The sequence below is a fragment of the Caretta caretta genome, chromosome 3, assembly GCF_965140235.1.
Source record: "Caretta caretta isolate rCarCar2 chromosome 3, rCarCar1.hap1, whole genome shotgun sequence".
Lineage (NCBI taxonomy): Eukaryota > Metazoa > Chordata > Testudines > Cheloniidae > Caretta > Caretta caretta.
The window spans coordinates 136,001,347-136,206,588 of record NC_134208.1 but is presented as its reverse complement, the minus strand read 5'-3'; the positions used below and the strand labels follow the sequence as shown (position 1 = coordinate 136,206,588).

General features: G+C 42.4%; 3 protein-coding genes across 5 annotated transcripts; 1 reads left to right on the top strand and 2 right to left on the bottom strand.

Annotated features, from left to right (window-relative positions):
* Positions 1–30,414: 30,414 nt before the first annotated feature.
* On the bottom strand, positions 30,415–53,721 carry EDARADD (EDAR associated via death domain). The gene is made up of 6 exons (XM_048843798.2): positions 53,323–53,721; positions 46,280–46,338; positions 44,261–44,300; positions 40,897–40,985; positions 36,223–36,268; positions 30,415–33,413 (listed from the first exon to the last, which is right to left on the bottom strand). The coding sequence occupies exons 1-6, from the start codon at positions 53,351–53,353 to the stop codon at positions 33,037–33,039; spliced, it is 642 nt and encodes a 213-aa protein (XP_048699755.1). The 5' UTR covers positions 53,354–53,721; the 3' UTR covers positions 30,415–33,036.
* A 19,198-nt stretch (positions 53,722–72,919) lies between these two features.
* On the top strand, positions 72,920–138,525 carry ERO1B (endoplasmic reticulum oxidoreductase 1 beta). 2 transcript variants are annotated; one of them, XM_048843800.2, is made up of 16 exons: positions 72,920–73,287; positions 81,338–81,457; positions 98,647–98,730; positions 101,296–101,337; positions 113,187–113,269; positions 115,749–115,822; positions 118,396–118,516; positions 118,609–118,655; positions 120,104–120,115; positions 121,452–121,478; positions 124,260–124,352; positions 124,546–124,792; positions 125,843–125,912; positions 130,934–131,020; positions 132,877–133,010; positions 134,059–138,525. In XM_048843800.2, exons 1-16 carry the CDS (start codon positions 73,186–73,188, stop codon positions 134,117–134,119), a joined length of 1,404 nt encoding a protein of 467 aa, XP_048699757.1. In that variant the 5' UTR covers positions 72,920–73,185; the 3' UTR covers positions 134,120–138,525. The 2 variants fall into 2 exon arrangements, with proteins under 2 accessions (XP_048699757.1, XP_048699756.1); XM_048843799.2 differs by having other exon boundaries at positions 120,071–120,115.
* A 15,009-nt stretch (positions 138,526–153,534) lies between these two features.
* Positions 153,535–197,636, bottom strand: GPR137B (G protein-coupled receptor 137B). Of its 2 annotated transcripts, none has more exons than XM_048843802.2 (7): positions 197,040–197,636; positions 182,106–182,155; positions 167,548–167,770; positions 161,729–161,746; positions 159,695–159,823; positions 156,418–156,542; positions 153,535–153,701 (listed from the first exon to the last, which is right to left on the bottom strand). In XM_048843802.2, the coding sequence occupies exons 1-7, from the start codon at positions 197,406–197,408 to the stop codon at positions 153,593–153,595; spliced, it is 1,023 nt and encodes a 340-aa protein (XP_048699759.2). In that variant the 5' UTR covers positions 197,409–197,636; the 3' UTR covers positions 153,535–153,592. The 2 variants fall into 2 exon arrangements, with proteins under 2 accessions (XP_048699759.2, XP_048699758.2); XM_048843801.2 differs by having other exon boundaries at positions 159,695–159,819; positions 161,593–161,746; positions 197,040–197,629.
* Positions 197,637–205,242: the final 7,606 nt, after the last annotated feature.

The following is a 205,242-nucleotide window of genomic DNA, read 5'->3' as shown; positions in this document are numbered from 1 at the left end:
TCCCATGCCAAAATACCTGATAGGACCCATTTCTTCACCATCAGGCACAACAGATATTTCCATGACTTATGTTCCCCTAATTCCTCAATAGCGTTTCCAGCCAACTACAATGACACAGGCAATCTTGCTAGCCCCTATTTCTATGGCTTCATACAGCTGTGGCAGAATGGATACCTGGAAAGTTTGCAACCAGGGTGGATTTGATTTAAATCAAATTGATTTAAATAATGATTTAAATCACTAGTCAGGAAGACTCAATTTAATCGTGGATTTCTACATAAAAATGCATTCTTGTTGGTTGTTATAACCTTAATACATATTCTTCACAACTCATAGATAGATTTAGGTTTCATTTTTAGAAGGTACGCACTATATATTTTTAAACAATGATTTATTTTGAAAACTTTTCAGATTAGTTTTACAGCTATATTGGAAAATGAATGATTGTTTGGTTATTTGATTTACCAAAGGTAACTGAAGCAGATATTTATGAAGTCATTGGGAGGTGAACTATCTCCAGTTCAACAGGTTAATCATTAATATTTGGAGGATTTTCTTGCAATGCTGTATTAAGAGGAGAACATCACCAGACAGACATTTAAATTGTTTTATTTAACTAAAACAACGTTATGTATTCTGGATTTTTCTTCTTCAACAGCAAACATAATATTTTAACAAAACAAACATATGAATTTTGGAATGAAGTTAAACTTCAAGTTTTTTAAAATCAGGGTTGTTTTTGTTAAAATTGTTTTTAACTAAAAAAGTTAAATGAAATATTTAAAAAACAAAAACAAAAATTAAATCAACTATGTCAGCCAGGTCAACATGAGAAACTTAAAATATTGGCTTCTGCAGCTAACTGAGTCGTCTTCACTTTCATTTTCCTGTTTGTTCATAATCTGGAAAAGAAAAACAAGCTTTCCTGCTTTTTCAGGTCCCAAACAATTTCTCAATTTGGAATGAATTAGTCCAAAGGAAGAAAATAGTCTTTCTACTCCGGCAGAAGAAGCTACTGCTGTTAAAAGTGAGATTATCACTTCAACAGTCTCTGAATCCAAGTGCTTAAGTGACTTCCACCAGTTCTCTGGTGTCACTTTCTTTAAAACATCAGCAGCAAACATATATTTCTTGAATGGTTCTTATTCCCAAACAGGGTCTCTTTTACGGTCTACTGCCATTATAGGTTTCCCTTTTTAGTGAGAGAATGGTATGGTAGATCTCAAATCAATGAAGGCTACACTCAGAAAGACCTCAAGACTTCTGGAATATGTTGCTCAAACAGGTTTCAGAGTGGTAGCTGTGTTAGTCTGTATCAGCAAAAACAACAAGGAGTCCTTGTGGCCCCTTGGGCCTGGTCTACACTACGAGTTTATGTCGAATTTAGCAGTATTAAATTGAATTAACCCTGCACCCGTCCACACAATGAAGCCATTTTTGTCTACATAAAGAGCTCTTAAAATCGATTTCTGTACTCCTCCCCAACAAGGGGATTAGCGCTGAAATCAACATCACCGTTTCAAATTAGGGTTAGTGTGGACGCAATTCAATGGTATTGGCCTCCGGGAGCTATCCCACAGTGCACCATTGTGACTGCTCTGGACAGCACTCTGAACTTGGATGCGCTGGCCAGGTGTACTGGAAAAGCCCCAGTAACTTTTGAATCTCATTTCCTGTTTGGCCAGGCAAACTCATCAGCACAGGTAACCGTGCAGTCCCAGAATTGCAAAAGAGCTCCAGCATGGACCGAACAGGAGGTACTGGATCTGATCGCTGTATGGGGAGATGAATTCGTGCTATCAGAACTACGTTCCAAAAGACAAAATGCCAAAACATTTCAAAAAATCTCCAAGGCCATGATGGACAGAGTCTACAGCAGGGACACAACACAGTGCCGTGTGAAACTTAAGGAGCTCAGATAAGCTTACCAGAAAACCAAAGAATCAAATGGATGCTCCATGACAGAGCCCCAGACATGCCGCTTCTACGCTGAGCTGCATGCAATTCTAGGGGGGGCTGCCACCACTAACTACCCCACCCCTGTCCATGGACTCCGATGATGGGGTACTCTCTACCATGCCTGAGGATTTTGCGGATGGGGAAGGTGAGGAGGAGGAGGAGGAGGAGGAGAAGCTTGAGGAGAGCACACTGTTCTCCCTGGCAGCCAGGATCTTTTTATCACCCTTACTGAAATACGCCCCCAACCCAACCAAGCCAGAGAAGGGACCTCTGGTAAGCGTACCTTTTTAAATATAATACATGTTTTAAAAGCAAGTGTTTTTTAATGATTAATTTCCCCTGAGGACTTGGGATGCATTCGTGGCCAGTACAGCTACTGGAAAAATCTGTTAACGTGTCTGGGGATGGAGCGGAAATCCTCCAGGGACATCTCCATGAAGCTCTCCTGGAGGTACTCTAAAAGCCTTTGCAGAAGGTTTCTGGGGAAAGCAGCCTTATTCCGTCCTCCATGGTAGCACTTTACCACGCCATGCTAGTAGCAAGTAATCTGTATCATTGCATGACAAAGCCTGGCAGCTTATGGTCCCGGTATTTGCTGGCATTCAAGCAACATCCGTTCTTTATCTCTCTGTGTTATCCTCAGGAGAGTTTTCAGAGTAGCAGCCATGTTAGTCTATATTCGCAAAAAGAAAAGGAGTACTAGTGGCACCTTAGAGACTAACCAATTTATTTGAGCATAAGCTTTCGTGAGCTACAGCTCACTTCATTGGATGCATTCAGTGGAAAATACAGTGAGGAGATTTATATACACACAGAACATGAAAAAATGGGTGTTATCATACACACTGTAACGAGAGTGATCACTTAAGATGAGCTATTACTAGCAGGAGAGCGGGGGGGGAGGGGAGGGGAAGGGAAGAAAACCTTTTGTAGTGATAATCAAGGTGGGCCATTTCCAGCAGTTAACAGGAACGTCTGAGGAGCAGTGGCGGGGGATAAACATGGGGAAATAGTTTTACTTTGTGTAATGACACATCCACTCCAAGTCTCTATTCAAGCCTAAGTTAATTGTATCCAGTTTGCAAATTAATTCCAATTCAGCAGTCTCTCGTTGGAGTCTGTTTTTGAAGTCTTTTTGTTGTAATATTGAGACCTTCACATCTGTAATTGAGTGACCAGAGAGATTGAAGTGTTCTCCGACTGGTTTTTGAATGTTATAATTCTTGACATCTGATTTGTGTCCATTTATTCTTTTACATAGGGACTGTCCAGTCTGACCAATGTACATGGCAAAGGGGCATTGCTGGCACATGATGGCATATATCACATTGGTAGATGCGCAGGTGAACGAGCCTCTGATAGTGTGGCTGATGTGATTAGGCCCTATGATGGTGTCCCCTGAATAGATATGTGGGCAGTTGGCAACGAGCTTTGTTGCAAGGATAGGTTTCCTGGCTTAGTGTTTTTGTTGTGTGGTGTGTGGTTACTGGTGAATATTTGCTTCAGGTTGGGGGGCTGTCTGTAGGCAAGGACTGGCCTGTCTCCCAAGATTTGTGAGAGTGATGGGTCGTCCTTCAGGATAGGTTGTAGATCCTTGATGATGTGTTAGAGAGGTTTTAGTTGGGGGCTGAAGGTGATGGCTAGTGGCGTTCTGTTATTATCTTTGTTGGGCATGTCCTGTAGTAGGTGACTTCTGGCTACCCTTCTGGCTCTGTCAGTCTTTCTCTTCACTTCACCAGGTGGGTACTATAGTTGTAAGAACACTTGACAGAGATCTTGTAGGTGTTTGTCTCTGTCTGAGGGGTTGGAGCAAATGCAGTTGTATCGTAGAGTTTGGCTGTAGACGATGGATCGTGTGGTGTGGTCTGGGTGAAAGCTGGAGGCATGTAGGTATGAATAGCGGTCAGTAGGTTTCCGGTATAGGGTGGTGTTTATGTGACCATCGCTTATTAGCACCGTAGTGTCCAGGAAGTGGATCTCTTGTGTGGACTGGTCCAGGCTGAGGTTGATGGTGGGATGGAAATTGTTGAAATCATGATGGAATTCCTCAAAGGCTTCTTTTCCATGGGTCCAGATGATGAAGATGTCATCAATGTAGCGCAAGTAGAGTAGGGGCATTAGGGACGAGAGCTGAGGAAGCGTTGTTCTAAGTCAGCCATAAAAGTGTTGGCATACTGTGGGGCCGTGCGGGTACCCATAGCAGTGCCGCTGATTTGAAGGTATACATTGTCCCCAAATGTGAAATAGTTATGGGTGAGGACAAAGTCACAAAGTTCAGCCACCAGGTTTGCTGTGACATTATCGCGGATACTGTTCCTGATGGCTTGTAGTCCATCTTTGTGTCGAATGTTGGTATAGAGGGCTTCTACATCCATAGTGGCCAGGAGGGTGTTATCAGGAAGATCACCGATGGATTGTAGTTTCCTCAGGAAGTCAGTGGTGTCTCGAAGGTAGCTGGGAGTGCTGGTAGCGTAGGGCCTGAGGAGGGAGTCTACATAGCCAGACAATCCTGCTGTCATGGTGCCAATACCTGAGATGATGGGGCGTCCAGGATTTCCAGGTTTATGGATCTTGGGTAGCAGATAGAATGCCCTGGGCCGGGGTTCCAGTGGTGTGTCTGTGCAGATTTGTTCTTGTGCTTTTTCAGGGAGTTTCTTGAGCAAATACTGTAGTTTCTTTTGGTAGCCCTCAGTGGGATCAGAGGGTAATGGCCTGTAGAAAGTGGTGTTGGAGAGCTGCCTAGCAGCCTCTTGTTCATATTCCGACCTATTCATGATGACGACAGCACTTCCTTTGTCAGCCTTTTTGATTATGATGTCAGAGTTGTTTCTGAGGCTCTGGATGGCATTGTGTTCTGCATGGCTGAGGTTATGGGGCAAGTGATGGTGCTTTTCCACAATTTCAGCCCGTGCACGTCAGCGGAAGCACTCTATGTAGAAGTCCAGTCTGTTCTTTCGACCTTCAGGAGGAGTCCACCTAGAATCCTTCTTTTTGTAGTGTTGGTAGGAAGGTCTCTATGGATTAGTATGTTGTTCAGAGGTGTGTTGGAAATATTCCTTGAGTCGGAGACGTCGAAAAGGGGATCTTAGGTCACCACAGAACTGTTATCATGTTCGTGAGGGTGGAGGGGCAGAAGGAGAGGCCCCGAGATAGGACAGATTCTTCTGCTGGGCTAAGAGTATAGCTGGATAGATTAACAATATGCTGGGTGGGTTAAGGGAACCATTTCTGTGGCCTCTTGTGGCATGTAGTAGTTTAGATAGTTTAGTGTCCTTTTTCTTTTGTAGAGAAGCAAAGTGTGTGTTGTAAATGGCTTGTCTAGTTTTAGTAAAATCCAGCCACGAGGAAGTTTGTGTGGAAGGTTGGTTTTTTATGAGAGTATCCAGTTTTGAGAGCTCATTCTTAATCGCTCCCTGTTTGCTGTAGAGGATGTTGATCAGGTGGTTCTGCAGTTTCTTTGAGAGCGTGTGGCACAAGCTGTCAGCATAGTCTGTGTGGTATGTAGATTGTAATGGATTTTTTACCTTCAGTCCTTTTGGTACGATGTCCATCTGTTTGCATTTGGAAAGGAAGATGATGTCTGTCTGTATCTGTACGAGTTTTTTCATGAAGTTGATAGATTTCCACTCCATATGGCTAAATGCAGTGCCTTGCATAATGACAGGTTTCAGAATAGCAGCCGTGTTAGTCTGTATTCACAAAAAGAAAAGGAGTACTAGTGGCACCTTAGAGACTAACCAATTTATCTGAGCATAAGCTTTCCTGAGCTACAGCTCACTTCATCGGATGCATTCAGTGGAAAATACAGTGAGGAGATTTATATACACACAGAACATGAAAAAATGGGTATTAGCATATACACTGTAAGGAGAGTGATCACTTAAGATGAGCTATTACAAGCAGGAGAGCGGGAGGGCGGGGGCGGGAAGAAAACCTTTTGTAGTGATAATCAAGGTGGGCCATTTCCAGCAGTTAACAGGAACGTCTGAGGAGAGTGACATCGTTCATGGTAACCTGTTGAAATACGGGAATTTAATTAAGTGGACATTCAGAGGTGGCCATTCCTACTGGGCTGTTTGCCTGTGGCTGAAAAGAAATCCTCCCCGCAGTTAGCCAAGCGGGTGCCGGGGGAGGCATTGGTGCTGAGCTGTTTGTGTTTGGCTAGCAGGGATCTTCCCTGATACCAGCCACACGGTGGGGAGAGGAGTAAAACAATAATCCCAGAGAATTGGATGGGGGCCGGGGTTAGTTTGGTTTCTGCTGCTGCACGTTAACATGAAAACCGCAGCACTAAATGGCCAACTCAATGGGCTTTGCTTGGTATGGGAAAGGAGGGCGCTGCTGTTCTGAAGGTTGCAGAAGCTGAAAGACTATGGCTTACCGTGGCCGCCTGCAAGCCGAATTCTGTTGCCCGGCACTGTGTGTGTGATCTCTAACACCAAAGCCACAGGCACTCAATATAAGATGCAAAATGCGACCTTGTACTGCAATCACATGTGCTATGTCATGTGAATAATGTTGTTCACCGTGAAAGAGTATAGCCATTGTTCTGTAAATGTATCTTTTAAAATACTTCACTCCCTTTTTTTCCTCCTGCAGCTGCAAATGTTTCAAGCCTCGCTCCTCCGTCCCAACGGTTATCTCAGAAAATGCAGCAAAAAAAACGCACGTGCACTGAAATGTTCTCTGAGCTCATGCAGTCGTCCGGCACTGACAGAGCTCAGCACAATGTGTGGAGGGACACAGTAGCACAGTACAGGAAAGCGGCCAATGAACGTGAGGACAGGAGGGACGATCGAGATGAGAGGTGGCGGCAGGAAGATCAGAGGAGGCAGGAGGCAACGCTGGGGCTACTGCGGGATCAAACGGACATGCTCCAGCGGCTTGTGGAGGTTCACGAACGGCAGCAGGATCACAGACTGCCGCTGCAGCCCCTGTTTAACCGCCTTCCCTCCTCCCCAAGTTCCATAGCTTCCTCACCCAGACGCCCAAGAACGTGGGGGCGGGGGGGGGAGGCTCCGGGCACCCAACCACTCCACCCCAGTGGACAGCCCAAGCAACAGAAGGCTGTCATTCAACAAGTTTTGAAGTGGTCTTTTCCTTCCCTCCTACCCTCCTCCCACACCCCACCCGGGCTACCTTGTGAGTTATCTCCCTATTTTTATAGTCAATTAATAAAGAATACATGTTTTTTAAATGATTGTGACTTTATTTCCTTTGCAAGCAAGCTGTGATCAAAGGGGGGAGGGCGGGTGGCTTACAGGGAATTTAGAGTCAACCAAGGGGGCGAGAATCAAGGAGAAACAAATGGAAGTGTCACACAGTACCCTGGCCAATCATGAAACTGGTTTTCAAAGCTTCTCTGATGCGCAGCGCTTCCTGCTTCCTCTTCTAATCGCCCTGGTGTCTGGCTGCAGGTATTCAGCAGCCAGACAATTTGCCTCAACCTTCCACCCTGCCATAAACGTCTCCCCGTTACTCTCACGGAGATTGTGGAGCACACAGCAAGCAGCAATAACAATGGGAATATTGGTTTGGCTGAGGTCTGAGCGAGTCAGTAAACTGCACCAGTGACCCTTTAAACGTCCAAATGCATACTCTACCACCGTTCTGCACTTGCTCAGCCTATAGTTGAACAGCTGCTTACTACTGTCCAGGGTGCCTGTGTATGGCTTCATAAGCCAGGGCTTTAAGGGGTAGGCTGGGTCCCCAAGGATAACTATAGGCATTTCAACATCCCCAACAGTTATTTTCTGGTCTGGGAAGTAAATCCCTTCCTGCAGCCGTTTAAACAGACCAGAATTCCTGAAGACACGAGCGTCATGAACCTTTCCTGGCCATCCCACGTTGATGTTGATGAAACATCCCTTGTGATCCACCAGTGCTTGCAGCACCATTCAAAAGTACCCCTTGCGGTTTATGTACTGGCTGCCCTGGTGGTCTGGTCCCAAGATAGGGATATGCGTTCCATCTATCGCTCCACCACAGTTAGGGAATCCCATTGCAGCAAAGCCTTCCACTATGACCTGCACATTTCCCAGAGTCACTACCCTTGATATCAGCAGCTCAGTGATTGTGTTGGCTACTTGGATCACAGCAGCCCCCACAGCAGCCTACTCCAAATTGATTCCCAACTGACTGGTAGCTGTCTGGCGTTGCAAGCTTCCAGAGGGCGACTGCCACTCACTTCTCAGCTGTGAGGGCTGCTCTCATCTTGGTATTCTTGCACTTCAGGGCAGGGGAAAGCAAGTCACAAAGTTCCATGAAAGTGCCCTTACGCATGCGAAGGTTTCGGAGCCACTAGGAATCATCCCAAACCTGCAACACTATGCGGTCCCACCAGTCTGTGCTTGTTTCCCAGGCCTGGAATCGGCGTTCCACGGCATGAGCCTGCCCCATTAACACCATGATCTCCAAATTGCCGGGGACCGCGGTTTTAGAGAAATCTGTGTCCATGTCCTCATCATTCTCGTCACTGCGCTGCCGTCGCCTCCTCGGCTGGTTTTTCAGGTTCTGGTTCTGCATAAACTGCACGATAATGCGCAAGGTGTTTACAATGGTCATTGCTGCGGTGAGCTGAACAGCCTCCATGCTTGCCATGCTATGGCATCTGCTCGGGCAATCCAGGGGAAAGGGCGTGAAATGATTGTCTGCTGTTGCTTTTACGGACGGAGGGTTCACTGACATTTACCCTTAACCACCCGCAACAAATTTTTGGGCCCATCAGGCATTGGGAGCTCAGCCCAGAATTCCAATGGGCAGCGGGGACTGCAGGAACTGTGGGATAGCTACCCACAGTGCACCGCTCAGAATGTTGACGCTTGTCACTGTGGACACACATCGCTGAATTAATGTACTTAGTGTGGACGCATGCATGCGACTTTATACAATCTGTTCCCAAAAATCAACTTCTGTAAAATTGGAGTAATTCTGTAGTGTAGACATACCCTTAGAGACTAACAGATTTATTTGGGCATAAGCTTTCATGGGCTAAAACCCACTTCATCAGATGCATGGAGTGAAAAACACAGAAAGCAGTACAAATATTACAGCAAATGAAAAGATGGGACTTGCCTTACCAAGTGTGTGTGGGCGGGGAGGGGGAGCGTCAGTGCTAATGAGGTTAGTTCAATTAAGGTGGAAGTGGCCAAATAGGGTTTTAGCCCACAAAAGCTTATGCCCAAATAAATCTGTTAGTCTCTAAGGTGCCACAAAGACTCCTTGTTGTTTTTGCTGCTCCAACAGTTTCACTTTTGTTTCTACTGCCAGTCCCTCCCTTCTCACATTTATCTCCAGACTTCTTCTCCTTGTCCAGATCTATTCCGCCCCCAACAATCTTCTATTCATTGAACTTAAAAGATTATATTGTGTTTTTAGGTCAGTCTCGTGATTTTTGAACTCCCTCTGCCTATCCCCAGGGTGTGTGCATGTGACAGTGTTGCCAGCTCTCCCACATGCACTGGATAAGGTGATTTTGATCCCTGCTGCAGAGCTCTCATCCCACACCTGCCCATCTCCTATCCAGCAATTAATCCTGCCCCACATCAGTTCTGTCCCCACTCAACCTCCCTCAATTCAGCCCCCGCTCAGTTCAGTTCCCCAGCCCCATTACCACCACCCCATCAGTTCAACCACTTACTCCATCAACCCCCACCAATCTCAGTTCACCTTCCCAGCACTCACCCCATCTACTCAGAACACACCATCAGTATAGCCCTCCCATTCCTCCTCACCCCAGCCTCACCTCTTTTCCCACTTCTCAGACTGGCAGGGGAGCAGCCGCTTTGGGGCTGCTACTCTCAGATGTCAGGCTTATTTTTTCCAGTCGATTCAGTTGCTTAGTTGAGGGTTGGCCCTCCCCCTTCTTTATATCGCAGATGAAGTTTCTCGTCCCTGCTGGGGTCTAACGAGCTTTCTCTTCCCCCCCACTTATTAGCTTGATAGCTTTGTTTATCTGATATGTAAATGAATTCTCATTATCTTTCAAAGTTTTTTGGAATTAACTGCCTGATGGAGAAACCTCATTCCTTGGTTTAGGGTAGGATAACTCCTGTTTGATTGGAAACACATTTGTGCCACTGCTGGGGGAAAACATCCTGACATTTGAAGAGTTCTATCCTGCTGAGATCATGAGTGAGGCTTAATTTTACTCAGAAATCATGATTCTTGCCATCAGTTCATGAGAGTTGGCTTGGCTGCAGTGCGTATAGACTTTCCTGTTGATCTTTTCTCCTTGTGACAATGCTATTGTTAAAACTGTGACTGGTGGTGGTTGTGAATGGCAAAAAGAATTAGGCCATAGTAAGAGACAGAAAATGCAAATCTTAATTCAGTCTTTTAGTTACAAAATCAGGACCCAGATGATAAAACTCATGCACCCAATAGAACACTCACAGGGTAGGATAATTTTCCCACTAATGTAGTTTAACTCCTTCCACCAGAGCAATATGTTGCTTGCTCATAAAACAGAACAGTCCTATGTATTTTGTATAAAAGTACAAGGAAACCATTTCAATTGCACTGAGTTTCATGACTGTTCCCTTTGCCTGAGTGACAATAACAGCACTGCTGGCACCATGAAATTTGAACTTTGATAATCCCTTTCTGCACAAAAAATATGTTGGGAACAGTACCGTCAATTTTTCAATCAACCAATTTGATTGATTCATAGAAAATTGTAGCTGTTGAATTGATAGCAATTTTCCAAGTGGGGAATTGCTGAAGGAAGGAAGGAAATGTTCATGAACAGTGAAACAGGTTGTTATTGTTTATACCTAGTGTGTCTTTCTGAAGGTTCATACAAGAGTTATACTGCAAAATACTGGTGACAACACTGTGTATGCGCTGGGTGCTACAAATGCGCATCACTGACCACCCAACCCAGCTGCCCCAGGCACAACACTCTCGCCTCCTGCTAAGGAGACACCCAGCTGCTGTGGAAAATTCTGGCTCCTACATTCCATCTTTCTCTCAGTAAACAAGAGTCAAAACAGCTGCTCCCACCTGAGTAATGAATTGAAACAATAAGCTGCACGTTCAGCTCTCTTCCACTTGCAGCCCACATCTGATTTTAGCCCACTCAGCATTTTAATTCTTACTCTGTTTATAAGAGCAAAATCTCTATGGAGGATTATGGATTTGTTCAGCTCCTCATTAAGATATGCTTACTCCCACGGTACAAGAAAGTCTCTGATGGCTAAATAAGGGGGGCTTCTTTTCAGAGGTGATGTGCAGCTGCAGTGCCCACGGTTGTCAAGGGAATGCTGTAGGAGGTGCAGGTGTTCTACAGGCGGCCTTAACTTTAAGTTGAAAATGCTGGCCTACAGACTTTGTCCACTTGCATCCCTGTGTAAATCTGTTCAACAATAGGCCATGTGTTCCCTTTTCAATAGCCAGAGTCAATACATTTGTATGCAAACCTAAAAGATTTTGAAAATTTTAAATAATAAATACAGAATAATATTTTACATGTTTACAATAAATTTTGGCATAAACATATCACCACAATTTACATTCCTGCTAGTTGGAGGCGATCCAACTACTATTAGTTGTAAATTTTAGCATTTTTCATGAAATATATTCTTCCATCATTCAGCAGCCAGTTTTGCCCCAGTTTCCATGGTTATCGAAGATAAAAAATAGTTATAATGGACTGATTGATATGCTTTGAAGAAGTTTTGGTTTTGTTAGTTTGTTTTAATTATGCTCTGTGTTAGAGTGCAAGTTTAATGCTGGTTTTATACCCTGGGAAGGGTTTCTTGAAAGTAAATGAGACTGTTGGGTTCACTCTTTTTTTTAAGTGATTCCATATCAAACTCTCTCAATTCACACACAATAGTTTCTAAGTACCAGGCTTGTGAACTCAACCTGCGATGTCCAAAGGAAGCTGCTTTCTTTCTGCCTTGTACGTTGCCAGTAAAAAAGGTCTAATAATCAAAGTGTAGTTATTTTGTTGTTATGTAGAGATTTTGGCTGATTCGTTAACAGGAAGAGCATGTTTATTCCCCTGCGCTGCCACTGTTCCCCACACGGTTCTTGTCAACTGCTAGAAATGGCCCACCTTGATTATCACTACAAAAGGGTGGTTTTTTTCCCCCTCTCCTGCTGGTAAGAGCTCACCTTACCTGATCACTCTGGTTTCAGTGTGTATGATAACACCCATTGTTTCATGTTCTCTATGTATATAAATCTCCCCACTGTATTTTCCACTGCATGCATCCGATGAAGTGAGCTGTAGCTCACAAAAGCTTATGCGCAAATAAATTTGTTAGTGTCTCAGGTGCCACAAGTCCTCCTTTTCTTTTTACCCTAGTAACTCTTATGATCAGGGCCCTCCTTAGGCATAACGGAGCTGCGTAGGTCACCATGAAACCTGGGACACCAAATTGCCCCAAATTTCATGGTGCCCTAGGCAGCTGCGTGCTGCATATGCCTCAGCACCAGCCCCTATCCCTCGCCCGTCCGCGGGCTGCGCCCACTACAAAGGACAGGGCCCTCCCGAGAGGGGTGTGGGGCCCCGGACAACTCCCTCCGCCCTGCCTCTTCCCCTTCCCCCCTGCTCTGCCTCTGGCCCGCCCCCATTCCACCTCTTCCCCCAGCGAGCCCGCACTCCTCGGCAGCGGCGGGAAGCGGAGTAGCCCGGCCCCAGCCCGCTTCGCTTCCCGCCGCCGGTGAGCGCGAGGAAAGGACCGCCCCGCCCCGCCCCCCTCACAAGCGGCGGGAAGCGGAGCGTCGCGGCTGGGAGTTGGCGAAGTAGAGCGAGCTGGGGCCGGGCTGCTCCGCTTCCCGGCGCTGCTGGTGAGTGGGGGGTCCCTCCCCTCAGGCGCCTTCCCCCCAGCCACGCTCGGCTGCGGTCAGGGCGAGGGAAGCGGCGCGGGCTCCTCCAGGCCCCCCGCTAATCTCCCGGGCCACTCTGGGCCTGTGGGGCCCCCAAAAGTGGCACCCAAGAGCTCCTGCCTCCCAGACCTTGGCGGGGGGGAAGGCCTGGTGCCCCACACAGCCCCCCCGCGGGGGGGCTGCATAGGGCACCCAAATGGCTAAGGAGGGCCTGCTTATGATTATTATAAATGGATAAAGTCTGCTTATCTTAAACCCAAGCTCCATTCCGCTCTCAAAGTGGAACAAATATGTCTATTTCACAGCATCAGAAGCTTTGGCCAAGTTAGTGATTAAACATTTCCTTTTATTATTTATGTGTGAAGGTAATATTGATTGGTTTTCTTAAACTAATAGTTCTGGATCTTCCTTGTATGTGGATTGGTATTTGAATGACTGCCACTGTTTGGTTTTTTCCCACTAGTCTTAGCCCTGGTCTACACTAGGACTTTAGGTCGAATTTAGCAGCGTTAAATCGATTTAAACCTGCACCCGTCCACACAATGAAGCCCTTTATTTCGACTTAAAGGGCTCTTAAAATCGATTTCCTTACTCCACCCCTGACAAGTGGATTAGCGCTTAAATCGACGTTGCCGGCTCGAATTTGGGGTACTGTGGACACAATTCGATGGTATTGGCCTCCGGGAGCTATCCCAGAGTGCTCCATTCTGTCCGCTCTGGACAGCGCTCTCAACTCAGATGCACTGGCCAGGTAGACAGGAAAAGAACCGCGAACTTTTGAATCTCATTTCCTGTTTGGCCAGCGTGGCAAGCTGCAGGTGACCATGCAGAGCTCATCAGCACAGGTGACCATGATGGAGTCCCAGAATCGCAAAAGAGCTCCAGCATGGACTGAACGGGAGGTACGGGATCTGATCGCTGTTTGGGGAGAGGAATCCGTGCTATCAGAACTCCGTTCCAGTTTTCGAAATGCCAAAACCTTTCTGAAAATCTCCCAGGGCATGAAGGACAGAGGCCATAACAGAGACCCGAAGCAGTGCCGCGTGAAACTGAAGGAGCTGAGGCAAGCCTACCAGAAAACCAGAGAGGCAAACAGCCGCTCTGGGTCAGAGCCCCAAACATGCCGCTTCTATGATGAGCTGCATGCCATTTTAGGGGGTTCAGCCACCACTACCCCAGCCGTGTTATTTGACTCCTTCAATGGAGATGGAGGCAATACAGAAGTAGGTTTTGGGGACGAAGAAGATGATGATGAGGAGGTTGTAGATAGCTCACAGCAAGCAAGCGGAGAAACCGGTTTTCCCGACAGCCAGGAACTGTTTCTCACCCTAGACCTGGAGCCAGTACCCCCCGAACCCACCCAAGGCTGCCTCCTGGACTCAGCAGGCGGAGAAGGGACCTCTGGTGAGTGTACCTTTTAAAATGCTATACATGGTTTAAAAGCAAGCATGTGAAAGGATTACTTTGCCCTGGCATTTGCGGTTCTGCCTTTGCAAAAGGTTTCTGGGGAGGGCAGCCTTATTTCGTCCTTCATGGTAGGACACTTTACCACTCCAGGCCAGCAACACGTACTGGGGAATCACTGTAGAACAAAGCATTGCAGTGTATGTTTGCTGGCATTCAACCAAAAATCCGTTCACGCGGTGGGAGGAGGCAAAATGCGACCTTGTAACGAAAGCACATGTGCTATGTATGTAATGTTAACAGCAAGGTTTACCCTGAAAGAGTGTAGCGACTGTTTTATAAAATGTGTCTTTTTAAATACCGCTGTCCCTTTTTTTTTCTCCACCAGCTGCATGTGTTTCAATGATCACAGGATCTTCTCCTTCCCAGAGGCTAGTGAAGCTTAGAAAGAAAAAAAAACGCACTCGCGATGAAATGTTCTCCGAGCTCATGCTGTCCTCCCACACTGACAGAGCACAGACGAATGCGTGGAGGCAAATAATGTCAGAGTGCAGGAAAGCACAAAATGACCGGGAGGAGAGGTGGAGGGCTGAAGAGAGTAAGTGGCGGGCTGAAGAGAGTAAGTGGCGGGCTGAAGACAGGGCTGAAGCTCAAAGGTGGCGGCAGCGTGATGAGAGGAGGCAGGATTCAATGCTGAGGCTGCTGCAGGACCAAACCAGTATGCTCCAGTGTATGGTTGAGCTGCAGCAAAGGCAGCTGGAGCACAGACTGCCACTGCAGCCCCTCTGTAACCAACCGCCCTCCTCCCCAAGTTCCATAGCCTCCACACCCAGACGCCCAAGAACGCGGTGGGGGGGCCTCCGGCCAACCAGCCACTCCCCCACAGAGGATTGCCCAAAAAAAAGAAGGCTGTCATTCAATAAATTTTAAAGTTGTAAACTTTTAAAGTGCTGTGCTTAAAGTGCTGTGTGGCATTTTCCTTCCCTCCTCCACCACCCCTCCTGGGATACCTTGGTAGTCATCCCCCTATTTGTGTGATGAATGAATAACGAATGCATGACTGTGAAGCAGCAATGACTTTATTGGCTCTGCAAGCAATGACTAAAGGGAGGAGGGGAGGGTGGTTAGCTTACAGGGAAGTAGAGTGAACCAAGGGGTGGGGGGGTTCATCAAGGAGAAACAAACAGAACTTTCACACCGTAGCCTGGCCAGTCATGAAACTGTTTTTCAAAGCTTCTCTGATGCGTACCGCGCCCTCCTGTGCTCTTCTAACCGCCCTGGTGTCTGGCTGCGCGTAACCAGCAGCCAGGCGATTTGCCTCAACCTCCCACCCCGCCATAAACGTCTCCCCCTTACTCTCACAGATATTGTGGAGCACACAGCAAGCAGTAATAACAGTGGGAATATTGGTTTCGCTGAGGTCTAAGCGAGTCAGTAAACTGCGCCAGCGCGCCTTTAAACGTCCAAATGCACATTCTACCACCATTCTGCACTTGCTCAGCCTGTAGTTGAACAGCTCCTGACCACTGTCCAGGCTGCCTGTGTATGGCTTCATGAGCCATGGCATTAAGGGGTAGGCTGGGTCCCCAAGGATACATATAGGCATTTCAACATCCCCAACAGTTATTTTCTGGTCTGGGAATAAAGTCCCTTCCTGCAGCTTTTGAAACAGACCAGAGTTCCTGAAGATGCGAGCATCATGCACCTTTCCCGGCCATCCCACGTTGGTGAAACGTCCCTTGTGATCCACCAGAGCTTGCAGCACTATCGAAAAGTACCCCTTGCGGTTTATGTACTCGGCGGCTTGGTGCTCCGGTGCCAAGATAGGGATATGGGTTCCATCTATAGCCCCACCACAGTTAGGGAATCCCATTGCAGCAAAGCCATCCACTATGACCTGCACATTTCCCAGGGTCACTACCCTTGATATCAGCAGATCTTTGATTGCGTGGGCTACTTGCATCACAGCAGCCCCCACAGTAGATTTGCCCACTCCAAATTGATTCCCAACTGACCGGTAGCTGTCTGGCGTTGCAAGCTTCCACAGGGCTATCGCCACTCGCTTCTCAACTGTGAGGGCTGCTCTCATCTTGGTATTCATGCGCTTCAGGGCAGGGGAAAGCAAGTCACAAAGTTCCATGAAAGTGCCCTTACGCATGCGAAAGTTTCGTAGCCACTGGGAATCGTCCCAGACCTGTAACACTATGCGGTCCCACCAGTCTGTGCTTGTTTCCCGAGCCCAGAATCGGCGTTCCACAGCATGAACCTGCCCCATTAGCACCATGATGCATGCATTGTCAGGGCCCATGCTTTCAGAGAAATCTGTGTCCATGTCCTGATCACTCACGGGACCGCGCTGACGTCGCCTCCTCGCCCGGTATCGCGTTGCCATGTTCTGGTGCTGCATATACTGCTGAATAATGCGTGTGGTGGTTAATGTGCTCCTAATTGCCAAAGTGAGCTGAGCGGGCTCCATGCTTGCCGTGGTATGGCGTCCGCACAGAAAAAAGGCGCGGAACGATTGTCTGCCGTTGCTCTGACGGAGGGAGGGGCGACTGACGACACGGCTTACAGGGTTGGCTTCAGGGAGCTAAAATCAACAAAGGGGGTGCCTGTACATCAAGGAGTATTTCAGGCAGGACTGCACGGAGGGTTCCAATAAGAAATGGTGCACCTAAGTTATCGTTGTTATTGGAACAAGGAGGTTAGCCTGGCCTCTGATTGATACATGGCTAGATTTACCTCGCTGCACCTTCTCAGTGAGTGACTGCAGTGTGACCTAGAGGAATGAGTCCCCTAGACAGGGGAGGAGGCAAATGAGTACAAAACAAATCTGGTCTATTTCTTGTTTTGACCCACTCCATCTATCTTTTACATCTTTGGCTGGCAGCAGACGGTGCAGAAGGACTGCATGCCATCCACATCTCATGGCTGCTCGGCAGAAGATGGTACAGTACGACTGCTAGCCATCCCCATCTCTTGCCTGCCTGGCAGAAGATGGTGCAATACGACTGCTAGCAATCCTCATCTCTTGCCTGCCTGGCAGAAGATGGTACAGTACGACTGCTAGCAGTCCGTATCGCCTGCCCACTCACCATAAGACGGTTCAATAGGACTGACTGCAGGACTAAAGAGAATGACCTGGTCAAGTCACTCCAAATTTAGTCCCTGCGCCCATGTCTGCCCAGGCGCTCCCAGCCGACGCGGCCAGGAGCACCTCGGACACGATGAGGACGACTACCAATCGTATTGCACCGTCTGCTGCCAGAAGGCAAGGGGTTACTGCTACTGTGCAGCAAAGCCGTACCGCGTCTGCCAGCACCCAGGAGACATAGGGTGACGGTTACCTGAGCGGGCTCCATGCTTGCTGTGGTATGGCGTCTGCACAGGTAACTCAGGAAAAAAGGCGCGAAATGATTGTCTGCCCTTGCTTTCACGGAGGGAGGGAGGGAACGGGGGCCTGACGACACGTACCCAGAACCACCCGCGACAATGTTTTAGCCCCATCAGAGTGCTCCATTGTGACTGCTCTGGACAGCACTCTCAGATGCCCGATTGTTTGCCATTGCTCTGACGCTGGGAGGGGCGCTTACAGGGTTGGCTTCAGGGAGCTAAAATCAACAAAGGGGGTGGCTTTACATCAAGGAGTATTTCAGGCAGGACTTCACGGAGGGTTCCAATAAGAAATGGTGCACCTAAGTTATTGTCCTTATTGGAGCAAGAAGGTTAGCCTGGCCTCTGATTGATACATGGCTAGATTTACCTCGCTGCACCTTCTCTGTAAGTGACTGCAGTGTGATCTAGAAGAATGAGTCCCCTAGTCAGGGGAGGGGGGGAAGCAAATGAGTACAAAACAAATCTGGTCTATTTCTTGTTTTGATCCACTCCATCTATCTTTTACATCTTTGGCTGGCAGCAGACGGTGCAGAAGGACTGCATGCCATCCACATCTCATGGCTGCTCGGCAGAAGATGGTACAGTACGACTGCTAGCAGTCCGTATCGCCTGCCCGCTCACCATAAGACGGTTCAATAGGACTGACTGCAGGACTAAAGAGAATGACCTGGTCAAGTCACTCCAAATTTAGTCCCTGTGCCCATGTCTGCCCAGGCGCTCCTGATCGACCTCACAGAGGCGACCAGGAGCACCTCAGACATGACGATGACGGCTACCAGTTGTACTGTACCGTCTGCTGCCACAAGGCAAGGGGTTGCTGCTACTGTGTAGCAATGCCGTACCGCGTCTGCCAGCACCCAGGAGACATAGGGTGACGGTTACCTGAGCGGGCTCCATGCTTGCCATGGTATGGCGTCTGCACAGGTAACTCAGGAAAAAAGGCGCGAAATGATTGTCTGCCCTTGCTTTCACGGGGGGGAGGGAGGGAACGGGGGGCTGACGATATGTACCCAGAACCACCCGCGACAATGTTTTAGCCCCATCAGGCATTGGGATCTCAACCCAGAATTCCAATGGGCAGCGGAGACTGCGGGAACTGTGGGATAGCTACCCACAGTGCAACGCTCCGGAAGTCGACGCTTGCCTCGGTACTGTGGAAGCGCTCCGCCGAGTTTATGCACTTAATGCACTTAGAGCATTTTCTGTGGGGACACACACACTCGAATTTATAAAACCGATTTCTAAAAAACCGACTTCTATAAATTCGACCTTATTCCGTAGTGTAGACATACCCTTAATGTTATACAATGTTCCAGAAAGACCAGATCATTATAGAAGAGCACAAGCAGCCTGTAGTCCTTAGTTTGTAAAGCTGTAAGATGATGGTAAGATTAAGGGCCTGATTCTGGTATCCGATGAAGTGAGCTGTAGATCACGAAAGCTTATGCGCAAATAAATTTGTTAGTCTCTAAGGTGCCACAAGTACGCCTTTTCTTTTTGCGAATACAGACTAACATGGCTGCTACTCTGAAACCTGATATCAAAACAGTTTTACACACTAACTTCACTGACTCAGTGGAGTTATTCCTGATATGAACCAGTGTGAGATCAGAATTAATCCCTAATGGTATGTCTACGCAGCAATGGAAGCCTAAGGTTAGTGGGACTCAAGTCAGCTGAACTATGTCCAGAAACCCTGGGCTTGAGCGTCTACACTGCATTTTAACCCTAGGTTAAGATTTTCTGACCCATGTTCGAACATGGGGCTTTGGCGTCCACACTGCAGTGTTCAGACCTAAATCAAAGTAACCCTATTCCAGAGTGTTTAGCACCACTCCCCACTTCATAGTGTCCACACTGTAGCCCTACAAATGTGTTGCACTGTAGAAAACTCTACTGCCCACCCTGTTTCCTCACTGTGACAGTGCTATTGATGAGACTCAGGTGCCCATAAGGAGCACATGAGTACATAAACTACATAATTAGCTCCTTTGGTAGCTGTCTCAGGAGAAGAAAAGGAGAACTTGTGGCACCTTAGAGACTAACCAATTTATTTGAGCATAAGCTTTCGTGAGCTACAGCTCACTTCATCGGATGCATACTATGGAAAGTGTAGAAGATCTTTTTATACACACAAAGCATGAAAAAATACCTCCCCCCACCCTACTCTCCTGCTGGTAATAGCTTATCTAAAGTGTTCACTCTCCTTACAATGTGTATGATAATCAAGGTGGGCCATTTCCAGCACAGACTCCTTCCAGACTCCTCCTGAAGGTTGAGACAGCAGACCGGACTTCTACATAGAGTGCTTCCGCTGACCTGCACGGGCTGAAATTGTGGAAAAGCAGCATCACTTGCCCCATAACCTCAGCCGTGTGGAACACAATGCCATCCACAGCCTCAGAAACAACTCTGACATCATAATCAAAAAGGCTGACAAAGGAGGTGCTGTTGTCATCATGAATAGGTCGGAATATGAACAAGAGGCTGCTAGGCAGCTCTCCAACACCACTTTCTACAAGCCATTACCCTCTGATCCCACTGAGAGTTACCAAAAGAAACTACAGCATTTGCTCAAGAAACTCCCTGAAAAAGCACAAGATCAAATCCGCGCAGACACACCCCTGGAAACCCGACCTGGGATATTCTATCTACTACCCAAGATCCATAAACCTGGAAATCCTGGGCGCCCCATCGTCTCAGGCATTGGCACCCTGACGGCAGGATTGTCTGGCTATGTAGACTCCCTCCTCAGGCCCTACGCTACCAGCACTCCCAGCTACCTTCGAGACACCACTGACTTCCTGAGGAAACTACAATCCATCGGTGATCTTCCTGATAACACCCTCCTGGCCACTATGGATGTAGAAGCCCTCTACACCAACGTTCCACACAAAGATGGACTACAAGCCGTCAAGAACACTATCCCCGATAATGTCACAGCTGACCTGGTGGCTGAACTTTGTGACTTTGTCCTTACCCATACCTGTTTTACATTTGGGGACAATGTATACCTTCAAATCAGCGGCACTGCTATGGGTACCCGCATGGCCCCACAGTATGCCAACATTTTTATAGCTGACTTAGAACAACGCTTCCTCAGCTCTCGTCCCCTAACGCCCCTACTCTACTTGTGCTATATTGATGACATCTTCATCATCTGGACCCATGGAAAAGAAGCCCTTGAGGAATTCCATCATGATTTCAACAATTTCCATCCCACCATCAACCTCAGCCTGGTCCAGTCCACACAAGAGATCCACTTCCTGGACACTACGGTGCTAATAAGCGATGGTCACATAAACACCACCCTATACTGGAAACTTACTGACCACTATTCCTACCTACATGCCTCCAGCTTTCACCCTGACCACACCACACGACCCATTGTCTACAGCCAAGCTCTGCGATACAACCGCATTTGCTCCAACCCCTCAGACAGAGACAAACACCTACAAGATCTCTATCAAGCATTCTTACAACTACAATACCCACCTGCGGAAGTGAAGAAACAGATTGATAGAGCCAGAAGAGTTCCCAGAAGTCACCTACTACAGAACAGGCCTAACAAAGAAAATAACAGAACGCCACTAGCCGTCACCTTTAGCCCCCAACTAAAACCCCTCCAACGCATTATTAAGGATCTACAACCTATCCTGAAGGATGACCCAACACTCTCACAAATCTTGGGAGACAGGCCAGTCCTTGCCTACAGACAGCCCCCCAACCTGAAGCAAATACTCACCAGCAACCACATACCACACAACAGAACCACTAACCCAGGATCCTATCAGTGCAACAAAGCCCGTTGCCAACTCTGCCCACATATCTATTCAGGGGACACCATCACAGGGCCTAATCACATCAGCCACACTATCAGAGGCTCGTTCACCTGCACATCCACCAATGTAATATATGCCATCATGTGCCAGCAATGCCCCTCTGCCGTGTACCTTGGTCAAACTGGACAGTCTCTACGTAAAAGAATAAATGGACACAAATCAGATGTCAAGAATTATAACATTCATAAACCAGTTGGAGAACACTTCAATCTCTCTGGTCACACGATTACAGACATGAAAGTTGCAATATTACAACAAAAAAACTTCAAATCCAGACTCCAGCGAGAGACTGTTGAATTGGAATTCATTTGCAAATTGGATACAATTAATTTAGGCTTGAATAGAGACTGGGAGTGGCTAAGTCATTATGCAAGGTAATCTATTTCCCCTTGCTTTTTCCTACCCCCCCCCCCCCCAGACGTTCTTGTTAAACCCTGGATTTGTGCTGGAAATGGCCCACCTTGATTATCATACACATTGTACTGAAACCTGTCTCAGTAGAGTGACTGCAGTGTGAAAAGGCTGGATACTGAACTACCACCTGACCTGAGAATTGGGCTCCCAACCTCTATGCTGAGTCACGTTGGCAGGACAATGCCCATATGCACGTTTTCTGAGGATAATTAGGACATCAGTCTCCAGGGCTGTCAGACTATTAAAATGAAATGTTGCAATTGTTAATTTTTAAAATGAGATATTCAATGATGGTGTTTTTGTTTGGTTGGTTTTTTATTTAAGGTGCCACAAGTACTCCTTTTTTTTTTTGTGAATACAGACTAACTTGGCTGCTACTCTGAAACTTATTTATTTTTGTCTGTTTTGAAGTTTGACAAATGTAAGTTTCAGAAGGAAAACACACACACACACACACACCCCACCCCCCAGCCTGGCATCTGCGGAGCAGTGAAGTGCAGCCACAGTGTATGAGATGCAGCGGGCTCCAGCACCCCCCAGGAATCCCGTATCCCTGTCCCCTTCCCCTGCACCCTAGGAGGCAGAGATAAGGGATCCCTGGGAGGATGTGGGGAAGTTTTGGGGCTGGCTCCCATTCACTGCCTCAGAGTGCATGTTTCCTAGGCAGCCCTCCACATGCAGCCCCAGGGAGATCAGGGCTGGGGGAGCTGGAAGCAAGGGCCAAACAGCGGAGCAGGACCAAGCATCTGCACACACATCCCCAGGGAAGCAAATGGGAGCCAGCCCCAAAACCTCCCCCCAGCCTCCTGCAGTCGTGGCTCTGGCTGCTCCTTGCTGCTGCACAGAGCTTGCCTGGAGCAGGGAGAAAAGCTGACAGGCAGCTCCTGGCTGCCAGGATATTGGGGCTCATCCCTCCCTTGGCTGTGCTGAGGAAGGCAGATGCTTGGTCCTGCTCATAATGTTGTGTCTTGTGCACAAAACATTTGCAAGCCACTTTATGTTTGGTTTATTCATTAGCAGGAATGGTTTATCTTTGTGCAAGCTGGGAAATACTTCTTAGCCAGAGGGTTTTCAGATATCATCTGGCTATAATTACCAGACAGCCCATACCACCTTGTGGTACAGTGTGGTTTTACAGTCTTTTAGTCTTTAGTAGTGAAAAATGTGATGACTTCTTGAATGAAAAATGGCTAAATATTTTTCAGCAACGTCTCAACAATAAGCTGTGCAACATTTTAAAACCCAAAAGACAGGATGGCCTTGTGGTTAAGGTTCTTCACTGGGACTCAAAAGAGTCTTGTTCAAATCTTTGCTGAGAGCCACAAACTTCCTCTATGACCTTGAGCGAGTCACTCAATCTTTCTGTGTCTCAGTTCCCTAGGTGCAAAAGGGAGATATTTCCTCTCCATCATGTCTGTTTAGATTGTAAGCTCTTTGGGGCCGGGGCTGTCTCTTGCTAAGTATTTGGATAGCATCTAACAAAAGGGAGCCCTGATTTTGTTTGGGTCCTCTAGGTGTTATCGTAACACAGATAAATAAGATACAATCGCTACCATTAATTCTTTGTACTAAGACAGAATACCATAATAAAAATTAGAAGGCTATCTTATACATCATGTCGTTGATTTTTAATTAGCACTCCTCCAGGATTTCAATAGGTAGGTCTGATTTTAAAAGTAAATTATACTATGGCCTATTTGTTTTTAAAAAATAAGGAAGAGAAATAGCTTTCAATATCCTTTTCACTTGAAGTAACATTGGCATTGTATACACCAAGTATATTGGATACTAATGCAGATTAACTAGTACTCCCTGAAGCAACACAGCTATGGTATGATTAAAGGAATAGCAGTTAGAAGGCTGTTAACAGCCTCCTGAGGTGGGAGGAGGCCACATGCATCATGGTGCCTATAAAGCTCCCTGATGGAACTATATGAAGTAACAGGGACATTTATGTTCTTTCTAAAGCACCTGTAATAGTTTGATGCAGCGTCTGATTCACAGGACTGACCTTTTTGAAAAATCATTAATCTATCAATCAAACCCAGAACATTAGTCAGTGCTAAAACATTCACTTACCAAAGAAGAGATGCAAGTGGCCACTAAAAACTTACGATCAAGAAAAGTGTGTGAACCAGATAGCCTATCAATTTATCTAATCAATTCCTAATATAATAAAATTAATGATCCATTATTTAATACTGCCTATCCAGTTAAAGCCTTCAAGACTCTTAGGGTACATCTACACAGCATAGTCAGCCCAGGTTTGAGTCTGGGCTCAAGCCTAACCCACGTTGCATCTACACACTAGTTGTATTAACCTAGGCATAGATGCTGGAACTAGGGGTGCTGCTACACCTCCTGGCTTGAAGTGGTTTCCATTGTGTTAATAGGGTTTACAGTTTGGTTCAATGGCTCTCAGCACCCCCACTATACATATTGTTCCAGCACCTCTGAACCTAGGGCTCAAACCTGGAGTCCCCAGATCCTGCAGAGCTAGAGGGTCTGTGCTGGTGCTAAGTTGGGACCTAGGGTCCAATTTCTATTGCTTTCTTGCATGTATGCTGCCCTGGCCTGACTCGGGTCCCAGAAGTCCTCCAGATGTATCCCAGAGTTCCTTGGGACAAATTTCTTAGTACTGTCAATGCCAACAATCTGTGGTGCAGTCTCTTGCACTCTATTGCCAATGGCAGCAGCACAGATCAGTGTTAACCCCTGGTCTGCTGAACCCGTCCGCAAGCAAACTGTCAGAGAGCCTGCAGGGTTTTCAGTGGAGACCAGTCAGAAGAAGCCTTTTGCAAAGAGAGCTGTGCTTCCTGATCACAAGAGCACAGCCAGATTTTGGTGCTTGCTGCCAAGGTGCCCCTGCGCATGCAGCCCCAGAGAGGGAAGGGAGGAACTGGGAGCAAGGGTCAGAGAGCTGAGTGGGGACTAAGCAGCTGGCCTGCAGGGAGGGGGAGCAGCAGAGCTTGGCCTAGAGAGGATGACCCCCAACACCCAACTTGCATAAAAAGCCATTTGGAATTAAGAAAAATGTCAATTTGGATAAACCATTCCTGTTAATGAATAAACCAAACAACATATCTTGCAAATGTTTTGTGCACAAGACACAACATTAAGAGCTCCACATATCATTAAGGGCTTGTTTATGTCAGTATGCCTGGCAGGAGTTGGATCCTCATCCATCCAGTTCCCCTGCCAGCCACATTGGCCACATAAACCAGCTCTGTGTGATACATGAAGCTCTTTTGTATAATTGACATCTAGTGAAAAAAGCATCCCTGAAGCAAGCAACATTTGTTGTATGTGTTAGTCCATGCATGCTTTACACAAACTGACTTGTGTCTTCCCAAGCTTTTCAAAACATGCAAGCATGTTTTTATGCTTTAAACTGTAACCGTTCCTTTTTTTGTAGATACACAGACAATTGTATAGCTCACACTGATTATCATATCTGGTGGATCTCAAACACTTACTGGTTTGTTTATTCCTACAAATATAACTTATCTATACATATGGCTTTATTTCTGGGTTCTTACCGTTGAAGTCACTGAATGATGTGACTGTATGGACTAGGCCCGTGTTGACCAAAGAAACTGCTTTTCTGCATACTTCTCAACAAAGGGCTAGTCTACACTGGCAACGTTAAAGCGCTGCATGGCAGCGCTTTAATGTAGCTTGTGTAGTCGCGGCAAAAAAACCCACCTCCATGAGGGTCGGAGCTACCAGCGCTGGTGCACTGTCTATACTGGCATGTTACAGCGCTGAAAATAAAATAAAAACACTTTTTTATATTTAACACTATTTTAAATGGTGGAGGTGAAGCAGGGTTTGGGGGTGGAGGCTGTCAGCTCGTGACACCCCCCCATGTAATAACCTTGTGACCCCCCTAAGAGGTCACGATCCTCAGTTTGAGAACCCCTGCCTTAGCTTGTTTAGACTTTCAAAAGATCAGGCATGCCCCCCTTTCTTAATATGTTAGAATTCTATGAAAGAGTTTAATAAAACAGACATAGTGAGGCAAAATTTATCCTTATAAAACCTAATCTGTGTGCTATCTAACATACTTATATGGCCCTCAATACCGTAGTATCTGAGTGTCTCACCAGCTAGACTAGTTATCTTCACAACACCCCTGTGAATGAGGAATCCCATCTGTAAAAGAGCTGAGGCATAAGTAGTGTTTAGATGCCATAAGATGCAGATAGACATCTAGTATGATGTACAAAAGCACCTAAACAGATTAGACACTTTTTAAAAATCCCAGTAGATGTCTATCTGCATCTTTAGGTGCCTGAATACCTTTGGAAACTCTGTTACTAAGTGACTCACAGACACAGCTCACAGTAACACAGGAAGTCTGTGGCAGTGCACGCAACTGAACCCCGGTCTTCCAAATCCTAGGCTAACACCCATATTTCTAAATCATCCTTTCTTTCTTCATCATTTTCTTACTTCATAACTGTATCTCTAATGTTTTTCTCAGCAGTTTTGCCCCAGTACTTAGGTAACGCTCACCAGCCTACAGTTCCCTTGGATCACCCTTAGATTTTTTTTCTAAGATAGGGTACACTGCTGGCTACTTCTCACACTATTTATAATGACTTAACACATTTTTAGTAGCTCAGCTGCTTGAGTCTTCCGTGTCCTCAATCTCTTGTCTAAATAGCATCTGGTTCTTGTGACTTACTGTAAAATACTTTTTTGAGATGGGGGGATGATGATAGTAAAACACTGTAGGAAAAAGCATCACTGAATAATTCTGATCTATATTCATTGACTTCCATTGCAATCTTTCTCTTCATTAAAGGGTACATAGAATGATGTGTGACAGCAATTATTACACTGGAAAGGATTGGAACACAGGACAATAGCAACACAATAGGTACAACTAAATCTCAATATTCTCTCTCAAACAGTTGAACAGATTTAATCTACTAAACAGAAAACAAAACAAATTCCTCTTTAGGATGAGCCCAAACATGTTAGGTTTCATCCCAACTAAACAGTTTTTAGGAACGTCTGAGCAACTGGAAAAGAAGGGATCTCAGACTTAATTATAGTGTTGGCTACCATGAATGCTATACTCCACAAACACAACATGAGAGAGGATCATGTTAGAAACCTAAGACGCAAAAGCAGCTGTAAATTATAATCTATCATTTGGAAAAACGTCTTCTATGAAAACCCTGGTGACTTTTACCAAGCTAAAATAATTTAGCCAGGATCAACAGGTACCATGATTGATAACAAAGTGATTCAGCACAGACAGCTAGGAGATTAACCCATTTTTAATTTGCTGAAAGACGTTCCATAGCATCTGCATGCAAGAAACTGCAGACTAGACTTGCAGGCCACAATGTGGATCTCCTTGATCTATGCACAGAGCTAAGGTGTGAGGGATCATCTTGCACTTATTAATAAGGCAGATACTGAAAGCAATGCATTATGGGCACTCTCAGCTATAGCAAGAGACACGTTTGTCATTAAAAAGTCAATATTTCAGATAGACAAGCTGGATGTGGTAATGTCTTTTATTAGACAAACTTCTGTTTGTGAGAAAGATAAGCTTTTCTGCTGACATAGAAGTCTTATTCAGCTCTGTGTCAGCTCAAGAGCTCAACCACCTTGTTGCTCTAATATCCTGGGGCCAACATGCCTACAACATCACCGCATACAATATTTCAGTTAGTTATCTTAATTACCCCATTGACTTCAAATACTTAGACAAAGAAACCACTGCATCTCAGATGCTTCTGTGTAGTGTTGATTTTTAAACAGTGATGACTCCTGTAATTTAGGCCAGAAGGTATATAGAGCAAGGTACCAAGGGAAATTTGTACCTCTAGGAACCATCTCCACACTTTGTTATAAAGAACATAGCCATGCAGAAGTAGGGTGAAACTGTGTTCCTGGATGCATTATGACTCCGTTTGATTTCTCAGACTCACTTCTTGCAAAATTTCAAGGGCCCATTCCCCTCATCCCCCACTGATCAACTTAAAATGTCATAGTATTGCATACTAGACATTTCACATTGAAATACTAGGGGAAACATCTATGGCATCGTTTACCTATGTAAAAGGAAGCCAAGAAGGATAAAGTAACACACACACACACCCTTGTATTACACAGAATGCACCAGGTCAGACAGGCATAGAAGCAGCCACGGATAAATGCACTCTCTTTCCACTACCAGATGTAACACAGATCTGTGCCAGGTGTTGAGATGCTCAATTTATCCACCCTGTTGTTGGGCTAAAGCAAAGGGTCAAGCATACCCCCTTCAAGGGGGACAGCTACCATATCCCTCCGCAGAATGGGAGCATGTTATGGCCTAGGTGAGAGCGGTCTCTTGTCACCATAGGACTGCTGTCACTCAACATGAACAGGCAACGGAAGAATGCTAGACTCAATGGACCCAATGCCTAAAACCTGAGAACAGTATTTAAATGAATGATTATTAGCTGGTTACTCTTCTTTAAAGAATGGTGGCTTGAGGAAAGAAAAGCCACAAGGAGCTACAGGCATCAGCGATCTGTAACATGATCTCTTGCTTGTTAAAGGACAAGCACTTTCTTTACACAAATCCTTAGGCAAGAGGAATTACTGAAATGGCCAAATAAATTTGGTCACAGGCCAGAAAGTTTAGCCAAGTCAAAACTCCTGTGAATCCAATATTCTGCAGATACATTAATCCTCACTTGTTTTATATGTTGGCTTAGAATTAGGAAGGGGAATCAGGCTAATTGGAGCTATGCAAAACTTACTGGTTTTTGCGTGTGAGCTGAAATGGACTGAGTGTATTTCATACTGGTTTGCAGCCCTTTATTTTTGCTTGGAGTTCCAAGTTCATCTGCAGGATATAGGGTTTTTTTAAGTTTCACTATAATTGCCCTCCAGACAAGCCCTTGGAACCTTGCTGATCACCCTCTCTCTTGTTTAGGTGTCTTCTGGGATAGAACTACAGTCTGCAACACCTTTCATTCCTCTATATATGTCTGAAGGAAGGGACATGTATAGTCTGACTTCTTTGGGGTGTCCTATAGATGCAATATAGCAGGATTTCAGAGACCAGACTGAGGTTACATTTTATGTAGGAGCCTTTTCTCCTCATTGCTGCTGCTGTCAGACTACCTGTCATCTGCAAGATGCCAGGGGAGTTAAAGAGGAATAGGCTAGTTTGCCATGCACCTCCTCGAAGACGAGTTTGAAAAGGGCTCTCCTAAACCCATCAGGATGGTAGGGAGGATGGGCAGTAATTCCCCTGGCAAAAGAGTTAAAGTTAAGTGTGAGGATTGTGTCCTGATGTGTGAGGATAAGAAGAAAGTAATGAGATTTCAGGTCTAGGTAGATTGTGCAAACCTTTGAAGACTAACTGCTAGCCCAGGTTCACAAACCAATTTCTAATATAAACCCAACCTATCGAGGTTTCACACCTCTCTAGTCCCAATCTAGAAAAACTGCAGCAGCATTAAACATTCCCTCTGTTCTCACTGTCTATCTCCTTATCTTATCTTTCATGAGAGAGGAGGAAAGGGGTGTGCTTCATAATGTTGCAGTGATGATGCATGCTGATGAGAATAAGACAATATTTGTTGCAAGCATATGTAGTCTAGATTCCACACCTCTGATCTAAACATTTTTTCAGTACAAAACTACTTGCTGGTATTTTGGTGGTACACGATTGTTGGATTTGAGTACTTCAACACCAACCATCTATAAATCTGTATTCTTTTAAAAGTCTTTTTGCTTACCCTAAGAAATGAAAACAAATACAGTAAAATTAAACATCTAAGGTTTGTTATTTTTTTTACTAACATAGTATACATTATAACAGATATGAAACATATTCAAAGACTGATCAGACCAATGTCTTGTAGACATGGATATTCAAGTATGAAAATATTTGAAGTGTCTAACCCAGTTCATGCCATATCAAGGATAAAAACATTAAATAAATCCTATTATGTCAACTATAGTAATAATGAGCAACTACAGGTGTAATAAAGTTTAAGGCTAACCTTTTCAAACCAAGCTGCCTAAAGTTAAACTAAATTCATGCTTGGGCTCATAAATAAAAGTGGCCTTCTCTTCAGAGGTGCTGAACACCTGCAGCTTGTACTGACTTCCTTGAGAACTGTCAGGGCTCAGAACTTGAGCTAGTTGGGAAAATGGGGGGGGGGGTGTTTCCCCCTAGTGGAAAACTTTGATTAAATGAGATTTGTTTTTCTTACAAATTTTCCATGGAAAAACTAATATTTCTGCTGAAAACTGAAATATTTTGATTTGGGAATACCAATGCAGTGCCTCATGCTCCCATTCTCAATAAGTCAGGCTCCCGGGTTGGACTACATCTCCCATTATACACCACATTGTTCTAAGTGAGAAGAGGCAGTGCATCGTGGCAGTTCCATGGGTGTAGAACAGCGGTTCTCAAGCTTTAGCAATCCGAGGACCCCCATTTTGATTTAAAATTTTTCAGGGACGCCTCCCACCCCCACTCAGCCCTTGCCCCGCCCCTTCTCCAAGGCCCCGCCCCCACTCCATCCCCCTCCTCCGTTGCTCGCTCTCCCCCACCCTCATTCACTCTCACCAGGCTGAGGCAGAAGGTTCGGGTGCAGGCTCTGGGAGGGAGTTTGGGTGCAGGAAGGGGTGTGGATGCCGGCTAGGTGGGGCTTACCTTAGGCAGCTCTCAAAAGTGACCGGCACATCCCTCTGGCAGTGGCTCCTAGGCGGGGGGGCCAGATGGCTCCACATGCCACCGCTGTCCACAGGCAGTCCCCACAGCTCCCATTGGCTGCAGTTCCCAGCCAATGGGAGCTGTGAAGTTGGCATTCAGGGCAGGGGCAGTGCACGAAGACCCCTGGACCCTCCACCCTAGGGGCCGCAGGGACATGCCAGCTGCTTCCCTGAGCGGCGCAGAGCCAGGGCATGAAGGAAGCCTGCCTTAGCCTTGCTGCACCGCCCCCGTCTCCTGAGCGTGCCCCATCCCTGCTCCTCCGCCTCCCTCCCAGAGCCTTCTGCACACCGGGGAACAGCCGGGGAGGAGGAGTTGACCAGCAGGGCCCACAGACACCCTAGAGTGCCCTTGAGCACCCTTAGGGGTCCGTGAAGCCCAGTTTGAGAAATGCTGGTGTAGAACGTCATGGGAGATTAAGCCTGGCTGGGGAGCTCGGTCCATAGAAGGAAACAGGAGCAGAAGGTGCTTGAACTACAATTCCCATGACGTACCACAGCAGCATTTCACATTCAAAATATTTTGGTGTTCTGCTGAAAACGTCTCACTTTTCAAACATTCAGTTTTTCAATGAAAAAAAATCAGTTTTCCTGCAGAAAGCAGATACTTTTCATGAAAATTAATTTAGTCAATAATCCAATTTGCCGTCCAAAAAACAGTTTTTATGGAAAATTTGACCCTTCCTACTCAGCCTCTGAAATCACGTCACTTTATTCTCATCTTTATTGAAGTCAGTACAACAACAGTGATTTATGCTGCCTGCAGATCTGGCCCCTAGGTTTCAAAATGATGGCCTTTACCTCTAGCTGCTCAGTAATCACCCGCACTGATATAAAATATACACAGTATAATATGGATTAGGCCTTGTGTTGTCTTGAAGTAGGGATCTCAATGCACAATCCCTCTTTTGGCTTCATGCATCTTTGGTGCTGAAGTTTAGTGATCATTCCTAATTTATCAAACTAAACACTACATGAGCCGTAACCCCATCCTAGATTTGGCCTGTGTTTTGGTACGTTGTCCACCATTATTTTGCTATATACACCAACGTACTAACCCAAGATGCTTTAGTTAACATAAAAGAATGTCTAAAACTACTTGAATAGTATTACTTAATGGTTAACAGCATTCTCATAATTCTTGTGACACCATAGCGATAAGTGCTCTGTTGTAACACTGATTTTTTCAAACTGACTTTAAAATATTTGAACATATATTGTAAGAATTGTAGGGAAAAGAGCAAAATCAGTTATTGCTAATCCTTTCTAAAATACATTTTAAATTTAAACATTTAAATTCAAAGTATCAACAAGACCAAATCCCTGGGGCAACTGATAAGTCTTAAACCCTCTTAAACTCTCCAGTAGCCACATTATGATGACTTTAGTGACACAAAGGTGTTGGGTTGTTTTTCAGGCAGGAAATGGTCTCTAAGTAAAGAGTAAAATGGGTCAGCCCACAGGACTGTTTTGTGATCTCTTATAGAAAACCACAATCTTTGAACAGGAAAATCCTAGTGAGTACTGAGGACGCTGTGGGTGAGGCTACAACTATCTTCCCACCTCAAAACAAGAAGCATTTGAGAAAAACAGATAAGAATCCCCCTACAGAATGTTTTCTTCAAAACTCTTGGAACTCATTTTTAATATAAAGCATTTTCTCAATTGCTTTTTTGTCCCCAGCTCTTGTGGGCCTTGGAAATTCTCTGAATTCAATGTGATTTCTTCCATAATCAATATATAATTTTAATGTAGTAGAATTACACAACAGTTTCATTTAATGTCATATATATATATATATATATATATATATATATATATATATATATAAAAATAAAAGAGTATCCAAATGAAATTTTTGCAAAATGGGGTACTCAAACATTAAATTAATCCAATAATGCAAAAGCAAACTGATCTTGGAAACACAAGAGGGGTTCCTACACCAAAAATATTTAAACACTTCTAACAGCTCCTTTTATTCCTCCTCTTAGGTCTTGAAATATTACCAGACACCTACTAAATAGAAGCTGATATGAAAGATGGAGGCAGGGCTACCAGTAAGGGTTCAAGCATCTTGGCTGCTGATCAAAACTTTACAAATCAACAGCAGTGGGAAGCTGACATTCTTGTCAGTTTTACTCCTTTCTAGGTTCTAAATTGCAAGGGTCATATTGCTCAATGCTATGTCATTTTCACTCTGCTCCTTCTTGGGAAATCTATGAGCAGTGGAAAAGACTTAAAATGTTTGCAGACTCAGGAAGACAACTCTGTATTAGTAATAGTCTCTTCACATTTGGAAGGTTATCTTTGCTTGGAATACATATATAATAAAAGCTTGCATTCTGCATAAACTGATGGTATGTGCCCTTTCACTGACAAGGAAAGCTTCCCTCTCACTAGTGGTAATCAGATAAGTCAATTTTTCAAGCATACAATTTTCTTTGACCTAGAAGTGATTCTGATAGGTTCCATTCCCTCTCTTTGGCCATTCTTCCTCCACCCACTTCAGCAGCACTTTCACAACATCCATTCTTTGATATAATTTACACAGATCAATCAATTGTTCCACAGTCCTGTCACTGTTCCGCAACAAAAATTCCAACGTAGGGCTTTGTTGTTTCTGTTCCAGGAAACACAATTCATCATAGGTCATTCCCCATTTGCTTGCAAAATTTCTCCAGTTTTTTACTGTAGGGTGGCATGGATCCAACTTTATTCTCATTGTGTACAACAAGTCCTCATCATTGAGCAAGTCACTGATGGTTGGAGCACGGGACAAACATAAGGAGCAGGTGCCATTTTCTTTGCAGGAGCTCCTCATATCTACAATTATAAACATTACATTGAAAGGTTAGAATCTGTTCTGTCTTCCATGGGTTCTTTTTATGGCACAAACCCTCAGGCAATGCTGAAGAATATCATGTTGCTTAGAACTATTTCTGAAATAATAATGGGGATATAAAGTTTCTTTCCCTATTGAATTAAACTACTTTTAAGTTTTGTTGATGTTTTTCTTTGCTGTACACTGAAGATAAAACCAAAGAACAATAATTTTTAAAAATATACACATTCATTTATAACAAGGGTGTCAAACTGATTCCACTTTTCACTATGATGTGTGGGCTGGGCTACATGGCCTGAAGAATTTCCTTCACTTTATGGAAATTGCCATAACTTTCACTTGCACAGCCAACAGTGCTATACAGAAAGGATCTCTGTTAACATCTCATCTAGATAAATGTTACAATTATGTTGGTAGATGTCACAGCCTGGCTTAGTGCATCCAAAATGCCATCTTTAGAACAGTGCAGACTTAAGAAAATATTTGATGGTCTTCTTTCAGTAGAGATTCTCTTTGCTAATGGACACACACAAAGCAAATGCCTAATATGTCCAATGAAAGTGCACCTTTCTGTTGTGTTCTGTGAAGGGAGATTATTTCAAATATATGTAACTGAGGCAAATGCTTAGAAAAGTATTCACTTCGAATGGTATCCCTATTTTCTTCATACAGCTAAAGAGCTGGCTGAAGCTCAATGAATTACTTTCTGGATATGAAAGTATGGTGGTGAAATATTCTTTATCGTAATGACACCAGAGATTGCCATTTAAAAGTCTTCCAGAAAGAATCAAAAGGGTCCTAGAGAGACACTAAAAATGTAACTTCTATTAGTTTGTGCAGTAACAGCCTAGAAGAAGGCAAAAGCCAGCATTAGTAATATTGACCTGCAAATACTTTTTATTAGGTCTTACTCCATCCATCAGGCCTATTGTGTGAAAGTATGCTAGGACACTTCTTCAACGGTTAGGCTTTTGGAGGGAAATGGGTAAACCTTTAACTTTGCCATGTAATGGATGAAGAAAGAGAGAAGCCCCCATGGTCAAACTGACACTACAACAGAAAGGTGGATAAAGTGCACAGCTTATAACCACTTGACCTTTTAAAACTTCTGTTTACCATACAAGTTTGAAAGAGGAATATAAAACCAACCATATTCAAATTAAGTCTGGAAAAACAGATGCTGCAAGAGGAAGTATTAATCAAAAGACTGATGGAAATAATGAGTACACAATATCAAGGATTGGTTTAGGTACAATTAGAATAGGAGACGTGAATGGTTTAACTATAAAAGGGCAAATCATATATTCAAAACCACCTACTCTCATAGATAATCCCACTTGTTAATTATTTTCTATTTTTAGGGACGTCCCCAGAGCTGATCTCAGTGTCAGTTGGGTGTGGCCCTGCCTGTGTGTGTGCTGGAGAAGGCTTAATAGCCTGGCTCAGCCAGACAGGTAAAAAGGGGGCCCATGTCGGCAGAACAGGCAGGCTCAGTGGTATCTCAGCACATCAGGTGGCACCTTAGGGGGTCCAACCTGTCACAATGTGCAACAACACAGTTTTATGAGAATGTATAGTCACCCATGGAGGGGACGCACAAGCTCTCATGACCTAGAATCACAGAAACGTAGGGCTGGAAGGGAGCTGGAGAGGTCATCAAGTGCAGCCCCCTGTGCTGAGGCAGGACTAAGTGAACCTAGACCATCTCTGACAGGTGTCCTTTGGTCTGGAATGGGCGACAAGGGACGACCACTTGATAATTACCTGTTCTGTTCATTCCCTCTAGGGCACCTGGCATAGGCCACTGTCGGAAGACAGGATACTGGGCTAGATGGACCATTGGTCTGACCCAGTATGGCCGTTCTTATGTTCTTATGTCTGTCAGACCTTTTTTTAAGAACCTCCAATGATGGAGATGCCACAACCTTTCTTGGAAGCTTATCCCAGAACTTAACTACCCTTATAATTACAATTTTTTTCCTAATAGCTAACCTAGATCTCCCTTGCTGAAGATTAAGCCCATTACTTCTTGTCCTACCTTCAGTGGACATGGAGAACAATTGCTCACTATCCTTTTGATAACAGCCCTTACCACATTTGAAGATTGAAATCAGGCCCCCTCAGTCTTCTTTGCTCAAGACTAAACATGCCCAGGTTTTTTTTAACATTTCCTCAGAGGTCAGTTTTTCTAAATCTTTTATCAATTTTGTTGCTGTCTTCTGGACTCCCTCTAATTTATTTAAATCTTTCCTAAAGTGTAGTGCTCAGAATTGGTCACAGTACTCCACCTGAGGCCTACTAGGGCTGAGTAGAGGGAGACATCTCTGCTTTCAGGCATTCCATAAGGCCTTGCAGGTTTTTTTTATAGCTAAATATAAAGGTATATAAGTAATACCGCTTTCCTTGTGATGAAGTCAATGGGCCAAATCCTGCTCCCTTTACTCTGGTATGAGCAAAGCTAACTCCATTTGACCTAACTGAAGTTCTGGCTGTGCAGAGAATGCATTATTGGCCCCTATCTTAATTTCATCTCATTCTGCTGTGTGTGCTCAGTGAGGTGAATTTCATCAAAAAAAAATTGACGAGCAGTTTGTAGCTATCTATAAATCAAATAAACTTCTGGCACTATGCCCTGCACGGAATATTAAAAGCAAAAGAGAGAAGCCTCATATACTCTGGATCCCCAAGCCTTTCTACGTAATTCTAAACATCATCCTCACAAAGACTTTTCTGAAGAAAATCTATCATAAAAAATAACTACATACATATATGGTAAAGCCAATAAATTACCTGAAAGTGATTCTCCAGTATTGCTTTGACTATCACTCTCTTTTGGCTACAAACAAAAAGTAACTTTGAATTAAAATCATGTATTCAAATAACACGCAATAACTTTATTGATCTAGTTTACCAAGTGGAGAGTCAGTTTAGAAAGATACTGACTTAACTGATTAACTGAACAGAAAATACTTTTTGTGTGTGTGTCTGTGTTTCCTGACAATTTGCAAACTTTTTATGCAACATATTTACATTTTGATTCATCCTATGATATAGGGTTAGAGTTTTAAACAGTTCTTGCACTGACCTATCATTTTCACTCTCAGTAGTGACAGGTTTGTATTAAAACTATTTGTGAACAGAACAGAAAAGAACAGCACCGTGTATGTAACTATAAATCTCTGCTGATCAGTCTTGGGGTTGCTCCCACAGAAATTCATGACAGCAGTGGATAACATGTTAAGTGAAGACATCTACAATCTTCAGGCTAATTTCACCTCTCAGTTACACCAGTACAAATTGGGAGTAACACCTTACTGTTACACTGGTGTAAGTAGGGTGACCAGATGTCCTGATTTTATAGGGACAATCCCGATTTTTGGGTCTTTTTCTTATATAGGCTCCTATTACCCCCCACTCCCTGTCCCGATTTTTCACATTTGCTGTCTGCTCACCCGAGGTGTCAGTGACCCCAGAATTGGACCTTCTGGTTATAGACATGTTGAATGTTAGAAAACTGTTGAATGACTCACTATCCTTATGATTATGCAGTACCACACTCCATCTTGTATATTTGGAATAGTTCGTGCTCTCTCTCCCATGCTATCCTGGCTTGTTTAATTTTCCTTAATGACATTTTATTGATGTTAGTTCATTAAAGTACTCAGTGTTTGAAAATGGTAGGTTGGGCAATGTACAACAGTTACAAGGTGATTTTCCGGCATATAGGCATGAAATATTATTGCAGAATTGCAATTAAGAGTCACTAACGTGCCATAATCTTGGGGGGAGTCCTTAGAATTTTTTTTATAGAGTACCTACAGCTTTTCAGTGATTCAGATTGTTTGACTTAGAAGATTTCCATGTCCCATCTTTTTTATTAGAGGGTGGGCCAGATCCTCAGCTTGGCAGAGCTTCTTTAAAGGCTTTTTATATATAGGAAATAGTTCTAGACAAGGGCTGGAATTGAATATTTCTGCTGGCTCAGTTCAAAACCTTCTTTCTTTTGAAGCTAATGTTCACTCAACTGCTTTTTGTCAGCTAATTAAATGTAGAGAAAATAATGTAATAGTTTGAGGTGACAACATGTGTCATTGCAACATCTATATTCCTTGAAAGCAACATCTAACACCCAAAGGAAGGCACTATGACCCTGTGGCTGAGGCAAACTGAAATGAGTAAGGGAGTAAGAAGACATGAGCAGCTGCCCTCACTCATTGTGTGGGTGCAAGCCCAGATAAAATGGTTTGAAGATGAAAGCAGAAAGGGTTTCCTCTTTAGACAAGTGCAATAAAATACAGCAGACTTTTGTATAGTGTCATTGATTCAAAAGTATCATAGAGTACTTCACTGCATTTTGCAGGCTGTGCATGCAAATACAAGTAAACTGTGTAGGTTACAATACATCATAACAAGATGCCCTATTCCTACTGACACTGTATTATTAAATCCATTACAAATAGTTGTGCTTGGAAGGATTAGATTATTATTTGTAAATGTCAATTTCACCATTGAGAGACAAACTGACAAAAATATATTTCCATTGATAAAAATCAAGATTTACAGATAGGCAAAGAAAAAAAAATGCTGCTTGAGAACTTATTCCAGTTTCATTTAGGGATATTTATTTTGTACATTTTCATATGTGCCAATCTGGGTTTTAACGGTTATAAAGCTTTAATTTTTTGAATCTCATATCTATTGTCATTACATAATTATTGTTTGATCTTCCCAATTGTCTGGCACACCCCATCACTTCCCACAACTGTTAAAATTTAAATGCATAAAAATTAAAAAATGCTTAAAATAATCATTGATATTGTCCATCAAAATTATAAAAAAATAAAAATTTGATTTTTGCAAACCCTATAACCAGTAGAGGTAGTTTCAGCTGATGTGGTGAACACATATACACACATGATCTCATCCAATTACGGGGAAAGTAAATTTGTACAAGATATTCTATCAAAAATTCCCCACATTTCCCCCAAAAGGGAACATTTGCATGCTATTTTCACTATCTCCCCTGCCACACCCACTACTGCAGTGGGCCGGATGGTCACAAATGCAGATGAGTTTACAGATTTCTTTCTGTTCTCTAATGCACAGTCTTCCACATCACAAAATGATCACAGTGTTTGGTACATGCTCAAGAAAGGTTCAACAATGGATGCACCCCCCATCAAAGTAAGAGGAAAGTACTTGCCATCTTCTCCAAGTACTTTCCTCCTCTTACCAGCATCATTTCAGCTGTAGCTAGATAGAATGTCAGCCCCGGGCTTTTCATTCAGCAGCTTTTAACTCAGGATCTTGAACAATGACTGTCTAAAAACGTTGGCCAGAACTGGATGTCTTGCTCTTGAATATAGAGATAATTTACGGTCATATTATGATATGAATCTGGTTGAGAAGTGTCTATGAGTAAGTCAATGGGTGTTTGATATATCGGAATTGCAGTTTTGCCAACCCAAGCATTGAAAAATTGAGTCTGGCCCAAAATCTGGAGAGTAAACTAAAAATCATGATTTTTAAAAAAAAAAATATTAAATTTGGGTTCTTTTTATTTGTCTTATGATTTCTGAGCCACTAGTGTGCACTCACGTATATTTTCATATTTTTTTTCCTGCAAACATGAGGCCTCAAATCTATTTTTTTTTTAAAATGAGAGCCGAGATACTCATCTAAGTGCTTTCAGAAACTGGGGTTTTAACATCAAAAATCTCAAGACTCATGATCAAATCATGACAGTTGGCAATGGTAGGACTGCGACAGCATGGGCAAAGAAGGAGGTAAAGTTTTATTTCCCATGGACTCAGAGTCCTCATTTTTTTTTGTTTAATAAAAAAATATTTTCTTGTAAACTATAGGATTTCAAAAGGCCACTTATTTGTGACATACACATTTTTTATTTTAGCAGTTCAGCTATCTTCCACATATCAACTCTGAAGCACAGAGGCTTATCCAACATCACTTTATTGCAAAGATATGTAACTGTCCATTAAAATATTGCTATTTAACAGGACTATTTTATTGCCCACTAATTAAAAAAACAGCTTTGTTTAGATTTGCAGTTATACATTTGTCTTATGTGTTTGCAGAGGGACCAGAAGAACAAGCTACCCTCCAGGCAAGATAGGCTTTTAGAGGGCCCTACAAATCTAAAGCCAGTGAAACAGCTGTATAGTGAAGTGTTTTGTCACTATAAAAAGCCTTCATTATACCCAGTTTCAGTATAATAGAAGAGGGACTCTCAAGCAACAAATTCTCTCCACTTCATGATAAGAAATCCCTTCTCTCCATGAGATAGTGCCAATCTGTCTTCTCCTCTGCTCAACCCAAAAGAGAAAATCCCCAGGAATTCAGCCTCTAACACTATCTGGTAGGTGATAACTGTGACATGCCAATGGGATTTGCACAGTGTTGCCCATTTACAGTGGAACATTAGAGTGAAGCTTCACTGTGGGAAAAAACACTATCTCAAAGTCCATGTATAAGGACTTGATGCAGGGGAGAAATAAGACAACCCCAACCCCAACTCCGAGGCTGCTCTGCAATAACCACTTCCCTGGTTGCAAACCCCTATCTAGGGGAAGTGAAGGCTGGAGGAAAAAATGATGGCTCTGTATAGCTGTGAATCCACTAGCCCTGTTTTTAATCCTATCCCCCATATCAGTGTGAAAGGAATTCTGGTAGAACTGGATTCTGCAGCATGACCCTGCCTGGGCTCCAGGCTCCCTGCCCACTCAGCACAGTGGAACTACATCTGTTCTGCCGCAGGCTGAGTGGGGATGGCGTGTGGGGGCAGGATTTGCCCTTGTCAGAAGAGTTCAAGCCTGGATGCAAATTGAAGCAATTTTGGATTTCCACTGCACTATAAGTACAGCGTCACTAGAACTAGGTTCACTGTAAACAAAACTCAATCCTAAGCAAAGGAGTCAGCACAAGACCTATTCACCACTCAAGTCCCACTTAAGCCCCTCAAATAGGGCTTACAGAGTGCACAGACTGTGTGTATAGAGTACATTTCACCCAGCATTCTTAAATGCAAAAAGAAAAGGAGTACTTGTGGTGCCTTAGAGACTAACCAATTTATTTGAGCATGAGCTTTCGTGAGCTACAGCTCACTTCATCGGATGCATACTGTGGAAACTCATGCATCTGATGAAGTGAGCTGTAGAGCTCACGAAAGCTCATGCTCAGAAAAATTGGTTAGTTTCTAAGGTGCCACAAGTACTCCTTTTCTTTTTGCAAATACAGACTAACACGGCTGTTACTCTGAAACCATTCTTAAATGGATATTCTATTTCCAATCTCATTTTACTGAATGACTCCATGCAGTCTAGAGAAAGTTGTGATTAATATTAATAGCTTTCTTTCATCAACAAAAATAACTTTAAAAGCTTAGTTTAATATGCACTCATGGGTTTCTCAAACAGATAGTTTAAATTTGAAAAGCATTTCCCTTACCTGTTGTATTAGGTCAGAATCTGATGTAAGACTCCTGATGTTAATAGATGCTATTTCCAATGTAACTTTATCTGTTAGGTACTCCTCATCTAAGGCAAAGAGATTCTGAAATGTTGGTCTTTCACCCAAATATAAGCTTAAGTAACAAGACTCTCAAACAAAAAATATGGCAGACTTCATACAAGTCTAACACACAAGATTTAATCGCATACGATAATGGGTCATTGGGAAATGTAAAAGGGATTTAACATAATCTTAAATTGTTAATGACTGGACTGTGCAGATAGAAAGCACTATCAGAGGTCACACATCAGGGTATATGTAAAATGTTTACTCTGCATCTCCAACACACTGTTATGGATAGCAGGGCTACCCTCTTCCTTCAGCAGATTGACCAGGAGCAGCACCAACATAGTGTTTACCCAACCAATAAATCAAAGATAGCTGAAAAAGTGAAAGTACTTGACAATCAGCAAAACTCCTTTCTCTTTGTTTTAATGACTTTCTAAAAATTCTCGATATTCTGCCTTCTCCTCTCCCCAAGTTTGGATTATGCTCATCCTGCTCCGGACCCTTCCTGAAGCACACGTACCCCCCCCCCCCCAGGTTTTACTCACTGCACTTTAAAAACTGTCTATACACCTTTGTGAGTATATAGAGGTGGGTTGAAATTCAACCTTATGCATAGGGACAGCACAAAGTCTATTTACCTTTCATCTCCAACTTAGGCTCTCAAAATAGGAATTAAGTGATACATAAGCCTTTTGCCAGTTCTGTGCATAGGGTTGAATTTCACTTTGTGATTAATAAGGCCCCAGTTCAGCAAAGCATTTCAGCATGTGTTTAACTTTAAGCAAGTGTTTAAATCCATATGTTAATTGCTCTACTGACTTGGGATGAACTGTTGACTTGTGGCTGAAAGGAGGTTATCCTAGACATGTCAGATTCCTCCAAGACTCTTATAATGTTGAACGGCTTTTTAGGGATAAAAATGCATATGAGTTTATTATTCTCTCTAGCAATAAGACTCCTATTAAGAAACAGTGGAATGCCTCAACTGTTCTTATCTTTTTGAATACTCTGGTTAGAGGAACGAGACATATATACTGGCTTCCTTACCTCCATATCCCCTTCTGGTTTAAATAAACAAACAAAAAAAGTAAGGATTTTCTTTTCTTCTTTCACTTAGAATTTGCCATTATTTATTAGACCATTGATCCCTAAAATCCAATAGCCTGCCTCTGACAGCAGCTGATATCTGACACAGACTCCTTATTGATGATCTTGAACAGGGTTCAAAAAAGAACTAGATAAGTTCATGCAGGATAGGTCCATCAGTGGGTATTAGCCAGGATGGGCAGGGATGGTGTCCCTAGCCTCTGATTGCCAGAAGCTGGGAATGGGCGACAGGGGATGGATCACTTGATGATTACCTGTTCTGTTCATTCCCTCTGGGGCACCTGACATTGGCCTCTGTCGGAAGACAGGATACTGGGCTGGATGGACCTTTGGTCTGACCCAGTATGGCCACTCTTATGTTAGGATTCAATGGCAAAGAATTCAGCTGACATTACAAAAGACAACCTCCAAAATTTCACTTGGTCTGTTCTTTTGGCTGTTGCCTCTAATATTTGGGTGAGGCGGTAACTATGATGAAAAAGTGAACTTGGAGAAAAAAAAAATATGGGCCTAATCCTGAAAGGTGATGAGAGCCCTCAACTCCCATTAAAGTTAATTAACTTTAATTAACTTTAATGGGAGTTAATTAACTTTAATGGGACTTGAGGGTGCTCAACATCTTGCTGGATAAGGCCATAAATTATTTTTAAACAAGGGGCCAGATCCCGTACTCTATTTAGATAACAATTACATTAAAGCCAACTGGAATTTTCCCTAAATAACGACTAAAGAATCAGGCCCATAAACCGTATAAAGCAAACTCTTGTAACACATTTTATTCACTTATAGATTCAGCAACATTTATAAAACTATTTTTTTTTTCCAAATCATGTTGAATAGGGATGAAAATTCAGGCTCTCGAGCAGATCAAGAGGCCAATATCTAAGGAACAATCTAAGGTTAACGTCATACAGTTTCCAAACCCACAACAGTGCTAGACTTTTGAGAAAATTAATTATAAGGAAAATTTTAGACTGCAGAAGTTTACAGAATATTAATAGGTGTTTCACATCACTTCCCATTCTCAGACAGGAAATGTTAAGCTCCATTAATACTTTTATATCTTTACACTGATCATGATGAAACTTCCTTTCAACAGAAAATGCCACAATTTCCATTTCCCTTCAATTTTACTTTTAATTAATTGTATTAAACATGTAGATCAGATTTTAAACAGCTTTGAAACAGTTACATGTTTATTTAGAAATCTGATTTTCTTTGGAGGGGAAGATACAATGAACTAATGCCATAAGAGTAAGAAAAAATACAATTTAGATAGGAAAGCTAGAGGGAAATTACCAAAATTTAAGAAATTTTAAGAAAAACCACTTTGAAGAGGTGAGCAGTCTGCCTGCAACTGAACAGGTTCAAAGTACTATACCCTTCTCCCCTCCAATCTATTCCCCTTCTCTTGGTATTCTCAATGGCACCTCATTTCTATTGCTGGCTCCTTCAAGTCTCTTAAATAATCCTCAATCCTCCCTTGGAATCCCAGTTTTAGTTTACCCAGCTCATCAGTCTTTACCCTAACTTTTTCAATGTCTCTTCCCAATTGGATCCTGGATCCGTCCTCAGGCTTTACATGCATCATAGGATTCAGAACACTATGCTTGGAGGAGTACTGAGGCTCAAGGCACTCTCAGGACATTCCTTGGAAGGAAGCCTGCAGCAGGGTCTGGGATGCAAAAATAAAGAAGAGGGAGAGGTCAAGGGAGCTAGTGTGGTAGAAAGATTAAAGGCTTAATGATGGGATTGGTTGCAGGGCTCAGGATCTGATCGGTGCAGAAGTCCACTGAATATTTCTGGGCTCCCAAATGAATTTCTGATCACCTGCAGACACACAGGTAACCCTCTCAAAGCCATTTTTCAAATATTTGTATTTCCCTCTAATCTGGGAATTGTGTGTGTGTATGTGTGTGTGGCATTGGCTTATTATAACTTCCTTCAAAATTGAGAACCAAGATCTTCTGTTGATATAATCAGCTTTTAGACCAAAGCTGAGCTCTGATGGCAAACACCAGAGGTAACATTAATAACACACATTTAAAAAAAAATCATTACACTGCATAAACTGTTACAATGTAAAAATACAGAACAAATGAATAGACTATTTCAGTGTGTTTCGTATACCTATGTACTACAATAATGTACCATATTTATAATAGCTGGAGTTTGCTGTGCTTACCTTTAGGTAGCCGTGTATCTTGGACAGGATACTTTTCTCTCTGTCCAAAAAGACCAAGACATATGTTTGTTATTTCCAGTACTTAATAAAAAGTACATTGAAAACTTTATAGTTACCACTATGCCTTTTTAAAATGGCATTTAAGTTCACATCAATATAGTAATGAATGATTAGAGATGGGCCAAACAGTTACTAACACAGGTAGTTTGGGGATTATTTACAATCCTAAATTATATAGTTTGTTTTTGCTGCAGTTTCTTGAAATGCAATGTGGTTTAGTAGACTGAGCACAGGACTGGGAGCCAAGAAATTCTGAGTTTTAATTTTAGCTCTCTGCCAGTGGCCTCAATTTCTCTGGGTCAGTTTCTCAGCTTACTGGTGTGTATCAAGAGTAGCCACAATAATAAAGATGGTCCCGTTATTACAAGCATTCTTACTAAAGAACAATGAAAGGTCTCTTTGCTTGCAAATTAAAATTAAAACCTGATTAAAATGCAAAACTAAAATACAGCTACCCAGTTTATGGACATATCTGCTGATTTACAACACAAACATATTCCGACTTCTATGCTACAGTTTACTACGAGACCTAGACATCTGCTTGCTCCCACGTTACCTCTAGCAGCGTCTAAAGACAAGAAGACGCTTCCATCAGTTTTTTACAGACTCTCGCACCAAACAAATTAAAATCCTCCTCATTTAGAAACAAAATAATTAAAAAAAAATAACTTGCATTTGTATCAGACAAATATAATAACTCAGTTAGAGTTAAATTATTCCTTAAAGACAGTTGAAGATCAGAGTCTTTAATTTAAGCAATCACACACCACAAAATGGCAGTAACAACCCCATTCCTACATCAAGGTCTGCTAGCATGGACCTGTGCAAAGTCCCATTTATTTCAGTGGGACTTCACACATGCTCAGAAGTTGGCACTAATGGATCACAATGCAGGATCAGGACCTAAATTACTAAACTGATTTTCCCAAAAAAGCCACAGGCTAAGGTCAATATTTATACTTCTTCTCTGTTTTCTGCTGATACTTCAGTACTAGGTTTCTGAATTGGAAGAAGTCCCCCCAGGAAAATAATCGCTTTCCCTCTCATTATTCATGTTGCTGCGTGACAAATCCACAATTTACAAACAAGATAAGGTACTTTTAAAAACACCCATACTGATACATTATACACTAATCTACTCTGGGCTGCATAATATATTTATCATCAGTCTCTTTTTTTATTTACTGTTACCCAGAGTAAACAACCTAGAGCCAAATTCAAAGAGTCTTTTTAAAGATTACAGAGCATTTAAATATTCTTTTTACCCAATATACTCCATGTGCCAGCATAAGATTTGCTTCTCTGAATATCCCAGGACACACCAACAAAGAAAAGCATGCAGTGAAGGTTGTAAATCTACTAGTCAGTAAAACATCTCTTCACTCAGTTCACCGCCACATCTGGCAGAGCCTTGTTTTTTGTCACATGCATTTCTAATGCCTTATCTAGCTATCAGCCACAACATTTAAAGGAAGTGCTTAGACTATATATAAACAATAATTAAGTTTCTGGGTGAAGATCTCATACCAATTTCTAGGGAGATGCACAGTACTATTATTACTGTTTGTACTATAGCATCACCTGGAAACTCCAACAGAGATCATGTCTCCTGTATGATACATGACACTGTATAAGCACCTAGTAAGAGAAAGTCTTATCTGAAAAAGATTACAATCTAAATGTGGGTTTCACCCATGATTATTTATTGATTTATTCAAGATACATTTGATGTAATGATTCATTTTTTTAATTTACAACTGAGTTGAAGTTATCTGCATAACATTTCATTGTGTACAATGGTGTTAATTACCTAGTAGACAATCATGTGCCCGGTTTCAGCCAAGCATACTCTTGGGGTTTTGAGAGCATCCCAGAATTAAATATCTGTAAAAAGCTATAAACTAAATATTAGATAACCAAGTATTAAAGTTATATTGGAACAAAAGCAGACACACCTACCATTTCTAATGGAAAAGTGCTTGGATCTGTATCTTCCACAGGCTCTTTTGCAGCATGATCTGCCAGAAGAAATAAGTAAGCTTTTTCATGTTCCTCAAACTATGTCTGTTTGGTCACTCATGCACTTTCCCTCACCAGCTCACCAAGATGAAACTGTACATCAGTTACACAGGAGTTCATTTACGATGGGAACACGTCATAAAGTATAAAGGGTTAGTCACAGGTGCTAGCTGACAGATGAGAAATTCTTCTCAACAATACCATCAGAGGTTATATCTGATAACAGGTAGGTGCAAATAAATATTTTAAATTATTATTTTAAAAATATCATAAATAGTTCAACAATAAATAATTAAACCAGAAAACAGCTAAAATGGATAAAACATTCCTTTCTCTGAATAGCTGTACTCAGTTGTGCATTAGTGGCCTTCTCCAAACAGGGAAATACCCCATATAAGAAATTAATAATGAAGAGGACTAATATAGTATTATAACAACAGAATATAGCTCAAAACTTAATGGGAAAGTAAATTTGGACTAAAGATGAACTATATTTAGTGCTTCTGTTTTTCGGAATTTATTAATTTCATTGGGGGAGTATTTTTAGCAATTTTTGAATTTTATGTGGATGTTCAAAAATTGAGATTTTGGTGGCTTTCCCTTTCAATATACTATAATGAGTAATGTATACTGTAGTATATACTCTAGTGAGTAATCTCTCTATAATGTTCCCTAGTGCACTTTAATGTAATATTGCTTCAATAGTGCTATGTTAAAGCGCACTAGGGAACCATTAGTGTACACCAGCAGGATCTATTCTATGCAGACCCACTGCAGTTCCTGGCCAATTGGAGCTGCGGGGGCAGCACTGGGGTGGGGGGGGAGACGCAGGGGATTTGCGTGAAGCTTCCCTGATTCCCCTGGATGCCTGGCAGCCCTATTTATACGGCATTTGGGAGCAAGCCTTCCAGCCCTAGTTTCCAGACTTGTGCTGGTGGGGCTTGTGCAAGCATGCTAAAAATAGCTGTGTAGATATTGCTTTGATATTGCAGCTTGGGCTGGAGTTTGGGCTCTCAGGCCCCTGCAAGCCTGAGAGCCTGAGCTCCATCCCAAGCTGCAGTGTCTACACAACTATTTTTAGCACGCTAGCACAGGCTCCACCAACACAATACTTTGAACCCTACTTGGGAGGCTCCCAGATGCAGTGTAGACATACCCTTCAAGGCCCAGTTAGCCTGGGAAGTGAATGACAAAGGTCATAATGTAAACTCCGAGTTCTGTAGTGGCAATGAGTTGGATGGCCCCTGACACGTCCCCAGAATACTGGACATTCTGGTACTTCCAGGAATGGTGTTGGTCAGCCCCCACCTACATGATCCTGCCCCCACCAGTATGACTTCCCACATATCCTGTCATATGGGGGCAGAGCGGCATGCTCTTCAAAATGGCTTTCTCCATTCAGTTTTGTCTCAGTACCAGACAGGGGACAAACCACAGAAAAACAGGACTGTCCGGCTTAAAACTGAAGAAATGGCTAGTCTAGCAACGGGCTGCATGGCTACTAGTCTGTCAGCTCAATCTAAACATGTTTTTAATAGGGCTGTCAATTATTCACGGTTAACTTACGTGATTAACTAAAAAAAATTAATCGTGATTAAAAAATTGCAATTAATCGCACTTATAACAATAGAATACAAATTGAAATTTATTAAATATTTTTGGATGTTTTTCTACATTTTCAATATTGATTTCAGTTACAACACAGAATACAAAGTGCACAGTGTACACTTTGCGTTATTATTTTTCATTACAAATATACGCACTGTAAAAATGATAAACAAAAGAAATAGTATTTTTCAGTTCACCTCATACAAGTACTGAAGTGCAATCTCTTTATCATGAAAGTGTAATTTACAAATGCAGATTTTTTTGGTTATATAACTGCACTCAAAAACAAAACAGAGTAAAACATTAGAGCCTATAAGTCCACTCAGTCCTATTTCTTGTTCAGCCAACTGCTAAGACAAAGAAGTTTGTTTACATTGACAGGAGATACTGCTGCCTGCTTCTTATTTACAATGTCACCTGAAAGTGAAAACAGGCATTCGCCTGGCACTTCCGTAGCTGGCGTTGCAAGGTATTTACATGCCAGATATGCTAAACATTCGTATGCACCTTCATGCTTTGGGCACCATTCCAGAGGACATGCTTCCATGCTGATGATGCTCTTTAAAAAAATAATAGGTTTCAGAGTAGCAGCCGTGTTAGTCTGTATCCCTAAAAAGAAAAGGAGTACTTGTGGCACCTTAAAGACTAACACATTTATTTGAGCATAAGCTTTCGTGGGCTACAGCCCACTTCATCGGATGCATGATGCTGATATAAATTTGTTAGTCTCTAAAGTGCCACAAGTACTCCTTTTAAAAAAAAAAATGCGTCAATTAAATTTGTGACTGTACTCCTGGGGGGGAGAACTGTATGTCTCCTGCTCTGTTTTACCTGCATTCTGCCATATATTTCATATTATGGCAGTCTTGGATGATGACCCAGCACATGTTCATTTTAAGAACACTTTCACAGCAGATTTGACAAAACGCAAAGAAGGTACGGATGTGAGATTTCTAAAGATAGCTATAGCACTTGACCCAAAGTTTAAGAATCTGAATTGCTGTCCAAAATCTGAGAGGGACAAGGTGTGGAACATGCTTTTAAAAGTCTTAAAAGAGCAACACTCTACTGCGGAAACTACAGAACCCAAACAACCAAAAAAGAAAATCAACCTTCTGCTGGTGGCATCTGACTCAGATGATGCAAATGAACATGCAGCAGTCCACACTGCTTTGGATCGTTATCAAGCAGAACCCATCATCAGCATGGACGCTTGTCCTCTGGAATGGTGGTTGAAGCATGAAGGGACTTATTAATCTTTAGTGCATCTGACACATAAATATCTTGCAACCCCAGCTACAACAGTGTCATGCGAATGCCTGTTCTCACTTTCAGGTGACATTGTAAACAAGAAGCAGGCAGCATTATCTCCTGCAAATTGTAACCAACCTTGTTTGTCTGAGTGATTGGCTGAACAAGCAGTAAGAATGAGTGGACTTGTAGGCTCTAAAGTTTTACATTGTTTTATTTTTGAATGCAGTTTTTCTTTTACATAATTCTACATTTGTAAGTTCAACTTTCATGATAAAGAGATTGCACTACAGTACGTGTATGAGGTGAATTGAAAAATAAAATTTTTGTTTTTTACAGTGCAAATATTCATAATAAAAAATAAAGTGAGCACTGTACACTTTGTGTTATGTGTTGTATTTGAAATTAATATATTTGAAAATGTAGTAAACATGCAAAAATATTTAAAATAAATGGTATTCTATTGTGGTTTAACAGCATGATTAATTGCACGATTAATTTTTTTAATCACTTGATAGCCCTAGCTTTTAATTAAAAGTGGCATTTCTGGGCCTACTTTTGGTGACATAAGCTTTAATAACGACTGCATTTGTGACACTGGCAATAAGGAATCCAAATCAATTCAATGTGCCTTTACTGGCATGACAAGGTGTGCAAGTGTTGCCAAAGTGCAAGAAAATATCAGAGAAGAAGTCGGCCTAAAAAAATAGGGGCCATGGAAAAGGGCCCCTGGATATTCCCAATCCATAGTTTGTTAAAAAATCAGACCCTCCAAAAAACTATGTGCACTTGGAAAAGTAAGTGCACTTCTAAGTACCATGCAGAGTTGTAAAGTAGATGCTACCATAACTGGCCTAACCAAGAAGGTGACAGGATGCCCTGCATCTTTAAGAGCAGTTGAGGGCCAGGGCCAGGGCCAGCCAATCCTGTTCCAAGGTATGGCCCCTTGAAGTTAATTATGCATCAGAGGGCTCATACTGGCCTGAAGAGAGACTTTTTTTAAAATTCTTAATGAAGTCCTTCTTGGTTTACAAATCCTCTCCTTTATCCATATTCTTCCTCCTCCTATGTAAAAGCATTATATACTTGCAATGCTGCCAGGCCTGCCACTTGAAGAAATATCACTGCCTGAACTTCAGAAGACAGATTCTCCGCCGGTGTAAATCAATATAGCTCCCTGTCCCTAAGTTAAGTGTACTCTCCTTGCCAATGAGAGAAACAACAAACTTTTGCTTAAACAGCGAATTCAATGGACTTGAAGGAAGTAATGTTTCTGGCTTGATGTAATTTCTAATAACATGGAAGATTTAGCAAGCATTCAGGAGTCGGGTTCGTTAAGCAAGAAGGCTTAACTCTTCTGTTAACTGCACAAGCACTCATTTCGCATTGAGCCTGCTCAGGCTTCTGCAACTAGCTGGGCAAGGTCAGAGTCATAGCTCAGATATTAGCATAGTCACCGCCATTATTATTAATTATTTACAATACAATAACACCTAAAGACCCCAACGGAGATGGAGATCTCATTGCGTTAAATGCTGCACATACATAGTAAGAAGCAGTCCCTGTCCGGAACAGTTTACAACCTACACAGACACTACTATCCGTTATTTCCACAGCCAGACGTAAACTAATAATACGATGCATTATGACATAAGAACTTGCAAATGATGTAAGAAGTTTATTTATTTAGAATTAGATTTATTTAGATTTTTCTTCTGATTAGCTCTTTCCAGGGAGTTGTAAGGCACCTCAGCATTCTGAAGTGTGTTTACAGCCGCAAAGGATAATTGGTTATGCTGACTTATTTTTGACACATTTTTATCACAGTTTAGAGTGGTCATTTTATTCAAGTACCTTTTGCTGCCTTTAACATTATTTAGGTTTTAAAAAAACTCCTGTGTTAGCTATTTGGATATCCAAAGTGCCAATTTTGTTTCAGATGTGTGGAATCCCATCCGATGATCCCTCTCCCCAGATCTGCTTTTGGCACTGGCAAGAAAAGCCTGGGATGAGATGACAAGAGCTATGTGATAGTATCATTTTTCACCATTTTTTAGAAGAATTTCCAAATGTAGAAAAGAGTGATATTTCTCTACATCCAGCAACGAACAAGCATTTTTGGTGAAAAGTGGCAGAATTCTATAATGGAAATAACTTTTTTCCACTTGCAAAAATTCTTTGTTGTGGAAAACACCAAATTATTTAAGAAGCCCCAGAATGTATTACTTGTTGCAGGAAAGAGTTTAATGCTTTCTCCCATTGTTTAGGGATAACTTGTTTGTATGACAAGTTTTAGTTTTAGGCCCTTTTAAAATATGTATATCTTAGACACTGAAAAGGGCCACTCCTGTTGATTCTCCTAGGTCATTTCTCTTCAGGGCTATCAGCAAACAAAGATCAATATGAAAACTTAATATAAATTTTTCTCTGACTCAAATAAATATGATCATACAAGAAAGAAAACAAATGGATTTTTATTATTCTTAGTCCCTGTACTTTCTTGAACCACTATCGGCCAGAGGAAGATAGGTAGCTTCAAGGCTGAGGGCTTGTCTAATTTAAGAAAACTTGCACCACTGTAATCACATATATGTAGCTCCCTCCTTGTAATATACCTCAGGTGTAGACACTCTACACCAGCAGGTACTGAAGCTTAAACTATTTTAGCATAATTACCAAATTAAACTACACTGGTGTAAACCCCCCTTTGTTTCAGTATAACTACATCAATGTAATTACACTAGTACAAATATTCTTAATGTAGACAAGCCCAGAGACATATTGCCCTAATAAACAATGAGGCACTGATTAGGCAAATGGGGTCCAGAAATACCATTATAAACATGATGGTGCATTACATACAATTATACTGCAGTGCATTACATTCTGCCTTTTGGGTGAATCTGTATTTGAATCTATTTATTTTTGGTACTACATCTCTCAGTTTGTTATAAAGGGTGTAAACTCTGCCACTGACTGGACAGAAGTTATTTAAGTGGAAATATTCAAACTCGGGTTTCTAATGGTATGCACTCATATTCAAATTTAAGTGCCAGTGGTCATCAAGTTTGAAAATGTTGGTCTTAATCACTTCCTCAAGCCTTGGTTTTAAAGGATAAAAAAGGGGGGTGGGGGTGTGTGTGGCGGCGGGGGGGGGGTTGATCGTATTAGCTAGCAAAAAACTAATATGTGTTCTAAACTCTAGTGTAGAAAGGGCATGTGCTAAACTCCACCAGCACAGAACATGCTAAACTGTTAGCTAACACGATTGGGTGTGCGGGGGACTCAGAGCCCTGCTTGTCTAGACAAGGCCAGGAGTCCTGAGTTAACTCCTATAAAATGGGTACAGTGAGTTAAAAAAAGGTAATGCCGCGAGATCCAGAATCCGCAAAACCTCCCTGGCGCAGGCAACTTTTTGGACCTCTTTGTAATAGCTTGTGTTGCACCTTTCCGGGTGCTGCCAGGTTTAATTTATTCATGCCTGAGCTAGTGAATCGTAAAACACTGTGAGATCCTCAGAGGTGAGGGGCTATGCACATGCAAAGAATCACTTTTAATATTCGTCCAAAACTCTCCTTCACACACAATGTGGGGAGAGGAGGGGGGGCTTGGCGGCCTCAGTCAAAAGCAGAGCGGCTTGCTGGGCTTACTTGTGCTAGCTTGAAAGTTTTCATAGGCAAAGTTTCCTTCGGGAGAAAACCTGGCAGCTCTGATCCCATCCCCAACGTGGCCGGACTAAGAGGGGAGGGGAAAGCCCCTTGTACTGATCAGCTGTGCGCAGAGAACACAGCCCCGCAGCACACGAAGCAAACACACGCGGGGCTAGGCGCAGCGGAAGCGGCTGCGGGCTCTCTCCACCACAGTCCGCGCACAGCAGGGAAGAAAAAGCCGCCCCGGCCCTGAGCAGAGTAAGGGAGGGTCAGTGTCCAGCCCGGGCGCCCGCTCGCGCCGCAGCTCCCAAGCGACGCTCCCGACGCCCTCCTCCAGCCCGGCCCCAAAGCCGCGCAGACCTGCGGCTCTGCCCTGGCCGCGCGCCGCTCGCGCGCGCGCTCCCGCCCTGTCCCCCGGCCAGACTCCAGCGGGGCGCGCGCACCCTCCGTCCCCGCGGGGCGTGGAGACTTTACCTTCAGGCAGAGGGTCCTGCAGAGAAGCCATCGGGTGGGTGCGTGGGGAGACTGGCAGCCGTGCTAAGCGGAGGCTGCGGATTAGTGTGCGCGCGTAACTGGAAAATCCTCTCCAGCGCGGCCGGGTAACCCCCCACCCTAATGCGAGCGGGCGCTACTGCCTCCCTCTCTGCTTTGCTTTCTTCTCCACTTCCTGGTTGGGTATTGAACGCGGGAGGCGAAGATTCTCTCCCGGGAGCGGAAGCTGCAGGTAGAAGCTGAGGCTGAAAGTGGGCAGAGGTGTGTACGTGCCTGTCACCTCTAGGGGCTCGTCCCCTACCATCAACTCTCATTCAGCGTTCGTTAAAGCCAGGTGTTTTTCTTGGCTCTTCCTCTGTAGTCGTCGTTCTCCCCTGTATATAGTTGGTTTTTATTTAGATATATACATATGCAAACTATATTCAGGAAAAGAGTTATAGAGTGTGTGTATATACAGACACACACACACACTCTTTTACTCTTTTCCTGAATATAATTTGCATATATATATAATTATTCATTATAAAATGGATTCTCTTGTGTAGGAGAGTATATTTATAGAAATGTGTGTATATAAAATACATGAAGGTATTTAATATTCCCAGAAATAAATTCTTCTCAATTATGCTAAGATAATGAATAATATATATATATGAAAATTATATTCAGGAAAAGAGTAAAAGAGTGTGTGTGTGCGTCTCTTTGTGTGTGTGTGTATATATATATATATACATTATTACTCTTTTCCTGAATATAATTATGCTGAGATAATGAATAAAATCAATACATTTTATTTTAAAAAATACATAATGTATATTAATTAAAATTAAATATATATTCCAGCACACAAAGCAATATAATATTGCAGTTAGGAACTGTAATAAATTTATTACATCACACTGTACAATCCAAGCATATTCCCTGATCCTGCAAATACTTACGGATGTAAATAACGGGGTACCTATATGCCTAAAGTTAAGGCTCTGATCGTGCCTTGTGATCCCCAAGGATTGACTGTGATGCCTATGTGGATCACAAGGCAGGTTCAGGGCTTTCAAATGTGTTTTCAGGATCTGGGCCATCAGACTAATTTTTAAGCAATTTTTTTTAAAGGCTCTCTTCTTATTTTTGAGGATTTTACTGTAATGTGTGTTCATATAATATCTTTTTTTATTTTTGTTTTAGAAATCTCTGTCATTTACACTCACACAGCCTGTGCTAAACTCTCTCGTTTGGTAGAGATTTTTTAAAGAAACTCATGTATGGGTTTAATATATTTAAAGGTAATATAGATTTCTTCAAATAGGTCAATAAATGGGATAATGTTCTTAATAAAGAATCTCATATGTTGTTATATTATATGTACATAAGTAGCTAAGATATTTCAGTTATATGTTAACATAGCCTTACATCAGTTGCTTTTGTACAATCAACATTTGTATTATTAATTAATCTATTTTAGGGCCAAATTCTACTCTGTTACACCAAAATAAATCTACTAATCAATGGATTTTCACAGGTCTAACTAAAAGTAGAATTTGGCTGTTAATATATAGCAATACAAGAAATTGCGTAGTTTTGTTTAATTGATTTTTCCATATTCCATGCATGATAAAAATCTAAAGAAAACAGTAAATACTCAATTGTCCTAATTTTCATGTTAATTTCAAATACAACACTTGAACCTATTTTTCATATTTTCAATAACACTTAAAATTTCTTAGCAATTTTTCAGTGTCTCAGTTTTATGGATCCTTGAATTCTAATAAAAGAAACAGTTGTAGAGAAATTTGCTTCTGTGTTGTAATTCCAATCCATCCTCCCAGGTCCTTTATTTGATCCCAACCCTGCTTCTACTGAAATAAACGAAAGTTATGCCACTGAGTTAAATGAATACAGCTTTGGCTGCAAGAGTGTTCAAAAACCCCGTCATTGGTGTCACTTGTGTATTTCTTGGTGATTAACAAGCAAAGGAAAAGTGTTTGCTTGAGTCATATAATTTGAGTCTTCTTCATCAGATTTCTCATGCTACTGGTTGGTTTGATGATTCCCATGTAATTTAATTATTGAAAAATACTCCCAGAAAATGGTGGATTTCCCTTATTTAATAACCAGATCTTAGTCATCAATAAAATTGCTGACTCTGCATCCTCATCCAGGAAGATTTCTTTTGAAGTACAAACTTTTTTCTGACCTAGTAATCAAGCTAAGATCTGGAAAGAAAATAAAACTTGTTTCTTCAACACAGATCTGCACCAGTGCTAGATCAACGGTGGGAATCTCCCCTACAATTTTCAGTGGTAGACAAGGATATACTGTAGCTAAGAATTTTCTGGATTCCAGGCTTGCTAAGTTTATGCCTGAGCAACAGGAATGCCATGTCATGGCTGAAGACATGGTTGCGTAGTGTTGTTGTGCACTGTTCAAAGGCTGCCAGTTCCACCCCAGAGGTGGTTTCAGTTAAAAAAACAAATATGCCTACACTGAATATATATAAAGGTATGATATAGATATATAAAATGTGTACCTTGGTTCCTTCAATATGTAAAAGATGACATACGAAGTTTAATATACCATTGTAATGATTGTATTTTTTAAATGGACAACCAACCTAATTCTCAATTACTGAGGGACAATCTCCACTCATTGATATACTTTGCTTTCCACAACCAAATCTCTGTACAACTTTTCATGAGTGATATACCCGAGTATTTGGATTCTAATATCTAAACTCTATGGTTACATCTATTCACCTAAATTTGGGTTAGTGCTGATTATATACTCTATGTATCATATGACTTTTAAAAACTAACTTTATATTTGTGGATAATCTAAGCACTATATCCAGATGTACAGACACTCTTTTCTCAACCTATGTCTTATATATATTTTTTAAACATTAGCTTTAATAAAATATTTATACCATTGTGACGATGGCTGTAAAGTACAGAAATTACCATTTTCACTGGGTGCTGCTCCAGGTTTGAGGCTTAGTGCTATTTACTATCTCACACTTCACCTCCTAAAATCTTCCATAGTTTGGAAATGGAAAAAAAAATGGCTAGCCCTCAAAAGTGGTTAACACTATTAATAACATACTAATAAGGCTGTTTCTGCAGGTCACTTCAGTTTCTCAAAGCTGAATTTCCAGTGGAAGAATTCTTAAATTTGACAATGAACTCTTGATCACTTTATTTAAAAATTAATTGAGCACTTTTTTAAGTAAAGTATTGTAGTCACATTAAAAGGTCAATATTCTGGTCAACAAGCCCATCTCAGCAATTAGGGTAGCGGGCACAAAACAGCTACTTGTTCCCTGGATCTAAATAAAGGATTCAGCAATATGATAGAGTAATCTGGTACACACTATTAGCTGTGTAAATCAATTTAATGGTTAACTTTCCATTCTTTTATCTTAATTTAATGATAGAAATATAAATCACCAGTTGTTATTTTATTAACTGACAAGTCAACAGAACCATCAATCATTGTGGCAAGACTATAAATTTGATTGTATGGTAACAAGTAAACGCCAGAAGTTAATTGCATTAAAACAATTAAATTTTCTTAAACAATGCAATCATTTCTCTAATCAGGACAATATACTTGAGTACAATTTACATCCTCTATAGGCCTGATCCTGAAAGGTGCTGAACTCAGTGAAACTGATCTGTACCTTGCAAGTATTCTGGACTTTACAGGCCGCAAAGTAGCTACAACCATTTCAAAAAGTAAATGGTCAAAAATAATCCTTGAGCTCGGAGGGTGAGTTTGTAAACAGCTGTAAATAATCTGATTAATGACACAGACTTCTGACCTAATACCCCTTGTTTAAGAAGGAGTTGTCCCTCTTCTGAATAAAGGCTGCCAGTGTCATCCTTTTTATCCCACACACAGTATGTTCTTGTTCAATAAAGTGCTATTCTAGCCCTCTGCATGAATGACTATAAGCTTTACCTCATACTTGTCACCCAAGACCTCATGCCAAGGAAATAAGTAACAGCTCCCCACTACCAGAGCATAAACCTCATCCCCTTCATAACTTGTTCAGTGAAACATGTTATTTCCCTCCCTGGGACTGGTTTATGCTACTAACCCCAGCCAGCAGGATTTAGCTAGTCTTTCAGAAATCAGTTTTATAAATAATAGTTCATTGTTCTAGTTGTTACCCATATTCCAACTATCCTTATTTAGGAAGGTTATTCTTTGTTTTACAAAATATTGACTATTTCTCCACTCTCTTTCCCCTAAACTCTCTAAGTTTAATGTATTTCAACAGAGTTAAAAGTTATGTTCCTGTTTTTTCTCCCAAGTGTCCCTCTATAGCTTTCAAATGTTGGCAACTTCTGTATGTTGCTAGACCTGTTTCCTGAAAATGTACAAAATGTTTTTGAGTTTTGGAAAGGTTACAAATTTTTTACGGAGTGTTTGCATGTCTACAGTATATTATTATAGGGTTGCTAGGAATGCTGTGACATAAAAATTTATTTTTATAAAATGGAGACAAATACTAGCAATTAGATCATTTTAGGTAGATCTCAGAAAAGATCTCCCATTTTCTGCGTGGGCTAGAAGTGTGACACTGTCCCAGTCCCCTTTCCTGTGTAGATGTCCCTCCATAGGCAGGGTGCCAGAGAGTTGAACAAGGGAAGTGCTGTTCTCTGCCCCTAGATTTCCATTCAGAAATCAAGTTGGGAGGTAATACACTGTGGTGCTATTGTCTTCTTCTAGGTCCCTCCATGGCTGCTATTGAGTAAACACAAGAGGACCCAGTCAAGCACCAGCATCCCTACAGGACAGCTGCTATCTTTTAGGGAAAAGGGGTTTTTCATTCTCTTAGGTTCTCTAAGCTCATCAGGGTTGGAATGAGGTGGGATCTCCAAAATCAATGCCTCTCTCCTAATATGCACATTTCTCCAATGGAGCGAAGAATTCAAGGAAAACTGAGTTACCTTGTAGAGTTTTCCTCTTCCTCTGGTTTTGCTGTGGATGGAGGAATTTGGATATATCCCCTTTGCAAATACCTATAAGAAGACAAAGAATTGTGCAAGTGTTGTAAGTCCTACCAACCATGACAGAATCCCCTTTTAATAGTTATAGCACAGTGATGCAATAACTAACATTCAAGAGGAGAGGCATGCACTCTTATTTGTTGTCAGAGAGAGATGGCACAACACTCTTATTTGCTGGCAGAACAGCTAGATTCAACTCCCTCTGAATCTGCTCAGGCTTCTGAAAATATCAAAATCAAAATGTTCAAACTTAGTCTCCTAAAGCCATATTTTGGGCCTGGTCCTGCACCACTGATATCAATGTAAGTTTTAACATGGACTTTGAGGAGAGCAGGATCAGACCCTTAGATACCTATGTATATATGGCCTGATTTTCAGAGGTCCTGACCATCTGCAGCTCCCATTGACATCATTTGGAATTGTGGGTATTCAACGCTTCTGAAAATTGGACCACTTTAAGTTAGGTGTCTAAATATAGATTTAGGTGTCTAAGTCTAAACAATTTGAATTTAGTGCCTGCTGAGATTTAACTCAGTATTAGTCCAATGCTTCTATATTAGCACCTGGAGTCCTATCTTTTCAATAATGAAAACTTCTAAAGGTAACCATAGTAAGTCTTCCACAGCTTGTTCTGTCTCTGTACTCTCTAGTATTAGGTACAAGGACAGCAGTTATGTACCACACAGTGACACTTGTCAGTATTCAATATAACACATATACAAAATGTAAGGGCACAGAATTAAGCTGTACACCCCTCTCCCTTCCACGTGGATCTGTTTTCTTCTTTTATCCCTCTTTGTACTCTATTATTCTTTACCTCTTTTTCTTCACTCCATTTTTTTTGTCTTCTGTTTTCCACATATTTGTTCTAAAGATCTAGCTCTGTGATTTTTCTATACGTGTTGGTTTGTCCTTGTTGTACTGAATCTAACCCCTTGTCTTTAACCTGTCTAACCCTTTGTCTTGTATGTAGCTCAAGGCCTGCCTGGTCCAGACCTTAATGACACCAGATTGAGCTACATGCTTAATAAGGGGGAAAAGAAATAGAAAATTTAAGCAAATTAAGCTGTCATGGGGTAAGAGAGAAGGTCCTCTCATGGATTAGTAACTGGTTGAAAGATAGGAAACAAAGGGGAGGAATAAATAGTCAGTTTTCAGAATGGAGAAAGATAAATATTGGTGTCCTTGTCCCTAATACTAGAGAGTACAGAGACAGAACAATGACCAGTCCTATTCAATATATTCATAAATAATCTGGAAAAAGGGGTAAACAGTGAGGTGACAAAATTTGCAGATGATACATAATTGCTCAAGATAGTTAAGTCCCAGGCAGACTGCGAAGAGCTACAAAAGGATCTCTCAAAACTGGATGACTGGGCAACAAAATGGCAGATGAAATTCAGTGTTGATAAATGCAAAGTCATGCACCCTGGAAAAGATAATCCCAACTATACATTGTAAAATCATGGGGTCTAAATTGGCTGTTACTACTCCAGAAAGAGATCTTGGAGTCATTGTGGATTGTTCTCTGAAAACATCCACTCAATGTGCAGCAGCAGTCAAAAAAAGCGAACAGAATGTTGGGAATCATTAAGAAAGGGATCATATTGCCTCTGTATAAATCCATGGTACGCCCACAGCTTGAATACTGCGTGCAGATGTGGTTGCCCCAACTCAAAAAAGGTATACTGGAATTGGAAAACGTTCAGAAAAGGGCAACAAAAATGATTAGGGGTATGGAATGGCTGCCATATGAGGAGAGATTAATAAGACTGGGACTTTTCAGCCTGGAAAAGAGATGACTAAGGGGGGATATGATAGAAGTCTATAAAATCATGACCGATGTGGAGAAAGTAAATAAGAAACAATTTACTCCTTCCATAACACAAGAACTAGGGTTCACCAAATGAAATTAATAGGCAGCAGATTTAACACAAATAAAAGGAAGTATTTTTTCACACAGCACACAGTCAACCTGTGGAATTCCTTGCCAGAGGATGTTGTGAAGGCCAAGACTATAACCGGGTTAAAAAAAAAACTAGGTAAGTTTATGGAGGATAAGTCCATCAATGGCTATTAGCCAGGATGCACAGGGATGGTATTCCTAGCCTCTGTTTCCCAGAAGCTGGGAATGGGTGACAGGGGATGGATGGATCATTTGATGATTACCTGTTCTGTTCATTCCCTCTGGGGCACCTGCCACTGGCCACTGTCGGAAACAGAATCCTGGGCTAGATGGATCTTTGATCTGACCCAGTATGGCTGTTCTTATGTTCTTAAGAACTTTTCCACACACATCCCTCTTTGTTTGAATGATTGTCCATTTCTTTTGTCTTTTGCTATTTCTGTCTTTTAAAAAAGTGACTGATAGTGTGATTTTCCATCAGTCCTTAGTATATGCTGTGGTTTTAAACAGACAGATACCAGTGGGGAGAGCAGGATACTATCACAATATGTGCTGTTGTTACCCAACAGCCCCCATGTTCCCACCACTGGTGTCTGCCAGTTTGCAAGAGGAATCAGTAATGTATTGATTCTGCTAGTTTACTTTGCTAACTTTAGAAATGAGAAGTTCAAATAGGAAAAACCTGTAAAGTTCAAGGTCAGAAGGCTCTCAAACCCAGCTGTGTGAGATTCTGGAAACCCATTTCACAAACTTGGCAAAGCAGCTGGGACTTACTAAGCTGAAATGTGAAGCTGGCCGTCTTTTACAGCTGTGCAATAACACATTCCTAAATTAAAACACATAGCATGTGACAAACCCTTACCCAGATACTGAGTGCCAAATGTTGGGTCATGTGCACAGCCAGAATATATGAGCTATGTGCAGGGGAGATATGCTGGGAAATGAAAAACTGGCCATACAGCATCAATGAAGCCACCAGTCGTAAAGCATCAGGGTTGCATTAGCTTCAGTGGCTGCTTTGCCTCCCTTCTGCCTCACTGCAAAGGAAGGTTTGACCAATGGATCCATGTAAATATCCATGGGCCCCATCACACTGCTCCACACCCTGCCCCAAAATGTACCTATGCACAAAAACAGGGAGCAATGCCATCACCGCAGAGTTCAGTGATGCAGATCTCCTGTGTGGATTTCCTTTTTTTTGACTCACCCACCAACATTGCAGAATTGTACATGTTCTGACACATTCAGAGCCTTCCATGTTGCTGATGGTAAGAAAAGGATAGGACGTGCCAAAAATTGTTTGATTTTTAGAGTAATATTATCATCTAATTTTAAATTTTACATCTACATTCCTGTGCCTAGAAGCACACTATACATTGAAAAATTAAATATACTGTGAACTTATCCCCCTCAACCCAGCTGAACATGCTATATGCCATTAAGGCAGAAGATGAGACTATCCCTCTCTTCCCAGTAGCAGCCCCAGGCAAGTTATTATAATATTGCTGCACTTTTCCTTGAAAGAAGCAAGTTCAATGTACATTACCAGCCTTATCATTTTGCTACTATGGCTGATTTGCATTTTGCAATACAACTGTTTCCTCTAGAGCCATTTCACAAAACCTAGAAAACACAGGCCCTGTCTACACAAGGGGAAAATAACATTGGTGCAGCTGAATCAATGTTAGCAACAGTAGGGAACTTTTTTAAAAGCTTGTGAGATTAGACAGAGATATACTGGGCAAAATTTAGCCAAGATATAATTCCATTGACTTCAACTATGTTACACCAATGATTAATTTGGTTCATTGTCTGCTAAAAAAAAATTACTGCACATTTCCACAGTCAGGTCCTGATGCTGGTCCCACTGACAGAAGAGGTTTTGGAACAAATAAATAAACAGTAATAAGTCACCAGAACCAGATTTAACCTATTGCTTAAATCAGCCTCTGTACCAGATGACTTGAGGATAGATAATGTAACACCAATTTTTAAGAAAGCCTCCAGAAGCGATACTGGCAATTACAGGCTAGTAAACCTAACTTCAGTACCAGGCAAATTGGTTGAAACTGCAGTAAAGAATAGAATTATCAGACACATAGATCAACACAATTTGTTGGGGGAAGAGTCAACATGACTTTTGTAAAGGGAAGTCATGCCTCACTAATCTATTAGAAAGAAGAAGCAGGACCGCTAAACACTGAGGATGGAGTGGAGGTTAAGGATAACCTAGGCACAGCCCAATATCTAAACAAATACTTTGCCTCAGTCTTTAATGAGGCTAATAAGGCACTTAGGGACAATGGCAGGATTACAAATGGGAATGAGGATATGAAGGTAGATATTACCACATCCGAGGTAGAAGCCAAACTCGAACATCTTACTGGACTAAATCGGGGGGCTCAGATAATCTTCATCCAAGAATATTAAAGGAACTGCCACATGAAATCGCAAGCCCATTAGCAAGAATTTTTAATGAATCTGTAAACTCAGGAGTTGAACCATATGACTGGAGAATTGCTAACATAGTTCCTATTTTTAAGAAAGGATAAAAAGGTGATCCGGGTAACTACAGGCCTGTTAGTTTGATATCTGTAGTATACAAGGTCTTGGAAAAAATTTTGAAGGAGAAAGTACTTAAGGACATTGAGGTCCAGGGTATCTGGGACAAAATACAACATGGTTTTACAAAAGGTAGATTGTGCCAGACCAACCTGATCTCCTTCTTTGAGAAGGTAACAGATTTTTTAGACAAAGGAAACGCAGTGGATCTAATTTACCTCGATTTCAGTAAGGCATTTGATACGGTTCCACATGGGGAATTATTAATTAAATTGGAAAAGATGGGGATCAATGTGAAAATTGAAAGGTGGATAAAGAACTGTTAAAGGGGAGACTGCAACGGGTCATACTGAAAGGTGAACTGTCAGGCTGAAGGGAGGTACTAGTGGAGTTCCTCAGGGATCAGTTTTGGGACCAATCTTATTTAATCTTTTTATTACTGACCTTGGCACAAAAAGTGAGAGTGTGCTAATAAAGTTTGCAGATGACACAAAGCTGGGAGATATTGCCAATACAGAGAAGGACCGGGATATCATACAGGAAGATCTGGATGACCTTGTAAACTGGAGTAATAGTAATAGGATGAAATTTAAAAGTAAAAAGTGCAAGGTCATGTGTTTAGGGATTAATAACAAGAATTTTTGTTATAAGCTGGGGACTCATCAGCTGGAAGTAACAGAGGAGGAGAAGGACCTCAGAGTATTGGTTGATCACAGGATGACTATGAGCCGCCAATGTAATATGGCCCGTGAAAAAAGCGAATGTGGTCTTGGGATGCATGAGGCAAGGTATTTCCAGTAGAGATAAGGAGGTGTTAGTACCATTATACAAGGCACTGATGAGGCCTCACCTGGAATACTGTGTGCAGTTCTGGTCTCCCATGTTTAAGAAGGATGAATTCAAACTGGAACAGGTACAGAGAAGGGCTACTAGGATGATCCAAGGAATGGAAAATCTGTCTTATGAAAGGAGACTCCAGGAGCTTGGCTTGTTTAGCCTAACCAAGAGAAGACTGAGGGGAGATCTGATTGCTCTCTATAAATATATCAGAGGGATAAATACCAGGGAGGGAGAGGAATTATTTAAGCTCAGTACCAATGTGGACACAAGAACAAATGGATATAAACTGGCCATCAGGAAGTTTAGACTTGAAATTAGACAAAGGTTTCTAACCATCAGAGGAGTGAAGTTCTGGAACAGCCTTCCAAGGGGAGCAGTGGGAGCAAAAGACATATCTGGCTTAAAGACTAAGCTTGATAAGTTTATGGAGGGGATGGTATGATGGGATAGCCTAATTTTGGCAATTAATTGATCTTTGACTATTAGCGGTAAATAGGCCCAATGGCCTGTGATGGGATGTTAGATGGGGTGGGATCTGAGTTACTACAGAGATCTCTTTCCTGGGTGTCTGGCTGGTTTAGCTGATCGCCATATTTGAGATCGGGAAGGAATTTTCCTCCAGGGCAGATTGGCAGAGGCCTTGGGAGTTTTTTGCCTTCCTCTGCAGCATGGGGCATGGGTCACTTGTTGGAGGATTCTCTGCACCCTGAAGTCTTTAAACCATGATTTGAGGACTTCAAAAGTTCAAACATAGGTTAGGGATTTATTACAGGAGTGGGTGGGTGAGATTCTGTGACCTGCTTTGTGCAGGAGGTCAGACTAGAAAATCATAATGGTTCCTTCTGACCTTAAAGTCTATGACTCTATGACTCTTTGAGGGAGTAACAAACACGTGGATGAGGGTGATCCAGTGGATACAGTGTACTTGGGACTTTCAGAAAGCTTTGACAAGGGGTCCCTCACCAAAGTCTCTTACGCAAAGTAAGCAGTCATGGGATATGAGGGAAGGTTCTTTCATGGATCAGTGAACTGATTAAAAGATAGGAGACAAAGGATAGGAATGTGGTCAGTGTACAAAATGGGTAAATAGCAGGGTCCCTCAAGGATATGTACTGGAACCTGTGCTGTTCCACATATTCATAAATGCTCTGGAAAAGGGGGTGAACAATGAGATGGTAAAATTTGCAGATGATACAAAATTATTCAAGATAGTTAAGTACAAAGCTGACTGCGAAGAGTTACAAAAGGATCTCACAAAACTGGGTGACTGGGCATTAAAATGGCAGATGAAATTCAATATTGATAAATGCAAAATAATGCATATTTGAAAACATAATTTCAACTACACGTACAAAATGATGGGATCTAAATTAGCTGTTACTACTCAAGAAAGAAATTGTGAAGTCATTGTGGATAGTTCTCCGAAAACATCTGTTCAGTGTGCACTGGCAGTCAAAAAAGCGAACAGAATGTTAGGAAGCATTAGGAAAGGGATAGATAATAAACAGTAAATATCATAATGCCACTATATAAATCCATGGTATGCCCACACCTTGATTATTGAGTGCAATTCTGGTCACCCCATCTCAAACAAATATATTAGAATTGGAAAAAATGCAGAGAATGGCTACAGAAATAAGTAGAGATTAAAAAGACTGGGATTGTTCATCTTGGAAAAGAGAATACTAAGGGGGGATATGATAGAAATCTATAAAATCATGAATAGTGTGGAGAAAGTGAATATGGAAGTGTTATTTACCCCTTCACATAACATAAGAACCAGGGGTCACCAAATGAAATTAACAGGCAGCAGGTTTAAAACAAAAAAAAGGGAAATATTTCTTCACACAACACAATCAACTTGTGGAACTTGTTGCCAGGGGATGTTATGAAGGCCAAAAGTACAACTGGGTTAAAAAAAGAATTAGATAAATTCACAGAGGATAGGTCCATCAATGGCTAATAGCCAAGATGGTCAGGGACATACCCCGCTGCTCTGGGTGTCCCTAAGTCTCTGACTGCCTGAAGTTGGGACTGGACAATGAGGTGTGATTCACTCAACAATTGCCCTGTTCTGTTCATTCCCTCTGAAGTATCTGGCAGCAGCCACTGTTAGCAGACAAGGTGCTGGGCTAGATGGATGCTTGGTCTGACCCAATATGGTCGTTCTTATGTTCTTATAAAGTCAAAAGCAACATTTCCATTGATTTTCAATTCAAGCAGGATTAAGCCCAGTCTGAGTTAAAGGCAAACAGTGCTCTCTGTATATAAAGTAGAATAATCTGCAGTGACAACTGAATAAGCAACAATGACTCAATACTTTGTCTCTAATTTCTATTAAATAAACAGAGCCCTATCTATAATGCAATTATGTGGCAGTGGAAATGGTTGCATAATTGTGAGCTTTACAAAGTTTGTCATAATAGTGCTTCTGAATGTATGCCTTCATTTAAGAAAAAAATCAGTCCTTTATAGTTGTAAAGAAAACTTTCATAATGTGATCACAATTGTAAACCAATGCAGTGATGTCACTTTAATTTTCAGACAGCCTGAAACAAGAGCTCTGTAAGAAGTGTAAACTGTTTTCATTACAGTGGAGCGTTGACATTAAAGTTTAAGTATGGCAGTGTAATTGTCACCATTAACTATTTTACCACTAATCATTTCAGCTGAAACATTCAGTAAATATACTGATCCTCTGCTGTAGGAAGTAGTGGCAGATTCTGGAGTGGGATGGGATCAGAAATTGCTGTTAAGGTTTCCTTAGGTGGGGAATGAATTATTGAACCCTCTGTTCCCTAAATTAATGGTCTCAATTGAAGCTACCTAAAAGAGGAAGAAAAGAGCAACTGCATCCTCTCTCTCTCACTCAAAGAACACCTCAAAAAACCCTGCCTCCCACATATTCACTCGTGTCACCTTCACAAATGCGTCCTACCTAACTGTCAAAATTTTTTCCCAGGACAGCTTCAGCAATGCAGTTGTTTTCAATACCAAAATCTGTGGCACATTTAAATTTGTCAGGGGGCAATGTAAAACAAATTTGAATTAATATGAAAATAGATAATATTGGCCTGATCCAAAGTCCATTGAAATCATTTTAAAGACCATACTGACTTCAATGGGCTTTAGATCATCCCTATAAGGGATATTCTGTTGGACTAGGAGGATCATGGGGGGTGTGGGGGGAAGTTTGGCAGTGGGATTGAAAACTGAACCATAATTCTAGCACTGCTGCACATAATTTAGGTTTAATGTGAAACAGCACACAGAACCTCGTATATCACTAAGGAACCATTCTCAGATTTTTACAAAATGCAATAGTTCTGTAAAGAATCTCTAAGGAATAAAAAGTATTTTTTCATGAATGTGGGAGAGGTTTTTTAGCCACCAGAGCCTAGCAAATCTGTGAAGCAAGCATTGCTCTTGAAATCCATATAGCCCTCCTTTTCGAACATAAATTTGTTAGTCTCTAAGGTGCCACAAGTACTCCTTTTCTTATTAAAAAGAGGAGCTCTTGCAAATATTGGCAATGAATTACAGCTATATACTTAATTGCCTGGGACTATTGGTTGTTACTTAGCCAACTCCTTGGCCTTTGGAAAAGAAGAGACTAACAGTAGAGGTATCACTCCTATTGCAGTTCCCATGATTGCTGGACCTCTGAAAAACAAGCCAGACAGGAAAGGGGCTTGAACTTCAGTTGGTTGTAATACACGGACATGGCTGAAAGCTTCTCTACTTTTTCAAGGGAGTCAGGTAATAAGAAAACCTGACAGGACTGAAGCATGTTCCCCAGCTTCCTACATTTCCTTTAGTTACAAAGGGAGAGACCATGCTGCCATCTCTAGGAATGCCTCTTGTGAAAGAAAATGTGATGAGAAAGAAGTAACTGGAAGTTTAATCTGAAAGAAAAAAAGCCACCTTTAATTAATGAAATTTACTTAAACAAAATCTTTCAAAGTAACTTCAGCACATACTTTTCAGCATTTTAGTGGTAGTAAAGATAAAAAGAGCTAATCTTTAAATATACTTTCTATTTCTATAGCATCTTATCTCTATGGCTCTCAGAGGGCATTAGCGACTTCATTATTTAAGACGCACAACACATCTGCAAAAGTAGGTAACTGAGGCTGTGCTCTGCTAATAAATATGACAGGGAGGGGACACTGAATAAATCTGCAAAAATAACAAGGGAATTTTCAGTATAATTAGTAGAGATGAGGGAACCTGACTTGTTTTTGATAACAAGCAGTTTCAGATCATTGAGACTTGTATAATAGAGGTTGTCTTGTGTAACCATTTTGCAGATGGCAGAGACAGAGAAGAATTAAGTGAAGTGTCCCAGGTCACTGAACAAATCACTTTCAGGAAAGGACAAAGAATGCAGGGGTCCTCACACCATGCCATTGTCTTCAGTACAAGATGGTGTTGCCACCACCATGGTAACCTCCTGCAATTGTCAAAATATGGTAGGGTGACCAGACAGTAAATGTAAAAAATCGGGACAGGGTGTGTGTGGAAATAGGAGCCTATATAAGAAAAAGCCCCCAAAATCGAGACTGTCCCTATAAAATCTGGAAACCTGGTCACCCTAAAATATGGCTATTTTTATTTAAAAACAATCCTATATTTTGCAATAATGGGCCAAACCCCAGCAGCAGTGCATTAGGAATTATAACTGGTTTCAGGCACCAGGTTTGCTCAAGCTCCCCACTGATTTTGGGGGGTTACCATCACATTTTCTACCTTTAAAATAATGAGTATTTTCCTAAAAAGAAGGAATATTTCCAAAATACCTCTGAACAACATACTAATCCACAGAGGTCTCCCTGCCAACACTACAGAAAGAGGGATTCTAGATGGACTCCTCCTGAAGGTCGAAACAGCAGACTGGACTTCTACATAGAGTGCTTCCGCCGACGTGCACGGGCTGAAATTGTGGAAAAGCAGCATCACTTGCCCCACAACCTCAGCCATGCGGAACGCAATGCCATCCACAGCCTCAGAAACAACTCTGACATCATAATCAAAAAGGCTGACAAAGGAGGTGCTGTTGTCATCATGAATAGGTCGGAATATGAACAAGAGGCTGCTCGGCAGCTCTCCAACACGAGTTTCTACAAGCCATTACCCTATGATCCCACTGAGAGTTACCAAAAGCAACTACAGCATTTGCTCAAGAAACTTCCTGAAAAAGCACAAGATCAAATCCGCACAGACACACCCCTGGAACCCCGACCTGGGATATTCTATCTACTACCCAAGATCCATAATCCTGGAAATCCTGGGCGCCCCATCATCTCAGGCATTGGCACCCTGACAGCAGGATTGTCTGGCTATGTAGACTCCCTCCTCAGGCCCTACGCTACCAGCACTCCCAGCTACCTTCGAGACACCACTGACTTCCTGAGGAAACTTCAATCCATCGGTGATCTTCCTGATAACACCATCCTGGCTACTATGGATGTAGAAGCCCTCTACACCAACATTCCACACAAAGATGGACTACAAGCCGTCAAGAACACTATCCCCGATAATGTCACGGCTAACCTGGTGGCTGAACTTTGTGACTTTGTCCTTACCCATAACTATTTCACATTTGGGGACAATGTATACCTTCAGATCAGCGGCACTGCTATGGGTACCCGCATGGCCCCACAGTATGCCAACATTTTTATGGCTGATTTAGAACAACGCTTCCTCAGCTCTCGTCCCCTAACGCCCCTACTCTACTTGCGCTATATTGATGACATCTTCATCATCTGGACCCATGGAAAAGAAGCCCTTGAGGAATTCCACCACGATTTCAACAATTTCCATCCCACCACCAACCTCAGCCTGGTCCAGTCCACACAAGAGATCCACTTCCTGGACACTACAGTGCTAATAAACAATGGCCACATAAACACCACCCTATACCGGAAACCTACTGACCGCTATTCCTACCTGCATGCCTCCAGCTTTCACCCTGACCACACCACACGATCCATCGTCTACAGCCAAGCTCTGCGATACAACCGCATTTGCTCCAACCCCTCAGACAGAGACAAACACCTACAAGATCTCTGTCAAGCTTTCTTACAACTACAATACCCACCTGCAGAAGTAAAGAAACAGATTGATAGAGCCAGAAGAGTTCCCAGAAGTTACCTACTACAGGACAGGCCTAACAAAGAAAATAACAGAACGCCACTAGCGGTCACCTTCAGCCCCCAACTAAAACCCCTCCAACGCATTATTAAGGATCTACAACCTATCCTAAAGGATGACCCAACACTCTCACAAGTCTTGGGAGACAGGCCAGTCCTTGCCTACAGACAGCCCCGCAACCTGAAGCAAATACTCACCAACAACCACATACCACACAACAGAACCACTAACCCAGGAACTTATCCTTGCAACAAAGCCCGTTGCCAATTGTGCCCACATATCTATTCAGGGGACACCATCACAGGGCCTAATAACATCAGCCACACTATCAGAGGCTCGTTCACCTGCACATCCACCAATGTGATATATGCCATCATGTGCCAGCAATGCCCCTCTGCCATGTACATTGGTCAAACTGGTCAGTCTCTACGTAAAAGAATAAATGGACACAAATCAGATGTCAAGAATTATAACATTCATAAACCAGTTGGAGAACACTTCAATCTCTCTGGTCACGCAATCACAGACATGAAGGTCGCTATCTTAAAACAAAAAAACTTCAAATCCAGACTCCAGCGAGAAACTGCTGAATTGGAGTTCATTTGCAAATTGGATACTATTAATTTAGGCTTAAATAGAGACTGGGAGTGGCTAAGTCATTATGCAAGGTAGCCTGTTTCTTCTTGTTTTTTCCTACCCCCCCCCCCCCCAGATGTTCTGGTTTAACTTGGATTTAAACTTGGAGAGTGGTCAGTTTAGATGAGCTATTACCAGCAGGAGAGTGAGTTTGTGTGTGTATGGGGGTGGGGGGATGTGAGAAAACCTTGATCTATGCAGGAAATAGCCCGACTTGATTATGCAAAGAGTTGTCACTTTGGATGGGCTAGCACCAGCAGGAGAGTGAATTTGTGTGGGGGGTGGAGGGTGAGAAAACCTGGATTTGTGCTGGAAATGGCCCACCTGTTGATCACTTTAGATAAGCTATTACCAGCAGGACAGTGGGGTGGGAGGAGGTATTGTTTCATATTCTCTGTATGTATATAAAGTCTGCTGCAGTTTCCACGGTAAACATCTGATGAAGTGAGCTGTAGCTCACGAAAGCTCATGCTCAAATAAATTGGTTAGTCTCTAAGGTGCCACAAGTACTCCTTTTCTTTTTGCGAATACAGACTAACACGGCTGTTCCTCTGAAACCTGTGGCACCTTAGAGACTAACCAATTTATTTGAGCATGAGCTTTCGTGAGCTACAGCTCACTTCATCGGATGCATACCGTGGAAACTGCAGCAGACTTTATATATACACAGAGAATATGAAACAATACCTCCTCCCACCCCACTGTCCTGCTGGTAATAGCTTATCTAAAGTGATCATCAGGTGGGCCATTTCCAGCACAAATCCAGGTTTTCTCACCCTCCACCCCCCCACACAAATTCACTCTCCTGCTGGTGCTAGCCCATCCAAAGTGACAACTCTTTACACAATGTGCATGATAATCAAGTCGGGCTATTTCCTGCACAAATCCAGGTTTTCTCACATCCCCCCCACCCCCATACACACACAAACTCACTCTCCTGCTTGTAATAGCTCATCCAAACTGACCACTCTCCAAGTTAAAATCCAAGTTAAACCAGAACATCTGGGGGGGAGGGTAGGAAAAAACAAGAGGAAACAGGCTACCTTGCATAATGACTTAGCCACTCCCAGTCTCTATTTAAGCCTAAATTAATAGTATCCAATTTGCAAATGAATTCCAATTCAGCAGTTTCTCGCTGGAGTCTGGATTTGAAGTTTTTTTGTTTTAAGATAGCGACCTTCATGTCTGTGATTGCGTGACCAGAGAGATTGAAGTGTTCTCCGACTGGTTTATGAATGTTATAATTCTTGACATCTGATTTGTGTCCATTTATTCTTTTGCGTAGAGACTGTCCAGTTTGACCAATGTACATGGCAGAGGGGCATTGCTGGCACATGATGGCATATATCACATTGGTGGATGTGCAGGTGAACGAGCCTCTGATAGTGTGGCTGATGTTATTAGGCCCTGTGATGGTGTCCCCTGAATAGATATGTGGGCACAATTGGCAACTGCTGAATTGGAATTCATTTGCAAATTGGATACTATTAATTTAGGCTTAAATAGAGACTGGGAGTGGCTAAGTCGTTATGCAAGGTAGCCTGTTTCCTCTTGTTTTTTCCTACCCCCCCCCCCCCAGATGTTCTGGTTTAACTTGGATTTTAACTTGGAGAGTGGTCAGTTTGGATGAGCTATTACCAGCAGGAGAGTGAGTTTGTGTGTGTATGGGGGTGGGGGGGATGTGAGAAAACCTGGATTTGTGCAGGAAATAGCCCGACTTGATTATGTAAAGAGTTGTCACTTTGGATGGGCTAGCACCAGCAGGAGAGTGAATTTGTGTGTGGGGGGTGGAGGGTGAGAAAACCTGGATTTGTGCTGGAAATGGCCCACCTGATGATCACTTTAGATAAGCTATTACCAGCAGGACAGTGGGGTGGGAGGAGGTATTGTTTCATATTCTCTGTGTGTATATAAAGTCTGCTGCAGTTTCCACCGTATGCATCCGATGAAGTGAGCTGTAGCTCACGAAAGCTCATGCTCAAATAAATTGGTTAGTCTCTAAGGTGCCACAAGGACTCCTCTTCTTTTTGGGAACACAGACTAACACGGCTGTTCCTCTGAAACCGAGTATGTTCCTGTGTGGCTGTACCGAAAAAACCCCCACTGACTGCCACATGGGGAGCCACGGACGCGTTTGCCCCCCAGCTCTGTGCGCGCAGCGCAGAACTCATAGCGGCGGGCTAGAAGCCGGCCAGCTGTGCAGACGACGTCACAGAAGACCCTCTCGGACGCCCCCTAGCCCCTTTCGCAGGGGCCCTTGAAAGGGTCGGGGCAGGAGGCTCTGGGCAGCCCTAGCCCCGCCCCTCCTTGCCAGTGACAGGTACCAAGTCATCTCCTCTTGTTTTGGAGGTGCGCGTGGTTATCTCTGATTGGCCGTCGCTCGGGGCCCCGCCTCCTGTCGTCCCAGCCCCCACACCGGGCTGGGAAGTGCGGCCGGTTGGACTCCGAGTCCCAGAGTGCTTTGCGCGGCAGGCGGCGGTTGTGTGGCCGCCGCCGCCGCTGCTGTGCGAGGGAGGAGGCTGGGGGCCGGGCCGGCGCAGCGCAGAGGGGAGCGTGGCTGAGGCGGGCGGAGGTGAGCGCGGCGCCCTCTCCTGACAGGGGGCCGGCAGAGGCAGCGCCGACAGCGTCCGCCGGTGCCCGTGCGCCCGCGTCCATCCCCTGCCCGGCGCCGAGCCCTTGGCCGCGCGGCGGAGCGGGGCGAGGGCCCCCGGGGTGGCGGGGCGAGGCGGGAGCAGCATGAGCAGCGCCCGCGGAGCCGCCCGGAGGACAGCGGCGGGGACGGGGCTGGCGGTGCGTCTCCTGCTGCTGGGCAGCATCTGGACTCCGGTGGAGGCCCAGGTGAGAGAGATGGGGCTCGGGCGACGGCGGCTGCCTGTGTCGGGGGCGGGGAGGGACCCTGGAGGGGAAGGAGGACCGGAGTTCCGGGCTTTCCTCCTTCGGCCAGACTGCAGCTGGATAACGGCTCACGTGTGCGCGCAGCGGTTTCTGTCCCGAGGGATCCCATGAGCTTTGTGGACTCTGGGTTTGGTGCTGCTGGCTGCCCTGTGCCCCCGCGGATCCGAAGAGGGGGCACTGCGCGTTTTCAGCGGTTTGCAGGACCAAGCAGTATCGACTTTATATTTCTTTCCGCTGCCTCTTGCTGAGTGAGATGCACTGAGGTTTCAGTGGGGAGCTATTTTGGTTTCATTTGTTAACAGTAGCAGAGCAGACGTTTAATGTGGCTGACTTGTAACCGTGCCCCAAGGGTATATGATTGGGGTATTATATGAAATTTGGAAAAGAGGAATGCACAGAGAAGTTCTCTGTTATGGGATATAATAATATTTTTATACAAAGATTCAGACGTTAAATAGAGGAGTTCCTTAATTCAGGAAGCAGTACTTTTATATTCATATGTACAAATTTCATCCTAAACAATCCCAGAGTGTTTCACAAGATATGGGTTGTATCATGCTATTCATTTTTAAGCAGAACTCTGACTTCTTTAGGAAGTCAGTGGGAGGTATAGTATGATCTCTTGGTAGTACTTAAAGATCTGGGAATTAGAGCTCGGAACAGAACTCAGGTCTCCTTTTACTTTGACTGCTCTTTGGTGATGTTGGACATCTAACTTAAGCTCTGTTACCCCCTTGTACAGATGGAGATAGTAATGCTTACCCTTCTTTTTGAATTGTTCTGAGAAATTGAGTGTCATATGCCAAAAATACTATGGAAGTGGAGAGTCTTTTACTTTTATTCATCAGAAACAACCATATCTAAGATAGCAGTTGTGATGTGGGAGGGCAGGTGAAGCTTTGGCCAAAGAGATTAGGGAAAACCTATGGAATCATTTACACACACAGCAAGCCAAATGTTGTCTCTTTTGGTTGTTTTAAATATATGTTTACATTTTTAAGGTTTTCATACCTTGAAACCTGCCCTACAGTAAGTGTCCATCCAAGGGACTGTCAATAAATCACTTGCCCAGTATAGATTCCTTTTATTTAAGTGAAACAATACACTCAAGCTGGACAAATTCAATTTGGAAGTAAGGTGCACATTTTTAAGTGAGAGTGATTAACCATTTGAACAAGCCTACCTAGAGAAATGGTGAATTCTTGATGTCCTCAAATTACAATTAACACTGGATGCCTTTCTGAAAGTTATGCTTCAGTGAAAAAGGAGTTAGTGGGCTCAATACAGGAGTAACTGGGTGAAACTTAATGGCCTGTGATATACAGGAGGTCAGAGTAGATGATCTCATGGTTCCTTTTGGCCTTAAACTCCATGAATCTATGAAAATGTGTTGGAAATTTCATGGGATACATAAATGGTACATTAATCCATATCCAAGTTAAATTGCCCTTAAAGCAGAGTTGGTGGGTTTTTTTGTTTTTTGTGTGTGTTTTTTGCTGGTGGCCCTTAATGCTGTCATTAAAAAACCTTAATGCAAGTTTCACTGTTTGTTTAGTCTTTAAACTGGGAGGGATATCAATTGTTTTTTAAACCAAGGTTTATATATTTGTAGGGCTGTCGATTAATCACAGTTAACTCATATGATTTACTCAAAAAAATTAATTGTAATTTTAAAAATCACGATTAATTGCACTGTTAAACAATAGAATACCAAATGAAATTTATTAAATATTTTTGGATGTTTACTACATTTTCAAATATATTAATTTCAATTACAACACAGAATGCAAAGTGTACAGTGCTTACATTATATTAATGTTTATTACAGATATTAATGTTTATTGTAAAACAATAAAAAATAATATTTTTCAATTCCCCTCATACGAGTACTGTAGTACGTCATGAAAGTGAAACTTACAAATGTAGGGTTTTTTTGTTACATAACTGTTTTGTTTTTGAGTACAATGTAAACCTTTAGAGCCTATACCTCCACTCAGTCCTACTTCTCATTCAGCCAATCACTAAAAGAAACAAGTTTGTTTACATTTATGGGCAATAATGCTTCCCACTTCTTAATTACAATGTCACCTGAAAGTGAGAACAGGTATTCGCATGGCACTATTGTAGCTGGCGTTGCAAGATATTTACGTGCCAGATGCGCTAAAGATTCCTATGCCTCTTTATGCTTCAGCCATTGTTCCAGAGGACATGCTTCCATGCTGATGACGCTCGTTAAAAAAATAATGCATTAATTAACTTTGTGATTGAACTTCTTGGTGGAAAATTTTATGTCTCCTGCTCTGTTTTACCCTCATTCTGCCATATATTTCATGTTATAGCAGTCTCGGATGATGACCCAGTACATGTCCGTTTTAAGAACATTTCACTGCAAATTTGACAAAATAAGAAGATACCAATGTGAGATTTCTAAAGATAGCTACAGCACTCAACACAAGATTTAAGAATCTGTAGTGCCTTCTAAAATCGGAGAGGGACAAAGTGTGGCGCATGCTTTCAGAAGTCTTATAAGAGCAAAACTCTGATGCGGAAACTACAGAACCCAAATCACCAAAAAAGGAAAATCAACCTTCTGCTGGTGGCATCTTTCTCAGATGATGAAAATGAACATGCATCGGTCCGCACTGCTTTGGATTTTTATCGAGCAGAACCTGTCATCAGCATGGACGCATGTCCTTTGGAATGGTGGTTGAAGCATGAAGGGACATATGAATCTTTAGTGCATGTGGCATCTAAATATCTTCCGATGCCGGCTACAACAGTGCCATGCGAGCGGCCTGTTCTCGCTTTCAGGTAACTTTGTAAAGAAGAAGCAGGCAGCATTATCTTCTGCAAACGTAAACAAACTTGTTTGTCTGAGCAACTGGCTGATCAAGAAGTAGCACTGAATGGACTTGTAGGCTCTAAAGTTTTACATTATTTTATTTTTGAATGCAGGGTTATTTTTGCACATAATTCTACATTCATAAGTTCAACTTTCATGATAGAGTGCACTATAGTACTCGTATTAGGTGAATTGAAAAATATATTTTTTTCAGTACAAATATTTGTAATAATAAATATAAAGTGAGCACTGTACACTTTTTATTCTGTGTTGTAATTGAAGTCAATACATTTGAAAACGTAGAAATCTTCCAAAAATATTTAAATAAATGGTATTCTATTACTGTTTAATAGCACGATTAATCACAATTTTTTAATCGCTTGACAGCTGTATATATTTGTAATAAAATATTAAACATCTTTTGTTGCTGCAGTTCAAATTCTACATATCTATTACCCCCTGGTTCTCTACAGTGTTTTGACTACTAGCTTTTTTTCTCTCTCTCATTTTGTGTATGCAGCAAAGTGGTAAAACTGTGAGGAGCAAAACAAGGTGTCCCGGTTGGTTTTCGAATGAGGAAATATGTTTAAGCAATTAAAATACAACCACCTGAGAGCACACCTTTAAGGTTGTCTGTATAAATGTGCTAACAATGTTACTGCATTCATGTATTCTATTCAGAGCTTGTATGTTTCACAACATAATAAATTTAGTTGTTTCTACAAACTCCATATTTTAAATGCATATAACTTGGAACTTAACTCATGTTTAAGCATAGCTTTTATAAAAGGTTGACTTATATTGGAAAACAAGTTAGAGAATTAACCATTTACAGGTTACATCGGATGTCATATATACAGCAATCATTTTAACAGTCACTGTAGAAAAATACTTTAATACAGTTCCTGGAAACTAGATTGTGGGGTAGTCACTTTTGATCCATATGATACAAATAAAATTAAAAGTAATACACTAGTATTTTTCAATTTGTAATTAATTTGAATCTTATAGTTGCTAGTAAGACTGTGATGAGGGAATTGCATACATTGTGGTTATATTTAGTTGGTCCATTTACCGCTTCCTGTAACATGTATGCATGTAACAGTTGTAACTGAAAAATTAATATCAGCATTAATTTAAGTGACTTGTTATGTTATGTTTCTCATTCTTCTCCTTCCTCAGTTTTATATATAAAACTGAACATTGCCATGTTTTCCAAGGTAAGAAGTGGAATATTTAATGAGGTGTTGTAGGTGTAATTTTTGTAAATAGACTTATTTAAAAAAAGTTTTACAAATCTATTAGCGCTAGAAATGTTTTCATTAAATTGTTTGTTAAATTTCAGTTATATGTCTAAATCCCTTTCTCCAAAGGTGCAAATTCCTTATGGTATCGGAAGTAAAAGTACTGTATAAGAAGCAGAAAAATGCTATGGACTAAATTAAGTCGTGGCATACATTAATGCAACTCCATTAAAATCACTGGAGATGTGATAACTCATGCCAGGGCAGCATTTGGCCCTATACCTATCAAGTGAACTAACCAGTCTAGTTTCATTGTCAGAGATCAGTGCAATGCAACCAAAAAAACCCGCAACAACTCAGCATGAATAGTGAAAAGTAATAGGCTTTTAATATTATTTGTTCTAATGTTTTAACACAGGATCTTTTAAAATGTAATTCTTTTTCTGGCAACATAGTAAAGAGAATTATTTCCATGCAAATATTCAAACACTAATAGAGAAGATGCAGAAACCTGTTGCATTTAATTTACTGAATAATAGAGTACTTTGAAGTAAGATAAAGCTCTGAGTGTGTAATCCACACTAGTAGAACCGCTCTGTAAATTTAATGAGTAGCTTGAAACCCTTAATCTGTTGTGCTGCTTTATCATGAACGAGGGTTATCACCTTCGAGCCTTGTGCCTTCACTCATAACATGGGCCACTAAAACACCTTAAAAGAGTATCTTAATACAATTACAACAATGTTTAATTTTAAATTACACCTTGCAAAGAGGTTTTTTGCTATTTTATAAAAAAAAATTCTCATTTTTGAAAGTAGATCATTGGAGATAGATAAGAAACAATATGAACTATGTTGTAAACACTGATAAGTTTGGTAGTCTTTTTTAAAAATTGTTTTGTCTTTAGACTCAGGACTTCTCAGATGTCTTCTTTTTCCCCTCATTTCTGAAGGGTCCATCTTCTATCTTCAGTGTTTTGTTGCTTGCTGAATAACTCTTAATTTGTGTTTGGAAGACTAAAACACAAGCTGTAGGTTTTACTGAAAAACAGTAATGTGTTACATTGTTCTATTGCCATTTCTATAGTTGACCATGGACTCAGATCTACAAGTATGGTTAAATTTATTAAAGGCATTTAAAAATGCTTTTAGGGTTTTAAATTGTAATTTTAGGCACTGATACTGCAAATACTTACTCATGTGAGTAGCTACGCTTACTTGAGTCGCGACCTGGGAGTCAGTGGGATTAGTCCTATAGGTATTTACAGAATCAAATCCTATGTGTGTATTAAATCAGCCCCTGTACCAGATGACTGGAGAGTAGCAAATATAATGCCTATTTTTAAGAAAGATTCCAGAGGTGATGCTGGCAGTTACAGGCTGGTAAGCCTAACTTAGGTACCAGGCTAATTGTTTGAAACTATAGTAAAGAGCAGAATTATCAGATGCATAAACATGATGTGTTGGAGAAGAGTCAACATTGCTTTTGTAAAGGGAAATCATGCCTCCCCAATCTATTAAGTTATTTGAGGTAGTCAACAAGCATGTGAAGAAGAGTGATCAGTGGATATAGTGTGCTTGGACTTTCAGAAAGCCTTTGACAAGGTCTTACACCAAAGGCTCTTAAGCAAAGTAAGCAGTCATGAGAGAAGAGGGAAGGTTCTCTCATGGATCAGTAATTGGTTAAAGGATAGGAAATTAAGAGTAAGAATAAATGGTCAGGTTTCACAGTGGAGAGTGGTAAATAGCCAGGTCCCCCAAGGATCTGGGACCAGGGCTGTTCCACATATTCATAAATGATTTGGAAAAGGGGGTAAACAGTGAAGTTGCAAAATTTGCAAATGATACAAAATTACTCAAGATAGTTAAGTCCAAAGCAGACTGTGAAGAGTTACAAAGTGATCTCACAAAACAGAGGGACTGGCTGACAAAATGGCAGATGAAATTCAGTGTTGGTAAATGCAGATAATCCCAACTATACATACAAAATGATGGGGTCTAAATTAACTGTTTACCACTCAAGAAAGAGATCTTGGAATCGTCATGTTTAGTTCTCAATGTGCAGCGTATGTCAAAAAAATTAACAATGTTAGGAACCATTCTGAAAGAAATAGATAATGCTCCTATATAAATTCATGGTATGCCCACACCTTGAATACTGCATGCAGTTCTGGTCACCCAAAAAGATATTAGAATTGGGAAAAGTACAGAGAAGGGCAACAGAAATGTTTAGGAGTATGGAACAGCTTCCGTGTGAAGAGAGAGTCTGGGACTGTTGAGCTTAGACAAGAGATGATTAAGGGGTGATGCCACAGAGGTCTATTAACATCATGAATGGTGTGGAGGAATTGAATAAGGAGGTGTTGTTTACCCCTTCACAAAACACAAGAACCAGAGGTTACCTGATGAAATTAATAGGCAGCAGGTTTAAAACAAACATAAGGAAACACTTCTTCACACAATGCAGAGTCAGTCTGTAGAACTGGAGGATATTGTGAAGATCAAAAATATAACTAAGTTTAGAAAAGAATTAGATAAGTTAATGGAGCATAGATCCATCCATAATCATTACCCAAGATGGTCAGGGATGCAACTGCATATTCCAGGCACCCCTAAACCTCCAAATGCCAAAAGCTGGGACTGGATAACCTGGGAGGTATCACTCAAAATTGCCCTGTTCTGTTCATTCCCTCTGAAGCATCTGACACTGTCTGTTGTCAGAGACAGGATAGTGGGCTAGATGGACCATTAGTTTGACCCACTGTGGCTGCTCTTACATTATTATTAGAATTGTAATATATGTAACAGTCTATTATTCTAATATTTTTCCTACTACATTCTGTAGATAAGTATCAAAATACTTTAAAGAGTATAATGTAAGTATGCCTCTTTTAGAAATGGGTTAACAGAACTTATTTTAAACTCGAAGTGAAGTATTTTAAGTTAAGATAATACAAGATTTTTATGTACATTAGGGGCTCAATCTCACAAGTTTGTAAACAATTTCTGTGACAGTACTATGCATCTCATAAAATCATGTCTTAACATGATATATCCTCCTGGTTTGGGAAATATAGGCCCTTCAGGCTGCAACATGCTCCACAGAGATGGTCTCAATTGAAGTGCAAATTGCAGGACCACAGCATTAATCTCCATAGTTACTACATTCAAATAGTATTGCACCTGGAGGTGGACTGATGCCAGTCCATGGCATCAGAAATTAGTTTTCTATTGTAAACAAGTGTAAAGATAAGATATTGTCACCCCCTTTGAGTGTAGCAGTTATCCAAAATTCAGGGTCCTATGGTTTTGTTTGAGGAGAAATTGATCACACAGCCAGATACCATTTGATACTATTGTTTATTTACAAAGAATGTACAAAGTCCTGTTTTCTGAACATAGCAAGAATCAAAAGGCAGGAGACAATTTCTTTGCTCAGTGGTTCAAGCCCCTTTTTAGACAGCACTCCGCCCAAAAACTCGCATAACTTTCACTGAGGGCCAGACTATCAGTGCTTCTGTGGCTATGTCTAATGCTTGCTTGCTGCCTCTCTCTCTTGCCTTCTTACTTTCACAGACACACATCTACACAAAACAAAATCTCTCTGCCTGCACATGCCTTTGTTTTGAGTGTAAGCTACTATTTTTCAGCTGTCTGATTCCAGAAAGGAGCTAAACGGTTGCACAAATTGAGGGTGGCTGTTACATCCACTGGTTTCAGCAAGGATTTAACCCAACTCATATGAAAACTAATGATGCATTAATGTAATACAGTTATCTAACTCCTCATCCACCTTTATTAAGAAAAATCCTCTAATTTTTGTTGGGGTTGATTTGTTTATCTAAGAATAATTTTTACTACCTTGAATCTTGGTCAGTAAAGCAATAGAATATATTTGTTTCTTGTAGCTCTCCGGACTGTTGGATGACTGCTTGTGTGATATAGAAAGCATTGATGACTTCAATACTTACAAGATCTTCCCCAAAATACAGAAACTGCAAGAACGAGACTACTTCAGATATTACAAGGTACAGTAAGAATGGTACTTTTATACATAGCTAAGTGAAAATCCAGGATATGATGGTCTATAGACTAACTTGGTCTGATCTTCATTTTTTTTTTCTGAAATCTTTTCAATTTCTTTCTTAGCAGCCCAAAACACCCTTTTGTCACTTGATAGTCTTTAATTTTTTGATTGAAAATTATACTGTCTGAGCTCTGGTATTTGCCACTGATACAGGGTTTAAAACAGCACTAAATCACTAAAATTGTAATCCAATGGACAAGTGATTCCCTACACCAAGTGGTCTGCAAGCACGACTGTATTGCAAGGAAGCTTTTTAGTGGAAGAGTTACAGGAATGAGCAACTTGATACTGGAATATTTTGATAAATTAAAAAAAAGCACCAAAACAATTAAGGAATGTAGAAACCCAAGCCATTATTTAAATGTTTGGAATGTGATAGATTCCTGACCAGTCAACTACATATTTTATACTGAAATTGTGACAAGATATCCAGTCATGCTTACTAGGGATGAATTCAGTAAGTCTGATTGTAATGCTAGAGGCTGCAAGGATGGTTATGAGACTTCTTGCTAAATACTTTTTGGCTATTTTTCCCCCCTGTATTTTGTTAATTTGGGTGATTGCATAATGCCTGTATTTTCATTGTCCCTTCTGCAAACACACATACTAAATATGTAATGGATTCTAGTGCCTTTGTCTCATTTTGGAATTTGGAATATCTCTACACCAGTTTGTTTTTATGAAATAATCTGCAGTTTAAGGTTCTGTAGTAATCTTTCATCTAAAGTGGTCTACTATATGTGGGCGATCTCCTGGTAAACTATTTGATGCCTGTATATTCTTGAGAATTAGCATATCAGAATATTCTACTATTAGCCCATAACTCCTCATGAGAAATAATGAGATTTTTATAACTGGATCCTTTTTGTGGAAATCTGGAACAGAAAACATGTCTTTATATACTTTTCTGTATTCCTGTCTTTGTTTTTGTGGTAGGGATTTTGCACTATGTTTCTCTCTTCCTCCACTTTGGTATCAATATGCTTAGAAAAAGAAAATACAACAAAGTTAATTAGAATCCCAAATTCTGAAGCTTTGTGTATTATTCTTCAAGGTTGAAGCTTTTAGAAAGGAAGGGAGTAGACTAAAAGGGAGAATGCTAGGTAACTTCTGTTTGTTTTTAAGGGGTCTTGTCTAAGGGTATGTCTACACTACGAAATTAGGTCGAATTTATAGAAGTCGGTTTTGTAGAAAGCGGTTTTATACAGTTGATTGTGTGTCCCCACACAAGTGCTCTAAGGGTATGTCTACACTACGGAATAAGGTCGAATTTATAGAAGTCGGTTTTTTAGAAATCGGTTTTATATATTCGAGTGTGTGTGTCCCCACAGAAAATGCTCTAAGTGCATTAAGTGCATTAACTCGGCGGAGCGCTTCCACAGTACCGAGGCTAGAGTCGACTTCCGGAGCGTTGCACTGTGGGTAGCTATCCCACAGTTCCCGCAGTCTCCGCTGCCCATTGGAATTCTGGGTGGAGATCCCAATGCCTGATGGGGCTAAAACATTGTCGCGGGTGGTTCTGGGTACATATCGTCAGGCCCCCGTTCCCTCCCTCCCTCCGTGAAAGCAAGGGCAGACAATCATTTCGCGCCTTTTTTCCTGAGTTACCTGTGCAGACGCCATACCACGGCAAGCATGGAGCCTGCTCAGGTAACCGTCACCCTATGTCTCCTGGGTGCTGGCAGACGCGGTACGGCTTTGCTGCACAGTAGCAGCAACCCATTGCCTTCTGGCAGCAGACGGTGCAATACGACTGGTAGTTGTCCTCGTCGTGTCCGAGGTGCTCCTGGCCACGTCGGCTGGGAGCGCCTGGGCAGACATGGGCGCAGGGACTAAATTTGGAGTGACTTGACCAGGTCATTCTCTTTAGTCCTGCAGTCAGTCCTATTGAACCGTCTTATGGTGAGCGGGCAGGCGATACGGACTGCTAGCAGTCGTACTGTACCATCTTCTGCCAGGCAGGCAAGAGATGAGGATTGCTAGTAGTCGTATTGTACTATCTTCTGCCAGGCAGGCAAGAGATGAGGATGGCTAGCAGTCGTACTGTACCATCTTCTGCCAGGCAGGCAAGAGATGAGGATTGCTAGTAGTCGTATTGTACTATCTTCTGCCAGGCAGCCATGAGATGTGGATGGCATGCAGTCCTTCTGCACCGTCTGCTGCCAGCCAAAGATGTAAAAGATAGATGGAGTGGGTCAAAACAAGAAATAGACCAGATTTGTTTTGTACTCATTTGCCTCCTCCCCTGTCTAGGGGACTCATTCCTCTAGGTCACACTGCAGTCACTCACAGAGAAGGTGCAGCGAGGTAAATCTAGCCATGTATCAATCAGAGGCCAGGCTAACCTCCTTGTTCCAATAAGAACGATAACTTAGGTGCACCATTTCTTATTGGAACCCTCCGTGAAGTCCTGCCTGAAATACTCCTTGATGTAAAGACACCCCCTTTGTTGATTTTAGCTCCCTGAAGCCAACCCTGTAAGCCGTGTCGTCAGTCGCCCCTCCCTCCGTCGGAGCAACGGCAGACAATCGTTCCGCGCCTTTTTTCTGTGCGGACGCCATACCAAGGCAAGCATGGAGGCCGCTCAGCTCACTTTGGCAATTAGGAGCACATTAAACACCACACGCGTTATCCAGCAGTATATGCAGCACCAGAACCTGGCAAAGCGATACCGGGCGAGGAGGCGACGTCAGCACGGTCACGTGAGTGATCAGGACATGGACACAGATTTCTCTGAAAGCATGGGCCCTGCCAATGCATGCATCATGGTGCTAATGGGGCAGGTTCATGCTGTGGAACGCCGATTCTGCGCTCGGGAAACAAGCACAGACTGGTGGGACCGCATAGTGTTGCAGGTCTGGGACGATTCCCAGTGGCTGCGAAACTTTCGCATGCGTAAGGGCACTTTCATGGAACTTTGTGACTTGCTTTCCCCTGCCCTGAGGCGCATGAATACCAAGATGAGAGCAGCCCTCACAGTTGAGAAGCGAGTGGCGATAGCCCTGTGGAAGCTTGCAACGCCAGACAGCTACCGGTCAGTTGGGAATCAATTTGGAGTGGGCAAATCTACTGTGGGGGCTGCTGTGATGCAAGTAGCCCACTCAATCAAAGATCTGCTGATATCAAGGGTAGTGACCCTGGGAAATGTGCAGGTCATAGTGGATGGCTTTGCTGCAATGGGATTCCCTAACTGTGGTGGGGATATAGACGGAACCCATATCCCTATCTTGGCACCGGAGCACCAAGCCGCCAAGTACATAAACCGCAAGGGGTACTTTTCGATAGTGCTGCAAGCTCTGGTGGATCACAAGGGACGTTTCACCAACATCAACGTGGGATGGCCGGGAAAGGTGCATGATGCTCGCATCTTCAGGAACTCTGGTCTGTTTCAAAAGCTGCAGGAAGGGACTTTATTCCCAGACCAGAAAATAACTGTTGGGGATGTTGAAATGCCTATATGTATCCTTGGGGACCCAGCCTACCCCTTAATGCCATGGCTCATGAAGCCGTACACAGGCAGCCTGGACAGTAGTCAGGAGCTGTTCAACTACAGGCTGAGCAAGTGCAGAATGGTGGTAGAATGTGCATTTGGACGTTTAAAGGCGCGCTGGCGCAGTTTACTGACTCGCTTAGACCTCAGCGAAACCAATATTCCCACTGTTATTACTGCTTGCTGTGTGCTCCACAATATCTGTGAGAGTAAGGGGGAGACGTTTATGGCGGGGTGGGAGGTTGAGGCAAATTGCCTGGCTGCTGGTTACGCGCAGCCAGACACCAGGGCGGTTAGAAGAGCACAGGAGGGCGCGGTACGCATCAGAGAAGCTTTGAAAACCAGTTTCATGACTGGCCAGGCTACGGTGTGAAAGTTCTGTTTGTTTCTCCTTGATGAAACCCCCAGCCCCTTGGTTCACTCTACTTCTCTGTAAGCTAACCACCTGCCCCTCCTCCCTTCAATCACCGCTTGCAGAGGCAATAAAGTCATTGTTGCTTCACATTCATGCATTCTTTATTCATTCATCACACAAATAGGGGGATGACTACCAAGGTAGCCCAGGAGGGGTGGTGGAGGAGGGAAGGAAAATGCCACACAGCACTTTAAGCACAGCACTTTAAAAGTTTACAACTTTAAAATTTATTGAATGACAGCCTTCTTTTTTTTGGGCAATCCTCTGTGGCGGAGTGGCTGGTTGGCCGGAGGCCCCCCCACCGCGTTCTTGGGCGTCTGGGTGTGGAGGCTATGGAACTTGGGGAGGAGGGCGGTTGGTTACAGAGGGGCTGCAGTGGCAGTCTGTGCTCCAGCTGCCTTTGCTGCAGCTCAACCATACACTGGAGCATACTGGTTTGGTCCTGCAGCAGCCTCAGCATTGAATCCTGCCTCCTCTCATCACGCTGCCGCCACATTTAAGCCCAACATTGAAGCCCTGTCTTCAGCCCGCCACCTCTCCTCCCGGTCATTTTGTGCTTTCCTGCACTCTGACATCATTTGCCTCCACGCATTCGTCTGTGCTCTGTCAGTGTGGGAGGACAGCATGAGCTCGGAGAACATTTCATCGCGAGTGCGTTTTTTTTTTTCTTTCTAAGCTTCACTAGCCTCTGGGAAGGAGAAGATCCTGTGATCATTGAAACACATGCAGCTGGTGGAGGAAAAAAAAAGGGACAGCGGTATTTAAAAAGACACATTTTATAAAACAGTGGCTACACTCTTTCAGGGTAAACCTTGCTGTTAACATTACATACATAGCACATGTGCTTTCGTTACAAGGTCGCATTTTGCCTCCTCCCACCGCGTGACTACCCCCTCAACCTTCCCCCCTCCCTGTGGCTAACAGCGGGGAACATTTCTGTTTAGCCACAGGCAAACAGCCCAGCAGGAGTGGGCTCCTCTGAGTGTCCCCTGAAGAAAAGCACTCTATTTCAACCAGGTGACCATGAATTATATCTCACTCTCCTGAGGATAACACAGAGAGATAAAGAACGGATGTTGTTTGAATGCCAGCAAACATACACTGCAATGCTTTGTTCTACAATGATTCCCGAGTACGTGTTACTGGCCTGGAGTGGTAAAGTGTCCTATCATGAAGGACGCAATAAGGCTGCCCTCCCCAGAAACCTTTTGCAAAGGCTTTAGGACTACATCTAGGAGAACCGCAAATGCCAGGGCAAAGTAATCCTTTCACATGCTTGCTTTTAAACCATGTATAGTATTTTAAAAGGTACACTCACCAGAGGTCCCTTCTCCGCCTGCTGGGTCCAGGAGGCAGCCTTGGGTGGGTTCGGGGGGTACTGGCTCCAGGTCTAGGGTGAGAAACAGTTCCTGGCTGTCGGGAAAACCAGTTTCTCCGCTTGCTTGCTGTGAGCTATCTACAACCTCCTCCTCATCATCATCTTCTTCGTCCCCAAAACCTGCTTCCGTATTGCCTCCATCTCCAATGAAGGAGTCAAACAACACGGCTGGGGTAGTGGTGGCTGAACCCCCTAAAATGGCATGCAGCTCATCATAGAAGCGGCATGTTTGGGGCTCTGACCCAGAGCGGCTGTTTGCCTCTCTGGTTTTCCGGTAGGCTTGCCTCAGCTCCTTCAGTTTCACGCGGCACTGCTTCGGGTCCCTGTTATGGCCTCTGTCCTTCATGCCCTGGGAGATTTTGACAAAGGTTTTGGCATTTCGAAAACTGGAACGGAGTTCTGATAGCACGGATTCCTCTCCCCAAACAGCGATCAGATCCCGTACCTCCCGTTCGGTCTATGCTGGAGCTCTTTTGCGATTCTGGGACTCCATCATGGTCACCTGTGCTGATGAGCTCTGCATGGTCACCTGCAGCTTGCCACGCTGGCCAAACAGGAAATGAGATTCAAAAGTTCGCGGTTCTTTTCCTGTCTACCTGGCCAGTGCATCTGAGTTGAGAGTGCTTTCCAGAGCGGTCATAATGGAACACTCTGGGATAGCTCCCGGAGGCCAATACCATCGAATTGTGTCCACAGTACCCCAAATTCGAGCCGGCAACGTCGATTTAAGCGCTAATCCACTTGTCAGGGGTGGAGTAAGGAAATCGATTTTAAGAGCCCTTTAAGTCGAAATAAAGCGCTTCATTGTGTGGATGGGTGCAGGTTTACATCGATTTAACGCTGCTAAATTCGACCTAAACTCCTAGTGTAGACCAGGGCTAAGTGCATTTAGTCGGCGGAGTGTGTCCACAGTACCGAGGCAATCGTCAACTTCCGGAGCATTGCACTGTGGGTGGCTATCCCACAGTTCCCGCAGTCTCCGCCGCCCATCTGAATTCTGGGTAGAAATCCCAGTACCTGATGGGGTAAAACATTGTTGCGGGTGGTTCTGGGTACATATTGTCAGGCCCCCGTTCCCTCCCTCCCTCCCTCCCTCTGTGAAAGCAAGGGCAGACAATTGTTCTGTGCCTTTTTTCTTGAGTTACCTGTGCAGATGCCATATCACGGCAAGCATGGAGCCCGCTCAGCTAACCATCACCGTATGTCTCCTGGGTTCTGGCCGATGTGGTACTGCATTGCTACACAGCAGCAGTTAATTGCCTTTTGGCAGCAGACAGTGCAGTATGACTGGTAGCTGTCATTGATGTAGTCCTGGGTGCTCTTTTAATCGGGCGCCTGGGCAAACATGGGAGTGACTCAGCCAGGTCATTTCCCTTTTAAGTTTCATCTCGTGGCAATTTCAGTCCTACCGGCAGTGCACTGTCTTTTAACCTCTAGCCAGCAGAAGATGATGGCTAGTCGTCATACTGCACCGTCTTCTGCCGAGCACCCAGGAGATGATGACGGCTAGCGGTCGTACTGCACAGTCTGCTGCCAGCAAGATGTATAAAGATAGATGAAGTGGCTCAAAACAAGAAATAGACCTTGTCTTGTGCGCTCCATAATATCTGTGAGAGTAAGGGGGAGACGTTTATGGCGGGGTGGGAGGTTGAGGCAAATTGCCTGGCTGCTTGTTTCGCACAGCCAGACACCAGGGTGGTTAGAGGAGCACAGGAGGGCGCGGTGCGCATCAGAGAAGCTTTGAAAACCAGTTTTATGACTGGACAGGCTATGGTGTGGAAGTTCTGTTTGTTTCTCCATGATGAAACCCACCGCCCCTTGGTTCACTCTACTTCCATCTAAGCTAACCACCCTCCTCTTCTCCCTTCGATCACCACTGTCAGAGGCAATAAAGTCATTGTTGCTTCACATTCATGCATTCTTTATTCATTCATCACACAAATAGGGGGATAACTACCAAGGTAGCCCAGGAGGGGTGGTGGAGGAGAGAAGCACCAGGAGGGGTGGTGGAGGAGGGAAGGACAAGGCCACACAGCACTTTAAAAGTTTGAAACTTATTGAATGCCAGCCTTCTGTTGCTTGGGCAGTCCTCTGGGGTGGAGTGGCCGGGTGGCCAGAGGCCCCCCCACCGCGTTCTTGGGCGTCTGGGTGAGAGGCTATGGGACTTGGGGAGGAGGGTGGTTGGTTACACAGGGGCTGTAGCGGCAGTCTGTGCTCCTGCTGCCTTTCCTGCAGCTCAACCATACGCTGGAGCGTATTGGTTTGATCCTCTAGCAGCCTCAGCATTGAATTCTGCCTCCTCTCATCACGCTGACGCCACATTTGAGCTTCAGCCCGCCACCTCTCCTGACGGTCATATTGTGCTTTCCTGCACTCTGACATTGTCTGCCTCCACGCAGTCGTCTGTGCTATGTCAGTGTGGGAGGACACCATGAGCTCAGAGAACATTTCATCACGAGTGCGTTTTTTTCGCCTTCTAATCTTCACTAGCCTCTGGGAAGGAGAAGATCCTGTGATCATTGAAACACATGCAACTGGTGGAGAAAAAAAAAGAGGCAGTGGTATTTAAAGACACATTTTCTAGAACAATGGCTACACTCTTTCACGGTAAACCTTGCTGTTAACATTACATACACAGCACATGTGCTTTCGTTCCAAGGTCGCATTTTGCCTCCCCCCACCACGTGGCTAGCCCCTCACACACACACACCCACCCCCGGCTAACAGCGGGGAACATTTCTGTTCAGCCACAGGCAAACAGCCCAGCAGGAACGGGCACCTCTGCATGTCCCCTTAAGAAAAGCACACTGTTTCAACCAGGTGACCATGAATGATATCACTCTTCTGAGGATAACACAGAGAGATAAAGAACAGATGTTGTTTGAATGCCAGCAAACATACACTGCAGTGCTTTGTTCTACAATGATTCCCGAGTACGTGCTACTGGCCTGGTGTGGTAAAGTGTCCTACCATGGTGGTTAGAGTAAGGCTGCCCTCCCCAGAAAGCTTTTGCAAAGGCTTTGGGAGTACATCCTGGAGAGCTGCAAATGCCAGGGCAAATTAATCATTAAACATGCTTGCTTTTAAACCATGTATAGTATTTTAAAAGGTACACTCACCAGAGGTCCCTTCTCTGCCTGGCGGGTCCGGGAGGCAGCCTTGGGTGAGTCCGGGGGGTGAGAAACAGTTCCTGGCTGTCGGGAAAACTGGTTTCTCCGCTTGCTTCCTGTGAGCTATCTACAACTTCATCATCATCTTCCTCGTCCCCAAAACCTGCTTCTGTGTTGCCTCCATCTCCATTGAAGGAGTCAAACAACACGGCTGGGGTAGTGGTGGCTGAACCCCCTAAAATGGCACGCAACTCATCATAGAAGCAGCATGTTTGGGGCTCTGACCCGGAGCAGCCGTTTGCCTCTCTGGTTTTCTGGTAGGCTTGCCTCAGCTCCTTAAGTTTCATGCAGCATTGCTTCGTGTCCCTGTTATGGCCTCTGTCCTTTATGCCCTGGGAGATTTTGACAAATGTTTTGGCATTTTGAAAACTGGAACGGAGTTCTGATAGCACGGATTCCTCTCCCCATACAGCGATCAGATCCCGTACCTCCTGTTCGCTCCATGCTGGAGCTCTTTTGTGATTCTGGGACTCCATCATGGTCACCTGTGCTGATGAGCTCTGCATGGTCACCTCTGCTGATGAGCTCTGGCCAGCGTGGCAAGCTGCAGGTGACTATGCAAACAGGAAATTGAAATTCAAAAGTTCTCGGGCCTTTTCCTGTCTACCTGGCCAGTCCATCTAAGTTGAGAGTGCTGTCCAGAGCGCTCACAATAGAGCACTCTGGGATAGCTCCCGGAGGCCAATACCATCTAATTGTGTCCCAGTACCCCAAATTCAACCCAGCAAGGCCGATTTAAGCTCTAATCCGCTTGTCAGAGGTGGATTAAGGAAATCAATTTTAAGAGCCCTTTAAGTCAGAAAAAAAGGGCTTCATTGTGTGGACGGGTGTAGGTTTACATCGATTTAATGCTGCTAAATTCGACCTAAACTCCTAGTGTAGACCAGGGCTAAGTACAACTTGGTCACAGTTGTAGTTCACATGACTAGAAAATATAGCTGTAATTTACTTTTTTTTTTTTTAAGTCTCCCAAGTGAGTTATTGAAAAGAAAATAAATTTGTATTCTCTGCACTGCACGTCTTGTTCTTTGCTGAGGAATGAATTCCTGATCTGATAGACCTGAACTTAACACTCCTGAGTGTACCAAAGGAGTACAGTGCAATTGTCTGAGTAGCATGGGGGACATAGATTTTATTCATAGAATCAGAAGTTCCTATAATGGAGATGGCAGGAGTCGTTCAGTAGTGGGGAGGCCTCCTCCACATCCAGGGCCTCGTCATACTCCTCCTTGTAATCCTAGCCGGGGGTCTCTGTTCTGCACTGCTCACTTCCATGATAGTGGGGCTGTAGAAGACTCCGTGCACTACTGCAGGAGCCATTCAGCATCGAGGTAGCCTCCACTTGTCATTGTTGTCCTCCTTACAGTCCTGGCCGGAGCTGTCTGCTTTATTAGCCAAACCTCCTCAATGCCTGAATCTCTTCCCATGGCCTCTGCACCATGTATCTCATGCTGGGTGACAAGGAAGGGATTCGGGTAGGAGTTTTGATTAAGCGAGAGTATACTGTACATCCAAATTGAATCTGAAGATGAAACTGTTTGTTTTCCTCACAAATACTACTACATTAGAGCAGAAGAAATGATACCTTGCTCGTGCAGGTCACTATTCTGCTAAATTTCTCCTCCTGCTCTTTTCAAGAAGTAAACTTCATGCTGTACTTTGAGAAGAGTCGCAATAGCATATACAGAATTACCAGTCTTCAAAATGTCAACTGTGCCCTACTGCAATTTGAAATATTCACAAGGCAGTGGAAATGGGAGGTCGTATTTCACATTCAGTTTCACGTCAGAACATCCCAGTCAGGGAATAGATGGTTTAAGTGACAGAGAACGGTTTGTCCCTCAAGGATGTAGAAGAGATTTCACTTTTTTGGTCCAGAGGTTTGATTTCCCATTCCCCTTTCCCATTCTCTCTCCCACCCTCCCGCAGGCTGCTAGGATAATGGAAGAAGGGTGATTGGAGGGGAGGAGTGAGGATCATTATATATAGTAAGAATTCAGGGTTCCACATCTCATGTGCACTACAAATCAAACATCACATCTTGAAACATCTTTTTTTCATAATATGGTTAGCCACATCATAGGTAATGGCTAGAGAAACTGATTTTGAATTTGATTTTTGGTTCTTGCCACTGAGGTTCTGCTGCAGAAATAATTGGTTTTAAAATCTGCAGTTTTAACAGGTACTAATCTAGCCATTTTGCTAGGGAAATATTTTTGATCTTCAGTAGTTTGTATCTTAACTTTTAGCTCCTGACCTGACCTCAGAATGCCAGTAGGGGTACGTCTACACTGCAGCACTGGCCCAGACCAGCTGATTTGGGTTTGCAGGGCTCAGGCTGTAGGGCTGAAAAATGCAGTGTAGATGCTCAGGCTGGACCCAGGCTCTAAGACCCTGTTTGGGAGGAGAGTCTCAGAGACTGGGCTTCAGCCCAAAACCAAACATATGTGTTGCAATTATTAGCCCCACAGTCTGAGCCCTGTGAGTCTGAGTCTGTTGACCCTGATTCTGAGGTTCAACGGTGTGGGTTTTTTATTGCAGTGTAGATGTATCCTAGGTGTTATGTGGGGGAGCGGGGGAGAGACTGGAAGTTGTGAGAAAGAAATGCTGTGGAAAAGCCAAGCAGCCTAGATAGATTGTCAAAGAAAAAGATGTGTCTATGATTCCTTAAAGGTAATCTGCTTTAATAATAATAATAAAAGTTAGCTTGTGTCATTTTGGTTCTTTATGATGTAACAGAGGCCTGAACTTAATATCAGGAATGTCATCTGGTCTTCCTTGATTTTGTTGCAGAATTTATTGGAAATGGAATGGGAGCTTTTTTAGCCTTCAATTAACGAAGTACTGAATCTTTAACAAACACATCTTTTCCCACAATTGCTACATAGGCATTTGAGTTAAATGTTTTTAAACACTTGGACTAAAAATCACTTGTGCGCTTACTCAAATTTCACTTGTCTGGTATTTTTGTTATCCAGCAATTCTACATTCGTCCATAGTTTTTTTTTGGGAAGGGATTGTGGGCCGAGAGAGAAGGTAGATGAGAACAACATATCTAATGTTTGTTGTGTGCTTTTTTTTTAAGGCAGGAAGAAAAGAAAAGTTCTTCACAATAGAAGTGGCAGGGTGGGATAACGCTTTGACCTCCTTTATGTATTGTGGAGGGAAAAATGTTTGTCTAATCTTATTTCTTTTTAAGACTGGTAGACTCCAGGCAATCTTGTGGTTGCTAACATCTTTTTGAAGTCCTGCATTTAAGGCTAACTGCTAGCAATGTTGTAATTTGCAGCTGATCAAAGAAGTAACAAAGCATAGACTATAACACTGCTGAAGGGGAAGAAAATTAAATATAAGCATATATGTAAGTTAGCTATCTTCTGCTTACTAGGCCAATCCAAAATTTGTTGAGAATAATGATGACCAAAAGCATCTAATCATCTTCAGGGGTTGCACTTGAGTGAACTAAATTGCTTTTAAAACAAATTGACTTAATCCAGACAAAAATTACTTAATGTGACTTTTAAAATGTGAAAGAAATACTTGATGCATCTGATGTCACTGAGTACCCATTACAGATGCCTTTGTTTTAGCAGCATATCAAGTCAGGGCTAGCATTTCTGTCTTAGTATCATTTGTTTCCGGGGTCAGGACAGAACATTGCTAATTCTCACTTTGCTACTAAAGTTATTACAAAACAGTCAGCAGTCTTGCTCTACTTTTCAAAGATTTGCTAGTAGTTCTGTAGTGAGAGCTTATTACTGAACTCTTATTAAGGTAAGGATTCTTGAATTTTTTGTGGTGTGGACCCCATCTTTTATGTAGTCTTGTGGACCACCTGCCCTTTCTTCATTCATAGTTACATGATATCCCTGTGTTAACTATAGCAATTGCTAAAGTGGAAGAGTAATTTTAGGGCAGTATTTAATATCTTTTAGTTACCTATTAATGCAGTTAGCAACTGGAAACAAGGAGAGCCAGCATTGTATGACTAGACAACTCTCCACGGATCATAGTTTGGCTACATCTACACTTAATGCTGCAGCATGTTGGCTAATATAATATGAAGTGATAACATAATTAAAAATTAAAGTCTATCTGTCAGAATAAGAAAACATGCAATTTTGTGATGCAGTATACTTGAGTCTCACTGATCATTCTCTTACTAAAATCACAAACTTTTATCTACTATGGTTTTGCCTACACTAGCAATTTTTTCAGTTTCGCATTAGTGCAGCTCCTCAGTGCTAAATCATAGAATACCAGGTTGGAAGGGACCTCAGGAGGTCATCTAGTCCAACCCCCTGCTCAAAGCAGGAGCAATCCCCAATTTTTGCCCGAGATCCCAAATGGCCCCCTCAAGGATTGAACTCACAACCCTGGGTTTAGCAGGCCAGTGCTCATACCACTGAGCTATCCCTCCCCCCCCCCAAATTCCCCCCAAATCATTGGGGAGAATCGTTGAATCATTGTACGCAGGACTTGTGAGTCTCCCAGCTAGTATGAATTAATGAGATTCAAGAACTGAATTATTCTAGAAGAGATTTAACTTTCAGGATTAATTTCAAATATTCAATTTTTAAGAGTTCTATGCTAAATTAGTAACGTACGTGGAGATGTAGAAATAACAAATGGCTAAAAACAAAACACTTTGAAAATCTCATCCCCTTCTTTTGTGCCTAACAGATCAATTAATTCCTGAGTTCTGAATTCCACTTTTCTTCTGCAACTGCAGCAGAAGTCATAAATTCCTCCAAAATACAGAAAACAAAAAAGAAATCTCAATGCAAAATTACTTTAAAACCAAATAAATTGAGCACCCCCCAAATGGATGATTTAAAGCACTTCCTCCATTGTAATGCAGTTAGCTAAGGGAAGGCAGATTGAATATTATTTTTGTTTTTTCCATCTGAGCTGCTATTTCAGAAGGTCTTGATGTCTTCCATCAATTGATTCTTGCCATGCAAAGCAGTTCTGACTAGAGAATGTTTCTCTTATTTTTAGCCTGTATGAATTTAGTTACTAGTCAGAAAACCTGCTGGTGCTATGTGTAGTAGATTTCTCAGCTTTCTTTTAGAGAACAGGGGAAGCAGTAGTCTAGTAGTTAAAACAAGGGATTTGATGTTGAGCGCTCAGTTCTGTTCCCAACTCTGGCACTGTTTCATTGTGTGACTTTGGGTAAGTCACATACTGTTTGTTTCCTAGTTTCCCCATCTGTAAAATTGGGATAATTTATCAACTTCTGTAAAACACTTTGGGATCCTCCGATAAAAAGTGGCGCATAAATACAAATTGTATTACTAAACGTCATCACTCGGACTCAACATTGTGTAACTAATCAAGATTTGGCCTGTTTGTAACAGACTGGCTTCTGAGCTTCTGCTTTTTTGGGGGGTGGTGGTGGTATTCATAATTAAGGGATATCTTACTCCTCATTTGTAATAAAAATAAGAAAAAATGTACTGTAAGTGTAAGTGACAGATTTGTTTCTTCTCTTTGAGTAGGAGATGCTGTTTGCTTTATTAAAGAACATTAATTGAAACACTGTGTTTGTTTGCCTTTCCTACAGGGAAAGAAATAAATACTTTTGAGCTATATTATTAAGCCTTTTTTAGAGAATAGAAGACTCCTTCTAGTACTTGTTGCTATTCATGGAGATTTATATAATTCTGTTGTCCTCCCTAATCCTTCTGCTTGGAATCTGAAATTATGTTTTGTTACATACAAGTATTTTGTATAAAATTGATTGGACATAAGATTTTATATGCTATCTCCAGGCAGTGAAACACTACTGGGCAAAAATTATTTTAGAAATGAATAAATGTGGTGCATTAAAAATTTCATTTTAAAGTATCAGATTAATACAGGTGTATTGACATACTATATACAATTTTTATACCATTGTACTGGCATTATGTAACTCTACCTCCTTGTATATGTGTGACCTGTGAAAGTGTGTTACGGGCGAAGAGACTGAAATGCAGTCTTAATTCTGAACTTATTCTGTGTGTGTATATGTACTTCTTAAATACAAAATCTACCACTAATGTATCATTAAGCTTGAGAAAATGAGTACTCAGAAGTTAAGAAATTCAGTTTGAGTGGCTGTTCTGATTCTGCCATATGCATGAAATTGACTTCAATGCTTGTAACTTCAAAATTTCTGGATGGAGTTTCTAGCTTAAGCATATTTGAGTTATGCAAGAGTCGGTACTTCTGTTTGAAAACAAGGGGGAAAATATGTGAGGTAGCTTGTTCCTAAATGTTTTGATGATTGAAAAAGGGCTGAATGGTTTGCTTAGACTTTACAGAATATTTCACCATTATGCTATAAACAAGCATTGAAAATTTTAGTTCCAAATTAACTTGAGAAAATTATGGGCACTTAAAGGGTAATAGTGGTGAAAATGGATATTAGAACTTCACCTTACCTATTGTGGGTGCTACCCATGATATAATAAGGTAAAGAGATGGAGGAAGTAAATATTTTCTGATGTAAACTATCCAAGACTTTCCCAAAATAAAATTTGTCAAAGGTTTCTGATGCTATAAACTATAGGAATTGTGTACTTGTGGTATCTGTGTTTTCTCTGTACTCGTAACCTAGGCTAGTACTTGGGAGATCCAGGATCAATTCCTTTCTTCTGTGCAAACTTCCTATGTGACAATGGACAAGTCACTTAACCTTCTTTGGATGGTTCCAATTGTATTCTACTGAGGGTTATGCACATGTGCCATGCGTCCGAAGCTGGAGCTTTTGAAAGTAATACTATTCAGCGGTCCGCGCATGCATTCTTGCATTGCTTCATGGTTTCCCCAGAGGCGATAAATGGTGGGGCAGGCCACCAATGTCTACAGTTCCTTCTCACCACTGCATGGTCTGAGTCGTACTTCTGCTATACTCTCTTGTCCTTGGTGATGCATTTTCCAAAATGTGTAGAAAAACTTTTTTATTCTTGTTCATAGTTAAGATTTTATTGTTTTTATTCTAAATTTTATAGTTTCAAGTTGTTTTATAGGATTAGATTGTGAAGTGCTTTGAGATCTGCAGTGAGTGCTGTATAGGAAATTCTTCTTCTTCTTCTTCTTATTGATTATATTTCCATAAAACAAACTACTTGGGTTTGGTTTCTGGTTTAAAATCTCCTTTAAAGTCTGCATATAATTGTTAAATTACTTATATATAATTCTTACTTACAAATCTGCTTCAAAGGTTTTTGCTGTAAATTTAGTATTAAATTTTTTTAGGGCGAATGCTGTCTTGCATAACTGGATCAGTTTTGCTGCATTCAAACAAAGTACCTGATTTTTTGAACAAGATTTGTAGCCTGCATATTTGATAGCATGATTAAGTCCCTTACTCTTACCAGTTTCAAAGTGGTACTTAGCTACCTCTTGGCAAGATGTTCAAGTTGGACAACACTGAATCTAAATAATATCCTGATCCATTGAGTACCCTTTAGTGTGGTGTGTATTAACTGAGGGAACATTTTGTACGGGCCACATTAAAAAGAACAACAAAATGAGGTCTTAAAAAGTATATACACCTTAGGCATGAAAGAGTTTAAATGATCACTGTTTTTAACTCAGAAGTCTGCCATATTTTAGCTGCAAATGCTTTGGCAACCAAGTACAAAGACTAGTATGCTTTCTGATTTATTTTTCAATTGAAATAATATTGGATTTCAAATATCTCATTTTCTGGGGGCTTGTCTAAAAGGAGAAATTTACTGGCATAATTATACTGGTATAATTACGCTGCTAAATTTCTCAGTGCAGGCAAGTTCTGGGGATTGAAGACAAAAGACTTTGCTGTGTGAGGTAAGCATAGGGCAAGAGGATGCTTTTGAATCTCAATCGGTGTGTTGAGGTTTTTTTTTGGTTGTTAAGGCTAATTCAAAGGAAGGAAAACAATGTTTTGTTTTTTTTTGTAACCTGAATTGTTAAAGTATAATTTTAAAAGATCAGAGATGAACAATTCAGAATCTCTCTTTAGCTTATCTCCACAGCCGAATTTGTACTGCATTGTTTTATTATTGTACTGTTTGATGACAGATAGCAGTCTCAATCAGAAAATGCCATTGGTGTTCACCATTTAGGTCACCATTTGGTCCTTCTTCACTGCTTCTACTTACACTAAGACTATTGCATGTGGTTTTAGAAGTGTAACCAACAAAGTAAGATACTGTACTTTGGTAAGTCTTTCAGTATATCCAAATATAATTGAGTACATCAGCTCTGTGGTTAAGAGAGCATTAGTATTCTGCTATTCTTGTTTCCTTGAAATGAATGCAAACCCCTCCCCCCCCCCAAAAAAAACAAAAACAAAACAAAACACCTTATTCAGCCTTAATTTTCAGGAGATCAGTTATTGATACAAGATATCTATCTGTGTACATAGACAAAATTAATTTGTGAGGTCTCTGGAGTATTCTAACAACTTGGGTTGAAGTCAATCTTAGTGGAAGAGTTTATTGATTCTCTTCACAAGAAGTAAATACTGAAAGTGGGAGGATTGTTTAACTTAAAAAAAAATGTAGACTGTCAAATCATTAATGATTCCTTGCTCCCCATCCTTCAACGGGAAGACTATGCTGTTCGAATTTGCTAGACTTTGGAGTAGCTCTAAATCAATTTGCTAATAGCATATTTCTGTTTCTGCCTTTTTTTTTTTTTTTAGGTTAATCTTAAGAGACCATGTCCATTCTGGGCTGATGATGGCCATTGTTCTATCAGAGATTGTCACGTAGAGCCTTGTCCTGAGGTATGGATCAAAGTAAAACAAGAAATCATTATTCTCTCACATAGCCAGACCAGTTTCTTCTATGGTTATCTCCTGGTTTAAACGATCTCTGCATCTCCCATGCAGATCCTCTTTATTTTTATTTTTCATTTTATTTTTTTAAATTTATACCTGTGCTGTAGCAGATTTAGGAACTACTGCTAACACCAGACTTCTCAGTTTGAATAGCTTGAACACAAATAGTTCAGTTAATTCCTCTCCTTTTAAGTCATTATTCCCCTCCATGATAGTCTTATTTCATGACCAACCTCATTAGTGAAAAGTGAAATTGACTATATGTAAAGCACTGTCAGATGTGCAAATTCAACAGTTTTTTAATTATAGTAATCTTGTGGTTTTACTTTTAACAGTAGTTGATTAAAAATGTTCATAGAGAAGTGTGATCAAGTTGATGTAACTGTTAAAATGTTTCAGTTTTTGTTTTAAACTTCTGATAGTGTGCATTTTCCCTTTTCCAACAGATGACAGTTAAAAACACTGTGGGTTGTTCTAAAATAGTTAAGCTGGAGTGGAATTCATAATTCTTTTAAGTTATTGGTGCACTACCTTATAATGTCTCTACTTGTACAAAAATGGCTCAGTCTCTACTGTATGTAGATACATAACAGTTTCATACTTCATATTTTATTACAATTTTTATTATGCTCCTATTCCGGAAATCACAAGGATTTCATAAGGGTGGGTAAACATCCCCATTTTATAGACAGGGAAACTGAGGTAGAGATCATTCAAGTGGCTTGACTTAAGTCACAGTGAGTTGTTTGCACAATCAGGAAAATAATCCAGGTCTCCTGGCTCCCATTTCTTTGTTCTCTCCAGTGGACTATACTGTCCACTGTGAACTATATTCTGTATTTAGCAGAAGGTGATGTGAAGTAAATAGATCTGTGTAACTTCTGTGACTTTTAACTAGGCTTCATTGCTCATCTTATGGTACAGATTTTACATGATAAGCAGTTATATATAAAACTATTGGTTTAACCAGGAAAAAGGGAATAGACAATTCAACATATGTGCAACATCGCCAAGTTAATGTTGTTTTTTGAAACATTTTAACTCTTGCATTTTCTGAATCAACTGAGCACACTTAACAATTCTTGTTGGGGTTTTATGCTATACTTTATTTTAACACTTAATTTATCTCCCACTTAAGCTCTTAAATGCGCACCTCACTGATGGCAGGATAAGTTCTCATCTCTGTCTGTATCGGTCTGTTACATCTACAGAACCATGCACACAGCTTCCACTGAATAATCAGAGCTGAATGCATATAAACTTGGTCCATTGTTTGACTGGCCACCTTCTGGTAATGCCACTTTAATAGGTGCAGCGGCACATCTGTTTACACTGACAACATAGCTTTACAACTGTAAAAGATAAAGGAGTATTTTTTAAATTAAAGCTTAGAATTTTGGAGAACATTCTAGAATGTAGCAAAAATTGTAGAGTAAACCTGAACATGCAATTTTTTTTTAATTATGCCTTTTTCTCGTGTTTCTAATCTTCTAATTCTATCCTTCCCACCCCAAAGCAAATGTCATGAACTGCCTCAGTACTCTCTGAAGGAGCTTCTGGGTTCTAAGCGCTTTTGAAAATTTGGCCACTTTGTTTAGGTGTGTAACTAGGAGCCCAACTCGATTTGAAAATGTGGGTCAATTATTCCTCAATTTGGATGGTCAGAATAGTTTGCATTTATGTAGCTCCCTTCATCCAGATACCAAAGCATTCTATAAACATTGATTAATGAAGTTTCATGACACGTGTGGGAGTAAAATCTATAGTAATTGACATTTTCAGGGGTTCTTAGGACAGGCATACAGTGTGTATATGTAACTTATGCTTTTGGAATATACACACGATAAACTTCAGTTCCTCCTAGACTGTTGAGTTGAAGGTCTTACTTTGTCAGTTGAAAGCTAATCTTCCCCAGACTTGCCATAAAAAATCAGTTTTGGCAGATGAAATTGAGGTATTGTGTTCATATTGGTTAGAGAGCAAATATTTCTTGCAGATTTTTGTAGACTTTGCAGAACTACTTTAAATAGTAGGGATGAGCTTTATTAGACAAATGTGTGTATTTACACACCATTCTAGTCTCTAATGTTTAATATCTGCTAGTGAAATCTTAAATTGGTTAAAAAAAATTGGCCATAATAAACTTTAGTTATTGCTACTTTTGTTCAGGGTAATAAAACTGAAATACTTTTTAATAATAGTATCCATTAGTGATAAAATTGAATGATGGGTATCCAAAGTATTAGCTATTGCTTTTATCAGGCAAAAATAAGTTTCAAATAATTAAAAGAAATTGAAATAAGTTTTCAACCTAGAAGGAGCCGACTGTTCTTATCTTGGGTTGGAGTAGCGTAAGTTGAGAGAACTAGGAATCACCTCAGCAAGGAATTAAAAGGTGTCAACTTGCAGAAAACAGTTAACAGCTTTATTAGCTAACAATCTTACAAGCATTGTGGCATAATCATTTTTGTGAACAGTGCATAAAGATAGTAATTTGTCTTTTTATTTTAGAGTAAAGTACCAATTGGAATTAAAGCTGGGAGTTCTAATAAAGTAAGTAATGTCTTTTTGTTTTCCAAGCTATTTTTCTGATTAAAAAAAATTAACCCCAAAATTAGAAATACTATGTATAGTCTTTATTGTCCTTTTTCAGCCTTGGATCCGTGGTAAACTTTATTTTTTATATGTCTTCTTGTGTGTGTAGTTTTTGCTTATAACAAAAAACAACAACCCCCGTATGCCTTTTATGTATTCGTTGTGAAGGAATTGTGGGTAAATTACAAATATTGTATGTGTGTATTTCTTTGGTGTTATTTGGTGGGTATAATTGCCACATACGGTTCAGTCCAACACTGTGTACTGGCAGCCTTGAGTCTCAGCAGACTAATCAAGTCTGAAGAAAAGTGGCTTGGTGCATTACATCAATAAAAGGTAAAGTGGAAGGGTGGTTTCTGTGGGGAACAGAGTTCTCGTAAATGAACTCCTCTTCCTTTCTCTCTCTGCAGCTCCCTGTTTTGAGCCTATTCGTTAGTCCCCAGATATGCAGCATGGTAGGGGTTCTATTACCTTATGGGTACACATAGCCCACAATGATGAACATGATGGAAGAATCTAATAACAGAATTTCAGGTGAAGAAGCCAGAATGACTAGAGAGCCAGTAATGTATTTTTTTTTAATTAAAGAATATCGGACACCTATCCTGCCTGTATAAATATTGAGAGGTCTCCCTTCTCTCAACATTGTTTTATTTTAAAGTAACGTTTAAACCTTCTGACTCCAACTCTGCTTGAGCTAAGTACATTAGTTTCAGATTTTCCCAGTGGAAGGATTTTTACATTTTCATCTGGGAGCATGTCAGCTTCTATAACACTCTTTTCTGACCAGAGACACCTGGGTACCAGTGTCCCTCCAGCTTAGGCATACCTTGCCATTCACTTTCTATCTCAGCCACCAATGTGTCAGACCTTGCAAAATTCATTAGGGTCCCCTCAGACACCTCTGTGGGTCCTAAGTCTAAGGTAGCTGCATTAACCTGGGCTGATTGGGGTTTGTATTTTCATGTGCTCAGTGGAGCCATATCAGTAGCACTTTCTTGGGCTGTGCTGAGGTGTAGATACGTCTTACCTGTTATTCTTTATGGAAAAATATCCTGTAAGGTATATGGTGTAGTGAGTTTGTCAGGTCTAAGGTGAAATGTTTGCAAAGAACAAAGAAATGTTTGCCAAGGGGTCTCTGTGACGCAGTATGTTGATGCATTTAATCCTTTGAGATGAAAACTCAGCCCAACAATGAGATTTGTAAGCTTAAACTAGCAGCTAATTATTTATTAGGTCATGAGCACACTGTCTGCTCCTGCTCGCCTCTCCTCAATTCATCCTTTCCACTTCTCCAAAATCTACCTCTTAAGAAAGCTGTGTATTTTCTAATCTCAGCTCCTCTGCAAAGTCTTGCAGTTCCAGTAACCTACTGGATGGTCCCATCACCGTCTCACTCATTCTGTCCAAAATTAAACTGCTCATTTCTCCTCTTCACTGGTTTGTCCTTTTTCGGTATCACATTCAAGATCCTTCTCCCCTCCCCTTTTAAGGCCCTCTATAATCTCATCACTGTCTGTCTTTGCTCTGATCCCTCCTATGCTTATATGGATCCTTTGTTGTCCTTGCTGCTATATCCTTCTTTTCTCAGACTCTTAGCTTAGTACATTTTTCATGCTGCCCCTTTGCTTGGGACAGTCTTCCCCTTCATGTTAGTCAAGTGCTCTTTCTCCTTTTCCCCAATTCATTCAAATCTCTTCATTCAGACACTCTTCTCTGAGTCCTGTGGTGATCTCTCCACCTCTGAATTGTTGTCCTGGGATTTTTCTTGTCAGTGTTCCATTGCAACATCTTCAAGAGAAGGAACACTAATTACTTTTTATTACTGTATCGCAGTGGTTCCCAAACTGTTTGATTGCAACCCCAAAAGTGCGGAGGGCACCATTTTGCTTTGAACAGCTTGACCCCCACATATGGTGTATGCAAGCACTTGATGTTCAGAAGGCGCCATTTTACTCTGCACAATGGCATGCATAAGTGGTCACGCTGCGTGAAGGGTACAGTTTTGCTCTGCAAAATGGCATCTTCCATGCTGTCTGGGGTCTCAGCAGGAAATACTTCATCAAAAAAAGTTTGGGAACCTCTGCCATAATGTCTCAGAGCCCTAGTTATCGACCGGGTGCCCTGTGTTAGGTGCTGTACAAACACAGAACAAAAAGACTTTTTCTGCCCCAGAGAACTTAAAGTTGAAATATCAGATGGGACAACAGATGCGGGAGTACAAGGAAACAATGAGACAATATTGGTCAGCATGATAGGCAGTGTTCTCAAAGCACCACCAGTCTAACCAAGTCAATTTGTATGAATAGCCTTACTCATTAATGTTGCTTTGAAGTAAGGGTCCATCATTTTCTGTTATTTCTGTATTTTAAATGTTCTATAATTTATGCTGTAAAAACTTTCTGCTTGCTAAAACTTTACAGAACACAATGTTTATAAAATGATTTTAAATTACAGAAATACAAAATAAATGTTTGATGCTCTATTACTCTTGTAACATTGATTTGATGCTTATGAAAAGAAATAACAATTTACATACATTTTATAAAAAAATATATAAGCGCTAAAACTATTGATATCTTGCTGTGAGTATGCAAATTTGTCTGCCTTCTGTTGTCTGAGTGCACTTACAAACTATTCGGCAGCATTATTTTCTGTATATGAGGAGGGATTCTATGTTGTGTGGGCTGCAGATGGAACAGAAAGAGTTTTATAAATACACAGAAGATAGGAAAATGAAGTTTAGGAGAAGTTTTGATCACAAAGCTAGCCTCAGAAATTAACTAACTGTAACATTTCCATTACAGCTAATAATTTCTTCCTTTTGCTGATTTCTCCTGAAGACCTGATTAAAATCTCTTTAACTTCACTTTTTATTTTTAGTATATATTTCTGAACACTGACTTCTCACATTACTGCATAAAGATACAGTATTCTGACACCTCTTCCCCTCCGTAGCCTTTGATGTGCCCAAATACAGTCGTTTCCTCAATCAACAAATCAACAAAATTTAATATGGTCTGAAAAGATGTATTTGCATGATGACTTTGGGTATGTCTACACTGCAATGAAAAACCTGTGGCTGGCCCATGCCAGCTGGCTCAGGCTGCAGGGCTCTTTCATTGCAGTGTAAACTTCTGGGCTCAGGCTGGAGCCTGAGCTGTGGGACCCTGTGAGGTGGGAGGTGCCTAGTTACAGTGTAGACATACCCTAAGACACTACCTGAATAATGAAAAGGAGTACTTGTGGCACCTTAGAGACTAACCAATTTATTTGAGCATGAGCTTTCGTGATGAAGTGAGCTGTAGCTCACGAAAGCTCATGCTCAAATAAATTGGTTAGTCTCTAAGGTGCCACAAGTACTCCTTTTCTTTTTGCGAATACAGACTAACACGGCTGTTCCTCTGATACCTGAATAATGGTTCATAACATCAGTTTATGGATTTGTCATGGGGTGGGAAGGAAGGCAAAACACATGGTAAAACTTTGTTTATCTTTTTTTAATAGCAAAAAGTGGAATATAACAATTCCTATGCTGAGTTTAAAACGAGCTCAAAGTGCTGCTAACCAAGCTCCATTCCTAGCTGCTGAACCAGCTTCCATTGTTCCAGTGGGAAGAAAGACAAGATGCAGGGGCTGTGGCTTAGTTAGGCACTTAGACTTAATTCACTTAAAATATCAGTGAACGTTTGTCAGTAAAACATACAGAGCTGGGCATCTTTCTTTCCTTAAGTATTTCTACTTATTTGGGAGGGCTGCCATCAGCCCTTCCCAACTATGATGCTGGGCTCCTACCACCACTGCATTACCCTCTTATGAAGGTTAAAGGGAACTGGGGAAAAGTGTGGGGTGGTCTTCTTGCACAGTAGGAGCCACAGCCCCTCTTTTTGCAGGTTTCTTAGGGGATGTCTTCCCTTAAATTCACCTCCAACTCCTGTTTATCAGGGAACAGTATTCCTTTTGTGATATTTGCACGGGACACATGCCACATCTGCTACCCACTGAGTTGCAACATTTTGACCTTATCTATCTCACTAGATCCCTAGTCTGCTGTGGGGAAGGCAAAAAAGCCACCCTGCGCCAGCTAATCTGGCAGTGAGGGGGAAAATTACTTCCCAGCCCCAAAAGAAAAAAGGCAACTAGCACGAGAATAGCTTCCACAGATCACTGACTGTTTAAAAAAAAACAAAAAACCAACAAACCTAGTGCTTGTGAAGATGCCATACTGATTGGTATTCCTCAACTGCTGATGTCTATTAGTGCAACAGATACAGCACAGGGAACAAGAGTGCAAGCTTCTATGGCTGTAAAAATTTCCTGCTATGTTGGGATCATAGTGGAAGCCCCATAGACAACTCTCCAGCAGCTTCCAACATATTACTATTTTGCACTTTAACTAATGTGGTAGTAAAAATGCTAGATGCCATCAGAGTCTTGTCTATGATAGAGCTAACATTAGTGCAGCTGAACTGGTGGTTACACTGGGGCGAATCTTTTGCTGAAAGTCCCTAGTGTAGACAAGGCCTGACACTGCCTTGCCAAGTTTTATTTTGGAGATCTTTTCTCTAAAGAAAAGAAGGTAATTCAGTTTTCGTTCCTATGGCAGTCACCCCCTAAATATGCTATCATATTCTGGTGTGCAGTACAGACCAATGATTGGTGGTCATCACTTGCCCTGCAACCTTTGATGCGGGTGCCTCATAATGAATTATTGCAGTAGCTCACAATCTGGGCCCCTCACAGACAGACGGGCAGCATCCAGGTCACACTCAGAGTGTCTGTTTATAGCTGCAGCCTGCCAGTAACACTCCAGTCAGCAGCTTCTGCTAGCCTTAGTTACCACTTCCAGGGTGGCCCCCAACATTCCCAGGCCCAGGTATTCCCAGAAATGGCATGTTCTGCACTCTCCAGCCTTCTTGTGGACAGTTCAGATATTAGAGGTCCATTGCCCTGTAAAGGGTCAATATGCAAGTTACCAAACAATCCAGTTTACACACAACACTGGATTAGTTTTGATTTAAAAAAAAAAAAGTTTATTTAACTATAAAGAGGTAGATTTTAAGTGTGTACAAGGTGTTAAAGTCAGAAATGGTAACAAGAGAAATAAAACAGTACATAGTAGCTAAGACTTAACAAACTAGATTTGGTTCAAGGTAAAATCCTTTACCACATGTTCCTAGCAATATAGCTGACCAAATTCTCAGGTCAGCATCTCTCCCCAAAATCCAAAGGGCTGTCTTCAGTGAAAGTGAGGGGGGAGGAAGAGGGAGAGAGACTGGGGTGTTTTTGCCCCTCACTTTTATAGTCCAGTCCTCCTTTGAAGTGGATTCTTCTGATGATTACCCCTCAAAGCAAAGTTTATTCACACAGTAAAGAAGGTTTCAGAGTAACAGCCGTGTTAGTCTGTATTCGCAAAAAGAAAAGGAGTACTTGTGGCACCTTAGAGACTAACCAATTTATTTGAGCATGAGCTTTCGTGAGCTACAGCTCACTTCATCTGAAAGCTCATGCTCAAATAAATTGGTTAGTCTCTAAGGTGCCACAAGTACTCCTTTTCTTTTTACAGTAAAGAAGGTGACATGGAGTCTGGGGATGAAGGTGCCCCCAGGCTTTTTCGTCTCCCCTGTATATGCCGAAATGCAGATTTGCCTTGTCTCCATCTCGCTGTGTCAAGAACCCTGCTTACTACTTATGTAAATTGCGGTAAACACGTTCCTTTGTTTAAGATGGACCTGCTTAACCACTTCTGCCTAATTAGGGCTCCATGGGTTTGAACATGTGCTATCATACAGAGGGAATTCATAACTTTATATATAATGTTGCTACGTACATTTCACCATGATATAATTGACTAGCCAGTTATTCATTTTCAAATGATACATCCCAATTCATATTTTGCACAAAGATCATGACAGTAGTGTGTAGGGTGTGAATACAGGGGTGTATTTAGTCACACATGCAAAATAGCTATCTTGTCCTCAGAATCTATAGTATTCCAGGTATTCCCTATAATAAATATAATACAATATAAATAATACTCAGAGTACTGAGTTAACAATTTATCAAATGCAGAATTGGCAGGTTATAAAGGGAGAATGCTCTGTTCACTCTTCAGTCTCTCTCTCAAACTGCTGTCAAGTTTGCTAGATATAAACGGTGCTTTTGTGGTGTGGACATCTACTTTGAAGAGAAGTGAGGCCACCAGCTCTATTCAGATATGCTTGGTTTAAGGCAAGACAAGCTATCGGCTGTTACCTTTCAGTCACTCTTGACCTTTATGAAAAACAGTTGTAAACAGAAAATGTAAAAATATGTTTGAGTCTCCTTCAGACTCAGATTGAAAAACAATAGAAGTAGTTCATCTTTGAGTGCTGGTCCCTATTCATATTCCACTGTAGATATGCATGCCTCTGGAGTTGGAGAGTTCTTGGAAGTAGTGTCCATGTGTCCGCAAATGTAGCCTTGCTCTCCTCATGCCTCCAACTGGGGAGTTAACGGGTGGAGTGGACATCTCTTCAGTTCCTTCTTACTACTGCATGGGCTGGGTTGGAACTTCCAGTGCCTGAAGCTTTTTGTCTCCTTATTCTTCCACCAGTAAATTGTGTGTGTGTGTGTATATATATATATTGTAAAGTAAATGTTCTGACAGTATTTAGCTAAGTTTTATAGTTTAATTCCTATACTGGGGAATTTCCCCTCCCCTTGTATCCCAATACATTTACTGGACTTTGCCCAGACAGGGATGCCTGAATGGGGGGGTGGCGCTCAGGGGGCCATGGCCCTCCCACTTGCTACCAGCCCTAAGGGTGAGCGAACAGGGGTGTGGGGGGCGGAGAGGAGCGAGCAGGGACCAAGGTCTTGTGGGGGAGGAGGTGGTACATGAGTGGGGCCTTGGGGAGAAGAGACAGTGTGGCGGTGTGGCCATGATTTGGGCACCTTTGCCCCCTGCCCCCCTTTTAGGGCACTTCTGCTGCTTCTGTGTCCAGAACTCTGGGCTCCAAAATCTGTTCTTCTTGCTGATGCTCCTTCTCTGTCAGTGACGACCATCAGCACTGCTTGTGCTGCCTCTGGGAGGCTCATGTTGTGGCATGCTGCAGTATCTGCTGCTTTTTTCCCATGTGTACCTGTCAAGGGGGGAGAACTTCATTTTAAGAAAAACGTAATGGGGAAAAGCCATGAAGAAACAGTTGGATCCAGGCCTGGGGATCCCCTTCCCCTCTGCTCCCCCCCTCCCCCGTGTATTGGCCTGACTCAGCAAGGAGTGTGCCTCCTGCTGTGAGATCCAATTTAGGAGTGAGGGAATTTACTCCCACAGATTCCCCTGTTGGGGTCTTGATGGGAAGGCCAGGAGTGTTCTCAGGAGAGCAAATCCTCCTCTAAGTCCACTTCAAAAAAGTTGGATACAATGCTACTGAAGTCAAACAAGTCTTTCTGCTCAGCTCATGAGGACTTGTCATGACTCAGATTTAGGACATTCTAAGAAAATCCACAAGTCCAGGGCTCTGCTGGTATCAGACATTGGTGCTGGAACTAGGAGTGCTGGGTGTGCTGGTGCGTCCCCTGGCTTGAAGTGGTTTCCATCATATACAAAGTTGACAGTTTGGTTCAATGGCGCTCAGCACCCCCTCTAAATACATTTTTCTTCTTTGAGTGCTTGCTCATCTCCATTCCAGTAGGTGTGCATGCGCATGCCACGTGCATGATCGTCGGAAGGTTTTCCCCTAGTGTACCTGTCAGGTCGGCAGTGGAGTCCTGGAGTGGCACCCTCATGGCGGTGAATATAGGACACTGCCGACCCACCGCCTGCTCAGTTCCTTCTTACCGCCAGTGACGGTCGTTGGAGATTCCTTCAGTCTCTTGCTTCCCAAGTGTCTACCTAGTGGTTACCTTCTAATTAGTTGTAAATAGTTCTTGAAAATTGTAGTTAGTTAGCCTATTTCAGGGGGGTCCCCCCCACCCCAGCTTCCCTGACTGGGGTATGCCTGGATCTCAGGGGTTTAAATCCTGCGAATGCTGCGGGAGGCCTGTGCCCAAGGGGGAGCCACACGCGTCATGCCTTAAGTGCCTGGGCGAGGGCCATCAAACAGATAAGTGCTCCATTTGCAGGAGCTTTAGACCCACGACGAAGATGGGGTGGCACTGTCGTCTCAAGCTCTCTTTAATGGAGGTGGCTGTTCACCCTCAGCCAGCACCGGAAGTGGCACCAGCGACACCTGAAGTGGTACACCGGTTTCAGCACCGAAAAAAGACTCCTCCAGGGAGCATTGACACCGCTCCCTGGCTCACAAAGCTGGTTCGAGCATGCAGTACCGCTCTCAGTCCTGAGTGCCACATAAGAAGAAGAAGGCAGACAGGTTGGTCCTCCACCAGGAAACAGCATAGGGATCCCAGCGGGGTATGTCCTACATCAGGGCACCCATGGCTTGGCCCTCAGATGCTTGTGGACTCCCTGACTTGGCAGGAGTTGGAGGACAAGATTGATCTTTCCTCCATGATGGATACCTTTTGAGGCCATGCAGAACCTTATTGGCATGACGGCACAGTCCCCAGCCCTGCAGGCGCGACCACTGGTCCAGGTGGAAGCGCAAGGCCTGGTGATGGTGCAGTCTGCAGCACCAATGTCGGTACCACCACCTATTCAACACCGGGGCAAGCCAACAATGCTATGGCGCTGCTCCCCATCGCCGCATTACCATTCCCTGGCACCGTTGGGTTCTGCTCCTCCATGGTATGGCTCAGACTATTCCTTGGACTCCGATAAGTCATTGATCTCCCGACGTAGTTGGTACCGGTCTCAGTCCCGGCACCGCAGATCGCGGGATATGCTGGTACAGTGGCCCTTTTGGATTCCTTGGGCCTATCATCAGGCTCAAGGGTGGGGCTCCAGGGCTGCGTCTGTAGTGTCCACGCCCTGTGCTCCTCCTTCAGCCATGTTGGTGCCACACCATACTTCCACAGCACTTGAAGACTCCCACCCCCACATGACAAGGACCCTGGGTCTTCACAAACAGGTACAACTTTCGAGCCAGCACCACAGTCTGCTTTGAATAGGGCAGACATATCCAAGCCAGCCTCTAGGGAGCCTGAGGGTCAGGAGGACCCAGTCCCATGGGCTTCATCATCCTCTTTTCTGGATGAGGCAGTAGCTGGCACCTCCACTACCATACTCCCTGCGATGGACAATAGGACGCACCAGGACCACCTTAGGAGGGTGGCCCAAAACTTACACCTCCAGGCTGAGGAGGTGCCAGAAGACTCAGACCCAATGGTGGACATTCTTGCCCCGGAGGGTCCTTTAGGGTAGCCTTGCCCCTTAAAGACCATACAAAACACCACAAAGGTGCTATGGTAGACCCCTGCCTCCATACCTCCCACAGCCAAAGAGGTGGAAAGGAGGTATTTTGTGCTGCAGAAGGGGTATGAACACCTTTTTACCCACCGTCAACCTGCAACATTAGTGGTGGATGCAGCGAGCCACAAAGAGCAGCAAGGTCAACCAGGTCCTGTCCCAAAGTCACGGGACGCTAAGAAGCTGGACCTTTTTGGCTGTAAAGTCTACTCAACTGGGGGGGCTCCAGCTTCACATTGCTAATCAGCAAGCAGTGCTCAGCCGCTACGCCTTCAATTCCTGGAGAGTACTAGCTAAGTTCTAGGAATTGCTCCCGTCAGACTCTCACCCAGAGTTTGTGGCGCTTCTTGAGGAGGTCAAGGTGGTGTCAAACCGCAGCCTCCCTCCCACTTCTACTCCATACCCCCGAGGCAGGACTCAGCCAGGAGAAGGAGCAGGAATAATAGGAGGCACCAGTTGCAGTCCTCCTCAGGCCAAGGCCAGGGCTGGTCCAAACAGCCCACAGCACCGAAACCTAACCTTTGAAGGGTGCCCAGGGACGGAGCACTAGGACTCAATCGAGATCCTTGCCCTCCCTTTGTGAACTGACTGTCCCACTTCTACCGTGTTTGGTCCCAGATCACAACAGATCGCTGGGTTCTAAGCACGATAGGGGTGGGATATTCTGTCCAGTTCTGTTCCATCCCACCTTCCCCCCCCCCCACACTTTTCCTGTTCCTCTTCAGCGACCCTGCTCATGAGCAACTCCTTCTCCAGGAGATGCAATCTCTCCTCACTCTGGGGGAGATAAAGGAGGTTCCTCAGGAGTTCAGGGGCAAGGGATTTTAGTCCTGATATTTCCTATCCCCAAGGCCAAGGGTGGACTTTGACCTATTCTGGATCTGCGAGACCTCACCCAGAGACCAGAGGGTGGGTGACTGACTCCATCAGGAGATGCAGCTTGTGGGAGGAGTCTGTCTCCCATTCTATTGGACAGCCATAGTTTCCCTCCAGTGGAACCATTGGTGCTGCCAACAGATACAGACTAGATATTTTCTTTTTTTGGAGACTCTGAACAACCTGAAGAACTGATGTCTCCTCCTCTGAAACATGTCTTCCCAGACCAGTCTGGAACCAACTTCCACTTCAGCACCTCCCTCAGAACTGTTGGTACCCTATGCTAGGGAGAGTCCCACAGCCACCCTTTGACCCATCTTCCTGGCCTTCTCTGGGGTACTGGGACCTGTACCACTCTGCAGAGTCGACATGATCCACCTGTCCACCCTTCACCTGCAAGAGAACAACCAGAAATTCCTCCTGACCCTATGGAAGAGGAAGATGGATCTGGAGCTGGCGGTACTGACGAGACTGTCCTCATATTTGGATAAATAGTTGCTCCAATATCTCCTTCCCCCCGATGACCATAAGCAGTTCCAGGAACTGTTACATAGTGTTGCAGAGGAGCTGCAGATCTCCCTTGAGGAAGTTCAGGGTCTTCAACATAAACTCCTGGCAAGTGAGCAGTTACCTCTTCAGTATTAAGGAAAGGGTTTTTACTCAATATACTTCCTAGTACCCAAAAAGGACAGCTGGGCTATCCTTGATTTCTGCCATCTTAACTGCCTTATTCGCAAACTGAATTTCACATGGTTATGCTGTCATCTATAATCCCATCCCTAGAAAAGAGCGTGTAGTTTTCAGCTCTTGATATGTAGGACACATACTTTATCGTGGCCATTCACCCCGTCAGATGCTTTCTCAGATTCCTGGTGGGCCCTGACCATTTTCAATACAGTGTGGATCCCATTCAGCCTTGCTACAGCCCCAAGGGTCACTACTAAGGTCTTCTTAGTAATAGCAGCCCACATCAGGCATTGTGGCTTCACCATTTCCCCCTATCTTGATGACTGGCTTCTCGTTGCTAAGACTGTCAAGAAGCCTATGAGTCCAATTCATCAATGCTTTCAACTTGTGCTTTCCCCAGCGTAACTCAAAAATATTTGGACTTTATAGGAATGTCCTTAAATTCAGTCACAGCAAGTGCTTACCTGCCGATGGACAGGTTCCAGTGATGAATGACCTCCTAGATCAGATCATGCTCTTGTTCTGTACAAACTTAAAATTGTAAGTATTCTTGTGGTCATAACGCTAGTCTTTGAATTTAGTGCTCTATTTAAGTTGAAAGGGAATGTTCACATCAGCATTGGTGCTGTATTTCAATGTGTCTGCACAATGTCCAAGCAAATACTTCATTGATTTTTATTACATAGGAAAGGTTCTAAGCTTTTTTTAAAAGGAAACTTTGATTCTGGAGAAGATTCCAAAATGAGCAAGATTACCTTCCATCCTCAGAATCCTTGTGTTTTCCATATCAACAGATTTGTATTTACTGCACAACTTTGACTTCCCTAAGAAAGAGGTGAAGTAAAGGACATTTCTAGTTAATATGTTTGTGTATTAAATGTAACCTTTCTTACAGTACTCAAAAAGAGCAAATAACACCAAAGAACTGGAAGACTGTGAACAAGCTAACAAACTGGGAGCAATTAACAGTACTCTAAGGTAAGCTGTGCTTAAAGTAAATAGACCAACAAAAGGTCATCTTGACTCTGGTATGTTGTTTTGGAAACTGCTGCTTTTTGTTCTCTTCACTTTTATATAGTCCCTATAAAAACAGTGGAAAATAGCCCTGGTGTTAAATATGAGTTAATGGACTCAAAAACCTCTGAAGCTAAAGATCGGAAGGAAGAGAACAAATATCTTTCTTTTCTTAAAGGAAGATTTTTATTGTATACAAAACTCTGAGCAGGAAAGGCAGGAAACCCAGGAAAAAGAGCATTTGGGTTTTTTATTACCACTTTGTCCTGGGCAGAGTAGTACAAACAAATATTAGAGAATGGTCTAAAATCTTTTATCTGCACATCCGGAACTAATTATCTCAGCCTCTGAAATCTCAATGTTAGAACATAGCATTTACTGAGTACTTCATGGGGGGATCTGGATTCCCAGCAGAGAAAAGTTTGGAGCCGGATATTGAAGGGCCATTTTGATCAAAGGAGCTTGACACTGCAACAATGGCAGTTGCTCCATAGTTGAGGAACCAATTTCCTATAAGCTCAACTTTGGCCTCTTCTCTAACCTGCCCCCTGCCTCCCCAGCACCATCCTTCCAAAACAAAAAATAAAATAAAGTAGTAGATTTGATCTGAAGCAGGAATAATATTTTTCTACAATACTCAAAATGATTTGGATTAGAGGCTCCTGAGTTAGGGCCCACTTAAAAGCTGAGTAGGTAAACAGTTTCAGAATGTAATTTTTTTTTTTTGGACATTTTCTAACACCCATCCTCCCAAAAAAGGTAGAAAGATAAAATTAACTTTAGTGGATTTTCCTAGCAGAGATCTCATACTTTCGGGCCCCAGTTTTGAACAGTAAAACCTGAACTATAAAATGTTTCTTCTTGGCAACATCATCTTAAGAGTGTTGGCTTCAGGAAGCTCAGTGTAAGCTATAGTAAATCAGGAGACAGTAAGATTCCTAATTTTGTTGCTCATATTTAAAAAAAAAAAAAGTTCCAGCCTTCTCCCTCTGCAGAAAAAAGGGCCAGACTGGCCTGTCACTGAGAAATTTTTTTCCCTCCCAAGAAAAAGGGAGTTAAAGTGTGAAAAGCCTCCTAAAGCTCACGAGGTTGGGAAAGTGGACAGCGGGCATGTAGAGGGTTGGAGAGATAAGCATGCTTCTTGGGAACATGGAAAGTGAGTGTTTAAGTTGGGGAGGGAACAGGAAGATAATCCCTGATATAGGAACAAGTGGGAGATAGCAGTTATGTGGAGGCCAGGAGGTACCTATGCAAATCCTTCAAACCCAGCAATTCACCCTTTTAATGGCTCCTAGCTCTGGGTATTGTGCCTGTTTGGCTGAATTTAATCGAACTGGGGTTGCCTACTGGCAAAATACAGGAAGTTGACTGGATGGGGAAGCTCCTAGAAGTAGAGCTTCTCTCCACCTGATACACCTTCAGGTTCTTCCTGCTTTTTCCAAACATGACAAAAGGAGAGGAATCTGTGGATCTTGTTGCAGAGTGGGTCCTAGGTTTGTAAAACTGAGTTTGGGTTAACTTGGTCAGAAAGAATGCGTGGTTGAGGGATTATGCATTACTTCCCAAGGCACCATGCTAACTACCAATGAGAGAGTTTATTGGTGTTTGGTTTTGAAATGCTGTAGTTAATGGCTGGCTTACCATTGTTTGCTGAATGCTCAAAACCGAAACATTTGAGTTTGTTACAAATACTACAAGGTCATTGGAGAGGAAGAGTTAGGGAAATGTGACAATTAATTCCTTGGTATTTTCTTCGGGTTTTTTTCAAGAGGATAATCCTATTTACAAAGCAATATACATAATCAAGATCATTGGCTTGTCTCCTATTGTAATGTAGAATCAGTTGATGTTAGAAATGGGACAGAGGAGATGAAAGACCCATGTCCATCTTTGCCAATGCAGGGTTTTTTCTACAATATATAAAGATTTGTCTATACAAACACACGGTTCTTGGGAAGCTGGGGTTTGTATCTACTCCACCACACACTGAAAGTTCCCTAGTGTGCTCTAACCTACTTCTATTTCAATGCAGGGCAGACTAAAGTGTACTAGGGAACTTTTAGTGCACAGCAGCAGTGTCCACACGGCACTTAGTGCTTTGTAGTCTAGTGCAGGTTAGATTTACACTCCAGCTTGCCATGAAAGGTGTGTTTGTATGACAAGTCTGAATACAGGCATTCGTTTTCCTTCTCCTGAGATAAATTTACAAGCATCTAACAGGCAATAGCTCGTTGATATGTTCCAGTGCTTCGGATACAGTCATTTTAAATTTAGCTCCAGAGATATTGCACACCATCAATTCTCTGTATTCAAAATTATCTAATTTGTGTGGTTTTATGATTGCTAATTTTGACAGCTCTTCATGGATACATTTAAAAACAAAAATAAAAGCATTTTTACAAGTCAAATTCAATTACATGTGTTTATTTTCTCTTTTTCTCAGTAACCAAAGTAAAGAGGCTTTCATTGACTGGGCAAGATATGATGATTCACAGGACCACTTTTGTGAACTTGATGGTAAAATAGATATGGAAGTGAATAAGCTTTTAAAACAGCTGAAGTTCTCTGAGAAAGCATATTTATGCACTGTCAGTAAATAAGTTTAAAGGTGTAATACAAATGACTTAATTTTGTGCTGACTGGCCAAATAAAAATCTCAGACCTTCTCATGTAGAAGGAAAGTTCTTAGTGTGTGTGGGTGGGGGAGTACAACCTAGGGGCATAGGGAGATAGTCTCTATTAGTACCGACATGTGAGGCATTTGATAGTGGATAGACAGGTGTATATTTTATGGAAATGAAAAGGAAAGAGAGTGCACAAGTAACAGTAAAAGATGCTGAAATCCTCCTTCCATACTGGGGCAAACATAAGACCACTTACGCAAAACCTAATTGCTTTAACCTATTGAGAGTATGTCTACACAGCAAAACAAAACAAAAAACAATGCTCCAGGGAGTCTTAGAGCCCAGGTTAACTGACTTGTGCTCCCAGAGCTCATGCTGCAGGTCTAACAAGTGTAGACTTGTGCTGGAGCCTGGGCTCTGAAACCTAGGAGCAGAGAGGGTCTCTGAGTTCGGACCCAAACATCACGCTGCTATTTTTAGCCCTGCAAGCCCAAGTCAGTTGATCTGAGCTCTGAGGCTAGCTGCTGGGGTTTTATTTTGTTTGTTTGTTTTTTGTTTTTTTCTATACTGAGGGTGTAGCTATACCCTCAGTCATTTACTGTATTCCCTTTGCTAACCTTTAGAAATTTGCACTTTCAAAGAGCTTGTTTCTTCGCCGCATCGCTTTTTTCTTAGTTGCCTCTGGATTGAAGTAATCCTCTTTACCTTTAGTAAACATGTTATTTTTAATAATTAGCAAAAATTGATCTTTTTGGGTTGACATTTGTCTTCATCTCAGAACATGGCTGCTGCTATTTCTGGTAACTGCTATAGTAGTTTTGATTATTGCAGCCTATTCTAGATAACTTATTAACAAAGGTTAGAGATCGAACTAAAGCTGTCTCAGTAGTGTTTGGTAAAGTATTAGAACACCTAAAACATATTTTTCTGGCTTGTATGGATTTTTATGGGAAGTAGATTGTAGTTCTGGAACCCATAGCTTGCACAGGCTTTTGCTTCCTCTCTATCATCATCATTTCTGCCTGCTGCCTGCACCTTGCCTGTTCAGCTTCCTAAGATGATTTTAGCTTCTGACTGTCTCCCTTCCGCCTCTCTCTACTCTTCTTTGATCACTTCTGAAATGACACTTAACTGCTGTTCTGATGGTATTCTTTTTTTCATTGCTAGATCAGCTCTTACTTTCTACTATGGTTGCTCGTCATTCATCATTACAAGAGCAAGTGCTCGGGGCTTCTGTTGGCTTACTCTTGTGATTGATTGGGTGACACACTCTTGACATTTGGTTGTAGTTTTTGACCTTTCAAATCAGATATTTTATTTATATGTAATTGTTTCTAGTTTTTACTTCTTTAATAATTTGGGAGTAGTATTTCAGTTATCTTTCACATTTTTAAAAAAGCATTGAAAAAGCTGTATTTAGCTATCTTGAAATTTTATTTTTGGATGTGGTCCTTTTGCATTCATGTTGAACTTAAATAATATACCTAGAAATAAGAGGAATGATTAAATGCTCTGTTGCAATTTATAGCTTTTCCTGGCTATAAGAACATTCTAAAATGCACTATAAAATATTTCTAGTTGGCAGCATTGTAAATTGGTAGAAAATGTGGACTAAAGCATCTAAAAATAAATCTTACAAATTTCTTTTAGCTAATGAATAAAATTTGAGAAATACATCTTGTAAAAGCAATCATAAAATAAACCCTAGATTTTAGAAGAATTTGAACATTGGAAGTCCTAATTTCTATCATTATTTAGTGTTCTTTTTTAACATATAGCCCCAATCCTGAAAACACTTACTGTACGTTGACATGCTTAACTGTAAGCATCTGAGTAGTCCTATTGACTACTGACCCACTATTGACTACTGCTTAACTGAAAGCATCTGAGTAGTCCTATTGACCCAATGTCCAGTTGGACCATTCACTTGCTTAACTTTTAAGTCCAAGCATTAGTTTTTTCAGGATTGGGGCCTATACTTGCAATAGTCAGAGTCTGTGGAACGAACTCACACAGGAGCAAAGGACCACCAAAGACCTCACCACCTTCTTCTCCAGCGGAAGCATGTTTTAAAAAAATAAATAAATAAAAAAATGAAAACCACTACATTTGCATACACAAATCTTCTCTTTGGAAAAGAATGAGAGAGAGAGAGAGACCCACACGTGACAGTGTTAGTCCTGTTGCTTAGTGCCCTACTGGAAGGTACTCAGCTGCTGCAGTGATGAGAGTAGTACAAGAACCTGTATAGAATGAAGCAGATCTTATTTAATGTCACCTTTAGCGTATAACACTGTATATTATATACAGGATATTTATGCTGGTCTTTAAAACCAAATTAGAGGATAAGATAGTGTTTGATGTCCGAGATCTCACTTTTACTTTGTTCTGTATAACTGCTTTTTGTGAAACTCAGTCCTTTTAAAGTGACTGGTTAGAATATGTAACAAAGGGTTTCCTGTTTAGATGAGAGATCTCCAGATGCGCAGTATGTGGATTTGCTGCTGAATCCAGAACGTTACACTGGATACAAAGGGGCCTCTGCATGGAGAGTGTGGAACAGCATCTATGAAGAAAACTGCTTCAAGTAACTGGGGAGGGAGGAAAATGCACTTTATACTTTGAACAGTAACATTTCTTCAAAATACAAAAATCATTTATTTTTTAACTTTTTTTCAGGCCTCGATCTGTCTATCGTCCTTTAAATCCATTGGCACCCAGCAGGGGTGGGTCTCTTAACTATTTTGTACTTGTTAAAACACTTTCAAAAGCATTTCAACTCACCTTAATGAATTTTCTAGTCCAAATTATACAAATAATATCCTATGCTGTAGTACTATCTGTTGTCCACTCAGTGTCATATAAAGTGACAAAAACTAGATCATGAAATATAAAGAAATTGACCCTAATATACCAAAAACTTAATTAGCTAAAATTAATGCTCTGATCCTGTTAAATTGCACACATGCTTAATCTTATGCATGTCAATCTCATTAAAGTCATTGGGACTACTTGTGTGCAAATTAAAGCACATCTATAAGTGTTTACAAGATCAAGGTCAAAATCCCATACTAAGATGGGTGGGAGTTAGAAAAACCTTACAGCAGTATCTTCAAAATTCATATCTTGAATCTGATTTATTTTCCTCAAGCATCTAATTTTGTCACTTCAGTATGTTTATTGGCTAATACAATGCACAGTAACAACTTTTCTTTCATAGTCAAGTTAGTAATAAGTAATGAGTTTTCCTGAAGTAGTATCATTTCACTACTATACAAAGTGGGATCCACTGGAAAGATTTACCTTAAAGATGAAAGTTTGAAAAGCAGTGTTAAGTGGGCATACTTTATGCTAATAGAATTTTGATGTTAAAATTCTAAATGAAAATAAGTTAGTTTTTATTTTCTCAGTGAATCTAAATTGAAGTCTTCAGTTTCTGTACTGATGGTTGCCTAGTTCCCATAACAATGAAATATTAATGTAAATAAATTCATTCAAAAAGAAACCCTGCGTGTTGAAATGAAGGAAGACTCATTTAGCATAGATGAGGACTATCGGCAAAATTGTAACCAGTCTTTGTTTTTAAATGTCGCTAATGAAATCAGTTAATTCAGTCTAAAAAATAACACAATATAGCCCTATATCTTATATGCATGAACATAGGCAGAGTCTCTGTTGTTACTCCCTAATACTTCCTTCTGTGTTTTTTTTAATTTGTCTAATTAAAAACTTAAATATTGACCTCCTAGCTCGGTGATATTGATATTAACTGTTGGCAGGCAGTTAAGTATATTTGAATATTGTACTGTACTAATTATATTTAAAATGTTAAGTGTGTTTTATAATGTAACATGCACAGGAGTGAACAGTTCACTGATTATAAGACCAAGAAAGGACCATTAGACATTTATCCAAACCTTTTGCATAACACAGGCCATAGGTCTTCATTCAGTAATTTCTGCACCAAGCCCATAACTTCTGTTTGACCTACAGCATATCTTCTGTGTAAAAGAAAAGCAATTTGTAAGATTCCTGACATGAACTGAAGAAGCATTTCTTGCATCTTTAAATATCTGTATAGCAGGGTACATGTGTCATTTCCCATACAGAGTGGAAAAGGTTTTTTTTCTAATGTTCCTAGATCTTTATTTACAACTTTTTTCTTTTTTTCCAGGGGAGGATGATGGTAAGTCTGATTTAATACATTCTCCATACTAGTTAAATATATAGTGGGAGTTACTTCGGTAATTGTGATTGTTTACTTGTTGCATAAACTTCTTTTGGATGGAGAGGAAGAAATAATTTTCACTCTTTTTACCAGTGGGGGAAAAAAAAAGAGGCAAAATAGTTGCCCTAATTATATAGTTCACTTGTCTGTCTTTTTCCCATAAGAATATTTATGGTCTTGCTGCTGGAATACATGAATAACAAGAAGAGTAAAGGTGAAAAAATGAAAGAGGGTCTGGGAAGGTTTTTACAAGACATGGGGTGGAAGTCTTTTGGGCCTGAATTGTGCAGGGCTTTGCGTTTCTCCTCTTTTCCATTGATGGCAGATGTAATCTTTTTATTTGATAAAGGAAAAGAACAACTTTTTTTTACCTGGATAGTTTCTTTATATATAGTCAGGGTGTTTTATCCCCCTTTTTTTTCCCCATTGTAGTCTGTGTATGATAAGAAATGCTTTGATTGCTGATTTCTAAAAAGATCTAGGGGTCATTGTGGACAGCTCAGTGAAAACCTGCACAGTTGCAGTCAAAGCAAACAAGATTTTCAACTATCAAGAAAGGGTTAGAAAATGTTGAAAATATGCTGTTGTATAAATCAGTGGTTACGCTGTTAGCCTGAACACTTTCATTACTTTTGATCACCCCATCTCAAAAATTATATAGTAGAAATAACAATGATCCAGAGGATATCACTGAATATTATTAAAGGCATGGGAAGACTTTCATGTTAGGAAAGATTAAAAAGAGTAAGAAAATTTAGTTTGCAAAGGAGACGAGGAGTCGTCATTGTGTGTGAAATAATGAGTGGTGTAGGCTGGTCAAAAATAAGAATCTTCCTTGAAAATTTTTGAAGAAACAAGAATTTTTTTAATTTCATAAAAATCTTAATTTTTTCACTAATAAAATGAAAAATTTGTTGAGAATATAAACAGATTTTGAGGTTTCAGGTTTGGGTCCTCCCCTCTTTCTATTTCCATTTTTTTCTAGTGGAAAAGTGAGTGGAAAAGGAAAAGGGAAGGGGAACTGATTAATTTTTTTCCATTTGATGGAAAAAAATTATTTTTTTAAGATATGAAAACTTTCCACAGAATTTTCATATAGTTCAAAAAGCCATTTTTAGTGCAAGTTCTATCCATAAAAAATGCCTTTTGAACAGATTTGAACAGTTCTGACCAGCTTTATGAATGATATCGTGTAGGTCATTTAATCGCTTGACGGCCCTAGTTTCTACTTAAAGGATGTTAATATGTACAAATGAATGCTGATGGATTTAACTATGTATTTTTGTGTTTTCAGGAGAATCTTTCTACACATGGCTAGAAGGTAAAAGAAAAGTTGATATAATGATGCCTAAAATTAATGTTAATTGCATTAGAAAGAAGAGATACCAGTAGTGTTCCCCAATTTCTTATCCCTACTCACTGTCAGTCATATTTGGTTGGTGCCTGGAGTGAGTGTACATCTTCATCCCAAAGCCAGTAATTGTTTGTTAGTGGATCAGTTATTGTAGTATGTGTAAGAGATTTTGTACCCTTATGTTGACATTCTACACTGCTAGAACACTGGTATTCACTTTCCAAGTCTAATTATCCATGATATATGAGAGAGTTGTCTCTAAGCAATAGGGTTTTGTACTGTAGACAAAACTGTCCTCATGCATGTTTTAGAAAATCTAGGTGATTGTATATTATGTTCAGCTGATCTACACGAAGATTTATGAATATCTTTTCTTTATGAACCTACATATGGTGTGTGAAATAGAGTTTTTAGTAGTGTAGTTTTTTAAAAGTATTTAGAGTGAGCTAAATTGGACTTGAAATCAGGGTAAATTAGCCTCCTGAAATTATTCAAGCAATCATACTCAGAATGCACTCTTTTTATGCAGAGATATTTTTGTGCAATAAAAGTACTTTAAGAGGCATTCAAAGACTTGAAGAGACCTCCTCTTTTGTTCAGTTGCCTTGTTATTGTAAATGCTCACCATTTAGCTACTCATGACTCCCAATTTTTAGAATCTAAAATGAAGAAGTAGACAAAGAAATTGCTAGGATCTTTATTAGGACTAATTGTCAGATGTTTTAGAAAGCAGGGGTGGCTGAACCGCTCATTTATACAAGCAGAATTGGTTTTAAGACCGAGAAAAAGAACAGTTAGCAGCAAAAAGCAATTTTTTACCTTTTAATTGCCTTAAAATGCCAAGCAGGTTTAATACCTATAGCAACCAAAGGTATCCTAGAGGTGTGGAAAAGAATATTTTGTTAATTGGAGCAAGAAAACATCATTAAGCCTTTTAAGCAGCTAACTTTGTTCTGAATAAAGCATTTACTGCTGCTGTTAGCAGCTGTAAAAGCTACTAGCACGGGAAAGCATAATATCAGCTCTTTAAAATAAAATACTATGGCGGTAAAGGAGACCAGACCTTCTAAAAGGCAGTTACTTCAGTTTGGCAATAGGACCATTTTACCCAGAATCTCTTGGAAAATATGTAGTAAGTGTTTGTCCTCTCAGTGGGGTAAAGTGCACTTGGGGTGGAGGGAAGGTGATTTTTAAAGTGCATTAACATGTTGAGCATTAATGGATCAGTGTAGACTCTGTTGCTGTGCACTAAAAGTTGCCTAGTGCATTTCAATGTAGTGCCGTAGTACTACATTGAAGTGCACTAGGGAACTTTTAATGTGCAACAACAGAGTTTACATAGACCAATTCATGTGAAACACGTTACTGCACTTTAAAAATCACAATCCCCTCCTGCACATTACCCCACAGTGTAGACAGAATCTCTACATTTGGAAGTAGCATACGTATCAGTTTTCTCTCTCTACACCGGGGGCAACACTGCTTATTGACTTCAGAAAATATGGTTTCTAGTTAACTTGACCTTAACAGATTCTCTCCTAGTCCCCTTCTTCCATAAGTGACTCCATGTCCTTTTACTTACAGCCCTTTATTCCTGTGTTGTCCTCCCATTTCTTGTCATGCAACCTCCACTGTCATCTTCAAATGCTTCCTCAAAGACTTGTTCTGGTTTGCCTTCCACTGAAGACTCCCACTTTCCCTTTAATTTGCCCTTTAATTTGATTTTGCTCCCTCAAATATCATCAGTATGTTGTTTCAGTTTTCGAATACTTGCACTAAACAATATCTTTTGGGTCTTCAGCCCTCTGAGTTACTATAGCACTTTTCAGTTAAACCACCTCCTGGGTGGTGTCAGTGATCATGTCCTTAAGGGTCTGGACATATGCCTGGATCATCACCTTTTTTGTGATGAAATTGTTTTGTGGCTGCTGGTGCTCTTTATGTTCTCCTCATTGCCTCCCCTTTCTACTTCCCCAGGAAATTGCTTTCCGTCTTGTTTTTTTCTGCCTCTTTTGTTCTCAGTTTTATCTTAACTAACTTGATATTTAAGTTGTATCATAGTTAAGCAGCAGCCTTGAGGTCTTCCACTGCCACTATTAAGTTTCATTTATCTTGGCCAGTTTTGTCCAAGTATTTGTTTTATTCTTGCCATTTTTTGTGCATTTATGCCTGCAACCAAAAAGAACAATCTTAGCAGATTCAAATGCTGCCTTTAAATTTGGCCATAAAATATCAGTTGCAGATAGCAGTGACCATTAGGTTGGGATACCTTGTTTGTTTGGTTTTTGTGTGTGTGTGTGTTGGGGGGGGGTAGTTTTTATTTTTGTTTTACTTTCTGGATGGTCACTAGTACAATTGTCTCCCTAGCTGTAGAGGCCAAAGTAGATTATTTCAAATCTGTTTTACCCAAACTACATAAACATGACTTTTTTTTTGCGTGGAGATTTGTTCTGATTTTTTTTACCAAATACTTAACTGCTCCTTTCTTTTTAATGTGTGCTGACAAAAGCCTTCCGGTAATGAACAAGTGTGCCTGTTATGGAGGGGCGGGGGGCAGGTGAGTGAGATGGTAGACTTAAGATATAAACTCTTCCCACTGAAAGCAATAGGAATTTTTTTAAAGTGGCATTTTCCTTAATTCTAAGTCCAACACTAAAAGTTAAACAATGCAAATTTTGCATCACATTTTCAGTGAACATTTTTTTTATCTTAATGATATTTTTAATAATCAATGCTTTTTCTAACCAGGTCTTTGTCTGGAGAAAAGAGTATTCTATAAACTCATTTCTGGACTTCATGTTAGCATCAACTTACATCTGTGTGCAAACTATCTTCTTGAAGGTAATTTATATTTTTATGTAAGAGCCCTGAAAATGTGTCTCATCTTATATGGCCATTGGGAATAGTTATTTGTCCTGTCTGTTTGTATATATATTAAGCCTATTAAATGTGTGTATGTAAACACAGTTTGTCTATGTATTTGTACAGTAGTTGTTTGTCTTTACTGAAAATTATCTTTCTGTTCTCTGCTTAGAAACCTGGGGGAAGCCTCGTTGGGGACACAATGTCAAGGAGTTTATTCATCGCTTTGACCCTATTGAAACAAAAGGAGAAGGACCAAGGAGGCTAAAGAATTTATATTTCTTATATTTGATTGAGCTGCGTGCTTTGTCAAAAGTTGCACCATACTTCGAGCGTTCATTTGTAGACCTTTACACTGGAAATGTCCAAGAGGATGCTGAATCTAAAACCCTCTTGCTAGACATCTTCAGAGATACAAAGTGAGACATTAGATTTTGTATTGCTATTTCAGCCATCTTCTAGGAACAGAGGTGACTTTTGGATGGATAGAAGGTTTGGAAAAGCTGGATAAAGAAAATGATGGTGGGGAAGAGAATGAGGAGACAAGTTGGAAGGGTGCATTGGAAAGGAGGAGAGGCCAAAAAACAGGAGAAGAAGGAAACATTTCTTGTTAGAGCCATTAAGAAATATTTTAAAACATCCAACCCTCATTTTCCCAGGTGTTCAAAATAGATTTCTTGCCATTTAATATAAAATATTAGTAAAATGTAGCATCTAACTTTAGCAGAGATCCTGCTGCTAAACCAGTTTTTACAAGTAGATTATCCCGTTGTTCAATTTCCTCTCCTCTTGTATGTCTGCTACTTGGGAGTCCCCACAACCAACTCATATTTAGCATCCCTTTGACTAGACTTTGTTGTAGGTCACCTCATTTCCCCTCTTCTACTGTGTGACTCAGTCAGCCTTCTGGTTCGTTTTGCACTAGAAAAACTCAGATAGTTATTCATGTCCTAAATCATAACAAAACTAAGTAACTTTTAGGCTGCAAGAAGAACACTAAGAGGATCTATGGGAGAAAGGGGTCTTGATTAGTGGGCAGAGGGGAGCAAAGAGAAATCTCTGCAAAACAAATAAACTGCTTCAAATAAGGTAGTGTTAAATTTATAAAATGGGTACTGTATACGGCAATCCCAAGAAACTGTTTTGTATGGACTGAGAGTTCAAAAAAGTTGACTTTTTAATAATGCTCTTTTTATAATCCTGAGATACTTTTGGCTTTATGTTAATGCAGATTAATACACACCTCAGACATGGCAGAGGATTGGGTTTTTTTGACTTTGTGGTTTACTATGCTTATAGTGTGTGTTTGCATTAATCAGCACTGCCGCACAGGCTATCGTGACTTGTCTTCAATGAACCAGAGCAGAAACTTCCAAGTAATTGTAAAATAGTTAGTAGAGTTATACTGTAAACTTGGATGATAAATTGTAGTGTGTGCTGATTTTCTTTACAATTTTTTGTTTGAGCAGATCCTTTCCAATGCACTTTGATGAAAAGTCCATGTTTGCAGGAGATAAAAAAGGGGCCAAGTCGTTAAAGGTAAAGTCCTAAACACATCCCTAATGTACATTTTTTTTGAATGATTAAAACCCAGAATATTATTTACTTACACAATAGAACCACTTTTAATAAACCTTCACAGCAGTGTACCTAGGGTGGATGCAGGGAAGGGACAATGAGAATAGCACTGTGTTTTGGACCTTGTAAAAGAAACTTAGTAACCTATAACAAATTGACCTAATTTCATCTGCTTGGCAATAAAGAAGATTGCATGACAAATCCAAAAATGACCATTAAGGCTGCTTACGAGTTGCTTTTCTCTTGTATCCTCAGCCTGGCAGATTGAAATCTGTACTGGAGTGCATTGTTCTGCCACTGTTACTATGGCAAGACAAATTCATGGAATCAGTCTTCGTGATAGAAGCAGTATTGTTTTTAAATAGATTGTTTCCCACGAAGCTTCATCTTATCCTTTAACAAGGTGGGGAGGTGTAATGCAGTTCCAAACAAGCTTGAGTAAGAATTTTACATGAGGAAACCTTGATTTGTAGAGGCAGATAGTTAATCTTAAAGCACTCCATCCATGTGATCAACATTTTTCATTATTGCATGGTCTTTTGTTCAGATTCAGAAACTTGGATCACTGAATTAGTAAACAGTAAAGGTGCAAATCTGTTCTTCATATCATTGTTTCATTTGTAGTGTAGTAATTTTATTTACATTACAGGGGTTGCCGACGAAACTATTAGCATTGTCAGAAAATTAGTTAGGCCCAGCAGCTACTAACTAGATAAAATGCTGTGGATACATATGGATTCTATTTGTGTTCTCTCCTAATTTTGCCTCCTTAAATGAGTTGACAGGCCATCTAGTTTCACTATGATGTACAGATAGTTGCATGTTCATATTTTCTGCTAAACATCTATTTTGTAATTCTTCACAGGAAATCCATTTAGGGAATTGGAGATGGTATGCCTAATCTTGTTTTTTCCCATCTCCTTTGGTGGAAAACATTACTCAGTAATTACACTTTACACAGACACAGACACGACCTCCCACATCTGAATACTCACTAGGATGTTGTGTTTGGGGCCCACCTTACTGAGTCATGTGTACTCTTTCAGACTCTTGAACCTGAACAGAATACAGGCAACTGTCACTGGCTGGTATCTCTAGGGACACCCTCAGGCTGCAGATCCTCTGCTGGGACCTTTGTGGTCCAACTGCCTTGTCCCAGGGACTGCTGATCCCTCAGACTTCTCCATAGTTTACCACACTCTCTGCTATAAATTCCAGCCACATGGGTGCTCTGAGTTTACAGTTTGTCATTAGGGACATGTGACATTGAAAGCAAACACAAACAGACTTTGCACAAGATTTTAATTTCCCAGCTTGGAGAGTTTTTTGGGCTTTGGCAAAGTCCTTTGGGGTGTCCAGGACCCTTCTGCTCAGATCATAGTTTTTCTTCAGAGTCATGTAGCCTCTCTCCTGCTCTAGGTTAGCTAGCTTTTTCTGACATTGGCTGGCCCCACAATTATTATCACAGGTCATCCTTGCTACAAAAGTATGCCCCTCTTTCTTGCTCAAAGCTTCCTGTGTCATGCTTTGTGAGTTCCTCAAGTTTATATGTCCCTTACCAACACTTGGTTTCTTCCTTCTGTTATTGAGGATTTTCCACTCTCCACTCCCTACCGAGAAGTTGGAGGAGCTAGCTAGCTTCTCCTAGCTTTAGCCAACCCATTGTCCCAAGGTGTTTCTTCCTGATGGGCAACCATTAATGTTCAGTCACTGACTGTTATCCCTGATCTGGCAGAGACATGCTATAGCCCCTGTTAGCAAATAAGGGAGGCAAAAAGGCATCCTTTAAAAAGTGGAAGTTAAATCCTAGTGAGAAAAATAAAAGGAGTGTATAAACTCTGGCAAATGAAGTGTAAAAATATAATTAGGAAGGCCAAAAAAGAATTTGAAGAACAGCTAGCTAAAGACTCAAAAAGTAATAGCAAAATTTTTTTTTAAGTACGTCAGAAGTAAGAAGCCTGCTAAACAACTAGTGGGGTCACTGAACGATCGAGATGCCAAAGGAGCACTCAAGGATAAGTCCATTGCGGAGAAACTAAATGAATTTCTTTGCATTGGTCTTCATTGCTGAAGATGTGAGGGAGGTTCCCAAACCTGAGCCATTCTTTTTAGGTGACAAATCTGAGGAACTGTCCCAGATTGAGGTGTCATTGTTAGGGGGCTTATTCCTTCACCCACTTACTTTCCTGGTCCTTCTCGCATGAACAGAGAGCAACAATATCCGAAGTCCAAAGGTGCAAACAATTCGATGTTTATTGGGGTGAGCTTCCAGCAAGCATGATTCCAGTTTCCTTCCTTAGTGTCCCCCTTCCCAGCTCTGACACCACAGAGCCTTACCTGTGTCCCTGTTCCCATTCCTGCCCTTAGCTAAACATGATTCCAATTTCCCCATCCCCATTCCCTGTTCCCATTCCTCCACACACACACACTTCCTGATTGACTGCAGACTATATAGTAAAACTTGAGTTCTGCTTAGTTATACCTTAACCAATCATTTTACTGAAATTTTACTAACCAATCCTAACATATTGTAACATGATTATTTAACCAATTATATCCCACCACCTTAATTAGCTTACACCCAGCAAAATTAATTATACAGCAGACAGAAACAATCACAGAACCAGCAGAGATTACACAGACAAACAATAGGGAAATGGGGACTACCGTGATAGAACAAAGAAATGAGGATTTCACATCCCAGCTTTCACATCCCACTCACTTATTGATAAGTGAGTTCTTGCCAGACAGGATGCTATCAAACTAAGTTTCCTTTTACATCTTCTAGGCACTTCCCTTTCTCTGGAGGCAATAGGCATTATCAGGACAGGATTGTACTCCGAACAGCCCAATAGCACCTTATTTCAATGTGACTAGTTTGGAATGTGAGGATGTGACCGTTTGCTTCCCAGCTTATGGCTGCCTCTGTTGCTTAGCCAAAGGCCTTAGCCTAACAACAGGGCCTCAGACTGTCACAGTAAGAGAAGGTCCTTACACCGGCAGACAGTGATTTTGATTCTTTCTTTTATACCTCTGTAACTAGCTAAGTGATAAGAATACACCTAAATTCTTAGAGTATAGGCCTTTACAGACAGGCCTGTATATCTATATCCTAACAGCCATGAGAGGAGGTTTTGGAAGAAATTGATAAATTAAACAGTAATAAGTCACCAGGACCAGATAGTATTCACCCAAGAGTTCTCAAGGAACTCAAATGTGAAATCGCAGAACTATTAACTGTAATCTCTAAACCATCATTTAGATCAGCTTCTGTATGAAATGCCTGGAGGATAGCAAATGTGACGCCAATTTTTAAAGAGGCTCCAGAGTTGATCCCAGCAATTAGAGGCTGGTAAACCTGACTTCAGTATTGGGCAAACTGGTTGAAACTATAAGAACAAAATTGTCAGGCTCATAGATGAACATAATACGTTGAGGAAGAGTCAACATGGTTTTTGTAAAAGGAAATCTTGCCTCACCAAACTACTAGAATTCTTTGAGGAGGTCAACAAGCATGTGAACAAGGATGATCCAGTGGATTTAGTGTACTTAGATTTTCAGAAAGCCTTTGACAAGGTCCCTCACCAAAGGCTCTTAAGCAAAGTAAGCTGTCATGGGCTAAGAGGGAAGGTCCTCTCATGGATTGGTAACTGGTTAAGATAGGAAACAAAGTATAGGAGTAAATGGTCTGTTTTCAGAATAGAGAGAGGTAAATAGTGGTGTCCCCAAGGGGTCTGTACTTGGACCAGTCCTATTCAATATATTCATAAATGATTTGGAAAAAGGGGTAAACAGTGAGGTGGCAAAGTTTGCAGACGGTACAAAATTGCTCAAGATAGTTAAGTCCCAGACAGAGAAGAGCTACAAAAGGATCTCTCAAAACTGGGTGACTGGGCAACAAAATGGCAGATGAAATTCAGTGTCGATTAAATGCAAAGTAACGTACCTTGGAAAACCATAATCCCAACTATACATTGTAAAATCATGGGGTCTAAATTGGCTGTTACTACTCAAGAAAGAGATCTTGGGGTCATTATGGATTGTTCTCTGAAAACATCCACTCAATGTGCAGCAACAGTCAAAAAAACGAAGAGAATGTTGGGAATCATTAAGAAATAATAAGATAATCAGACAGAAAATGTCATATTGCCTCGATATAAATCCATGGTACACCACTTCTTGAATACTGCAAGATGTATTAGAATTGGAAAAGGTTCAGAAAAGGAGAACGAAAATTATTAGGGGTATGGAATTGCTTCCGTACGAGGAGAGATTAATAAGAGTAGGACTTTTCAGTTTGGAAAGAGATGACTAAGGGAGTATATGATAGAGGTCTATAAAATCATGACTGGTGTGGAGAAAGTAAATAAGGAATGTTATTTACTCCTTCTCATAACACAAGAACTAGGGGTCACCAAATGAAATTAATAGGTAGCATGTTTAAAACGAACAAAGGAAGTATTTCTTCACACGACGCACAGTCAGCCTGTGGAACTGTTTGCCAGAGGATGTTGTCAAGGCCAAGACTATAACAGGGCTCAAAAAAGAACTAGATAAATTCATGGAGGATAGATTCATCAATGACTGTTAGCCAGGATGGGCAGGGATGGTGTCCCTAGCCTCTGTTTGCCAGAAGCTGAGAATGAGCGACAGGAAAAGGATCACTTGATGATTACCTGTTCTGTTCATTCCTTCTGGGGCACCTGATATTGGCTACTGTTGGAATACAGGATACTTGGCTAGATGGACCTTTGGTCTGACCCACTATGCCCGTTTTTACGTTCTTGTGTTTACATCCACATAGAGGTATTCCACAATACAATTTCATAACTACTTCATAACATCAACCAGAATTCCATATTTTCCACAAATAGTAGATTCTCCAAATTAGTGAGCCTGCTACTTTCTAAACTGCTTAAAGCACTAGACTTTTTTTAAAAGCCTGCCTTAGTGTGAAACTTTTTTTCTGTATTTATTGCTAGGAAGAATTCAGGTTGCATTTCAAAAATATATCCCGCATAATGGATTGTGTTGGATGCGATAAATGCAGATTGTGGGGCAAACTGCAGGTACGTTGTATTTTCATAGAATCATTGAATATCAGGGTTGGAAGAGACCTCAGGAGATCATCTAGTCCAACCACCTGCTCAAAGCAGGACTAATCCCCTTTGCTTTCCTGTGTATACATACCTTTTTGGGAATCTGCCTTTTTATCTAGAAATTTGATGGCTGTCACTGTTTAGTTCTCTGGTATCCATGTGGTATTGCTCAAATGTTGTATAGCACTTCTTATATGTTCAAAATAAGTTCTAGAAACTATTAATATTTGCCACAGTTACTTCACTGATTAAGATGTAAATGTTCACAAAGTTATGAAACATAATTTTCAGCAAACTTCAAAAGCAAAATCCCATTAGTGATGTCTTTTATAACCATCTTAAGACACGTTTGTGTATATGTCTAATATGAAGTAAATAGATGAACCTTGCAAAATGGCCCTTGCCAACAGAAAATAGGAAGCTTTTCTGTCAAGTATAACAAATGCAGTATTTCTACTTACAAGCATTCAGAAATTATGAGATTGATTTAAGAATCCTGAGACTTCAAATATTTGTGGGCACTCTGTTTGCTTTCTAGTTTCTGCATCTTTAGGGTGTCCTCCTCACTTCATGATTTCAGACTTCTCTCTGCAACCATTAGGGCTAGAACCTTTTTTAAAATGAAAGCTGAGATTCTCCTGTATTCATTAGCCTTCAGGAACTGCAGCTTTAAGAAAGAAGCCAAATGTTACAAGACTCACAATAAAACTGCAAGTGTTGATAACACTACCAATGTCTTGACTTCTGCAGATCTTAAACTTAAATTAAAAGCAGAATTTAAAGTTACTACCCCTGAGTGTTGGAAATAGTCTTAAAAATGTGAACTGAGAATAACCAATACTGTGAGAGCAATTGCTGGCATTACACCATCAGGCATGTAGGGAGCTCCACTCACCCTCCTTCAGCTCAGCAGCAGAATAAGTGGAGGAGCAAATGTAATGACCTCTGCTGAATCCTCCGGATCCCCCCCTCACTGGCTCCTCTGTGCTTCCGCTATCCTTTTTTCTCCTCATGAGAGGCCAACTTAAGCCAGGCACACACCTCTCCTGTCCTGCAGCATCCTCTTGAAACTGTCCCCAAACCACTGCCTCCTGCTCAGATCCAATGGGTCCTTATAATAGAATCATAGAATATTAGGGTTGGAAGAGACCTCAGGAGGCCATCTAGTCCAATCCCCTGCTCAAAGGCCATAGAAGTGTGTGTGTGTGTGTGTGTGTGGGGGAGATGGAAGGTAACTGGCACCTTAGCACTTCAGAATCTCTAATAGCCACTTTCTACACACAAGGGAAGGAGTTAAAGCAGAAACCTCTCCCTCTTTCCCTGCAGAGGCTAAAGTAGTAACACTGAAAGTGGAGCAGCCAGGAGGTGAGGAGCCCAATGGTTTGATTGAGGGGGAGAGGTTTTTGAGGCAGCCATGAGGATGCCTGATTAGGGGAGAGGGGCTCAGGTGGCTTTAGCAACCTTGAAGAGCTGCTGCTTTGTGGTAGTAGATTTGGTTCGGCAGAGAAGAAAAATCATGAATTTGGGAGGAAGCGGCTAGGGAGAGGGAAGAACTGAAATTTGATGGTGATGAGAAGAGAATTCATTAATTTGAAGGTGAGGAGTATGTGTAAAAGAGAGAAGATGAACTTGGTGTGTAATTGGAGGAGTGTATGCACATTGTTAGGTGTGTACTGGTACATGTGGGAGCATGTCCAGGTGTTGAAGGGGAAGGCAGTGTTGCATGTAAGATGGAGTTATGCCTGAATAAGTAAATTTCTCTTGACAATTTGCAAGGGTGAACTAGACTGTTTTATTAATGGTTAAAAATGCTGAATTTCTTTTAGACTCAAGGCTTAGGAACTGCTCTAAAGATTTTATTCTCTGAAAAAGAGATTCAGAACCTTCCCGAGAATAGCCCGTCAAAAGGTTTTCAACTCACACGTCAAGAAATAGTTGCTCTCCTAAATGCATTTGGAAGGTAAGTTTACCTTTTTTTTGTTTGAAGGTATCTAACAGCAGGCTGTAGATTTTAAGGTTAACTCTTGATAAAATCTGTGAAAAGAATAGGTTGAGATTACCTTTTTTGGGGAGGAGGAGAAGGGTAAGTAAGTTTATAAATATCACTAACACCTTGGTGCGAACTATTTGGAGTAGTGATGATGGCAAGTCTCAATGTTCATATTTGGATAAATACACAAGAATGAATGCGTATCATAGCTATCAGAAATTAAGTTTAGAAACTTTGGCTTTGAATCTCTTCAACAAGCTTTATCATGAGATTTCTGATACTTTTTCTTTCTGAGCCAGGAATACTATGAGCGCAGCTCTTCTCTCAGTAGTGATGCACTTTGGGTTCTGAATGTGCACACATGAAAAATGTGGGACAGGTGCAAAAGTGTTACCTGCATGTTAGAGAACCTTTTAAAAAAAAAAAAAAAAAAAAAAAAAAGCATGCTTGGTTCTAATTCAGTTTTACAAATGAGCAAAGTTTTGTGTGTGGTGCTCATTTTTTCCACATCACTATATATCTTTAGTGTAGCTGTTTCATTGGTAAAAAATTGGAAGAATTTTGCCTGTCTGGAAACAATCAGTCTAAAGTTTTATTTCATCAGTGTGAGTTACAATTTTTAAGGGTGAAAAACCTCCTCTTTGTTCCTCATACTAGGCTCTGGGCAACTGAGCAAGCTTTACAGGTTTTTGGCACTCCACCCCCCCCCCCCCCCTCGCTGAAACCAGTTTACGTAGGATTAAACAGCTATTGAACTTTGCTTAGCAAATTTGGTCATCTTTTAAATAAAATAATGAAGTAAGGGAATTCTTTTGAAATCCTTCTAATCTCTCACTTAAATATAGTTGTGTCAGTCTTATAAATAGGGCAGATTTTTGGAGGGAAAAGGTTTTACTTTTAGAATTGCTTAAAAATCTCTAGTTACTGCCCTGAAACAAACAAATGGAAGAAGAATTTGCAATATCTTTGCTATTTTCAACATATACTAATACAAAGCGGGTTTGTTTTTGTTTTACAGGCTTTCCACAAGTATAAAAGAGTTGCAGAATTTTAAACTTTTGTTACAACATACTAGGTAATGATGGTTTTTACCCATCCCAGTAGTGATGACCATTAAATGACTGCATCAAGCAAAAACAAATGGATCCTTACAGGACTTATATTACAAGCTGATTTTAAAAAAATGAAAAAATCAGATACCAACTTGAATATTTATGTTTAAAATAGGAATGGTTATTAATTAGAAAGATATTTATGAATGAAGTATATAGTTTTTAAACACATAAATTATGCTGATCTCCTGTCAAGTTTCTCTCTGGTCATTGTTCTGTTGTATCGCCGTTTTATATACATTTTCTTTGTTTCACTGTTGTCTTTCATTCAAGGATAATTGTTTAACATTAAATTACTGTTCCTACATCTTGAATGCAATGTTGATGTGAACGAACTTGCGCTGCTTCAAACAAAAATAAGTGGTCCCCCTTTTAAATATTGGACATGAAAATATTCTAAGGGAGTAGTCACTGCTTGATTCTAGCTGTATAGAAGAAAATCCTTATTTTCTTTGTTTTTCTTCAGTTTTCACTTGCTTTTTTATTTCCTTGCATTGTATAACTCTAAAAAATGGGAAATTAATTAACAGAAAATTTATTTTGTGCTGTGAGGTCCTTGGCACCTCATTGATGCCAACTGTTTCTCACCATCCCCTTGTTTTTAAACGTCCTTGATCCACACATGCACACACTGTCATAACTGCCTTCTCGCTGACGGAATAAGGATGAACGTTATTTCTCCAGAGCCCTAACTCGGCAACCTTGGTCTACCCCATGGGGTTGTTAGTGGAGCACTGCTAGTATGAGGAGCTCTGATCAAACATGCCCTCCAGCCTCCCCTTTTTCCTCTCCTTCCCTAGAATCACAGGATCAGTCTTTAGGAATTGTTCTTTTAGCATTATAAGAAGTTAAAATATCCTACTTCTTTCTCTGTTTGGGCAGTGGAAATGCATTAAGAATGGATGCAGTTTGGAATGGACTTTAATGGGATTATGTTTGTTGAGCAGCATGAAAAGGTCAGTGCAAAAAAGACAGCTTGTTTTGATAGACTTGATTTTTTTCAAAAATACATTTTAAAATGGCAAAACATGACAATATTTAATAGTGCATACTTTTATCTATGCAATCCCTAACCATATCTTCTCCAAAAGGATATTCAACATATTTAATGAAACGGGTATATCATAGACCATCTTATGTAAATTGATTGTTAATTTGCTCCATCAGGTTCCAAAAAGTACTACTGATCAGTAGCAACCAACAGTTGTTTAAATTTAAAACTGAAGTAATAAAAGTAAATAGCATTTTTGAACAGTTTGCTTAAGCTGTAATAAATGTAGTATTTAGTGAAGTTATCTGAGTACATTATGAATGTCAGAAATGCTGGTACAGTATCTAGATATGTCTATAGCATCTTTTATTCTTAAACTTAAAATGGTCTTTACAAAATAAATAAATAAAAAGTGCTCTTAAACCTTTCTCATCCTACCAAATCTTACTCAGTGTTTTTGTTTATAAAGTGTATAGTATTCAGGGGTGAAAGTAAGTTAGAGGACTTACCGGTACGCTGGAGCCCTGAGCAGGGGGCATGGCCTCAACTGGAAGAGGCGGGGCCTTAAATCCCCAGGCCCTTTAAATCTTGATATAAAGGCCCAGGGCTCCAGCTGTGGTAGTGGCAGCTGGGAGCCCGGGGCCCTTTTAAATCACCCCTGAGCTACCAGCTGCAGAGGCGGCTGGGAACCCTGGGACTTAGGGACGATTTAAAGGGCCCAGGGCTCCAGCTGCCGCAGTGGAGTCCCGGGCCCTTTAAATCACTGAAGAGCCCTGGGGGCTCCTGGTTGCCAGTGCTACCCTGGGGCTCTGGGCTCTGGCAGAGCTTTAAAGGGCCAGGGGCTCCACTGTGGTAGTGGCTGCTGGAGCCCCAAGCCCTTTAAATCTCCGCCTGAGCCCTGCTACCCGAGCCCTGGCGTAGCGGCGGCCGGTCTCTGTCAGGGATTTAAAGGGCCCCTGGGCTCCAGCTGCCACTACCATCCCGGCCCTTTAAATCCACTCCGGAGCCCCACCACCACTACCCCAGGGCTTCAGCAGCAGGGCTCCGTCGGGGATTTAAAGTCCTGGGGCGGTAGCAGCTGCTGGAGCTCCAAGGCCATTTAAATCCCCACCAGAGCCCCCCCACCTCTACCCCAGGGCTCGGGCAGCAGGGCTCAAGCTGGGATTTAATGGGCCCGGGGGGGGGGGGGGGGTAGCACGGTGGCTGGAGCTCTGGGGCCCTTTAAATCCCCGACTGAGCCCTGCTGCCTGAGCCCTGGGGTAGCCGTGGTGGGGATTTAAAGGGCTGGGGCGGTAGCAGGGGCTGGAGCTCTGGGGCCCTTTAAATCCCCACCAGAGCCCCGTCGCAGCTACCCCAGGGCTTCGGCAGCAGGGCTCGGGCGGGGATTTAAAGGGCTGGGGCAGTAGCAGCGGCTGAAGCTCCGGGGCCCCTTAAATCCCTGCCGCAGCCCTGCCGCTGCTACCCCAGGGCTTTAAATTGCCATCTGGGAAAGCCGGTCCCAGTACGGCGCACCAGCTCTTACTGGTACACCGTACCAGGGCGTACCGGCTTACTTTCACCTCTGATAGTATTGTAACTATAGGTCATGTTAAAGTGTGTTAAATTCTATAATGTTGCCCTCTACAGTTCAGAGGGGAAAAAACTTTGAAAGCAGCATTATGTACTGTGTTCTTCTCGTAACCTTCCCAGTCCATAAACAAAACTACTACCTTTTTCATTTGATTGAAAAGGAAATAGGCTATCCTGCTCTCCGTATTTGCTTTGGAGTCAAACTGATGAAAATTAAATGGAAAAATCATTTTGGTCGCTGTTAAATAAATTAGCATTGAAGCTGATATCTGGTCTTTATACATTACTATTTAATCGTTACATAACAATGGTATAACTCATTAATAGACGTCTTAAGGCAGTGAGTAAACTAATGACAACCTCAAAATGTTAATGTAGGGTTTCCTTGTCCGGTAATCTAACAAGAGACTTCTTTCCTTTCTTAGCTGCCATGTTTTTAGTTCTCAGCCACTTAAGATTTAAAATATCTGTTTTTAATGACCTCTTATAGCTGACTGAGAGACACTCCATTATTTACCTTTTTTGTCATTCTCCTGGCTTTTGGGTTAATTATTAAGGGGTGGAGGAGGGTTTTAGACTCACTCCTGTGTGAGGTGGTGCACAGGTGAGATTTAATTGTATGGTTAATGGTGGGTTCAGATCCCTATGGCCTTAGATAGGCATCTGTTTAGTTATAATTTAAATCAAAATAAATTAGCTGCATAGCCCCAGGATTAGCTCCTGAAAGGATTTAAGCCTCAGTTATATTTTTCTCTCCTGCTCCCTCCTTGCTTTGTGGGGAAAGACAAATTACTAATCTTCTCGTCCTCCACCAAAGTTTGGCCAACATTTATGGACATTGGCATCACTGCTGTGTACCCACTCCATCCACTTGCTCATATGGGGTGGGGTAGGGGGTCATACAGCTGCTATTCTCCCCTCACACCCTTAGCCATAATCCACACAAGGCTAATGCAGCTGTATAAGGTAGTGGAGTTTATTTCCTCTATTCCTACATATGGCTGGGTAACAAGGGCATAATTGAACCTTAAGAGAATTCTGTATGAGACAATTCTGTGGCATTTGAGGATGGAGCTCACCTCCTCAGTAACCAAATGAAGTGAAATACTTTCCTTATTAAGAGATTTGTGTTGAAACTAGTTGAAACAACTTTCCTCTGTCATGTACCTTTTTAACTGTATTTGATGTACATTCTTTGAATATGTTGCTTATGAAGTTTTGCCATGTGAATCAGATGACATATAGTTCTTTATACATTAAATTAAATTTTAACAACTTGCAGACCTGTTTCTGATATTAAAAATGAGGCAGTTGCACTGATACTCATGAGTGTAAACTATTTTAGATTCTAGATAAATACTGACTAGTGCTGGCTTGTCAACACTGCTCTTGCCTGCCATTCACTTCAGAACAAAAATATACTTCCTAGTGTAAATGACAGAATGATTGTAATAGTTGATATAGTAACGTAATAAGGAGAAAAAAAATGCTTGAAATTTCCTTAGTCACTGGGATTTGATACCATTTAAGTGGGATAATAAAAAGATCTGGTGCAAACTGTACATGTTAAGTTAAGACACTCTTATTGAACTTAAGATCCCAGTACCTGAGATGGAGATGATATAAACTTGATAGAACTGTAACAGATATACTGACCTTTGCAAATGGTTTTGGTAAAAATGTTTTTCCCATTTCAGTCTGTTACTTGTGTTTAATATGTTGCTGTATATATATGCATGAAATGCCACACTGTGCCATGTTTTCTAGAATTGTGTTCTAATGGTTGGAAGGAAAAAACCTATCCTCCATCTGACTTTTATTGTTTTGTGCTTTTTCTGGGCAATGGTCTTTAATATGTTGTAAGTACTGTAGCCTGTTAATTTATAAGCAAAAGCATCTACAACACCTACCTGAGGACTCCACAGTACCTGAATGTTTGGTGTATCTAAAGTAATTTATGAAAATATGTAGCATGTTTACCACAATCCAAAATTCAGAGGTAGAACTGCTTGGAGGGATCCACACACATTTACAAATCTTTCTTATCTATATCAGAATCTGAAAAATGAAAATTAAATAACTCTTTCTCTGGCACACATCTTCCTATAACTTTATAGGATTATTTTCATTGAAAGTACCATTTTCTTTTCTTTAGACTTACCGTATGTTGTTTTTATTCTCTCTCCCCCACCCCCAAATTATTTCTAGTGCTGGAACTGTATAATTTAAAAACTTTAAATTACCTATTTATCTCTTATTATCCTGTCCCCAAACCCAGGGCTATCTCTAGGGGGGTGCAGGACCTGGGAAATAGGCACCGAGTTTCTAATCTGCCGGGCGGTCCTCCCCCTGGCTCCAGCCAGACCCCACCCCGCCTTTTCCCGCCTCACCTCTTCCCTGCCAGTTCTGCCCGCTCCCACGAGCGTGTTGCGCCCTCACTCCTCTCCCCTCCCACAGTACCTCCTGAAGCCGCGAAACATCTGATCCGTGGTAGGTGCTGAGAGAGAGGGGGAGGTGCTAATCGGTGAGCCCGCTGGCAAGCAGGAGGCGCTGGGGGATGGAGTAGGTTCTGGTGGGGGGGATCCTCCTCACCCCCACTGCCTGCCACTCACCTCCCCGTTAGCCTCCTCACCCCGGTCGCCCTCCGACTCCCACCTCACCTCCCCATCCACCTCCTCATGATTTCATCCAAGCGCGGGGCCCCCCAAAGTGCAGGACCCGAGGCAGTCACCCCGATTCACCGTACCCAAGGGACGACTCTGCCCAAACCTATTAGAAGAAAATCATAGAATCATAGAATATCAGGGTTGGAAGGGACCCCTGAAGGTCATCTAGTCCAACCCCCTGCTCGAAGCAGGACCAATTCCCAGTTAAATCATCCCAGCCAGGGCTTTGTCAAGCCTGACCTTAAAAACCTCTAAGGAAGGAGATTCTACCACCTCCCTAGGTAACGCATTCCAGTGTTTCACCACCCTCTTAGTGAAAAAGTTTTTCCTAATATCCAATCTAAACCTCCCCCACTGCAACTTGAGACCATTACTCCTCGTTCTGTCATCTGCTACCATTGAGAACAGTCTAGAGCCATCCTCTTTGGAATCCCCTTTCAGGTAGTTGAAAGCAGCTATCAAATCCCCCCTCATTCTTCTCTTCTGCAGGCTAAACAATCCCAGCTCCCTCAGCCTCTCCTCATAAGTCATGTGTTCCAGACCCCTAATCATTTTTGTTGCCCTTCGCTGGACTCTCTCCAATTTATCCACATCCTTCTTGAAGTGTGGGGCCCAAAACTGGACACACTACTCCAGATGAGGCCTCACCAATGTCGAATAGAGGGGAACGATCACGTCCCTCGATCTGCTCGCTATGCCCCTACTTATACAAATAAGGAGGCTGTCGTATTCTTTTTGGAGAAATCCTACTCAGAAGTAAATTAATGTATTATTCAGACTTTTAATTATAAATATTAATATTGCCATGTATCTGTCACCACTTAAACTGTATTGTGATGTATGATGCAGACAAGTTCTGACTACATAGCTGTACACAAGCCAAATTCAGCCCATGGATGTTCATATATGGTTCCCATGATTTTCACTGAGTGGCCATAAATACATTCAAGGATGCAATTTGGCCACAATGTCTGTCTGAAGAATTCTTGAAATTAACTCTGTTTTTAAACATGGGAAATAATCAGTTTTATTTTTTATTCAGCAAGTTGGGCTCTTATTGTGAAATTGTCGTATATAAATAATAGGGCTGTTGATTAATCACAGGTAACTCACGCGATTAACTCAAAAAAATTAATCGATCAAAAAAATTAATCTTGATTAATTACAGTTTTAATCGCACTGTTAAGCAATAGAATACCAAGTGAAATTTATTAAATATTTTTGGATGTTTTTCTACATTTTCAAATATATAGATTTTAATTACAACACAGAATACAAAGTGTATAGTGCTGACTTTGTTATTTTTGATTAATATTTGTACTCTAAAAATTATAAAAGAAATAGTATTTTTCAGTTCAGCTCATACAAGTACTATAGTGCAATCTCTTTATTGTGAAAGTGCAACTTACAAATGTAGGTTTTTGGGGTTTTTTTGGTTACATAACTGCACTCAAAAACTAAACAATGTAAAACTTTAGCGCCTACAAGTCCACCTAGAACTACTACTTGTTCAGTCAATTGTGAAGACAAGCTTATTTACATTTACGGGACATAATGCTGCCTGCTTATTATTTACCATGTCACCTGAAAGTGAGAACAGGCATTCACATGGCACTTTCGTAGCCAGCATTGCAAGGTATTTACGTGCCAGATATGGTCAACATTCGTATGCCCCTTCGTGCTTCAGCCACCATTCCAGAGGACATGCTTCATGCTGATGATGATGCTCATTCAAAAAAAAATGTGCTAATTAAATTTGTGATTGAACTCCTTGTGGGAGAATTGTGTGTCTCCTGCTCTGTTTTACCCTCATTCTGCCATATATTTTGAGTTTTAGCAGTCTCGGATGATGACACAGCACATGTTCATTTTAAGAACACGTTCACGCAGATTTGACGAAACGCAAAGAAGGTACCAATGTGAGATTTCTAAAGATAGCTATGGCATATCCACCCAAGGTTTAAGAATCTGAAGTGCCTTCCAAAATCTGAGAGGGACTAGGTGTGAAGCATGATTTCAGAAGTCTTAAAAGAGCAGCACTGTGATGTGGAAACTACAGAACCCGAACCACCAAAAAAGAAAAATCAACCTTCTGCTAGTGGCATCTGACTCAAATGATGAAAATGAACATGCGTCTATCAGTACTGCTTTGGATCGTTATCGAGCAGAACCAGTCGTCATCATGGACGCATATCCTCTGGAATGATGGATGAAGCATGAAGGGACATATGAAACTTTTGGGGTACTTGGCACGTAAATCTCTTGTGACGTTGGCTACAACAGTGCCATGTGAATGCCTGTTCTCACTTTCAGATGACGTAAACAAGAAGCAGGCAGCATTATCTCCTGCAAATGTAAACAAACTTGTTTGAGCTATTGCCTGAACAAGAAGTAGTACTGAGTGGACTTGTAGGCTCTAAAGTTTTACACTGTTTTGTTTTTTTGTTACATAATTCTACATTTGTAACTTCAACTTTCATGGTAAAGAGAGTGCACTACAATATTAAAATAAATGGTATTCTGTTGTTTAATAGTGTGATTAATTGTGATTCATATTTTTAGTTGCGCTATTAATCACGGTTAATTTTTTTAATTGCTTGATAGCCCTAGTACATAAGGCTAAATAGCTCTGTCATCTTTATGCATTTTCCACAGAGCATCTTTATCACAAAATCTGAATGCTAGTACACACTTAACTATGTTGAAAGACCAGTGCAGATTGCCACAAGCATCTGTTTAGTGGCTTATAGTAAATAAATTGTAGTGTGATTAGAGTTGAGTCTTTTAATCTTACTCTTTTCATTCCTGTGTGTGTGTCTTGATTAGCTTAGAGCTAATCTATGGTGTTTTTAGTGTCTGAAATCAAAACTAAACTCATTGTTTTGCAACACGTTTGGTCACATTCATCCATAGTGTAATTCCATTTGCTTCTGTGGAAATACACAGGGATTAGGGATTAATTTTGTCCAGTTTGTTTAAAATACAAATTTACCATGATTAAGTGTTAGCTGTTTACAGTACAGCTACAAATGTACATAGCCAATAAAGTCAAGAAATTGGGGTAATTCCTATTGATTTGCAATAGATCTTGAAATACTTTTGTGCAAGCATCATAATAGATTTCCCAGGCTGTTCTGATTCTGCCCGGGCATGTCCGTAGAGCCCAGAGTATTACAGTCTGGTTTCTAAGGAGGAGCCTATGTAACCCATGCACCTTATGGGTGTGGTGTTCTGTCCCATCTCGTGGCACTGAGACCACTTAGAGAGACTAATGAGTTTCCTCTACAGCGTTAGCTAATAGCCATATGGCTTTTAGTTCATGCAGTTAGAGGCTCATGCACTAAGCTCCGGAGGCCCCAGGTTCGATCCCGTCTGCTAATGGGTCTGTCAGTGTTGCACCTACATTAATGTGTATCTCAAAATTCAATAATATGCTTGTGATTGAAAAAGAAAATACTAAAGGTGTACACCTACCAATCCAGGGAAAGACTCAATGCTTTGTGCTGTGCTCTGGGTGCCACATTTTTCATATACCTGCTGATCTCTTTGAACTTACGAGCCAATTCAAGAAACCTTTTAACTTTCTGTTCTGGATGTTTTAAAGAAGTTGCTGTTATCTTAACTAGCTCCCTAGAGAGAATAATATGCCCTCAAAAGGTAGGCTTTTTAAAAGCATGCTTCAAATTTATCATTGAAATTAGTGAGAGAAGTGGGGTTTTAGGCCACGAAATCTTATGCCCAAATAAATTTGTTAGTCTCTGAGTGCCACAAGTACTCCTTATTGTTTTTGGTGATACAGACTAACATGGCTACCACTCTGAAACCTGAGAGAGAAGGATGTTCATTACCTTGCAGAGTCAAGATCTTACTTTTCAAATGTTTTGTCAAAGTAACACCCCCAAAAATTAAAGATTGGACAAAAATTTTCATCTGGCATGCTCAGTTTTGTGTTACGATTCTGTTTTTGATGTAGTTTAGCAGGAGGGAGCTGCACAAAATAGAAGCATGTCCTAGAAACTCAAGGTAATTTTTTTATTTTTTTTTATTTTAAGACTAACTTCATAGAATCATAGAATATCAGGGTTGGAAGGGACCTCAGGAGGTCATCTAGTCCAACCCCCTGCTCAAAGCAGGACCAATCCTCAGTTAAATCATCCCAGCCAGGGCTTTGTCAAGCCTGACCTTAAAAACTTCTAAGGAAGGAGATTCTACCACCTCCCTAGGTAACACAGTCCAGTGTTTCACCACCCTCCTAGTGAAAAAGTTTTTCCCTAATATCCAACCTAAACCTCCCCCACTGCAACTTGAGACCGTTACTCCTTGTCCTGTCCACTTCTAGCACTGAGAATAGTCTAGAACCATCCTCTCTGGAACCACCTCTCAGGTAGTTGAAAGCAGCTGTCAAATCCCCCCTCATTCTTCTCTTCTGCAGACTCAACAATCCCAGTTTCCTCAGCCTGTCCTCATAAGTCATGTGTTCCAAACCCCTAATAATTTTTGTTGCCCTTCGCTGGACTCTCTCCAATTTATCCACATCTTTCTTGTAGTGTGGGGCCCAAAACTGGACACAGTACTCCAGATGAGGCCTCACCAATGTTGAATAGAGGGGAACGATCACATCCCTCAATCTGCTCGCTATGCCCCTACTTATACATCCCAAAATGCCATTGGCCTTCTTGGCAACAAGGGCACACTGCTGACTCATATCCAGCTTCTCGTCCACTGTCACCCCTAGGTCCTTTTCCGCAGAACTGCTGCCTAGCCATTCGGTCCCTAGTCTGTAGCTGTGCATTGGGTTCTTCCGTCCTAAGTGCAGGACCCTGCACTTATCCTTATTGAACCTCATCAGATTTCTTTTGGCCCAATCCTCCAATTTGTCTAGGTCCCTCTGTATCCTATCCCTGCCCTCCAGCGTATCTACCACTCCTCCCAGTTTAGTATCATCCGCAAATTTGCTGAGAGTGCAATCCACACCATCCTCCAGATCATTTATGAAAATATTGAACAAAACCGGCCCCAGGACGGACCCCTGGGGCGCTCCACTTGACACCAGCTGCCAACTAGACATGGAGCCATTGATCACTACCCGTTGAGCCCGACAATCTAGCCAGCTTTCTACCCACCTTATAGTGCATTCATCCAGCCCATACTTCTTTAACTTGCTGACAAGAATATTGTGGGAGACCGTGTCAAAAGCTTTGCTAAAGTCAAGAAACAATACATCCACTGCTTTCCCTTCATCCACTGAATCAGTAATCTCATCATAGAAGGTGATTAGATTAATCAGGCATGACCTTCCCTTGGTGAATCTATGCTGACTGTTCCTGATCACTTTCCTCTCATGTAAGTGCTTCAGGATTGATTCTTTGAGGACCTGCTCCATGATTTTTCCGGGGACTGAGGTGAGGCTGACTGGCCTGTAGTTCCCAGGATCCTCCTCCTTCCCTTTTTTAAAGATTGGCACTACATTAGCCTTTTTCCAGTCATCTGGGATTTCCCCCGTTCGCCACGAGTTTTCAAAGATAATGGCCAGTGACTCTGCAATCACAGCCGCCAATTTCTTTAGCACTCTCGGATGCAACTTGTCCGGCCCCATGGACTTGTGCACGTCCAGCTTTTCTAAATAGTCCCTAACCACTGCTTTCTCCACAGAGGGCTGGTCACCTCCTCCTCGTGCTGTGCTGCCCAGTGTAGTAGTCTGGGAGCTGACCTTGTTCGTGAAGACAGAGGCAAAAAAAGCATTGAGTACATTAGCTTTTTCCACATCCTCTGTCACTAGGTTGCCTCCCTCATTCAGTAAGGGGCCCACACTTTCCTTGGCTTTCTTCTTGTTGCCAACATACCTGAAGAAAGCCTTCTTGTTACTCTTGACATCTCTTGCTAGCTGCAGCTCCAGGTGCGATTTGGCCCTCCTGATTTCATTCCTACATGCCCGAGCAATATTTTTATACTCTTCCCTGGTCATATGTCCAACCTTCCACTTCTTGTAAGCTTCTTTTTTATGTTTAAGATCCGCTAGGATTTCACCGTTAAGCCAAGCTGGTCGCCTGCCATATTTACTATTCTTTCGACTCATCGGGATGGTTTGTCCCTGTAACCTCAACAGGGATTCCTTGAAATACAGCCAGCTCTCCTGGACTCCTTTCCCCTTTATGTTAGTCCCCCAGGGGATCCTACCCATCCGTTCCCTGAGGGAGTCGAAGTCTGCTTTCCTGAAGTCCAGGGTCCGTATCCTGCTGCTTACCTTTCTTCCCTGTGTCAGGATTCTGAACTCAACCACCTCAGGGTCACTGCCTCCAGATTCCCATCCACTTTTGCTTCCCCCACTAATTCTTCCCGGTTTGGGAGCAGCAGGTCAAGAAAAGCTCCCCCCTAGTTGGCTCCTCTAGCACTTGCACCAGGAAATTGTCCCCTACACTTTCCAAAAACTTCCTGGATTGTCTATGCACCGCTGTATTGCTCTCCCAGCAGATATCAGGAAGATTAAAGTCACCCATGAGAACCAGGGTCTGCGATCTAGTAGCTTCTGCGAGTTGCCGGAAGAAAGCCTCATCCACCTCTTCCCCCGGTCCAGTGGTCTATAGCAGACTCCCACCACTACATCACTCTTGTTGCTCACACTTCTAAATTTAATCCAGAGACACTCAGGTTTTTCTGCAGTTTCGTACCAGAGCTCTGAGCAGTCATACTGCTCCCTTACATACAGTGCTACTCCCCCACCTTTTCTGCCCTGCCTGTCCTACCTGAACAGCTTATATCCATCCCTGACAGTACTCCAGTCATGTGAGTTATCCCACCAAGTCTCTGTTATTCCAATCACGTCATAATTCCTTGACATCACCAGGACCTCCAGTTCTCCCTGCTTGTTTCCAAGGCTTTGTGCATTCTTATATAAGCACTTGAGATAACCTGCTGATCGCCCCTCATTCTCAGTAAGAGGTAGGAGCCCTCCCCTCACAGATGTTCCTGCCTCATACTGAGAATAGGGGCGATCAGCAGCTTGACTGGTTTGGCTAAACAAATGGATTCTGGAGATCTTGAAAAGATATGTCGGGTACCTTCATTGCTGGAGTAACTTTAGCTTGTTCATCATCCAGAATTGCTCCTTAAAAATAAATCATCCGAGACTCCACAAAGGCTGTATTGAATATGAAGTTAAACACGCAGGCAGTCCTCGGACTTACGACACAATTGGTTCCTGAAAATTGCATCGAAAGTAGAAAGGTCATAACCTGGAACTGCAATCCACTTCATTGTGGGACCGAGTGTCATAAAGTCGAAACCGATTGTCAGAAGTCAAATCAGGATGTCAAATCAGAAACATAAGTGCCGTTCATTGCAAGTTGAACATCATAAAGTCAAGGACTCCCTGTATTTATTTCTGTAATATTTGTACGCACTTCTGCACCATTAGTAAATTATAGAGTAGTGCTTTCTGAGTGCTCAATACTTCAGCAGAAATGTAGGATGTCATATGTAAAATGTATATTTTCGGTATTGGGACATGTGAAAAGATGCCAGCTTGTCTGGCAAGGGAAGAGAACAGTTAGGTAAAAAACTGAGCCAGCAATCTGATCTGGTAAACAATTGAGTTAACAAACTAACCTTAGTGCTAGGCTGTAAAAGTGTTTATACAATATACATTATTTAAGGCACCTGAATGTGGGTGTGCACTTGCATTGCATTGTGCCCTGTTTCAGTGGACTGAAAGCACTGAAGCAGCAAATAAACTACATTCTTCTTCAGCTCAAGATTGTCTGTCTGAACCTGTGTGTTCTGGATGGCAGGGAAAGAATCGGTCGATAAGAAACAAGTGATTTAAAAGGAAAAAAATGGAAGATCTTTCTATCTAAAAGCTGCATCATATGGGAAGGCCAGAAGGCCATTTTTATTGGCATTCTGGGGTCTCATCCAGATTTCTAGCTTGCTCATGCTTAGCACTTTAGCTATAAGACAACCTGACCTCACCTATTTTGCATATTAATTGTTTCAAGTTGTGTGTAAGTGTCAGATTTTAATTTACTCTTATGCTGGGTATTAAACTTTAAAATGTTGAATTTTCAGAGTTTGTATGATTTTTTTTTTTATTTTTTTGCAAGAGTGCTTATACCAATGCTTAAGTGACAGCTTTCTCATGAGGCAGTACTGGAAGGTACAGATGAATTATCTGTAGAGCTCACTTGGTCTCTTTTGTACTGAGCAGACTTTCACTGCTGCCTAGTAATCTGTATTGACAACTTGTCATGTTAACTTCTTTATTGTAACATTTATTCCTACTTCAGGTCTGAAATTTTGAATGCTGAGTAATTGTTTACAACTGTGCTTGAAATGAGCACAAAGCAAAAGCATTCATATCTAAACCATAAGGAGCTACGCTATGTTGCAAAGTCATCTTTGGGACTAGAATAATTTTTAACCTTTTTACTGTGAAATTAACTTTGTTCTAATGTCATTTCTTTCAGTGTTAAATGTTGGTGGATAACACATTAATGTGATAATGCTGTTAGTAAACTAAGAATATTTTCATCTTCCCCTAATTTTTCAAAGTCTCTGTATAACAAACAGCTGCAGTAGTAGTACAACTAGCTGCTACAAACAAATTCGTAAACTAAATGAACACATGGACTAAAATCATCCCTTCAGGGTGTCCCTCTTATTTTCAGTTGGCCAGTGTTCCTTTATTTCCCCAGATGGATTTTGAGAGGTATATTTAGGTTCTCTTTCAACCCTGTTGTTGGCTTTGGTCTTGCTTACTGCTTGTTGCAGTTGTACTTTTAATCTTTTGGGGGACATCCATCAAGCTGCTTGCTCTCCAAAACTGAGAATCTGAGAAATGAATTTACCATGCAAATTCTGCTTCTCTGGAGATATCCTTCAGGCTTGTCACCCATCTACCCACCTCCCATGAGTTTGGATGTTGCCTTTTGTTTAGGGGTATTTCTTTTGCATTTGTATTTCCATTTTCCTGAGGCACACTTTTTTTAGCTTACGTTGATCTTTTTAATTGGGTTTTTATTTGCCAGAGGTTTCATGGAATCATAGAATAGAATCATAGAATATCAGGGTTGGAAGGGACCTCAGGAGGTCATCTAGTCCAACCCCCTGCTCAAAGCAGGACCAATCCCCAACTGAATCATCCCAGCCAGGGCTTTAAGCCTGACCTTAAAAACCTCAAAGGAAGGAGATTCCACCTCCTCCCTAGGTAACGCATTTCAGTGCTAAATCAGAAGTGGGCATATGGCCCGGAGGCCGCATCAGGCCATCCAGACATTTTCATTCGTCCTTCGAGCTCCCACAGGGAAGAAGGGTCTGGGGCTTGTCCCGCTCAGGTGCTCCAGCCAGGGAGTGGGGTCGGGGTCTTGCCCCATTCCACATGGCTCCCAGAAGCAGCAGGACGTCTCCTTCTCTGGCTCCTACGCGTAGGGGCAGCCAGAGGGCTCTGCATGCTGCCACCACCCCAAGCACCGCCCCCATAGCTCCCATTGGCTGGGAACCACAGCTGGTGGGAGCTGCAGGGGCCGTGCCTGGGGACAGGGCAGTGTGCAGAGCCGCCTGGCTGCGCCTCCGCATAGGAGCCATGTGGGGGACATGCCACTGTTTCTGGGAGCTGCTTGATGTAAGAGCCACCTGGAGCCTGCCCTCCTGACCCCCTCCCTTGCCCCAACCCCCTGCCCCAGCCCTCCATACCCCTCCCGCCCTCCATACTCCTTGGTCCCAGCCAGGAGCACCTTCCTGTACCCCTCAGCCCCCACGCCAGAGCCCACACCACCAGTTGGAGCCCTCCCGCACCCTAACTCCCAATTTCATGAGCATTCATGGCCCACCATACAATTTCCATACCCAGGTGTGGCCCTTGGGCCAAAAAGTTTGCCCACCTCTGTGTTAAATCACACACAGAACTGACCAGAATATTTAATGGGCAACATTTGCACTTGGAAGAGTGCAGCATGCAGTCACATGGGAGACTGGCACAAGCTTTGACCCCCTATTATTGCCCTGAGTGATCAAAAAATCTTATGAGCTATGGCAGTTTTGCCAGTCTCCTTCTAAGGAGCTAAGATCCAGGCGTGAGAATCCTTCCAGATATCTTTAGAGAAGCAGAATTACAAGGCAAATAATTTTCCCCCTTATTTTACCTTCATGTAGCTTTTTAGCTTAAAGACATGCTTCCTACTTTTGTTTTAACATACAGGAAAAAACTTTTGAAGTGGGAGAGAGCAGTGGAAACCCTAATATTTCTCACTTCAAGGAAAATGTAGGCTGATTATGTCTTGCAATGTGAAATGTCAAATATGTAAGATTTCCAGCATGTGTTAAAAGCCGCCTGGCTTTTTTTATTAGCTTAAAAAAACTTCATCCTTTTTCTTTTACTTCTTTGAGATACTCTAGTACAGTGGTTCTCAAACTTTTGTATTGGTGACCCCTTTCACACAGCCAGCCTGAGTGTGACCCCCTCTTATAAATTAAAAACACTTTTTATATTTTACACTATTATAAATGAGGGAGGTGAAGTGGGGCTTGGGGGTGGAGGCTGATAGCTCGTGACCCCGCATGTAATAACCTTGTGACCCTCCCCACCCGTTTGAGAACCTCTGCTGTAGTAATACCCTGAAGTGGGACTGTTTATTAAATATTATATCACTGAGATTGGTTTGAGAAAATAGCTGAGATGTAGGAATGGAAAATATAGATCATATTACAGTATTTATATTTAAACTAGAAATAATTTGACCTATTTCCAAAGAGGCATCTGAGCTACTTTGAAAATCACTTCTAAAAGTTTCTCACTTCACAGTAGGGTTTGAACTTTGTGGTGCATCACTCTGCTTTACACAAAAGAGAACCATTTTCTCAAGCATGATTGAAGTTTCCAATGCTCTTTGATTTCTAGCCTTTTGAAGCTTCATGCATTTAATTCAAAGATGTCATCACATCTCCAGACAGAATTTATACCAAATTCATCCCTTGGACTTTTGTGTAGATGTGGCTGGAACAGGGGTTTCCAGATCTGCCAGATATGCTTAGTGTTTAACCCTTCCCTTTGCTCATACATGGCTTTCTACTGAAGTATTGCTGTAGCTATCCTATTTCTTGTTCTAGTAAACTGATACAGAATGAAAAGGAGTACTTGTGGCACCTTAGAGACTAACAAATTTATTTGAGCATAAGCTTTTGTGAGCTATAGCTCACTTCATTGGATGCATTCAGTGGAAAATACAGTGGGGAGATGTATATACATAGAGAACATGAAACACTGGGTGTTTGGTTACAGCGTGTATGGTAACACCCATTGTTTCATGTTCTCTATGTATATAAATCTCCCCACTGTATTTTCCACTTTATGCATCCCATGAAGTGAGCTGTAGCTCACGAAAGCTCATGCTCAAATAAATTTGTTAGTCTCTAAGGTGCCACAAGTACTCCTTTTCTTTTTGCAAATACAGACTAACACGGCTGCTACTCTGAAACCTGATACAGAATGGGCTTCCCCGTCTTACCTTCACAAAATCTGCAGCAAAGCATGATACCATGTTGATTGTGGTCTGAAAACACCGCTTGCAGCTGAAACTGTAGGGTCCATGTATAGGCCATCATGTACAGTACAAGTGAGAGATGTTTGGTCCTATGTTTGTGACCACTTCCCAAGGTCCTCACTCCATCAGACTCCTGTAGAAGTCTCCTTGTGGGAATCTGGCTCAGACCTTAAGATTTGATAAGGCCTTTGTATCATTACTTGATTATTTTCATTAACTGATGCAGTAAATATAACCCAACAATAAAATAGACCTCAATAATATCTCTTGCAACATTTTGTGGTATTTGGTATGCTTTCAGTAAAGGGAAAGGTATGTACTACTTCAAGTGTTTGTCCCTATATATATATATATATATATATATATAGTGTGTGTGTATACACACACACACACACACACACACACACACACTCTCTCCACCCTGGGTGGTGTGCACGTAGACTACAGAGGTCCACATTAGATTTGGGTGAACTATGGTTTTAAATTGAGTTGAGATATTAGCATGAGGAATAGGCCCAAAGCATGTGACCACAAAGAACGAGTTCATGGGAAAGGAGAAATGTTAAACCTGCAGAGGCCCTTTGAAATTCCAGTGTTATCGTATTTAAGGTTTGGGCTAAAGTAACAGAAATAAAACACTGTTAATTTAGTACCAGTTGCAATAAATAATTGGCTATATAAAAGATTGCTTCACCTGGCCTTAGCTAAGGTGGGATAATTGGCAATGACATCACTTGTTGTTAAAGGGTATTTAAAAAAAAAAGTGAATTCGTCAGGCTGATACCTGCCTGACCAATATGGGTTATAAGCACCTTTGGGTTTAGCCTGTTTGTAAATATCTTGATCAAATGCTTATAAATGTTTTGTTACTGTGTGGATGCAGAACATTGCTTATTATTTAGGCTTTTTAGTCATGTTCAGAGCAATTGTATAAATGTCAATTGGTTTTGGGTTTAATAAAGGAATTTATGGTTAAATTGGTGTTGTGATAATACCCTGCTTAAATAATAATTCCAGCAGCATATGTGTCCAATGTGCTTGATTGCAATATTTTGACCAGCAGTGTCTTTTGGGCCACGCGTGCCCACCTTATAAAGAACAGGTACCATGGTTCTTTAAATATTTGTCCATATACATAGATTCCATGACACACCTTCTGTTCCATCTACTACAGAATCTAATAACATCTGGATTCTGTATAAAGGAACTCAGGGGGCTGTTAGTCCCCCTGCTGTTTATCCCCTTGGATCAGGGGTGTGAGAGTATTCAGGGTGCAGGCGCAGCCCAGTGGATGCTGCTGACCAAAAGATTCTGACGTCAAGCACATGTGCACTAAGAGTGGAATATAGACCACAGATCTCGCTGGACCAAAGATACTGTCGGTTAAGTAATCATTCTTTAAAAGGTGGGGTGTATTCTGTAGTAATTAATGACCTACATGTGACAAGCCCTTCACTTCTTTGGGAACTATGGCCCCCTTCCTCAAAATATTTTTATCTCGCCCCTTACGCTTTCTATGAGCAAGTTCCATTTTGCATCCATCCATGTATGGTGTTCTGAGACAGCTAAACTTCTAATTATAGCAGAGCTCCTCCTCTTCTATAAACCAGGTTAAGATAGCTTTATATTTATGTCTCATGTAAAGCAGGAGTCAATGAATTACCTAATCCTACACCAGAAGCTGAAGGAGGGTTACTAATCCATCTCTTGTCTATCAGTGGTAGATTTGGCATTTGGATTGCTCTTTTATATATGTTAAAATATAGATAGCCAGCTTGGCTACTCATGGGATTTAACAAATATGTAATCTTCCAAGGTTACTTGTAATTTGTACATGTCAGTCTGGCTGAAGTTCTCCACGTGTCACACAGCAGTGTAGATGAGTTTGATCATTTTGCTGGATCTCCCCCTACTTTTGGCAAAGCAATTCCTCTATTTTGGGTTCATCCCCACAACTGTGGAGGATGAAGGAACCAGAAAACAGTCTTTTTGGAGAAAGGCAGTATGCTGTTAGAAAATAACCTTAACACAAGAGGTTCTGTCAGCCTGCGAAACGCTTCACTTGCCATGTTACACTAATTCACATTGAAGAGCAGAATTTGCTGCAAAAACACAGCAACAATTTTCAAAAATGCTGCCATTTAATGGGGGTGATGTTTTTCTTTACTGGGTTTTTATGTCTTAAAACCAAAGACTGACATGCAATTTAGGCAACTGTAATGTGTGTTATAAATGGTACGGTGTATTTTATAAAGCGAAGTATGCATTTTTAAAAGTCCTGTTCATATACACTGTAAAAATTCTCAAAGAATTTCCAGTATGTTACAGTGTTTAAGTTTATGTAAAAATCTCTTAAATAACAGAGAATGATTACATTATGCCCACTAAGGCACTTATCCTGCAACATGGGTATTTTTGTGCATAATGTTAAGCAAATGTGTATCAGTCTAAAATAACAAGGCTTAGAACAATGGAACAACTAAAATGTGGCTTCATGACATTAAACCATTACATAATCTACAACTTTCCTTGAATGCTGAGAATCCTGTGGCAAAGACCTCTATTGCTCCTTGTACAAAACAGTGCCCTTAAAAACCAACAGATAAAGGAAAATTGCTAAACTTTGTTTTTCAGAATATTTTTTTAATATGGAATGTCTTAATACTGTCATTGACTGGAGCTATATAGGGCTTGGTCGTTCTGTGTCCATTGTTGATTCTGGCTGCAGTGATCCTATGTAAGCCGTGAAACTGTTGTGTTGATGTCCCCAATCATAATCTGGAGAGAAACTAAAAAACAAAACACAAGAATTTATGGCTGATGCCTTCATTCTCTGTATGCTCATTTACTTAAATGGGACAGACTATAACTTCATAAATATAGTTTACATAAATTCTAGAGATGCTACTAGTAGACTTTGTACTTAAGTCTCAGATCAGCTATTTAGCTATGCATCCCTGTTCAGCAGTATTGTGGGCTCAAGGAATTGGTCATGAACTAGAGAGACTTTCATCTTTAGGCTACTGGTTGAAATCCTGTCCAGTTCATTAATGACTGAAGGTTTTTACCACCTAATGGCTTCGCTTTCCCACGTTAGGGTACAGGGTGTTCAAGGATGTTGGACAGCAGTAGGTCGAGCCTGCCTAAATTCCTGTTCCAACAACTTGGATCCAGCTAGTAGCATTGCTGGATCTAAACATATTTTGTGTTCAAATCCAACATGGTTAATACTTGGTCAGTAACTGGGAACTTGGCTCGGATGCCATATGGTTGTCTGTCTATAAACCGTTCCAAACACTTAAGATGTTCTTTGGGTGGCACTCCCTAACCAGCCCTTTGTAAGCAGTTTGGCTGATCCTCCTCTTTTCCTTCCTGGTTCTCTGGGCAGTAGGAGATCTCAGACTACACTGTCACCAGTGCTAGTATGTGTGTGACCTCCAAGCACTCTGTGGTATGCCAAAGGCTCTGTAGATTTTCCCCAAATGCAAAGATACCACCCCAGGCAGCATGATAGCTGTGAACAGGCAAACTTTGTTGAACTATGGTTGCATTGTGGGTCGCAGAAAAAGCTGCACCCAACTCAACCAAGTTAATTTTTATATGCAAATAGACGGAAAAACAAGAATTGGATTCTCTATGGGTGGGAATTAGTTACTAAGGGAGTCTTCTTAAAGATTATTTCATAGTGTGCTTATTCCTCTAATAATATTTTTAAAAATAAGGGGCTGACTCATGGTGGATCTCAAATATACAGAATTCCTGTGTTTTGCAAGCAGTGGAAAAAGACACTCCCTGCACCTAAACCTAGTGCTGAGTAAAGTTTCCCCTCTTGCATGTGATTTAATAGATTCTCAGGTACAAAATAAGAGTTATCTAGGATCTCCTCCCCTCACTGCTTCATCCTACCAGCTCAGTCTGTTTGTAAAGTCTCATGCCCACATCTCTTCTTACTAGAGTCTTCACCACAGACCCTCTCTTTTCCAGGTCTCCTCAGTGCAGAGGTCCACAAGCAGCTCTTGCCCCTTTAGGTTTCTCCCCATACTAGGAAAAGGGTATAGGTCCCATGCTCCACCCTGAGGCCCCCTCCTGCTTTCCCCTCATGACGTAGCCCATGCTCCACCTCTTCTGGTCCCTGCTCTGCCCCTCCTTTGAGATACTTGCTGCCCGCTATGTCCCTCTGTTGAAGGGCTACACAAGACAAGACGCCAGGCCAGCCTTATGCTCTGTGCAGCCAGTGGGTGTGACATTCCCTCCCTTCCAAGCCACTGCAGGCCTGGATCACTGTGTGTGGCAGGCACCACCATGCTGTCCTCAGGGCCAGTGCCAGCTAAGCTGGATGGCTGCTGAGCAGCACTGACTGCAATGGCCAGGATCCCCCTGCCACTTACAGCTGGCCCAGAATCTTTCAGAGTGTTCCTGGTAAGCAGCAGGTGGCAATTAGGGGTACCTGTGGGCAGCAAATTCCCCCTCCCCCCCAGTTTTTGTACTTGCTCAAGTTCTTCAAAGGGCAGGGAGAGTACTCAGCTTGGGGGAGGAGCAGAGAGCACAAGGGGCAGGGAACTGAGGGTGTGTGTTGAGGAGAGGAGGGCTTGGCAGGTGCTAGGAGTCTTCAGGGGGGAGGGGTGCAGCAACTCAGTGGGCAGGGGGACCTCGGAGGAGGGGCAGAGGTGAAAGTAAGTCGGTACGCCCCAGTACGGTGTACTGGCAAGGTTTCCCCAGACAGCAATTTAAAGGGCTTAGGGCTCCCAGCAGCGGCTGGAGCCCTGGGCCCTTTAAATTGCCGCCAGAGCCCCACTGCTGGAGCCCTGGGGTTGCGGCGGCAGCCAGGACCTCTGGGGCTCTGTTGGCAATTTAAAGGCCCTGCCCTCTTCCGCTTGAGGCCACGCCTCCTGCTCAGAACTCTGGGGCACCGATAAGTCCTTTAAGTTACTTTCATCCCTGGGAAGGTTGATTGAGTGGGGGCAGGGCCCCAGAGCAGAGCCACAGTCCAGGCACCAGAGGAGCTTCCGGTGCTCAGGCCAGCCTCCCCAAATGCCGGAGTCATGCGCTGCCCGTGGAAAAGGAGTTTGCCTTTATACCATTTCCTCTCCCGGTCTGTCTTGCTCTCAAGCTTATTGTCCTAATAGCACCCTGAACTACAAGTCTGAGAACTTCTGTCCTTAAAGAGCTGAACTCAAAACTGAAACTACTGCTCTGGTCCTACCCGTTAAAGGGCCAGCACCCTCTGTTATAGCTGTTAAATCAAGATACTCTATCTTCATTCTGTTATCCTTGTAATCTTTATGTGCTGCCATCTTTAATGCCTTGCCTCCCACCCTTACACTCACACATACGTGCATGTTTGTTCCCTAACGCATCCTCCTGCTGAACTCTCCTTTCTAACAGATTTTTTTCCCTACCCCTAAGTATTGTGTCTGAATTTGGTCAAAAATCATGATAAAATAAGTAGAACATTTAATCGTTCCTCACTGATCTCTTCCTCCTCTAACCATCCCAATACCTCACCTGCCCTGTATGCCTTGTGGTGAAATGTTCCAGGCCAGATCATCGTCACTGTCATATCGCCGAGGGTTGTCAAAGAAATAGGATCGTGGACTGAATCCATGGCTTGGTATCATTCCTGGATTTGTCTAGGGGGGAAACCATCCATCAGTGAAAGTTACATCAATTTGTATCTGAGTGTCAGAGATGCCACCTGTTCATTTTCTAAAGAATACCCCTGAGGCGACGTCTCGCCAAAGGCTCCCAGCCAAGAGATATGGCAGGAGTCTGTTCAGCTATTTTTCCCCCTATCTCTCGCCTCCTGTTCTGCTTTCTCCATTTCCTCCCTTTAAACCTACCAACTCCCCACTTCCCATGAGTAGAAGTGCTCATGCTACCAGACCTGCTGCTTTACACGCCTGTTCTAGGCTCCATATAGAGTAACCAGATGTCCCGATTTTATAGGGACAGTCCTGAATTTTGGATCTTTTTCTTATATAGGTTCGTATTACCCACCACCCCTGTCCCGATTTTTCACATTTGCTGTCTGGTCACCCTAGCTCCATATCAATTCCTCTCCACCCCAGTCTGCCCTCCCAATAACACCGCCCACTTGCTTCCCTTACAGAGAGCAATTTGGACCCGGCAGACAGAGGAAGAGGCATACAGTAGGATGATAAGGTTGAGGAGATGAGGAATTCCCAGGCAAAGGGATGGAGAGCTGTAGCCACCAGGCAAATGACCTCTAGTACAACCTCCCAATGTCCTGAAATTCACTCTCCTATCTTTACTGGCACAGCATCCCCTACCAGCTTCCCGTTAACCCAGGGAAACTGACCAATCTGTCCCAATGAAACTATACCCAATTAAAGGGTGGGAATAGAATGCTATTATGTCTCTCAGCAGTGATATACTCACCTCAGAGCCATGGGCCAAGCCAGGGGGAAACATCCATTGAGTGAGGGAGTGAAGGGGCCTTCACACAATTTTTCCATTTACAAAAATAAAAACCCAAACCATTTTCATTTTAGTTTAACTAGTGTGTTTTTTTTTTCACTCTGACCCACAGTGTGGCTCAGATTCAAGACACTGTCCTACACATTCCCATGCACACTTGATTTTTTTTCTCTTCCATTCAGTGCCAGTATCCCCTTCCCCCCGACTCTCTGGATATGCTGGGGCAACATTTTTATTCTTGGCCCAGAGCAAGATAAAGGGTTGATCCTGCATTGTTCATTGGCATAAAACTAGTTACAGTCTTTTTTCCTTTTGTATTAAAAAAAACAGCAACCCAAAACCCAAGCAGTAAACGTGTGGGTTTTCCCCCCAGTTCACTTGCTTGACACTCTAGCAATGTTAGCATAAGAGCACTCAGTTATGCTCTACAGGCAAAAACAAATTACCAGAGACAGCAAAACAAGCGTATTATTGCCTTAACAATTCTAGGAACCAAAAGTTTATTTTTGAATACAGCTAAGCAGTTCCTAGTTTTTAATTTTGGAGAGGAAAATGCAACCAACTCAACACTACCCCAAAGTTTTCTGTTTAAGCGATCACCATTTATAAATAAGGAAAGCAGAGCCAAATGTTGGGTTTTCACTAAAGTTTGGTTGTTTCTAGATATTTTGTGGACTAGTGGATGCAGTTTGTTTTAATAGTAATGCTTTATATATAATCTTCCTCTTTTCTTGGCAATCCTTTTCCGGCATATTAATAAGTACTTGGTAATTCTGCAACTATTAACAAATGTTTATATTACAATACTCTCCTGTGACTCTTGGACTCCATCTTGTGGCAAATTTGCATGAAAACTCATGGTGTGGCTTTACTAAAGAATCTGGAGCTTGGGCTTTTGTTGATTTTTTTGTACTGAAAGTTGTGAGCTTAACTGTAGTGGGGTTGTTTATTTAACTTTTTCAGTTTTTCTCTTGCTGTGACATAGATAAGCATAAACCTATTTGTTATTTTTCTACACACATAAAAATAAGGCATACATTTTTAAAAAGTGAGGGTAATTAACCATTGGAACAATTCACCAAGGGTTGTGGGGGATTCTCTGTCCCTGGCAATTTTTAAACCAAGATTGGTTATTTTAAAAAAAGTATTCTAGTTCAAAAGTAGTTATTTTGGGGAACTTCTGTGCCCCATGTTAACAGGAGGTCAGACTAGATCAGTGGTTCTCAAACTGGGGATCGGGACCCCTCACAGGTTTGTGAGGTTATTACATGGGGGGGTCGTGAGCTGTCAGCCTCCACCCCAAACTGCACTTCACCTCCAGCATTTATAATAGTGCTAAATATTTTTAAAGTGTTTTTAATTTATAAGGGGGGTCGCACTCAGAGGCTAGCTGTCTGAAAGGGGTCACCAATACAAATGTTTGAGAACCACTGCCCTAGATGATCACAATTGTCCTTTCTGACCTTGAAATCTTTGAATTTATGAAAACCGTAGTATTTGATCAGGCACATTTAACAGCAATGTTAGGTAAAGAACATAGCCCCTGTAAAAGGTACCTGTAAAATGAGTGAAGTTACAGAGTTCTCTATTTAAATTAGGACTAGCTTGCTCCTCCTAACCCTACCCTACCAAACTTCTAGAGTCCTAGGGTTTTGTCTAGACAAGATATAAAGGTGTAATGTTAGAACTTGTTAGCTAATGTGTTCTTCCACTAACATTTAGCAGAAGAATGTAGTCCATAGTTGTTGTCTTGTTTAACTTCAGTGGGACTATTCATGCGTAAAGGTTTGCAGGATCAGACCCTAAATGGCAGTGCAAACTTTCCCACACATTTGCCAGTGTGTCCCACATTAATCTGGAGGGATTGCCTGCTGCTATGAGAAGATATTTTGGTTTCTCTGCCTACTTAAGTCCAACATATGTTTAGCTTTCAAACCTTGGCTTCACCACTCCGCTGAAACTGCTAACAAGATTTCAGTCAGTGCCAACTGTGGTGCTGGTTTTTGTGATATGGAAACTTCTTCAAGGAGAATTGGGCTAGGACCATCAAACCCATTTCATATGTGCCACTGAGCAGCTATCAGATGATAACTTGCAGCTGGCTTTGAATCAATGCCCTAAAAATGAAAGACACTGTACCCCATTATCAAACTCAAGTGCCAGGTAAATCTTCTACAATAACGACCTAGTAGGGGAAAGTGGTATGTTTGGATGATCTAAAGTATTTTATTTTTACTGAGAACAGTTTGAAAATAAAAAGTTAAAATGTGGAGAAATAAAAACTAACAGTAAATTGAGCTCTGAGGATTATCTGAAGGTTGTGCCTGGAAAAGGTTTTACTTACTAGGTCTTTTGTAGGGTTTCGAACACGGAAGAAGTAAACAACTAAGGAAGTGGGCAGCAGCTCCCAGATAAAGAGGATCACTCCAAATACGATGTACCCAGCATCTCCCAGCTGACATTTTAGATCTGCCTGTTGAAAAGTCAGAGCAGCATGTTAAAAAATGAGAAAGTGAGTTTGTTTTAAAAAGTATAAGAAACAAAATCAGCTTTCTTAGGGTGAAATGTATGTAAGCATAAGGGAATATGATGGAACATCTAGTAGCTGTGTATAAAAGTAAAGCAGCAGATTAACCTGGCTACAAATCGTTAACAATAAAAACCCCTTTGGAAGGATAAAAAATTCTATTTTATTTTGTACAATACCTTTCCCTTCCTCCTTTTTAAATGATCATCATCATCATCCTTAGAGTGCTTTTCTCCCCTACCCAAAAGCTACAGAGAATAGTTAAGTCTCGTGGCTACCTGCCAAGTTCTTAGACTGTCAAGAAAGTGAGAAAATAAGATACTAGTGTTCTAAACTCTTTCAAGCTTTGAGAAACAAATTAAAACCTTTTGAGTTCAGTGCAAGCCCCACTAGCCCGAGTCTGTCGACGGGGTTAAGAGGCTCACTTCAAATGACTCCAAAATGTTGTGTAGACATGGGCACCCAAAAATGAAGGCACCAGGAATTGCTAGTCATATTTTGCTAAATTCAGAATGAAAGATCAGTCATTGGCCATCTCTAGTTGTGAGAGCAGCCAGCATGCACTGCAATGGTCCAGCCCCCTGGTGGGCAGAAGGTATTAGGCCTTTATGTAAAAGAGGCATCACAGGCTGTCCCATGTCCCATGAAACTTCGTGGCAGGTTAGGGGAAGCACATGGACCAGGAATGTAGGTAGGATACGGCACCTCCCATTTAATTGCACTCCCCTGATTTTAAGCCAACACCCATGTACTGGGACCTGAGCATTATCCTGTTTACTTTTAAACGATGTAAACATCTGAGGTCAAAGGCTGGGATTTTCAAAAGAACCTAAGGGAGTGAAAAGAAAAGGAGTACTTGTGGCACCTTAGAGACTAACAAATTGATTTGAGCATAAGCTTTCATGAGCTACAGCTCACTTCATCGGATAGTGAGCTGTAGCTCACAAAAGCTTATGCTCAAATCAATTTGTTAGTCTCTAAGGTGCCACAAGTACTCCTTTTCTTTTTGCGAATACAGACTAACACGGCTGCTACTCTGAAACCTAAGGGAGTGAGGCATTCAACTCCCATTGAAATTCAACAGGAATTGTGTGAACCAGCATTCAGTCTTAGCTGTCATTTTGGTTTAATTAAAACTTGACCGATCATCATATGTTAAAACTGGTGCTATGTGAAGGGAACATGCAGCTATTCTTTATCGATAGAGCAGGAAAAACACTTCTTTTTTATGGGGGAATGCTGACCCCACTGAAGTCAATAGAGCTTTGACATTGACTTCAGAGGACCCACGATTTTGCCCACATGTTTAAATTGTAAATGGAGTCACCTTCTTGTCTCCACTGCTACCCAAATATGATTCAAACTATTCAGTAGTCCTTTCACTAAAGGTAAAAAACAAAACAAATCCCATACACCTGTTTTTAATAGAGGGGAGTTGCCTTTCTAAATCTTAAAAATAAATATAAATAAAGTGCAGTAACCAGAAGGTAAGTTTTTTTTTTATATTGTTGGTTTTGTGACTGCTTTTTCTTCTGACCAGATTATTTTTCCCTGACCATTTTATTACTGGAAAGATCATAGTCTTGGAGCAGAACAAACTTGGTGCATTTTTTTTTAATTTAAAAAATCCAAAGGATTTTATTGTATTAGTTCTTGTTTGTTGTCAATTCTGACTATACAGGATCAGTTTTCCTTGTTAGCAGTAAACTTCATACTTGCCTGATCCGATACATTGTACCAATCATAATCAAAAGAATTGACTTTCTTGGTTTGAGAAAATGATAAGATGAATAAGTTGTAACAGGCTCTTGAGGTATAAAGTAGTATAACGGTCACTCCTATAGTTGTTACCTGACACACAGATGAACCCTAGAAGAGAGAGTTAAACATATTTTAGTACTTATGTCTGATAATGGCAAGAACACCGTTTTGCATGGGCTTGGTGATCTCTGCTTCACTGTGTATAATCTTGGATAAATTTACTTTTTTTTTTTTATCTGGGAATCTTTTTCCAAGCTTCCAGTTCTTAGCATGGTCAGCTACTATTCAATGACTCTGTCTAATACTGCAGGAAGTACTAGTCTTAAAGTACCTAAAATAAGATCAAAAAAGAGTTGTACATGGGGAATAAAACCTATTGGATAGATCATCCATTGCATCCTCACGCAAAAATAAAACCTCCAACACGACACCAGACTGAGAACTTCCTATATCAGATCTTGCACTGATACCATCATGCGATGTTGTGCATTTTACAGCTACATGCTACCCATATATTAGCCCTCTGAGTAAGTACAGAACAGCTGGTAACAGTTATTGGTAAACATATTGCACATAGGAATTCACATCCTACTCTGCAGATTTGCCCAATTTATAATTTAGTATCAACAGGAGAGTCTCATTGAGCAAAGACTAGAGGAGTAGGATGAGTGTGTGGAACAGTAAGTGAATTTGAGGTCAGGAATGTAGATTGGAGTGGGGCCCTGGTCAGTGTTTTGGAAGTTAGGAGAGCTCTCTTCTGTTGGACTTGGAAATGGATAGAGTTTGTAGGGGAATGGTGTGATCCACATGCAGGATTGAGAGTAGCCAGGTTGCAGCAGAAATTCAGAGGGTAGGGATTGAGAGAGAGAGTCCATAACAGTAGGCATCACAGGTACTGAGACAAGATCTGATTAAATCTCTGGGCACAGACAGGACTAGGCTAAGGATCAATGTTAGTTCTGTCCTAGAGACAGGCACATATACAGACAAGATAACAGATGGAGGGGAAGAGGCTCAAGAAGGACTCTGTGGGGATGGCCTGGTGGCAGCCTTTTACACAACCAAATGAGAGAGAACAAAATTGTCCTGAGCTCTCTGGATGAGCAGAGGTAAGGCTTTCAACCCCTGTAGGGAAGGGAAAACCCTTGTTTCCATCTCACATGACTCCCTCTCCTTCCCACAATGGAGGCATATAGTACAATAAATGGGCTCCAGAGCCTGACAGAGTTGGAAGTTGCCCACTTCATCATGGGCCCTTTTACAATATTGTGGGAGATAGGAGGGCCTACCCGGGCAGAAGCATAACTCCAAGATGTCTAGCCTGGGTTACAAAGTCTAAAGGCAAGCAGTAGTGGGATCAAAGGCTTAGGACAAGGAGGATACAATTACTTAAGCATCATGTCATTTCACCAGGTTATAGTGGTCTCCAAACCTTCACATAAAATATTTCTTCCTCTACATTTCTATTGAGGCCTTTTCAGCTGTATAGTTGTGGCAGAATGGAAGGGGCATGGTTTCATGAGACCCCAAATAACTCTGACCAGCTGTACAAGGATGCACTGTTTTCTTTGTACACAGGAATGCAGCATGGTATAGTGGGAGTGCTTTCCCTTGAGATGCCACATTCCGTTGCCTTGTTGCGCTGATGTTACACTTTTATAAATGTCACGTCAATGCAGTATTGACCTTTTTCTGCCTTCTGTGAGAATTTGTGTTCCTAACTCTGACAGTCTGAGGGTGCTTTCTGCTTCAGAGTTTCCCTTGGCACTCTGAGCAGTAGAGTCTTCTCAAGCAGTGGCCTGCCTGGCTGGTTTTTTGGGGGTTATCTCATAGCACTCACTAGATTCACTGTCCTGTCTGCACCTTTCTCTTTGCTTCAAGCAGACCATGAGCAGCTGGGATGGAGGGAAAGGTGGGAGGAATGAGTGGAGAAAGGAAGGCTTTAGCTGTTTTTTTCCCTCATAGTATTGTAAAAACTGAGCTCATTCAATATATTGTATATGAAGCTGGCCAACAGCAGAGTTAAAAATTGTCCTTAAGAGAGAATATAGTTATAGTTAGAGAATATATAGAGAGAATATAGTTATGCCAACATTGATCATCTCCCTTCACAAGCAGTATTTTTTCCTACCAACACAAGAAGCCTGGGTCAGCCCCTACGTTTGGGAATTATATCACCATTTATGAAAAACTAGCTAGCACACCCTTCGCAGCAAAACGACTTAAGACATTGATTCATCTGATACACTGTGTCCCGGGTACTACTCAGCCTGCTTGACATCCTGGATGTGAGTTCACAACTTTGTAGATCAGCATGACTGACTGTCTGATTAGATGGATGCTGCAAATACTGCTAGACTTGCCCATCAACGGGAGCATAATATGGTGGCAGGCCTGGCTTGCAGTGACATTTGTGCTGACTTCAGAGACTCAGATATTTATAAGAGGATTGAAACCAGAAATACGGTATGTAGCTGTGAAAGCTGTGGTGAGAGCATAGCAAACGACAGGAAATGCTGTAAAGAGGAAACAGTTGTTACGTACTTCTCTATTCGCACTCTGTGTTGGAGAATCAACTATGCTGTTATGGAAACAGAGGAGGAAGCTGCTGACTCAGACATCACAGCTCAGTTCTCCATGCTGCAGGTACCACAAGACAGAAGAAAGCAGCTGGCATTTTTCAGTGCTGTTTTTGCCAGAATACAGGGAAGGCTAGTGCAGTATAATATTTAAATATGTTGTAGCTTTAATCACTTTGAGCTCAACAAATAAAATAGCATGATAAAAATGTTTTGTCCACTATGGGCCAAATCCTCAGAGCAGTGTCCAGCCTAAGTAGCTGGGTGCTGGGAAGATACACAGGGAGAGTAGGGGAAGGGGACTCCTTCCTCACAGGCCACAAAGGTTGCTTAACCCTATTAGCTGCAATAGGTTTACATGCCCTCTTCAGAGGGCTGAGGATACCTGAAGTGGCAAGACTCTAGTCATGCACTCGCTGCTTGTGCCATGCAAGGAATCTCCAAAGAATGGGGCTCTACCTATGTGAGTGCTGTGTACCCCACATTTGGCCCTCCCTCTCCTGCCCCAACTTTGCACAGTAGAACTAAAAGAGTTCCACTTCCTGAGGCTCTGTGACTATGTAGGAGAATGCAGGATTTACCCCTGTGCACTTTATCACCCCTGTGATATTTGAACAGAGGGAGATAGCAGATGTGAGAGTCAAATGGAAGGGTGCCAAATCTCCAAATACCACAATGTGGGCATTTCTGCCATTTAGGGTTACCAGGTGTCTGGTTTTCGACTGGTACACCCAGTCGAAAAGGGACCCTGGCATCTCCGGTCAGCACCGCTGCCAGGCTGTTAAAAGTGTGGTTGGTGCAGGGCTGGCAGGCTCCCTACATGGCTCCACTAGGCTCCCCAGAAGCAGCGACATGTCCCTTGAGTGGCATGGGGTGGTCATGGGGGCTTCGCATGCTGCTCCCACCCCAAATGCTGGGAACTGTGACAAATGGGAGCTGCAGGGGTGGTGGGTGTGGGCAGAGCCCCCTGGCCGCCTCTGTGCCTAGGAGTCGGACATGCCGGCTGCGTCCCGGGAGCCGCCTGAGGTAAGTGCCACCTGGAGCCTGCACCCCGAACCCCTTCCTGCATGCAAACTCCCTCCTGGAACCCCGTGCCCCAAACCTCCCCCAACCCCCTGCCCCAGCCCCTCCCGCACCCTGAAACTCTCATTTCTGGCCCCTCCCCGGAGTCCACACCCCCAGCCCAGAGCCCGTATCCCCTTCCACACCTCAACCCCCTGCCCCAGGCCAGAGCCCCCCCACACTCCAAACCCCTTGGCCCCAATCCCCAGCCCAGAGCCCCCTCCTGGACCCCAAATCCCTCATTCATGGCCCCACCCCAGAGCCCGCACCCGCAGCTGGAGCCCTCACCCCCTCCCAACCCTCTACCCCAGCTGGGTGAAAATGAGTGAGTGAGGGTGGGGGAGAGTGAGCAACAGAGGGAGGGACGATGGAGTGAGTGGGGGTGGGGGGCCTCAGAGAAGGGAGGGGCAGGGGCATAGCCTCGGGGAAGGGAGAGGAAGGGGGCAAGGCAAGGGTGTTCACTTTAGTGCGATTAGAAAGTTAGCAACCCTACTGCCATTCCAATTTTATATCGCCACATGGCATGGATTTTTACTAAGAATTTCAGAACAACTTTAACAGTTCAAGCTAAAAATCACTTGGCTACAATCTCCAGCTTTCAGAGCTATAAACTAAACACATGTAATGAAATCCTACAATAATTACACAAGCAAAACTCCCATTTCAGTTCAATAGGAGTCAATACGTTAGCGGTTATTCATACTTCTAGGTTCAGCTGTTGGTGAGCATGTTGTATGTTTCCATCACCTCAACACTAATTTCAGAGGAGTTGTTCTTTGCTCATGTACGACAGATTGGATTTCCGGTGGGAAGAGAAAATGAATGAAGGAATCAATCCCAACCTCTACTTGGTAAACACCTCTCTGACAAAACCTCATGTTTTGATGATTTGCATGAGTTGGATAAACTTCCTTTGTAGTAAAACAAATCCACTGATCATGCCAGTTTGGTCAGCAAATGAAAAATCTGAAAAGCACAAAGCTGCAGATTGAAATCTACCAATCAGTCATGGGCTTTCTGTTGTATGTCCACACTGATTAAGTAGGAAAAGTAATTAGATGGCCAACCAGCAGGGAAGAATTTTATTATAAGATTTTCTTCATAGTAACTGAAATTTACAGTATTGGCAGCTTCATCATGATGAGAAGGATAATATATTTTCATTAAACTCTAGTCATTTACTTCCAGACTTAAACTCCTAATGCAAGTCAGAAAGTCAAGGGATCTTTGAGAAAATAAGCCCTCCTTTACTATTTATGAATGTTACAGAATATCCTCTATTGACTTTGTGCCAAATATGTATTGGCTTCAATAGCATTACACTAACTATAAGTCTGCCCGTTTGTCTACTTAACATATCCCAAACTTGTCAACATAACAGACTATATCCTTAAAGAATACCTGCTGCAGGATCTTAAGTGAATCTCCTTTTCAACTGGACCATTTTTATAAAGTGGAAGTACTTTTAAATACAGCCTTAGGCCTGGTCTACACTGGGGGCGGGGCGGAAATCGATATAAGACATGCAACTTCAGCTATGTGAATAACGTAGCTGAAGTCGATGTACTTAGATCTACTTACCGTGGTGTTTTCACTGCAGTAAGTCGACTGCTGATGCTCCCCTGTTGACTCCGCCTGCACCGCTTGCTCCAGTGGATTACCGGAGTCAACAGGAGAGTGCTCGGCAGTCGATTTATAGCATCTTCACTAGACGCGATAAATCGACCCCTGCTGGATTGATAGCTCCGGAGGTAAGTGTAGACATGCCCTTAGTCATTGACAGAAGGACATGCACCATTCACGAAAGACAGTTCATACTTTGTGTTACTGTTTATTTTCATGGACATGCTGCTCCCTTAAAGACTTAAAGTAAATTGACAGACTGAGGGAGCCCAAAGGTGCTCTTCAACTATCTACATATAGCAGCACTGAAATGCAGCTGTGTTTGAGGTGGAGGACAGCAGCCAACTGAAATATAGCTGAGGTATGTGATAAATTCTGGCCAATGACAACTTCTGCAAACTCTTATTTAAAGTGCTATGGCATCTTTAGTAACAATGCAGAGCAGAAAGCATCTTGGTAAACTACATGGTATTCAATTGATCTGTTTTAGAAGGAAGAAAGGCTAAGTTGAAATTCCTGGAATTAATATCCTTAATTGCAGAGTCTAAAGAATTTTTTAAACCTGAGTCTCGTCCCACTAAATTGTTTCCTTTGACCAAAACTATTCTTAAGTAAGATTTAAATGATCTCTAAAATGTACTTTACCTTGGATTCCAAGTAAATGTTGGCTAAAGACATCTTGGAAATCTTATACAGACAGATGGAGAGTGAGATGGCACACAGAACAAACAATGTGTCATTAATTGCCACCCGGACAGAGACAATGACTTTCCTCTCTGAATTCTCTGTTCTCACCAACACAGCACACGTTAAATTCACCAAGAGGAAGAGGAGACTGATGAAGAGAGAAGCCAGATAGAGAGGCAACCTGGAGAGGGAAAAACAGGCTTTTAGAACTACTGTTTAGCAAGTGTCAGCAGTGTGCTTGAAGCTGCACATAGAGCAAGGGAAGATACTGTCCCTGTGTCAAGGCTGTCACAGCTGACACACAGAGCAGCTACACCAAACTGATTCAGAATGCTCTACGTGGCCTCGAGGATGATTACAGTTGATTTCACAACTATTTTTAAAATCCAGAATAAACTGATATTCAAGCCATATACTTACTTGTAAGGGATAAAGCATGAAAGATGGGGCAGTCTTAACACATACGGGAGAAAAGCATGTATAAGACAAATGTAATATAGACAGATCTTTACATCTATTTTAAACGGATGTGTTTACTTTGCTAGGCTCTGCACATCATATCTCTGGGGAATCCCTCTGACCATTCAACCAGACTCAGTGTGCGTGAGGAAGCCATTGTTAGCTGAACGGTCGAGCTGTGTGGAACGCTATGGCTTTAGGCCTGGGTGTTGTACACACTCAATACCATGAGTAGAACCACTGACTACCCATTTTTTAAAGTCATATTTTGTATCAAATACAGGAAGCCCTTTTTAAAGTCTAAAAGCCATGAGGCAGCTGGCTACTAAACGCTGCTTTCTCCTCCCCCAAATATCTTTGTCACATGCAGCTTCTTTGAGGGAACATTCAAAATTCTAAATATGAAAACTTGGGGATGGCTTGGCACCTTGCAACCCGCTCCAAGTGAAGGGCAGCACATAGCTGCACTGCCCCACCTCAAGAGCAGAGCAAGGCCTGAACGGCGAGTCTGAGAGCTGCCCACTCCTCAGTCATCCGGTGAGGAGAGGGGGGTAGCAACTTGGCAGCAGGTGCTTTGCTCTCCCTCTTCTCCACACATCTCCAACGTTGCAACGCAAAGTCCATGCAGAAGGATAAGGATGCTCCTTATGCTCCTTTACTCCCATATGCAGTAGCAGAGCCAAGATCACAATCGGTCTCAGAATTTAAAAAAATAAGCAAAAGTGTTACCATTCTTATTGATTACTTATTTCAGCATTGTCAGGTTTTGTTAAGAGTTACTAACCTAGGCCAATAGAGAAGCCATTCAGGTGAGTTTGCAGTCCATCTTGCGGTCTGCTTGGAAGTTTGGCCTGGGGTTGGGATATATGCCCAGGTTCTCTTTTGAGTAATCTAAATTCAGTCTGTAAAGAATAGTTTTGCCCACCTACACAGCAGTGGAAAATATTGCCCCAAAAGGTTAATAGTGTGTAATTTATGAATCATGAGTAGGGCTGCAGGTTAGTCATGGTGTTAGAAATGTCACAGATAGCAGGATATTTCTGTTTGTCTGTGCGACTTTTCTTTGTGTCTGTGTCTGTGATTTTAATGAAGCGGTATTTCCCAAATGGTGGGTTGTGACCCAGAAGTGCATCACAGGTAGGTTTTAAGGGTCACCAGCATGGTGCAGAGGGGAGGACTGGGAATTGGGCAGGGCTGGAAAGCTAGCTTGCTCCCTAGTAACCGCACAGTGGCAACACCTGTCCCAAAGGACTGGCCCAGCTCCCCCTCTCAGCATTGTGTCCTGGCACATGAGGTTGCTGTGCCATTTACTCAGATTTAACACATCTGCCTTACCCACCCCCCACCTCCACCCCGTCATGAGGCAGGGGCAGCTAGGCCAAACCTGAGCAGTGCTGTGACCCTGTGCACCAGGCCTCAACACTCAGAGCAGGGAGCAAGAGCCAAACCCAGCCCCATGGGACAGGAGCTGCCATTGCAGAGTGAGTGCAGGGCAGGGGTCACTCTGCAACACCCTTCACCCCAGGCCAGGATTAGAGGTGTGGTGCCAGGGTGCTGCTGTGGCTGGTCAGTGCCCCGCTGGCAGGGCGAAGAGGAGGGGAGGGGAGGATTTACGTGTCCTGCATTTAAAGAAGTAGAGTTGAATGTTCATAGCTGTGACTTTACATACCACTTCCTCCTAAACATGTGGCATTTCCTGAATTTACCATGGTTGCTCTGTGATTTTTTTTTTTTTAAATAGAAAAGGTCATGACAAATCTGCAGCCCTGATCATGATATAAAACTAAAGCACTGTTAGCTCATTTCAAAATGAGTCAGTGCTCCCTTTTGCCAGAACTGGTAATTGGAAAAGAAAGGGTGCTTCCCTGAAAGCGTTTTTATATGTAACAGGAGAACTGAAAGAGCCTAAAGCCACTACTTATGTTTATGAATCAATCCCATTTTTTCCAGTTACATTCTGCAGTTAGCATGGATGGCCTGGGGTGGAAATTACCCCTCAGAAGGAAGATAGTGCTCACTGTGAACCTTTAAGGATAGGGTATTTTCATTAATGCTATTTATAGATCAAATTCCAGCCTGCAGAAGGTTTTAGGGTGAACATTCTGAAACATCTCCATCATACCCCACAAAATAATGTCAGGGGCACGTTAGTCCTGAAGCTTTTATCTTTCACATAAATGAATTGGTCTGAAGAATTATGTTCTCTGTTCTAGTGATTGTAACTTTATGAATAAAATGTAAGCCAGGTCGCAAAAGGCTTTAAGCGATGGGCATGCCTGTTCCTTCTCCTCCCCTACCATTTCTTAATGCATGGCCCCCAACACAAAGTCCTCTGCTCTTCTAGCTCAGATTAGGAAAACTATTTCCCTCAAAGGTGATGCTCTTAAATTCTACCCACAAGCCACCATTCACAATAGATTGTACAGATGTTCCAAATGTGATCATACATGTTCTCTGAGTTCCTTTGGCTCAGCTCCCTTGCAGTGGGGTCTGAAAACTCCCATGCCTGTATGCTGTGCTAGGCTTCTTGTGCTTCAGTGATGCTTGTATGCCCTGCTAGACTTTTTGACCTTGGTTGCCCACTAGAGGGACTGAGGTGCGCTCTGGGCTGTACCAGTCTTCTTGCATTTGGATCCTGGACTGGGGGCAGCCAAAAGTGTTGGTACTTTCCTGCCACTCATACAATCCTGATGTCAAGATGAGCTGTAACTCACAGTTTGTACAGCTCTTTATAATATGATCTTCCCTCCCCTTTCTTACATAATTTGAGCAGTGAAATTGACAGGTTTCATGATTTCATAGGAATTTAAGACCAGAAGAGACCAGATGATCCTTTAGATTAACCTCCTGTTCACCACAGGTCTTTACATTTCACCCAGTTACCCAGGTACTGAGCCCAATAACTTTAGTCAAACCAAAGCATTTCAGTCCTCAGCTGACTGAACAGTTCTGACAATTAAAGGGTTCTCACTGCGCCTCTGAATTAGCAACTATTGAAAAGACCGGGGCAGGTTACTCATTTCACAGGTATTGTATGAGGTTCTGAAACTGTGGACAGACACGCTGCTCACTTGTCCTCAAAAACATGAACGGAGGGTATCTCAGCAACCACAGCAGCTAGAGACTTAATTTTGGTTAATGAAAGCTTAGAGACCAGTGAACAAGAGGGCAGTGTGGAAGAGGTGCTGCCACATCATACTGCCGCACACTGGTCCAGTCCAAGCCTTGAGTCCCATGGCATATCATCTATTCAAATGGCAAGATAAAACAGAAATTTCATGGGCAACATGACTGTTTATCTCCCTTGGGGATTTCCAAATGCTGGATCTCAGTATTGTATCAGCTCAGCCTCTTCCCATGGACCCCCTTGTGGCCAGGGATGATGGTGCAGTGTTTTATCTCAGTTTCCCCTCTTGGTTCCTCAGTAACTCACAAAGAGGCTTTCACAAGTCCAGTAATAGCTCTTGTTGGAGCTTTTATAAAACAAAGTTCCAAAATAAACAAAAAAAGGCCCTTGAACCCAGCTGTAATCTGGGCTCAGTCCCTCCTCCCTGAGAAACCGCCTCTTCCTCTGTTCCCTAAATCTCAGGAAAAGACACAAGGCCTGGTCTAGCTTCTTTGTCTTCTCCCCACAAGGAAAACCAAGCTTCTAGCTCAGGGGTCAGCAACCTTTCAGAAGTGGTGTGCCGAGTCTTCATTTATTCACTTTAATTTAAGGTTTCACGTGCTAGTAATACATTTTAACATTTTTAGAAGGTCTCTCTCTATAAGTCAATATATTATATAACTAAACTATTGTCGTATGTAAACAAGGTTTTCAAAATGTTTAAGAAGCTTCATTTAAAATTAAATTAAAATGCTGATCTTATGCCGCCGGCCTGCTCAGCCTGCTGCCAGCCTGGGGTTCCATTCACTTAGGCCGGCAGCGGGCTGAGCGGGGCTGGCGACCAGGACCCTGGCTGGCAAGAGGCTGGCAGCCAGAACCCCAGACCGGCAGTGGGCTGAGCGGGGCTGGCGGCCAGGACCCCAGCTGGCAAGGGGCCAGCAGCCAGAACCCCAGACCGGCAGTGGGCTGAGCGGGGCCGGCGGCCGGGACCCCAGACCAGCAGTGGGCTGAGCGGCTCAGCCCGCTGCCAATTAGCCCGCTGCCACTCTGGGGTCCCGGGCCTGTCCACATAGAGTAAGTACCTACCTTCTCCCTGGTTCTAGCCATTTTCTTCCTCTCTCTGCACTGAGATGAGGGTCGGAGTGCGCCGAGAACAGGGCTGGGGGTGAAGGAGCAGGCTGGGGGTTGGGGTGCAGGGTCTGGCCAGGAGCTAGAATGAGGGAGGGGGCTCAGGGTTGGGGCAGGAGGTTTGGGTGTGGAGTGCTTACCTGGGCAGCTCCCATTTGGTGTGAGGGGTGCAGGTGGGAATGTGGGGTGTGTGTGTGCAGGAGATCCCGTTTGGTGCTAAGGGTGGGGGTCGGGATGTGGAGGATAGAAGAGTCAGGGCATGGGGCGTGAGGGGGCTGGGTATGTGTGGGGTTGCAGGAGTCAGGGCTGGGGTTGTGGGGGGGTGCAGGGGTGAGGGCAGAAGGCTGGGAGTGTGTGAGAGGGGTGCAGGGGTCAGGGCAGAGGGCTGGGGGTGTGTGAGGGGGGTGCAGGGGTCAGGGCAGAGGGCTGGGGATGTGGGTTAGGGTTGTGGGGGTGCTCCCAGCCCCCTGCCCTGACCAGCTCACGGCAGGGGGCTGGAGGGGATATGCTGATTCCACCCCCTTCCCCAAGATCCCCGGAGCAGAGAGCATGCTGCAGCTCTGCTTTTCCCTGTCCCCCTCCATAGCAAGGGCCGTCAGCTGATCGACTGCAGGGAGGGAGAGGAGGAGGGGCAGGAACACAGCACGCTGGGGGAAGAGGCGGGAGGAGGGGGAAGCTTGCCTGCCCTGCAAAGAGAGAGTGGGGCGTGGGGGGCAGAGAAGAGCGGGCCGGGCAGGATTTTTAATGGCATGCTGCTGTCTGCCAGGGTCCGGCAGACAGCAGTGTGCCATTAAAAATTGGCTCGCATGCTGTCTTTGGCATGTGTGCCATAGGTTGCTGACCCCTGATCTAGCTGGTTCTTTCTACCCAGCCCCAACTTCAGGGACCACTGCAGGAGACATTATTTTTCCTTGCACCTTCACTCTACAACAGGGGTGGCCAACCTGAACTTGAGAAGGAGCCAGAATTTACCAATGTACATTGCCAAAGAGCCACAGTAATACATCAGCAGCCCCCCATCAATGCCCACCCGCCCCCGGCTCCCAGCACCTCCCACCCACCGGCAGCCCCACCAATCAGTGCCTCCCTCTCCCTCTCTGCACCTCCCGATCAGCTGTTTCATGGCGTGCAGGAGGCTGGGGGGAGGGGGAGGAGCGAGGGCATGGCAGGCTCACAGGACGGGGTGAGAAGGGGTGGAGTGGGGGCAGGGCCTGTGGCAGAGCCACGGGTTGAGCAATGAGCACCCCCCGGCACATTGGAAAGTTGGCACCCATAGCTCCAGCCCCGGAGTCAGTGTCTATACAAGGAGCCGCATATTAACTTCTGAAGAGCCGCATGTGGCTCCGGAGCCACAGGTTGGCCACCCCTCCTCTACAATGTCTTCTTCTGGCTATCCACAGCCTCTGTTTTTCTACTCCCTCAGAGGCCTGGTTTAGTCACAGACCCACTGTTATGTGCATTCTCTCCACCTGGAGAGGCAAATCACCTGCAACACAGCTGAGGACTATCTCCCTCTAGAAGGGCCAGCCACCCATGACAAGTACATTATTTATGAATGTATAGGATGCCGCCTGTTACCTTATAGTACCTTTCAGTTCTTAAGTATCAACCCAATGTCCATAACCCTGACCTTGAGGTTGGCACATAACTGGGGCTGTGCAACATTTGGGGGCTTTGCTCGGAGAGGGTCCATGCAGATGTTTTCTGTTGCTTCAGTTTCCCTTTGTGCACATTCTTTGAGTTTTGCTTTGAGCGTTTGAGTTCATTTGTACCAAAAAACTCAAAGCAAAGTTTGGCTAAAACCACCAATTTTGTCTGGTTTAATCACATGAAACTATCAAATTTCATATGTGGTTTCCACGAGAAACCATAAATTGCCTGAGACCTGCTGGTAACAACCTAAGCTCACAGAAAGGTGAGTTTGGCTTAAGCGTTCTCTTTGGCTATGTCTACACTACGAAATTAGGTCGAATTTATAGAAGTCAGTTTTGTAGAAAGCGTTTTTATACAGTCGATTGTGTGTGTGTCCACACAAATGCTCTAAGTGTATTTAGTCGGCAGAGTGCGTCCACAGTACTGAGGCAACCGTCGACTTCCGGAGCTTTGCACTGTGGATAGCTATCCCACAGTTCCCATAGTCTCCGCCACCCATTTGAATTCTGGGTAGAAATCCCAATGCCTGATGGGGCAAAAGCATTGTCATGGGTGGTTCTGGGTACATATCGTCAGGCCCCCCCTTCCCTTTCTTCCTCCGTGAAAGCAACGGCAGACAATCGTTTTGCGCCTTTTTTCCTGGGTTACCCATGCAGATGCCATACCACAGCAAGCATGGAGCCCGCTCAGCTCACCGTCACCGTATGTCTCCTGGGTGCTGGCAGACGCGGTACTGCATTGTTACACAGCAGCAGCTCATTGCCTTTTGGCAGCAGACAGTGCAGTATGACTAGTAGCCATCGTCGCCGTACTCCAGGGTGCTTTTTTAGCCGACCTCGGTGAGGTCGGTCAGGGGCGCCTAGGCAAACATGGGAGTGACTCAGCCAGGTCATTTCCCTTTGAAGTTTCATCTCATGGTGATTCAGTCCTGCCGGCAGTCCTACTGCACCGTCTTCTAATGAGCAGCCAGGAGACGACAATGGCCAGCAGTCATACCGCACCGTCTGCTGCCAGCAAGATGTATAAAGATAGATGAAGTGGATCAAAACAAGAAATAGACCAGATTTGTTTTGTATTCATTTTCTCCTCCCTCCCTCTCTCTGTGAAATCAACAGCCTGCTAAACCCAGGGTTTTGAGTTCTAGCCTTGAGGGGGCCATTCTGTTTCTCCTTGATGCAAAGCCACCCCCTTTGTTGATTTTAATTCCCTGTAAGCCAACCTTGTAAGCCATGTTATCAGTCACCCCTCCCTCTGTCAGAGCAATGGCAGACAATTGTTTCACGCCTTTTTTCAGCGCAGACGCCATAGCACTGGGAACATGGAGCCCACTCAGATCACCGCAGCAATTATGAGCACTATAAACACCGCATGCGTTATCCAGCAGGATATGCAGAACCATAACCTTCAAGAAAAGCAAAACCAGGTGAGGAGGAGGCGACTGCAGCGCGGTGATGAGGACATGGACACAGACATCTCACAAAGTACGGGCCCCTGCAATGTGCACATCATGGTGTCAATCGGGCAGGTTCATGGCGTGGAACGCTGATTCTGGGCCCGGGAAACAAGCACAGACTGGTGGGACTGCATAGTGTTGCGGGTCTGGGATGATTCCCAGTGGCTGCGAAACTTTTGCATGCATAAGGGCACTTTCATGGAACTTTGTGACTTGCTTTGCCCTGAAGCACAAGAATACCAAGATGAGAGCAGCCCTCACAGTTGAGAAGCGAGTGACGATAGCCCTGTGGTAGCTTGCAATGCCAGACAGCTACCGGTCAGTTGGTAATCAATTTGGAGTGGGCAAATCTACTGCGGGGGCTGCTGTGATGCAAGTAGCCAACGCTATCACTGAGCTGCTGATATCAAGGGTAGTGACTCTGGGAAATGTGCAGGTCATAGTGGATGGCTTTGCTGCAATGGTATTCCCTAACTGTGGTGGGGCCATAGACAGAACCCATATCCCTATCTTGGCACCGGAGCACCAAGGCAGCGAGTACATAAACCAAAAGGGGTACTATTCAATGGTGCTGCAAGCACTGGTGGATCACAAGGGACATTTCACCAACATCAACGTGGGATGGCCGGGAAAGGTACATGACGCTCGCATCTTCAGGAATTCTGGTCTGTTTCAACAGCTGCAGCAAGGGACTTACTTTCCAGACCAGAAAAATAACTCTTGGGGATGTTGAAATGCCTTTAGTTATCCTTGAGGACCCAGCCTACCCCTTAATGCCATGGCTCATGAAGCCATGCACAGGCACCCTAGACAGTAGTCAGGAGCTGTTCAACTATAGGCTGAGCAAGTGCAGAATGGTGGTAGAATGTGCATTTGGGCATTTAAAAGCACGCTGACGCAGTTTACTGACTCGGTTAGACCTCAGCAAAACCAATGCTGAAATGAATTTGTTAGTCTCTAAGGTGCCACAAGTACTCCTTTTCTAATATTCCCATTGTTATTACTGCTTGCTGTGTGCTCCACAATATCTGTGAGAGTATGGGGGAGATGTTTATGGTGAGGTGGGAGGTTGAGGCAAATTGCCTGGCCGCTGATTATGCGCAGCCAGACACCAGGGCGGTTAGAAGAGCACAGGAGGGTGCGGTGCGCATCAGAGAAGCTTTGAAAACAAGTTTCAGGAATGGCCAGGCTAGTGTGAAAGTTCTGTTTGTTTCTCCTTGATGGAACGCCCCCCGCCCCGACCCCGACTCTACTTTCCTGTAAGCTAAGCACCCGCCCCTCCCACCTTCGATCACCGCTTGCAGAGGCAATGAAGTCATTGTTGCTTCACATTCATGCATTCTTTATTTATTCAAATCACACAAATAGGGGGATAACTGCCAAGGTAGCCCGGGAGGGGTGGTGGAGGAGGGAAGGACAAGACTACACAGCACTTTAAAACTTTAAAACTTATTGAATGCCAGCCTTCTGTTGCTTGGGCAATCCTCTGGGATGGAGTGGCTGGGAGGTCCCCGCACCGTGTTCTTGGGCATCTGGGTGAAGAGGCTATGGAACTTGGGGAGGAGGGCGGTTGGTTACACAGGAGCTGTAGCGGCAGTCTGTGCTCCTGCTGCCTTTCCTGCAGCTCAACCATATGCTGGAGCATATGAGTTTGATCCTCCAGCAGCATGAGCATGGACTCCTGCCTTCTTTCAGCAAGCTGACGCCACCTACCATCTTCAGCTCGCCACCTCTCCTCACAGTCAAATTGTGTTTTCCTGCACTCTGAGACTGTCTGCCTCCACGTATTTTGCTGTGCTCTGTCAGTGTGGGAAGACAGCATGAGGTCAGAGAACATTTAATCACGAGTGCTGTTTTTTTGCCGTCTAATCTTCGCTAGCCTCTGGGAAGGAGAAACATATGCAGCTGGTGGAGGGAAAAAAAAGGGAGAGTGGTAGTTAAAAAGACACATTTTATAAAACAATGGGTACACTCTTTCATGGTAAACCTTGCTGTTAACGTTACACAGCACATGCGCTTTCATTACAAGGTCGCATTTTGCCTCTTATTGAGGGTATGCCGGTTTGGTGTGAGAGATCACTCACGCAGGGCCGGGCAGCAGAATTTGGCTTGCAGGCAGCCATGGTAAGCCACAGTCTTTTGGCTTCTTTAACCTTCATAACATGTGGGAATGGTTTCCAACATCAGCGCCCTCATTTCCCATACAAAGTAGCAGTTGGGTTGGCCATTAAAATGGGTTGGCAATTTAAAAGGAGGGGCTGCAGTTTCCGGGTTCACGGTCAGTAGAAACCCAATTAACACCCCTTCCTCCCCCCCCCCTCCACACACACACCCAATTCTCTAGGATGATGGTTTCACCCCTCCCCCCACCATGTGGCTAACAGTGGGGAAGATTTCTGTTCAGCCACAGGCAAACAGCCCAGCAGGAATGGCCACTTCTGAACGTCCACTTACTAAAACCACCCTATTTCAACCAGGTGACCATGAATGATATCACTCTTCTGAGGGTAACACAGGGAGATAAAGAACGGATGTTGTTTGAATGCCAGCAAACACCGGGACCATATGCTACAATGCTTTGTTCTGCAATGATTCCCAACTACGTGCTACTGGCCTGGGGTGGTAAAGTGTCCTACCATGGACTAAGGCTGCCTTCCCCAGAAACTTTTTGCAAAGGCTTTGGCAGTACATCCAGGAGAGCTTTATGGAGCTGTCCCTGGAGGATTTCTGCTCCATCCCCAGACATGTTAACAGACTTTTCCAGTAGCTGTACTGGCCGCGAATGCCAGGGCAAATTAATCATTAAACACGCTTGCTTTTAAAACATGTATAATATTTACAAAGGTACACTCACCAGAGGTCCCTTCTCTGCCTTCAGGGTCCCGGAGCCTGCCTTGGGTGGGTTCAGGGGGTACTGGGTCCAGGGTGATAAACAGATCCTGGCTGTTGGGGAAACTGGTTTCTCTGCTTCCTTGCTGTGAGCTATCATCTCCCTCGCCCCCAAAACCCGGTTCCATGTTGCCTCCCACTCCTTGGACGGAGTCAAAGCACAGGGTTGGGCTAGTGGTGGCTGCACCCCCTAGAAGCGGCAAGTCTGGGGCTCTGAACCGGAGCAGCCGTTTGCCTCTCTGGTTTTTTGGTAGGCTTGCCTGAGCGCCTTAATTTTCAGATGGCACTGCTGCAGATCCCTGTTATATCCTCTGTCCTTCATGCCATTGGAGATTTTTTCCAAATATTTTGGCATTTCATCTTTTTGAATGGAGTTCTGCCAGCACGGATTCATCTCCCCATACAGCGATCAAATCCTGTACCTCCCGTTCGGTCCATGCTGGAGCTCTTCAGCGATTCTGAGACTGTATGGTTACCTGTGATGATGAGCTGTGCATGGTGACCTGTGCAGGTGAGTTCACCATGCTGGCCAAACATGAAATGAGATTCAAAAGTTAGTGGGCCTTTTCCTGTATACCTGGCCAGTGCATCTGAGTTGAGAGCACTGTCCAGAGCGGTCACAACTGAGCACTCTGGGATAGCTCCCAGAGGCCAATACCGTCGAATTGCATCCACAGTACCCCAAATTCGAACCAGCAAGGCCAATTTCAGCGCTAATCCCCTCGTCAGGGGTGGAGTAAAGAAATCAATTTTAAGAGCCCTTTAAGTCGAAAAAAAGGGCTTCGTTGTGTGGACAGGTGCAGGGTTAAATTGAGATAAAGCTGCTAAATTCGACCTAAACTCATAGTGTAGACCAGGCCTTTGTAAGAAACCCCAAACCAGGGGAAACGTTTGGTAGTTTTATTACAAACATAACAATGAGCCCCTTTGCCAGAGTGTCTGATACTATTAGAGAGCAGAGGGAAGTTTTCTTTACGTGTATGCTCTGTGAAGGTGGGTTTTATTTATCTTTTTCCTATCTTGAAATCGTATCATTTCTTGATCTATATAAATACAGGGCCTGAGAACACACCCTCTCACAACTGCCTTGTTTATACAGTTATGACATCATCACATCCTGGTTACTTTGTCTTTATAGCAGATATTTTTTTAAACCGATTAAAACTAAAATGAGGAATTCAGTGTTCAGAAATAAGGACAAATCAATCCAGTTAGTACAGATTCCAGTATTACTACAGCTTTGTCTACTCACAAACGTTGTACCTCTTTCACTATCCCATTATAATTAAATCGGCACAACCTCCCAAGCATACAGCTATCCTGTACCAGAAGGGGAATAACCTATATCAGTATAGGGCACACTAGGGATTACACCCATCTAGTGATACCCGTGTAAGAGAAAAAGAAAAAAATTCACATTCCTAACCAACACAGTTATTTATACATGTACAAAAACTGGGTGGAGACCATGCCTAAATGTTTTGAATGCAATAGGAAAAAACGTAGTATATGTATGAAGCTGTGTGTTGGGACAGTGTGTGCATGACTCAGGGTGCATGACTTGTCAACACTACAAACGGTGTGCTCGTCTAGCTAAACTGGTAGAGCTATGCCGGCAGAGCTCCATAGTGTAGGTGCAGCGTATGCTGACAGAAGGAGCCTTTCTGCTAAAACCACCTCCCCCAACGACATTAGCAGTGGCAGCGGAAGCACACTTCAGTTGGCCTTGTTGCATCTACACTGGAGTCTTAGGGTCAGCATGGCTATGGCAGCTAGGGGTTGAGGTTTTCTTCCTCATACTCCTAGTTGACATCGCTATGCTGGCAAAACTGTGTAGTGTAGACTAAGCCTCAGACATATAGTACAGCTATTACGTACTTCAGAATGGAAAGTCTCTAATAACTACCCGCTCGACACAGATGCATTTCTTAAATTATGTAGAAAAATGCACTACTGTAAATATCTGTAGTTGTGGATGAAGTTCAAAGCTTCTGTTTCTCACCTTCAAAGCCCTCTGCAACATTATCCTCGTTTACCTCTCTACCTTCATCTTCTCATCACCGGGCTTTGTGCAGCCTCTCTCTTTGCCACACTTTTGTTCACTCTCTGTTCTTATCTTTGCACCTTCTGTGCCAGCTGGTCTCAGCCAAGTATCCTCCCTTTCTTCATTCAATTGTCTTCTCAAAAACTACCTGTTTCACACACTGTTCAACCAATATCCATGTTTAGCTGTCTCCTCACCAAGCCTTCCAATTATTGTATTAGTATTCCACCAAACAGCTCTTAAACTCCTGCTCCGGATTATTACCTGTTGAGTTGTATCCATACCAAACCTGAATGTAAGCTTTCCAGGGCAGGAAAAATGTTTTTTCTTTAATGGTCGGTAAAGCACCATGTACTACCGAATGGTAGGGATGCGGACAAACCAAATAACTAGTCAGAAAATACTGTCTTGTTTTAAAACACAAGGTGATGGTGAAATATCAACACAGCAACAGGGCTAGAACTGAAATTTGGTACCATTCTAATATGTTCTAGTCCAAACAGGAATTAATTCTGGCCTGCATTATACAGGAGGGCAGACTAGAGGATCTTTTGTATTACTTTGCGAAAATACAAAGTATAAATACAGTCATCCTTTCTGATTTTATAATCTATGAGATTAGAGTTCCAGGTAATTCCATTTTCTCAGCCTGAGTTGCTATTTTAGCTTGTAAACTCTTCAGGACAGAGGCTGCCTCTCTTACTCTGGTTTCAGAGTAGCAGCCATATTAGTCTGTATTCGCAAAAAGAAAAGGAGTACTTGTGGCACCTTAGAGACTAACAAATTTATTTGAGCATAAGCTTTTGTGAGCTACAGCTCACTTCATCAAATGCATTTCCACTGAATGCATCTGATGAAGTGAGCGGTAGCTCACGAAAGCTTATGCTCAAATAAATTTGTTTGTCTCTAAGGTGCCACAAGTACTCCTTTTCTTTTTTCTCTTACTCTGCTTGTACAAGAGTCAGAACAATGGGCCACAGTCCTGATTGAGGCCTCTCGCTACTGCCTCAATAGAAATTAATTAATTAATCTCTCTCTCAGCTTCTTGGACATCCACCAGCACCTTATAATGAACCTCCTATTAATTCGGGACAATCCCTCTGGCCCCAGCAAGACACCAGCCATATCTTTCAACATAAACACTCAGCTTTTACAACCTTACCTCTCTAAATTTCTGGAAACCCATCCAAGTGCCCCCCAACTAAGTCACCAGACTGAATCCATCCTCCCTGGCTCCTTGTCCTCTCAACTTTCTTCCTCCTCTTACCAAAACATGTAACTGACTGCCCCCACCACACACACACCTGTTGTCAGAACCTATGCTCTGACCAAAATACAGATGATTGAATGCTCTCTTTCCTCACTTGACACAACCTTCCCCTAACTATCCCTGAGCATTCAGCTGAACCCAACTACAAAAAGCTTCTACATGAACCTGTCAGTGAGTAGCCACACTGATCCACTCTGAATGCTTTCTACTCACATCTGATTAACAATATTGAGTAGAATTGTATAAAACTGCAGATAGATAGATCTGATGACTATAGTCTTGTATAATGTCTCTGTAAACAAAAGCCAACTGTTGTAATGATTGTTTTGTTTCTGATATTTACATGGCAAGGATTTGTAGACTTGTTAAAACTTCCTAAATAAATAAATACTTAAAAAAAATTCAGGTGTTAAATGTTGGCAAGTTACGCCCATTCCTAAATTACCAGCAGAAGTGGGCATCAAAAGTATCATTTTAAAATATTTACCACAAGAAAGGTTTGTATAGTTCTTACCGGTATTTAAGTAGTTCTGGAGAGTACTTTGACTTAGCTTTGAAAATCACCTGGAATAATAGGGAGAAAAAATTGCATCATTCACAAAGTAAATACAAATGAACAAATACACTATGATCCTGAGGAAAAAACCATCTTATGTGTCACAGGTTATTAGGATTCATAAAATGTTTTTTGCACCTTCAGGTTATCTGAACTAGAAAATTTTGCCACTTAAACTATACCAAGTGGCAAAACCACCCTAGAGCAGATACACTGGTATAACTTAATCCAGTTCAGGAATCGGAACTAACTAGATCAGTAGAAGGCACCTTTACACTGGTATGACTATATCCACACTAGGACATATGCTGGTATAACTATACTGGTAAATAATTATACCTCCTAACCAACATAAATATACTGGTGCAACTTTCTAGTGTAGACCAGCCATTGTTGACACCTTGGGCCTGATTCGCATTTACATTAAGGTCCCTTTACCTGGCAGTGTAGCATAGCCTTAAATTGGGTATATATGTTTGCATCCACGTTAGGGGCCCTTTACATTGCCGGAGCAGTGTAAATGTGAATCAGGCCGAGTGTATTCTATGGAAGTTTATTCAGTTCTCTCCGGTTACATCTTAACTGCTAAAAAAGGTGTGTTTTTACAGAGAGATAGCTATGGAGCATTAGTTATCTTGCTGTAAAATCTGTTGTAATGGAATACATGAGCCCAAAGACTCAAAGGTGTTAACACGACCCTGAGACTGCCCAACATTACACAGTTTTAAACATTATTCAGCATTTGGTATACAGAGACCTCAGCCTGCTTATTACTATGACAAAACACACCATTAAAATCTTTGAAACCTTTTATTAAAAATACAGAACAGAAGGAAAAACAGTTAAAGCATTTGAAATGTAAAGTATTAAGTAAGGCCTTGTCTACACTACACAGTTTTGTTGACAAAAGTCAGCTTTCATTGACAAAACGGTGGAGGTGTACACACTGAAATGTTCCTCCTGCCGATGTAACTCCCCTGCTATGCCGAAATAATAAAACCACCTCGACAAGCAGTGTAGCGCTTTTTGCAACATAGTTAGAGCGATGCAGCATCAATGTAGACACTCCACTTGGTTTTATCGCCCTAACTGGCCTCCAGGAGGCATCCCACAATGCCATCCTGACCACTCTGGTCAGCACTTTGAACTTTGCTTCCCCAAAGGTACTGAGCTATGCGCCTCTCCCCCATTTAAAGGCCCAGAAATTTTTAAAGTTCCTCTTCCTATTTGCTTGGCATGCACAGTCCACGTAGCATCTGCCCAGCTGATCAGGCTGGTTTTCTGCAGCAGACGCTCTCTTGCGTGGAGCACACCGGAGCTGTTGGATCTGCTGAGTCTATAGGGAGAGGAGGCTGTGTCGTTGCAGCTTCACTCCAGCCGTAGGAATATTGATACCTGTGGGCCGATTGCTGGTGGCATGTAGAAGGGGCACAAAAGGGACATGCAGCAGTGTTGTGCTAAAATCAAGGAGCTGCAGCAGGCATACCGGAAGGCAAGGGAGGCCAACCATTGCTTTGGTGTGGCACCAAAGGCATTCTGCTTCTATAAGGAGCTGCACACCATCCTCAGTGGCGACCCCACCTCCACCACCAAGAGCTCTGTGGATACTTCAGCAGGGATTGGAGGCAGCGTTCAGCAGACTCAACCCCAGTGATGAAGTGGTGGATGAGGAAGTAGCACTGGAAGATGATGTGGAGCAACTGGCAGGGTTGTCCGGTAGCGTGGCAAGTCAGGACCCTTTTTTCCACTCTGGAGGGGTCTAGCCAGTCCCAGCACTCCAGTTCCGGTGCGCAGGAAAGGGGAGCTCCAGTAAATGCTCATTTTGCTTTGATACTGCATGGTCAGAGGAGACTGAGCTCTCACGTACTTTGTTATATGGTAGAGGAGGGATAAGGGACAGAAATTAACAACAGAACCTATCCCTCTCTGCTCTGGGTCCATGGCAGAAAAGTTTGTTAATGTACATAGAGCAGTCCCTGCAATCCTCCATAGTGATCTCTAGGAAACTTTCCTGTAGGTATTCTGCAATCCTCTGCCAAAGGTTCCTTGGAAGAGCCGCCTTATTTCTCCCCCCATTGTAGGAAACTTTGCTGCTCCACCAAAAGTGTATTTCTGCAAGGACTAGAGCAGCACACAGGCAAGCTGCATATGAAGCCAGTCTGAACCCACACGCATGCAGGAGATGCACCCTTGCAACCTGGGTTACCCTTAGGAGTGAGATATTGGGTTTGATTGCTCTAGCTTATGAAAAAGGGTACCAATATTCAAAATAGTCTCCCTAGCTGCTTGTAGTAACCCCCTTCGTGAACCACTCTTTTCCCTTCCTGCCGTCTCCCCCATATCACCCCCCCCTCCCCGATCTCACCATATTTGGGACTTGGGCCGACTTGTGTGCTAGCCCAGGAACAGCAAGAAAGAAGTGTGTATAACTTTTGTGATTCACAGCTCTGAGCACACTCACAATACTGTGTCTATTCACTGTTTCTTTGGCTTCTGCAAAGGCCTTGAGGACCCCTTCCTCCACACTAGCGGATTGCCTCTGTCAGATGAGGCGGTGAACAAAGGATATGTTTCACGAAGTGCTGCAGTCAATAGATACAGCACATAGCGAAACAAGAGAGGAGGGAGAAAATTAATGAAAAACGCAGCTTGAATAGCCTGGAAAGGATTTAGGAACAGGAGCGGATGATAAAGCTCCTGGAGGGCTAGATAGAGATGATGAAGTCCCTTATTCACCCTGCAATCTGAGCACATCCAGGCACAGCTCCCCCTGCAGCCACTACAGAACTCTGCTCCACGCCCTCCCCAAATTCCCCCACCGCATTCCTCGCATGTACCCCATGCACTCCATGCCTAGGGATTGGTTTCCCAATGAAAGCTGGAGTTACACACAGCTGTGAGAGCCCTAACCACAAGCCTGTTCCTCATTGCATTGTTCCCTGTTTGACCAAAATTGTGTTTTTTCCTGTTATTAAAGTGAAATCTTTGAAATAAAATGAGTCTTTATTTTTGAAATACACATATTGATCACTGCTAACATTGAAACACAGTGGCTATAGGTAGGAATATTTGCTCACTACAATTAACACTCAGGAAGCAAGCACTACAGAGGTAATTCAAGGCAGCAAATAATCATTGCCTGACTGAATGCATCACTGGGAATCATTGTCAAAATGCTCATCCAAAGCCTCCCTGATTCAAATAGCCTCCCGCTGTGCACCCTAATTGCCCTTGTATCTGGCGGCTCTAAATCAGGAACCAGTTGATCAGCCTCAGCAGTCCACCCCAGGGGAAACTTTTGTCCCTTCACTTTGCAAATATTATGTAGAGTACAGCAGGCCCCAATGACCATTGGAATATTTTCCTCATTGAGGTCTGTCAAGGTTCCTTCCCCACTCTGAACTCTAGGGTACAGATGTGAGGACCTGCATGAAAACCCCCTAAGCTTATTTTTACCAGCTTAGGTTAAAACTTCCCCAAGGGACAAACTACTTTGCCTTTTGCCCTTGTACTTTATCGCTGCCACCACCAAACATCTAACAGATATATAACCAGGACAGAGCCCGCTTGGAAATGTCTTTGCCCACAACATCTTCGCAAACCCTACACCCCCTTTTCTGGGGAAGGTTTGATAAAAAGCCTCACCAATTTGCATAGGTGAACACAGACCCAAACCCTTGGATCTTAAGAACAATGAAAAAGCAATCAGGTTCTTAAAAGAAGAATTTTAATAGAAGAAAAAGTAAAAGAATCACCTCTGTAAAATCAGGATAGTAAATACCTTACAGGGTAATTAGATTCAAACATAGAGAATCCCTCTAGGCAAAACCTTAAGTTATGAAAAGACACAAAAACAGGAATACACATTCCATTCAGCACAGCTTATTTTCTCAGCCATTTAAAGAGAACAGAATCTAACACATATCTAGCTAGATTACTTACTAAGTTCTAAGACTCCATTCCTGTTCTGTCCCCGGCAAAAGCATCACCCAGACAGAGAGAACCTTTGTTTCTCCCCTCCTCCAGCTTTGAAAGTATCTTGTCTCCTCATTGGTCATTTTGGTCAGGTGCCAGCAAAGTTATCCTAGCTTCTTAACCCTTTACAGGTGAAAGGGTTTTTCCTCTAGCCAGAAGGGATTTTAAAGGGGTTTACCCTTCCCTTTATATTTATGACAAGGTCTAACCAGCAAAAATGACAGAGCCAGCGACCTTTTATTCGTACAAAGGCACATTCAGTGGTCATCTGGCACCTGCTGAGCCTGTTGCTGAAGCACTCCTTGCTGCTGTCTAGGTTCCCAGAGTCAGGCTTCATAAGCCACGGAAGTAAGGTGTAGGCGGGGTTCCAAGGATCACTATGTGCATTTGCACATCCCCCACTGGAATCTTCTGGTCTGGAAAGAAAGTCCCAGTGTGCACTCCAGTGTTCCTAAAGATGCATGCATCATGCACCTTCCCTGACCACTCAGGCATTGATGTCAGTGAAATAGCCCTGATGATCCATTAGCGCCTGCAAGAGAAGGAGCCCTTTCGGTTGATATACTCCATCGTAAGATGGTCGGGAGCCAAAATTTGGATATGTGTTCCATCTATCGCCCCGCCGCAGTAAGGGAATCCCATTGCCTCAAAGCCATCAATTATTTCCTGCACATTACTAAGAGCCACAGTCCTTCTTAGCAGGAGGCAATTAATGGCCCTGTACACTTGCATCACCACAACCCCCCATGGTGGACTTTCCAACCCCAAATTGATTCACGACTGAACGGTAGCAGTCTGGAGTTGCAAGCTTCCACACAGTGATTGCTACTCACTTTTCCACAGTGAGGGCAGCTCTCATTCTGTTGTCCTTGTACTGGGGCAAACTCCACACACAGTTCCAGAGAGGTGGATTTGCGCATCTGAAAGTTCTCCAGCCACTGCTCATCATCCCATACAGGCATCATGATGTGATCCCAGCACTCAGTGCTTGTTTCCCTAGCCCAGTACTGATGGTCCACCATGGCAAGCTGCTCCATGAATGCCAGCAGAAATCTTAAATTATTTGTTTCCATGGCAGAGCAGGCATCAGCAAGTCACTATTTGGCAGTCCGTGAAATACTGCAGGATCAGCTGCATTGTGTTCATAAGTCTCATTACCAGAATGATCAGCAGCTCAGGATCCCTGCTGTCATGCAGAGGCAACAGTCACACAGTTTACAAGGGCAGTTGAAAAATGGTGCAACACGAAGTAGGAAGCCCATGGAATGATGGGACAGAAAGCACTGCATCACGGGATGGCAAGCACGTCCCCATGATGTACCAAGATCCGTTCCCAGAGCTCCCAGTGGCAGAGGGTGACAGAGGGTAGTGAAAAGAAAAGGAGTGAGTTGCACAATGAGATAGCTACCCATAATGCAACACTCTCTCTGTCGATGCAAGAGCAAAAACTCTGGACGCTCTCCTCTGACACAAGGAGCATTGTGTGGACGTGCACAACCAATGTTAATAAAGAAGCTTATGACTGTTGACGTAACTTAAGTTGATTTAACTCTGTAGTGTAAACATGGCCTAAGGCTTTCATTTTAACAACTTTCCTTGTTCCCTTTAGCTGGAGAGAGTCTTTAGAAGGAACAAAATTCTTGTCTGATAGTTTCTTAGATGGTAATAACTGTCCTTTTGAAGGGAAAGAGAAAAAGTTAGCTGAGCTGAAGCTCTTGTTGTTGCTGTTAAAGTCTGATCACATTTTAGAAGATAAAACAAGACAAACACACACAAGAAGGGAGAGAAAAGAACAGCAAAGACTCATTTTTTAAAAATGCAGCTTCTGTCTCTGGTGTTGACTTTCACTTGCAACCTCACTGCTGGAAAAGCATAGGCATGGCTCAGAGTCTTATTAGCCACCCAGAGACCTGACAAACTTGTGCCAGGCTGTAGATCGTTGCTTTTAACTGCCTTTTTCTGGTCAGAAGCTTACAGCAGCATTGGAAAATGTACAATCTTGGCCAGCTAAGCCAGACTTTTATTAGACAGAAGGAAAAAGGAGTAGGATAGGAAAGAGAAATAAGGTGGGTGAGAAATAAGGAAGGAAAAGGACACACAAGAGTGAGTGGGTGTGTCAAAATCTCACATCCCAAGTCATGTCTGGAATGTAGCTGGAGACAGTGGAGGTGGCAGTGTTATCTGGGTCCCTCTCTTGGCCCGGAGTCAGGACGTCTCTTGGGATCAGGATGACAAAGGCCCAACAGTGTTACGGTAGATCCCAGCGTCCCGGGAGACGGTGAGGGGTGGCAGCCATGATGGTAAATTTCATTGCAGTGGTTGTTGGCAGACAGCTGCATCTTCTGTTAATGTTCACCAAAAGCCTTTTCTTACTTCTCTTGTTTATCAGGCATGATTAGGGTGACCAGATGTCCCGATTTGATAGGGATAGTCCTGATATTTGGGTTTTTTTCTTATATAGTCGCCAATTACTCCCCACCTCCTGTCCCAATTTTTCACACTTGCTATCTGGTCACCCTAGGCAGGATCTTAACACAGGCCTTGAGTTATATCAATAGGCCTCTCTGTTTGGACTAATTTAGTCTGTCTTTACCTTTTCGCAGATACATTTACTGTTTTAGGTTATTGGGATACTTTATAAACATTCGTCCACTTTCCCACAGTTAGGCTCACACATGGGGTAAATTGGTAGGCCCAGTTATTACAACAAAACCTAGGCAAGGAGCTGGGATTTTTATCATGATGTAGCTAGGAGTGGGCAGCTCTGGCTAAGGGGCATAGGATTGAACTCAGCAAGCTACATCTCAGTAAAAAATTCTTGTGCCTTGTCTCCACTAGGATTTTACAGCAGAATAGCTAATGCATGTTAGTTATCTTAAAAAAATAAAATGAAAAAAAAATCTTTTCTGACTGTGAGTACATACCCTGACTGAAGTGCCCACCTGCCATAATCTTCCCTTTGACTGTGCTCCATGATTGTATCTTGCATTCTGTTTCACCTTTTTAACCACATATCCTCTTTCAAATAACATTCTTTAAAAAACAAATATCCCCACACACTTTGAACACATTCATGATTATCAAAAATGGTATGGAAGCATCATTAGTATTTCACAGGTTAAAATGTTTTCTAAGTAAATGCAATTTGTAAGGGGGAATTTAACCTCAGCTTCCTTGCCATGGACTGAAAAGGAACCTGCTCACCATTTAAAAAAAAACCAACTTCAATTATGTTGCATGTTTTAGTGTGGATGATTTGCTTTTAAAACCATTTTCCTCCCACTGGTCTTTTCTTTTCCATATCACTAGAATTACTTTTTCCCTGTGCTTTAAATACAGCTGAAATAATATTTGCTGTTTTTTGTTTAACAGCTATTTACAGAATCTTTCTCTTATAATGGAAAATGTCTTTGTGCACTAGCCTCCTCTTCTCTGGAGATGGTGATTGTTGAGTAGAGGGAGCCTGGCTTTTCAATAGGCCCTACAAAAATAATAGCTCATTTAAAATCTGAAAGTCTAGAGAATTTTCTGCAACAGTTTCTAATCTTTTAAAAGTAAGTCAAATGTCTGGGCTGCCTACAAACCCAGGCATTATCCCTGATAGTAGTGTCATAATATTCTGTGTTCAATTATCTATGCACCCTTAATAATATGTACTCAAAGGACTTCAGAAACAGGTTTATGTTGTTTTATTTTACTTGCTGCTTAAAGGAGATAAACAAAAAGCTTATGCCTGGTTTTGCTTCTCTGTGATGTATAAACAAGGCCCAAGAGGTCTTTTGTAGGGGGTCGGGGGTTAAATTGTTTTCTTGCATGCTTTTTGCACTAGAAATTCAGCTTTTGTTTATCCAGTTTATCCTGGAAGACAACGCTCTGGATGACTGGAGAACATGTAGTATCATGACATTGCAGAGATCAGGCAAGTGACATCTAACTAAGGGGCCGATACTGCAACTGTTACTCACATGGAGTAGCACTTACACAAGCATTACCATTAATTTCAATAGGATTATTTTCATGAGCAAAGTAGTACTCAACGTGTTAAGAGCTGATGTAAAGAGTTGTTACAGGGTTGTAGATTGCCCTAATTAGCTTTGGTTACCCTACAAAAACTGGTTGCAGAATTTACCAAGAGTAGATGCTGCAGGGCAGTAAGTTGAGATGAAAGAGTGCTAAAGAGGCTGTGCTGGATTGACTGTATGTTTTAGTGGAGCTGCATCTGAATTTTATCAGAGATGATCAGTGATTTTTATTCAAACTGTTTAAAACTATGCTAGGGAAATGTGTAAATATTTCTCTGCAGTACTGCAGCTCCCAGGGTGCTAGTAATAATAGAAGATGTAGTGCAAGGGCATAGGGATTCTTACCACCATGTCACCAAAGCAGAAAAACAGAGGGTCAGATTCTGCCATTGGGTAGTATCTTACTCCATGAGTAGCCCCATTGAAATTAATGCAGCTTGTCACAGAGTAAGGTACTCTTCAGTGTGGGTAGGAGTATCAGAATCTGGCCCTTACAGATTTTCCCAGTGGAGATGCAGCTTTTTGTTTTTAACACTTGTCTAACTCAAACACCCTACAAGCAGTTGGAAGAAAAGATCAGCTTGTTAAAGCTTCAACAGCCCCTCCCCTTCCATGAAGGACTAAGAGAGTTCCTAGTCAACATCTGAGTCATCCAAGGTCTTTCAGCAGAATGGGGAAAGCCAGGCTAGAACAGTCTGGAAAGCAAGTAGAAAAGAGACCCTTTTAAAAAAATTCTTCAGACATCCCCAAGAAGCCAGGAGAATGGCAAGAAGGAAAACTGCGCTTGTGACCTCCCTTGCTGCTTTTCTCATGCCTAAAAAAGTTGATTTTTTAAAAGATTTTTTTCCTGCTAATTGTTCTTTACATTATAAATATCCTGCCTTGATTCCTTGTTTTTCCCCTTGAAAGACTGAAGATCTAGGATGAGAATCTCTCCCTACTCTGGCCCCTTTACCCCAGTGAAAGAGCTGGGTTCTAAAAGCCCCAGATCCAGCTAGGGAGAATTCTCTATTGCAGAAACTGGGAAAAACAGCAGCAGGTTGTCCTCTGACGAAGTACTCAAGCAAAGCTCAGTGTAGGTGGCATGCCAGTTGTGGGGCTGGGGCAGTGCAACGATTCTGGGTATCTCTGCGCCCATAAGCAGCCAGGGATAACTTAGACAGTCCCATCAAAAGTTGTCTATGTTACACCACAGGTCTCTCTAGCACCACAAGTATCCCAGAATCAGGAGTATGTAAAGGTGGTTATAGCCACCTCTCACCCCCTGGAGTTGAAAGTTGATTCAGCAAATAATCTCATTCCTAGAGCTTGTCTACAGTGGAGAAATTTTCTATCCAGTTTTAACATTGAAAATCAGGTTATTTGAAACAAGCTGATTAGAGCCACAGTGTGAGGTGACCCAACTCATTTTTACTGAACTGGATCCAAGACCACACCTCATTCTGAGGGCTAGAATAGGACTTAAGTGCAAAGGACTTAGGCTTTTGCACAGGCATGAAGTTCACTCTTCATTATCAGTTCTCATTTCAGGGACCTGTGAAGCAGTGTGTCTTTTGCCCATCTTTGCAAAAAGAAAAGGAGTACTTGTGGCACCTTAGAGACTAACCAATTTATTTGAGCATAAGCTTTCGTGAGCTACAGCTCACTTCATCGGATGCACTCTCCACAGTATGTGTCCAATGAAGTGAGCTGTAGCTCACGAAAGCTTATGCTCAAGTAAATTGGTTAGTCTCTAAGGTGCCACAAGTACTCCTTTTCTTTTTGCAAATATAGACTAACACAGCTGTTACTCTGAAACTTGCCCATCTTTGTACTTCCTCCTCTTCCTCCATGTTCCATGCAAGTTTGTCCTCACACCTTGAAAGCACTTGGCAACACCCACTCCTGCCTATACCTCTGCCTGATTGACTCTTACCTTGTTCCACAGTATTTGAAATACAGCAGCCACCACCAATGCTGGTAGCAATAGCATAGATGCTAGTGCAGCCACCACATAGAGTGTATTGTTGTATGTCTTACAACATGTCAAGGAATATTGTCTTATGTTTTACCACCTGTAGTGTTACTCCTGGGAAGCACTGGGTACATTTAAAGTGCTCTCTAAATGAATAAGTGCTGGATAAAACTTTTTAAAAATTGTGAATTGATTTCTACTGCCTCTTTTTATTAATGAGAAGAACCTTCTGTCCCTTACTGGCTAGATTACATTGTTAAATTCTATATAAAATAATTAGATAACAACTTCCCTTGTTTTCCCCTCCGAGATAACATACACATTAATTAGAATTCCATTTAGGTTATGTCACTTAAAGCCTTGCACTGGATTTTCCCTGCCCGCAGTTGCCTAAACGCTGCTTCTTGGTGGGTAATGGCAGCTGTGTGAGGCAGGGAAAACTTCCCAATCAGGATGCCAAGAGGAGAGGGGAAATGAGGAGTTGAATTGGTAGGACTGGATCTATCTAGCCATCCTTCCCTAGGGATGGAACCTCCCTCCACCTCATCACAGAGCCTCCTTCAAGTCATCTGCAATGCTTGGAAAGTGTCTGACCCTGATGGTTTAAACTTATGACCTGTTAACCAGCTTTTTGTATGTGTCCTGGGAATGAGGGAAGGTTTGGGATTTCCAGCATCTCTCTAGGTCTGCTTGACTTCATCCTCTCCACCCAACCTCTCTGCACTTGAACCTGTGTCCCCCCCACCCAAAACTTCTGTGCTGCAAGTATTACATTTAAACTCTGAAACATAACAGAACAAAATGAAACATGCCACCCTATCCCTGAATTCCTCCCAAAGGGGGGAATTTTTTAGCATCTCAGCTGACCCATAGCCTATGCCTCTAAACTCAGACTTTGAAGGATTTCTTAGGTTCTTGTGACTGCCTCCAAAACCGCAAGGCTTTTATTGGTTCAACCTTGTCAGTGACAACAAATGTAGATCAGAGAGAGAGAGAGAGAGAGAGAGAGAAGAAATGGACCCCGACCAGGCAGGCTGCAAATAAGAAATTTCTTGAATTCAATTAAAGTAGGAAATATATTTGTTGCTGAGTTATACAATTGTTGATGGTTTTGAACAGCTAAAATAAACCTGTGGCGTTGAGAGGGGCAGATGTCAGGCAGGCAGAACTGCAGGTTTTGCAGACACCCCTTGGAGGCAGGAATGCATATTACCATATGTTACCTGATACATCAGTTGCTCTAGCTCATTTTGTGTAATTATTTGCAGGCATCCTGCTATTGTTTTACAAAAGTAATATCCCTGCTGTTTGTTTTGTTCTTACATTAACCTGACATGTAGTTTCATAGCTTCCAAGCAGAGGAAGCTTTACTCTTAAGGAGTGGGTTATATTATTTTCTATCTTTAGGACACCAATGAATGGACACAGAAGCAGGATCTTTGTCTTCCTTATGGAAACATGTGCACTTCCTGCAGCAGTTGGGTTTGGAAGAGAAGTGATCGTTGCTATTACGTATGCTTTCTTCTAGCACCCTTTACTACTATGCCATATCTAGGGCATCAAAAGCCCCGCACAGTAAAAGTCTGCGTACTCCCAAGCGGCAGCCAGCACTCAACCCCAAGGACCCCAGTCAGTGGCAGTCAAAACCTTGATTATCTGTAACTGCTTTTCTCACTAGTCCAGCAGGTTTAACAACCTTCCCCACTGCATTACAATTCCTTTGGGGTTTTTTATTGCTGCAGGTGACGCTCAAAACTCAGGAAAACCCCTGCTGCGCTGGTGCCACTCTGTCTCATTTTATCTAAGGCACAGTTGAGGTCTTATTTATAAAGGGTCCTTACTCCTGAAGAAGAGCAGTTTGTAAGCTTGATTCTCTGACCAACAGAAGCTGGTCCAATAAAAGGTATTACCTCACCCTTTCACTCCAAAAGACAGCAGTAGCTGCTAACTCCCCTTCAAGTTCAAAGGTTTTGCAAATGATCTTTAAGCTCTTACCAGTTAATTCAGTTTTGTTGTTCAGTTGGAAGGATTTAGGAATATTCTTTCCCTCCCACCCCCTCATTTAAAAGGAGAACATTTACGAACTTCACATCTTTCTTGCTTCTGCTAGCTACCTTCTTTTCCTCTCACTAAATAACAGTTTTCAGAGTAACAGCCGTGTTAGTCTGTATTCGCAAAAAGAAAAGGAGTACTTGTGACACCTTAGAGACTAAGGTTAGTCTCTAAGGTGCCACAAGTACTCCTTTTCTAAATAACAGTTGACTTTCATGCAGTGAGGCACAGCTGCAGTCTACTTTTGCAAGGGGGGGGGGGGGGAAGTTGCCTCTGAACAGGTTTGTGAAGTTAAAGTGATTATTGAAAACAAATTCTCTTTCCGCACCCCTTTCACACCAGTTCGTGCTTGTCTGCCTTGGAAACATAGGTGTACATAAAAAAGATAATCTCAACAACATGTTTAATTATAAGACAAGCCATTCCCCACATTGGTTGGAAGCAAAGAACTAATAAAAATGAACTAAAAATGTATAAATTTGTTCCATGTATTAGGTTATATTCCCACAATGGCTGTGCTTGTGTTTCTAATTTCAACTCCTTGTTTTAGCTGGGTGGAGCCTTATTACAAGTGGGACTTTCCATGGGATTAACTAGCACGGAAACAAACGGCAAGAAATACAGTAATCATTTGCTTGTCTCTAGCACCTTTCAATCATTACTCGTAAAGTGTTTTGCAAATATAATTTTAAAAGCCTCACAACACCAGGTCAGTATTATACTCCGTTGACAGAGGGGCAAAGTAAGGTCTAGGGAGCTTGTGACTTACTCATGGTGACACAGCACAATTGATGTCAAGACTGGAACCCAGGAGCCTTAACTTTGTCCCCTCCTCTAAGCACTACAGTCTAGTGCAGCAGTTCTCAAACTTCATTGCACCGCGACCTGCTTCTGACAACAAAAATTACTACATGAACCCAGGAGGGAGGACTGAAGACTGAGCCTGCAGCCCCAGGCCGGGGGCGTGCAAAGCTGAAGCCCCAGGGCTTTTGCCCTGGGAGGTGGCCTGTAACATTAGCCCTGGGTAATGAGGCTTGGGTTTCAGACTTGCTGGGGCCCAGGCCCAACACCAGCCTCTCAACCCACTTTGGGGTCTAGACCCACCATTTGAGAACCCCATGTCTAGTGGATCTCAATCTATTTACCATTGTGGGCCCCATATGCAGCTCCCTATGTATTACATGGGCTGCATCTACACAATAGATATACTACTTGTATGGCCCTGAGGATGTCACATGGGCTGCAGCTGTGTGCTGATTGGGCCACAGGTTGAGAACCAATGCACTTGACCATACTCATTACATAGCTTCAAAGTGCTACCAGGCAGCAATGTTATAATCCAAGTAAAATGAAAATGTGAGTATATATATATAAACTCTCTGTCTCTCACTTTCTCTTTTGGATTTTCTTTGAGATGAAAGGAATCAATTACCTATACTACTAATCATCATGCATTCTCCATGCTTTTAATCCATAGCTTCTTGGCTGGGAGCCAAGATATGAAATTCTCTCTCAGAAGACTTCAATGAGAGTTGCATGTGTGTGTGAATTTGGCCCAAGGGTACCATTTAGAGCCAACTATGGTGACCGATGGATTTGTGTGATGCTGGACACTTGTCTCTTGGAAAAGGACCACCACCAAATTTATTACACAACGGCCAGGGAATCACCGTCTTATAATAGCAAGCTTGGGTCACTATCAGCTCTCACACTTAACACATACAGTTTTTATAATTCTTATTTGGTGGCTCTCAGTTTCAGAAGCCAGTCTCTTTTCTTCAGTAAGATTATTTGTAATTTGCAGACCTACACTAGTTGTTGCCTCTGGGGAACCACTTAGAAGGTGTGTGTAAAAAGCAGTCCGGTCCCAGTCTAGGACCTAATGGATAGGTAGTCCACATCACAACCTGCACTCTAATGGATAGGTAGTCTCAGTGGAGTGTTCAAGCAGGGAGATTGATCTGCACGCTCACCCATAAGGTCCAGGTATGCTAGGAAGGTGACCCATTACTCATACAGGTAATCTAAGAGCAGAATTCAGAGGAAGGTTGGCTTTGTGGTTAAGGCACTAGGACTCAGGAAATCTAGGCTCGAATCCCAGCTTTGCTCCAAGTTTCTTGTTTGACCTTGGGCAAGTCAGGCAAACTTTCTTTGTCTCAGTTCTCCATTTGTAAAACAGGGATAACACTTTCTTCACTCAGTTCCATCTTGTCTATTCAGATTATAAGCTCTTTGAGGCAGAGGGTGTCTTTTACTGTGTGTTTGTACAGCACCTAGCACAGTAGAGCCGTTGTCTCAGTTGGGGCCCCCAGATGCTATTGTAATACAAATAAGAATAATAATTTGGACCTGCAACAGGAATCTAGTTAACAATTCTATTACACGGCTACCACTCTGAATTCTATTACTGATACACAAAGAAAAAAAGAGTCCAGCTCAATGACTCATACTGGCATTGCAGAGCCATCAGGAGTAAACAACAAAATCTCATTTTTTGTCAGTAAAACCATGCGATATGATTCTGAATGCACACAGAACAGCTGAGCCAGAAGGTTTTACAGTGTCCCTTTGAGCAGAACTGCACTTTAGACAGCCACCGTAAAATAACCCCAAGGTTTCCAGTACAATTTGTTCAGCCTTAGGTTAAATGTCACCTTTGACTAGGCAACAGATTTATTTACTGCTTCTCCCCCAGGGTGGCTGTTTCATTGTAGTAGTTGTCACTTGCCTTCCAAAACACAAAGTTCCAAATTAAAGACATTAAATGTACTTCTTTCCCTGCCTGGGTACATGAGGAAATCACATCTCTCTTACAAATCTTTAAAAAAGTAAAGCTTTACAATTTTGTAGTACTTAGTCAACCCAGACACAGAAATGTCCATTCCTTACCTGAGTGAAGTAAAGATTCATCAGTGTCAGTGTGAAAAACTGGAGGCAAACTGGGAAGCAATAGAGAAGCCAGAAGATGAAGGGTCTGAGAGAGTTTGCTGTGACAAAATCTTTGAAGTAAAATGAAAAGAGCACAGTCCTAAGTGAGGCCCAAAATAGGCACAGAAACAGAAAGACAGTTTGGTAACTGAACCTCTTGTGCCTATAGTGGAGGACCAGCCAAAGCTGGACATAGATGAACACAAAGAGGAGGGAATAAAAAACAGTATATACAGTGGTCAGGCCCAGCTTCACATATGGAGGGACAGCTGGTGTCAGTGTCGGTGGCAGGGTGTCATTTTTCAGTGGGTCCCACTCAGAGGCCTCCATTTGAGATCAGAAATCGTCAAGAGTTGCTTATTAAGTTTGGCTGCTTCTGCTCCTGCTTACTCCTCCTTTCATCTTCTTACAGCAGCATAGGAACCAAGAAAGTGAGAGAAAGAAAACAAGCTGCACTTCCTCTTTGGCAGCTCACTGACGGCTGGTAGCACATGATCACAATTCAGAATGATTCATTAGGGCTGCCTGTGTCAGCAATTGGCAGGGAACGATTCTGAAGGCTGCAGTGCGCTTTGCTGATGTTTGTGGACAACCCCTGCCCATCCTTCAGAAAACAAAGAAGCTCCTCCCTGAGAAGTTTATAACCAAACCCCTTCCTAAACATGCTAATCTTGATTTAAGATGGGGTCAGTAACACTGATGTGTTATGTAGGAAGAAGTTACTTGATGTTTTTACTAGTGATAGCCAGGTCAGATGCTGTGTTCTAGTTTTTTTAACAAGCAACTTATTTGCCAGTGTTTAACTAAGAAGACTTTTAGGAACCTTTATTGAAAACACTGCAGTAAGCTGTAGTGCCCTGGATCTTTATTACAGAATCCTGCAGTGCTTGGTAGGGAAGATACAATTCACACTCCAAACTGAATGGTCATCTCATCCAATAGCCTCTCTCTCTGTTTGTGGCCAGTATCAGATGTTTCAGTGGAAGGGGCCCAAAAACATATAAGGCCTAGTGGTGCCAACCCTCCAGGATTGTCCTGGAGTCTCCAGGAATTAAAGATTAATCTTTAATTAAAGATTATGTCATGTGATGAAACCCCTGGGAATATGTCCGACCAAAATTGGCAACCCTGCTAAGGCATCAACCTAAATGTATTGTGTCTGCCGCTTAAATGGGACAAAAGAAAAACACTAAATGACAAAATGTGCTGGAGCTGTAGTTCTCAAACTTTTGTACCCCTTTCACATAGCAAACCTCATTAGTGCAACCCCCCTTATAAATTAAAAACACTTTTTAATATATTTAAAACCATGATAAATGCTGGATGCAAAGCAGAGTTTAGGGTGGAGGCTGACAGCTCACGACCCCCCATGTAATAACCTCCTGACCCCTTGAGGGGGTCCCGACCTCCAGTTTGAGAACCCCCATGCTAGAGCATAAGTGTCACTGCACAGGATTTCCCTACTCAAATATTTTCTACCTTGGCCATCTCTGGGACAATAGTTGATTGGAGATGCTTATTGGTAAACATGCAGACATGACTTTGGGATTAGCTTTATAAAATAACACTTTCCATTGTGGGCATTTCTTATGTTGTGAATGTTTGTCATATGTGGATGAGGCTTGGGAAGTGAAACTGAGTGGTTTTGACATCTGCACTGTGAAGAGATAAAGTTCTGAAACACCTCAAAGTTATGTAGAAAGTTATGACAAAACCATCCTGGCTAAGGCAGGAGCAGAATTAATGTTCTTGCTGGGTTTTGTTTTATTTTATAATCTACAATAAATTGATTTGAAAAGAACAGTATAGTTCCCAGGGATTCCCAAATTTCCTGTGAGCAGTGGGAGTGTCTGCTTTCAGCAAAATACTCCTACTTCAGGGCTGTTATCAAAGGCTTTCAGGATCTGAGCAATGGAGGAGATAATGCGTTATGTTATGAAAAAAGCTGACTGGACAAATATCTGCAGATGGAAAGGATGACATGCTAACTTCTGCCTCGCTGAAAGAATATTGATGATGGTGATGATGATGATGATGAACGATAAGCACGTCTGTAGCATGCATAACTTGGGATGGCACTGTAAAGAGATTTTTTTTAAAGATGTTGGCCCTGCCCTGAAACTATTCAAATCAGGGTGTCTAAAGCTATGCTCTTATTAGGCACCTAAACATAAGCGGCCTGATTTTCAAAGGTGCTGAGCAATCCCAGATCCCATGGCTTGAAAGGGATTTGTGGATGCTCAGTGCTTCTGAAAATCAGGCCACTTATATTTAGGTGCCTAAATATGGATTTAGGCGGTTCGCTTTAGGCATCCAGGTTTGAAGACTTTGGAAGATAAAGAAGATAAATAGCCTACTACCGTAAGGTTCTGAGCACTTCCTGAGATGTGCTTAGTGGCCTAAACTCACACCTGTCAGGAGACCCTAAACTACCACATAGGATAAGGCCCTAAATTAGACACACCTAGAATATTAAGATGGACAAAGGAAGGGGGTAGGGAAAGGAGGGATGAGTGTAAGACAAATTAAAATGATGAATCTTATAACTGCAAATGTTAAGTTCTGAGATGTATGTTGCAGTGACACTTACACTCAAAGTGCTGTGAAAAGAGAATTAAAATTGTGGCCCTAGCATCAATAATCCCTGGATTTGACTTTAAATAAGCACCTGGTATGAAATAAATAAGATCTATAAGGGCAGCCACAGAACAAGTAGAACTCTGTAGGCAATCAGATTGGGTTTCTAAAAGCGACTAACGGCATTCCACAAGTATCATTTTCATTACGTGAAGGTGGGAAAGAACAAGGCATTTGGATTAGAGATGAAACAGTACAGTGGAGTCGCATTTTACGTGGGGGTTAGCGCATAAGGTCAAAAATTGTCTAAAGTCAGCGCATAAGGCAAAAATTGCCTATAGTCAAAATTACCCTTGAAAATCCCTTAAATCGCCCATAAAGTACAGTACACTGCACATGGTTTTGTGTATTCAACCCTGTACAGTAATATGTATAAATGTATAATGTATACACTAATGTACTGTACAGTATATAATAAAGAGTACATATGCAAAATATAATTTTACAGTACTGTATTTTTAATTACAGGGAGTAATTACACGGACGGTAATTACAGGGGGTCATCAGGGCTTGATGTCGATCCAGGAGACAGAGGTGACGGAGAGCTTGGGTGACGGAGAGCGAGTCGTAGATGAAGTGGTCGGCTCTGGTTCAGCTTGAGAAGTTGATTGCGTAGGCTCATCTGCTGCTGCTGGTTTTTCCTTGAAAAATATGGTGATCGGCAACTGTTGCTGTTGTCTCTTGAGCTGCTCAAACATTTCTTGATATGGTCTCAAATCGTCCGTAATACTACGTGCGATTTTGAGGCTTCATTCCATAGAGTGATCACATTCAGAAATTAAATCATTCAAGTGTTTCGCTGCTTGGAACACTTCAGCAAATTTATGAAGATTCCAACTTGCTGGCTCTTCCTGTTTGTTGTCATCATCTTCATCTTCTGTAGACGATTTTATCAGTTCCTCTAACTCTTCGTTAGTCAATGTTTCTCTATGGCTCTCAATTAATTCTTCAATTTCTTCCTCAAGGATGTCGATGAAGCCATCACCACCCACTTGCCTGGCCACCTGAACAATGCATTTCACTTCTTTAAGGAAACCCTTAAAATCATTCACACATTCTTTCCATAGGTTTCGCTAACATGCATTGACTGTTTCAGGCTTGATTGCATCCATTGCCTGTTTAATATAAGTGATGCAATCGGCAATGTTGAAGGACTTCCAACACTCCATTGCATTAAGATTGGGATCAGCACTACATATCCGTGAGAACATAAGCCTTGTGTATGTGGCCTTGAAACAGCGAATCATGCCTTGGTTGAGAGGTTGGAGGATGGAGGTGGTATTGGGGGGGAGAAAGACAACTTCAATGTTGTTATGTGCAAACCGGAGTGTTGCAGGGTGGCCAGGAGCATTGTCTACGATCAGCAACACTTTAAAGTTAAGTCCTTTCTCTTCAAGGTACTGCCTGACCTCCGGAAATAAACACTTGTGGAACCAATCCAGAAATAATGCTGCCATCACCCAAGCCTTTTTATTTGAGATTTTTGTTCTTGCCTTTTAGGGCACGGGGATTTGCAGCCCTGTAGAGCAAGCCCGGCTTTATTAAATGCCCAGCCGCATTGCCACAAAACAACACAGTCACATGGTCTTTAGCTGCTTTGAAGCCAGGGGCTTGTCTTTCTGATTTCGAAGTGTAAGTGCAGTTGGGCATTTTTTTCCAGAAGAGCCCAGTCTCGTCAGCACTAAAAACTTGTTTCGGAAGATAGCTCTTTTCTTCTATGATTTTCTTTAATTGTTCGGGGTAAGCTTTTGCTGCCTCTTCATTGGCAGATGCAGCTTCACCAGTAGTCTGCACGTTTTTGAGGTTGAAGCGGTTCCTAAAACTGTTAAGCCAACCTTGGCTGGCTTTGAATTCCTTCTCATCAGAAGGCTGTCCTGCTTCGGTGGGGGGTTTGAACAGTGCATAGAGGCGAAGAGCCTTTTCTCGCAACATGTTGCCATCGATAGGCATGCGTTTACGGTTCATGTCTTCCAGCCATAAGTTTAATGCCTTTTCAGTCTTCACTAAAATCTTATCACGCACATGGCTCATCAGCTTAGCAGTTATTGGAGCACTTGATGCCATGGCTTGACGAATTTCTCTCTCTCGAATCTTGATGGCACAGATGCTAGATTCGTTGCGGCCATATTTATGCGTCACATTGGAGACCGACTTACCATCTCTCAATAAGTCCAGCACAGCCAGTTTTTCCTTCAGCGTTGGAACAGATCGCTGTTTCGTCGGTTGAGCACCAGATGAAGTACTTGGCTTGCGTTTAGGGGCCATGTTGTACAAAAAATACGTATCTTTAAACACTAGAATCATACTCAGCGTGGTGAGATGCTCACACTATGAGAGGCACGCGGGAACTGAGACTGACTGAGGGAACAGCAGATTCACATCTCCCATCTCATGCTCACTCTGGGGCATATGCTCACTGAGTGGAATGGTGGGCGGAATCACCCACACTATTTACAGGTATCTTGTTATTTTTATTTTTATTTTTTTGCCGAACGCATATAATTGAATTCGCGTAAGTTAAATGCACGTATGATGCAACTCACCTGTATATACAGCAACTGAAATAGATATACTCAAAAATAGTTCAATACAAACTACAACTCAGTGCATTTAAGCCGCACTCAGCTAGATGGAGTCCTCAACGCACACAGTAAAAGATTGGAGCAGGGTAATTTACACTGTCTGATTTAAGTTTCTGAATTACATCCAAGCAAAATGCAGATGAATTTTGAGTGATGTCACAGTCATAAATGGGGCTTCCTTCTTGAGCAACCTCACTGGAAATCTCCTCTGCATTATCCAGTGACTCTAGCATGCAAGTTGCTGCTGGAGGTTCTGTAGGTCAGGCAGGGTCAATGCTGTCTGGAGCAGTTGATATGATCAGAGTCTCTGGCACCTGTGTGACACAGTAGCAGTAGAGAGGCCTAGTCATACTGGAACTGGTAACATGTGGATTCTCTCTCCAGTTCCTCTCAGACAACTCTGTATCCCAGTCCAGAAACTTCTCCCCTAGATTGATGCCAGATTTATCCCCTCACCTTCATTCATATTATCTCTTCCCCACTAGGGGGCCTGTGGTGAAGAGAGGGACATGACACACTCCCCAAGGGTATGTCTACAAAGCAACTAGACACCCGTGGGTGGCCCATGCTAGCTGACTTGGGCTTGCGGGTCTCTGGTTGCAGGGCTATTTCATTGCTGTGTAAACTTCTAGTCTTGGGCTGGAGCCCAAGCTCTGGGACCTTCCTATCTTGCAGGGTCCTAGAGCCTGTGCTCTAGACCGAGCCCAGAAATCTACACAGCAATGAAACAGCCCTAGCCCCACATGCCCGAGTCGGTTGGCATGGGGCAGCCGCGGTTGTCTAGATGCTGTGTAGATATACCCAAAAGTCTCCACTACCCTGATATATATAAATAAAGCTGAGTAAAAAATTTTCAGCAAATAGTTTATTTGCTGGAAAATGCAGTTTTGATTGAACTAAAACCAAGCTTCTTACCCAAATATAAGAAAATAGAATGAGAAGCTAGTTGCATCACGTCTTGTGCAGTTATATACGTCCTTGGAAACTGAAGTGCTTATTCCACTTCTGCTTTTATTCTGCACAAATTTGCAAATTTCATGAATAGTTTTGAACTGAAATATCAAAATGTTTTGGAAATGTTGAAATTAAATGTTTTGTTTTGATCTGGTTTGACATTATTTTCAATTCACTGAAAATTTTGAAAAATTTCATTTTTAGTTTGTCCCAAAATGACACCTTTTTCGATATTTTAGAATTGCCAGTGAACAGAAACAATCTATCATTCACCCAGGTCGACTTATAAATGCCACGTAGAGGCCAGGATGCAAGGACAATGGTATACAGTGGCTTACAAACTCTTCCATTGTCCTCAGCAAAGATATTCCGAGAACTGTTGCTCGTGGCTAACATTAACTAAAGGTGACACATGATGCTTTGTCACATTTTATCAGTGACCTATAACAAATGTTCACATCTTATGCTGTCAAACTTTAACTCACTAAATGAGTGTAAAAGCGTCTCTGGAATACCAATATTTCAACACTAATATTTTCCAACTCTTGTACTTGAGCTGCCCTCGAACCAGAGCTTACTGTGAAAATGTAGAAGCCAAAACCCATTGCCATACAGCAATAATTACGGTTTCATTTAGTGCCCCTGGGGCATCATCAGGGAATTTCTTATTAGGCCTAACCTCCTGTTCCTATGCAGAATTTGTAAAGCATGGGTGGTTCTGCTATGGGTTGTCCTTCATCAGGCTCTGAATCTCTGGGGACATTCTAAAATTCTGGAGATTCAGGTGCACTACTGTCCTCTCTCCAAGGGTCAGAGTCCAAAGGAAGAAAAGGTAGGGTAGCCTTAGGGGTCAAACTGCTGTCTGGCTCAGCTGACACGCAGTTCTGGGCCTCTAAAATTCCAACAGCAGGTAATACAGACTCAGGAGCATCTGGATCCTGCAAGCTGAAATGCTGCTTTCCTGGATAGACACTCATCTTTAGAGTCAGTGGAAACTAGAGTTTGCTGGCTGAAATGTCAATGAATCAATTTGTGCGGATGGTACACTCTGCAGTTGATGACTGTCCTCCCCCCAAATATAGTTTAAAATGTCTTTTTTTTAAATCGGCTTTGCAGGACCTGGCCAGCGGGCAAAAAGTTATTTTGATTTAAAGTTTTGATAGGTCCTGAACCATCTTCACATTTGACTTTATACACTGGCAGTTCAGACAATTTTTCTCCAGATACATAACTGTGTTGTCCATCCAGCTAAGTTCTTGTGTGTATTTGGATTACCCATGTTTCTTATGAATACCTGGGCCTCTCAGAGTAACTCCTGAGCTCTAACCCAAGAATTATATCAGGTCTTATTAGCTTATCCCCTTTTAGAGGCTGCTTCTGTAGCAATTCTATAGGACTCTTGTAATTTCTGTTTTAATTTGAGAGTATAATGAAAGAAATTGTCTGAGGATGCTCCATCAGCTGAGACCCCAAACCACAGGTTGGCTGGCAGACAAGCTTCTTACCCAAATATAAGAAAATAGAATGAGAAGCTGGTTGCATCAAGTCTTGTGCAGTTATATACATCCTTGGAAACTAAAGTGCTTATTCCACTTCTGCTTTTATTCTGCACAAATCCTCTGTGTGAAGACTGTGATCACTAAAATCAACATCCTGACCCCTGTCATTTCTATTCAACAAACTGTGGGCCCGAAATCTGCTGGTGACAGAGAAGATCAGTATACTGAAGGGGCTGATGGACGGTGGAAGTATTAAGAGTGTTTTGGGACTGCTCATGCTAAGACCTTACACCATGGAGTTGGGAGTTAATAGTCTCATTCTGTAAAGCTCTGGGCTGGGGTAACAACACCAGGGATACTGCTTTCAGTTACAGTGCCTCAATCCTAGGGAGATATTTAAAAACTGGAGGGAATTCAGGGAAGAACAACAAAACGATCAGGAGGCTAAAGGGATGGGTATAGGAGTAGAGATTGAAAGATCAAAATAAGTGA

What these genes read in the sequence shown, in the direction of transcription:
- EDARADD (XM_048843798.2), bottom strand. Translation starts at nt 53,353, where the DNA reads ATGGCTTCTCTGCAGGACCCTCTGCCTGAAG. An exon ending in GCACTTTTCCATTAGAAATG is followed by an intron (nt 44,301 to 46,279) that starts GTAGGTGTGTCT and finishes CTTTTTGGACAG; the next exon opens with AGAGAAAAGTATCCTGTCCA. An exon ending in AGATACACGGCTACCTAAAG is followed by an intron (nt 40,986 to 44,260) that starts GTAAGCACAGCA and finishes TCTTTGCCTTAG; the next exon opens with ATGAGGAGTACCTAACAGAT.
- ERO1B (XM_048843799.2), top strand. Translation starts at nt 73,186, where the DNA reads ATGAGCAGCGCCCGCGGAGCCGCCCGGAGGACAGCGGCGGGGACGGGG. An exon ending in AAGCTGGGAGTTCTAATAAA is followed by an intron (nt 101,338 to 113,186) that starts GTAAGTAATGTC and finishes CCTTTCTTACAG; the next exon opens with TACTCAAAAAGAGCAAATAA. An exon ending in TGCAAACTATCTTCTTGAAG is followed by an intron (nt 124,353 to 124,545) that starts GTAATTTATATT and finishes TTCTCTGCTTAG; the next exon opens with AAACCTGGGGGAAGCCTCGT.
- GPR137B (XM_048843801.2), bottom strand. Translation starts at nt 197,408, where the DNA reads ATGGAGGCCTCTGAGTGGGACCCACTGAAAAATGACACCCTGCCACCG. An exon ending in CCAGAACTACTTAAATACCG is followed by an intron (nt 167,771 to 182,105) that starts GTAAGAACTATA and finishes TTCCCTCTCCAG; the next exon opens with GTTGCCTCTCTATCTGGCTT. An exon ending in CCACAAGGCATACAGGGCAG is followed by an intron (nt 153,702 to 156,417) that starts GTGAGGTATTGG and finishes TTTGTTTTTTAG; the next exon opens with TTTCTCTCCAGATTATGATT.